At 45.9% G+C, this 225246-nt stretch overlaps 1 protein-coding gene, 2 long non-coding RNA genes and 1 pseudogene across 6 annotated transcripts; 2 read left to right on the top strand and 2 right to left on the bottom strand.

Moving 5' to 3' along the window:
• The first annotated feature begins 61995 nt into the window (after positions 1 to 61995).
• NRP2 (neuropilin 2) lies at positions 61996 to 182045 on the top strand. 4 transcript variants are annotated; one of them, XM_043910296.1, is made up of 17 exons: positions 61996 to 62929; positions 77421 to 77598; positions 97255 to 97436; positions 104287 to 104517; positions 105909 to 106064; positions 108019 to 108188; positions 110028 to 110183; positions 122896 to 123040; positions 124184 to 124533; positions 126660 to 126804; positions 131451 to 131567; positions 134453 to 134593; positions 146685 to 146947; positions 148494 to 148590; positions 149723 to 149758; positions 176343 to 176393; positions 178719 to 182045. In XM_043910296.1, the coding sequence occupies exons 1-17, from the start codon at positions 62857 to 62859 to the stop codon at positions 179021 to 179023; spliced, it is 2796 nt and encodes a 931-aa protein (XP_043766231.1). In that variant the 5' UTR covers positions 61996 to 62856; the 3' UTR covers positions 179024 to 182045. The 4 variants fall into 4 exon arrangements, with proteins under 4 accessions (XP_043766231.1, XP_043766233.1, XP_043766232.1 ...); XM_043910297.1 differs by having other exon boundaries at positions 61997 to 62929; positions 149723 to 149743; XM_043910298.1 differs by lacking the exons at positions 176343 to 176393; positions 178719 to 182045 and adding an exon at positions 159113 to 162607.
• LOC122698769 lies at positions 65706 to 76582 on the bottom strand. The gene is made up of 2 exons (XR_006342413.1): positions 76476 to 76582; positions 65706 to 66373 (listed from the first exon to the last, which is right to left on the bottom strand). It is a non-coding gene; the product is annotated as an uncharacterized LOC122698769 (long non-coding RNA).
• Positions 116822 to 121015, bottom strand: LOC122698770. The gene is made up of 3 exons (XR_006342414.1): positions 120881 to 121015; positions 118579 to 118650; positions 116822 to 116903 (listed from the first exon to the last, which is right to left on the bottom strand). It is a non-coding gene; the product is annotated as an uncharacterized LOC122698770 (long non-coding RNA).
• On the top strand, positions 155104 to 155213 carry LOC122699030 (annotated as a pseudogene).
• Positions 182046 to 225246: the final 43201 nt, after the last annotated feature.

Genomic DNA, 225246 nt, shown 5'->3' with positions numbered 1-225246 from the left:
CATATCCACCGTCGTACCCTCTTGGAGCAAGACTTACTGCAGGTCAGAGGCATGAAACCTAGAGACCACCCTCTCCAGATTTCCTCCCAGCTTGGGCCATGCAGCCCAGCCTCCACTGGTCAGACCGAACACTCTGGAAGACAGACTACTGAGGCCCGGGCGTGCTTCTGTGGGCAAGCAGAGTGCAGGGGCATCTGGTGTCACTGGAGGGATGTCTGGTCTCTGGCTTCCTGGGGGTCAAGAGGCCACGTGAGGGACATCCACTGTTTTAGCAAGGACCACAGCCGAGGCAGCGTAACCCTGTTGCCCACAGCTGGGGTAATGGCTTTTCAGGGCCCTGACTTTCTGGGTAGCAACTCCTTCAGTGGGCCGGTTCTGTAACATTCTGAGATTTATTCCTGGAAGACCTGCCCGGAGCACTCTCTAGCCCTTCCTACACCGACAACACCTGTGCTGTGCTTAATCTCTTCAGTCATGCCAGACTCTTTGTGACCCCATGGACTATGGCCCAACAGGCTCCTTGGTCCATGGGATTCTCCAAGCAAGAAAACTGGAGTGGGTTGCCACTTCCTTCTCCAGGAGGATTGATCTTTCTGACCCAGGGATCGACTGTCATCTCCTGCATTGCAGGCAGAATCTTTAGCGCTGAGCCACCTGGGAATCTAACTCCCCACATGAAGTTCCTTTCTGCTTAGCTCGGAGGGACTCAGTTATCAGCGACTAAACCAACCAAGTTACCTGCCACAGCCTCCTCCCAAGACAGAGCTGGCAATTCCATCCAGTATTACTGAGATCCTTTCCGCAGACCGTCAATAAAACTTTTATTACCTCTATTACAGTGATTGGTTTCCATGTCTGTGTGGCCTTCTGAGGAGTATTGTATTTGTAACACATTGCCTGGCTCTGACCATGCACTTAAGAAATATTTGTTGAATTCATTTGAATGAAGAAATGAGGTGTGAGGATTCTTTCCCTGAATTGCTGCAGTACTGACGTTCCAGTTCACAGCCCAAATCATATATCTCTAAGTCCTGTTGTTAAAGATCACCTGGTATTATTCTCGAGGTGAAAAGTGCTAGCTCATGTGAGCAGGCCAGGTTACAACTTTAAGCATGAAGCAGGCTACGAAATTTTCAGTGCAATGGGCAATGCATTATCTAGAGAGTAAAGAGAAACTTAAGTAGAGAGAAAATGTATTACTTGCAACCTACCAAGATGGAAATACTTTTTTTAGTGATAGATGACTACTATTATTGTATAATTCCTTGGATTTTAGGCAAGTGCTTTACAATCACTTGAATTATTTGTTCCTTTCAAGAACCGTAGGTGATAAGTTTGGATGGTTCCCTGACTTTCTGTAAGGAGTCTTTCATACAATGGTACTAAATTAAGAGGTTTAATGAACACTACCTTAGGCATATCCAAAGAAACTAGAGATCACTTCTGTAAGTGTCTTGACAATTGAGATTTCTTTTTTGGTGGCCATGTTTATACTAACTATTGTTTACTTCATTGGCTGAATGTTTTCTGATAATGGTGATTTTTGCTTCTCATATAGTTAGAGAACATCAGACTCATTCTTATTTTACAGCTAAAGAAACCAAGGCATGGAAGAGTCACCCAGGTACTCCAGCTCAGAGGGAAAAAAAGTGCAACTTCCTTTTTTCATGAAGTGTTTTCTGAGACCCTACTATGTTCCCAGCACACTATACTAGTCCTGAGTGAGCTCTCTGCCATGTGAGTGGGTACGTCACCAGCTTACATCAGAAGCTTCTTCCTTAGCATGTTTTGGCTAATGCACTTCATCCCTGCACCTTCACTGGACTCTCAAAGAAACCCATGTCCTTTGGAAGAGGAGGGGAGATGCTTCACAACTGTGAACACACTTATCATCCAACTATCATCCTTTTGACCTGAACTTTTATTTGGCTAGTGGTTACCCTCCTCAAACAATGCCAAATACCTAAGTTTGCTGCCTAATAATGAATGTGCGTGCATGCATGCTCAGTTGTGTCCAACTCTTTGCAACCCCATGAACCACAGTGCACCAGGCTCATCCATCCATGGGATTCTCCAGGCAAGAATACTGGAGTGGCTTGCCATTTCCTCCTCCAGGGAATCTTCCCAACCCAGGGATCAAAGTCACTTCTCTTAACATCTCCTGCATTGGCAGGCTGGGACTTTACCACTAGCACCACCTGGGAAGCCCAATAATGAATGTGCAATACCCTAAATATGGTCTACCTGGTAACAACCCTTGACCTTGAAGCTCTTCTGCTTAGTCACTCCAATGACATTCAAAAATAAAGAGAGATTCATTGTGGCCCAACAGATACTTCAGGAAAATGCAGCAGAGGCCCACAGACATGGAGGAGCCTCAGATTTTGTTAAGGACCTGAGGAGGAAAGAAAAACAAGTATACAAAGAACCAAAACTCAAAGCTGAATGTAGTGAGTTCTTGAGAGAAGTGTGCTCTGCCAGAGAAGCTGGACTTCTGACTTTGGGTGTAGACAGGATCAGTAGGTCTTACGGATGATGTGATACCTGAAATACAACCTTCAAGGACAAGAATATAAACAGGCCAAGCAAAGAAGGATGTTGACTTTCTAGGTGAAGAACAGAACACAAGTGTCTGTACAGAGATAAGAAACTTCCCAATACGTATGATTTGAGGGAGAGGGTAAGGACAGGTTATGTGATGGGGATGAGGAAGGGTTGTAGGTTAATCATTATAATAGCCAATATGATTCGGTCCTTAACAATTGCTAGATACTAGCCTGAATGTTTTTCATGTCTTATCCCATTTAACCCTCAAACTTTATGAGAAAAGAGAGTCTTAAATGAATTAAGAAACTTGCCCTTGGAATTTCAGACCCAACTAGAATAATTACTTAGGGGCTCTAGGGATTTGGGCACCTGAGAGAATCGCTCACACAAATGGGTAAATGAAACTGGCCCAGGGATGTCCCTGGCGGTCCAGTATTTAAGACTCACCTTCCAATGCAGGGTTTGATCCCTGGTCAAGGAGGTAAGATCCCACATGCCTTTCAGCTACAAAGAAAGTGAAATTGAAAGTGTTAGTCATTCAAACATGTATGACTCTTTGTGATCCCAGGCACCATAGCTGGCCAGGTTCCTCTGTCCATGGAATTCTCCAGTCAAGAATTCTGGAGTGGATTGCCATTTCCTTCTCCAGCAGATCTTCCCAACCCAGGGATCAAACCCAGGTCTCCTGCATTACAGGAAGATTCCTTACCATCTGAGCCAGCAGAGAAGCTTTCAACTACAAAACCAAAACATAAAACAGAAGCAATACAGTACAAATTAAATAAAGACTTTAAAAATGGTTCATTTCAAAACACTCTTAAAAAAAAAACTGGCCCAGTTGAAAGCACTATGTGAGTTGAACTGGAAAATTCATCAAATCATCAGCCCTTACTAGAAAGGGGAGGGCTGATATCTGTTGAGTTATGAACTAACATAAGAACCATGCTAGTTGCTTCCCTTTTATTTTTCTCTCCATATCTATTAAGAAGGGCATTATCCCCATTTTAGAGGTAAGAAAATTGAGGCTCTAAAAGCATTAGAACCAGCTATCGCTAGTAAAGTGGAAGCTCTGATCTAAAATCCAGCTCTGAGTCCACAGGATTCCTTGTTACACTCATGAATAGTAGGGATTAAAGGTAAATCTCTGTGCAATTTCTTCTAATTCTTCATAGCTTACATTGTGATTACTATTTAAAGCGTGTGCAACGTGGAAGAAAATTCAGAACGTGTAAATGCAGATTTTGACATTTCAGACTCAAGAAACAGGCAGCCTTGTGTTAGTTCCACTATATATTAAATTATAATCTATGTAGACAGCAGTTTTGAAAGGTATCCAGGCAAATAAGTTGTACTTTGGGCTGAAGTCAGACAGGTAGATGAAACTTTGATGACTTAATTCCCCCAACTATTAAAGATATAAGCAGCCCAGGACCCTGAGTTGGAGAGAGGCTGCCAGAAAATTTATTGAGAGCAGTAAAGTGCAGGGCCATAATTTCAACAGGTTATCTTGCTTCTCTGGCTAATTGTTTTCCAAGGTGTCTCGGCTCAGAAGCATTCAGCATTCTTATCACCTGGGAAATGTGCGTGCTCCTCAGGATATTTTCCAGCGTGCAGCCACCTCTGTCCTCCAGTCACGGCTATATTTTTGCTCAAAGAGCCGTTGATTAGATTTAAGAGCCGTCCCAGCCCCACAATGCGCTGTCTTGCTGATCTTCAGAGAGACGATGGTGTCACCCTTTGATTTATGGAGAGAGCAGCTCAAACCCAGCCCTGTGCTTTATTAAAGCAGCTTTTTAGTCACGTTATACCTTCCCAGTTTCAAGCTTTGAACGCCTCCACCACCTAGGAATCCAAATCCCTTTGATAAACAGCATTTGGGATGATGGGGAAAGGGGCCTTTGCGTTGTACCCTCCCAGCATCTGCCTCCCGACCCCCCAGGTGTGAGATGGGCGGCAGGGAGGGGGTGATGGAGACCCAGTCAGAGCCCTGCTCTCCAGGTGGCCTTTCAATATCCGTTTCTTTCCTGACCCTCTCTTGACCTTCTCAGTGTGACAGTGTTTGGCCTGGGGCTGTGCCTCTTCATGGTGATTTTTTTCCTATCCAGGCTTTAAAGGGGAAGCCTCAGAGAGGTGCTGCCACACTGCTTTGGGACCCACTTTCAAAGGCTCCTGTTCTCTGGGCTGTGCTCTGCAAAATCAAGCGACAGGTTGCAGGCCCCCAGCAGAGAACACAGTGGAGCAACTGGCATATGAATTCCTGCAGGTAAATCAACTGTCTTATAGGTGTCAGTTGTACGAAACCTGGCTTTGTCTCAGAACACAGAACTTTGCTTCTACCGTAACATCAGTCACCTTCCCCAAGATACAAACCAGGCCTGTGCCATGAAAGGCTGGGGTGGGGAAACCTGAGTGTTCATGGCTACAAGTGCAAGCCATGCTCTACTGAGAAGCCTGAGGTCTCCTTCCCAAGGACCTGGCATCAGGATATCCCCACCCTTCCTTAGAGGTGTTCCCAACTCCCTCCGGGGTCTTCACTAAGGCATTACAGCTCTCTGCCACTTGGATCCTACACCATCACCCTGCCCCAGCCAACTCACTGGAGTGGGGTTGATGAACAGGGTCATCGTGGACCAAGGTTGAGATGGACTACCTGGCAAATGTCCTCTCCAGCCTCCCCGACTTCTCAGAGGGGGGATGGACCATCTGAGAATCAGGCACAGTGGTGGACGGCCTGCCAGTGGCTCTTGTATTGACAGGCTGGGGGACCCAGCTAGTTATTGACCATCTCTTGTCTTCAGCTACCTGTCTCTAAAGTGGTGATGATCATACTGACCTCAGAAGATGATGTAGAGAGTATGTAACAATGTATTGGCCAATAGAAGCTCAGTGCTACTTACCATTATTAGCCCTGACTCTTGCAAATAATCAAAAATTATTTGATCACTGTGGATAGTGACTGCAACCATGAGATTAAACGACTCTTGCTCCTTGGAAGGAAATCTATGACAAACCTAGATAGCATACTAAAATGCAGAGACATCACTTTGCTGAAACAGAGGTCTGTACAGTCAAAGCTATGGTTTTTCCAGTAGTCATGTATGGGTATGAAAGTTGGACCATAAAGAAAGCTGAGTGCTGAAGAATTGATGCTTTTGAACTGTGGTGCTCTGGAGAAGACTCTTGAGAGTCCCTTGGATTGCAAGGAGATCAAACCAGTCAAACCTTCAGTAAATCAACCCTAAATATTCGTTGGAAGGACTTGTGCTGAGGCTGAAGCTCCAATACTTTGGCCACCTGATGCGAAGAACCAACTCGCTGGAAAAGACCCTGATGTTGGGAAAGATTGAAGGCAAAAGTAAAAGGGGACGGCAGAGGATGAGGTGGCTGGATGGCATCATCAACTCAATGGACATCAATTTGAGCAAATTCCAGGAGGTATCGATGGACAGGGAAGCCTGGCATGCTGCAGTCCATGGGGTCGCAAAGAGTTGGACATGACTTAGCCACTGAACAGTTACAAGAATCTGACTCTGATTAGGACTCACTACCACTATAAGAAAAATGATACCGATGAATTTATTTGCAAGGCAGCAATGGAGAAACAGACATAGAGAACAGACTTACGGACATGGGGTGGGGGGAGGAAGGAGACTGAGATGTATATGTAAAACAGACAGCCAATGGGAGTTTGCTGCATGACTCGGGAACTCAGACAGGGGCTCTGTATCAACCTAGAGGGGTGGGCTGGGAGGGAGACGGGAGGGAGGGTCAAGAGGGAGGGGACATGTGTACCGATGGCTGACTTGTGGATATTTGGCAGAAAACAAAATTCTGTAAAGCAATTATCCTTCAATTTTTAAAAAATTTAAATTTTTTTTTAATTTAAAAAAAGAGAAAGTATTTCCCTTCCGGTTCTCTGCTTCCTATAAGAAGACTGTGACAGATGCTTGTATGATTTCAACATGCCTTCACAATTTGTTAAGCTCTTTTACTAACAGAGAGCCCACTAAGGTTCTAGCATGAGTTTTATAACTTTATTGTGTTTATTATAAATTCTCTTCTATTTAGTAAACAATGATCCAGGCTTTTTTTTTCCACTTTATGGGAGTACAATAAGTTTTCATTAAAAGCAAAATGACTTAAATATTAAGTAAATAATGCTACAGATATATACAATAACAATCACATCATGGTTCCAAAAAAGAGGTGGGGGATGTTCAGAAATCCTGGGCCAAGTTAAGCCAGTGGAGTGGTACCACAGGGGCCTCTGAGACTTCCAGAAGGTAGGGCAACTTATGTAGGATTCAAGCTGTCTGGCTGAATCCTAGGACACCAGGATGAGTTACAGAGGAATGAAATGAGGTGAGAATGTTCTGAGACAGAGGCTGTGCTGACCAGGTTGATCTCCCCTAACAGCACCCTTGCCCAGACTTCTCCCCCACTTGCTCCTGGCCGGGGTTCCAACACCTCCCCATGGGTCCTTTCCTGTCACCTCCAGCAGTGGTGACTGCAAGGCCATTTGGATGATTCATCTCTAGTGCCAGAGACACAGCAGTCTGAACCCAGGAAAAGAAAAGCTTTCCTTTTCCCCGAACCTCAGGAGTACATCAGCGTTAAAGCAGGCCTCAACCCCTGCCTCCATCATTACATGGCATCCTACCTGAGTATCTCTGTGCCCAAATTTCACTCTTACAAGGATGCCAAACATTGGATTAGGGTAATCCAATATGGCCCCATTTTAATTTCACTATATCTGCAAAGGCTCTATTCCAAAATAAGATCCTGTTCACAGTATCAGAGTTCAGGATTCGAACATACTTTTTGGAGATTCACAATCCAACCCAAGACTACCTTAAGTATGGAGGGTCTCTCCCCCCCTATCTCTACACCTCCCACCAGCCCTGCATCAAAATCTTTTCCCAGTGTGTAGCTAAGACTGGTGCACATTGAAGTACCAATGACAGACTGCAAAGACCCTGCCAATGCCTTCCTGTGTTTCTCCCACCCGCCATTCCTGAAAAGGTCACCATTTTCCAGGGCCTGGGGATAAGTCAGCCAGAGATGGGTACAATGTGTGTCTGCCCATCCAGATTCCACGTTGTATTAAAAAAAGACTTACTTTCCTACACTCTCCTTCAACATAAATGAGGTCATAAGTCATGGTTCTAGCCAGTGAAAAATAAGCATAAGTATCTGAGTGATTAATTTCCATATACAAACAGCAAACCTGACCGCTTCTCCCTTATCTGTCCGTTCTCTTCCTGCATGGGACCTGGATATGATGGCTAGAAGCCCAACAATCATCTTGTAACCATGAGGTGATAAACTGAAGATGCTTTGTCAAAACCCAGTGTGCTAAGCATGATGATGCAGAAACAGAATTTAAAATAGCCAACAATTATTGAGCATTTAACACACACCAGGCATAGTTCTGGGCACATTTAATGTATTAATTCATTTACTCCATCAGCGCCATTGGTGGAGTATATTATTACCCCTATTTGCAGAGAATGAAATTTGTAAAAACCCACCCAGTGTGCTACAGGGTCCGTGCTATAAACTGTTGTTGTGTTCTCACTCTCAACAAAGGCAGAAAGAATCTAAGAGTCCTGATGACATCACTGAGCTCCTAGATATACCCTTTTCAGGTAATAAACCAGCATTTGTTGGGGATTGTATTACTTGTAGCTGATTGCATTCTTGGCTGACACTGATAATAGCTCATAGGCTCACTAAAGACTTAAATGAGAAAATATATGTCTGTCTACAGTTGGAGAAATAACAGTTAATATTGTCTAAAACACAATTTTCAAATCTTCTCAATAAATAATTGGTTTTAATGTTTAACCATTCAAAGAGGCAAAATAATTAAGTCAATAATGTTATAGGCAGAAGAATGGTCTTCCAAAGCTGCCCTCATCCTTGTCCCAGAAAACTGTGACTACTTCATATTATTTGGCAAAAGGGAATTTGCAGATGTGATTAAGGACCTTGAGTTGGAAAAATTACTTTGAGATTGATATGAAAGTGAAAGTCACTCAGTCGTATCCAACTCTTTGCAAACCCAAGGACTATATAGTCCATGGAATTCTCCAGGCCAGAATACTGGAATCGGTAACTTTTCCCTCCTCCAGGGAATCTTCCCAACCCAGGGATCAAACCCAGGTCTCCTGCACTTCAGGCAGACTCTTTACCAGCTGAGCCACAGGGAAGCCCTGAAATTAATACGGGTCCCATGCAATCTATCACATGAATCCTAGAATCAGAGAACCTTTCCTGTCTGGAGCAAGAGAGAGATTCAGATGTTGCTGCTCTGAGGTGTGAGTCTACACAGAAAGAGGCCGCTAGGACAGACAGCCAGTGAGGAAACTGAGATCTCAGTCCTACAACACAGGGAGCTGAAGTCTGCCAACACCTGAGTGAGCCAATAAACAGATTCTCCCATAGAGCTGATGGAAAGGGACACAGCCCTGCCAGCACCTAGACTTTGGCCTGGGAAGACCTTCAGGACTGTAAGGTAATAAACTTGCATTAAGCCATTCTGTTTGTGATAATTTGTGGTAGCAACAATAGAAAACTAACATGAAACATTTCAGGCAACATGCAGAGTGTCAGCTGAGGGGATTTCAAGAACAAGCTGAAGAGCTGCATGCCAGGTGAGTGAGAATCCCCCCCAGAGCATGGAATTAATCATGATGATCCTTGTATGAAATCCTCTGACCTGGTGGTGGGACCGACCCTGTGTAAATGCACCAGGCAAGGCTCCCCTGATACACACCTTCAGGGGCACCACTCCCTACGGTGGCGTTCATACAGAAAACAGTCCAAACAGCGCCTCCTACAGTTGTGTGGCGCAACAGCTCTGCTAGTGAGAGGGGCTTTGTGGGATCACAGGGGAATGAGACCAGAGCTGGGTGGGCCGGGGAGCACCAGGGCAATGTCTGTACAAGACATTTCGCAGGAGCCACTCTAGCCATCCAGTGATTCTGGTGTTACATAGTGAGTGTATTCAGAAAATGCCACCTTGTAATGTCAAAAGCTCCATTTCAAAAGAGAACAAAAAGGGACGCTTTGGGGTTTTCTTCCCTCAGCTGAGCCTCTGCGGTCAGATGAGCTGGTCACCGTGGGCCTGGTGTGGCCACGTCACTGTCTCAGCCAACGAGGAGCACGCCTCGATAGGAAGCCAGTGAGGTTTACACCTGGAGCTTAAGTTGAAGACAGAGTTGGCATTCCCATGACAAGGGTCTATATTTTGAATAAAAATCTGGTGACAGAAATATCTGAGATCTTGAGACGCATCTGTCCACTTCAACCCTCTTCCTGAGGAAGGCGTGTCATCCGAGGCAGAGCTGCAGAGACGCACCGGTGCCCACGGCCTCCAGGGGTCCAGATTCCAGGGCTACCGTGTCAAACGCGGTTACATTTGCTGGCAAGAAACCAGTTGTGTAAAGATGTGAGAAATGGAAATGCTGCACCAATTTTCCAGAATAAACTGCCTCTGAGAAGGTGTAACTTCACGCAAAATATGCTTCATCATTTGAATAACAAAATAAGATAGGCAAGAAAATGAGACTTCTCAAAGAGCTACTATATTCAAGTTACAGTGAGTACAAGCAATATGAGGACTCTTTCTTGTGCTATATTTAAAATGTTTTGTGAGAAAATAATGTGGTTTAGAAATGGAGCTGAGATAATGCCACAGACTTTGTTTCAGTGACTATCAAATACATTTCTCGGCTGGTTTTTCCGTTTCTTATGGATTCCTGGAGGTAATGGTGAAAGCTGCCATTAAAATTCATCGGATGAAAAGTAAACATATTACAATTTATGACATTCTCCTCTAAATTGTTAGCCCTATTAGTGAGAAACGTCTTGCCTGCCAAACTCTATCTGTGGTATCTGCTTTGCTCTAAGCAGTTCTCTTGCATTTTAATCTCAGGAATACTCCTTCAGTGTCAAATTTCTTCCATGCACCATACACCACACAGGGTATTCCATGAACTGTCCAGAGAAGCTCCCCAACTTTTAGAAACAGGATGCTGAGGTTACAAGGAAATTCTTCTAGTCCAGGCATCAAGGTTGGAAAAATTACTTAAGGATGATAGGAAGAGGGTTTTTTCTTTTTTTTTAATGCCCAGTTACTAAGGTCTGAAACATCAGTCCATTCAGCTGAAAACTTCCTGTGAGCTTCTCTCGGAGCACACTGAAGAGCCACTGCAAGGCCTCTCTTTGGGTTCAAAGTAGCTCAAGAGCAGCAGCAGAGGGGAGGCTCTGCCCCTGCCTGCTTGATCTTCAGACCTTTGCAGTCAGACACCTCCCTGCCATCCTTCCCGAAGTTGGATCAGGAGGAGACTAGAACGTGCCCAGAACTCATCTCACTGTTACGGTGACTCCCTATTGGAGACTGAATGTTTGTGTTTCCCCCACCAAAATCAAGTGTTGAAACCCCGATGGCCAGTGTGATGGTACTGGGAGGTAAGGCCTTGGGAGGTAATTAGGTTTCAGTGAGGTCATGAAGGGACTTCCCAGGTGGTGCTAATGGTCAAGAGCCTGCCGGCCAATGCAGGAGACGTGAATTCTATCCCTGGGTCAGGAAGATCCCCGAAGGAGGGCATGGCAACCCACTCCAGTATTCTTGCCTGGAGAATCCCATGAACAGAGGAGCCTGGTGGGCTACAGTCCATAGTGTCGCAAAGAGTTGGACACGACTGAAGCGACTCAGCACAGAAGCCATGAGGGTAGGACCCTCACAAGGCAATCAGTGTCCTCATAAGACGACAGGAAAGCGCTTTCACTTCCTCTCTCTCTGTCTCTCTTTGCCATGTGAAAAGGCAGCCCTCTCCAAGCTACGAAAAAGGGCTTTGTCAGGATTCTAATATGCCAGCACCTTGATCCTGGACTTCCCAGCCTCCAAATCAGTGAGACATAAATATCTTTCCTTTAAGCCACCCAGTCTATGGTATTTTGTTATCACAGTCTGAGCTAAGACCCTTCTCATCCACAAAATGTGGCTTGTGCTATGACAATCAGCAAAGTGACTATCAAATCTGCAGAGTGCAGTTTGGCAAGAAAAAAATTCTATGGGTCAAAATTTTTCTCCAAAACATAGAGCTGGCTCACAAAAATGCATCATTCAGCTTGGCAAGCCCTAAACTCCCTGGCTCTCTTCATGGAAAAGCCCATTTCAAGCTATCCCAAGAGAGGCAGGTGACATCAAGCTCCTTCTCTGTTCCCCAAACCTGGCTACACCAAAAACTGTGGGCAGAGAAGTGGAGCAGAAACACTCTTTCCTGTTCTCCCATCTGCTCTTCCATGGACGGGAGGGACTCCCCAGCAGGCACCAGGGGGTCAGGAAAAGCTGCACTTCTCAGTCACTTGGGCTTGGGCTGGAATCTCTGCTCCACCACCAACTCATTGTATGACCTTGAGCAGATTTTATCAAAGCTCTCTGAGACACAGACTCTTCGATAATGAGGAGATGGTAACGATTCCTGCTTCACAGGAAGTTTCAGATGAATAAGATACCTAGGTCAGCACACCTATAGCCCAGCAGCCAGCCAGCTTCCTTCCCAGGGCCCCTCCCTCCTGGCCTCTCTCAACAGGGATTAGAAGTTCCCAGAATCGCTGCAGCATCTCAGCCCGTATTATCAACCCTCACTCTTTCCCAGGCTATATCTGAATGACTCAGGGTTTGAGGCTTTGTGGCAGAAATCTAGTGGCAGAACTAAGAACCTTGATAGCCAGCCTCCCCCCGAGGAGGAAGAACCTAAAGTTCATGGTGGGGCAATCAAGAAGATTGGAAAAGACCCAGATGCTGGGAAAGATTGAAGGCAGGAGTAGAAGGGGACGACAGAGGATGAGATGGTTGGATGGCATCACAGACTCAATGGACATGAGCTTAAGCTCCAGGAGTCTGTGATGGACAGGGAGGCCTCGCAAGCAGTAGTCTATGAGGTCGCAAGCAGTCGGACATGACTGAACTGACCTGAATCAAGAAGATGCGTTGGCCTCCATCCACCTGAGGTTTTGTTCTGGAGAAAGTAGCATGAACATATGCTACACTGAGGGGAACAAGGGTTGACCAAAGCAACTGACAACAACAACAAAAAAGCCTCAAGCTTATTTTTTTCTAGCTTCAAAACAGAAAGTTAAATATAGGTGAATCATTTCTGCAAATTAGAGCTTAAAGATAGTACTTTGCTTTCTCCCCACTGAGACTGTTGAGGTGAAGTGTGGGCCCGTGGTATCAGCTTCATGCTGGAAATAAACCTGACCTAATCTATTCATAACCCAGCTCTGAATCTCTTCCCCTCAGAACTTTCAGCAATAAAATAGTAATAATAATAAAACCAGGGAGAGAAGGGTGAAGCAATTCAACTTATTTCATTATCTTGGATTTTACACGTCTTGTTTGCTAGCTTGATAAGGGATGCTATAATCTTTTACGATATCAACATCCTTTTTTATTGCACTACTTGGTAGGGGAATTGCCCCCAAATTAATAAAAACCATATGCTGGATTTTGATTAGAGATCACTTTGGAATAATGGTTGATCTGGCTTGGGAATGAGAATAAGCTTCCCTCCCTCCTTTTCTTTTTTAATCACATGCCTTTCACAGCCCCTCTTGCCTCCTTCCCACCCCCACTTTTGCTTTTATCTGCAAAACCAGGGTAATGAAAAGGTCTTATAAATCTCTGGTGTATATATTTGTTACCAAAAATTTCACTGTAATCTGAGCTATCGGCCTATCCAATGCTGTCTTGTCTCTATCACACTGGGGATAGTAATAGTGGCCCTTCGAGGTTGTGTCTGATATATGTGATGAGATTGGTCCTCTGAGTATGTGATGTGTGCCATTGGCAGGGACCCATTCATTCCTCAAATCTCTAGAGAAAACGGGAAAATTCTGTTGCATTAAGAACAAACATCCCTGGTTAACATAATCTATCCTCCAAGCAATAGGAAGTCTCCCATTTTGCCAGCATTTTAGAGGCTGTTCTCAATCTGACGATGCTTCTTTTCAACAACATGAATAATTGGAATCTAAAAATAGCCGAGATGGTCCATATTTGAAAATTCATTTCTTTATTCTCTACTTTAGAGTATAGGACAACTATGAAATACATAAAGATAACTGGGAAACCTGTTAAAACCGATGGATCCAAGGCCTGTTTCTAAAAATGTAGTTTCATGAGGTTTGAAGTAGGACCCAGGTATCTGCGTTTTTAACATGTACAGAAGGTAATTCTGACATAGATGGTCTACAGACCACCCATGAAGAAACACTGTCCTTACAGGGACCTTCGAAATATCTTAGTTGTGTTGAAGAGCTTTGGAATAAAAATGTACTAGGTATAAACCCTAGCTTTGCCATTTACTAACTCTATGATATTGGCTACATATTTAGCTAACTACTCTTAGACTCAGTTTTCTCTTCAAGAGAATAAAGATAGTAATACCTATATCATAGTGTTGTTGTAAGGATTAAGTGAAATACTATATAAACAATGCTGAGCACTGGGCCTGGTGACTATAAGCATTCTGCACAGAGCTATTCCCAAGGGAAAATACTTCAAGGGGAGCCATCAAAGAGTTAGTACTGTCTTATTGATAAGTTGATTTTCTACCACAAAAACTATGGAAATAAATCAAGAGGAATATTGGTCTTGGAAAGACTAGTGGTAGAGATGTGAAAAAAGTGCAGGTTAACAAATTATAAAAGAATAACAGTAAAAATGTGAAAGGTGAAGGGAGGTGTATAAACTTCACAACTGTCTTCAGTTGTAAGCTGGATAGTTGTATCATGTTAGATGGAAGTGTGGTTTTAATTTGGAGATTACATATGATTTAAGGAGTCATGTATTCATGCCAAGTTGACAAGAAGTAAACTATGATATTATAATAACTTTTTAATGCATCAACTTGGTTAAGCTACAGTCCCCAATTAGCTCAATCAAATGCTAATCTAAGGGCTGCTGTATAGTGATTTTATAAATATTATTAAAGTCCCTAGTCAGTTGAACTTAATTAGGGAGAGTGTCCTGGTGGGCCTGGATTAATCAGTTGCTGCTAAGTCACTTCAGTCGTGTTTGACTCTGTGAGACCCCATAGATGGCAGCCCACCAGGCTCCTCTGTCCTGAGAGTCTCCAGGCAAGAATATTGGAATGGGTTGCCATTTCCTTCTCCAGTGTATGCATGCATGCTAAGTCACTTCAGTCGTGTCCAACTCTTTGCAACCCCATGGACTGTAGCCTGCCAGGCTCCTCCATCCATGGAATTCTTCAGGCAAGAATACTGTTATGGGTTACCATTTCCTTCTCCAGGAGATCTTCCCAACCCAGGGGTTGAACTTAGGTCTCCAGCATTGCAGGCAGACTCTTTACCATCTGAGCCACAAGGGAAGCTAAGCTAAAATACCTTGTACTAAATCTCTATTTCTATAGCTACACACATAACACATCAATATACCTACACATATAGTCCATACATCTAAGTCAATCCATATAAATAAAATCTGTCCTTCTATCTATCTCCTTCCTACCTATCATCTTCTACTGGCTCTGTTTCTCTGGATGGACCTGCCCAATACAACTCTTTGCCAGGTTCATGTTACAGAACTTTGATCTAAAGTAGAATTAAATTATATGACTTGTAAATAGAAACCCCTCCTCACCACCTTGCCAATGTCTAACAGAAGAGATGAGAAATGTCTCTTTCTCCTTTTAAGTGTTTAATTTTTTTTTTTTTTAATGGTTTTACAGAACAACAGCTGGGAATTCTGTGATAAGTACTAAGGAAATAACAAGTGTCTTGATTTTTTTTTTATCTCTCTCTCTCAGTAATCCAAAGAGATTTGCAGATTTTATCCTAATACAACTCTGGAAATATCTTCATCAGTGTATTAAGGGCAGGTGTGATTAGTCTCATCTTAGAGATAAAGAAACTAGAGAGGAGAGAAGGGACCAGCCTTTCTCAAGTTGACTCAGCAAGTCCGCAGGTGAGACCCAACAAAACCAGGGAAATTAATTGCCAAACTTTCAAACCTTGCTTGCCACCTGATTTGTGAAGGTAAATTAAAAAAAAAAGAAAGAAATGGAGGGAGGGAGGGGGGAGAAAGAGGATAAAAAAGTACCTCACTTTGTTTGAGGAAGCAATGTTAGAAGTCACTCATAGACAAAGGATTTTAAAGAGAGAAGTCCAACAAGCTATCATTAAAATGTATTTTGGAGGAATACAGTTGCTCAAGAGAGAAATTTCCAGTGCATTGTGGAGTTTTCTTTAAAGTGTTAACATCTTATGACAATTATGCTTCCATTTGTTTTTCCTAAAATGCATAGGGAAAGACATCTGAAAGGGCATACACCAAAACACTGAGAATAAATTATAAGTGAACTTATCTTGATTTTGCTTCTGCCTTTTCTCAGTTTCTCTATTGAATATATATGTGTTACTTGTAGTTTTTTAAAGAGTTGTTAAACAAATGTTCTATTTTCTTGTGATGCTTATTGCTCTATTGAGATTCAAAGCAAGAGCAATTGGACATTGGGACCAAATCCTTCAGGTGCTCAGTGGGCCCAAGCCTCAGCTGTGAGCGTGATAGATGCCAGTTCCTGGGTTCCCCACACCCCTCCACCCTCCAGACCTGCTGATTGAAGAGGGCTGGAAAAAGCCTCAGAATCTACAGCTCTAACAAGCTGTCAAGGTGATTCTTTTATAACCAATTCAGGGACACCTTGAAAAACACTCTGATACGCCTTACTCCTTCTCGAGAAGACATCTCTTCCACAGGTTACAAAATGCTCAGTGTATTGAATATGGATAAATGTGGCAAAACCAAGTGCCACCTGGGTCTGCCTCCACATAACTGAAAGCATTTTTAACAGCTCTGAATAAAACATGCCCTCACAGCTGCAGCCTCAGGCCCCAACTCCTCACTTCTGTACCTCTACGTTTGGGCCAAGCACATTTTGCCATCCAAAGAGTGGTCCACAACCAGTCTTATGACAGCAGCATTACCTGGGAGCTTGTTAGAAAGGCAGAATATCCAATGGCACCCTAGACCTACAGAGTCAGAGCCTACATTTTAACAGAATTTCAGAAGTATTGGAGGAAGACCTAGAGCCGCTGGAAATGAGGGCCACCGTCCCCAGACTCTCCAGACAGCCCCCTACTCAGACCCCGGGGACAGACTCTAAACAAGCACAGCAAATCCTCCTCCACCACCAAAGTGCACTTCTGCAGGAGCCTGACCTTGGTCTGGGGTTTGGAGGCCTGGTCAAGGGCATCCTTCCTGTGTTAGATGTGCTTGTTGTCTTTGTCTCAGGCCAGCCGGTTCCTCCAATGGCCTCCCTCACCCAACCAGCCTAGGAACTGAAGGACGCTCTTGGGAGTGAGGTCCTGTGAGGTCCTGCAGCCTCCGTCCATTCATTTCCTTAGCCCCCTCCTTCCCGCCTTTTAGAAAAACTCAGACAGTTTAAGTCATCCTTACCATCATATTAATAAACGTGGCAGTGTGAGGGCAGAAACACAGGAAAAGACCAAGACCAGAAGGAAAAACAAAAGCCAACACCACACACGAATACAGCACACACAGAGACTAGTCTCTGCAAAGCCGGATATTTCTCTTTCTTGCCTAGCAGGATATGGCATCTCCGGCATTTTTTTTCCTCCTATTTGTGCTCTTTTCTCTTTTCCTTTTTAAATAGACACATTTCAAATGTCAGTGGGTGATAGTAGGGCCAAGTTAAATTGGATTCAGGAGACCAAATAGCAAAAGGGTTTGATCTCTGCAGCTGCGTCTTCAAGGGAGGCTCCAGGAGAGGGACCAGTGGGGGTGAGCGGCCCATAAGCTCAAGTGGGTATTCATTGTGCTAACTGGGGCTCCCTCTCAGTTTAACCTTTATTTACAGACTGGAACTTGAAAAGAAAAGTAGTCTTTCCCCCTCTTCCCCTCCACCCCTCCCCCTATCCCCAGAGGGGATGGAAAAGAATCAAGGCAGAGGTTAAGTGATGGAGACAATGAAAAAGGAGGGAGCCCTTATCTAAAATCTGAGTGACTGACAGTGAGAGGCAGCTCTATGGCCAGTTTTCTTTTCTTTTTTTTTTTTTTACACCTTCCTCCAGAAATCCCATGAGAGAGACTTAGTTATATTGGTCCCCACCTTTCCAAGTCAGCTAAATGGAAAATCAGACTCCAAACATGTCCCTACCCCCAAAGGAGCCAGGGCTAATCAGATATCCTCTCAGAGGGACTGCACGTCCAGGGACATCTCATATTTTAGGCAAGTAATTCAGACTTACTTTCCTAATGCTTTACTGAATCTTGTCATCACAGCAGCCAAGTAAAAATTATATCTGTGTGCCGTGTGGAGCTGTAAATCCTGAGGCTGCATTCTTAGTCATTCCATATTTCAAGACAGGGAAGCGTATTTCTACAAGGCCGTTAATAACTGAAGTGACTGGGTAAGGAAGGGAAAAGTTTGTGTCTACCGTTGGCATCCTCACAAATCCGTCCTGGGGATAGGAGGGGAGCTTGTGGGGCACCCTATTTTCATGGAACTTGCAGCTGGAACTGTTCTATGATCCAGCAGAATGTCCAGGGAAGGAGGCCCCAGTATCCCTGTCTGAATGGAGACAGGAGGTGCTTCTTTGTTTTCTAGGAGAGACTGAATGGCCTTCCAATTTTAAAATAACCATGTAACCCCATGGCTGATTCATGTCAATGTATGACAAAACCCACTGCAATGTTGTGAAGTAATTAGCCTCCAACTAATAAAAATAAATGAAAAAAAATAATAACCTTAGGAATCACTGAGGTTTGCCCGAGGGCAGTTGGAGCTTGAGGACGGGAAGTGGACCACCAGGCCAGAGCATGTAACGAGGATGGAGTTGAAGACACTCGCATCTGGAGAAAAGGCTAAGACTTCTTGGGTAGGTTACTGAGTAAGGCCAGGTGAGCCCGGCCAGATACCTGACAGAAAGGAATGTCTGATGTGACCCAGGTGAGCCTTTCCCAGATCCCATAGGAAAACTGGAACCCAAGATGAGCTCTCCCATGGTCAGTCCCCCAGACCCCCATCCCCATGATTCACAGCGCTGAAGCCTCAGAATGGCCCAATCCTCCCAAACAGGAGAGGATAAGAAAGAAGACAAAAGGAGGGAAATGAAGGAAGGGATGGGGGTGGGGAGGGCGGAGAAGCCAGAGAAGCAGCAGGGGAAAATAAAGGGAAAAAAATCTATTTAACCTGGGGCTTTCCAGCTTTATTAAAGTATGAAGTCATTTTCCCCTCATCATTTCTGTTATCATTACACTGATTTATGTGGGGTTCACATGAGTGTCCCTAAGGGACCCTATTTGGGGAATTAATTCTACATCAACATTTTTTCTTTTATTCTAAAAAGTATAAAAACCATAGTGGAATATATCAATTTATTTGAAGCAGGATCTGCCTGCTTGTGTGTGTACCTTTAGGTCACTTAGCCCATATTCTCACAACGTGTTAGATTTTCCCATAACAACTGCTCAGTTAAATATCAAGTACTGACCAGTTTGGGTTACTCAGGTGGCCCTAGTGGTAAAGAACCCACGTGCCAATGCAGGAGACGTAAGAGACTTGGGTTCGATCTCTAGGTCGGGAAGATCCCCTGGAGAAGGGCATGGCAACCTACTCCAGTATTCTTGCCTGGAGAATCCCATGGACAGAGGAGCCTGGTGGGCTTAGGGTCGCAAACAGTCGGACACAAGTGAAATGTCTTAGCATGCATGCGTGACCAGTTTACGTTAGAGTGTGAAACACATAATTCACATTAAGGTATAATGCATATTAATTAATGTTTCCGCATGCTCCTTTCATTCTGTGTGTGGGCTCTTTTCAGGGTTAAGTATTTAATTAATTAAAGCCTTCTGTACTGACCAGAGGCGTTCCCCTTGAAATGTTTGCTTCGTCAGGGATAGCAGACCTGGCAGCTCCGGCCGAGTGTCTCTCCCTCTCAAGCTGTGTGACCTTTGACAAGTCCATTAGCCTCTCTGGGCCTCAACTCCTTCAGTGGTAAGATGAGAGTATTGAACCAGATAATCTCTGAGGCCTATTCAGTGTCAACATTTATATTTCAAACCCTCCTCATAGCAAACCTCACTAACCATTACTGCCTCTCTATGATCTAAATATTAGACTTGTAAAATGTGAACCGATTTAATTTACTAAAAGCCTTTAATCAAGACCAAAACCTTTTACTTAAACAATTAGAAAACAATTAGCTGGGGAAATAGAAACAATTTTAATTTGCTAAATGGGCTTCCTCCCTCCTAATAGATATGGATAAGACCCTAACTAATTCTCTGACCACATGGAAACCACACGGGCATCGTGGAGGCTGTGGGCAGAGGCGTGGGCTGGCTCGATTTTCTATTAGGGAAGTGAAAGGCGCTCGCATTAACCTCAGTCTTCTTGCTGTGATTCATGTTTAAACACACGCCTAATGTTTGTGGGCCTGAGTGCTCCCTAATCATTGATCTGTCCTGATGCTTAAGTGCAGACGGGTCTTGCACAAGCCCGAGACCATGCACACCTTTGTCATCAAGCCTCTCAAACCAACATGAATTGCCGTGCCTCTTCTCAAGACCAAACCCGTCCAACATGCTTCCAAGCACGCTGCGATACCCAACGAGAGCTCCTTAATTAATGAAATGTGAGAGCATCTGGCCCCAGATTCCAGTAAATTTCAGCTAGAAAACTGCTTGATTACATAGTGCTCAAAGGGATCAATCAATAGGCAACCCTTCCATTTTCACCACCACGCAATCGCAGTAATAGAGACCACACTTCATAAACTACTCTTATTTAACAGAAAGTAATTTCTCCTTCCATTCATAACACAAAATGGAGCAGTCTCCATTTTAGAAGTTAATTCAGGCTAGTTCCTCTCATTTTTTTTGTCCCTTTACCCTCATCCTCTTTGAAATACACTTAATCTTGGGCAAGTCATTCCGTCCCTCTCAGCCTCCGTTTTCCATTTAGAAAGCACATCAAGGATTGCACCATCTCCATTTTAGAAGCTCTTTTAGTTTTTATTTTGTTTTCCCTTACCCTCTCAAAATACACATCTTTTGTTATTTTGGGCAAGTTTCTCACCACTCTGGGCCTTGGTTTTCTCTGTGGTAGAATGAGGAGATAGATGTTCTGTGGTCCCCCCAGCTCTATAGAGCAGAGGATGATGGAGTGATTTCTCACGCAAACATGGGGAGCTAGGGAACCAGCTTGTTCTTTTGTCTCTCTTTTTACATTACTTTTCTGCTCATTTCTAACTTCTATGTTCTCTCCTTTTTTCCTCCTCCCTGGCCTACATCTCAGATTCGGTCCAAAGAGGGCTAAAAGGGTTTACTTTGAATCAAGAACACTCATATGTGAAAAGCAGCTCTATAATTCACGAGGCATAGGGCCTGAAGGAGATCTCTGAGGCCCTTTGGACCAGTTTCCAAGTTCATAAAATGTAACGATCACAGGAGCACCTATCTCACAGAACTGTTGGAAGGATTCAGTGGCTGAGCTCATGTGAAGTAGTTAAAACAGTGTCTGGTTCCATAAATGGTGGCTTCTGTCATTCAGTTTGGACTAGATAGTTGGATTGGCTATTGTGAAGTCAATTTGCATAAGCAGGAAGATAGGAAAACTTCTGGTTGAGAGGAGGTTTGAGGGAGCATGGGAAGGGTGGGAGGGGGTCCCTGGGGTGGGAAGGCCACCCAAGTGTCTATGTCAGGAGTTAGCCCCTTAGTCAACCTCACAGAGGCCTGTGGAAAGAGAGGATGCAGCCAGTAATGGAACGTGAGGGCACACATAGCTCCTCTGAAACAAAGCATGACCCAGAGTGAGCAAGAAGTCTTCTTGACACTTCTATATAGAACACACAATTGCTTGGTGCAGTGAGGCCTAAAGAGAACCCAACAGACCCTGGACATCACAAGGATGGGAACTTGAGGAGCTCCCTGAGACAAAGCATGACCCAAGTGAGACGTCTTCCTGACACTTCTATACAGACCATGAAATTGCACCTGTGCCATGAGTCCTAAAGAGAACCCAACAGACCCTGGACACACCAGGATGAGAACTTGAGGGGCACCTTGAGAGAATTCCATCAGGACAGATATCAGCTTTCCCTTGGGGGACACCAGCCCCCTGGGTGATCCTGAGGAATTACATAAGCTGGGGTATCACAGAAGCAGAAGCTGCATGTACACGAGCCAAGGGTGAGAGGAAGGGAGATACCCCTTGATGTCTCTCTGCTTTTCAGGGAGGGCAATTTTGCATAGGACAGAAGTCCTCACATGCAGGTAAGGGAACATGGGTCAGTGAAACTAGGACCCACAGGCGTGCGTGCCTCCATGAGGACAGGAGAATGTCCAGTAGCACTCGTATAACATGATGTCTGTTCCTGAGGCAGATGTACTCAGCACATGAACTGCATACCAACTGCAGCCTCCACTACCAGAACCACCGCTCCCACCTTTTCTGAACCAACCTTCAGGATACCTGATGGAAATGACAGCGTGATCACCGATAAAGCCAACTGAAAAACGTGACTTGAAACTGTAGCCAAGGACTTCCCAGGTGGTACAGAAGATAAGAATCCGCCTGCCAAGGCAGGGAATATGGGTTCAATCCCTGGTCCATGAAGACTGCACCCGCCCCAGGCAACTAAAGCGCACGCGCTGCAGTTACTGAAGCCTGCACACCTAGAGCCCGTGTTCCGCAAGGAGAGAAACCACAACAGTGAGAAGCCTCTCCGCAACTAGACAAAGCTGGCACGCCACACCCAAAGCCCAGCGCAGCACTCCCCTGTTCCAAAAAAAAAAAGAAACTGCAACCATTTCCACTAAACTTTCACCCCTGCTGGGTGCAGACAGTGATGGGCAACCTACCTGACTGGTCTCCTCTAGGGAGAACCCTCACCTCTGGGTGAGAGCAGAGACATCAGGGGTCTTCCTGTAGATACACACATCTAAAGATGGAGGGGTTGAGCTGGGCATACCTGGGTCCTTCTCCCAAAGTTACCAAGTCAGGGGACGGAGAGATGCCCAGAGCGTTACTTGAAACTTTCTCCACATAGAAACACAAAAGTGCGAAGATGCGGTTTCCACCTTAACTACCTTACCTGGGGTCACAAACTCAAATACATTCCCATAGTGTGGCTATGTGAACGTAAGAGTGTAAGGAGATTCGGAGCAGCAGTGTGCACATGTAGGGTCTGGGAGAAGAGGGGGCAGGGCCAGAGGTTGTGTTCAGAGAGCAGGAGCACCCACCGTCCCACCCAAGGTAGTACCCCTACTCATCTCTGGCCAGTTGCAGGACCAGCAACAGGCTGGGCTTCTGAACTAGGATTCTTTTTTAAACAATGAATCTTCCTGATTGTTAAATGATGACACAGAATTCAGCCTCACATGGTCCATCTGAGAGCTGCCAGCTTGTGGCCTACTTTATAGTAATAAGGTAATGACCTGGGAAAGGATGAATTTCAGGAAAAATGGAAAACCAAACCTGAAGGCATTTGCTCTCTCTAGTAAGAGCAGAAGAGAAAGGAGGGCTATTTCCTCAACAATAAACAGGAGGAGCCAGGGCACTGGGGCCCCAAAACACAGTCTCACTGGTACTCCCAAGGCTGGAGCATCTGAGAGATTGCTTTGTGGCCCCATTGGGAGGATTGTAGCCCTTGATCCACAAATATGGGAGGATGAAAGGCTCCCATCCAGGAAAAGGGAGATCCTGCCAGAATCCGCCTTGTTCTCCAAGACCACGCCCTCTACTGTTCTCAGTCCCTTCAAATGCCTAAGGAGAGGCAAACCCGGCCGCCAAGTGAGTCACCCAGTCTGGGAGGACGACTTTCTTCCGTCCCCGCTTCCCTTTGGCTCCCTTCCCCTCAGTAATTGTTTCCAGGGCCGGCGCTGGGGGCAGACACCATCCAAAAGGCCGGCTCTGTTCCTCCCTCCCCTTCGTGAATGGGCCTCACAGGCTGCCCTGTGTTGCTAGAGCCCATTCATCTGGAACTAGCTGTTCACAGCCCCAGCTAAAAAGGCCTTTCATCCACTCATTATCCCTCCACCAAAACCTCAAACGGGAGGAGACTTCAAAGTATGAGGGCCAAGCTTGATTTCCAGTCTGTGGCAGCTCTCCCGCAAGCAAAGACAGCGGGGAAAGGCAGCCCCGCTGGCCACAGGTTCTACCTGGTCCGGCAGAGTTTTCATCTGTCCCTAGTAACAACCGGTCGGCTGGGTCCCTTCCCCTTCTGGACCCTTCCATTGTTGTGTCTCTTAGAGAAACAAAGGCTTCAGAGGAAGGCTCTCCCACAGTTCTGAGCCACCCCCTTGCTTGTTGAGTAACCCCTCTGGCAGCACAAGCTGAAATGCTCCGCCTTGGGGTGCCCAGTGAGTTGTGTCTTGAAACAAGAGGCCCCTGGCACGGCTCCTGGATTTCTCCTTCTTATCCTGCTCTTCTTCCTCTGATTTCATTCCTGATCAGAACCGTATTTCTAAAATGAGGCCCTGAACAGCAAGTGGAATGGCAAAGTGGCCATTTCCTCATCGTGATTTTAAAGGTCATGCCAAAGTCAACTAGTCTTTTTTTTTTCTAGTTATTATTAAATTGAGGTTGGGATGTACTTTTGTAATTTATGGATCTTTGAGCATTTGTTGTACGGTCCTCAAGTCCCAATAGACCCAAACATAAACCTAGGCTTCTTCCTTTCTGACCATTGCCACCTCATTTTCTTGAGTGAGAGACACCCAAGCTGGTTGGGCAATATTCCTAGACAGAAACAAACATTCTTAGTCTGCCAATTGCCTATACCAAACATTAATGAAAAGTCTTGTGAAGCTTTGAGCAGGGGCCTACAAGCTGTCCACTGACTGACCTTAGGCCTGGTGGAATCTTCAGCAACCAATATCTGACCTGTTTGGTAAACTGAGACTTGAAGGTAGCCAGTCACTTAACAGAAATTTACTATGTGCTTCATGAGCCGACTAGAACACAGACTTTCGACTTCTTTGGTTTATTTGTCCCTATGCTGAACCCACCCCACCCCCCATCCTAAATCTAGCCCTTAGAATTTCTACTTGGGAATACCCACTGACCTTGAATTATATGGCCTCCCTTGCCACAGAACAGTTACTATATACTTCTAGCACAAGCTAAAAATGCCCCAGGTCCTGAGGACATTCAGCACTATTATTCTCTACCCAGGCTTCAACCACCAGTGCTTCTCTATTTAAAGGCAGCGGTTCTGTCCCCAGGAGTCCAGCCAGGCCCACAGTGAAGGGAAGGTCCTCATGTCCCCATCTACTTCTATTGCCTTTTCTCTCATACCAGTTTGGATGATTTGATTCGAGGAGACAACTCTAGGAAAAGGGGTGAGAATTCAACCCTCAGCTCCAAGACTTAAATTGACAAGAGTGCCTCGTGCATTTCATGAGCTGGCAGTCAGTCCCCTTCAGCTTTTCAGCGAGTACGTCCAAGCCAGTCTAAACCATTGTTTGATAAGTTTAGAGCTTAGATTTATGAGTAGGCGGGACTAGAGTCTGTGTTCTCAAATGGTATGGGAATTGAGTGTTCAGCTCAGAGGTGGGTCTGGGAGGAACACTCAAAATCACCAGATATACACTGCACAGTGTTGTGATAATTTTATTCAAAGACTTATTCTTGGAAAAGCAGTTCATTAATAGAGATATTGCAGGTGTAGAATGCAAGATGCTTCATGAGTTGTTAAGCTAGAATTTGAGTCTTGACCAAAAGAAAAAAATTACAGGCCAATATCTTTGATGAAGATAAATGCAAAAATTCTCAACAAAATATTAGCAAACCAAACCCAATGACACATAAGATTATATATCACAACCAAGTGGGATTCACCCCAAGGATGGTTCAACATACACAAATCAATGTGATATACCACATCAACAAAAAAGACAAAAAACACATGATCATCTCAATAGACGCAGAAAAAGCACTTGACAAAAATTCAACATCCACTCATGGTAAAAATTCTTACCAAAGTAGGTATAGTGTAGTAGTGCCAGTCACTCAGTCATGTCCAATGGACTGCAGCCCACCAGGCTCCTCTGTCCATGGAATTCTCCAGGCAAGAATACTGAAGTGGGTTGCCATTTCCTTCTCCAAAAGTAGGTATAGTGGGAACATATCTCAATATAGTAAGGCTATTTATGATGTATAGAAATCAGCTGCATTTCTTTACACTAACAACAAAATATCAAAAAGGGGATATAAAAGAAATACCTATTAAAATTGTGCCCCTCAAAATAAAGTACTTAGGGAATAAACTTGGCCAAGCAGGTGTAAGTGATATGCTAAGAACTATAAAACATTAATAAAGGAAACTGAAGATAATTCAAAGAAATGGAGAGATATCCCATGCTCTTGGATTGGAAAAATTAATGTAATGTTGTTAAACTGGTCACAATACTCAAAGCAATCTACAGATTTAATGTAACCCCCATAAAATTACCCATGTCATTTTTCATAGACCTAGAACAAATAATCCTAAAATTTATATAGAATCATAAAAGACCCAGAAGTGCCAAAGCAATCCTGAAGAAAAAGAACGAAGGAGGAATAATCCTGTTGGACTTCAGACAATACTGCAAAGGTACATCGATCAAAATATACTGGTATTGGCACAAAAACAGGCACATGGATCAATGGAACAGAATAGAGAGCCCAGAAATAAACCTGTACACCTATGGTTAGTTATTCTTCAACAAATGAGGCAAGAATATACAATGAGAAAAAACAGTCATTTTGGAAGTGGTGTTAGAAAACTTGGACAGTCATATGTAAGTCAATGAGGTTAGAACACACCTTCTCACCATACATAAAAGTAAACTCAAAATGGCTTAAAGACTTAAACATAAGACATGACACCATAAAACTCCTAGAAGAGATCTAGGCAAAACATTCTCACATAAATTGTATTGATACCAATGTTTTCTTAGGTCTCCCAAGGCCAAAAGAAAAAAAAAAAAAAACAACCCCAAAACAAATGAGATCTAATTAAACGCGCAGCAAAGCAAGCCATAAAGAAAATGGAAAGATAACCTACAGACTGAGAGAAAATATTTGCAAAGGATGCAATCGACAATGGCTTAATTTCCGAAATAAGTAAACAGCTCAAGCAGTTCAATTATCACACAAAAAAAAATCAAAAAATGGACAGATCTAAATAAACATTTCTCTAAAAAAAACATACAGATGGTTGAAAAGTACATGAAAGCATTGCTAATTATTAGAGAAATGCAAATCTAAACCACAATGAGGTATACCTCACACTGATCAGAATGGCCATCATTAAAAACTCTACAAATAACAAATGCTGGAGAGGATGTGGAGAAATGGGAAGACTCTTTCACTGTTGGTGAGAATGTATGCTGGTATAACCCCTATGGAAAACACGACAAAGACTCCTCAGGAAACTAAAAATAGAATTGCCAAATGGGCATATGTCCAGACAAAACTATAGTTCAAAAGGATACATGCATCCTTATGTTCATAGCAGCACTATTCATGATATCCAAGACATGGAAACAATCTTTAGGTTGTTCATATGTCCATCAACAGATGAATAGATAAAATATGGTACCTATATACAATGCAATATTACTCAGCCATAAAAAAGAATCAAATAATGCCATTTACAACAACATGGATGCAACTAGACATTACCATACTAAGTGAAGTCAGTCAGAAAGAGAGACAAATGCCACATGATGTCATTTATATGTGGAACTAAAATACGGCACAGATGAACCTATCTATAAAAAAAGACAGACTTAGGAACATAGCGGACAGACTCAAGGTTGGCAAGGGGGAAGGCGTTGGGGGAGGGATGGAATGAGAGGTTGAGGTTAGCAAATGTAAGTTTTATATACAGCATGAATAAACAACAAGGTCCTACTGTATAGCACAGGGAACTATATTCAACACCCTGTGATAAACTATAACAGAAAACTATATTAAAAAATAGAATGTGTATAATGCATAACTGAATCACTTTGCTCTTCAGTGGAAATGAACAAAACCTTGTAAATAAACTATACTTCCGTTAAAATAAGTAATTCTCTAATTTAAAAAAATAATAATTTGCGTCTTGAAAGATGTTTCCTGCTTGGGGCAAAAGATCCAAGAAAAGCACTTGGACCCCCCAGGCCCACTCAGCTAGTTTGCTTTGCCCCAGGGTTAGAAGTCTGGGAAAACTTGATAATCGGGTTGATCACAGAAACCTGTTCCAGCTCTCAGATTCTAAAAGTACCTCCTCCTTTTCTTTCCTGGGGCACTTATTCTTTCCAGAGGTGAGACAAAGACATTCCCTTAGGTGAAAACTGCTTCTCCCCACGTTCAAGTGGTACCATCCAAACAAAGAACCACCCTGAGAACTGTGCATTCAAGGACACATGAAGTCCTGGGTGGGGAGTCTCCACGGTCGCTAGAACCAGGGCTTCTGCTCACCATCATCTGACATCACTTCAGAGGAGCGACCGCTTCTAGTTGTGTGCCCCCTTAATCTTGGCTGTATCTCCACTCCCTCATCAGCAGAAAGGGGATAATGATAATAGAAAGCACCTCTTTTGGTTGTTAGAGGATTGCCTGAATTTGTACCAAGTGCTGGGAGAAGTGCTTGGCATACATCAAGCTTTATAAAAGTGTTTTGCTGACTAAGCAAAAGTTAGTTTGGATTTGCTTCTTTCTCAAGATAGTTTAAAATTTTTAGTTCCAATAAAAAGCCTGCCCTTACTTACTGCTCCCACAAGAATTTCTGCAGCAATTATTATATGGATGAATGGTAAAACAGGGTTCTTATTGCCTGTCACCATCAACACTTTTTCCTCTCCTTACAGGGTGGGGAATTTGCATATTATCTTGCGCTAGTTACTCTAAGCAAGGCTGGCCTTATTAGCAAAAGAAAGATGTGTTTGACATATAGATGTTTGTGATAGGCTCGAATAATGACCTCTGAAAGATGTCTACATCCTAATCCCCAGAACCTGTGAATATGTAACGTTATATGGTGGATGTGATGAAGTTAAGGAATTTGAGATGGGGAGATTATCCTGGATTATCCTGGTGGGCCCAGTGTAATCATCAGCATCTTTATACAAAGAAGGCAGGAGGTCAGAGAGGGGAGATGCTGCATTGCTGACCTTGAAGATGAAGGGAGGGACCACAAATCAAAGATTGGTGGCAGGCTTTAGAAGCTGTCAAATGCCAGGAAACAAATTCTCCCCTGAAGTCTTTAGAAGGAACGCAGCCTGATTTTAGACTTCTGACCTCCAGAACTAGAAGATAATAAATTTGTGTTGCTTTAATATACTAACTTTGCATTTATTTGTTATAGTAACAACTGGGAAATAATACAGTGTACCAAACATTTTTTTCCAGAAGGAACCTGGGAAGTTCAGAGGCCTTGACCTTGCAGCAAGATGTCCAGAGTGAACTGTAGCAAAAGAAGCAAAAGAACTCAAGACAATTTTTTTTTTTTTAAAGAATGATTTGGCATCATCCTCTGGACTCTGTTTCATGATCAACTAAGAACAAGCTCATTTACCATCTGGTCACGAATTGTACCTGCAGGTATTTCCAAACATAGCAGGAAAATTTTTCCTTAAAACATACTTGAAAAGTTCTCATTTTTTTGTTGTTGTGCCATTTTTCCCATTGTCGACTGTTGCCTAAATCTTTTCTTTACATTTTTACTTATTTATATAATAGCACTGACAATCACACAGCAGTGCTATCTTGCGCTATCTTGTCCCTCATAACAATGAATTTCCAAAGGGCCAACATCAAGTATTATTCTTGTTCTGACCTTCCCCACCCCTCATCCCATCATGCCTAGACCATTTATTGAGCTCTTGTTATTGCTAGAGCTGTGCAGACACTTCCATTTACATTACTTCCCATAATCTCCACTATAAACTCAAGTGCTTTGTCCAGGGCCCTACAAATACTAAAGTGAGAGAACCCCAGCTCCAAGCTCTTTCCAAACCATCATATTGAATTACAGCAAATGAGAGCATTGGAGTCATCATTTGAGTGTCTGTTGTGTGTGTGCGCTAAATCACTTCAGCTGTGTCCAAATCTTTTCAACCCCATGGACCATAGCCCACGAGGCTCCTCTATGGGATTCTCCAGGCAAGAATACTGGAGTGGGTTGTCATGCCCTCCTTCAGGGTTGGGTTGCTGTTACTTCATCTCTAAAACCTACCCTGTAGGCATTTCAAGTTCCTTCTGGGAGGGGCTGAAGGTACATCAGAGCTGGTTCCCACATTCCCCCAAGGCAGCAACAGGTGTCTGAGGATGGCTGATGAAGCAAAGCTCTGAAGGGTACTCTACCTTTTACCCAGTGAAGCCCAGTTCTGGTCCTCCTTCCCTGCCTTCTCCAAAAGGAGCCATTATCCAGCTAGAGATGTTGGAGATTACTTTCTCCCTGGAAGCATCACTACATCACCTACCCCAGTTTCCATGACTTTCATTTGGTACAAACACTGTTTCTCCCTCCCTCCACCTCCCAACCAGGATCTTGCTGCCAGAGACACATTCAGCAACAACTTAGAGAGCCTCACTGGAGGCAGGCAGAAAGCTAATGCCGTATCTGACCCTTTCCTTCACCATAGTTCCGGACACTTATCCAGGCACTGAAGGAAATTTGAAGATGAAAGGGCTATGAGACCTTCTTGTCTGAGATGAGGGAGAGGGTCCCTGTGCCTGAGAAACAGACATGCCAGCAGTTTCCACTACTTCTCCAACCCAAGGGTGAGGGAGAAAGAAAGCAGACCAGAGCAACCCCCAACCTCAATTCCAGGAACCAGGAAAGAGTCTCAGCCACCTACCAAATTATCTAAAACATAATTCAGGAAAGACCAGCCAGGATGGCAGAGGAGAAAGACCTGACCTCACCTCCTCTCAGAGGCACATCAAAAATCACAACGCAGAACAGCCATTGGAAAAAAAAAAGACCAGAATTACCAGAAGAGATCTTTTACAACTGAAAACCTAAGGAAGAAACCACGAGACACAGTGGGGGATGGACTTGAGAAATAATCAAGTCCCATTGCCGACTGGGGGGTGGCGACCCACAGCTGGAGAGTAATTATGTTGCAGAGATTTTCCCACAGGAGTGAGGGTTCCGAGCCCCACGTCACACTCCCCAGCCCAGGACTCCTGCCCCGAGAAGACGAGCCCCCCAGAGCATCTGACTTTGAAGGCCAGTGTGGCCTGATTCCAGGAACCCCACAGGACGGGGGGGAAATGGAGACTTCACTTTTAAAGGCGCGCACAAGATCTCACAGGCACTGGGACCCAGGACAAAATTAGCAATTTGATAGCAGCCCGTCCTACCTGCTGGCCTTGAAGCGTCTCCTGGAGAGGCGAGGGCAGGGGCAGCTCACGCTGGGACGCTGGCGGCAGCCATGTTTGGGAGCTCCTTCTTCAACATGGACGCCGGCAGGTGCCGGGTGCGCTCCTCCTTCTTGCTCATTAGCTCCAAATTAGCACCGAGACCTGGACTCGCTTAACAGCCTGTAGGCGCGGGTGCTGGGACGCCTCAGGCCAAAGAGCTATCTGTGTAGGGACACAGCCCCAGACACCAGCCGACGGGGTGTCTAAAGACCTCCTGAGTCCGCAGTGTCCTCTAGACCCCTGCCCATCAGAGGGCCCAGGACCCAGCTCCATGCCCCCAGGGGGCCAGCACCAGTCCCAGAATCCCTTGCATTCCCGCTCTGCCCACTGGCGGCCCAACAAGATTCAGGTAACCCCGGACCTCACACCCAGCTGTGTCAGGACCTACCCCTCTCCACCAACGAACTGACACCAGCCCTGGGATCCCTGGGCCCTGCAGCCAGACTCCAGTACCTAGCTCTGGCTGCCAGTAGCCTGACACTAACCTCAGGACCTGGCTTCACCTTCCTTGCTCATTAGTGAAAAATTAGCGCCAAGACCTGGCCCTGCTCAACAGCCTGCAGGCGCAGGTCCTGGGATGTCTTAGGCCAGACCACTAACAGGGTGGGGATATAGCCCAGAGTGTTGTGTAGGGCAACAGCCCCAGAGTCTTCAGGACGGACTCCACCCATCAGGAAGCCAGCAGTAGCCCTGGGCCCCCCTAGGGTTCTTAAAGCAGTCACCTCATGACCAGGTCCCACCAACAGCAGCCAGCAGCATCTTCACAGGCAGGGCCTGGCAACCAACTGAGCTAGGAACCAACTATGCCTACAGAGCACCCACATAGTCAGCCCGCCACAACAGAAGGACCCACCCAGCCCTCTTAGGCAAATTCCTAGAGCGTACAGTTTGAGTGGTGAGAGGGGAGTACACTGCTGGGATGCACAGGCCATCTCCTACAGAAGATCACTTCTCCAAGGCCAAGAAACACAACTAATCTACCACATACATAGCACCTTAGACAAAATACAGCAGCAGAGGAACATGTTCCAGATGAAACAATAAGACAAAACCCCAGAAGAAAAACTAAGTGCAGTGGAGATAGGCAATCTACCCAAAGAGTTCAGAGCAATGACTATAAAGATGATTGAAAAACTTGGTTGAGGGGGGCGGGGCAAATGGATGTACAGTTAGACATTTTTAACTAAGAGAAAATATAAAGAACAACCAAACAAAGATGAATACAATAACTGAAATGAAAAATGCACTAGAAGGAATCCACAGTAGATGAAATGATACAGAAGAGGTTCAGTGAGTGGGAAGACAGAATAGTGGAGATCCCTGCCACAAAACAGAAAAAAGAAAAAGAAATTTTTTTAAAGAGGACAGTCTAAGAGACCTCTGAGACAACATGAAGTGCACTAATATTCGCATTATAGGGATACCAGGAGAAGAGAGAGACAGAAAGGGCCTAAGAAAATATTTGAAAAGAGTAGCTGAAAGCATCCCTAACCTGGGGAAGGAAACTTTCATCCAAGTCCAGGAAGCAGAGTCCCAAACAGGATTAACCCAAGGAGGAACACACCAAGATACATTGTGATTTTAAAATGACAAAAATTAAAGAGGGAATATTAAAAGCAGCAAGCAAAAAAGCAACAGCTCCCATAAAGCTATCAGCTGATTTCTCAGCAGAAAGTCTGCAGGCCAGAAGGAAGTGGGACAATACATTTAAAATGATGAAAAGGATAACTCTACAACCAAGAATACTCCACCCATCAAGGCTCTCTTTTAGATCTGATGGAAAGATCAAAAGCTTTACAGACATAATCCAGGATTTTAAATTGTTTAGCTCTCTGGACATCGTAATATGAAATTCTTTGGCTTACTTTTTTGGACATTTTACTCTGAAACACATTCTCAGTTCTTATTACATGTGAATTAAAATAGAAGATTGCCTCTACTATATCAGGCAGGTGATCCGTAGCTACTCATGAGCTTTACAAGGGCTGGCTGTAATCCCTTGGTTACAACTGCTGTAGCAGGAACAATACTGTCTGGCTCAGTGTTTCCCAGTGTTTGCCACATGTAGAATCACTTGGGAAGACTAAATCAATGCCCCGATCCCACCCTGACTAGGAAAATCAGAATCTCTGAGGCCAGACATGGGCACATTAAAAAAAATTCCTCCACTGGTATTAATGGTCAGCCAGGATTGGAATTTCTGGTGAGGAGCTCAGAAGGTTGCATTTGCAATCAGAAAGGTTCGCATTATTCCTCACTAGTGGTATAAAGAAAGACAAGTCACCTGAGCATTCTTCACCTTAGTTTATTCATTTGGAGGTCAATAAAAAGAGCAGCACTTCCCAATTTTTTTTTCATGTCATGGAACACAGAGAAAATAAAAACATGTGTAAGAGCATCCCAGGAACTCCTGGAAAAGGAAATGGCTATCCACTCTAGTATTCTTGCCTTAGTGACTAAACACCAACAACAGTCCCAGGAACTCCAGGAGCCAATAGACAAATGAAGTGTGTGTATGTGTGTTTGTGTGTGTGTGTGTGTGTGTGTGTGTGTGTGTGTGTGTGTTAGTCACTCAGCCATGTCTGATTCTTTGCAATCCCATGGACTGTAGCCCACCAGGCTCCTTTGTTCATGGAATCCTCCAGGCAAGAGTACTGGAGTGGGTAGCCATTCCCTTCTTTAGGGGATCTTCCTGACGGAGGGATCAAACCTGTGTCTCCTGCATTGCAGGCAGATTCTTTACAGTCTGAGCCACTAGGGAATGAAGGAAGGTGACTTTCTTGGGTCCTTCGACTCTCTCAAGGGCTGAAGGGATCAATAGACCGAGTACCTACCACACTCTGTCTGCTTCAAGGCAAGCCCTTTGGAAGGCTTTGCAGAGAAGAGGAAGTATGAGAGATTTTTACCGAGTCATCCTACCATAGACTGTTCGAGCTAAAAGGAAACCTAAAAAAATGTTCTGTTCTAACTCCTTTATTTCAAAGAGGGGGAAACTGAGGCTAGAGAGGTGGGATGACTCACTCAAAGAGTGTACCAGGTCTGTATGAAGGATTGCCTTTGGTCAAATCAAGCCCCTGGCCAGGAGTGCTATCCCCTCCCTTTGATCAGAGGCCAGCCACAAAACAATGCTTCCATGTCTTGTCAGGGGATCTGACTTACATCACCCTAGTTGATTCATCACATTGATTCATCGGCCCCACGCTTTCCTTGCAGCCCAGGAGGCCGGCTGAGAGACAACTGTCTTAAAACACGGGTTCCTGTGCAGAATGACAGCAAGCAAGTGTCTACGCTCTTTTCCTTTTCAATCTGAAAAGCTGCAGTCAATGAATGTGTGCAGAATTAAAGGCAGGAGTACAGGGGTATAATCGGAGAGCCACTCAAGACTGACAAGTCCATGGTTCAGCATGTTGAAATCATTTGTCTAGCTGGAGGACTGTCTTCCCCCTTCAGGTTTATTTCAGTTGCAGAAGGGTTGGGGCTTGCGAGAGCTGTTTGGGTCCTGACACTTGAGCTGCTTCTGCGCAACTGATTTCTAACAAACCCTTGATTCTGGAAACACTGGTTGCCTGGTTTACATGTGACTCAGAACTCCCTGCCCCCACTCACCCCCTCAATTCCATTTCCCCATGCTGCGTGGAGATGAAAACCCAGAATGCAAAATAGAAAATGTGCTGGTGACAAAGAAAGGCCAAGAAGCCACTGGTTACACAGGCTTGGAAGCGGAAGCCAGGTGCTTCTCTCCAGTATGACTGCAGACTGTCTTTGAAACAGATGTCACCGGCTCCTTCGCCATTCTCTTCGCGAAAGGGAGGCGCCGAGCTCCAGAATGGGAGACAATAGGCATTAATATCCATCGGAATGACAGCTGTTTATGACTCGCTTTGCTCAGGACACGTGTCCCCCAAGCAAAATGATTAGCGCTCCGGCAGAATACAATATTTGTGGGTAATCAAAAGCGAGTCGCGAATCGTTTGGGCTAATGGGAAGCAAGGTCCTCATCAGCCTTTCTGGAAGTTCTCACCAAGAATAAATAATAAAGTGAGCTCCTAGCAGGAGCCTCCTTCCTACTCATAACATAGTGGATTTGTTTAATGTGTCCTGGGAAAACTTACCTAGCTCACCAGGGTGTTATGAGGATTAATTAATGTTTATAAAGTGCTTGGAATTCCACTGAAGAAATGTACCTTGTCGATGCAAATTATTATCATTCTATAGTACCTTTCATTCCAGAATCTCAAAGTGCTTCCCCAACAATTAATTAAGCCTCACGACAACCCTGTGAGGGAGGAGAGCATCCTTCTGTCCTTACTAATACAGTAGAGTTTCTGCACCTGAGTCGCAGAGTCTAATGTTCCACTCGCCCTCCAGGAGGGAGAGAGACCCCATTAGCAAGCATCCCTAAGTGCTTCATAATACATGAGCTGCTAACAATGCGAGGCAAAGCACTATACCCAGTTCTGATGGCCATAAGGACTTGTTTAATTTTGTTTGGTCCCTAATTGTCTGGGCTGCTTGTTTGTTTTTGTTTTTTTTCCTCCCTCCCTTGTAAAGCAATAAGGTGCTTGTCAAATGAGAGCCCAGTTAGCAGCTATAATAAGTTACAGTGTTCTGACTGTACCATCTAATCCTACTCCTTAGCATCTGCAATTCTAGTAACAGGTTGTACCCCTCTCCCACCGTATATAGCCCAGAAGTTGACCTATCCTTTGCAAAAATTTTAGTGGTATTATTAACAGGATGGAAGGTTAGATGCCACGTTAGCCATCTAGAAGCTACAGGCTCGTCTAACACGTGAACATCTAAAGCATGTACTGTAATTCCTTTTTCATTACAAGTGCAGTAATTCATACGCTCAAATCTCTTGTATTGGCTCCTTTTAAAAGGAACCTGGAAATCGAGTGAGCATGTGTAGCATTCCAGTGAGTGCTGGAGACAAATCAAGCCTGCAGAGCCCTCACCAAAAGTGTTTTAAAACAGAACTTCTGGCATCAGATCTGGACAGGTTTTAAGTCAGGAATTTCCTCAGGAGGCCAACATTCTAGTCATGAAAACCTGGGAGGAAAATCATGATTTCCACCTCTAATCCAACCTAAGGGGTTGATTTGCTGTGTGATCTCAGAAACATTCCCAAAGCTTGCATAAAACTCCCTTTTCTCTGATGTTCAGTTCAGAGTTGGAAGACCTGGGTTCTCAGATGAGTTGATCACTTATCAGTTATGTTACCCTGGACAAGCCACTAACCTCCCCGAGACCCCATTTCCTCATCTATAAAATGGGAATAATTATGTCTGTTTATGTACTCTTCATGTTGTTGTACAGATGAGCTCTTTTTATGTGAAAGTGCTCTGTAAACCATGAAAAGTGCAGAAATGTAAGTGGCTGCTAAGAGCAGGGAAGTCTTCATAAGAATTTCACAGCTATGTGATGACAAAGTTGTTCATAACCATAAATCATACAGACATAGGTATAGCATACTTACTGTTATCCATGCTAAGCAGCCCTGATAAGGGAAATTGAAGAGTTCTAAGACTTGAAATCCTTGGGTATTGTCAGAAGGATTGTAGCAGTTACGGTTCTGTTGATCTACCTTCTTCCCCACTCCACCACACCAACCACCCTTACCTCCTACTCTCTTAATTCTGTTGAGGATTCCTTCCCTACACTGTGTAGTCATACCAACACTTTCATGAAAGGAGTCTTATCCACACCCTGCTAGGAAAGTGATACAGGCTGGTCAATCAGAATACTCCAGCCTCTGGCCTAAGAAATGAACATCAGCTCAGGCATGGCTAATTGGAGCCTTTTCAATGATTGACACTGAGATGTTAGGAGAGAGAAGTTCCATTTCCACTGAGACTGCAAAGCTGGAAGAATGTGGGTTGCCTGCCACTTGAACAAAGCCTGTTTGGGAATGTCACAAAGCAAAACAAGTTAATGCAAGAGAGCAACATTCTACATAGTATATGTGTGTACTATGAGGCAATGCTTTGACCTCGTCAGCTGGATCTTAGAGCTATCTGTGCCCAAGTGCGTAGGGAGACTCCTGGCTTCCTAATTGTATGAACCAACAAATTCCCATTTACCTAGGTTAGTTTAGGTTGCATACCTGTTCCTTGTCAGATTAAGTCTTGATTAATTCAGGCACAAACTTACCAATAAAGATTGGACAAGATTTATCAGTTTACCCTCAGAATGAAGGTGAACCTCATAACCCCAACCTCCATGATTGGTTGAAGCAGGTGCTTTGTGAATTCACAGCACTTACAGAGTAGACAGAAAGGTAATTTTTAAATGACCATTTTTAAAGAGAATGTAAAGTTGGGCATCTTCAGAAGTTTGGCAATCTTATAATTTAACCCAGATTGTCAAACAGTAACTATTCTCCTGGTAGTAGTTCCTCTGTTTGGACCTCCCTGTCTCTTCTGCTCTTACCCCATCAGAAGTATCCATTCTCTCTACACTGCCATCTGCATCATGTTTTTCTCAATAGGGTTTGGTGCTGTCTTGTGACTAGATTGAAAGCTCTCTGGGGACAAGGTTGGAGCCCCTAAATACATAGCACACTGCCTAACAGGATTTTGCATATAATAAGTTGATATTATATGATATGCCCCAACCAGTAACATTGAAGAAGGTGAAGTTGAATGGTCCTATGAAGACCTACAAGACCTTTTAGAACTAATACCCAAAAAAGATGTCCTTTTTATTATAGGGGACTGGAATGCAAAAGTAGGAAGTCAAGAAACACCTGGAGTAACAGACAAATTTGGCCTTGGAGTACAGAATGAAGCAGGGCAAAGGCTAATAGAGTTTTGACAAGAGAAAGCACTGGTCATAGCAAACATCCTCTTCCAACAACACAAGAGAAGACTCTACACATGGACATCACCAGATGGCCAACACTGAAATCAGACTGATTATATTCTTTGCAGCCAAAGAAAAAGAAGCTCTATACAGTCAGCAAAAACAAGACCGGGAGCTGACTGTGGCTCAGATCATGAATTCCTTATTGCCAGATTCAGACTGAAATTGAAGAAAGTAGGGAAAACCATTAGACCATTCAGGTATGATCTAAATCAAATCCCTTATGATTATACAGTGGAATTGAGAAACATATTTAAGGGATTAGATCTGATAGACAGAGTGCCTGATGAATTATGGATGGAGGTTCGTGATATTGTACAGGAGACAGGGATCAAGACCATCCCCAAGAGAAAGAAATGCAAAAAAGCAAAATGGTTGTCTGAGGAGGCCTTACAAACAGCTGTGAAAAGAAAAGAAGCGAAAAGCAAAGGAGAAAAGGAAAGCTATACCCATTTGAATGCAGAGTCAAAGAATAGCAAGGAGAGATAAGAAAGCCTTCCTCAGTGATCACTGCAAAGAAATAGAGGAAGATAATAGAATGGGACAGACTAGAGATCTCTTCAAGAAAATTAGAGATACCAAGGGAACATTTCATGCAAAGATGGGCACAATAAAGGACAGAAATGGTATGGACCTAACAGAAGCAGAAGATATTAAGAACAGGTGGCAAGAATACACAGAAGAACTGTACAAAAAAGATCTTCACAACTCAGATAATCATGATGGTGTGATCACTCACCTAGAGCCAGACATGCTGGAATGTGAAGTCAAGTGGGCCTTAGGAAGCACTACTACGAACAAAGCTAGTGGAAGTGATGGATTCCAGTTGAGCTATTTCAAATCCTAAAAGATGGTGCTGTGAAAGTGCTGCACTCAATATGCCAGCAACTTTTGAAAATTCAGCAGTGGCTACAGGACTGGAAAAGGTCAGTTTTCATTCCAATCCCAAAGAAACGCAATGCCAAAGAATGCTCAAACTACCACACAGTTGCACTCATCTCACACGCTAGTAAAGTAATGCTCAAAATTCTCCAAGCCAGGCTTCAGCTATCTGTGAACCGTGAACTTCCAGATGTTCAAGCTGGATTTAGAAAAGGCAGAGGAACCAGAGATCAAATTGCCAACATCCGCGGGATCATCAAAAAAGCAAGAGAGTTCCAGAAAAACATCTATTTCTGCTTTATTGACTATGCCAAAGCCATTGACTGTGTGGATCACAATAAACTGTGGAAAATTCTTCAAGAGATGGGAATACCAGACCACCTGGCCTGCCTCCTGAGAAATCTGTATGCAGCTCAGGAAGCAACAGTTAGAACTGGACATGGAACAACAGACTGATTCCAAATAGGAAAAGGAGTACATCAAGACTGTATATTGTCATCCTGCTTATTTAACTTTTATGCAGAGTACATCATGAGAAACACTGGGCTGGATGAAGCACAAGCTGGAATCAAGATTGCTGAGAGAACTATCAATAACCTCAGATATGCAGATGACACCACCCTGATGACAGAAAATGAAGAACTAAAGAGCCTCTTGATGAAAGTGAAAGAGGAGAGTGGAAAAAGTAGGCTTAAAGCTCAACAGTCAGAAAACTATGATCATGGCATCTGGTCCCATCACCTCATGGGAAATAGATGGAGAAACAGTGAAAACAGTGTCAGACTTTGTTTTTTGGGGCTCCAAAATCACTGCAGATGGTGACTGCAGCCATGAAATTAAAAGACGCTTACTCCTTGGAAGGAAAGTTATGACCAATATAGACAGCATATTAAAAAGCAGAGACATTATTTTGCCAACAAAGGCCCGTCTAGTCAAGGCTATGGTTTTTCCAGTGGTCATGTATGGATGTGAGAGTTGGACTGTAAAGAAAGCTGAGTGCCAAAGAATTGATGCTTTTGAACTGTGGTGCTGGAGAAGACTCTTGAGAGTCCCTTGGACTGCAAGGAGATCCAACCAGTCTATCCTAAAGGAGATCAGTCCTGGGTGTTCTTTGGAAGGACTGATGTTGAAGCTGAAACTTCAATACTTTGGCCACCTGATTCAAAGAGCTGACTCATTTGAAAAGACCCTGATGCTGGGCGGGATTGAGGGCAGGAGGAGAAGGGGATGACACAGGATGAGATGGTTGAATGGCATCGCTGACTCAATGGAGATGAGTTTGGGTAAACTCTGGGAGTTGGTGATGGACAGGGAGCCTGGCATGTTGCAGTCCATGGGGTCCCAAAGAGTCGGACATGACTGAGCAACTGAACTGAACTAAACTGAAGTTGATATTGGCTGTTACCTACTGCTCACTAGGTTTAAGGGCAAGTTAAGGCACAAAAGAATGACTTATTTATTCTGAGATCAACCTGAATAGTTATACCAGTCAGACTATTAAGATGTAACTGGTGTGTGTGTGTGGGTGTGTGTGTGTGTAACTCACAGGCTTTTTAGTGACTGGATTGGAATCTATGTATACAAGGGCACATGGTTATATGCTCTGTCTCTGGTTCTAGATGGTCTGAGTTTGAATCCTGACACACACCTTTATTGTTTGGGGCTAATTATTGCCCCTGTATCCCCCTTCTTGGGCTCCCCAGGTGGCTAGTGGCAAAGAACACTCCTGCCAACGCAGGAGACATAAGAGATGCAGGTTTGATCCTTAGGTTGGGAAGATCCCTTGGAGGAAGGCATGGAAACCCCCTCCAGTTGTCTTGCCTGGAGAGTCTCATGGACAGAGGTGCTTGGAGGGCCACAGGGTCTAAAAGAGTCAGACACGACTGAAGTTACTTAGCTCGCATGCATCCCTCTCCTTATCCATAAAAATAGGCAAAAAATAAATCCACTTCATTATTTTGAGAATTAAATTGATTTGCACCAGTAACCTGGTCAGAACAGTGCCCAGGTCATAGCAAATATTTAGTAACTGTAAACTAGTATGAAGAGTGCATATCTGGCCTGTAATATCCATTCATTTGTGGGAAGGTATGTGGCTCAGATGGTAAAGCATCTGCCTACAATGTGGGAAACCCAGGTTCGATTCCTCGGTCTGGAGGATCCCCTGGAGAAGGAAATGGCAACCCACTCCAGTACTCTTGCCTGGAAAATCCCATGGATGGAGGATCCTGGTAGGCTACAGTCCATGGGGTTGCCAAGAGTCGGACACGACTGAGCGACTTCACTTTCACGCGTGGATACAGAATCGATCAGTGCCTCACTACTACATAGGGAGCACTGAACAGTTCTTGTGATGGTTTGCCTGTGAACTCAGGCGCTTGTTCTCCACACTGAATCACTCTCCTGTGGGGCTGGGCGGCAGGTGGTATGCTTGACAACCTACAATGGTGTGTCACCACCACTCCGAGTCCCAGAGGGCGTCTGAAAACCAGCAAGAGGAGACCCATCAGGTTTCAGTTAAGAATCACAGAGCTCTTCTCTCTGTGCTTGTCCGTATTTTTCTGGCTTGTTACCTTCACGGACATTTCTTTTTCTTTATCATGTCCCAGTGGTAAGTTTTCACTCTATTTTTGGACACACGCTTTTACTTCTTCGCCAATTTCCCTCCCCACTAGCACTGATCTGATCTTCATTTGCATCCCCTTGCTCACGTGAGAGAAACAATTGTGCACGAGTGTCAAGCAGATGAAGTGATTCATAGGGGAAGTTTATGTGTCCTTGGAGGCCTCCCACAAGGTAACTGCTGACCCCCATGCATCCCATTCATAGAGCTTCAAAATTTGTTCAGCTTGCTAACAAGTCAGAGAGTGTTTAGAGAGGAGGGATGAGTCAAATGGGGACCATGAACAGATGGAAAAGAGCCAGCTGTTATGCTCCAAGTGCATTTCCCACATTGGAACACGCGCATCAAAGCCTGGCGGTATATACTGCATGCAAGGCACCCACGTAGGATAAAACTGGGTTAATTTACTACCAAGCGCGTTGTTTCTCCATTGCATAATCACAAATGTGCCCCCAAAGAGGCAGTGTTGGAATGTAAGCCAGGGCAAGGAGCCAGCCAGACAGGAGTTCCTGTCCTCATCAGACAGCTTCTTCCGCTTTCCTGCCAGTCCTCCGGGGCCATTCCGTCTGTGACGGGGACACACCTGGATGCCACTCATGTCTGTTGACTTGTCTTCGGTGTACCAGGCTGGTGATGTGTGTGTGTGTGTTGACAGCCAGATCCCAGAGCAAGTTGGTGACCTATAAAGGGTAAGTGACCTGGTGCCTTTGAGTGTGGAAGTGACTCCCAGCTACCCCACCCTATTGCTGCCTCTTGTCTTGTGAAAATTGCTGCTCTGAAAACAGAACTCAGTGTCCCTTGAGAAGGGCCTGGAAAGGCCAGACCTCATCACGTTTTCTTCCAAGGCCTTACCATTAAATCTCCTGCAAGCTTAGGAACAGATTGTCAGAGACCCATTTAGCAGGCCCCAAACACCTCAGTTGCCTCTACTGGGTGAGGAAATTGCATTCAGGGAAAGATGCATCTCAAGAAAGTTGGCTACACAGAATGGGTTTCTATAAAGTGAATTTCATTTTCTTCCGGCTTCCATTACAAAATTGGAAAATTTGTCACACTGGGGGAAAAAAGTCTCTCAGGAGACTAAAATGAACATTTGGGGTGAAAAAAAATGACTGTAAACCCACAGCAATGGCACATCTCTCATTGCAATGAACCAGGAACTGCTGAGAACCACCTAACGGTTCACTTTTCTTTGAATCATTTCCAGCATTTTGTTGGCACTCGTGAACCTCACCCACACACACTGTCAATCTTTTTCCCTCCTCGCCCAAATATATAAGAACTGTCCCCATGACTGAAGGTCCCATTTCCGTGTTCTTGCACCTCTCAAAACTTGGACTGTTCATTCAGTTAGTCTGAATTAGTCTGAATCTGGCATTAGGCTGCAGCATAAGATTTTATTCATTCATTCACTTATTTATACCCTGCTTCATTCCTGTAAATAATTTGATGTACCTTACAGGGATAAAGATTATGACATGGTATGTTTGCATTTCAGATTTACTTCTACTTGTTTGCCCTCATTAAGTCAATTTTGACATTTTAATGTCACAAGTTACAGCATTAAATAATAAATATTAACCTATTTGAGTTGAAAGAGTTTGAGGGGGTATGTAGCCCTACCTCTCTCCCAACATAGCTTCTGCCACATCCTAACCAAGGAAATGGAGAGAGATTTCTACCTCCTCTCTGTAAGAGATGACTATCGTGTGTCACTGTAAGGCTTCCACAGAAAGTCCTCACTTATGACATGAAGCTTGGTGGGCTTCCTCATGAGTGAAGAAAAGCTTGAGTCTATCTGGCAAACTCTGGCACAAATAACCCATTTCCTTTCCCCCTGCCACCACCAGATGAGAACATTTATTTTTCCCTCAGTAGTGACACCTGAAGCATTTCTGACTTCAGTTTTTCTTTCTTTTTAATAGAGATTCCTGGAAAAGCAAGTCTTTGCTCTCTGAACCCAAGCTCCAACCCCCTCCCACCACCACCTGACAAAAACTGTTTCTCTCATTGTCATCCACTCTCTGACTCAGTGGAATTTCCTGAACTTCGTCCACAGAATCCCCCTTCCCCAAACTTCCCCTTTTCTGGATCAGTTCCCCCAGTTATTTCTGCTTTAAAGGCTTTGTAATGGTGAATAAGTCACCGGGGTCCTTCTCTTGGCCCCATGAGGAGTGACCACAGGTCCCCTTTGGGGAGGGGACAGGAACATTGATCTGACAGCTGAGCTGCTGGGCTGGTAGCCAGACACATCTCCTGATCTCCCCACCCATGTCGTGGGGTCAGGCCACCTCTTTCTACAAGGACACATTCTCCCTCAGAAGTGGCGTAAAGCCCCTTCCTACACTGTTTCGGGATCACAGGGCACATCCTCACGAGGTCCAGTGGATTTATAGAGCCTGTGCTCACCAGATTCTGCTGTTGTGACCCCAAGATCTCCGTGACTTAGAGTACAAAGGTCTGTGTCCCCCTCAGAGCACGTGTCAGCACCAGTCATCTGCGGCTCAGCTCTGCTCCTGTGCCCTCTTCATGCTGGGATCCAGGCTTATGGGCAGCCCTCGGTGGGCACATGCCCTTCTTGCTCATGGCAGAGGCAAAGGGCAGTGGCCAAAGCTGACATTGGCTCTCCAAGTGTCTGCTTGCAGGTGACACAGGTCACTTGCCCTCACTTCTCAGCAGCCAAAGCACATTCATGGCTGAGTCTGGGGTGGAGTCATGTCAAAGGGGTGGAGGTGTAACCACACTGGTTAGAAGGCACTGCACACCACAGACCGAAGAGGGATGTACAACACTTTTGCTGCAAATGAGGTGAATAACTGGGACAATCATACAGTCCATCATGGTGCCATTAAAGTTTGGGGCAGGCTCCCACAGAGGAGCTAACTTGTTTATTCCACCTAAAAAGTATCACAGAGTTTTGCTTTACAGCTTTTGGAGGCATCAGCTCATTATGTCTTCAAGTGGTATTGAGTGTCCTCCACAGAATCTCTTGTCCTTTCTTTACACCACACTCTTCACTCCCTCCCTCCTCACCACACACACACACACACACACACACACAAACACACATACAAACATACACACACATCTGGGTCTTCTTGACTCACCCCAGTTCCCTCCCTCCCCTTCACTCCCAGGCTGCAGTCCTTCCCAAAGCTGCCTCCTGTGCCTGGAAAATGTTTAGGGGTACAAAGTACAGATGCTTTTGCCTGGTCCCATTTCTCTGCTGGTTGAGGTAAGAAAGCCTCAGGTCCTTCTGCTGAAAGAAGGAAGGAAGGACCTACTATGGCCTAGCCTCTAGGAGACAGCTTGCTGTTCTTTGCACCCTCTTTCTGAGTGTCTTTAGTTATGGTCATTTCAATAAATCAGGTATCTCCTCTTTCAATAAATCAGGTATCTCCTGCTGCAAGAGTTCATCTTCTGCCAATGGGTCCCTGAGTTTATACATGAGACTCATATTCTTCCCACTCCAGTATTCTTGCCTGGAGAATCCCAGGAACGGAGGAGCCTGGTGGGCTGCCGTCTATGGGGTCGCACAGAGTTGGACACGACTGATGTGACTTAGCAGCAGCAGCAGCAGCATAATCTTCCTGCTAATAAAGCTTTTGTAGCTTTTTAGACTAAAAGGATATCTGTCCCCTTCACAACTTTGGTTACATATAAATTATATTAACTTATCCTTGAGAGTGTGCCCAGCATTGCACTTTTAAGATTTCTCAGCATGTCAGTCCAAATGTGTATGCATGGGCTTTTTTTTTTTTTTTTTTTGCTTTTTTTGTTGTTGATCATTTGCTTTCAGCAGTAAGTGAAATCCCTTCTGCCACTTGATCAACTGGAGCCCAATGCTGGGAACCATCCACACCTGTTGACCTGCCTCACCCCTACACCAGCATCACGCTTTCTCCTCTCTGCCAAGAGTGCCACTATGTTCTTATACTCTTCTGGACCTCCCTCCTACCCAGAAGTTGCCAGGTACAGTTGAGCATCTTCAGATTCCTGAGCCCACAGGAGCTTCTCTCAGCATTGCGCCATTCCTTGTCATTCACCCAGGACCTCACATCACTGGTTAAGTCCCCACATATTTTAGGCAAATAGCCTGGGGTTGTAACCCCCCTCTCATGCTTCCAAATCATCTCCAAAACAGTGCAGATGTCCACCAGCACTTTCATTTTTCAGTTTGCCAAATTTTCTTTCTAAGGTCATGTAAAGAATTCTAGCCTGAACACTGCTTACATCACCCAGTCTCCCCTGAAGCAGAGTCCCCCATACTCAGGGTGGAAAGCAGCCTTGAGACTGGCCCAGATCAAGACCCTAGCTCCACTCAGGTATGCAGTTGTCTTGATTTCCATCCAGAAAGGTCACGACCTTTGACCTTCATGATGTGTGCATCCCTGCCCCTACGCCTATTCCTGCTGCTTTGGGACAAAAAGTGCTAATCTATAAATTGCCAGACTTATAAAGGATGGATGACCATTTGATATCATGTAAAGCTAACTGCTTCATGAAAGAACATTTGTGGAGAAAGGGTTGTTGATACAAATGTCCAGTGAGTGAAGGCTTCATGGACTCAGGGAGGAGAAGGAAGGCGAATCTTTGAGGGAGACCAATCTATTCCAATCCCCCTGTTTTACAGAGGAAGACAAAGATACCCAAAGCACCAAGTAAAACTGCATGCAAGGCTGATGAATGACAGAAAGTAGACTATTTATCCATTAAAGCAGCACTTTCTGCTTTACCATGCCCCCTCCTTGGGCTAATTTTTTTTCAGTGATTTCTTTTCAGCCACAACAAAAAGGTATTTGAGGTATTTCTATTTTTGAGAACGTTACATGGGCTGTATATTGTCACCTTGCTTATTTAACTTGTATGCAGAGTACATCATGCGAAATGCCAGACTGGATGAAGGACAAGCTGGAATCAAGATTGCAGGGAGAAATATCAATAACCTCAGACATGCAGATGATACCACCCTTATGGCAGAAAGCAAAGAGGAACTAAAGAGCCTCTTGATAAAAGTGAAAGAGGAGAGTGAAAAAGCTGGATTAAAACTCAACATTCAAAAAGCTATGATAGTGGCATCTGGTCTCATCATTTCATGGAAAATAGATGGGGAAACAATGGAAACAGTGACAAACTTTATGTTTTGGGGCTCAAAAACCACTGCAGATGGAGACCGCAGCCTTGAAATTAAAAGACGCTCGCTCATTGGAAGAAAAGCTGACAAAAGCAGAGAGATCACTTTGCCAACAAAAGTCTATATAGTCAAAGCTATGGTTTTTCCAGTAGTCATGTATGGGTGTGACAGTTGGACCATAAGGAAAGCTGAGCACTGAAGACTTAATGCTTTTAAATTGTGGTGTTGGAGAAGACTCTTGAGAGTCCCTTGGACTACAAGGAGATCAAACCAGTTCATCCTAAAGGAAACCAGTCCTGAATATTCACTGGAAGGACTGATGCTGAAGCTGAAGCTCCAATACTTTGGCCACCTCATGAGAAGAACTGACTCATTGGAAAAGGCCCTGATGCTGGGAGAGACTGAAGGCAGGAGGAAAAGGGGATGGCAGAGGATGAGATGGTTGGATGGCATCACCGACTCGATGGACATGAGTCTGAGCAAGCTCCAAGAGTTGGTGATGGACAGGGAAGCCTGACATGCTATAGTTCATGGGGTCACAAAGAGCTGGACATAATTGAGTGGCTGAACTGAACTGAACTGAATATGATGAATAGTGGCTACTTGTTCCCACTTACAGGTGTTGGTTTATTTAACCTAGTTTCCATCAGAACTAGTAGAAAAAACATCCAGTGGTTCTTTTCACCCAAGCACACTTGTCTGCTTGTTCCTAGAGCGATCTATGACACCAACAACAGAAGTTATCACTCGGTGGGCATGTGTGTCTTACTATCCATGGCTACCAGGTCTGGATCTTTCCTTGTCTTGCTCAAATCTTACTCTGTGTCATATATAGACTGAAGGACAAGTTATCTCTTCTCATGACCCCAACTAGGGAGCAATTAGGTGCATTCATTTCAGCTCAGTTGCTCAGTCATGTCCAATTCTTTGTGACCCCATGGACTGCAGCACGCCAGGCTTCTCTGACCATCACCAACTCCTGGAGCATGCTCAAACTCATGTCCATTGAATCGGTGATGCCATCCAACCATCTCATCCTCTTTTGTCCCCTTCTCCTCCTGCCTTCAATCTTTCTCAGTATTAGGGTCTTTTCCAATGAGTCAGTTCTTCTCATGAGATGGCCAAAGTACTGGAGCTTCAGCTTCAGCATCAGTCCTTCCAATGAATATTCAGGACTGATTACCTTTAGGATGAACTGGTTTGATTCCTTGCAATCCAAGGGACTCTCAAGAGTCTTCTCCAACACCACAATTTAAAAGCATTAATTCTTCAGTGCTCAGCTTTCCTTAAGGTCCAACTCTCACATCCATACATGACTACTGGAAAAACCATAGCTTTGACTATATGGACTTTTGTTGGCAAAGTGATCTCTCTGCTTTTGTCAGCTTTTCTTCCAATGAGCGAGCGTCTTTTAATTTCAAGGCTGCGGTCTCCATCTGCAGTGATTTTGGAGCCCCCCAAAATAAAGTCTCTCACTTTTTCCATTGTCTCCCCATCTATTTGCCATGAAGTGATGGGACTGGATGCCATGATCTTAGATTTCTGAATGCTGAGCTTTAATCCAGCTTTTTCACTCTCCTTTTTTACTTTCATCAAGAGGCTCTTTAGTTCCTCTTCATTTCATCCAGTCAGGCATTTCGCATGATGTACTCTGCATGTAAGTTAAATAAACAAGGTGACAATATACAGCCTTGATGTACACCAATTAGATGCATTGGTGCTTAGTAAATGCTATTGCATGGTGACATATTTTTACTACAGTGGTGGTAATTGTTTGTTTTTTTTTTTTTAAATCAACATCCTGGTGACAGACCCCAGTTTGGCCAACTGATGCTGATTTTTGGTATGTTGCAATATTTCTTTTGGAATCTATCCCCAAGCTCTTCTACAGGCATGTGAGTAAACAGACCACGTGGAGAGAGATGCAAAGAGCTGGCACTTGGACTCTGAGTGTTGCCCTGTGGTGAAAGTACAGAGCTTGGTGTCAGAAGTTTAGAGTTTAATTTCCTGCTCAGCCAACAAGTCTTTGTGTGATAAATAGACGGGTGTGCTATACCCATAGGCAGAAAGACTGTCTACACAGGTCTGGTGCAGGGGGATCTGTTTATTTTGCAATTAGCAAAAAGGTAAAGGGTCTTGTCTGAAACATTTAGGAAGGATCCCAGACTTGACAGTCCTTCCACGGCCTGTCAGTGTTGTCTTCCTCTTTAAACAACCCTCCTGCTACCACATTTTAAGAGAGTTTGAGAATTTTTTTTCTTATCAACTCCAACAAATATCACAGCAGCATTTGCTCACGTTAACTTTTTAAAATTGTTTTACTTGAATCTGGGATTTCTCTGAATATATTCCCCTTGAACAAAAAGGATCAAAATACAGAAGCAATGGTAACAGCATTTCTGATGAAATCGCCCGGGTGAGTATTTTAAAAATAGCAGTAGAAGAGGGTTTGATTCCTTCCCATCATAATGTTGCAAAAGAGTCTAAATACAGCTTTGCATTTGTTTAACTGAAAGCTGCCATTTCTCCATGTCGGTTGGGTGTTACATCTCAAAATGATGAGCACAGTTAACTTCAGCTACTGTCATTGCTAAAATGATTCTATGAAAGATTCTACAAAGAGAAACTCTGTAAAAACTGGAATTACATAGAGAAATATTTGGGATGGGTTTGCATTTGATATGACTTACATTTGACAAAAACAAGAAATGTGAACATATTGAATTTTCCCGACCTGGGAAAATTTGTCATTAATTGTTGTTGTTCAGTCGCTGTCTTATCCAACTCTTTGTGACCCCATGGACTGCAGCATGCCAGGCTTCCCTGTCCTCACTATTTCCTGGAGTTTGCTCAAACTCATGTCCATTGAGTCAGTGATGCCATCCAACCATCTCATCCCCTTCTCCTCCTGCACTCAATCTTTCCCAGCATCAGGGTCTTTTTTAATGAGTAGGCTCTTCCCATCAGGCGGCCAAAATATTGAAGATTCAGCAGCAGTCCCTCCGGTGAATATTCAGGGTTGATTTCTTTTAGGAGTGACTGGTCTAAACTTGTTGTCCAAGGGACTCTCAAGAGTCTTCTCCAGCACCAGTTTGAAAGCATCAGTTCTTCTGCACTCGGCCTTCTTTATGGTCCAAATCTCACATCCATACATGACTACTGGGAAAACCATAGCTTTGACTATATTGGACCTTTGCTGGCAAAGTGAGGTCTCTGCTTTTTAATATACTGTCGAGGTTTGTCATAGCTTATCTTCCAAAGAGCAAGTGTCTTTTAATTTTGTGACTGTAGTAACCATCTACAGTGATTTTGGAGCCCAAGAAAATAAAATCTGTCACTGTTTCCACTTTTTTAAATTTGTCATTAATAATGAGAGTAATAGCAACAACAATAACAATACAAATAAAGATTACATAAGATGATGCAAAGGCTTTTCATGATTTTTACACATTTTGATCTAAGCAGTAGTAGTTTCAGAACCTATTCCAAACAAATAGTTTCAGGTCAATCTACACTTACTGGGTTGGTCACACTGGGACCCTCATTCACTTAAAAAATACAGACTTCCTTCAATTTAGTGTCTTCTTTTAGATTGTTCATAATATACTTTGATTCACAAAAATGTGATTTCCTATGAGCTAGCTCAAGAGCACATTTTTGCATGAGTCAAGTTGCCGCATGATGGAAACACAGCCCCATGGCCATTGTGTTGACCTGCACCAGGTAAGCAGCTGCAGTGTGACTGGGATGCCTGGATCCTGGTGTTTCTTCTTGGTACATGTGTGTCTGCTCTGCTTCAGGAAGGCAGGAGGGGATGGATACAGAACATTGAGTGTAGAAATCCTAAACTCTGAGTCAATTTGCCTAGCCACAGATTTTCAGGCAATTAGGTAAATGGACTTGAAAATTAACTCATGGGCATGTGTAATGGGCCCCAAGCGGATCTGTTGGTGCTTTCCTTTCTTAAGGATGATTTATCGTTGATTCCTCAATAGGATCGCCTCGGTCTGGTTCTCCCATCCCAAAGGATGTCAACTAGGGTTCTAGGCAAGGAAGGATGGAAGACGTGGGTCATCAATTTCTAATCAAATGCATAATCTTAAAAATTATTCTGAGACAGAAAAGCACACTACTTAAGCCACAACTAAGAGGGGGGAAATCTGTGTTAAAGTAAGTTTACTGCTGCATTGAAAAAGGTGACTTAAATGAAGACTCGAAAGACTAGTTTTAGGAAGGCAGAATTATCTGAATCCCCAGGGACAAAAAAATAGAAAAACTTCCTCACTAATTCTTTTCTTTCTTTAAACATTCTAAAGGTTTATTGAATTACAGTTGAATTATTGAATTACAGTTATAAGTAAGAAGAAGGCAGTTTGCCCTACTTGGGAGAAGAACTTGTTAAGCTTTTTAAAAAAAAAAAAATTAACAGAGTTTCTGAGAATTCCAAAAAAAGGCAATTCCTAGCACCATAAGCAGAGAAGGCAATGGCACCCCACTCCAGTACTCTTGCCTGGAAAATCTCGTGGACGGAGGAGCCTGGTAGGCTGTGGTCAATGGGGTCGCTAAGAGTTGGACACGACTGAGCGACTTCACTTTCACTTTTCACTTTCATGCATTGGAAAAGGAAATGGCAACCCACTCCACTGTTCTTGTCTGGAGAATCCCAAGGATGGGGGAGCCTGGTGGGCTGCTGTCTATGGGTCGCACAGAGTCAGACACGACTGAAGTGACTTAGCAGCAGCAGCAGCTGCAGCACCATTAAGAGCTATGTAATTTTGAATTTGGTTCACAAGGTTGGCATTTTGGAAAAATATAATACATTATGTTGATACTTTGGTAAATTATTTGGTAATTCATGCTGCTGTATTTAAGACCTAGTGCATAAATATCACATTTCCATTAATTCAAAAAGCATTTATCTAGCATCATTTATATGCCTGAAACTGGGTTAAACACTGGGATTCTCTGATGAACAATACTACTATTTATTCAACAAGTAAAATCAAGCAAGAACTCTGTTCCATTGGAGCCTTGCTATAAAAATTGAACAGAATCACAGAATTTGAGAGCTTGAAAATATGTTAGAGATCACCTAATCCACTGAAACCCACAGAAAGTAATATATTTTTACATGTGACCCAGAACACATGTGTATGTTTATGTGTGTAGGAAATATATACATAAATGGAAGCAGGTTTCATGAAACAATATACACTCTTATTTTATTCTGATCTATTGCATTTTTAAAATGTTGATCACAAATTTCTAAGTTGATTTCATAACCCACTAATGGATCTCAACCTGGACTTTGAAAAGCACCAGTGTAACAAAACTTCTTATCTTGAAGATGAGCAATTAAGCCTAAGTTAGGTTATTAGCCAATGAATAGTCTTGGTTAATGGAAAGACTAACTTAGATTCCCTGTCCAATATTTACTTGTCTCTATCATGTTATCTTATTTTGTTTTTCTCTTAGAACTCCCTGTCATCACCTGAAATGACCTTGGTCCTTGTTGACTTGGGTGTTATCTGTCTCCCCTACTAGGAAGTAAAGCCCCTGAGAATAGTCGCCTTCACTGATGGTCACCATTATTCCAACCATGCAGGCTCAGCATATAGTACCTGTACAATAAATGTATTTTGACTCCATGAAGGCTCTAAACTGGACCCTGCTTTAGATTCACCTGAATATTTGTTAAAGTCATTATTTTGGAATAATAACATGTTCTAATAAGTGAGGAAATAGAATCACAGAGAAGTGAAATTATTTGACATAAGGCATACACACGGCATCAACAAAAAAGCAAGAACCAGAAGCTAGGTCTCCTGACCCACTTCAGAGCCCTCAGTTTCCTCTGACATGTCTGTCAACCTACATTGCTAATCCAATTATTAAGTTTATTAGACTGACTTGCCCTCAAACACTCCTCACCCCCAAAGTGCAACTTTTCCATTTTCCAAGGGCTAAGGGAGCTTAGTGTTGGAGGAGATGAGGTCTGTGAAAATACTGTCAGTCGGGTATAGCAACAGGAAAACATGCTTCCAAATGTGTTGAAAGGTCAAAAATTACATTTCCTTCTTCTAAATTATGATCAAATCAAATGGGAAATCAAATGCAAAGTGTTTTTACATCCTAGATCCTAGCCAAATTCTAACAAAGAGACAAACTTGCTTTGTCATTTAACTTGGGGGGGGGGGGGGGGGCGGGGGGCGGGGCTTGTGTAAAGGGAAGCAAATTGCTTCTGGTCAGAGAGGTTTTTATTTGGCCAAGTTTCCAGTATGACTTTTCAAACTTGTTAGAAACTAAACTCCAGGACTCCATGTCAAAGAAAAACAGTATGAGAGAGAGAGAGAGAGGGCTGAAGAGAGCTTCTGACTTAAGGCTACAGACGAAAGCCCAACAACCACTGCAAAACAACCACTTTTGAAATAATCATTTTGCAACTCACCCCAACACATCAAGCTCCACTGCCCGCTTGACAAAGCCCAGCTTCATCTGGCACAGGGTTAAGGGGCTCCCCATGACAAGTGCACGCCAGGCTTTCTCAGAATTACCCCAGCAACCCCCAAGTGTCCCCTGTCCATCCTGGGTCTTCAGTAAATCCAAGAGTCTAACATCAGAGGTCAGTGATTGAGAACAAGTGCCTTTCATCCTAAAAGGAAAGTTTCCACTGGATTTTAGTGAGTGACATAGGGTGTAGAGTTTGGGACAGCCTGGGAATACTTTGTCTTCTGAATCAGACTCAGCAAGTAATAAATACAGGAGGCCGGGCACTCCATTCTTTATCCAGTGACCCTAGACCAGGGTTGTGACAAGTTTTTGTTACCTATCTTAATGTTGGGGAGGGGAAGTTTGGAGATTAAATGAAAAGTGATCAAATTTATTGTGCTCTAGAATCAACTTTCCAGTTCATATTACCTTAGCATAAATGTTGCCCATGCATTCCAATCACAATGAAAAACATCAGGGTACAGAACTCCCAAGAGGGCTGGTTTCTGCCTAATGTACCCACAGGGAAGAGCCTAGAAAACATTAAAGCGGTAGCTAGGAGCTTTAATGAAGTTAACCTGCTGAAACCAGGGCAGGTTTGCCTGAACTACACCTGAAAGCACTTTGATTATGGCATTGGCTTCAAAAGAAACGTGGTCCCTCATTTCTGAGCTCTGCTGCGTTAAGAGAATGGCACCTTTATATTCACGCTAATTTCGCTGCCTCGCTGAGAGCTGAAAGCATGCTGAGGATGGAAGGGAAGCGGGATGGCCCTCCAACCCCAACCCCCACATCACAAGTCCAAATGGGCAAGGGGTGGAGCTCTGTACCCTTAAGTTTCGAACAGGTCGGAAGAACGGAAAGTCCGGCATGAAAAATGCCTTCCGGTTCACATAAAGATAAGCTTCCGCTTTCTGCTCAAGTTGAGCTAATCAGGTTCTACAGGTTGGCTTAAAAGAACTTTTTTTTTTTTTTTTTTTCCGAATAATTCCTAGCCTTTATAAATTTCCCCTCTCTCAACACATAAACTTCCTTTAGCTTTTTAATATTACAACTTCCTTTTATTTTGTGATGTTTTGAATTTGTTAATTTCGGCTTTCTTTTTCATTTTTCTCTTCTGCTGATCTCTCTCCTAAATTCCTTTCCTTTCACATATCTTCCTCTTGGATTTTAGCGCTGCATTTTCTCCTATTGTTTCCTTTTCTGGTCACAGCTGCCCCCTAATGGTTTTCAAGATCATTACTGCTTAGGGCTAGGAGAGAGAGACAGGGAAGGGAAAAGGGCTGGAAAAAGGAAGCTGAAGAAAAATATAAAATACGTTTTTGCTTTAAACTTGGAACATAGTCTCAGTATCTCTGGAAGGATACCCAAAACCCGTATCAATAGGGAGATGAGTTGGAAAGGTGAACTGCAAAACTGGGAGACATTCAATGAAACTGAAGTTTTCATTGAACACTTTTGCTTGGAATTTTTAAAATGATGTCCATTTATTACTTACTCTCTTTTTTAAATTTAGAAAATAAATAGAATTCAAGTCTGGAGATGGAAAAGGAGACAGCCTCTACAATTTATCTTGGTGCCTGCAGAAAGCAAGCGTCAACCCAAGATCCTCCCCATCCAGAAACTCAGTTGATTGGCAGCTCAGTAAACTGCGTAGGAGTAAATATGAAGGAAGAGAGTGGGAACAAATGACTCTGGTGGGTGTGAATTAACCCACTCCGGAGCATCCTCAATAGCCAAAGGTCAGCTCCCTGACTCTTGCCTTTCCATCGGGGCTTTCACAGTCAAATTAGCAACTATTGCCATCAGACTGCAACAGTTGCTTGACAGTGTAGATGTCTAATCAGGCACGGTAAGTCGCAGGTTGGGTTTCCTGGGTGACTCAGCCATAAAGGATCCACCTGCAAGTGAAGGAGCTGTGGGTTCGATCCCTGGGTCAGGAAGGTCCCCAGGAGAAGGAAATGGCTCCCCACTCCAGTCCTCTTGCCTGGAAAATTCCATGGACAGAGGAGCCCGGCAGTCACTAAAAGAGCCGGACACGACTTAGCAAGTAAACAACAACAACAAAGTTACAGGTTACAAATCTGAAAACAGCAATAAATAACAACAACAAAACCCCTTACAAATCAGTGGGGGTTTGAGAGGATATATACGTATGTGAGGGAAGGAAAAGGAATACATCTCATGGATGGAAGATACACATTTCCAGGAATTTTAGTCTATGAGTTTAGTGAGAGAATGGGAACCTGCAGCTTAATTTAAGATTTTCCTGAATGGTAAAAATTTCCTATCATAATCCCCAAATTTCCCATCACATCATCTATAAATGCCATGAAGTTACAAATAAGTTCTTGGCCTAATCGTCAAATGGAATCTGTATTTTTTTTTTTTTTTTAGGAACTAGGAAAGGTCTTTGTCCAAGAATCCAAAAATATCTCTTCTGAAAGCCCTACCAAGATGCCTAACATACTTACTATTGCTTATGCCTTGGGAAAAGGTACCAAATGAAACAGGCTTCCCAGGTGGCTCGGTGGGAAAGAACTCCCCGCCAGCACAGGAGACATGAGAGACACCGGTTCAATTCCTGGGTCGGTCAGGAAGATCCCCTGGAGAATGGCATTGTAACCTACTTCAGTATTCTTGCCTGGAGAATCCTGTGGACAGAGGAGCCTGGCGGGCTATGGTCCGTAGAGTTGCAAAGGGTCGGACACGACTAAAGCAACTTAGCATGCACACACCAAATGAAATGTTGGGTAAATATTTTATATAACATCTTGTAGAAAAACCCAAATGAACTTTTTGGCCCAGCTCAACACTGTGAAAATGGAATAACCAGTTAAGCCTCATCCATGCATTTATATTTTCTTGGGGGATAAAGGATTATCAGTTTTAATAGCTGATCATGTCTCTGAAATTAAGACTAAAACCAACTTTAAATTCACAAATGTGGATGGAGTCCTGGAAGATCCCAAGCCAAATTTTAAAAAAAACTGAAAAAGGGTGAATGTCATGGAAGAATGTTGATTTGAATGACTTTTCCTCCTACATGTGAGGAAATTGGTTCCAAACTGGTTATCAGACTTTTCAAGGACACCAAAGGCCAGTGGAGGACAGAAGTCCATCTGCCCTAACCTCAGGTTTCTGCTGCCCTAACCTGCTTCTTACCACTGAGGGCTTGAGTCGAGGCCAAGAGCCCAGAGCACTGTGAAAGGCCTGGCTCCTGGTCACTGCTCTGGAAAAACTGTCCAAGAGAGCAGAGAAGGGGCACAGGGTGATGGACACTAATATAAGCCAGCCCTTTTCTTCCTCCACAGGTAGAAACCAAACATTTTCAAATGTTCCCTCTGCTGCTACTGGGATTCCCTTTTGGGTGAACAAGTGAGGGAGCCTCGGAGACTAACAAGGGGGTGAATTTCTAAGGCTTCTATGGGAAATGTTCAGCTCTGGTCTTTTGATTATCTAAACCTGAGCGGTTGCATTTGTTTAATAGCCTTAACATCAAGCGGAATCTTTTTTTTTTTTTTGAGGGACTAGGAAATTAAAATTTTTAAATAAAATACAATTTAAAATTCTATTATCAGTCACACTAGGCATATTTTAAATGCCTAATGTTGTTTTCAGTCACTCAGTCATGTCTGACTCTTTGTGACCTCGTGAACTGCAGCATGCCAGGCTTCCCTGTCCTTCACCATCTCTTGTAGCTTGCTCAAACACGTCCGTTGAGTCGGTGATGCCATCCAACCATTTCATCCTCTGTCATCCCCTTCTCCTCCTGCCTTCAAACTTTCCTAGTATCAGGGTCTTTTCCAATGAGTCAGTTTTTCACATCAGGTGGCTAAAGTACTGGAGCTTCAGCTTCAGCATCAGTCCTTCCAATGAATATTCAGGACTGATTTTCCTTAGGATTAACTGGTTTGATCTCCTTGCAGGCAAGGGACTCTCAAGAGTCTTCTCCAACACCACAGTTCAAAAGCATCGATTCTTGGCGCTCAGACTTCTTTATGGTCCAGCTCTCACATCCATACATGACTACTGGAAGAACCATAGCTTTGACTAGATGGACCTTTGTTGGCAATGTCTCTGCATTTTAATAAGTTGTCTAGGTTGGTCATAGCTTTTCTTCCAAGGAGCAAGTGTCTTTTAATTTCAAGGCTGCAGTCACCATCTGCAGTGATTTTGGAGCCCAAGAAAATAAAGTCTGTCACTGTTTGCACTGTTTCCCCATCTATGCCATGAAGTGCCTAACAGCCACGTGTAAAGCACTGACACCTCTTTCAGTGCAGAAGGTTGTACTGGAGAACATGGCTTTTATAAAAATATTTGCCTGTGCCAGATCTTAGTTGCAGCATGCTGGATCCTGGATCTTCATTGTGGCATGTGGGACCTTTAGTTGAGGCATGTGGGATCTAGTTCCCAGACCAGGGATTGAACCCATGCCCCTTGCATTGGGAGTGCAGCATCTTAGTCACTGGACTGCCAAGGAAGTGCCTGGAGAATGCTGCTTTAAAGTGAAGGACGGATGGAGTCCTTTTTGAGAGTGATGTCTCACATGTATAAAAATGAGTATATCAGAGGGAGAGCAGACCCATGCTTAAACCACAAAGAGTAGCAAGAGTGATATGACTTCTTTAGTTTTCTTTGCCAAAGATTCTGGAGATGTTTGAATGAATTTTGCACATTTCACTTGTTTTTTCTTTCTTTTTTTCATTCATAAGTCTCCCTTCTACATGGTCTAGTGTCTGTGTCTGAGAAAGAGATGAGAGACACATACAATAGAGTGAAGATCTCAGTGCTTTATGGAAATCTGTGAGGATTCTGGAAACGCACCAAAATAATATCAAATAGTAACTACATGGTAGCATTCAAATGTATTGAATAAAGAAGAATGTTGATTGTTTAAAGAGTGAGTAGTAAAAAAAAAAAAAAGAAAACTTATTGACCAGAAACCCAGACTTCAGCTTCAAACAAAACGGAGACTAAAAAATGAAGACCTATTACATTTCAACTGAAGCTTTGCCTCTGAGACAGATGCAGCTAAACATTAACTAGGGCAGTGTGGTGAATTACAGATTAAGACTCAATTATGTCTCCCATCTCCGCCTTCTGGGGTGAGAGCTTGTCGATGTCAGGGCTCAGATAAGGGGAAACACCGTGTGACAGGTGGCATCTACTGTGGAAGCTTGAAACTTCTGTAACTCTTAGATCCTGTGTTCCCAGGAGACAGGACCCCAATGTCTTACTTGCCTGCACACCTCCTGCAGAGTCATGCTTCCACGAGCATTTAATAAGCACAATATGATGAACACAGATGGAAAACTATACCTGAAACTAAACCTCTAGTAGCAACCAATAGTTCGGTGGGTGGGTGGTGAACGGGCTGGATCCAGCTCCATAAACCCCACCAGCTGGCACTTTAAATATGTTTTTACAAATCTCTTGCACCCATGAGGTAAGGTTTGGTGTCTTCAAAAGGCTCTTTGCTATTTCTACTAAATAAATGTCATAAGGCAAAGCTGGAAATACCACCACTCTGGCATTTTTAAGGAATATTTTCTTGGGGACTTTCCCCAGAAACTTGAATCATCTGCTTCCTATCTAAAAAGTGCCTGGAGAGGAAATGTGAAGAAATAAATACTTGCCCAGGTCCTTCGATAGAAGTGCACATAACTAAGATATGTGCAAACACAGTGTCTCAGAACAGAGCTCCTCAATTTGCAGTCTGATGAACATTTACGTAGAATCACCTAAAATGTGGGTTAAAAATGCAGATTCCCAGATGCAAGGAATCTGATCAGCAGGAAGATGTTGCCCAGGGATCTGAATTTTTTAATACTCGCCCTAGGTGATTCGGATGTAACCTTGGGTTGGGACTGTTGAACAGGAAACACCCATCTCTCCTTAGGGGTGTGGCTAGCCTACAGCTTTCTCTTCCAATCTTCTACAAACCTGTTTTTTGTTCCCCACATCCCTTCCTGTCAAAGGAACGGAATGTGGGATGGGATTATCTATTATTATTTCACAATTAAGGATAATGGTGTAAAAGGTCCTAGGTGAGTCAGTGATTCTACCAAGAATCTCGACTTCACTAGTTAGCTGTTTTCTAGTCAGTTTAGCATTTCTGTTAACTAGTGCATTGTTTCTGTAAATGCCACTAGTCTTTAGTAGGCAATTTTCTCTATGACAGTGGTCCCCAACCTCCAGGATCTAATGCCTGATGACCTGAGGTGGAGCTGATGTAATAATAGAAATAGTGTACAATAATAATAGAAATAGTGTACAATAAAGGTAATGCACTTGAATCATCCTGGAACCAACCCCTCCTCTCAGTCCTTGGAAAAACTGTCTTTCATGAAACCAGTCTCTGGTGCCAAAAAAGTTGGAGACTGATGCTCTATGGGACTCACAGGAGTGAAAGATGTGGACTCACAAAATAATGAAAAGTACTGTGCCTGGCTCACCCCTGCACCTCTGGCCAAAACCAAACCAACTGCAGCCAAACCCCTGAGATTCCAGTCCAGACAAAAACTGGGGCTGGCAGGTCTGAGCCAGTTCTGGTCTGGAGAATTTCCCTAAAGATTGGATTTCAGAGGGCACTGGTAGGATTTGTTTTTTTGTTCCCAAGAGTCCTAGGAAGTCCTGAATTAAAGCAATTCTGAGTCCTCCCTGAGTCCATGGGCTCTTGTTCACAGTGGACTGGTGAGATCTGGTCTCATCCTGAATCTCCCCTGGTCTGATAAGGGGCTGTGGGCTCCTGGAAGTCTCATAAAAGCACCACCAGAGGAGCTTCTGCAGGTACTGTTACAATTATTTATTGAGTGCTGCCCCCTAGAGGATTAAAAATGGCCTGGCTGCGCTGGGAGTCCCCAGGGCTCTGAACCAAAGACTCACCCTCTCTACCCAGCTGAAGGAAGTCAGGACTTGACTCAAGTGGACTGATAGAAGTCTTGGAACACTCTTTCTGAGGACTCCCAGAAAGTGAGTTAGCCCCTTCTTAATAATGCCTCTGTAAAATTAAAATCCATGACTGGAAATCAAGTCCAGGAACAGAACACTGAAACTGACCCTTCTCCCTGCCATACCAGACCCTCAAAGCAGCCTCATAGGGAGCTTCAGCCCTGAGACCCTAAGAGCAGAAGTCCAGAATTTCATTCTTACGGTTTCCCAGTGGGCTTCAGTTTACTTTTACTTTCTGTCTCCCCTTCCTCTGAACTCTGGCTATAATGTTCTCAGAAACAGAATTCTTCCCTGTTGAGCACTTGCTAGGTTGGTTGGTAGGGGGACATGATTCTAAAGGACTCTCTTTATTCGGCCTCTGTCAATGACAGAAGCTGAGATCTCAAATTGAGGTTCAAACTCCAGATTGCCTCTTTACTCCATTAAACACTGGGGGAGCAGTGGTCTTTCTTTACAACTGACATTTAAACAGGAAAAAAAATAGTAAATTTGGAGTCTTCAATAATATGGATGTGCTCTCAAGGCCAGGAAGAAAGGAGGGAAAAAAGGAAGGGGAGAGGAGGAAAAAAAATGAAAGGAATGAGAGGTGGTCTTTGGGCCAGTCTGGGAATATGCACATTGGAAGAACTCACCAGGCCTCGGTTAAATGCCCTTTCAAGCCAGGCGTCTAAGATTAACAGTGTGATATGCAGCCTGTGGATTTACACAGCACCGTAAAGTCCTTGCACGGCTTGGCGCAACTATTTGCAAATGACTTCTGATTCAATTTTGTTTTGGTTATCTCAGTGTAAATAACAGTTAAGTGGGAGTTACAGATTTTTCAGACACTAAAAGTGATAAACAAAGCTAATGGCAAGTCCAGATAAGGAGGAAAACCACCCAGAAGAATCCACCAGCACAGGCAAAGAAATAAATGGAATAGTCAGATGTGTGTGTGTTTCTTGTCACCAAAACTTTATTTTTCTTAATCTGCGGAGTGGCAGAAAAGGTATACGCAGAGTGTTTAGCCTGTTTCTGTTTGAGTCTTTATGATGCTGTAGTAATAGGTGCCCAGTGAAGCAAGACAGTTTGGAACCCACAAAGACATCCTTCGAAACAAAAATACAAGTGTTTTCCCAACTGTTAGCTCGAGGCTCCCTCTAAACAGTTTTCACGCCTCCATTTAAAAAATAGTTGGCATAATGCTGTTTTCTTTCTCTCGGTGGTGTGACCACATTTCCAAGGGGAAAATGTGAAGAGAAGTAGTTTCTGTAGCATTTTGAGAAGAAGCCTTCCTACCTGGACATTTTTGTGGAGGGTTGGCGGAATCCAATTTAATTACCTGAAAATTTGCTTTGAAGAACGTCTTTCCTCTTCTGATAGTTACAAGTTAGGAACACAGGGAAAACTAAATCCTCACGCACAGAGGAGAGGAGTCTGTTTGGGACACAACAAAGGATCTGAGTAGTAAACGCAAGGAGTGTTTGGGGTTTTATTCAGCCAGGGCTGAGCGTGTGTGTCGCCGCCACGCACTGTTGCCTGGGCGAACGCATGGCTGAGCTGCGCCGGGTTCCCTGCTCCCAACACCGTACGCCAACTCCTCTTGTAACGCCATTGCGCGTGGCATTGTGCTGGGCTCTACGTGTGTGGCACCGGAGTCGGGGAATCGGGGGCGGGGGGACAAGAATTTCGTCCGTTTCCCGCGGAGTCTCCCTCGGACGGGGGCCAAGCGGCCAAGGGCAGCGCGCCCGGGAGGTGCCCGGGGGCTCTCCTTCTGCAGGGCATTACGCACGGGCGGCCTGGCGAAACCCGGCCGCCGTGGTGCCAGGGTGGGCGGGAGGTGCTGTGTGGAAGATGGGTGGCTTGAGGGGGGAGCTGCCTTAACTTTGATCCGTCCGCTGCCGGAGGAAAACCGCCGCCGCCCCGCCCGAGCTGGGTGCCGCGGCACTCGCCTCTGCGCCGCGCGTCTCCGCGGCTGCCTCTTTAATCAGGAACACAGAAGGGGCGGGCCCTGAGCCGGCGCGTAATCGGATAGCTCTGCCGCGGCTCTGACATCCACATGCTGCTCGGCCTGAAAAGGCAGCGGGGGGAGCCGGAGGGGAAGCAGAGAACGCGAGCTAGGCACCAGCCCGCAGCCCGCCCCCAGCACATCCTCAGACGCGCAGACACTCTGCCGGGCGCTGGGCGAGGTGGAGGTGAGGGCGGGCGCGGGCGAACTCGGAGAGGGGCTCGCTCACTCCCAGGCGATCCCAGCCGCCGCCGCCGCCGCACCACCGGCAGCCACAGCAGCCGCAGCCGCATTAGCTTCCTTCCTCAGACTCCCCTCGCGAGGCTGGCCAAGCGGGTGTAGCCGTTAGGGGAGGCTCCTGCTAGGGGAACCCGGCGAGGGCGAGAGCTGGGCGGCCGCCTCGCGCTCGGGCCGTCCGGCGGTCTGTGCCTCCGCCCGCGTGCCGGTCCCCAGTGCGGAGGGATGTGTGTCAGTGTACGCCTCTGAGATCACACAGCTGCCTGGGGGCCGTGTGATGCCCAAGGCAAGTCCTGGCTTGTATTTTTATTCTTTTCTTTTATTTTTTTTTTTTTACGCTTGGCTAACGGGAAATACTCGGGAATGTTGTAGGATAAAGGAAATGATACTTTGAGGAACGGGAGAGGACATAGATGCGTTTTGTTTTTAAGAGAGGAAACCCATCCTCTCTTCCCGGCTTGCTCCCTCTTTGCTGATTTCAAGAGCTACCCTCCTCCTGGTGAGGTGGGGACCCAGCAAGAAGAAAGGTGACGACAGGCCGCCAGGACTCAGGAGCGAAACACTGACCGGTAGGAACCTTTGCAGAGGACACTAAGGAAGAACACAAGCGAGCGAAAAACACAAAGACTTATCATTAAACAAGAAATCTACAAAAACAGCTCTGGAGAAAGCCTTCTCCAAAATGGATATGTTTCCTCTCACCTGGATTTTCCTAGCTCTCTACTTTTCAGGACATGAAGTGAGAGGCCAAGCAGGTAAGCCCCCCGAAAGTTTTTTTTTTTTTTTTTTTTCATTTCAGCATGCCTTTACCTTTAAAAACAACTGCTAACGCAGGGGGCCACACGCAATGGCAAGAGAAGGAGGATCGCTCAATACTGAATAATTTAGAGAGAGATCCCAGTCGGCCCTCCCTATACCACCACTGCTGCTAAAACCCAACTTTTCTTTCCTGCTAGGAGTATGTGCCTGTGTGTGTGTTTTGAAACATAGACAGAATTTGGCGGTGTTCAGATGTCACATATGGACTGAATCAAAGGTTTAAAAATACTACAAAGCCTTTGCATTACAGTTTTGGGGGATTTTTTTCCCCTGTCTTGAAGCAGAACACATCTCCCATGAGTTTCTTCAACCTAGCCAGCGAAATATAAATCATTTGCATTCCCTCCACTTAGCTACATTGAGCAATGTTAACTGAAGGGCTTGGGAAATACAAGAATCTAGTTTGGGTTTTCCAATGCTGTGGCTTCTTTGCAGAGTGTGTGGATGAGCCTCCGAATCATTGGGCTCAGGCTGATGGAGCAAGTTGTCTCCTGGCTGGGCTCCGCGCTGGGCGCTGCTGCCAACCAAGGCGGTTGGTCGTCCAGTTCTCTTTCCTGCCTCCATATATTTTCTGGGGGAAGTATATCACATGTTCTTTTTAAAACTAGTATTAGATAAAACAAACTGCCTGGCCCTCAAAGGTCTCTCACTCTTGTGAAGTGGTTAGAAACTTTTGGGTAGAATTTGTTCTCAACCACTGCCAAAAAGGGTGTGTGGACAGACTGCAGAGATGAGCACTGCAAGGCCCAGAAGGGTCTGGGGCAAGTATTTGGCGGGGTGGAGGGGGGAGGGAGTGGAGTCTGGCCAGGGGCACTGCTCTTTCTGAGAAGGGCTCTCTGGTTTCAGAAAATCCAGTGGGGCACGTTCTTGCTTCCCCACACCACTTTCCGGGCTGAGCCTTTCTCCCCTCTGACAAGAGTCTCTGGAATCTGACAAAACTCTTAAAAGCTGCTACAGGTGATGGAGAGTGGGGAAAGCATCCCTGGAGGAAATGGAGAAAAGAGAGAGGAGAAAAACGCTTCCTGGAGTGCCCTTACCCGGAGGCACGTCTAAGGCTGCCACCGCAGCGGTAGCAGGAGCCCCTGGCAGCCTCCCGGGTCCTCCCCATCACAGCGGGTTAGTCGATCCTGCGGGAGCCGGGGACTCTTGATTCTCACTCCCCAACACAGGCACGCGCCCCACTTGAAGCGTGGCTGTTTATTTGAGGGAAAGAAAGATACGTGAACGCCCTTACTCTCCAGACCCACACGTTTGCTGCTTTCTTCTCTGCCATTAATGGTCTTCAGAGCAGCCGCAAATCGTATCAAAGAGATGGGTGCAGGTCCCACTTGAGGAAATTTCCAGTGGCTTTCAGTTCCCCGTTCTCTTAATTCTAAATTCCCAGCTTGAGGCGAAATTAAATTACCTCCCACAGACCTGAAAGCGGCATAAATTATGGATGTTTGTGTGATTCGCTCTGTGTGTGTGTGTGTGTGTCCGCGTGCGCGCGCGGCGAGGATGCCCACGGTACATTATGTATTCAGGCACGGACTCCGGTAGGCCCGGGTGCGCGAGTGCGCGCACACTGGCGTACACATTGGCACGCACACACACACACAACTTCAGGTGCTGTGTGCTGTGCGGAGCGGGAGGGGTCGTAAAGACTCAGGGGCCACCTCGTACCCCAGATGTTCTCACATCTGTCCCCGAGCGCTGCGCGGAGTGTGTACGTGTGTGCGCGACACCCGCTCAAACCCACTCCGGCTCTGCCACCTGCCTCCCGCGCTCTCCGCAGAGCCCCCTCCCACCCCGGCCCCGGGCCGCGCTGCGTCACTTCTAGAGAAGCCCAGAGGCGGGAGCGCGGGCTGGTCACCCTCTCTGAGGCCTCAGGCAGCCTCGGACCCAGGGTGGGATCTCCCTACGGGACGCGGAGCTGGGGCCCGCCCGGGGTGGATATTCTGCAGCCCCCGGAAAAGGCGATCGCGAACCGCCGGCTGCTAGGGCTTTTGGTCGGAACAGTCGACTGGCACCGGGTAGTAAAGGGCGAGGCCGAGCTAGACCTCTGACTCACCCGGCGCGCGCCGGCCGAGAGGGGGCCGGGCCCAGCCTGCAGCGACGGTTGAAACCCACTCTGACTAGTTGGGGTGGGGTGGGGGGACGGGCGGAAGGAGCAAGCCGGGGAGCAATTGAGCAAATAACCTCGTGGCCACGGCGCGTAGCCTCTCGCACTGGCTGGAGGCTAGGAGCTGAGTGGGCGTCGCGCACTAGGCTGCCCCAGTCCTTGCCACGCCGGCCGCCTTGCCGGATCACAGCGCCGCCGCCCTCCTAACCCCGCTCGGGAACTCGGGGGAAGCTCCGAAGGCCCTGCAGGGAGCGCCCCCTCCTGCACTTCACTCTGCGCTGCAGTTCCCCCGCCACCCCAAGAGAGCGGGCTCCGAGGGGCTGGGGGCCGGAGCGCTGGCCGAGCTGGTGGCGGAAAGCCGGGGTGGGATTCGGACCTGAGGTTGGAGGCAGAAGGGTGGCAGCTTGAGCCGCGGGAATGCGCGCAACTTTAGTAGCGTTGCGCGCCGGGCGCCCGCCGGTGCGCGCGAACAGGTGAAGAGCACGCGGCGCGCGGGCATTGCACGTGGGGGGGACGTGGTGGCCCCCCAGCCGGCCCTCCCCACCCCCCACCCCGCGCCGTCTCTAACGCCGCATCGATTTGTTTGGGCTACGCAGTAGAAGCAGCCGAGCGATCCATAAACATTCTATTAGGCAAAAATATTCCCAGAGAAAGCAAAACCGGAGCTCCAGCCCGGTTAAGTGGGCCGCCTCCAACTCCTCCAGCTTTGTCCCCTCCTCCTCACTCTAAGGACACCCCCAGGGAGCAGGCTGCGGCATTTCCTCAGCACTGCCCACTGCCAGAAAGTTAAGTCTCCGCTGCGGTCTTCGGCCTGGGAGAATCCTCTGCAGTCGCCGGCGAGTTCCGCCTCCCCTCCGCCGCCGCCTCGCTCTTTGCTTTTCCACTGGAGAAAAAGAAATAGTCACGGCCAAGGCTCCATTTTCACTGATTGATTTCTTTTTAATATCAACAGAAGTTAATGGAGGCGAGGCGAGCTGTGATTAACCGGCTGCCCGCGCCCTTCGCCTGGGGCTAGCGCACCGCGTTTTTTCCCACCAGGTCCCGCCCAGGCGCCCAGCGACCTGGGTGGGGGGCATCCGCGGAGCTAAAGTCCCGGCGGCTGGGTGGGGGGGCATCTGCCGAGCTGAGGTCCAGGGCTGCCGGGGTCGGGGCTGGTGGAAGGAACCGCGCGCCCCTCCGGGAACCAGGGGGTTATGGGGATGGTTATCAGCTTTCCCAGCCAAGTTTAGGGGATCCGGCTCCACTGTGTCATCGCTTCTGCGGCTCCGGCTGAATTTCTCTGGAAGGGGAAGGAGATCGACGCTCGGGTTGATTGGCCGGTGCTCACCGCTCGCCTCCCTCCCACCACCTCCCCTCCTTTCGGTTTCAGACAGCGAGGAGAGCCCCCTGGCGCTGGCCATTCACGGTCAGCGCCTGGCCACGAAACTCCCCTTTGCTAGACTTAATCTCGTGGTCTGCGGGGAACTGGGTTTTGCTAGGAAATCATCAGGCCCTGACAATGGGTTCCTTTCAGATGATGGTAACTCCCAGCCCTGACGTTTCCCAGCCTTCGGGTCTCATCGCTTGGGGCCAAAAGAACACGGACCCTGTAACCATCAACCCCCACCCCCAACCCTCACCCCTACCCCCGCCTCCTACCCCTACCAGCCCCTTGCCTGAAGAGCTTTGATCTGTGGTTGAGTTTTAACACCATTGCCATGGTCCCTGGCAGAAGCGGTCAATTCAGCCTTCCGTCTGGACAGGATGATCAGATAAGAGGTGTAAATTGGCTGTGGGAGACAGGTCTGGGTTCAGACAAATCCACGGTCTAGGCTCGGGAGGAGAGGAGTTTGAAGAGCGTTTTCGGTTTTGTTTTCTTCTGTCTCCCTAAATTGCCCGATGACTGTGGGCAGGCATAAACATTTGCAAGTAGAACTATAAACTCCTGGGTTTGGCACAGACGACCTGCTCTAGACTTTTAGGGACTGGTCTCTTGCCGGCTTCCAATGAGTACCAACTCCATTTTACCCCATAAACAGCCCCTGGAGGTAGTGAAGCTAGTGCTAGTTGCCAGCAGAGCACACAGTGCAAAACAGTGGAAAGAGAAACGCTCCCCACGAGGGTCCCAGGGCAAGCCCCTTCTGGTCCAAGTTGTGCCTGGTCCTATTGTGACTGCCCAGGCAGCCCGGCAGGTCTGGACTTTTATATCATGCTGAGGAGACCTCAGTTAAGCCACAGAGCACCCAGTTGGCTAAATGAAATGTTCGAAGGCTGCAGTGACTGGAACCCTGAGCTATCCAGACAGGGCTCCTGCTGTGTACCAAATGGCTCGCATCTCGTACTGTATAGTTCATGTTCTGCACCTGAAAGGCCAGTTCCTGCCTTCACAGTGTAGAGGAGACTAGGAGTTCAAATGCCAATTCGTGAGCAATGAGGCATGAAAGTGAATAACAGCTGGGGAGAGGGCTGTGGGGGGGTCAGTTGGGAGAGACACCGGGCCTGATGGTTCTGAGGGTCCTGTCTGGTGTTTGTCGTTTGCCTCAATGCTTATTAAAGCACCCAAGAGGAGGAGCTGTCTTTGGGTGACCCACGTGTGAGACAGTTCTGAGCTGACAGAAGTCAGAGCCAGGTCCATTGGTAAAGAATTTTCAGAATCTATTCCCCAAAAGTCCTGTTTGGAAAGACTTTAGGAAATTAGAGACAAGACTTTCCTTTTTTCAAAAACGGAGCAGAAGCATAATACCTTTTTAATTTCTTGCACTGAGGAGAAAAGACTTGAAAGGTGATGTCTGGGCACTAGTTTGTAGTATCATTAGCATATTTGAGGTGTTTTATCATCTGATACCATCACTAGCCACTGGATAATCTTTGTCTCTTGTCACTTGCCATACTTGTTTGATCCCTAAAAGTTTTTGTATGATTCCTTCCAAGTAAGGAATTAACTTTTTTTTTTTTTATTAACTCATTCCTGGAAGACATTGTGAACGTTTGTCCTGGAGAACCCACAGCCTTTTCCAAAGCTTTAGCTGCCTCTATGAGAAATGGCTGAAGGGCTTAATGGGCTCATTACCTAATAGGAATCAGTAGGGGTGGATTCCAGGACAGTGGCCTTGTAGTGTGGCTGGCCCTCCAGGATTTGAAAGCATCTTCTAAAGGTTTAGGAAGCTGTCAAGTTTAGATAAGGCTGAGCTCCGATCCTATGGGACCTTGGTTGTATTAATAAGGAGAAATTAATTTTTAACCACTGGGAACATTGCCAAATTATGTGACCTTTGGCAGACCAGCTGTGCTATAAAAATAAATCCCCCGTCTCTGAAACTGCTGCTCCTCTCCAGTAGAACAATAACAACCGTGGCATTTAGGATGGAGAAGACTGGGATTGAGGAGACAGGAGAGAAATGGAAACTGCCAGGAGAAAAAAAAAAAAAAAACCCTCTGATATTGTGACACATAGTTTCAGACTTGAGTGATCTACTCACACCCCCGCCACACCCTCCCCCCAAACACACACCCTGGTTTCCAGGAAGCAGAAAAGAGGGCCAGGACGACAAGGAACACAAGGAACACAGTGCCTGTGTGTTGGGAGTGAAGAAGGTGTTAAGTGCCTCCAGCCCACTCACACCCCAGCCTTGAACACATCTCTCATTGTTCACACACAGATTCCTGGCACTGGGAGAGAAAAAGGAGTTTTCAAACAGGCAAAACATTTGTCTGTCTCTAAATGCTATTGAATAAGTTTGTCACTGCACGGTTCCCGGAGACCTTCATCGGACCTCCTGGCTTCTGGAGCATTAGAGCCAGACCTCCTGTCAGTCGCCTGTCGGCTCAGTGATCCTGAATTCCTAATTTCTGTCCACCTCAGTGTCTTTATCTGTAAGTGTGTTTGATCCTAATAGCTGACTGATTTCTAGGGTGTTGGGCTATTTCAGATTACATAGAGTACTGTTGAGTACGTATTAAGCCGCCTGTTCGGAAGTCATTTAATCTTCAAAACAGCTTCAGTGGGGTTAATAGTATCTAATGATCTTAGAAAGACAGAAAGCACACTAACACCCTTGCAGTAAGTTTGTGTTACTTTTATGAGTTTGTTCTTTTTTAAAAAAAATCAGTAAATAATTACTCATTCTCAGCTCTTACCCCACTAGACCTTTGTCTGATTTTATAAGCGTCAGGTTAATCTCTCGGCACCCTGTTCTTCAGAGATGCATGTTCTCTGCTGGATTCTCATCTTAGATTTACATCAGTTCTTTACACTTTTTTTTTCGCCTTGGTTTTCCACTTTCGGAGTTGTCGCCTCTACTGATTTTTTAAATCTCTCTCCTTCCTTTCCTCCTCTTCCATCCTTCATCCCTGAAAGTGTACTCAGCAAGAAGCGCCGCATGGAAGGGGCTCCCCAAATGTGTAATAACTTCTACTCTGGCAGTAAGGCCCCTCAGCAGCTGAACTCAAAAAAGTCGTTGTAAAGACAAAATAGCTTTTACCCAGCAAGACTCTTAATAATCCCATTTCCCTCTGGGTCTTCATAAGAGAGTCATGATCTAATCCAGAAAAAAAAAAAAAAAAAGGAGGGGGCTGGGAATAACAAAAGGAAAGCATGCCTTGGATGGGGCTGCTGGCCAGTCTAATGCACACAGCCAGTGATACCCTGTTCACCGCCTCTCAAGATCCTGTGATAGCCAGGGCTCTGGGTTCTGGCCAGTCTTTCAGTGAAGGAGATAAAGGGAATTGCAAATGACTGGACCAAGCGGCAAAAATAATTTATTTTGATAAAGGGGAAAAATAAAACAGATGTGCCTAAAAGGCATCTTGGGGGCCAGGGGAAGGGAGCTGAGGGGGGAGGATGGGTAGAAAGGAGTGAACTGAAATGCAGCAAGAGTTTAGGGATAAAGTAGTACTTTGAAGCTTCTTGGTGCTACTGAAAACAAATATCTAGAACTTGCTCTTGGGAGGATGGGGGGATGGAATGAGGGGGTAAGAAAGCCCTCAGATAAAATTAATTTTACCATTATTAGAATTAAAGTGTAATGTCCTTTGAACTTCGTCATCATTATCTGAGGTTACTGTGTCCTATGAGTTCACACTAGCTCTACCTTGATCTATGACTAGGTATTATTATCCCAGACAAGTCCTCTACACTCCTGGTTCGCCAGTAAAAAATATTTACATTTAATAGCAGCTGTGAGTTGGGAAGGAAGGGTGGAGGCAGGACACACAGAATACTTTGTGATAAGGCTTTCTTAGAATTTGTGATATCTACTGATATTTTGGGTATTACCCTGCTGAGTCAGCGTGCATAGGTGCTCAGTCATGTCTGACTCTTTGCGACCCCATGGACTGTAGCCCGCCAGACTCCTCTGTCCATGGGATTTTCTAGGCAAGAATACTGGATTGAGTTGTCATTTCCTCCTCCAGGGAATCTTCTGACCCAGGGACTGAACCCACATCTTCTGCATTGGCAGGTGGATTCTTTACCACTGAACCACCTGTTGTTACCCTAGTCAATTATTAACTCATTAATTCATCAAGCCTCACTGAGTGTGATCTTTGGCAAAGACTCTGGGTTTGATGCCGTAAGGTTTGCCAAAGATGAACAGGTGGTCCAGCAGCATGGATAAGGTTCTCTCACACTTTAGAAGATGCTAAAGAGCTTCAGCCTCAGAAGCTGGAAGAGGTTACTCCTGGGGGATCAGGGAGGGTGGAGGTGGCATGTGAACCTGGATTGAGAGTTTAGATGGGTTTAGAGCTGGGAAAGGCATAGCAGAGGACGGGAAAAGGGAGCAGAGAAGGAACACTGGGGAACACTCAGAAATGGCCACTTAGACAGTGTGGAAGCAAATAGTTGCAAATAAGTTTGGAAATAATAGCTTGGGCCAAATGCAAAGTCCAAATTGCTAGGCCAGAGGGTTTGGATTTCATTTACTAACCAATGGGGAGCCATGAATGTTTCGACAGAAGCTTTCTGTTAATCAAAATAAATGAAAACAATTATATTACCTTTTGGAGAGACCCTAAAATTATTATTCTTCTATTTCCTTCCCCAAATGTCTGTTGAAATGGTCAGGAATTGTAATCCCAGATCTCTCATCAATGGCATCAAAATTGCATTTGCAATGTGGGCTGGGAAAGAGTGGACATAAATATCAACTAATGATATTATATTGGCTGCCCTATTGGAATTGCATTTGTTTATGATATAAGATGACAAATAACAAGGTTACCACAGGTGGCATGATTCGAGGTCAGGGGAGGTAATCGCATCAAACTTACATTTTAACGATTAAATGAAGGTTCATTTTTAGAATCCAGATTGAGGAGAGACGTTCCAAAGGCCTGTTTCCAGACCCAATTTCCAGTTCCGTTCTTGGTGAATTCACCAGAGGTGTTTTAGCAGAGGAAGTTTGCCTCATTCCTCACTCCTTTTTCCATGCTCAAGTGCTGCCTTCCTTTCCCACTCTCCCGTTCCCTCCTTCCTGCCCTCCCAGACAGTTCTTTTATTCAGATTTTGAACTTTCTCATTGCAATAGTTCACAGGAATTTTCATTTGCTGTGCCTTCAGGAGTGGATCACTCACTGCCACCCAGCCCCATAAATTGAATAGATTGCATCCCTTCCCAGTTGCCTTAGGAAGTGGTCAAACAGCCACATTCCTGGGCTGATGGATTGGCTCATTTCTTCCCAGCTTAAGCCAAGATACAGATTTTTATGAGACTGTCTTGTGACAGGCTGAAGTCGCTTTGAATAAAACAAAATCCAGCCTCGGCCCACAGAGATCACTTTAAAAGAAGCTTATTCAAGGTTAGTGAGCAAAATTTGGTTCAAACCCTGAGCACAGGACTTAGAAGATCTTCGTGAGAGATTGGAAGAGACTCTTTCTCTGTTTTCTTTTCATGCATCATTGTTGAGAAGCTCACACACAGAACTGTGTATGCCTTATATTTATAAATATACAGCCACAGACTCCGTTAAGAAAAGAAGCTCACGTCAGTAGAGCTAATGTGATTGAAAGAGACATTTAAACTCTCCATAATGCAAGACAGATGCATTCACTGAAGAATCCTAGAGTTTTGTTTCAGGCTTACCAAGCAGATGAAATACAATCAACACCTTGCATAAATATCTTGTTATCTAGGAGGGTAGAGAATCTTTTTAATTAGAGGTTCATCTGTGGGTTATAGGATTTTCCCCTTCCATAGGTATACAGGCTATGAAATTTAGAACTGGAACTGAACTTTAGCACCACTCCCCTCATTATAGATGGGAAGATAAAGGCTCAGAGTGGTTTACTAACTACCCAAGGTCACACACACGGCTTTCCAGTGGCGAGATCATACTTGCATACAAGGCTCCTGACTAGTTAACAAAGTGACAGCCTTCTCTCTTTTGAAGTCGTAGAAAGGGCTTCTTCTTTTCTTTCCTACTAATAATTAAATGAAAACAATGCTGTGGTAATAGGATGAGACTGTGCTGTGAATGTATCATTTGGGGATGAAATGAGACTGTTTTTCTCCATCAGGTGCCCTCAGATATATATATAGTGTGTGTTCTAATCCTTGTACTTGTTCTCTTTTCTGTGGCATTTGAAAGTAACAAGGGAACTGAGATCTAATGGGTTTCAAACCCAGTTCCAGGAAGCCCCGAAGTCCTTCTAGAGAAGCTCCGTCAGAAAGGCAGGGAGCGGCTCCAAGGCAGGCATACGGCACTGATTCTGTCACCATCTGTGCCCACACCCAAGAAGGGCTTCACTTTTAGTGGCTTTGCACTTTGGAGTTCTGGGTCCAGTTTTGATCAAGGGAAAAACAAACACTTCTAAAAAGAACTTTGAAAACGACACAGTCAATTGCGGCCGCTCCCGGAATTACAGTGGAGGAAACTGAGACACAGGCAGGCCACAGGGCGTTAGGAATCCAGGTGCCTGCATCCCCTCCTTTGATAACATCAGCCCCGCCCCCTCCTGGTAGCCTGGTCCCCTTCCCAGGCCTGCCTTTGACAACAACCTGCTGTTCCAGTCCCGTATCCAGCCAGCCTAAGTTCCCCGTTTTTGATACGGACTTTTACCTTCGGTTCAGTTACACCGAGAGATCTGACTGGTCTGTGCGGAACAGCCCGAAGTTTGTAGCTGCTGTCACCTGGCCATTGTGAAGTAAACCGCTGTAATCCAATTACTTTCAAGTCCTGGCCATAGAGTGTTCCTTTAAAAACAACTCCAGTTGAATTTCCTTAGGAGGCAGACCAGATTTTTTTTAAAAGATCTGCTACTCCTTTTTAATAAATACTTCCTAAAAATTGTATTACCAAGGAATCAGTGCTTTGTCTTAAATTGGGTCCTATAGGAGGCCGAGTTCCTTCGGAAACTGGCAGAGTGCCTTAGAATTGTAAGTGGATGGGTCCAGAGTCCCTTTACCTTATCCAGGAACCGGTACCCCTAGGCAGTATCAGATGGTACTTAGCTTACCAGCAAACAAGGCTCTTTAGTCATGTCTGACTCTTTGCAACCCTGTGGACTGGAGGAGCCTGCCAGACTCCTCTGTCCATGGAATTCTCCAAGAATACTGGAGTGCGTTGCCATCCTGTCCTCCTGGGGATCTTCCCAACCCAGGGATCGAACCCCTCATCTCTTATGTCTCCTGCATTGACAGGTGGGATTTTTACCACTAGTGCCACCTGCTGCTGCTGCTAAGTCGCTTCAGTCGTGTCCGACTCTGTGCAACCCCATAGACGGCAGCCCACCAGGCTCCTCTGTCCCTGGGATTTTCCAGGCAAGAACACTGGAGTGGGTTGCCATTTCCTTCTCCAGTGCATGAAAGTGAAGTCGATCAGTCATGCCCGACTCTGAGCAACCCCATGGACTGCAGCCTACCAGGCTCCTCCGTCCATGGGATTCTCCAGGCAAGAGTACTGGAGTGGGATGCCATTGCCTTCTCCACTAGTGCCACCTGGCAAGCCTCAAACAAAAGCATATGAGAAAAACAAACAAAGAAACAGAAAGATACGAAGGTCAGAAATAACCTGACCTTTTATATGTCAAATTAAAACACCTAAGTAGTCATTATGGGGGTAAATCAGACCTTTGTGACTTTAGAACTTTGTAGTCCCTTGATTTCAATCATGTCCAGAGGTGTCACTTGAATCCTTTCATCCATGGTCCAAAGACCTCCGAGGTCTTTATCTGACCTGACCTGGCCCATCCCTTAGACTTCCCTCTCAGATATAGGAGAAAACCTGCTCTGAACTGTCCAGGCTTGGGTTTGCCTGATTCTCTTTAGGAATGAATTTGCCCCAGGTGTAAGGTATTCACCAAATACAGAAAGAAGTCACTTGTCAACTTGCCAGACAGGCTCAGTAGCTAAAATTCAATGGGGTCAACCTCGCCTCTATATGTGGAGATTGGCCTAAAGGCGTTTGCCCTTGAGTTCAACTCCCTCTTGGCTGGGCTGGACTCCTCTGAAACACATAGAGAACATTTATGCTGTTCCTTTTGGCACGTGACACAGACCTCCTGAGCCCTGGATGGTGCAGGTCTTCAGAAGAAAATCTAGCTCATTTCTCTTGGAGGCATGTTTGTATTTCAGACAGACCCTTCTGTATTTCAGAAGGGTCCCCAAACCTGGAAATGAAAGATCAGTTATCAAGAGGAGGTGGAGAAGAATTAAGTGTGTTTTCTTTACAGTTTTTACTGATGATAGATTTCAAGAATTTAGTTCTCTCCAAGAAAAATAGAGATGGAGATTCTAGTATTTATCTTGGTGGATATATGTCTGTGCAAATGATGTGTGATATTTTATGAGAGGGTGTGAATGTGTGTATAGGACTGAAGTGTGAATTTCTAATAATTATGTGTCCCGGATGTGTGTTCAATATCTATGTGTGTGTGTGTGTTTCTGAGTGTGCGTGCCATCCAAACAAGAATGTGAGTTTATAAATGTTTGGATATTAAAAAGGTTAGCTCCATGCAAGCAAAGCAGATGTTTTAATGAGTTCTTAAATATTTTAATAAGTGCCTTGGTATTCTTCAGATAAAGAAAGAACAGGAGAAAAGAAATGAATTACTCCTATTTCCTCTGGTTAAGTGAGTTTTAACAGCAGAAAATGTAGACTGTCCACTATGGGATATATATAGCTTGATTTTTCTTTTTTAAGTGGGAAATTATTACTGATGTGGGTGAGAAACGAAACCTTCTTATGAAGAAGTTTCCTGTCTTTATTGCCGATTATGTGTGCCCTGTCTTAGTGCTAAAAGCTTAAACTTGGGAGGCAGGGAGTTGAGGAAGAAAAATTCCTCTTTCAGGAGACATGGGAGGGGAACAGGGAAGGGATGCTGAAAGGAGGGAGGGAGTTTGGATGACCAAACAGGAGCTCAGCTCAGATGCCCTGTTATGAGTTCTGTGTTAAAAGGTGTGGTTTGGGGTGAGCCAGGAGCAGAGCTGTCGTTTCAGTACAGCAGCTGGCGGAGGAGCTGCACCCAGTAGAAAATTTCCTCTCCTGCCAGTTTAGCTCATGCAGCTGGAGATCTAAATCCAGACAGCTCCACTTCCTCAGAGGGCCACTCTCAGCCCGATTTCCCACCCGTGAGCAAAGACCAATGGGCCACAGTTTGACCTTCTTGGAAGACGCTGGGTGTCCAGCATGGCTGAGTGGTGTAGACCCCTGGAAAGCCTGCAGGATTGGCTGCAGGGGGGACGGGTGGCACCCAGCTCCACCACTGGCCTCGTCTCCGTCTGGGCGGGAAGGCTGGGCCCATTGTCCTCCTGGCCTGGGGAGGGCGCGGGGTCATTAGTTAGAGGATGATGTGGTCTCTGCTAACCAGAGGAAATGGCCTGCTTTTGTTTTCCACCCAGTAGGAAATGGGACCTGAATCCATTAGATTCTGGGCAGCTCGACCGCGGCACAGTTTGAGCTCTTGGAGACGCGATGCCTAAAAGGCTACTTGCGTGGATTTGTGTGTCCCAACCACCATTGTGTGCCGTGCCCATCTTTTATGCATTTAAAGCCTGTCAGGCTGGTAATCTAAAGCAGAGGTCTGGAAGACAGTAATACCAACCGACACGGGGACGAGGAGAGTGCACCTGTAGAGTTAAAAAATGCATGACCCTTTCCTCAAAGAGGGAACACAGGAGAAAGCCCCCATCCTGTCTGGTAGCTGCTGAGCCGGAATGCATAATTGACGGACCCGTGCTGCTCCATGCAGATGGCGATATTAAATCGTGATTGATGCTAAGAGAGGCACACATCTTAGGAAGGTCTCCGAGAGGCTTCTGAATATTTCTAGGTCTCTTGTGCCTTCCCGTCTTCTGTTCTACTCTGGGATTAAGCACCTCCCCCCCTTTCTCATTTCCCAAGAACCCCTCCTGGGGATGACAGAACTTCACTCCCAAATATAAGATGCATCAAATGTCATCACCCACCTTTTCTGCCTTTGAAGATTGCCCGCTTCCCTCCTGGCCCCCACGAAGCTGTTTACCGCCAGCCGGGCACTGCTGGCGGGTGGGGGTTGGCAGTTCCTCCCCTGCAGCTGCCTTCCCAGTGGCTGGTCACCCCTGGACAAGGCAGCAGCACACTCTGCTGGTGGTGACCAGGCAGGAAGGACCGCGGATAAAAGCTCAGAGAAAACACACGCACAGAGCACCTTTGTCGAAACTCTGAGATCAGAGCCACTGGATTCCCTAATGCAGATTTTTCCACTCAATGTGTAATGAAATAATAAATCAAATTTGTGGTGCCTGTGGAATTAAGTGTTTGGGGGTTTTGCTTTTTCTTTAAAAAAAAAAAATGCTGAAATCACCCTCCAGGGCCTGTTCTGGCCCAAAAGTGAATATGCTTCCTCTGTATCACATGTAATTGTTACCAGGCTTACTTGTGGGTCGGCACCACAAAACCACTATTGTCAGCGCCCGGAGTCTTGACTTCTGGCCGCTGGGCTGGGCTAGGAGGCACCATTGAATGACATGAAGGATTTATGAGATAAAGACAGAGATGCAAGGTTTGAATGAGAAGATGGGCCACACAGGAGAGACAGGAACAGGAAGGGAAGCATGTTAAGTTTACAGTTTTCTTTTTTTTTTTTTAATATCAGCCCATGTAATTGGGAATATTTATGACTTCTGGAATATTTTCATTTTGGAGAGAGAGAGTGTGTGTGTGTGTTGTACGTGTGTGTGGCTGGGTGAGTTGGGGGGGAGAATGAGCTGAAATAATCTCTTCCACTGAATGAGTAAGTAGGTTAGTCTTTTGGACTGCCATAAAAGGTCTGTAAAACAGTGTTAATCAGCCACTCCTAGAGAAGAGAAACAAGGAGAGGAAAAAAAACAGACTGTAACATATTTGAAGTTCTTGTCTGCCTTCTCTTCCAGACCAACCCTGTGGAGGTCGTTTGAATTCCAAAGACGCTGGCTACATCACCTCCCCGGGTTACCCCCAGGATTATCCATCCCACCAGAACTGCGAATGGATTGTTTACGCCCCCGAACCCAACCAGAAGATTGTCCTCAACTTCAACCCTCACTTTGAAATAGAGAAGCATGACTGCAAGTAAGCGCCTCCCTGTGCCCTGTACATCCCCGAGACACACCCTCCCACCCCCTCCCCAGGTTCCGGCCACACCCACCACCTCGTGGCAGCACCCCCGGGCCCCAGGACCCGGGTATATCCTGGCCCCCGAAAGGAACCTCAAGAGGTTTATTTCTTTCAGAGGAAATCAAAGCCTAGTTGACCCTGTAGAATGGAGGTAAGAGACTTATTGAGTGAAGAGTATGAAGAATACACCCTAAACTCAAAGGCTGGTAGAGGAGGAGAATTCCACGTGGGGGCAGGGGGTGGACTACCTCATTCCAGCTCTTGACCTTAGGAGTGACTTTCCCCTCAGCACTCAGCTGTGTATGGCTCTTTGCAAGGCCCACCAGGCTCCTCTGTTTGTGGAATTTTCCAGGCAAGATTACTAGAATGGGTTGCCATTTCCTTCTCCAGGGGATCTTCCTGACCCAGGGATTGAATCCATGTCTCTTGCATTCCCCCGGAGATCTCCACATTTCTACTGCTGTTCCCACATGGAGGAACTGCAGCAGCTTCCTTAATAAAACAGTAGCCAGATCCCCACGTGGAGACTTCCTCTCCATGTAGCCATGGAGAGTCAGGCTGTTGTTTTATGAAGCAGCAGCTGGTCCTTATAGAAAGAGAGTTAAAAATCTAAGTCTATACTGGTAGGCCTGAGATGCACGCACCTTGATTCTCGAAATTTGTGCTATACAGGTTAGAGTCTCAAAACTGGTGTTCTGGATTTATTTAACACTCTTCTAATTTTTTTATAAATATCAATCCATTCGGTTCTCACAAGGGCCCTGAGAAGTTGGTATCTTTATCATTATGACTTCCATTTTGCAGATTAGAAAACCAAAGCTCAGAGCAATTAAGTAAGTCACCCCCGGTCACTCAGCTGGGCTCACAGCATTGATTCTACCGTTTTGAAAGTGTGTGATTTTAGGAGACACCAGGCAGACATTGACATCTGTGAGTGCTTTAGAAATCCCGTCTTCCCAGCCGCCTCTAGGGAATCCATCACTTCTCCCAACCAGCCTCATTCCATGTGAGCATCAAAGGGAATTATTTATTTATTTATTTATTTTAATTGAAGGATAATTGTTTTACAGTATTGTGTTCGTTTCTACCAAACACCCACGTGAATCAGCCGTAGGTGTACCTATGTCCCCTCCCACTTGAGCCTCCCTCCCACCTCCCTCCCCATCCCACTCCCCTCCCTCCCCATCCCACTCACCTCCCTCCCCATCCCTCCCACCTCCCTCCCCATCCCACTCCCCTCCCTCCCCATCCCACTCACCTCCCTCCCCATCCCTCCCACCTCCCTCCCCATCCCACTCACCTCCCTCCCCATCCCACTCACCTCCCTCCCCATCCCACTCCTCTAGGTTGTTACTGAGCCCTGGTTTCAGTTTGCTGAGTCACACAGCAAATTCATCAAAGGGAATTTCTTTTCATAAAGTTTCTAATTTCTGTAATCTCTATCTCTTTATTGCTTTGGTCACAGTAAGGAAATGGCAGCCCACTCCAGTGTTCTTGCCTGGAGGATCCCATTGACAGAGGAGCCTGGCAGGCTACAGTTCATGAGTGCTGAGCACAAGAGTCAGACACAGCTTAGTGCTACCTTTTTTTCTATGGATACGTGTAGCTACAGAAGCTTATAGAGTAAGATGTTCTACATTCTGCCAACTATTGAAATATAAAATATTTTACTGCATTGGGAACTTTCTAGTTATACCCACATATAAATTCCTACTGACTGTGAACCATCTACATTTTCTATAATTTTACAGCAGTAATCCCTCTAGTTTCCTATCAGGTAAAAATATATAAAATCCCATTCAGAGTAGTATTTGCTATTCAGTATATATGCCTATGACAAAAATCACATATAGAATAAAAGTCTTGGATGATTTCAAGAAAAAAAGCAAAAACAAAAAAAGAAATGCTGTGTTAACATCAAGGTCCCTATTAGTTAAAGTGAGGTAGGGAGCAGCACTGTATTATGTCAAGAGTGTGAATGCCCTTTGTCTAGTGGGCTCCACCTTAAAGTCTTTCTTCACTGAAACAAAAATGAGAGTTTTCTCTGTAGGACAGAATATGCCAGCAATCCTTTGTTGTTGTTAAGTTGCTGAGTCATGTCTAACTTTTTGCAACCCCATGGACTGTAAGCCCACCAGTCTCCTTTGTTCATGGGATTATCCTGGCACAAATACTGGAGGTGGGTTACCATTTCCTTCTCCAGGGGATCTTCCTGACCCAGGGATTGAACCTGCATTGCAAGTGAATTCTTTACCACTGAGCCCCCAGGGAAGCCCGCCAATGATCATGTCTTGCTCTAAATAGAGTGCCTAGAACGTGCCATGGCTCTGATGAGTTTTCAGTGGCCCCTTATGATTAATAAATAGTCTGAGCATTCCCTGTGACCAAGGCACTGTGAATACTGATGAATTGACAGAGGAGACAGCTAGCAGGATGTGTACCAAGGACAGGCCTCAGTCTGGGCCCTCACTTCCTTGTGGAGGAGACAAGGCTCCTCTCTAACCAGAGCTAGGTTGGGAGATTCAGTGAATCAGTGTCCTTGTTATCATCCTAGGACGCCTTTGCACCTTCATAACAGTTCCTTCCTAACAAGAGATAGTCTTTGTTGAAAACCAGAGGGTTTCCCAATAGTCTTTGTTGAAAACCGGAGGGTTTCCCAGATGGACACCTCATGTGATGAAGAGTCATAAGATGGAGTTCTAATCCTAGATCCACTCTTGACTCAGTGGATGACACGGGGGAACTTCTTGGTTCCTCTTTGTCCAAGTTAAATGCACAGCCTGCGTATATTTGCACAGCATCTCAGGGCTGCCAATTCCCTGCCAGTGAACGTTACCAAAAATTACTGTTGGAAGAGCTTCTTTCTAAGGTATAAAGCTTCCGGTGCCTCTGGCTGGGATATAGAAGGTTGGCACAAACTGAAGCATGCTGTACTCAGAGCTTGGGTCTGAGCTCAGAGAAATTTGACTAAGCACCTCTCTCAGATGAGGGCCAAAATCTGTTATGCTTATGCCAGCAAATCTCCCAGGGAAATTGCAGAGAGGTCATCTCATGTATATTCATAGTGGCGGAGAGAGAAGCCAGGTTTTTGAAGGGAAAACTCAGGAGCTGGTGAGCGTGGCTTAAAACACGTTGGAAGCACGAAAAGCCAGGGAAACATGCTCCTGCCCTGTTTGGGGCTGTGGGGTACCCTTTCCCCTCAGGACTCAGTCCCAGGGATGGGGCGAGCGCAAGGTCTCTGAGGCCACTGGTAGAGGATCCAAGACGGTGTCTCTGACTGGAGCTGGAGTGGGGGAAACAGGCAAGTTACAGGTTATTCTGAAGCTTCTGGTGCTTATCATCCATACCAAGTAGCTTCCTGTTCTTCTCCCCACTCCTCCACTCCTTGCTTCCAGCTTGAACCGAAAAGTTCAGGGAGGTCAGAAAAAGGTCTTTCTGGAGTCTCTTTGTTCCAGTGCCGAAGTGTCAGCAAGACTCTGCTGGGGTCATGCTGCTTCATCTGGTGCTCACCTCTCTCCTCCCCCCCCCCCTTTCTTCTCCACGCCTCGTTTTTCTCTCATTCTGATTAATTTTTGTACTTGGAAGGACACATCGGGTCTCTCCGTCTTTTACCCTAGAGGTGTTTTAAGTCTTCCCTGCCATTTGTGTTCAGGGTAAACAGGCTCCCCTTGCCCCTACTGCCTGACTTCACTTTCACATCTCATTAAAGTCTTAGAAGTTCTGTTCCTCCTCTCTCCCGCTCTCATTTTCCTTCCAAGGGAGCTTCTGGGCTGGGAAAGCACTTACTATCAAAGGAAGCTAGCATCCCTTCTCCTTTCATTTCGGTGTGTTTCCAACTGGATTTGGTTCTCAAGGTCCTTTTGTTGGCGTTGTTCAGTGTTCAGTCGTGTCTGACTCTTTGAGACCCCGTGGACTGCATGTCAGGCTTCCCTGCCCTTCACCATCTCCCTGAGTTTGCTCAAACTCATGTCTATTGAATCAGTGATGCCTTTCAACCAACCATCTCATCCTCTGTCATCCCCCCCTCCTCCTCCCTTCAATCTCTTCCAGCATCAGGGTCTTTTCCAATGAGTTGGCTCTTCACATCAGGAGGCCAAAGTATTGGAGCTTCAGCTTCAGCATCAGTCCTTCCAATGAATATTCAGGGTCCTTAGGGTGAATACTCACCAAGAGAAAACTTCCCAAAGATTTTTTGAGAAGAGCATGCAGCAGCAATACCCCTGCAAAAACTGGAAGTGAGCAAGAACATCAGGAAACAAACAAAAAAAAAAAAACAGCCTCCCTGTGGAAAAAGGGCAGTGATCACTTGCCCACCCTCTTCTGTTTTCCCTGTCTTTCTTTGTGCAGGATTAACTGCAAAGATGGCCCATGACCTGGGAGTGGGCCCTGCTATGAGAGGATTAGCCTGGTCACTGGCCCCTAAGCTTTTGGCTCTCTATCCCTTGAAATCCACGACCTAAAGGTGGAGGCCGTTGGTGAATAAACCCCAGACAGGCAGACCTTTTCCCCTAACCGTCACTTGCTAATTTTGTTCCATTTAAACTTACCGTCTGCTTGGAAACTTTCACTCACCAGCCCCGGTTTTGCCTGAGTCAGTGCAATCCAAGGCCACCGTCTGCAGTGAGCTCCCCACCTCCTCCCTCTGGCCATCGCCAGGAACCCAAGCCCCCAGCACCCGTAGGCCATTCTGAGGCCTAGTTACCAGTGGGCAAGCAGAAACCAGAAACCCCTATGGCCCCGCCAGGTCAGGGTGGCTGACAGATGGAAAGGCAGGACTCAGGGCTGACTGAGCAGACAAAGCTAAGCCACTTCATTCCCTGCGGTGGGGAAGAGCATCCTGCTACTGCCTTTCACTTGAGTCATCGGCCAAGTAGCTGAATGTTAGGGCGTTAGAAACACATGCACGCAAACTTGAGTATTCTTTCCCTTTCTGGGATCTGAAATAGATGTATTCTTGAAAACCCCTACCTGTGTATGATACAGAGCTTATTCACAAGCACTCGCACAGGCCTGGTGGAGGCCCAAATGAAGCCAGAACCAAGAGTCTCGGTCCATTTGTGCTGTGCTTACTCATTCAGTCCTGTCCGACTCTTTGTGACCCTATGGACTGTAGCTTGCCAGGCTCCTCTGTCTTTGGGGATTCTTCAGGCAAGAATGCTAGAGTAGGTTGCCATGCCTCCCCCAGGGGATCTTCCCAACCCAGGGATCAAACCCAGGTCTCCCCCATTGCAGGCAGATTCTTTATCATCTGAGCCACCAGGGAAGCCCCAGGTCCTTTTAAGAACTGGTTATTTCCAGATGGTGTCTTGAAAAACACGCTTCACAAAGTGCAAAAACCACTAGGAAGACTTGAGAGAATACTTAGGCTGAAAAACCCAGACGCAAACCTGTACTAATAATTGTATATGTGTGCTCAGCAAAAGAGATCTCCTTTACCATGCCACACTGAAATTTCCAGATTCTAAAACACCCTGCTTTAAAGCTCCAAACGTTCCTCTTTAGAAAGATCTCTGATTAAAAACATTCTGTGTCATGTGCCACACTTCCTTGTCTTCTGAAACAGAACAAATAATAAGGTGAGTTAACTTTTTCTCAATGACTCAGGCTCCTAATTCTAAACTTGAGTTTTTGCAACAGAGGCTGGGTAATGTCATACTTAGATCAGATAGGTTTAGATATGAGTTTTTGTTGACTTTTTACCACTTCCCAGGCCTCAGTGTCTTCATCTGCAAAACTGTGTCAGTGATGACTACTTTGCAAGATTTCGGTCTCCTATTTATGTCGATATACAATACATTATTGACCATGTCAGCATCTTTGTACTTCGGGGAAGTGTGTGACATTTTTGCTATCTATACGCTTGCTGTCATAGCGCTTCTGTTATAAGTGCACCCCTCTGACCTGTTTTCACCCTTTTATTTTGGGTAGGATTTTACCTCGGGAGGTTTTGGTGTCCACTGGGACCTCTTTAGTCCTGGGGTCTAGCTTTTGTCCCAAGCCAGTACAGTCCAGGGCCAGCATTCTGGTTTGCCCTAGTCAGCCTCACTCATAGCAGAGCAAGACTGGGGTGCTCTCCTGGGAACAGCGTGCAAGAGCACCAATGCATGGGGTCCTCAGCAGTAGTTGAGCTGCTCACCATCTTTTCTTTTGAAACCATCCCCTGCCCCCATACTGGATATTTAAGGTTTGGGGATATTTGGCCTCTAGCTAAGTGTGCTGGGTAAACAAAGTGTTCTTGTGTTTATCTGTGGCCAGAGGAGCCCTCTCAATCTTAGATATGTCTGTTTTCCTCAAAGTTGGGGATGCTGTCTTAGAAAGAGAGCATTCTCCTAGGTTGACAAGTTGACTACAGGAAACAGAGGGAACATACCAGACTTCAGACATGTGGCCCCACCCCACCCAGCCAGCGAAGATTACATGCACTCAATTAGCATCCTCCACATACAACCACATACAACCTTACTTCCACAGGAGACCCTGTGAGGGCAGAGGCTCAGACTCACCTCCCTCTCCCCTCCAGCACTCCCCACTGTGTAATATCCTCCCCTCCCCCTAAGAGTCCTAGATTCCTCCAGCTCTTTTAGGGCCTCCTACTCAGAACTCCCTAATCATTGCATATTGCCTTGATCTGCTTGCGTTTTGTTCATGTGTGGTCATCCTGTGTTCTGAGCATGTAAGTTCTCTAAGGGCTTGGACCACATGTATCTTGTCTCTACCCTCTATGGCCACAAAAACCAGTGAAGTCATTGTTACTCTTCCCATTTGACAAATGAAGAAACCTGGGCTCAAAGAAGTAAGCAGCTAGCCCAAGGTCGCACTCTTGAAAGTGGCAGAGAAGGGATTTGAAGCCAGAACACCCTGCTTTTTTGCAACCTGAGCTGTTTACTCTCGCACTTTATTGTCTCCACCAATACCATGCATTCTGATCAGGGGCGTGATATGAGCCCTGGGATCCAGTTGGCTGAGGAGATCAGGGAAGGCTGCCTGGAGGAGGCGATGGCTATACTGATCCTGAAGAAGTTAACCAGGCAAAGGGGGGCATGGGTATGGCTGGTGGCCCGGGCAGAGAGCATCATGTCCCAGAGAAGAAGGGAACCACAGTAATGAAAGGCCATCTTTGTGTCTTGTTGATATAAACCCCCTTCCTGGTGAAGAGATTCCTAGGCAGTGCTGTTTAATTTTATTTCCTGGCCACACGACTTCCAGCATCTCAGAGAGGGGTTGAGGTCAGGAAAGACAGAGATTATGGGAACTCTCTGCTCTCCCACTCTCCCAGGTCAGAGCTTCTGCAGTCTCATACCTTCTATCCAGGGACCCTCCCCCCCAATTTAATGCCTGAAAGTGAGATTTGGCCTGGGGAAGTCCAGGTAACACTCTGGATTAAGCTATGTGCATCAGAGTACTCCTACACCAGACTCCCTCTGAATACACTTCTTTTTCCTGTGAGTAGAGGGCACAAGGGCCCAATGCCCAGTTAGAAGTGTAGCTTCAGCTGGTTTCCGCCTGAGCCTCTGGAAATCCAAGCAGAGACTGGGTTCTCTGTGGTCGAACAGGGTGTCTTATACTCAGGAGAGACCCTCAGGTTGATTACTCATGACATTATTACAGATTTACTGCCTGCCCAAGCTCAGAAATATTCTGATTCCCCCACGGAGCCCATGAGCAGCAATACTTCTCTGTATTGCAACAACCCTTCTAATGACAGAAACAGATTCCCCTCCAGGTACGTGGTGCAATAAACGGGAGCGGTCTGCTGACTGCAGCTCAGCTGGCAGCCGACCCCACACTCACCAACCTTGACCAAGAACTCCACCCAGCAACTGAGCTTTTGCTGAAGAAGTGGGAAAACACACCGCAGATTGTTCTCCTCCGCCTACCAAGGTTAAAGAGCAGTTGGGACAGCAGTTATTTTTGGCAGTTTGTTTTTAAATATGCGATGTTGCAATCGCAACTCTCAAAATGCAAGCTTCACTGTGGATGTCCTTCCTAACAATGCGTTTTTATCTTCTGATTGAGAAAATCACTTGAGATTTTCTAGTACACAATCCCGCTTGTTCTGCCTCTCAACCCTGGCACATTCTCTGAACCCCAGAGGTCCCAGAGGGCCAGGATCTCATCCCATGTAACTCCATGTAATTCTCCCATCTAATTACATTGGGTGAGAGTCTGTCTTAAGAAATTCAGTGGGAACTCTGGGTGTGGAGGGGATAAAGAGGAGAAGGAAATAGACCAAGTAGAGAAATTAGATTTTTCTAAAAGGGGATTCATGTGTTCTCTGGTAGTCATGAGTCCTTTAGAAAAAAAATATATTCTCTTTGTTTTGTCCTTTTTAGTGGCAGGGCGATTGAAACCTTTAGATTAAGAGAAACTCAGCAGATAATGTAATTCCGTTCTTCTACTTCTGCCTGGATAAATCATCCAGGAAAAAAAAATATATATATTAGCTGCCCTTGTCTTTCCTTCTCAAAAAGAGCTTCCATAATCGTCCTTCATTATAAGACCTACGCCTCACAACTCATCTCAGTTGATTGCAGAGTAGATGGTTGTATTTCATTTACATAATAAAAAAATTTTTTTTCCTAGAAAGAAAATCCCTGAAAATGTGAGCTGGTTCAAAATAAAATTTGACAAAGAAGAAGAAAGAAAAACTGTGAGCTAGGCTTAGGTTTAGAAGGGCAGCAAAAAACTCCAACACGGTAAAGGAAAATTCACATGATTTTTATATGCTTTTTTCCCCTGGCTTTGTAGCCAAGCGTCTCAGCAATCTCTATAAATTTTTTAGCTCTGCCCCATTAGGGATTCCATTTTGTTTATAGGTGGTATGAAGGGATTGTCAGTTGGACAATAACAGCAAATATATATTGAGCTCTCGACAGGTCCCTGGTGCTACTACCCCAAGAACCTGCCATATTTTACTCTCGTAACAACCCTCTAAGGCTGGGACTGCTGTTATTCCCATTTAACAGATGGCGTTACTGAGGCCCGGCAAGATCACACAGATAGTAAGGGCAGGGCTGGGATTTGAAGCCTGCTTTAGCTGCCTTAGGATACCTGTGTCTTTGTGCCCAGAGCTGTCATCTGCTTTCCCAAGGCTTAGGTATTTGGGGCCTCTCTGATTTCCTAGGATATCCTGGACACGGATTTTTTTTTTTTCTCTTATACCTTTTCTTTGCCTCTTCCTGCCATCTGCTCACCTCCGGATGCCGACAGGGCAGTCAAGGAGAGAGAGTGATCTTTCTGTGTCTTTAAATACAAGCTGAGAGGCCTGACTCTCGGTCAATTGTTTCCTTCTGCCTCCTTGTCGTCCACCTCCTCCCCTGTCCCCTCCAGCCCCGCCCCATCCTCTTCAAATTCCCTGCCATTCCCCCACACCTCACTCTTCATCTGGAATCCGAAGATGTGAGGGCTAGTAATAGAGTGTCAGCGGAAGTAATTGATTCCTCACACAGAGAGAATTCTTCTGCCTTTAGTGTCAGTGGAGCTGAACCGGGAGTCTTGGAGGGTGAGCAAGACATGTAAACAGTCCATGGCTGAGCTGTCAGGGCGAAGCCAGACACACCAGAGAGTGAGTGAGAGGGAAAACGGTGGAACAAATAATTGTTTTATTGGAAAGGAAAGGAGTAAATAATATTTCAGCCCAGGAATTGGCAGTTTGAAAGAGAGGGTTGAGAACTAGGAGCAGAAGGAATCCGTGTTGTGGGTTTTAATGGGGGGAGAGGGGGGGTTCCATTGTCTCAAGGTAGGAGGTTTCGTCCCACCCTACCCCCTCCACCCATTATCATCATTATTATCATTAAAATAATTACCGTAACAATTACAGTTGATGAGACCTCGGGTTTATAGAGCACCTTTCATCTAAAAGTTCAAAGTGATTTATCTGTGCGTCATCCCTTTGAGAGCGCTAGGAGGATAAGAAAGTATTATTATTATTTTTTTTGGTCTTATCTGCTGGGAAAGCGAGGTCCAAGCAGATATAGGATTTAGTTCTAGCCTCAGGGCAGGCCGCTGTGGGGGTGCTGACTCTTCTGGGCATCTCCATCGCCCTGCTGCCCATAAAGGCCCTTATGCTTATGTGGCCCCCACAGCTCATCCCTGACACTGATGCTCCCTCCCGTGGTGTGAGGGTCCCACCGGCCACTGCAGTGTGATGGCCGTCTCACCAGCCAGCCAGCTGATCTGTGCACACAGCAAACAGCCTGCTCTGGCTGTGGGATAAAGGTCCTTCAAGGTCTGACTCACACTGTTCCCATCCTGTGAGGAGACTTCCTGCAATCTGGTTCCCTTTCTTGTAGAAGCTGGTGTCCTTTCTAGCCATATTTCTTCCCGGTCTTACTGAGCCTTCAGCCAAGAGCACCCGTTATTCTGAACTTCACAGCTTCTACCCCCCCACAAATGGCAGCTGATTCTTTCAGGATAGAGGGATGCGTTTCTGTGATGCGGCAAGGCGAGTGCTGTAATGTGCCCTGAGTGGACAGGCCTGCTTTTGCTCCGACAGCCACGGGGCCTTCAGAACACAGTTGTAGAAGAAAGCTGTTACCCCAGTGGTGGTTTGAGAGGCGGAAGGGGTCCCAGCTGACTGGCCACCGAACGCTCTATTCAGAATTTCCACCCCGGCGTGGCAGCCATCCCTTCCTGCCTGGATATTAGTGCAGGCCCCTCATGTCCACACTCCAGTGCTTTTTGCACAGTAGCGACGAGTTTGCCCCTGGAGCCAGGAAGAAGCTCTGAGCTCTGTAACCTGAAGCTCCTCCGAGTAAATGAAATGCAAAGACAGGGCTCGTCACACCTGCCCGGTCACACCTACTCCTCAGATAGTCCCCTGCTTGGATTTCCGCATGGCACATTTTTCAGGCAAGTTTTGTATTTTCTGACTTTTGTCATGGAGGCTGGAAGCCAGCAAAGGAAGACAGAAAAACCTTTGAGAACTCCCTTGATCCCTGGAAAAAACATAAAGGATTTTTTTGGTGCTGACAGATTCCCTGGAGCTCAGCACACCTCGTTCCCAGCAGGCTCCCATTTTTCGGACAGATGGAAAGGTTATGATTCACTCTCACAATTAGACCCTTTGGGAGCCAGGGTGAGTGAGCGCCCATCCCGGAGGGAACCATTCACCCAGCCAAGGTCAGGGATGCTGACTGCACACCAGGCCCAGGAATGGTGCCCTCTGATTTCCTCTCAGTGGGTTCCGGTTACCTCTGTCCCTACCTGTCAGCCCTGAGAGGCACAGAGACATGGGCCTTATACCCATTTATGAGATGAGGCAAGCCGAGGCATGTGCAGTTGACCCAGGCCAGCTTAGAACAATTCAGCAAGTCTCTGGTCCTTGGCCCTTGGGATTGGAAGGGGTTCACCTTCCCATCCGAGCCCCAGTGAATGGAGACAAACTGTGGGCAACTCTTACCTACTTTCTACTCTGGTATTATTACACAATGCCAGCATGGGGTTCTTTAAGCTGATGGCAGAGGATGAGGATTTTATAGACGCAAAGGACAGACAGAAAGAAACACTCAACAGTCATGCTGAAAACAGCCTGCCCCAAAACCTTAAACTTCACACTGGCACTGGTTGCCTCGAAAATCCTTCCTTACATAAACAAACGCGTCCTATCCAAGCCAGTCTCCAGGAACAGAGCAGATTTGTGGCCTTGGGGCCTGAGGAATGTGCTTGCTGGGGAGTCGGTCAGTGGAGAGAGGGGTGCTAGGCCAGAGGGTCAGGGGAGAGACGCTGCGGGCTTTGTTGTGTGCCCTTGAGTCTCTGAAAGTTCATCTGCAGTGAGACTTATCAGACACTGTCTGGAGCGGCCTCCTTCCTCACGTTGCAAGGCGTTCTTGGCAGCCTGCTCTGCCAGAAACAATGAGAGACCGGCGGGCCCTTTCCCTCATCCCAGGGCTTCTGCGGAAAAACAACCAGTAATTATAAATAGATGTTATTTGTAGTTTCCATTTTCTTGCCTTCAAGGTTTTTTTGCAATAATTCCTCCAGTTTCTTTTGGGTTGTTCTCTTTGCATACTTCCTTTGCTGGGTGGTCAGATTTCCTCCCTTCTGAAGAGCCCTGGTGACCTGGGTTCTGAGCGGATTGTGAAGAAGCTCAAAATATCAGAGATTTGGGGTGGGAAGAGATAAAAGAAGAAAATGAAAGTGCCAACAACCGGTTTTAAAACAGCACTTGGAACCAAGGCAAATACCCAAACCGAGGCAGTGTGTGAGTCTGTGGGGTTAGATAGCACAGAATAAAGAAGTTAGATAAGACATAACAGGGATATGAAGTTAGACAACAACAGATAATAATCATAGCAGCAGTAACGACTAATATTTGTTTATTGAGCATTTACTATGTGCCTGGCCCTGTGCTGAGCTGTTGACATGTATTAACTCACAAAATCTGGGGGTTCAGTGCCTAGTTGTTCAAGATCCAGCACATGTGAGGGGCAGCGGGGCTGGTTTTGAACCCAGCCTGGCTGACTGGTTCCAGAGCCTGGGCTGGGAAACGAGACTGAAAAGAATTCTCACCAGCTCAAGTGATGAAGCACTGTGGATGGGTTTGTATAGGAGGAAGGTGTTTGGAAACCGCCCTCTATAGCATGGAGGTTGGGAGGCATAAACTGTCTCTAAAGTTATGACTTTTCATTTCATTTTCACCTGTTCCCAAGTCTGCCACACTGTTTTGTAGAACCTAAGTAATAATAAAAATAGCCAGTGCCTCTCAGGCAGTTTCTAAGGCATTTGGTGCTATATTGGGCCTGTGTAGGCCTTTACGAACCTTTCAACAATCCCACAAAGTGGGAAAATTATTATTTCCATTTTATAGATGAAAAAACTGAGACTTAGAGAAGATAAATGCCTGAAGGCATACCACTAGCATGTGCCAGGAACTAGCTGAATCTGTCCACAAAACCAGAGTATACGTACAGAGTATGCATTTCCCAGACTATACACACCCTTGTAGACAGATATGTTTCTATGCAATTGAAACTTTTTTTTTTTTTGTGGTCACAGACCCCATCCCTAGGAAAATGTGCACGTACACAAACTGACAAAATTTCTGCATATGATTGTAGGGGTTCCCCAATTTACTGAAATTCATCTGTGGACCCTACTGGAAATTCACAGGCTTAAAAATGTATGCTCTAGATGGTACTTAAGAGCGTGTAAGTACACAGGATACTGTTTTCTCACTCGGGCCATATGTTCACATATGGATATATATGTGCTTATAAAAATACTTCACTTATAAAAATTAATATGTTATCCCATCTGAACACTTAGAAGCTGGATTTTTACTGATGAGACTCAAAACCATGAATTCCAAATCTAGTCCCTGCTTCTATGGGTGATTTGTTTGTTAAATTTGGCATTATTAAACAAAACAGCTAAGTTAAAAGAGTGAGATTCTGTGAAGCCTCTAACTGAGATGGAAAGGGTGCTTGGCACCTGCACCTTCTAATGTAGTGCTCTGGCAATCTGGCATGCCTGTCACTCTCTGATCTTTCCTTAGCCCAGAGGACAAAGGATGGAGGCAATGTCAGTGTGCCCTAGAGTAAGACTGCATGGGCCAAGCCTGCCTCTGACCTTGCCTCATCGTGTGACTTTGGGCAGGTCAGTTAGCCTCCCTTAACTTCACCTGTACATCTGCGAATGGACAGTTATCATATCAGGGTCTGGTGTGTATTAAGTGAGGGTTAAGGGAAATAGTATCTAAATGGAGCGAGGATCTAGCCCATTAGGAATGCTCAGTAAGTGGGAGCTCTTCCCATTGATATGCCAGCTTCTTCTTAAATGTGTGTGACACCAGAGGAAGGGAGAAATTCAAGGAAATGAAGAGACTTCTTAAGAAACCCGACCTGACAGCTAGCTGATTTCTACAGAAAAGCTGGGTGTCCCATCTGAGCTGGAGACCAGGCGACCTGGCTTTGGACCTGAATTGACTCGCAACTTTAGCATCATGCAGACCTGCTCCACAGCCGCTTAGGATCTCGGGCAGCTTCTTTGTTGGGAAAGTTGTGCATGACAGTGTTGTTTTTTCCTCCTATTTTCCCCGCAGGTTTTAATGTAAGGATTAATAAGACAGTGTTTGTAGATGTCTTTGAGCTTCCTGGAAGAAAGGCACTCCAGGAGGTGATAAATTCTCTGGCCTGGATAATCTACTCATGAAATATGGAACTTTGAAAGTGTGAGAAAAATCTCAAATCACTTTGACAGCATTTTAATTATAGTTGATTTGTTTGCCGCTAATAGTGAAAATGCTGTCAGCATGATTTGAGATGTTTCTTCCACTCAAAATGTTATATTTCGTGTTTTCAAGTCACGAGGCAACATTTTGGTTTTCAGATACAACCAGAATAGCTCAGTGAGTGCGCTGGCACACAATGGCAGAGTAGAAAACAGACCAACATATCCAACCCCTCAGAAAGCAGACTTTATCCATTTTGACATATAACATCAACCTTAGGTTCCCTCATTCATTTATTCACTCAACACGAAGTTAGCCCTCCTATGTGCCAGGCACCATGCAAATATCGGGTTGGCCCGAAAGTTCATTTGGGTTTTTCCATCGTATGAAAAACCCAAATGAACTTTTGGCCAACCCAACATTATAAATTCATCTGTGAAAAGGTGCGTTTCTCACCCTCATGGTTCTGGTTGTCTAGTACAGGCCCCATATCCTAAACAAATTATGTATATTGACAAGACCTTTCCAGATTACGGTAACAGCCATAAAGGTGATGAAAGCAGGTGAGGTAGAGAATAAGGCCATGCCAGATGAAATGGAATGGTCAGGGCAGACTTCTCGGAGGAGGTGACATTTGCACTCAAAAGAATGAGAAGGTACCAGCCAGAGCGAAAGCTAACAAAGAGTATTGCAGACAGAGGGAAGAGCAAGTTCAAAGGCCCAGGGGCTGGAAAGAACTTCCACGTACAAAACGCAATGGCTTAGACATTTCATGATGCAAGTAGCATGAGAGGAGGCATCGCCTGGTTGGCAAAGGTTATGGCTTCAGGACTTGGGCTCATAGGTGCTCAGCCATATAGACAAATCTCATAGAATGGACACAGTGTTCTTCCTTGGAGCAGCTAAGGACTCTGCCCACATCATAGAAATCCCCTCACAGGCAGTTCTGTGTGGTATCCACAAAGGTAGACTCCGGACGGAGCCACTTGTCATCCAGCCCTGGGAGAAGGGCCTCCACGTGGTGAATTTTCCAGCACAGACTTGGTCGGCTGACCCAGCCTTTGGTGGCCTGCTGGGCAGCATCACGTGTGGAGAGAGTTATGGAAAAAGTCTTTGCATGTTTGCCTAGTGATGAGAAGAAGAGATGAGACTGATGCTTTTTCATATCTCTCCTGTGGACTCTTAAAATTAATTCCACCTTCAACATTCTCACGCCCCAAAAGTAGGTTTGGGGAGAGAAACTTTGAAGTTGAGAGAGAAAGCACAGAAAGCATTCTCTAGACAAATGCTCAACATGCAGATGTCGGGATCTGTGAAAAGAAAAGTAAAAAGGTACTTAGGGAACCATTTTAGAGAGGAGGAAGGAAAAAAAAAAAAAAGAGCTGGCATAGAGATGGCTACTTCAGCTTAGGAAAGTAAATAAATAAATAAAATTTGAAAAGGTAGTGTTAAAGCTTTGAAAGGAATTTTTTCATTTGAGGGAGATTAGGAATAATGAAATGCAAACACAATAGTTAATATGTCTGTGAGCTTGTGTCTGTTTCCTTCCAGAAAATGGATAAGAGGAATGGCTTTTCAGGTTATCCTACTTGACTACCATTGGGGTGAGCTCTGAGTTTGCAGCCCAGATTCATTTACCTGGGTATTAGATGCCAGATGCAAAGTCATATTTATTCCAAGGCCACAACTTCCTAAGTCTCTGCTAGCTCTTCATAAAGGAACCTGACAACACTGAAATTTCTGGAGAGATTTACTCCAGCTGTAGCAAATCCCTAATAATAAAAAATTTCCCCAAATGAGTCAGTCTCACAGGAGGTAAATGAGACATTCTGTGTGGAGTCAGCATGTCATTTGGAGTATGCCCTTTATACAAAAAGCCCAGCCAGAAGACCTGGTGGTGAGCTGGAGTTGGTTCACAGGACAGAACCCCAGACGCTGAAGGGAAGGGGAATTTTAGCTGCCGGATGGTAACTCTGGGTCGTTTTCCCCGCAAGTAAACCTGATAGAAAAATCCAGTTTTGCTAAGAAGTTCAAGTAAGGGATGATTATTTGCTTCACAAAAGGATTCACCAGAGGGTCCTTTAAATAACAGGCTCAGAGAGAAGCTGTATGATATGACTGATTTGTGTGAACCTTTTTCAAAAATGCCTCCCTTCACTGATGTGTATGTAGATATGTGAGGATGTATTTACAGCTAGCCATGTTACCCAAAAGGATTTCGGTGATATATCTGTTGAGTCAATTGAGGCAAGTTTGCAGCTGTGACATGTTTTGGGCACTCTTGGTTCATTGCTGATTCTGTTAACCCCCTAAGTGACCCCATGGGTGATTTGGCGACCGGATAAAACCCTCCACTTCTAAGAACAAGCCAGGAGGATGTCAGGGCCTCTCTGTGTCCTTATAGAAACTGGCAACACAACAACTGGACGTATGTGATGGTCTTTTAAAAATTGTTTTAGAATTTTAATTAAGTGTGGGCCATGTCCCTGGCACTATTCTAGGTGTTCCTACAAGCTATGTCTTATTTAGCCCTTATGGATGATGGTTATCATCATGATGGTGGCACTTTTTATCTACAGAATTATGAGAGCCGGGTTATTTTTCTCAACTCTTCTACTTGGGAAAAAAATTCTTAATAGATCTTTATGTATTTTAAAGAAGTGAAGACTTATTATAAACAGCTCAGATAATAGAAAAGAAAACAAAAAATTACAAATTATCCCCCATAAATATATTTCATCACAGTTAATATTTTAGTGTATAGTCTTTCAGGCTTTTTCTGTGTGTATATGCAAGGAAATTTATATACTTACATATATTTTAAAGCATACTTTAAAAACAGTCGACTGTTTTTCAACTTAATAATATACCATGGACATTTTTCCTTAAAGGTCAAAAAAAAAAAAAAACACCTATACCTACAGCATTTTCACTATAGCAGTGGAGCTTTCCATTTATAAATGTCCAAAATTGATATACCCACCACTGTTGTCAGACATTTAGACACATGCTTTTTGTAAACAAAGCATCTTTTCACGTTTCCCATGCTTTTTAAAATATGTACACACACACAAAGATGCATATACATCTTTGCACAATTGTCTGCTTATTTTGCTAGGAAAAATTCCTAGCAGTGGGATTGCTGGATTAAAGAATATGTATTATTAACTTTTGTCACATTTTTGCCAAAATGCCCTCCAAAATGTTTGCACAGATGCACATTCGCTCTTAGACAGCGCCTCACTCACTGGCTCTCTCTCTTAGGGAAAATCACTTCTGCTCTATGGCTCAGCCTCTTCCCCTCTGAAATGGGTGTGGAAACACAACAAATCCCTGTGCATTTACAAAGTGCACACTCACTGCTAGTCTGTGTCCTAGACACCTTCTATAGATTATGTGGGTCCTTTAAATTTCAGGAAAACTGAAAGGAAGGTTCTAGTATCCCTCTTTTGCTCTTATTTTTTCCATTTCTGAGGCTCAGAGAGGTGGAGTAACTTGCCGGCGAGTAACTCAGCTAAGGCTGAGCTGGGTTCTGCCTGCCTGTGGAGTGAGGTGGGGTGGGGGTGCTCTTGCCCCCCCAGGCAAGCTGGGTCCTTCTGCTCAGTGGGTACATCCGTGTTCCAGCCTCATGCACCCTGCGAAGGAAGCCATCGCCGTTTCTCAGCTGAGAGGGACTGTCCAGCGGAGCTCATCTCAGTGTGGCAATAACAGGGAGGGATTTTCCAGAAGGTCTAGGGGAATTTCCTTTGAGAAGAAACTGTCTTTTCACTTATGTTTTGGAACTGAGGAAGCACACTTTTAGCGTCAGCACCGTCTCCCACACTGAAAGCACAGACCTAAACAGATTCCCCCACCCCCACTGCCTTTCTCAATCTGTGGCCATCTCTCCGGAGCTCCTGGGGGAAAACCCTGCCATCTCCCTTCTCCAGACTCTAACCAACTTCTGTGATTCTTTTGACTGTAGAATTCCAGCCCTCTGGGGTCTAAGAATGAACTAACCCTGATCCACTCCATATACTCCCTTCGAAGGCCTATTTATTTGGAAGTGGCTGAGCCATCTGAAGTATGGCTTCCAGGGGCTGCAAGGAGGCCTCAGACCGCTCCGGCTCAGACAGGCCACTTCTGCAGGCCGCCAGCTCCCCCAAACTCCGTGTGTGTGGCAGGAACCAGTGGGTACATCCCAGGGAGGATATAACCTTTCCAGTCCCTCTCTTTTCCCCAATGGAAGAGAATGTACCTGTCGTTTTAACAGCTTGATGCAAAATACATAAACAGGGTGGGAGAAGGAGCTGGATGGCTTTCAGTAAATAATGGTACAGTGACCAGCAATTTGAGAGAGCTGGAAGGGAAGAAATTTTCCACTTCAGCAGTTGTGACAGGGTGTTCCCCAGGAGCCCAGATAAAGACCACAGACTTGGGACAGTGAGGCTTGCCAGACTACACGCTGAAGCTGAAGGTGTGCATCTGTACAGATAAGATGGCACAGTACCTGTGCAGTCCTGTGAACTTAGCCAAGGATGTCTTTGAGGTGCCTCCCCCTACCTGGGCCAGTTTGATTCTGTTTGAAATGAGCTCCAGTCTTCAGGGTAAGGAAGGCAGCCTGCTCAGCCTCTTGCTGAGACTAATAGTTATGTGTTCAGAGAAGCTGGGTCCCCTGGGATTCACCCCCTCCTTTTGGAGAAAGGTTTTTATTGCCTTATCTAATACGGTGCTGATTCCTTTTAAAAACGTGGTGTTGACCAGATAGACACTGCTGATGTGAACTTCTCAGAGTCATCTCAGGGAGGGAGATGGCCCACGATTGGGGAGACTTTATTACTGACAGTTAAAGAAAAGAAGGGTTGACCCCTTCAGTTCAGGAGAGAACTGAAACTTGGGAAAGAGGCAAAAAAAAAAAAATAATAAATCTCTCTGAAACAACCCCCGTGTGCCTGACTTGGTGCCCAGCACCTTCCTTGAATTTTTTTCATTCTGTCTCTGTCCCAGCCCCCTGAAGTGAATATCTTTATCTTCATCTTACAGATGAAGTAACTGATGCTCACAGGGGTTAAGTAACATGCAGAGACACAGAGCCAAGAAGAAAAGACTAAGATTCAGATAGATCACGATGGAAATAAAAATGGTGCTACCGAACGAAGAAAAAAAACTGTTTGAGACCTTTGATAGTATGATGCTACTGCTCTTATGTGAGCAAGAGATAAGGCCTTAAAGTCTAGCCATGCACAGAGGTGCTCATTCTCTGTGGCTTTAGTAAAGCCACTTCCTATATCTGTGTTTGCCAGTTTCTACAAGTAAACCTAAGTGCCCTTTTTTATCCATCCAGAACACCTGAATGTCTAGAAGTGGATGAAGAGCCCTGAGCTGGAGGGACACATTTGTCCATTTCACCCCCTAGCAGTGATCTTTTCTCATATGTGCCCCTTTATGCTGTCTGCACCCAGGTATGACTTCATTGAGATTCGAGATGGAGACAGCGAATCCGCAGATCTCCTGGGGAAGCACTGTGGAAACATCGCCCCACCCACCATCATCTCCTCCGGCTCCGTCCTCTACATCAAGTTCACCTCTGACTACGCCCGGCAGGGGGCAGGCTTCTCCCTGCGCTATGAGATCTTCAAGACAGGTCAGCGTGGTCGTGGGTGGGGAGAAGCAGGGACTCCGCCATCGCCACCTGTGTCTGGCCACGGGGCGCTGTGTATCGGGTCTGCCTGGTAGTTATGTGTTCATAGACGAAGCCCAGTGGGTTGCCCTACGTGGTCAGGGTTCCAGTTTTATCCAGCCTGAGAGAGTTGATGGAGAGAAGAGTGCTCAAGGTGAGCCTGGAGACTGTCTGAGTTGAAAAGCCCATTTAAGTTTCCTTCCAATTTAAGAGGGCGAACTGCAGGGTTACTGTTTGGGTGTTTGTGACAACAAAAGAGTAGGGGCATCTATTATATAGAAAAACACATTTGGAAAAAATCTGATTTGTGTGTGTGTGTGTGTGTGTGTGTGTGTTTAATCACAGTAATCTTCGTGGTGAAAGCAAAACTTGGTTGAACTTCCTCCAAATTACTTAATAACTTAAATAGCCTTTCTTTAGAACCACATGGGGAAGAAGGACATAATCTTTTCAGTGTTTGGAGTCTCTAAAAATCTTACTGTGACCCCACCACCAATGGGATCATGCAGTCATTTTAGATCCAAATATGACTCCTAGAAATTCCCCCTGCTGATCCACTGTATCACGTCTATCCATTGAATACCCCCTTCCTAAGTGCTGAAGAAGCTGACTCCCTGAAAAAAGATAGCAGAAGAAGAAGCAGAGAACTTTTAAGTTGACTTTTTGCTTTCCATTAGGTCCCCCTTAGATTACTTTGAGACCATAAGAATATGGGCTAATGCTTACTCTCCCTATCTGGGTAGAGACAACTTTGATTCACAAGACGCTGGTTCAGCATCTCCACGGAAGCGCTCAGAGCAGCGTATCCTTCCCTCCGATGTGTGAGCTCATTGACTGGAGGCTAAGTGAAGCCTGTCCTCCCATCCTCCCCTCAGCCCTGCCCATCCCCCTCCTCGGGGGCTCCTGCCCCATCTAGGACTGTGTTTCCCTCTCCAGCAGCCCACGTTTTACAACTCGTGGGCAGTGTCTGCTGAAAGGGGAAGCTGTCAGCCTTGTCATCAAGGAGCCCAAAGCCCGGCGCCTGTTGAGTTCAGTGTGAGGGGAACTATTCATATATATTTTCTTTTTCGCCAAACAATTCTTGAAAGGAAGTGGTAGCTGCTGAAAGCGCTTTTTATATCCACTCTGTCTAAATATTTGCCCGATTTGTCTGCCTGAGAACAAGATCGTAGGATCCAGCAAAGGGGTGGGGCCGAAGGAACTGTATGGAGCCGGAGTGGGAGCTGGGACTGTCCCAGGGCACGAATCCTGAGAAGGTCCGTCTGCCATGGGTGGTCATGCTCCCGGGTACTTGAGGTCATGGGGACTGACGATCTGAGTGTCGGGTGGCTCGGAACTGGCGTGAGACTTGCAGATAGCCTTATCCACATTCCGTTGGATCCTGTGCGAGATTCAGATTAGTTAGTGCCCCCAGCAAGGATGGACCGCTCATTATACCATCATCTGCTGGGGAGCAGTGGGGAGAGGGAAGAGAGAAAGGAAGTTTCTAAATGGGTGTTGGTGCTGTTCTGGTCGGGGAGACAGCACGTAACAGGTGCGTAGTTGACGTTATTGAATGAATATGTGTAAATAGATACGTAACTTGAAAGGTATAAACTATAATATGAGACAGAGTGAGTAAGTATCAAGGTATGATTAACATGCTATGGGCGCTTCCTAGGTGGTACTAGTGGCCAAGAACCCGCCTGCCAATGCAGGAGACACGGGTTCAGTCCTTGGTGGGAAAGATCCCCTGGAGGAGGGCATGGCAACCCACTCCAGTATTCTTGCCTGGAGAATCCCATGGACAGAGGAGCCCGGCAGGCTACAGTCCGTGGGGTCATACAGAGTCGCACACGACTGAAGCGACTTAGCATGCGTGTATAACATGCTATGGGTTTGTACTTAATGCATTGTGGTGTCCTGGATGGGATGGCAGTCCAAAACGGAGGGGATGTATGTGTATGTATGGCTGATTCATTTTTCTGTACAATAGAAACTAACACACATTATAAAGCAACTAGGCTCCAATAAAAATGAATTTCAAAAAAGAACATACTCTGGATATGAAAATGAGGAAGCCATCGAGTGGCTTGGCCAGCGGGGGATCTGGGAATTCCTTTAGATAGCCAGGTCCCCAGTGCTAAAGCTGCCACTCAGCCCTACTGGGTTGACCATGAAAATGGCTCCAAGCAAAGGCTTCCAGAGAGCTGGCCCCCAGCAGCCAGAGCTAGAATGGGGAGGACCATGACAGCTCAAATCTGTTTCATACTTCCCAGCTTTGTATTTCACAAAGGACGGTACCACATCCTCCAGAAATCAACATAAAAACATGAATGTTAGCTCTGTGCCTGCCTGCCTGCCTGCTAAGTTATTCAGCTGGGTCCAATTCTTTGTGACCTTATGGACTATAGTCCTCCAGGCTCCTCTGTCCATGGGGATTCTCCAGGCAAGGATACTGGAGTGGGTTGCCATGCCCTCCTCCAGGAGATCTTCCTGATCCAGGGATCAAACCCGTTTTCTGTGTAACAGGCAGATTCTTTACCACAGAGCCACCAGGGAAGCCCCCGTTAGCTCTATACATCATGCAAATTTGAAGGGTCCGTATTAAGAGACAAAACACACAGATATCATCATAACTCAGCGTTGCTGTTTTGAGGGTAGGCTGGTGTAGGATTTTGAATGAGGTAGCAAGTCTGTGGATTACCTAGAAACAAAAGAGGCAGCCAAGAAGGTGACTTGGGCATGGGGAATTGGGACAGTCTACTTTAAGGATGGGGATTGCCTAGGAAGGAAGAAAGAGATTACTGCAACAACAGGAGATAACAGCCCTGCCAACAGCAATCGTTCTTCTGGGGATTGTAAGAAAGAAGGTGGGAGCCCAGTGGCCCCGGAGCCATTCACATGCGCCATCATGCCCGTTGGAAAGAGCAACTTATCCTCAATAAGGCACACACAGGTGCAGGGATGGGGGCGGCTGTGCCAAATTCAAAACTGAGGAGTTTAGGAAGATGAGCGTTCTTCCAGGTCCCTCACCCAGATCTCCACTGTTGGAGCCCTGAGAGAAAATACACAAAGTTACGTCATCCACAGAACATGAAAGAAACGCAGAACATGCTGAAGAAATCCAAACAAACACAGTTGTGTTTGCTAGTCAGATTCATAAAGAGAGAGAAGGGGGAAGTGTAAACACATACACCACTGTGCCGAGGACTCAGGAAGCCTTCGACCGCACATCACCCAGGCAGGCCTCTGCTCAGAGTTATTATACCGACAGAAATAAACCCGCGGTTCGGTACAGATGGGACCAAGAGGCTGGAGGGGGCGGTTCACGTCTGCCCTGAATGAAGTGGTTTAGGAAAGAGTCTACGTATGTCCACGTACAAAAGGGTTAAGTAAACAACTTGCTGACTTAAGTGATCCCAAATCACCAAATCACGAGCATAGCAGAGAAAGGAATTTTAAAATAATTTAAAAAGTAACATCGGAAACGGAATCACTGGAAAACGTGGGGTTTTTGTCTCTTTGTTTCCTGATTGTCTTCTGACCAAAGTGCAAGATCAAGTTTTCTTTCCTGGGGCCCAGTGAAATTTTAGAAACTGAAATCTCGCGTTATCCACAAACAGAGAAAACCTGGGGTGCCCCCTACTCCCACTTTTTCAATTGAAGATCTGGATTTACCTTTTGTGGTCAGACCCAGCTCAATTTTGGATAAATGCACCATGTTTTCAACAGCCTTGTGCTTGCAGATTCTTCTTCCGCTTGCAGAGTTATTGTACAATTTACAGTGAAAAACCACAGCATGGGCATTTTTCATACCAGAGTCCTTTGGTATGAAATCATTCACTGAAGCAAAACCCCCTAACTTCTATGGACAATCTTACCATTGCATGAACTTGAGTATCTGTTGAGTGAGCTATTTTCTTAATTTTTAATTCATTTAGCACATTGCAGAAAAGCATCTTGGTTTAGGTGGGTATCTGCAAGACTCAACTCTTGCCCCAGGGATAGTCACCTTTGCTGAGATCTCTTCTCCACTTTCGCTATTCGGCTGCCTACTTTCTGACAATGACCACAGTCCAAATAGCAAGATGGCGCCGTTGTAAATGGATGAACGATTGTAATGGACAGGCTTGATTTTTCTGCATAAAGAGGATAAAACTGTTTTTCTCCTTCATTCAAAATAAGCCGCAGGATTTGTTGATGTTGTTCAGTCGCTAAGTCATGTCCAACTATTTGCAACCCCATGGACTGCAGCACACCACGCTTCCCTGTCCTTCACAGTCTCCCGAGGTTTGCTCAGATTCATGTCTGTTGAGTCAGTGATGCTATCTAACCATCTCATCCTCTGCCTCTCCCTTCTCCTTTTGCCTTCAATCTTTTCCAGCTTCAGGGTCTTTTCTAATGAAATGGCTCTTCGCATCAGGTAGTCAAAGTATTGGAGCTTCAGCCATAGAATACACCCATGCTTTACAAGTGGGTCAGTGGTAAAGAATCTGCCTGCCAATGCAGGAGACATAAGAGACACGGGTTCAGCCCCTAAGATCCCCAAGAGTAGAAAATGGCAACCCACTCTAGTATTCTTGTCTAGAAAATTCCATGGACAGAGGAGCCTGATGGACTAGTCCATGGGGTCGCAGAGTCGGACATGACTCAGAACACACACACACACACACACACACACAGCCATATGTCAGAAATACACACGTTTTTTTTCTTTTTGCTTAAGGACATCAGATTGAAAAATTCTCTCCAGTCCGTTACAGGACCACAGAACCTTGGAAACTGTGGGTACTTTAGGATCCTACGTTCTCCAGGCCTCCTGGGGCTTTCTAAGTGTCTTTTGTGTCCCCTATGGATGACAGGGACCAAAGAGAGATCCCACTCTAAATTCCCACACCCAGGGGGTGGGGATTCCCCCTGCCTTGGAGAGGCATGACAATAGGGCAAACTCTAGGAGGGAATGTCAGGAGGCCTTTCTTAGTTCTAGAAGCAACTTGTGAATAGAGTTAATTTCCTCTGGCTAAGTGGCCCAGCAGCCATAAACTCTAACCTTTTGAAAATTCCTCTCGGCCCCCTGAAGGCCTGCCAGCTGGCTTGGCTTTGCTAAACTGCCTCATCCTGAACCACTGAGGAGGCCCTCAGAAGCTGGGGTCCTGATGGTAAACAAAGCTGGGAATACCGTGGTAAACAAACTGGGGGAGAGGTCATCTCAGCTGCTGCCTCCTGGCCTTGCTGCCCCCTGGACCAGCTTGCCTCTGAATGATGGAGTGCAGAGCTTCTGGGGTGCCGCATGAGAGAGACTCAGAAAAATCCTGAAAAGATTAACTCTCACCCCAGGTGTCCCGGGTTCCCACCCTGCCAAGGCACAGTGCTGGCTGGAAGGGCAGAGGTGATGGACAGGTGGGTAGGGATGTCAGAATTTCCTGTCTGATGCTAAAGAAAGTTCCCCTCCCCCCTCCCCTAATTATTTGCATGGCACCTTTTCCAAGTCAGACGTTTGCCGCTTTCCAGAAAGCCGTCGTCAATAAAAAGACTCACAGAGGGGCTGCAGCAGGAGCCACGGATAAAGACATCGCTGCGGGCTAGGATCAGCGTATTGACATCACACAGTTATATTTCAGTGGGATCCCCAGAGGACACTTCCTGCCAGTAAACACCTGGTTTATCTAGTATTTCTCTGTTTTTTTTCCTTCATGCTTAGAGTGCCTGTTATTCTCCTCATAAATCCTGCTCCCTTTTTAAATTTTAAAATCAGAACATAGTGAAATCAATTCTAATTGTGCAGCATTTACATTCATCACATTAACGTGCAAAACTTCTGGCTCCGAGCAGCTCCCTGGGGCCTGCTCCTGTCCTGGGACCGTCCCAGGCCCGCCCTGGCAAATGGTGGCTGGTTTACTGCACATGAGGGCCCTTTTAATATGACCCCACCTAGAGGCGTTAGGGGAGAGGGTAGCTGTAATCCTTTTACGAGCTCCCACTGCGGCACCAGGAGGCGAATGTGTGTGGCATTTAATAAGGCGCCCTCCATCAGTCCTGAGAAAGCAGACAGAAGAGCCTAGGGGAGAAATAAGGCCATCCCCGCCACAAAAGAGCCAGAAGCCGTCCAAATGCCAATGCACTGCCACATTTTTTCCAAACTTTCTGCTGGAGCGGCCTTTAACATCCCCAAACCCTGCTGTGATCCACCGGCTGCAACCCTCAATTGTTCATTGTGTGGCCACTACAGAGCGGCTCGTTTTAACACAGTCATGACATGAATGAGACCCGAGCTCCCCTTTGCCCCTCCCCTGAGGCACCTTGGCTCTTGGAGGGAGACAGGGGTACCAAGTTGGCTCTGGTACAATAGGGGCTAGTGTTGAGGTCAGCAGCAAATAAGGGGTCACATTGTTTCCCCTGCTGGCAATCAGCAAGCCTTCCTTAAGGATTGAAATAACTTACATTTCTGGAGCAAGCAGCTGAGTAACTGAGAAAGAAGACTCTGTTCCTCTTTTCAAGGGAATCCATCTTTCTCTCTCCCTCTCTCTCTGTCTCTCACACATCCTTCTTTCTACACCACCCCTCCTCCCAAATCCTCAATTGCTGCTCTTACTCTAATTTATAGAGCAAGCCTGCTCGCCTCCCTAATTTCTCCCCTAAAGATGGTCTGGCTTAAGGGCTTGAAATGTGGATGTGAAAAGTATGTTGCTTCAAGGGCCACTCCAGTGGAAACAAAAACTTCACCAGTAAGGAAATTTGGGCCCAAACATTTAAATAACCCGTGTGACAGACAACAACAGAAAAAGGCATCCTCTCCCACTCTCTTAAGGCTCTGCTTCTCTTTCACCTACAGGCTCCGAAGATTGTTCAAAGAACTTCACGAGCCCCAACGGGACCATCGAGTCCCCCGGGTTCCCCGACAAGTACCCGCACAACTTGGACTGCACTTTCACCATCCTGGCCAAACCCAAGATGGAGATCATCCTGCAGTTCTTGACCTTTGACCTGGAGCATGACCCTTTGCAGGTGGGAGAGGGAGACTGCAAATACGATTGGCTGGACATCTGGGATGGCATCCCCCATGGTGAGTGATGGCACCTCACCAGGCCTTTTTCAGTAGCTTCATTGCCTGTTAATTGCTTTAGTGGCAATAAAAAACAGAGAACAAAGACGTTAAAGCTCCTCAGAGTTTATCTGTGACCCATGATGACTTTCTCTTATCCTTCACCAAGGATGACTTCAGAAAAACTGTGGAAAGGCAGTTTTCTCACTTGGGGATACTTCTTTGCACAAGGATAGGAGGAGACTGGAGGAGGGCGTGGCAACCCACTCCAGTATTCTTGCCTAGAGAATCCCCATGGACAGAGGAGCCTGGCGGGCTAGAGTCCATGGGGTCACAAAGAGTCAGACGGAACTGAGTGACTAAGCATAGGAGGAGACTGAGTAGATACTTGGATGAGGATGAGAAAACCTATATGTCATGTTTTCTTCTCTCCATAGAAAGTGACTCAGTGACCACTCTCTATGTCCAAATAGCACTCTAGAGCCAGACTAAACTGTGGCTCTGATCTTAGCAGCTCTGCAACCTTGGGCAGGTTACTTAACCTTTCTGTGTCTTATTAATATCTGCATAAACAAGCTGCTATCATCATCATTATAATTACTATAATTTTATTATCATTTATACAGTCACAGGCTTCCCTGGGGGCTCAGATGGTAAAGAATCTGCCTGCAATGTGGGAGCCCCAGGTTTGATCCCTGGGTCAGGAAGATCCCCTGGAGAAGGGAATGGCAACCCACTCCAGTATTCTTGCCTGGAGAATTCGATGGACAGAGAAGCCTGGCAGGCTACAGTCCATGAGATCGCAAAGAGTCGGACCCAACTGAGCAACTAACACTAACCAACTAACTCTAGTCATAGATGTTAAAAAAAAGTTCATCCCCCAAGGCCAAGAGGCACCTGTGCTTCTCATGTAGAGACCAGCATGAGTCTTAGGTATATAGTATTGGCGAGGAAAGTCATCTTTCACTTCTATCATCATTCTAAGTATTTTGCACTGTAACGGAGACTTGATGTCTAAGCAATTTCATTTCCTCAGACAAGCATGAGATTTAGTCAGGAAATGTGTTGGAGTTCCCACTCTGCTATTTCCTGGCTATATGCACAATGAGCAGTCATGTACCCTCTCCAAACCTCAATTTCTTCTTCTGTGGAACAAGCATTATAATGATACCTTTCCAGCCCATCTCGCAGGGCTGTGAAAACAGAATGAAGCCAGGTCAGTGAAAATACTTTTTAATGTGCAGGAAAAAAATATTAGGCATTGTTCTGAAACTGTATCTCTGGTGATTTTGTGCCAAGGCATTCGGAGTGATGCTCGGTTGAATGACTTGGAATTATGGGAAGGGAGAATGTATGGAGATTGGGGTCTGGCATGTCCATGTCTGTGACCTCTCTTTGTCCTCCCTGTCCAGTTGGACCCCTGATTGGCAAGTACTGTGGGACCAAAACACCTTCTGAACTCCGTTCGGCCACGGGGATCCTCTCTCTGACCTTTCACACGGACATGGCGGTAGCCAAGGACGGCTTCTCTGCGCGTTACTACCTGGTCCATCAAGAACCACTGGAGAGTGAGTTGGCTGGCTGGGAAACTCTGACCTGTCGTCCCATGGGGACTGTGAGGGTGATCTCTGCAAAAGAAGGAGGGGGAAAGTTGGACCTCAAGGGAAGGGAGCTATAGCCTCTTGCTGGGCAGAGATGAATGAAAATAGAATAAATGTCAGTCTGGGTGCTCATTTCTTTAAAGAAAAAGTATGTATACCAAGAATGAGTTATTCCCAGGGGAAGTCACAGGACCATCTCAAGTCTCAGAATGAAAGGGAGAGTACTTAAGATATCTATATTGAGTCCCCCAAGTGCTATTTTTGGGGGTTTCCCAGGTGGTGCTCGTGGTAAAGAATCAACCTGCAGGAGATGCAAGAGATGTGCATTTGATCCCTGGATCAGGACGATCCCCTGGAGAAGGGACTAGCAACCCACTCCAGTATTCTTGCCTGGAGAGTCCCGTGGACAGAGGAGCCTGGTGGGCTACAGTCCATGAGGTCGCAAAGAGTCGGACACGACTGAGGCAACTTAACACACGTGTGTGCTTATCTTTCAGTCTGGGGTCATTTTCCTCACTTTCCAACTCTCAGTGACCATTGTCAGAAAAATAGAACAATTTTTTTTTTTTTTTGGTTGCACCGTGCATGTGGGATCCTAGTTCCCCAGCCAAGGATTGAACACATGCCCCCTGCATTGGAAGCTCAGAGCCCTAACCACTGGACAGCCAGGGAAGTCTCAGAAATGGAGAAATTTTAAACCTCTCTCTATATACATATGTTTTGACATGAAATCTCTCTGGGCCTGGCTGGAGTTTCTCTCACTAGGCTGGTACACTGCTGGACTTTCACTTTGTTCTGCCAATAAACACAGTTTTTTGAGCCTCTACTATGTAATGGGCACTGTGAAAAACATAGAAAATCTAATCCAGCCCCGAGCAGTCATGGACCTTGCCATCCAGACCATCAGTCTCTTGCCCTGAGCTGTATCTTTAAATCAGTGCCTCGTGGATGCGGACTTCAGGTGTGCTGTCATTTTCACTGAGAAACCTAAACGATCACTTGGATGACCAGAGGCACACTTTCAGGATGATTGGAGCTGGGTGAATCCTGCCATGGCCGTTGACAGTTTACCACACGGCAGCCTGGCCAAGGGACAGGTTTCATTCTGGGTTTTGTTTTTTCTTCAAAGAGCTCATGAAGGTTGAGAGGCAAGAAAACAGTATTGTGAGTTAACCGAGTTCTGCAGGGGGTCAGTGTGGTCGCCGAGCGACAGAGAAGGTTTGATGCCTGAGAGAGATTGCTGGTCCTTATCTGACACATGCACACACACATATTGACCAGCGTCTGTGGGATCATGGGAAGGACAGCAATTAAACTGACAGCGCAAGGCCAGAGGAAGTGACTTCTGAGCCCAGCTGTCCAGACAGGTGGTGCAGGCTAATATAGAGTGACAGGCGTGTACTCACAGAGAGGACTCCCAAAGACAGGTATTTATTGCTTTGCAATGTCTGTCTTCGGTGCCAGAACTCATGAGACAGTTGAGTGAAAGAAAGAAAGAAGCAAAAGTGCCTCCTGGGTGTTTATTAATAAAGCAGGCTTCCCACGATGTATCAGCCCACCCAAGTCTATCACACGTTTACCTGTTCTTTCAATACTGGTGCATCTGGAGCTTGTGAGCATCTGTAGCCTGCAGCACTAACAGTTCTTGTGCTTTAGATTGTATTTTTAATTTCTATGATGATTCTTATTTATCCACAGCCCGATTTCTTTTAGGTCAAATTTAGTTCCTTTCAGACCAAGAGGGGCTGTCAAGCTCTGTGACTTGGCATAGTTGTTTGTAAAATGTGAGTGTAGAATTAGGTCTTTAAGATGAAGGAATGCCTGAAAGGACTCATCCCTTGAAGGGAGCAGCGTTTTGGAGGTCTCGGGGGTTTAAGGCTGAGAGACCTAACTTTTGCCCTTGACCATCTCTACCCACCAGACTTTCAGTGCAATGTCCCTCTGGGAATGGAGTCTGGCCGGATTGCTAATGAACAGATCAGTGCCTCATCTACGTACTCTGATGGGAGGTGGACACCTCAGCAAAGCCGGCTCCATGGTGACGACAATGGCTGGACCCCCAACTTGGACTCCAGCAAGGAGTATCTCCAGGTACTGACTCAGAGGCTGTGCAGAGTGTGTGCGCTTCGGTGGGTGAGGTGACTGGCTGCTTCACTAGAGTCGACAAAGGACACGAAGAAAATAAGTATAACAACTGAGAACTCCTCTCATCCATCCATCCTAAGAAATCCATATTCTAGGCGCAAACAGACAGTGCCAGGCGCTGTGCTAAGCTCCAGGATAAAATGGACACTGCCCTGCCCTTGTGAAGGTTACCAGGCCCTGGTGAACTTGCTGGGCTGGGAGGGTGTTTGCCCTTTCACTGTAGATATCCAAGCAACTTCTATAAACAGCTCCAGAACATCCTCATTCTTGGCAGAGGGAGGCATCAGGACGTAGGGGGCATTTTTCTTAAGGGCAGGCTGGCTGAGAAGCACGGCAACCTTTTGTGACCTCTGCTGTTTGGAGGGAGCCCTGCCAGGAAGGTTTTGCCGATAGCCATCAGGAGACCACGTGGGAAATTATCACTACCAGGAATGAAATTCCAATCGCATGGATGCCCTGCAGCATTTTTTCAGACTGTTGCTTGCTTTCCTTCTGAATAAGACTTGCAGCTTTTGTGGAGTAATCCTCCCTTGCTCTCCACACTGGTCCAGCACTGGTCCCCGGGGGAGGCAAGCCGCTAGTTCCATGCTAGAGCAAGGACTGCTTTCATGACACATGGCAGGCAGCCTTGTGACCTGCTGACAAGCCTGTCTTAGCTCTGATGCGACACAGCAGCCTCTGCTCTGAGAAGGACGTTACTGAGCAGACAGGACGTTACTTAGGACAGAAAAGGGAGAAAGACCCCTTAGAAACTTCCAGAGCATTCCACAGAATGAGCTCTAACAGCCCAACCCTAAGGCCATCTGTCGCTCTCTTCTCTTCCTCTCCAATAATCCTTCTCATCTAGCAAAGCTTCCAGAAAGTTCTTACAGCCAGCATTCCGTTGACTGTAGTCCTCGTTTTGAGTCCTAATCGTATGCTCTCTCCTATTGCTCTCCACTTGTTTATCATACACATATACAGCACTATGTACTTCTTTAGAATGCTTAATCATGCTGAGCACATATTAAGTAGCTAATAAATGCTTACTGAATCAAATTTTACCAGGGCGAACTGGCTCAATTTTGATCACAGGGAGATTGCTGTTAAGAAACACAGTGGCCTGCAAAACAATGACACCTTGCAATTTCCAGATGGGTTTGGTGTTGTGGAAGCGAAGGTGGCTCAAAATGTTGGCCATCCTCCTTGTCAGACGAAAGGTCAGGACTTGGTCCATAAGCCTAATTGCTTGGGCAGACTCCACATGCCCTCTGACCCCTTGGTGACCCAAGGACTAAATACACAATGGAGTGAGGGACTGAGGGGAGGAGAAAGAGCTCTGAGCTGAGACTTTGGCAACTAGGGCCTCGTAAGCGAATTGGATTGAACTGGGCTGGATCAGAGTGGAGTGGATTGGATTTAGCCATTGTTCCTGTAAAACAGCATCCACTTTCACTATCCAAGGCAGGTCGTGGTTAAGTAAAAAGGGGTCATAGTTCTAGATGTTCAATGATTCCTTTAAGATAAACAGTCATCCTGTCTGTTCAGATTTGCAAAAAAAAAAAAGAAAGAAAAAAAAAGGAAATAAAACTCAAGCTACAATTTCAGAGGTGTCCATTGCAGTTCGAATATGTCGTGTTTAACTGTCTAGTGGATGCAGACAGATACTGACCACCAATACCTGTGAGTGAATCACAGACGCGGGTTGGGAGTCAAGGACTGCAGTGGTGTCCTGTGAAGGAAAGCCCAGATGCTACCTTGCGTGAGGAGTCAAGACACCCATCCTTCTTCGCCTTTCCTCTCCAGGTGGACCTACGCTTTCTAACTGTGCTCACAGCCATTGCAACACAGGGAGCAATTTCCAGGGAAACTCAGAATGGCTATTATGTCAAATCCTACAAGCTGGAAGTGAGCACCAATGGTGAGGACTGGATGGTGTACCGGCACGGCAAGAATCACAAGGTAAGCCCGTGGCCCCACCACAGGGGCACGCAGGGCCGGAGCAGGAGAGGTGGGTCAAGGGTGGGTACCCCACACGGACAAGGCGGCCTTGCTCCCCAAGGCTCCAGTAACTGATGGAGGCCCCGGAGACACTGACCCTGAAAATACTCTTTCTTATGCTAAAGTGATTGGAAGACACCGTTTTCTCCGACAGCCTGGCTGCTGTCGCATCTTACAGCAGAGAGAGAGCGAGCTCGCTCTCCGACTACAAATGAAGGAGAGAATGTGTTCCTGGCCCGTGTCTCCCTGCGCAGGATTCATTGAGCGTTGATGGCCTGAGTCCCTTCCACATGCTGCGTTAACAGTCACAAAACCCCATGAAACTGCAGTTCGGGGGAGTTACCGAGGTCTGGAAATAAAAGGGCACAGACCCTAAGAGGGAATCACAATGTCCCGAAGGAAAAAGAGGACAATAAATAATGAGGAGAAATTTGGTTTGTCGGGGATGAGATCTGAACTGGCAGTCATGCTTGGCAGTAAGGCGTTGAATCTGCAAGGCTGGTGCCTTCAGCATCCCGGGCTCCCACAGGCGTGTCCTCGTGGGTGATGTGAGGCTTTTGTTGCATATATGGATGAATGTCTGGTCTCAGCTTTCTTACAACACGTGGCATTCTGGCAGTGAACAGGTCTGTAGCTGGCGCTGGCGATGTGCATACTGGTTATAAGGTAGACTCAGTGCGTGCTTACTGGAAATGGCCAGTGGTCTCACCTGGGCAGGGAGGGAGCACTGTTGCTTGTGGGCTGACTCTTGGGTCTCAAAGGGGAACGCTCATCCTTCTCTGAATGGAACTGGGGAGTGAGGGAGAGTGTCTCTCTCTGTGTCAGATTGTGAGTTATCAAAAGGGTACACAGGTGGCCAAACCTTGAGAGGCCGAAGGTCTTTTCCGAACAAGGTGCTCTCAGCCTGTGTCACTGCCCCAAGGCAGCTTGCTCTTGCTGTTGAAACAGGAAACCTTGGGCCCAGAAAATCCCAAACTATAATGTTGGCACTGCTTCACTCGGGAAATGTGAGTTTTTAAAGGAGTGGATTTTTAAAAATTAAGATCGCCATAGTAACATGGCACCATTCATCTGAAATCATGGCTTCTAGATATTATCAGGTCTCTCTCTCTCTCTGTCTCGCTCTCTCTCTCTCTCTCACACACACACACACACACACACACACACTCCCCATTTCACAGATAAAGAAAGTGAGAGACTTAGCAATTGAAAGACTTCCGCATTTTGATGTGTTGAGCAGGTCTGGCTTCTCATTGCCTGCTTTTGTTTCAGGGAGAGTTACTAAATGTGACTTGGACACAGCAAGCCAGAGTCAGCATGGGGTGCTGGGAGCTCTGTGGACAAAGTCCTCATCCCAGCCTGTTCCTTCTCATGCCCTCTCTCTCCACCCTCCCTTTTCCATAAGAAACTGCTAGAACCCAGAAATTCAGCCAGGCAGGCAAGGCCCAGCAGCTGGCTTGGGGTGGGTACTGGGGAGGAGGAAGAGGTTCCCCTAACCACCTCCCTGTCCAGGCTCAATGACTAAGCAGCACTGGCCAGAGGGATACTGTAGCATAAGCCGATTTTAAAAGCACGCAGATGGACTGGGATGCTATTTAAAACACCATTTGTAGGAAATCTGCTTTTGGAAATACCTTAGCACTGCACATTTTGATAGAATGCTGTCCTCCCCGGCTTTATCCCTGGTATTGGTTCTGCAAGGAAGATATTCCTGAGAATTAAATGTAGCTTTCTGGACTCCTTTAGAACCATTCTTCTCCACTTTTTCATACCAGATACATTCTCATCTCTTTTTTTTTCTCTCTCTCTCTTCTCTTTGCCTCCTCTTCTCACCCATGACTAAATTTCTTTCCCTAGAAACCACGGGGTAATTTCCTTCTTGGTACCTAGAAGGGGCAGAAGAATGGAAAGGCTGCCAGTCAAGCACTGCCCCCTCGCTGTGCGCCCTTGTCCCCCCTCGGGTGTGGCGGGCCAGGGAGGAGACCGCCGGGTCCTCAAGTCCATGGCTGATCTCCGCGGCTCCTTCATTATCGGATCTGCTCCCAGACGTCTGTATTTAATGTGCAGATTCCGCACCGTTCATGGTGTGTCAGCACAGCTCTCTGGCTGTTCGGGTTGAAATAGTTGAGTGAACCGTGCCAAATAGATTTGTCAAGTCTGCTGCAGTTTGATTTGATGCCATGAAGGGGAGGTGGGGTGAGGAGGGGACCGGGGGGCAGTGTGGGGAGAGGTTTCGTCAACCCAGGACACTACCAGTTTCCCTTTGTAGCCGCTGGAGGGTGGGCACCGTGCCAGGCACGCTGGTGCTAAGTGGACTCAGAAGCAGAATTGAGCCAGCAGGACCTGTGAGCAAAGCGCATCAGAGGTGGAGGCGGCAGCGGGCTCTGCTGTGTGGGGCAGTGGGGAGGGGCTGCGGATGGGACCCAGTGCACGGGGTGTGCAAGGAGGGGAAGGGGATGTTTGGGGCAGAAATGTGGGGACTTGATTTCAATTCCCTGGTCTCTGTCAACACCAGTGCTGTATACCAAAGGCCAGGGAATTGGGGGAGTTGGAGGAAAACAAGATTAATGAGCACTCAGGGTGGTGGCATGGCTGGGCTAGTCCCTTGCGAAACACTGTCTACAGTTTGAACCCAGACTGGGCTGAGGCAAGGGCCTGCGCCTAGCGGGGGAAGACTTCCTTGAGGCTAGGAAGTGAGGGGGGACTGACTGAAGAGCTCTTTTCCAACCTCCCACGGCCTGGAAGCAGGCTCTTCTTAGGCCCTTTCCATTCAACAGGTAACAGTGAGGCTGCGGATGAGAAAGGCATTACCCTGTCGCTGGGGATATTGCAAGGATCCTCCAGGCAAAATGCAGCCCGGTTACACAGGCTACGTGTACAGCACATCCCCAAATCCTTATCCAACTCCACATGCCATAAAAAATGGAACCTATGATTTTCCTACAGGGGAAACCTTCTTATGCATATTTACTGTGTAACCACAAAGCAGAGAGCTCTTCCACCTGTTAGAGCCCACAGCCAGCCCATGTGCTCCCTCAGATTATACAAATTGCTTCACATATATTTCTTCAGAAACCACAAGCATAAAACTACTGCCTTTGGTTTCACCAGCTGTATTAATAACACCCCAAACACAGACATAGCATTGTAAGTACAATAGCGGAAAGTTGGTATGTATGTCTATAATTATAGGCACAATTATGTACACAGACCAAGGGAGGGGCGTGGAGAAAGATGGAAGGAGCTGGAAGGCACGAGGCCTTGGCTGGGATCCTGCTCACCTCTGAGATGCTGGTTCTGCGAGTCTGCACTGGAGGCAGTGAGACAGAGGCTGCTGTCCGGCCAGGAGGACGTAGGCCATGCCCTTACAGGTCTAAGCAAAAGCCTTCAATTCCAATTGTCCCTTACTGGGTACATGTGAGCATCTTTCTTGCTGATGTCACTCTGGTTACCTTGTTCTTAGTCACAGTGTTGCTGGGCTGTTCTGATGTGTTTGGAAGAAGTTTGGACTGAAAGAAAAAGTCTGTGGGGTGCTACCTGTATCCTGAAGGCCAGATTGAGGATGGAAGGGTGAGGACAGGGATTGGGTAAGGCTTGGGTCCAAGAGTTTTCAAAATTACCCGTAATGAGTGGCAGAAATGCACTAAGCTCAATCTTATTAATGTAATGATGACTTCCAAGGGGCTCAGAGAACCCTCAGGCACCGGCTTATTTGCTTCAGAATTTAACAGTGTTTCAGACTGTGGAACTGACGCTCTCGGGCAAAGTAATTTGTTCCAGGGACTTGGGGAACTGTGGAGTCCCTGTGGAAGGCACCAGTCACCACGCTTTGAGTTCAGACCAGTCATCTCATAATCTGATGGCTCACCATCTTGCATTCAGAGGGAAATTGGCTTCCTCAATGTTCCATCCAGGGTTCAAGAGAGGCCCACATTCATGGAGCTATGAAGACAAGTTGCGCTTTGAGGGCACTGGGCTCATCATTTTGGATTTTGGGCCCCATCATAGAATCCTGAGCTGTACGTTGAATGAAGTCACTTTGGCCACATCCCTTCAGAACAAATAACCACTCCTCCATCACTTCAAAAATCCTCAGTTCTATATTTATTTTCCAAATTAAGACAAATCATTGTGAGAGCCATCTGAGAAATTTAAAACCCTTTCAGAAACTTAAGAGGAAAGACAAACCCCCCAAATTAATTGGCTAAAAGTTAGAATCATGTGGTGTCTCTCTTCAGACCTTCTCAGATGATGCACTACGTGACCTCGGAGATTTCTCTTTGCAGCTCCGTGCCTCAGTATTTCTGCTGGCCCAAATGGAACGGTGCCTTTTTTGCTGAAGGCAGAGCACCTTGGGATCCATAGATGGAAGGCTCTCTGCAGATATAATTAATGTATTAGACCCACAGAGCTCTTCTTGAGCAGAGGCAAGTTATCAATTTAAAAAGTAACAAGGCCCCATGGGATATTTATCTGCCTCTCTTAAAACCATAGGTCTGGAAGGGACCTGATAAGTCATCCAGACCTCCCCGTGCATCTGATGGGGCCTGTACGTGAGCTGCCGCAGATAAACCGTACCCCTCAGGCTTCAGTTAGGAATGCAATTCTTCCTTCTATGAAAATTTGGGTTTTTTAAAAAATATATGTATACCTTTTATTGAAGCCTCCTGGCAGATGACTGGCTTTCCCTTTCATTGTAGTAATTTTACTTATTGTGTATAATATTAAGACAAGGACTCAAACCATCAGCTAGTAATGGACATCAAACTTTAGAAGTCATGGATATGATTGTATTGTCCAGGGTCACGTATGTTCAGAAGAGGGCTGATGTCCTCTCCAAATTCAAGTCCCCCAGTGTATCTGGCCCCCTCAATTATAACCAAGAAGAATCGAGGGCCCTTGGTAATTAAGTTTGTCCCTTTATCCATTTGCCATGGGATGAGCTCAGACCTTTAGCCTCTCCGCTTAGGAAGCTCCAGGGAAAATTTCATTATACATAAGCTTGGAACCTTTTCTCCATCAAGCCCCCATGGCTGGCTTCTCCCAACCCCCATGGGTGCTGACTTGTCTCCGGGACTGGAGGCCAGCCTCCCTGGCACTTACAGCCTTGATGCTAAATTCTTCATGCTTTCCAGACCCACGGCCAGTGGGATGGAGCAGACAGCAGGAAATGTAAAATGGTGCCGTGATTTTGCTTGGGCGAAAGCCCAAGCGTCCCCAGATGAGCAGTGGGGTGAACTCTTCGCCGGGTAGATTGTCGGGTTCTTTGCCATCACCGGTTCCCTACTCTGTGGTTTCCTGAGATTTCTTCTAGAAAAGGAGTGCAGTTGTCAGGTATATTTAGCAACCTCAGTCCCTGTACCCTTTTTGCTCTCTTTTCCCCACCTGGAGATGAAAAGGTGCCTCCTTAAATAATGTGGCAGTGTCCTTTCAGGAGGCATTCCGTTGGAGGCCCTTCCCACCCAGGTAGAATGTCTGTTTCTGCCCCACCTTCATGGGAGTACCCCCTCATGGCTCTGATAGTCCACTCTCCTGCCTCCCATCTCGCCTCCAGCCCCCGATCCCTGAGCTGTCCCCTGCGCCTCTCCTCCTTCATGCTCTCCTGTCTCAAATCCTGAAACCCTAATCCTGTTAGTGTGCTGTGTTCCAGGGCTCGGCATCTTGATGGGGGTAACATGATCCAGCAGTAAATCTAATGGGCCCCCCAAGGCACACACAGATGGGGATGTGCACATACTACCCACCTCCACCCCTCACCCCCAGAAAAAAAATTGGCTTTCCTTGCCCTACACCCCACAACAAGCTCCTGCCCTTCTGTCTCCTCCTTCACCTCAGCAACACTGCCTGATGATAAAAACAGCCCTAAAGTAAAGAGGAGGAGATAGGAGGGCATCGTGGTGGTAAATGAGCATTTGGTGGTTGGGGAATTTCTTTGCCCTACCCCCATCCCTTCCCACCCTTAAATTCTCTTTCTCGGTGTCTCTCATAGATATATATTTATACAGGAGAGAGACATCCCTTCTGATTCTGTATCTGGCTAAGTTCCCACATTCACTAGAATGAAAGTAGCTTAAAAAAAAAAAAATTTATAGTCTTTAAGGAAGAGTTTTAAGAGAGAAATGTCAGGACCAAGATTTACAAACAGGAAAAAAAAGTCCATTACCTTAACATCATTTTCCCCAAGTGCAGCAGGCTCCCACCCCCACCCCTACCCTTGCCTGTTTGGTGCAACAAATTAATTAAGCAGGATGGTATTCATTGATTACCCATTTATTTCTCCATGCAGCCCCGATGGCTGACTTTAGAGAAAATGCAAGGGAGAGTGGGTGGGAGAGGGAGGACCAGCCCCTGGTCCTGAGTGAGGATGGGTTAGTATGGTGGTTCCTGAGAAGAATGTTTAAAAGGTGCTCCTGTTTTCCCCCATCTCTGCCCTCCATTCCTGCCACCTCTCTTCTCTGCTGGCTTTGCTCTGCTCCTTGAGAGTCTTTGCCAAGTAGATTGCAAAGGAGAACTTTGGATGCAATGAAACATTTATTAGTGAAGAGAAATATTTATTTTTCGAAAAAGCAAGGAAGGAGAAAAAGATCTCCTGCATGGTTTCTACCTCAGGGCTCCAGCACTGTGTTGTCTTTGAACAATTTTCTGCTCGTTGTGCAGTTCCTGGAGCCAGTTGTGTTCACTCTGCAGCAAAATAGAAGTTAATTGTAGGTCACACTGTAGGTAATGAAGGGATGGGCATGCGCAGACGGCACAAATGAAGCCCAGTCAGGTGGGAGGCAGCGCACAGAATGAGGGTCTGCGTCTGTGGACCCAAGGCCTGCCTGACGGAGGCAGGGGAGGCTGCCAGGAGCACCGGGGCCCTGTGCTTCGGCTCTCCGCCAAGAGGCTCGAAGACTGTTGGGTGTCTGCACTGGCCTGGGCACCTGGACGTTGATGGCAGAGATGCCCAGCGTATGGGACAGAGATTCAGGGCTGGCAGAGAATCCACCCTCAGAGAGGACTCCCAGGTAGGCAATGAAACAGCGACTGTTCTCAGTGGTGCCTGAGAACATCACTGCATGTTCTTCAAAGAGATCTTTGGGAGGGGTCAGCAGGAAGTGGTGGCTATGACTAGAAATGGGGTGAAAGACAAAGAGCAGATGACCTCAGAAACCAAACGTGATGCTTTCTGGCTAGATGTTTCTTATTAGAGTATAAACATACATACATACATATATATATATATATATATATATATATATATATATATATGCACACACACACACACATATATACTTCTCTTTTTTGTTTTTTACATAGTCCATGCCTTATGAGCTCACAGACATGGTCAAAACAAACATGTTGTTTTCTTTTCCTGGGTGGGGGAAGAGTGATTTGTAGATAATAACCAAACTGGGATATTGGATGGCAGCCAATTTAATTGGCAGATGCCCCCCTCTCCCAGAGGTGCAAATCAAAAAATCCATGAAGTGCTGCCGGTTTCAGATTCTGTCTTACTGAAAATAAACCAAAGGTCTCCAGAATCAATTGGCAAGTGTTGGATTATGTTCGGAATTCAGCAAGGCACCAAATGGATTATCTAAACCACTTCGTGCCCTGAATTGTTTTTCAAACTTGGTTTACAGAAGTGCACTTGAAGAAATCTTTATATTCAACGTAGCTTTACATATATATATATATATATATATATATATATATATGTATGTATGTATATATACACACACACACATATATATACACACACACACGCATTAGTAATTACAACATAATCAATGATATCCCACCTCTTTAGAAAGCTAGGATCACCTTGAACACACTTCTGGTTTTCCTTTGGGTGGGAAAGCAACCATATTCACTTTTTTTTTTAGTTAACAAAAACACATACCATCTGTGACATCCAGCTTTTAAAGCAGATGTTAAAATGTGATCATCACATTTTATATACATCTATCTGGGTGTGCCATACGCTGACAAGTCACTGAGTTTTCTCAGCAATGTGGACTCCTCACTGTGAAGTGATGGCCTGAAAATTCTTGTCCTCAAGGCGGGACTTGAGAGTTAATGGCTTTGAAGGCTTGAACTTTCCCAGTTAAACAGAGACCTATTTGTTACTTGTGCTGTAGCTTCCCGTCTAACATCTGTCCTGGCTATGCTGCTGGCACTAGGGCCAGCGGGGAGGGCTGGCTGGTAAAGTTCAGTGTCTATTTGCAAGCCTGCTATCTACTTTATTTTCCTGAAGGAGAAATCAAGGTATCTAAGGTTTATTGATTTGCCTATAGTGATTCAGTGAGTCGGCGGGGAATAGGGAGTGAAACCAATTTCCTGGCATCATTTCCCAAGCACGCCAACTCCTTACCTTGCAGTGCCTCGACTGGAAGCCAAGAATCCATCTCAGAGAATTTGATCAGAAAACATATGAAGGGTGATTCTGAAACCACAGAAGCATTGAGAAAGTCATAAAGATGTATAATATATGATAGCATTTACCAGCTATAAATAGGGCCGTGCAGGGAGAAAAATAGAGTCCTTATAAATCCATTGGGTCTGGAGAAATAGAAACTGCTTAATGTTTCATTAAAAATGGATTTTCATAAATTGCACTTTGATATCTTTGGGCACAAGACAATATGTGAGGACTAAGGTGTTGTTATTTATTATTCTTCATTTATTAATAATTTGAACTGTTATTGAACCAAAACATCAACAAGGTATATTCTCCCTCTGAGTGGAGCAGTCACTAGGTATTCTGAGTCTGAGCACTATTTGAAGGGTATGAAAATCCACAGCATTTGTCCACAAAAGCACTTAGGCTACAAGGGACAGTGGTAACTAAAATGCCCTGTTAGAAAGTGGACACTCCTAGGGCAGTTCTAAATGAGAAACTCTTGTGAAGCAAGCCGTAGAATCTGGGGGCCAGAAGGGACTGTACAGATCAATTCATACAATCTCCTCATTTAACAGAGAAGGAAATGGAGGCCTGGGGGAGGTAGAGATATTTGCCCACAGTTAGGGCTTCCCTGGTGGCTCAGACGGTAAAGAATCTGCCTGCAATGCGGGTGACCTAGGTTTGACCCGGGGTTGGAAAGATCCCCTGGAGGAAGGCATGGCAACCCACTCCAGTGTTCTTGCCTGGAGAATCCCCGAGGACAGAGGAGCCTGGCCGGCTACAGTCCTTAGGGTCGCAAAGAGCTGGACACGACTGAGTGAGGAAGCACAGCAGGAACTAATTAACAACAGAGTCTGGCTCCTGGTTCAGTAGTGTTTGAACTTTTTTCTGCTGCGCCCACCTCAGAGTAAGAGGTATATAAAAAAGTTTATTAAAATAAGATGGTATTGGGGACTTCCCTGGAGGTCCGAGGAGGAGGAAATGGCAACCCACTTCAGTATTCTTGCCTGGGTCTCCCCCAGGGACAGAGGAGCCTGGGGAGCTACAGTCTGTGGGGTCACAGAGTCAGACCCCACTGAGCGACTGAGCACAACCACACATTGGCGATCCAGAGGTTAAGACTTCTCCTTCCAGTGCAGGGCTGCATGTTCGATCCCCGGCTGGGGAGCTCGGATCCCAGCTGCCTCATGGCCAAAATACCAAAACATAAAACAGAAGCAGTATTGTAACACATTCAATAAAGACTTTAAAAATGGTCCACATTCCAAAAAGAGATGGTATTCCGTCAGCCAAGGGTCCCAAGAACAGAGGGTAGTTAAAAGCACAGGCTCATGGGCAAACAAGACACTGAGGAGGAACTGGGCTCAGAAACAGGATTGACTACTTGAGGTCACTTTGAAAGAGCCTTCGTTTGGTTCAGGGGTGGGAGAAGAGTGAGCAATAGCAGAAGGAAGGTCAATTAGAGAATCAGCGAGGTGTCCTCAGGTAGATACACCATGTGCCTGCCTCCCTCACTGACTGATGCCACTGTGGGCAGAGATCCAGGAGGCTGACCCCAGCCTGTGGTCACACACATCCATGGGAAGAGCAGCCCCCTCCTCAGACACGTACCCACACGCGTGTGTTCCCCATGCCCACACACAGCCAGCCTCCCCAAGACAGTCCAAAGACACAGTCATTTCCTTACTGAGGAAGGAAAGAAATGGTTTCCTGGTCTTGTCTGCCCAGGCTGAGAAATGAAGGGGTCAGATAAGATAAAACTGGACATTAAAAACACATAAGACGTGCTGTGTTTCTAAACGGTGCCAGTGTGGTGTGCACGCTGCGGATTAGCAGCTGTGTTGAGGTTCAAATCCACTCAACACTCCAATTATATATTCACGTGGCAAATCAAACCCCCCACCAAGCCCTCCGCCTTGGAACTCCTTAGCATCTCCTGATGGAGGCCACACACAGCCACCACCATCCTCAAAGAGCAGGTCAGTAGTGGGGCCCCCCCACTGCTCACAGCACCCGTCCGAAATAAGCAGAGGGCTAGCCTTTGCTTCTGCCCTGCCAAAACAAAACAAAAAAACAAACAAGGAGCCACTGCCTCATGCTGAATTCTAGGAGAACTGATTCATCTCCTTCCTTTGGACTCGGTTCCTCCATCTCTTTCCCCAGAGCAGCAAGGAAGCGAAGGAGGGGGCATGGCGGGGCCTGGGCTGTCCGGCCTCCTGGCCCTCCTCCTGGCGGTTCCTTCCCCAAGATTAGATCACAGAGGTTCAGGCACCTCCTTCTTCCTGTCGGCCTTCTCCCAAGTGTCTGGCTCCAACTTCTTTCCTTCTGCTTTTGTGGCCCGTTTTCTTCGTCTTCTCGCTCTTCTTTGTCCTGAATCACCATGAGGGAAACAGCCAAACTGAAGCTGTGAGGGATGCGTGCGGCCGTCTATCCTGCTTTGGTGCTCCCGGCAGTCAGCAAAGCGGCAGAGGAGGAAACTGGCGGCCTGGGGCCCAGAGAGGAGGCTCCCCAAGGGAGGAGAGCGAACAGCCAGGCTGGAGGGGGGAGCTCCCCTGGAATAGGTGGGCTCAGGGCCAGGAACAAGGGGTTTCAGCACATACAGTGGTCCTCTGAATACTGTTTCGTCTTCTGTTTCCCTCCATTTCTCTTCAACAGGCCACATCCCCTCATTTGGTTGCAAAAGCTATGATGGCTCTTAGCCTTCACCGGCACCATCGGTGGGAGCTATTAATGGCTCTGACGTTTGACCTTTAGCAAGTGGGAAATACAGAAGGTTCAAGGTTGCCAAATGGCAGAGTTCCTAGTTACAGTTCCTAAGGAAGCCAGGACCACGTTGTTAATTAGCTCTAAGCCTTGGTGCTTCTATTCGCTGTTTCCCAGAGCCTTCTACGTTGGGATTAGAATCAGTGGGAACACACCACTCAATAACAGCTCTCCCTCCATCCCACCCAGCTTGGGGATCTCAAGGCTCCAAGACTCCTAACACCGACATAAACACTGCACATGTAAGCAAGACGAGAATCAAGAGAGACAACCACAAGCCTGCAGCCTAAAAACGTGGCAAGGACTTGGGATCCAGACAGACATCTCTGAGCCTCAGTTTTTCCATCAACAAAGTGGAAATAATAGCACTTACTTCCTGGGATGTTTTTTAGGCCTGATTGTGTTTACACAGCATCTGGCTCAGTGGCATTCCAACATACTAGTTTCCCCATTCCCCTTGTCCAAAGCTTGTCCGTGCCCAGACATCTCATGTGTTATAGGTGTCATGAGCTGAAGGAGCTGGTCCCCCTACCCAAGAGGAATGGCTAGTTGTTGCAGAGTTGGCTATGAATGGATTTACAGTCACTTGGTTGGTAGAGCTGTGATAGGTATGATCTAGGAGTGGTGGTTAGTGGTCTTTCCCTCCACTCTTATCAAGGGAAACCGGGAGAAACTCACGTCCACTTGTTCCAGCTCCTCTTTTTTTCTTTTTTGTAATGGAGAGCACAAAAAAGCATAAGGTCCATGTGGCAGTTATTGATCTGGGCCATCTGGTAAGCTCGGACTTGCTCCTACCATTTTGGATCAGAAGCTACTCGGAACGGCCATTCTTACCATAAGAGATGCATCAGTCAGATGGGGATGGGGTGGATTTCATTACAGGGCGGAGACTGCAGTGAGAGGAAGCCAAAGCAGGACTCCAAGGGTTTGCCTGCAACAAAGACCAGAAAGAACCAAGAAAGTGTTGATTGACATAGGGGCACCGGGGTAGACAGTGCCCCCATTTTCTCACCCATCCATGGAGCAGGGAGACCTCTAAGTAACTAACAAAAACAATCGTGATGCACTTTCTGATGATAAAATGCCCTGCAGATCTTTCTATATGCTGAAACCTGAGCAAGCGGGGAAGTGAAGTTCAAGCTAGGGAGAGAGGTCCACAAGCCCTAAAAGATGACATTGTGGTTCCATTTTTATTCCCCTTCTCTCTTGGCTTCTGAAAGTGTTTTCCTTTTCACGGTGCCTTCCTCTGCTTGCTCTCAGGCCCAGAGGCAAAATTTTTTCTTGCCTCCAAAAGTATTTGTGAAGACCATGTATTGTTTTCAAGTTAGAGCAGTGTGAGAAATTACTGTTGTTTTTTTCTTCCCCCACGGCATTTCTAAAACAGCCCCAGACTATAAACCCACTGATTATTTTTAAGCTTAAGGGAAATAACATTGAACAGAGCTGACCCCACTCCGTCAAAGACTGCCTGGCTCAACTACACACAGGGATTTCAATAACATGGACTGGCGTGTGATGTTACAGGTCTTCCAAGCCAACAACGATGCCACAGAGGTGGTTCTGAACAAGCTGCACTCACCGCTGCTGACACGCTTCGTCAGGGTCCGCCCGCAGACCTGGCACACGGGCATCGCCCTCCGCCTGGAACTCTTCGGCTGCCGCGTCACAGGTAAAGTGGGGTTGCTGTGAGGCTGGAGAGCGAACTGAGTCCTGGGCTCTGCTTCCGCTCCCAGCCCTGTGCTAACAGCACAATTGCTGCACGTGGCCTTCACAGGAGGCTTGGTTTTATCTGTGTGGGTCTTGAATGCACACGAAGTCTGGCCCCTGCCTTGCTGGGTACCATGTCTTCAGGCAACCTCCACTCTCTCAATGGCTGCATGAATACTTATAGAAGGCCCCCTGTGTGCCAGACGCCACGCTGGGAGCTGGAGATGAAAAAGAGACGGGAATGAGCAGATAGGGTCCCTGGCATGGCAGAGCGTTCGGGCTGGGGGGCAAGACAGATAATAAACAAATGTAAGTATGGGGATAACTTTGTGAAGGAAGAGGAAGAGGTGCTCTGAGAGTGACTGAAGGGACCTCTTGGAACATTGGTCAAAAGTTTGGGGACAGCCTTTCTAAGGATGTGACACTTAAGGTCTGGGCTGAGTAAAGGGTGGTCGGATGGTGACTGAGGGGAACAGCATTTCGGGTAGAGGGAACAGCAAGTGAGAAGGATGCAAGGCAGAAAAGAGCTGTGATGATATATATGGAAGTAAAGACCTAACCCCACGAAGGGTTCCATCTAGATGGGCAAACAATCACCCAGCTTACGATTCAATGCTCAGCACAGATCCCCTATGCTCACCACCCCCGGGAGGGTTAGTAGGGACTGTCACCAACAAGGATGTGAGAGCCCTTGGCTAACAGCGTAAGATGCTCAGCCATGCCAGGCACTGTGCTTTTCATACAATAACTAATGGAATCAGTAACTGACTTTTATATAGTAACTAATGGAATCCTTGCAACAACCCCCAAGAAGTAAGTACTACTGCTAATCCTCCTTTAGGCCTAGGGAAACTGAAGCACAGAACACTTCAGTCATTTTCCCAAAGTCACACAGCTAGTAAGTGACAAAGCAAATGTGAATCCAGGCAGTCTGGTGCCCAGCCATGCTCTTAACCACAGTGCTATCCCACCTTGAAATGCAGAGAAGTCAGTGCTGACTTAAAGTGTTTGCCAGTCGGGTTCTTTGACAGCTCCCTACTGATGGGGGTGGTCCCAGTTAACAGGGTACCAGCCTGACCTCTTGTATCTTCCTCCTTCTCTGCAGACGCCCCTTGCTCCAACATGCTGGGGATGCTCTCGGGGCTCATCGCCGACTCCCAGATCTCTGCCTCCTCCACCCGTGAGTACCTCTGGAGCCCCAGTGCAGCCCGCCTGGTCAGCAGCCGCTCAGGCTGGTTCCCTCGGATCCCTCAGGCCCAGCCAGGCGAGGAGTGGCTCCAGGTGGACCTGGGAGCGCCCAAGACCGTGAAAGGCGTCATCATCCAGGGGGCCCGTGGAGGAGATAGCATCACTGCGGTGGAAGCCAGGGCGTTTGTGCGCAAGTTCAAAGTCTCCTACAGCCTCAATGGCAAAGACTGGGAGCACATCCAAGACCCCCGGACCCAGCAGCCAAAGGTAGGATATTCCCAGAGGACTCCCTAACCTTGCCCCACAAAGGGAGGTTGATCTGGGGCAGGCTGGAGTGTCGATTTCCTGCCTAGATGGTCATCACCAACTCCTATGAGCCAGTCAAACAAATGTTAACTGAAGGATACTTCGTGCCAGACCGTCTGCTAAATGCTTTTTAATCCTTACAACAGGCTTCCCTAGTGGCTCAGACGGTAAAGAACTGGCCTGCCAGTGCAGGAGACATGGGTTCTAACCCTGGGTCGGGAATACCCTCTGGAGAAGGAAAATGGCAACCCACTCCAGTATTCTTTCCTGGAACATCCCATGTACAGAGGAGCCTGAGGGGTTACAGTCCATAGGATCACAAAGAGTCAGACACGACTGAGCAACTAAACAATGAAAATCTTTATAACATTTCTAGAAGATGGATCTTATGGTCCCTCCCATTTCAGAGATGACAAAACTGAGGCTTGATATCGTGTCCAGGGTCACACAGTACCTGTGGTAGAGCCATGATCCAGAGCACGAACACCTAACCACTACTCCACACCACCTTGCTAGTAACTTGGACACTCTTAATACCCTCTTTCAGATAAAGTTTCCTTGGAACTGGCCAGATATTCAAAGGGGATGTGGTTCTTGGAGGCTCAACTATAGAAACTTAGGGAATGACTTCCAAAAACAACTGTGTGTTTCTGAGTGTTGCTGAATTTCGTATTTTGCTGGGCTTGACTGCTTAGATCTTTTCCGCCTCTCACAGGGAGACTGGAAAGAGGCAAATGAGACTAACTCCAGGCCAGAAGTGCAGGCCAGCATCGCCCACTCTGTCCTGCCATTGCAGGGGTAAAGGTCAGCCCTGAACAGGGGGCACCAGGGGGCTCCAGGAAAGGGAGGGATGTCATGCCCCTGTCCCTCTCCACGTGAATCTCCCAGTCAGCCTGGGGCACCAGTCCTCAATGCTAAGTTAACTCTTCATTTTTTGCAGAAGATCAAGGCCTCTAGGAAGGAAGGGGTATCACGTGTCTCTGTTCGGGGGGGGGGGGGGGGGGGGGGGAGGGGGGGGAGGGGGGGGGGGCCTTTACTAAGCCAACGTTTCCATTCTTAATGCAGAGGCAAGGGCTGGGCTGGAGGTTTTGCAATGCTAATGTAAACTCCCAGCTCCTGATTCCAGTGGCTTGAAAGGGCTCAGGGCTTGAAAACTGGAACCTTCAGTGGACGGAACACAAGAGTTGGACCACAGGCTCCCTCCCCCAGGGACAGCTGACCTTGAGTCTTCTTAACCATTCTGAGGGCCTGGGAAAGGAGATGATCTTAGGCAGGCTCAGAGCCTGCTCTCCCCATGGCAGTGCCCAGCTTTTGGAATTGTGGGCCTTCTGCCACATTCCTGGATGCAGATCAGGCACAGCCCCTGGCACACCTGTGCACCGCCTTTCCTGAGTCACTGGTTCGCAGGCGTGCTCTGGGTTGGGTTCCCCACGTGACTTGAGCCAGGGCAAGCCCAGCGGTCATCAGCTTCATGTAGTGTGGCTTCAGGTGAGGTTTATTTTGACAGAATGTCTTCTACTAAACCAAGGTTGGGGGAACACAGTCTCAGACTGTCAACATGTGCCCAGCAGAAATAGTCATCAGCCTAGAGAAAGGATGGTCACTTTCCCTTCAGCCTCTCGGTGACCTGGAACTTTCTAAGTCAAAATTGTCAAGCTGGGAGTTTCTAAATCTAGACTCTTAAGCATCAGGGAAAGAACTTCTTTTTCTAATAAAAGGAGAACTTCAGAACAGGCAAGACAGTCTGCATGCCCTTTCCTCCTCCCCAGCCAAGTACAGCTTCAGACTCACTCAGAGCCAAATTCTGCATTTTCAGTTTCACTCCCAGAATAGAGAACAGAACCCAACCACTGCCACTTTCATCTGCTCCCTATTTGCCATGTTTCTGGGACCTCCCAAATGAATAAAAACCTTGGTCTGAGAACGGGGCTCCCTCAGACCAGAATGTGCAGCCACCATGGATTAACTCTGAAGCAGACTTCCAGCCGGACGTAACGGGTGGGGCGGGATGGGGGAGGAAGGAGCAGAAGGGAGTGGTGAAGAGGCGTCCACCCAGGAAGGGCTGAGCGGCCTTGTCTCCCCTGCAGCTGTTTGAAGGAAATATGCACTATGACACCCCTGACATCCGGAGGTTCGACCCTGTCCTGGCGCAGTACGTGCGGGTGTACCCGGAGAGGTGGTCGCCCGCAGGCATTGGGATGCGACTGGAGGTGCTGGGCTGTGATTGGACAGGTAAGGCCCCCTTTCCACTTCAGGTCTCGCTCACACGGTCTCCTGACCCCGGCTTCCTGGGACGGCCCGGGAGGAGGTCAGACTACGATGGGGACAGGCAGAGAGGCAGCCATCCCTGGTGACGCCCCATCAGTTCACAGCCCCACTCCCCACCGCCTGCCCTGCGCCCCACCTTATTCGACCTCAAACCACGGGCCCTGCCACCTCTGGACTTGGGACAGTTTCTCAAGGGATGTGCTCTGTCGATTTTAGAGGATCGTTTCAGTCCTCCACCCCAAGTCTCTCAAAAACAAATCGTAACCACACACCACCCACCCAAATTCAATTAGACCCTGACTCTTCAGGCCAGAGGGCTGTGGCTGTTGATTTAGGGAAGGGGGGAAAAAAAAAACCTTGCTCATGATAATAAAGTAATCGGTTTATGTCTGAATCTGGCCTCCAGATGTCAGTGGCTAAGAGACTTCATTTTCATTTCGAAGCTACATCTGTAAAAGGCATTTATTTGCTCGGGAGGGACCCTGTTGCGGGGGAGCTGCTGGGAACCCGCCTTCTTCCCCTTGTGCGGCAGAAGCCTGGCTGGGTCCCGCCTCCACCCAGCAGCAGTGGCCCGGGAGCATCTCCAGAGTCTCCTGAGCAGGATGGGGCCCACTGATCACGGCCACCCTCCCTGTTCCCTGGGAAGCACCCCATCCATCCTTCCGAGTAGGGCCTCCCTCCTCTGCAGGCCCCCGCCCTCCTCCCGGGCAGAGCTGGCACGGATCTCAGCTAAGCCAGAGTTGAGCTGGCGCGCCGAGCCAGAGACAGCAGGAGCTGCAGGCAGGACTGGGCCCCAGGTATCTCCATTTTCCTGTCTGTAAGGTACCTGTCAGCAGCTCACCCAGCAGGGGAAGGTGAAGGATTAATAAGGGCATGTCGGAGAAGTGCTTTTGGCTCCCGGGGAGAAAAATGCCGCCTGTGTGCTGTTGCCGTGGCGCCCAGGAGGTGTCCCGTTGAGGCGTGCCGGCTGGGAATCCGGCCGAATTAGCCTTTCTCACCTCCGGATGGAAGGCAGCCCGGGTGAACGCATTTTAGTGGGAAGACACTTTACTCCCCGTCATGAAGGAGTGAGGCCAGGTTCCCTGCAGCCCGCTGGGTGCGCCTCACCTGTCCTCTTGCAGCCGCTGAAATCGGTCCTCCAGCAGTGACCCAAGCTGGCTGCTTCTGGCCAGCATCAGAGCATTAGAGGTACAGAGGACCCGAGGGCTGCAAGGCCAGTGACTTTCAAGCGTTTCTGACCATCATCTGCAATTTAAAATAAATTTGTATCATGACCCACTTGACTTACAAGCGTGAGTACACACACACAGGCACACACTACCACATGTGTGCATATGGAATATAGAATATCATTAACATAGCCTGGACTCTAGGGACAGATTGCCAAGTTCAAGTCCGGCCTCTGCTGATCTCGGTTTTCTCAGCTGAAGAACGGCGGTGACCGTAGCATATCTACACCCCTCACGGTTCTCATGAGGATTCAATAAAATAATAAAGTACTTAGCCTACTGCCTGGCACCTGATAAACTTGTTATAATAAGTAAATGTGATTGAAACAAAAGTTCCCAAAGCAGTGCTAACACATGAGTACACTCTGAAATATCATAGTCCCTCAGAGTCCCTATTTTAAAATGCTAGTCCTACCCACGAAATTGATCCATAACCTGTTAACAGGGTGACGTACAGCTTGAAAAAGATCACCGATCTAGGAGGGGGAAACTGAGTCCCAGGGAGAAGAGCCACTTGCTAGAGGCCACTCAGCTAGCTGAGAGCTGACTCATACTCCACTCCTGTCCCGGTACCCCCGTGCCGCGCCTCTCCCGAGCTGGCCCAGCTTTATGACCGACTGAACAACCGCTAATGGCCTTACTACCCCTCCCAAGCTGGCCCAGATGACACTGGAGATGGTCAGCAACAGGTTTCTCATTTCAAAGTCATCCTGGCCGTTCTTTGGAAGATCAGAGTAGGACCTCGACACCCTCCGCCCAGCCTCCTTCCCTTTGAAGTCTCTGACATCTGGTTTCAATTGCCAGGGAGCGTAACGTGATGGGCAGTTACCTCTAAGTGTCCAGTACAAACACAGTGGACACGGAGGCCGTTGTCATCCCCTCACTTTCATTCATGTGTCCTGCCCTCTCATAGCCTAGCCCGCCCCCCTTGCCACTGGATTTAACATTTTACATCTCTGCCAAAAGCTCACCCACTCTAACATTTCCTGGAATCGCTCTCCCAGGCCTTGTGGCTTTCTGCTTTTCACATTTCCATTCATTTCTGCGATTCATCTTTGTTCCCTTTTTCCTCCCCACCCCAAACGGATAACAGGGAATAGAATGGGCTGGGTTGAGTTGCTGCAGCTAAATAATTTGACAGGGCTACTTCACCTGTTCATTTGTTTGTGTTTCCAATGATTACTTCTAGCCTTGCTGCCGCTAGATGCTCTACAATGGTGTTGGAGATTCTGTGACACGGTGACAAATTTGAACTTACAAATTAGGACGCTCTGAGGTTGTTTGCTATTTACTGTGAGTGAGAGGCAGACATGGCAAAAGGAAGTATGAAAGGTTATGCTCATAGTATTTAATAGCAGAAAGATGGGAAGTCAACCGTGAAAAAGCTATTCAGCGCGTTTAGTGATTTCCTTCAGCTCCCGGCTTTATTAAATGGTATCCTGAAGGGTGCTGACAAAGATGCCTAATTACATACAGTAGCACACACAAAAAAACATATATAGAAATGGTAGGAGCCATGCACAGGCTTTTTGGGGAGTCTTATGGGAGGCCAGCCCCAGGATGAAGACCCCACCTCACAACACACAGACTTGAACGTCGGTTTCCAGCATTCCTTGGGGCCCCACCTAGCACCTGACTCATGCTTTCATTCACTTCACAAATGGTTGCTGAATGAATGACTGGCAGCAACAAATAAACAAGTGAATGGATGGTGAATGAATCACCTAGAGCCGAGGGCAGAACTGACTGCCTTCAGCCAGGTTTGCCCAGCCAGGTTTGGTTGCCTGCTCCTCATATTTTGAATCAGTTACCAACATTGACAAGTCTGAAGATTTTCCCTGGGGTTGGTGTAAGGTACAGTTCCGGCGAGGCAGAAAAGGAAAGACGACCTCAACAGAAGTAGATTACCTTTATTCAGGCAAGGAGGAGAGACAGTCGGCCTGATGACCAGGCTGAGCGCTGAGAGGGATCAGGGAGGCTTCATACTTACAGGGAGGTTTGTGGAAGCGGTGGGATATTTTGAGTATTCTTTTGTTGAGATGACATTTGTAGTTGGGCAGGGGGTAGGTGTAGGGGGTGGTAGGTTTCCGGACAGGGGCTGATAAGTCCCAGATAGGTGCAACCAGCCTGGAGCATCAGGGTGGAACTAAAGTTATACTTTGTTTTCTCTGAAGTTAGATGATTCAACAAGGGGCCTTTGAGACTGTTGTTCTCTTTCCTAGGCCCAAAAGACTCCTTCAGTTGGTTTTTTGTTTTTTTTGCTTCATGTGTGGGAAGAGACATCTTTTTGCAAGATCTGGCCACACTGGCCACCTCCCTACTTGGGGCCATCATGGTGGTGGCTGCCTTTACAACCGGCATGTGGCGTTCCTCTACCACCTCCCCTGCAGCCCTTTACCCTCCCTGCCCCCCAGCGGGCCATCCCCTCTTACAAAAGTGGTTTGTATCCTAGAAGCATTTGTACTTGCCACACCCTGACCTAAAGGCACAGCCCTGAATGCTTTGCACTGAATGGAGTCTGAGTCCCTTGGAGCCCTATTCTTTTCCATTCAGCTTTGTGCGAACAGGAACAGTGTGTGGGGTCCCACCTCCCAGTGGCTTTGCTCTGACTTCAGCCCTTGTGCTTCTGATGATCCTGTAACAGCTTTGGTTCAAAATAAGCGCCGTCTGACCCAGAGAAGGTAGAGATGAGAAGGCCTGTTCCGTGTGCCAGCTGGGCCAAGCCGGGGCCACTCCAGTGGCCATACGAGGGTCTGTGCACGGACAGGTGTCTTCCGCAGGGTGGAGCTCACTGTGTTAAGCCAGACTTTTTTCAAAACCATTTTTGATAGATGTCGTTCACTACATGTGTCACCCATACTTGTGTCTTTAAGTGATCTTTTTTTTTTTTTTTTTTTTACATTTTTGGCCATGCCACGTGGCATGTGGGATCTTCCCCAACCAGGAATTGAACCCACATTTCCTGCACTGGAAGCGTGGAGTCTTAACCACAGTCCAGTGTCTTAAACAGAACACCCAGGGCATGGTTGAGTCCCGCCTGGGGTCCGTGTCACCCACACTCATTACGGCCTGGCCTGGCCTTTTGTGTTGGCCTCAGACCCTCTGCAGTGGAGTGAACAGGTGGGTTTGTGTTCATCCCTCTGTCTTGGCTGTGTCTACAGCTAGGGACCATTCTTCTTAACACAGGTTATGGTTTTGACTTCACCAGAGCACACAGAAGTGACTTCATGTGTGTGTGTGTCCATCTTGGCTTTCCTTTCTCCTTCCAACTTGAAAGGCCCACCCTTGGAGGAGAGACTTAATATTTGGCATCTTCCTCCTGCTGCGTGTGACACAGGCTGCTGCCTGAAGGATTCACTCCCGTACTTTGCCTCTCTGCAGACTCAAAGCCCACAGTTGAGACACTGGGACCCACCGTGAAGAGCGAAGAGACCACCACCCCGTACCCCATTGACGAGGAGACCACGGACTGTGGGGAGAACTGCAGCTTTGAGGATGGTGAGGATGGGGTGGTGGTTGTGTTTCATCTGGGGTGGCATGGGTGCTGGCCAGTCACAGTGGATGCTGGTCCATGGCTGGGGCCAGGAACTGGGGGTCCCTTGGTCAGAGGTCAGGAAGGTGTGGTACTTAGGGGCTTGGGGCAGTGGCAATTTACAACCTATCTAGAAGGATTCAGATAATGGAAACACCAGTACACTGTTCATCAGCTGAGATAGAGCCCATCCAAGGAGAGCTCCATTGAGAAGTCTTCTTTCCGAGCTCTCACTTGCTATCTTTGGAATCCACAACCATGATTGCTGTGTCCACAGCACAGTCAAAGGGAGATCTGGCTGTTGGCTGGGTGACTTGGTCAGTGGAACACACTAGTTGGGTTAACTCAGCAGTTAACCGTGACTTGCCGTATTTCCCTGTGTTTTCACCATCACTGGTAGAGAAGGCATGACATTTACGACTCTTAAGAGTGGACACTGCATTTTCCACAAGGCGAGTGAGGTCAGTGACAAAGGCAGAATTTCGAAAAGTCACTTCAGTTGTCCCTCAATGCTCAGGGCCTCTTCATTTCCCATCGACCTTGTCACATGGGAAATCTATATCATTTTCATTTTCTCTCCTAAGCATATCCAACTCAGATTTAAAAAACAATAATTGGCAGAGCCCAAGAAGGACATCACATTTTAAATCTTCCTGCTAAGGCCGCAGAATATGAGGACATTCCTAACAAACCACAAATTTTGGAACACCTGGCATTTTTGACTAGGATTAAATGCTTGACAGCCTCAATTTACAGTAAATTGCTGATCATTATTAACTGTTCATTGAACCAAATGAGGGAAGATTGGTGAAGAGGCTGGGGAAGTGATGGAGACATAAAAACCTAGCACCCAGTCAGTGGATAGATGGATGATAAAGTCTACGGAACCCATGCCCTTAATCACTGGACAGTATGAGGAACTGTGCTGATGGGGTAGACAGCTCCCAAAAATGGCTACAAAGAAGAATGGGAGGAGAGCCAAAAATACATGCTGAAGTTGTATGACTGCAAAATGATAATTTAATGCATATGCTTTTAGGAATGCGCTTTTGTATATTGCGTGGGGAACACTCTTGGTCAGGGATAGTTGAATTCAGAATTCTGACATTTTAATGAACTTGTTTTTGTTTTATGAAGAGGAGAAAGAGACTTGGAGAATCTTCCAAGACATGTTTGAAAGAGTTTGAGAGCCAAAAGGGGAATGCATTCATTTACTGTGTGGTGTTGGATTAGCAGAGTTAGCTTGGTGGAGGGTAAAAGGAAGGTTTTTATCTAAATGCCAATCCAAAGGAAAATTTAAGAGTTCTGTTGCAAATCAGAAGTTTAATTTTCCCGCTTATAGTGTGGTTTGTCTCATTTGGGGTTTCTTTAGTGGTTCCTCCCTTCTCTCCCTCTCTCTTTTTTCTTTAGCAAAAGATCTCTTTGTGGAATTGGGTTCCTGAGATACAGTATGCATATAAACATTTGAGAGGAATTATGCTATATTGAATTACTCCATACTTTTGAATGGAAAAATAGAAATTTAGAAGTTGTCGGGAGAAGGGGATGGTGAGGGCGAAGGGCTGACTTTTCCAAGCCACAGGTTGATGTTGCAGTAATAGATTCCATGTGTTTGTTCTCATGCTGACTTTGGCCACGGATGGGCAAATATTAAATATTCTTTCTTGGGAAGGGGAAGAGGCGAGCGGGACCCAGTGACAATCTGCCGTGTGCCCCCAGGCCAGCAGGGCCTTCCCCTCAGAGGTGAGCCCTCCTCACCCCCAGGGTGGGAGCAGCTTGTTGCATCAGTCTGTTGTTCCCTTTTCACTTCCTAACCTGCATTCTAGGTCTTCCCCACGGAAATTCCTCTCTGGGAAGCCTGAGAAGGGAAGTGAAAAGGCCAAAGACCCCACTTCCTCCCTGCTCCCAGCATTGAGCAGCATTTTTCCGCTGTCTCCGCAGCCAAGAGTCCTAATTTGGGTTCCCATTTCCTCTCTTCCCCCCCCCACCCCCACTTCATCACATGTTTGGCACCAGCTCGGACTGGATTTTTAGAGCTGAGTGGAACCTCAAAAGAAACTCTTGGGTTCAGTCTATTCACTTAGAGGTGAACAGCCCTGCAGATGGAGACGAGCCATTGTGTGGTCTCTTCTTAGATTTCCATTCTCTGCTGCCCCTGGAATCCTGGCCTTGGGGCACTCCAAGCCATGTGAAATTATTCTTCCTCCTGATTGGCGCTGAGCTGGGTGGCAGGCTGGTCTGCCCCCACCCCCCTCGTTTTTGCCCTTAACATGCCAAGTTGCCCTCCTGGCAGCACCTCCCCTTGGGGATTCTGAACTGACTGGTCCTCTGAAACGAGAGACCTGGCTCAGGGCGGCAAACAAGCCCTCCTTGTTTCCGAGGTCACTTTCTCCTCCCCAGCCAGCACCTCCTGCATTTCGGATTCCAGCCTCTGCGGTTGCCAGCGGGCTGCCCATCACTGCTGACAGCCAGGCTGGCAGGATCCCGCCTTGCACCGAGGCGCTGGGGAGACATTCTTCTCTGGCATTTAGCGAACAGCGATTTTCACATTTGTCTGCTCTCCAAGGTGGACAGAAGAGGCTGATTAGAGCCTGCAGCCATTTGGTGGCCTCATTTATAATTGCTGACTATGGGAAGCACTGGCAGACTTGGCTTTCATGCCTGGGAAGGATGAGACCAAAGGCTGACCCGAAAGCCAACCATCGCCAAGATGGGTTCAATGAATAAGCAAAGGGGGCCATTGCTTTCGCTGCTCTCCCCTTAGGCCCCGCCAGCGGTTTAAATAGCACCACTGTGGCTGTTCTCCCGGCCCATTTCATTTGCCTTGTTTTGGGTTTTGTTTCCCTTGTAGACAAAGATTTGCAGCTCCCTTCAGGATTCAATTGCAACTTTGATTTCCCAGAGGAGCCCTGTGGTTGGATGTACGATCACGCCAAGTGGCTCAGGAGCACCTGGGCCAGCAGTTCCAGTCCCGACGACCGGACGTTTCCAGGTAAGCCAGCCGCGAGTGACGAGTTGATAGAGGACTTCCCTGGTGGCTTAGTGGTAAAGAATCCACCTGCAGCGCAGGAGACACAGATTTGACTCCTGGGTCAGGAAGATCCCCTGGAAGGGAGGGCATGGCAACACTTTCCAGATTCTTGCCTGGAGAACCCCAGGGACAGAGGAGCCTGGTGGGCTACAGTCCATGGGGTGGCCAAGAGTGCGACATGACTGAAGCGACTTAACACACATGTAACACCAGCCTGCACCGTGTTTTTCAGCTCTAGATTCCCTGGCGAGCTTGCTAATAACTCCCCACCATGGAGTGGTCCTCTGCTCTTTGCCCACAAACCACCAAGTCTTTGCTGACAACCTCACCCGACAGAACAGCTGGTTGGTGGTTCCCAGCCCTCTCTTGTGATTACCGGGCAGCCTGGAAGCTGGGAGGGAGGGAGAGAAGCTAAGGTAAAGAAGAAGAAAGAAAGAGCAGCTGGGAGTTCCTAGGAGAGGGCTGAGTCACTGTCCCTTTGTTCCCGTAGTCAGCGCTCACCAGCACCAGCACGGAGCCTCTGGTCAGCTCCAAGCTGGGTATTGTTCCTAAAATGGCTCATTGGGAAACTCCTGGCCCAAACTCCTTGACTGCTACTTCTGGGTATCATCACTTCTGTCGAAAACCAAGTCAAGGGCCTGAACCACTTGGCCTCTCAAAGAGCATCGCTGCCAGCCCTTGGAATATGAGGAAGCCACCCCCTTGGTCTCAAAGCCTCTCCTGACGCTGCTGACAGAGCTGTTGTTGTTGTTCAGTTGCTAAGTCATGTCTGACTTTTTGCGACCCCCATGGGCTGCAGCCCGCCAGGCTCCTTATCCTCCACCATCTCCCAGCTGCTGCTGCTGCTAAGTCGCTTCAGTCTTGTCCGACTCTGTGCTACCCCTTAGATGGCAGCCCACCAGGCTCCTCTGTCCATGGGATTTTCCAGGCAAGAGTACTGGAGTGGGTTGCCATTGCCTTTTCCCCCATCTCCAGGAGTTTGCTCAAGTTTATGCCCATTGCATTGGTGATGCGCTCTAACCATCTCATCCTCTGTCGTCCCCTTCTCCTTTGGCCTTCAATCTTTCCCAGCATCAGGGTCTTTTCCAGTGAGTCAGCTCTTCAAAGCAGGTGGCCAAAGTAGAGGGAGGGGTTGTCTTTAGCCCTTCTAAGCAGGTAGAAACAAGTGTTATCCACACTCTGTACCATGGCAGGCTTTTATAGCAGTGTTCCAGTAAGGTGTAACCACCAGGATTTTTTTTTTTTAATCTGCTTTGTAATGCTTGCCACTCTGTGGTGTAAATCCTTCCACTGTGGTTGAACATAAGCTACCAACCTGACATCATCAGAGGCGGAGTGGAGAAGTAAGCAACACAGCCTTAGCTTTTTCCATCACGCAGATACAGTAGATATAAATAACTTCAGAATCATGTGTACCGGTAAGATGTATTAAAATAATTAGGAAGTATTGCACTTTGAGAATTTATTTCCTTTTGTTTTCTAATATACTTTATTTCTGGGTAACTTTATATTGTTCCATTGGTAATGCTTGTGTTTCAACAACTGGCTGACAAAATTCCAGAAAATTCCACAATCGGCTCTCTCAGGCCAGTACGTAGTAGATGTTGCTCCAGCACATCACGAGTTAGCTTTCAATGCTCCTGGACCTGAGGCCCCCCAAAAGAGCTTGACAGGAAAGAGGTTAATTCTAGAAATTAGTAGATCATACGTTGCCTGCCTAGAGAAGGAAAAGGGGGAGAGGCGTCCCCTTGTGCAGAGTCTCACCCGCTGCCCCTCACCCCCAGGCCTGGCCGGGGCCCCCCGCCCCAGGGGTGGCAGTGGGACAGATGCTGGGGGAGCACCACAGGCCGCCTTCTGACTCGCCCTGCACTTGCTTTCCCGGAGGGTCACGGCGTCTGCTCTGGAGAAAAACATTTTCATATTTCAAGTGTTTATCTCTTCAGCATTTGAGTGCTCAGAGAGATTAATATCTGAAGATCACCACCGCCCTGGGCAACGGGGGAGAGCACTTACCCTCGTCCCAGCCTTAATCACCCTCCCCCCTCTCGTTCACTGCAATAATGTTTAATTAATATAATGAGCCTCCTGCACGTTGGAAAAAAATACTTATTTTTATAACCCAGCCTGGATTTTTCATTTCATTTCCTCTCCTTTGAGACTTGGCCCAATTAATTGGTTGTTTTTCCCAACCCCCACTTTTTATACAAACGTAAAGGAGATTTGCAGGGTGTGTGTCTGTGTGTGTGCACATTTATAGGTGTGTATTTGTGCGTTGTGTGTGTATGTTCATGCATGTGTTTCTTACTCGAGGTATTTGTGGTTGTGTCTGTGCATATATTATGTTTTTATGTGTCGATTTTGTGTGTTTGTAAATATGGATATGCATGTGTTTGGTTTGTGTGCATGTGTAAAATGTGTGCGTATGTGTGTGTGTATGTTTGTGTGTAAGTGTGTTTGTGGTTTATATGCGTGTGTGTGTGTGTGGTGTGTGTATAAGGGTACAGCTTGGCAGAAGCGCTTTGCGTGAAGGGGTGTAGATGATACAGCAAGGGGAGATTTACCGAATCTTATTCAGCATCCATCCTCGGGTTCTTTCTAACAATTCCACCTCCTCCCTTGAACTCTTCTGAGAAGATTTTCTCTAGGAAGGCCTGAGGTCAGCCCTGTCCAGGCTCCAAGGCCGCCAATTTGCAAGTGACGCTTTGGGAAGAGCGTAAGTTACTCTGTTCGGCAAGGTTCCTCTCTGCCCGCTCCTCGCCCTGCCCTGGCCCTCACCTGATGCCCCAGTCGACCCCAGCTACTGGCTGGGGATCCTCATCCTTGCCCCTCATTCCGCTTGATTCATCACAGCCTGCGGTTGGGAGGGCTTTTCAAAGCAATCTCGAAGAGCGGGCAGCAGTCCAACCTTGGCTGGCTAGATAGGGACAGAAAGAAAATTAGGGCCATGAGGAACTGCTAGGTCTAATGTTGTTTCTCCCTTAAGAAACTGAGAAAGAAAATAACAATTTTCCTCTTCCAGAAGAATCCCTGAGGTTTGCAAAAGCGGCCCTTGGACACTGCCTCCAGAAAACCGAATCATAATATTGTCTTCAGAGCCCTCTGTCCATCCTGCGATGATTTAAAGAATTATTTGCTATATTTCCCACTCTCCTTCTCCTTACAAAACATGACGCTGGATTCTACGCAGGAGAGGATAGAAAGCCCTTTCAGTTCAGGGTGGTCCTTTTTTCTTCTTCTATTTCTTAAAAAAAAAAAAAAAAAACCTGGGGCCCCGAGGGGAGCAGTTGGGAGAAAGGAAACAGCTGTGCTTGGTTAGGGGCAGGGCAAATGCTGACGGGTTCAGAATCACGGGGCCTTCTAAGTCAAGCCTGAAAGCCACTGTGTCAGCCACACTTCACCCCTCCACAGAGAGGAGACCGCACCACTCTCTAAGTGTGCCCTGTGTTTTATCTCCTTGTTAGATAGGTAAACAAAAGTAATTACACTTAAGGAGGTTTCTCCATCAAGTGCAGAGGGAGAAGACAGGAAAGAAAAAAGGAAATAGCCATGTTGAAATATCATAACTGGCTATTTGATTAGAGCTGTCTGTGGAAACAACTTACATTCCTCAGATGTTTTCTGATTTCGTTCTTTTCTCTTGTTTTCTTTTCTTTTCCTTTCCTTTTAAGTAAGCAATTAGTTCGGTTCTTCTGGCTAGTGGAAAGAGTTGCTTAAGGCTGACAAGACACCCTCTGGTTTTATTCCACTGTTTTTGTTTTTCAAGATAGTCTTTCAAGACACTCAGAATTTCTTTTTTTAGCTCTTTGCTTGTGGCTTAGAAGCCTGGAGCGTGTTCACAGTAGCCCCAGGGGACCCTGTTCCGAATTCCTGGAGTGGGTTGCCGTGCCCTCCTCCAGGGGATCTTCCCGACCCAGGGATTGAACCCACATCTCTTTTGTCTCCCACTGGCTAGGTGGGTTCTTTACCACTAATGCCTCCTGGGAAGCCCTCTCTGAGAAGGCACTTTGCCTTTGCCCTGTAACTGCAATGACACTGAGAATGTCTCCGCTAGTGGGAGCCACTGTATCTCCTGCAGACCTTCTCAGGTGCACGGATCAGGAACAGAATTTGGGTGCACTGGTTAGAAACAGAATTTTGAGGATGATCAGATTCAGCTCAGCAAGGAACAAGGCAGAGAGATGCTGTGGCGAACCTGTGTGTCTAGACCTGCCCTGCTTCATATGGTAGCCACTAGCCACCTGGGGCTAATTTAATTTTAATCAGAATTAAATACAGACAAAACTTCAGTTCCTCCATCATACCAGCCACATTTTAAGGGCTCAGTACCCACTCTGTGTGGCGTGGTGCAGATGGAGAACACACCAGTCATCACAGGACGCTGTCTTGGTCAGCACTACTCAAGCACCTTTTGAGATGAACAGGAGGGTAACTTCCAGGGCCCTTGCTGATGCTGCTGCTCCTTGGTTTGGTGTAAATCAAGAGGCAGATAATTAGAGGGATGTGTCTTCTCTTTGATCCCTTCATGGGAGTGTTCAATGCCTGTCACTGTGTCATTCTACCTGAGTAACACAGTTAAGTCAGCAAGTGACATAGACAGTGTCAGAACTATCCCATTCAATCAAAAAGAGTAAATACTAAGTAATAGCAATTATAGTAATAAAAATTGTTTTATTATTATTATTATCTTCAGGAATGTGACAAGGGTATGCCAGGTCAGCCTCAGCATCTTCAAGTGTGTGGTCACCCTAAATGTGTGTTCTTTGATATGTTTGTTGACCTAATGAAGTATGACTTCAGTATTACTTCATTTCAGTAACTTTAAGTCGTGGAAGTAACATAAAGAAAACAGGCAAAAGCTATTGGGACTAGTTTGCCTTTCTAAAAGGACAAATGCTACCTAGCATTTGTATGTTTATTAGATTGAGAGACCAGAACCTTTACTCTGGATTCAAAAACAAGTGAGAGTAAGTCAAGAATACAATGTTCTGAAATACTCAGATTTTACAGATGGTAGCTATTCCATCAGATGTAGGGCTGTTTTAATGCACATTGGGCTGCTGAATAAACTCCAGGAGCATGGAGGACCAGGACTGTGATTCACTGTGGGACATGCACAAAAGAGGATTAAGTATAGCTGGGGATGGTCAGTAGATGGTCACAAAGGAATCAGTGAAAGAGATGAGTCACTTGCTTACAACGGGCTTGATTTGGGGTGGTGAGCTAGCAGTGACTCTTTGAATTAAAAAGCAACTCTCTGAACTCAAAAGACCTTCCTCATAGGTGGGGCCAATGGCAGCAAACAGTCCAGACACGGAATTGCCATTAGCTTGAATTACCTTCAGAAAGCAGTCACTGTGACTTGGCTAGGGCACAGCCACTACAGATTTGGAGATGGGAACTTCTCAGGCTTAGACCAGGCTAGATTAAAATTAAAGAGCAGGAGCAGCTGGGCTAGAAGAAAGCTATATTTAAGGAATAATATCAACTGGAAAAGGAAAGCATAGTGGCCCTTCTGTATGGAAAGTAGGGAGGAAAATATCTCTGACTCTGTAAACAACACAGCAGTAGAGAGGAGAAACTATTTTTCCTTATCTTCTGCAAGTCATGATTGGTTGAGTGTGCAGATTGACAGTGAAGCGGCAGTGTGATAAAGAATGTCTCCATTGCAAACCTTCATAAAAGCTGACATACCAAAAAAATCAGCTCCAGATAGACTCCTGCAAAACCCAAGGCTGAAACCTCAAATGTCCACAAACTGGTCAACTGTAAACCTTGAGAACATTCTGTGGAGTTCATCCAAAGTCAATGTTTCCCTTAACCAGTTGTTAATTTGAGGACCTTAGCAGACATAGGCTGACCTTGGGAGGCCAGCTGAGGGGCTGACTCACGTTTTAAGCATGACCTATAGGAAGAGACTCTATCTCCTGCAGCACTAAATAGTCTTTCAGATGGCTGTTCTAGCAGGAGGGCAAGATGCTAGCCAGGAGATGTGTGTGTTGGACAGATGGTGTGTTTGGCTTTGCGATAGCCAGGAGGATAGACTGGTGATTTATTTCAGGGTTTGGTAAGGTGTCGGCCCCATTGATTCTGTTGCTGTTGGGCCAGGAACATTCACGTGATCACCCAGCATTTATGCAGCTGAAGCCAGATGTGGTCGTAAATTGCCAGGTGAAATGTCAGGAGACCCTTCCTAGAGACAGCAGCAGGTTAAGATGCCTGAGCGACCTTGTCCTCCGCACTTCCTCTCTGCCCTTTTGAACTCCTGTTATTCATTCCCTTGTGATTGTTTTCCCTGTGTCGTGGGCAACAACAGATGTTTTGAGTCAAAGACCTAGCAGAATGCCTCCCAAATATATCAGGTCCAGGAGGAGAGGGATTGTATCTCTGGGACATTTTTGTTTCATTCTCTATCAGCAGCTAAATGTATTTCCTCTACATTGTTTTCTTGTTGGAAACCATCCATTGGCGACATCACTGCCATCAAACTACCAAAAAAAAAAAAAGGAGAGAGAGAGAAGACAACCTCTAGCAAGCAGACCTGGTTCTTAACCAGTCAGTTGTCATGTTTTGGGACCTCTTAACCATCCAAAGGGCTTCTCCTCTAAAGTCCAAGCAAATTAGTAAAGTAGTCCACCCATGCAAGGCCAACCCTTTGCTCTATCAAGTCATCAACAGTCACTGTCTGCTAAAATTTCCTCTGTGTTTGGCAGTAGTGGGCCATAAGGTAGAATGTTCCAGAAGAGCAAACTCCATGGACACGGCCTGTGCTTCACTCACAGCAGAGACAGGGATGCCGGGACTTAAAGGAGCTGAAGTACTGAACTGAGCAAAGTACACCTCTAAAGAGGCCAGGGTTATATTTCCTGAGGAAGCGAAGACCAGGGTCTTAATTCTTCAGGAGTGAACTTGTTTCTTAGTCAGAGGACAGAAATTGGCTGTACTTCATGGGGAAATAGAAGGATGACATGTGTCTAAATGGCAGTGGGAAAACTTAAAACTGAATTGAAGACGTTTCTGACAGTTAGGGCTGCACCCCCCCCCCCCACACACACACAAAAACACATTGCCAGCATGGCCTTTGTGAACCCCTGCTTTGGAGAATTCAAAGCAAAGGTGGACAGCTGTGCTGGGGTGTTTTCAGTGTGGTTCCTCTGGACAGCAGGGCTGGCCCCTTCTAAACAGTCTTTTGGGGCCCCACTTGCATTCCGGAATCATGTATTCTTTTATTTTGTCTATTTCGGACTATAGATTGACCCGAAAGACATGTGGTCAACAATGCCTGGTGTTTAGCATGGGGCTGGCCCATTTCTGGGGTTAGGACATATCTGGGAACCGTCTTATTCCAAAGAACATCTTTCCTGTCCTTGAGCCAAACCTTACTTCCTTCGAGTCTCCAGTTGGTCTTCCCAGTTTATTGGGGCTCTTTGGACCCTTTTACTTTCTAAAAGAAACAAAAAAACCCAGCAAAGCTAAAGTTCAATACTTCGGCCACCTGATGCAAAAAGTTAATCATTGGAAAAGACCCTTATGCTGGGAAAGATTGAAGGCAGGAGGACAAGGGGGCGACAGAGGATGAGATGGTTGGATAGCATCACTGACTCGATGGACATGAGCTTAAGCAAACTCCAGAAGATGGTGAAGGACAGGGAAGCCTGGCATGCTGCAGTCCATGGGGTTGCAAAGAGTCAGACATGACTTAGCAGCTGAACCATAACAGGAGGCAGAGTGTTCAGAGATGGTAGTTAAAATAAAGATCATAGCTTTTATGGAGCTTCTGCTGTGCCCCTGTTCCTATGTAAAGCACTTTAAAAGGCTCTTTCCATTTCCTCCTCCTCCCAGCCCTATGCAATAGTGCTATTATTGTATCCATTTCACAGATGGGAAGACTGAGCCTTTAAAAGATTAGCAAAGCTTCGGATGCCAGCCCCCATGAGAGGTGAGGCTCTGGCGATTTTACTCGGTCCAATGAGGGTTCAGATCCTACTTCCGTGCCTCTCTAGGAGTGGTCTGGGACACACTTTTCAATTCTCTGAGCCTCTGTTTTCTTTTTGGTAAACATGGAGAACATCATACTTATTTCACAGGAAGGTTACGGCAGGCGACGAAGCCCCCCAGCGTGATGTCTGGCACCTCGAGGTGCTCAAGTCACATCAGTTCTCTTGCCCCTGTCCTTCCTCTCCCCCTCTCTGGGCTCCTCTTGACCAAAGTCATTCCTTCGTGATGTACCGCTTCTAATCAGTCCTCTCTCAGTGACAGGCGGGGACGTTTTGCAGCTCAGCGTCCTTCTGACTGATGTCTCCTGCTAATTCCTTAAATTTACATATCATCTTTCTTCCCCCGAGCTCATAGCACTTAACAGACAAGTGGGGCACAAGTGATTTCACTAAGTGAAATTCAGAGGCCTGCTTGTCTAGAGATTCTGCAAACCAGTGGATTAGCTCAGATGTCAGCACTGAGTTATGATCCTTCAGCTGCTCGTGCTTAGCACGCCACCAGCATTAACTCCCTGGTCTTCCAGTGGTCCTTTAAATCATGCACAGTGATTATCATCTTATTGTGAGAAAGGGAGAGAAGAGAGGAGAGGAAAAGTGGGAGGGGGTGTGGGCCAGCTCAGGTCCCCAGGAGAGGCAGTCTGTGACACCTTTGGCCTCACGGTGCCTGAAGTTTTAGCAACAGGATGGGTAAATAAAGCAGACCCACAGAAAATCCAGCCAGCCTGGCTTTTTACACCTCCACACACATTTTACTGACTAAATTCTAACCATTATGCTATGATTCCCATGCTGCTTAAGAATGTAAATTCACACAAGTGACAGTATTTCTGCCAAGCAATTTTCAGACAGCCAGTGGGTCTTATTTGTGAAACTGTGAAGGAAGAAGGCTGAATAATAAGTCTCTGAAATCTGGTTTCCTTTACATACGAGGTGGAAGCAGTTAAGTCTTGGAAATGACTGGGGCATGGGAGCATCTGGGGGGTTGTCACTGGCGGCTCGGTGGACTGGATGCTTCCACAGGTCACCTTGTTTTAAGATCTGCGTATCAGTCATAGGTATATTTACTTTGCAAAAGCTATTGTGCATTTTTACTTATACATACTCATATTTCAGTATAAACGTTCCTTAATAAAAAGCAGAATGTCTCAAAAAATCACCTCACCTTTGAAAAGGGCTGTTGGCCCAGTAGGATGGGAGGGAATTGTGAGATTATATGAACCTGAGGGATTACAGAGCCCAGCTGATTTCCTGATCTGTTCTTGTTTCCAATAGACAGCCTCATAACTTTCTTATCCATGTGTTTATCATTCATTCATGGGAACAGAAAATTTTGACATATATATGTATGTGTCACTATCTAGGGGCAGGGAGAAGAAGCATTCTTTACCCTCCTGTGTGTAAGGCCAGGACCTTATAGTCTAACCAAGGAAATAGAAAAGACATATACCAAACAATTTAATTGCAGTACAAGGCAGGGGGCTGAAATGCATGAAAATGGCCTCCAGTCTTTCTAAAAACCAGGTAAAATCAGTGGTATGGTCAGTAAATGCTTGAGTTGTTGAAAGAAGAGAGGCATTAATGTTGACATGTACAGGGTGGTGAGGAGAAGAACTGGCAAAAGTGGTGGGGTGGGGGTCAGGGGGAAGCAGAGAATTACAGGTAAAAGGAGAAAGGGGAACAGTGCCCAGGAGAGAAGCCAGTTTGCCTTAAATCGTATGTGCGTGATCACGTGGACTTGGGACACGGTTACCGGGGACACAGCTGACGTGAAGGGCCTACTGCCAAAGGCAGAGAAACCTGAAGTCCAGTCCAGCTTTGCTACTCACTAGCCTTTCTACTTCGGACAAGTCACTTGAACCTTTCCCAGCCTCGGTTTCTGCATCTTGTATACGGTAAGATTCATAAGACCCAGCTCACAAGCATATGGTGATGATTAAATTATAAAGGCAGATCAACATGCTTTGTAACCTATAAAGCAGTATGCAAATAGGCCTTATAATTATTATCATCAATAGTGGTAGTAATGAGATCTGATAGGAGAAGCATAGGTTTAGAAGTTCTTTGAGTGTCTGCTTGTGACACCAGTGTCTCCTCCTCAGCAGATCACCATCATTGAAATTCTCTGCTGTAGACAGCTGCCTCTTTATCTGTGCTAACTCTGGCCTTGAAGAGCTCCCATGGTGCGGGGTATTGGGCCCATGTGCCTCTAGATGGTTAAGGTACCCCAAACTGGAATCCTGACTATGCATCCTAAACCGGTCTAATTTGACTTCAGGGGAGGGTAGCTTCCAGAACAATAACCACAGAGAATCTAACCAGAAGGGACTTAGGGGATACGGGGAGGAGGGAGAGAGGTGGCCAGGAGGAGGGAAGGAGCTGTTTCTGGGCCACTGATGGGAGGACTCCCACAGGCTCTGCTTTCACTAGAAAGATGATGTTGGCAGGTATATAGCAGCACACGGGTGGCCCAGGAGTCCCCTGCTGATTCTGGGCTCTGGAGGCCCTGCCTGTCCTTCCCTGACAAAGATATTCCCAGTCCCTGTTGAGGAAAAAAAGCTCTGTGCCCACATCTCAGATTAACATGATCCCGAGGCATCTGATGTGCTGGTTATGCGCTGCAAAAGGGCCACCGCCGTCTTGCAGAAGTGTTCAACATAAGATGTTTCAGGGCCAAAAGGAGACAGTGAGATTTTCTGCTCAGATGCCATCCTGTTCTCTGTGCAAGTGGTCAAAATGCTCCTGCATGAACTGGACTTACCGGTGCAGGTCCCCACACCTATGTCTGCAAGGCATGAGGTCTGCCAACAGGGGAGTACCTGATGTATTTAAAAGTGCATCAGCCAAAAGACACATTCTTCAAACATTTGGATGGGTGAAACCTTCATCTCCTAATGTGTGTATGAAAAGTGAAAAATGAAAGTGAAGTCGCTCAGTCGTGTCTGACTCTTTGCGACCCGGTAGACCATAACCTACCAGGCTCCTCTGTCCATGGGATTTTCCAGGCAAGAGTACTGGAGTGGGTTGCCATTTCCTTCTCCAGGGGATCTTCCTGACCCAGCAATCGAACCCGCGTCTCCCACATTGCAGGCAAACGCTTTACCATCTGAGCCACCAGGGAAGCTGCTAAACACATAGCTTTTGTTAGTGATGATGACAACACCTATTTTATTGGGGCTGTATTTGCCTGACTGTCTCAGAAAGGCCACATTCAGGCCTCCCCAGGGTGGGGCAGGGAAGGGAGTGGGGTCTCAGGTCCCTTGCATCACCCCTTTGTTGTTCATTGTTCAGTCACTCAGAACTTTCTGACTCTTTTCAACCCCAGGGACTGCAGCACACCAGGCTTCCCTGTCCTTCACCATCTCCTGGAGCCTGCTCAGACTCATGTCCATTGAGTAGATGATACCATCCAACCATCCCCCACTCCTGCTCAGCCAGCATTCCCTGCTCTGCTTGAACAAGGATGCCGGGCTTCTGAGCTGCAGTTACCAGAGCCCAGGCTTCATCCAGGAGCACTGCTGGAGACAGAAGGTTGTAAATGTCTTCCAGTTGGACAGTGCCCAGCCAAGATGATAAAGGCTGGAAGCATTAACTACCTGGCCAGAACCATCCTCTAGTCTAGCAGTCACTTCACCCCGTATTATTCAGTTCATTACAGCGCCCTGGCCCTTTGGGTAAGCCGATGATGATTAAAATGTGGGCTTGGCCTCTCAGAATCTAGGGGGGAAAGACAAGCACCAATACAGCCAACCAAGACCTAAGCTGGATGGTACTAGGTGCCATATGTAAAAGGTACAAAGGAAGGGATGCAGAGAAAATTTTTAGGCAGGAGGGACCTTCTTGACATAAAGACTCAAGAAAGGGCCTTAAGGGGATGCAGCATTTGAATCAGAGCCCTAAGAAAGGAACACAGAGCCTGGAGAACAAGTTCATAAACAAACAAAGGACACCCAAACTCTGCCCCGGCTTACCCCCCGCCCCCCGAGGGGCCATAACTGCCAGCTGGTGTCCTTCCCAAGCATTTACCAGGGACCTCTGTTTGGGTCTGTTTCCCCCTCCAGATGACAGGAACTTCCTGCGGCTGCAGAGTGATGGGCGGAGCGAGGGCCAGTACGCGCGACTCATCAGCCCACCGGTCCACCTGCCGCGGAGCCCCGTGTGCATGGAGTTCCAGTACCAAGCCACGGGCGGCCGCGGGGTGGCGCTGCAGGTGGTGCGCGAGGCCAGCCAGGAGAGCAAGCTCCTCTGGGTCATCCGCGAGGACCAGGGCGGCGAGTGGAAACACGGGCGCATCATTCTGCCCAGCTACGACATGGAGTACCAGGTGGGGTGGCGTCGGGAGACGGTGCGGAGATCCGAGGGGATCCTTGTGATCTGCGTTTCAATATTTCAAAGCCCGTGCCCATTCATCATTAGGGAACGCGGTTAAGCGCCGCTGTTTTCATTGTGTTTCTCCCGTTGCCATGGCAACTAAATGACACTCTTATTTGTTATTCAGAATGTGCCTATCTCTACACCCAGACTTGGTTCTTTGTTCCTCCTATTGCCTTTTATACTGCTGAAATCTTCCCCAACAAATGTTTCTTCTCTCCATTTTATTTTAGATTGCTATCAGATAGGCTGACAAAGGAACACAGAAGCCAGGGAAATGAACACAAACAAACCCTCCAAACAGGAGAAGAGAGGCCCTGGGAACCCCTGAGACTCAGAGGAAGAGAGGGCAACAGCCTCCCCGCCCTGTCCCAAGTGTTCAGGTGTTTGTTGGTGCTTAGCGGTCAGCAGACCAGAGAGGTTCCTAAAGGAGTGGGTTCTCACCCTGCAGCTCCAGGAGCTGAGTTCTATTATCTCTGCCCCCACAGAGCAAGAGACTGAGGCACAGATGGGGATGCGCAGCTGTGGCTGAAACTTGGGTAGAGGAGGCGATGTGCAAGAGGTGACTGAGAACCAGCCAAAGCATTAACCTGCTCCTCCCCAGACGAGAGGCAGCAACAGATGGCTGGTGAGGCAGCCAACTGCTCGCTCAGCTTGCCGGAGGACGTGTGCTCGTTTGCAGAGAGAACCCGGGGAGGGCGAAATCGAGGGCTGACTGGAGGCCGCTGAGCCGAGAGGCTCCTGCATGCAATCCTCAGTCACTCTCACGCTTGCAAAATAGCCTGAGTCCCACCCCCACCTGCCTTCCTACTTAGAAACCTCAGTGTGTTGTGGAGCTGCTCCCTGTTGGTATATTTTTGTCTCACCCACTAGACGGTGAGATTCTCCAGGCAGAGGGTCTTGTCTTCTTAGCTTTTGTAACTGTCAGGGTGCCTGGCACATAGTAGGTGCTCAGCAAACTAGTGGTGAAGAAAAATCACTTACCTTCTAGCTGTAATAATGGAGCCATGAGACACTGTTACCCCCAAGGTCATTCAAACCTGTACATTTCTCACATTACCCCTACCTGCTCATGTCCTCTTGAGTTTCCAGATACCTGGGTTGAGCATTTGAAAGATTTGTGAGAACAAAGAAAAAAATCAAACATGGCTAGGGAAATTTCAACTCTCCTTTAAACATGCTCTGGTTGTAGTCCTTTTAGTCAATACATTCTAGTTACTGGGCAACAATACCCACCACTTAGTTATATATATGTATTTTTTAATCCCCTTAAATATGCATTTGATTTCAACCAACTCATTTTAAATTGAGATTTCAAGTACCAGAGCCATGTGGTCAACAGATGTGTACCAGGTGCAGTAAGGCGCGTGTGCATGCGTGCACATGCGCACACACACACACACAGATTTTAAGCTACAGTTAACAGAAAACTGGAAATCTTTGCACTGTTTGCACCAAGAAGCTCAGTTAACCCTGGCGCTTTTTCTTCCTGCTTCTAGATTGTGTTTGAGGGAGTTATAGGAAAAGGACGTGCGGGGGAAATTGCCATTGATGACATTCGGATAAGCACCGATGTCCCGCTGGAGAATTGCATGGGTACGTGAATATCTGTCTCTTCGTGTCGCCTCGTGTCGAGGGCTGGGATCCACAAGGGGAGGCAGCACCTTGTTTTCAAACACAGCTGTTCCCCCGGCGGGTGGGGCAGCACCAGTCCATGCAGGAGGCGAGATGTGAATTCAGTGAGAGCTTAGGCTGCAGTCAGGACGGGAGAGGTGTCAGAACGGGTGGAGTCCTCTACCCCTGCTCCCATTCAGAAAGAGACATGCGCTTAGTATGTGAAGATTCAGGGTGCCAAGACCCCATCATCAGACTCCAGCTTTTAGCAAAGAAAATGCTAGAGGACAAGAGCAACTGCCAGTCAGAATTACATGCTAGAAAGGTTTGATGAATTTAATGGAAGCCTTCACTGGTGAGCAGAAATAGTACATATGTTATATTGAAGTGATAACACAATTACAGGCAGTTCTTTTACATGAATGAATTGCAGGGCGAGCTATGGCATGTGAAATAAGAGTTCAGATTTTGCTTTGAAGCTAATATCTCTAATGCCCAACATGCCAGAGTTGTAAGATTACACATTGCATGCCCAGTGACCAGCACAAGAAAGACACTGTGTCCTTGGACAGAAGTGCTGAGCACCCAGGCCACCTAGTTCACCCCATGGACCACCTCCCATCAGAGCCATGGACATTCCCAAAAGCAAGAGGAAATCCTGAGAAGGAAGGAGACCTACTTTCAGTCCGCAGAGTGACTGTAATAATTCACCAAGTGCTTTTCTTGGCACATGGGTCCCGGGTGTGTGTGTGCCTGATGATGTCAGAAGCACCTGGGACCGCCCTAGTCCCTTCAGGCAACTCTCGGGGCCCCGGGCATCTAAAACTAATCCAGGCTCTGAGAAAGTAATCAGTGGTAAGTGACTGATTACAATGCTTCAGGGACCCATTACTCTATAAAGGACTTTTTGTTCCAAAGCAACTTTGAGAATCTTTCCCACCTGGCCCCCATGACAACGATGTGTTAGACCCAGAGCCTGTGGCGGGCATGGGAGACTTTTTGTGGGATAGTATGAAAAAGCTTGATGAAACTCATCTTCATCATACACTGTGTCCACCTTATGTATTTCTCTCATCTAACTCAAATTTTTTTGTTTTTTTGTTTTTTTTTTCAGAACCCATCTCAGCTTTTGCAGGTGAGAATTTTCAAGGTAAAAAAAAAAAGTTATTTTTAAATTTCTGCATGCCTTTTCCTTCCTCCCATGTGATGTGAATTTGGCCGAGGCGATAAGCCTCCAGATTTGACAAAGCTCCCGAGAGAAAAATAGATGCCACACCTTCTCACCGCTAGATGGCGCCAGCAACACCTGTAGCTATGGGGCAAGGGCGATTGAGAGCTTCACTGTCTCTGGATTAATTAAAGTTTAGAAACCTATAATAGAGACAAATAGGTTACAGATAAACCTTTCAGCTTTGCATTGTCCAATGGAGAGCAATGAGGCTGAAAATGCATGAGTGGTGAGAAAAGAGAGGCTGTGGGGAGACTGAACCAAAAAAAAAGAAAAAACGTCAGTAGTAAATTAAAAGTGAAATGAGGTGGCAATGATTTATTTTCGACCAAAGATGGTTTCTTTCCAGTCAGAGGGCACCAAGGCAGCGGTCTCAATTAACCCTCCGCAAGGTACACAGTTGTGTGAGGGAAGAAAGTTAGGGGAAAGACATGAGGAATGACAGTCCTCAGCAGAGAAGGTTGCAGAAACCTGGAGGCGGTGTCTGGTTAAGGGAAGAAGGAGGCTCATTTGGTGACTGGAATTAGAGCACTTGAAATACAGGACTGAAAAATAGAAAGCGACATTTTATCCCTAATAAATTAACTAGAGAACAGAGCAAAGAGAGAAGAATGTGGGATGCCTGCCTTATCCCAGGAGGGAAAACTAACCTCCAAACTTGGGGGTGCTAAAATGCAGTGTATTTCACATCTCACCCTCTCTGGAATCCTCTTGGTTGACACCGCTAACGTTTCCACCCGGGTTCCAGTACTAAGTATTTGGAAACCACTCTGTAAAGGCTTCCCATGAGTTGGCCCGGGTGTATAAGCACACTCAGAGACACTCACCCACACCTAATAACAGAACCTACTTTATGCAAACAATCCCGAGGGTTTCGATGCCCTGTTTACATTGGCTGGCCTTAACCCCACAGGTGACAGCATTTCAGAGATAAGGGAAGTCGTTTTTATATCTGAAGTCTAGACTCGTTATCTTCGCTCTCATTAATCTGTCCAGCTCCTGGCTGGACAGAGATGAATTCCTGGTTCGCCACCTAGATGTGCTCTCTGACTTCAGATCATCTCGCCCAATTTGCCACTCATCACCCACAGCGCTAAGACAGCAGATGAGGGAGAGGGCCGCAGGATGGGGGGTGGGAAACCTATCTAGGATGTCTTTTCTTTCTTCCTCACCCTTCCTGGCCTCCCTGAGTCCCATCCCCACTCCCCATTGCACATTTTTCAAGTATTAAGAGTATTCCTGTGCATGTGTTGGCGCTCCGTGGGTGTGAGATTTTCTGTTAACGTGAATGTAAAAGTATCGGAAGGAAAAGCTGAGATCAAAGCTGAACGGCTTGGATTACAGTTGAATTCAAGTTCTAACTTTCGGGACCCAAGGTAATGTAGATCCTGGGGAAGTAAACTTGCTTACGTTGTTTCACGTGACTTTGATTGCTGAGACTCAAAGCTCCCAGGAAAGGCTGGTTAGGGCCTTCAGCCCCCACGGCAGACACTCTGCTGTGTGAACATGGATGTCTGGGTCCATGACTGACAAGTTCAGTGGCTAAGTGGTTTGCTTCTGTGAGTGAATAAACAAACCAGGGCACATGTGCTGTCGCGGAGGCTGTATTTACCATGAGGCTACACAGGCCAGTCATGTTCTCTTGTAAAATATATACGTAAATAAAATAGCCTCAGAGCTGCAGTGCTCGTTTAGCCAAAATAAACACAGGGCTTAGGGACCCCAAGGTAAGAATTTCCAGTGTGCTTCCGATGGGCTGGTTTGGGACTCCAGCACAGGCAGCCCTTGAGTGGCATGGATTGCCCCCACGGCTGTGGTCTTGGGAAATAACAAGCATCTTTGGAAGGAGGAAACCAAACTCCAGAGACTTGGCTCGGGAGTCAAGAGCAGGATGGGAATTGAGAATGGACAGTGTCGATCGCGTTGGCAAGTTTTACATGGAACTCTGACTTGGTAGCCAGATGAACCCAGGGCCAGGGAGGCTTCTATTGGGCTGAAGCCCCTCTGACTTCAGTAGACATCTCTGGGTTTTGACTTGAGCGAAGCTTTCCATTTGGGAGAGGAAAGAGGACATTAGCTCTACCTTACCAATGACCTCTCCGGGTCAGGGTGGTGGCAGCCTTCTCTTGGTGGGAGGGTGAATGCCTTGGGAATTAAACCAGGCTGTTCACTCAAATAGAGAAACAGAGAAATCAGGTTTGGGCAAGCAGGATATGGAAAGCTGATGGTGAAACCCTATTAACAACAGGCATATATTGTTAGTATGGTGGGGTTTTTTTTTTTGGAATGTAGATTGTTTTTCTTTTCCATTATAAATTTACCATGAGACAGAAGCAATCTCATTCTTTATGAGAGACCAATGTGTACTAGGTAAACCTTTAAGGCAATGCAACAAAAGTGGCTTTCTGGACTGAGGCTTATTAGATAGTCTTGATCTTTTATATTTTGAAGTGTCTTTCATTTTCTGCCTCTTACTCATCTCTTGCCATGGAACATTTTCTTTTTATTCGAATCACCTTGTGTTTTCTGCTTGGTATATATGCTTTGATTGTGTATCAGGATATGAGTCAGTAGTGAAGAGAAACAAGCCACACTGAAAAAGAGAGCCATGTAGAGAGGGGACAAGGAGATGGAATGAATAAGCTGTGTTGTCATGTGATGTTTAAAACGACTTTTTTGCTGTTGTTCTAAACAATGTGGCCTGGGTGTGCTTTTTTTTTCTTTTTTTCTAAGCAGTGGCTATAGACATAGTGCCATCATGTATCTTTTTCTAGAATTTGAGCTTTAACAAATGAAAAACTGTGTGTAAAAGAGTGGGGGGAGGTGGAGAACTGAAAAGTGGTGTAATTAAGGTGATGGATTATTTCTTCTTAACCAATGCTTTCTATTTTCAATACGAGTAAAAAGAATAATAAGCCAGTAAAAATACATAAAACCCGTAATCTAAGTTCTGCAGTTGTTTACCAGGTAGTTATTTTTAGCAGGTTGCAGTGGAAGCAAGAGCTCTTGTTCATGTTCGAGGCTGTGGGCTTTGAACAAAGCGGGAGCAGAGAGACCCATGGGAGTCCCAGGCACGGGTGGGAGTGAAAGTGAAGGATTCAAAAGTGCCGCGTCAACCACTGATGGATGCCAGGAGGGACATCAGTAGCTCCTGCTCCCAGCTCTGAGCCTGGGTTTGGGTCTCAGACCAGCTCTGAGGGCTGCTGGCCCTACCTCTTGGGCCTCACTCGTGCAGTCCTCTGCAATTTTCATCCAGGTAAAAGTAGAAAGAGGACATCACAGGCTGTCTCCTGGGCATAGAGGGGCCCATTTTGGGGCAGTGACAGCTGCCTAGGGTTTGACCCTGTGTCTCAGGTTTTCAGGTCTGTTTAGTTCGTACCAACTGGCCCATCTCTGCCATGTCTCTTCCCCATCTTTCCATCCCCGCCCGCATCCCCGCTTGATCTGCCAATCGGCTGCCTCCCTGAGACTTTGCTCCCCAGTGTAACGCCCCCCTATGCCAGGGCACAAGACCTGGGGTGAGCCTCAAATTCTCTCTCTCTCTGGCATCCCTTTCTCCCACAGCTCTTTTGACTAGAAGCACTTGCAAGACACAGTGAGGGTTAAATGGTGTTTTCGCCGTGATCCTCTGATGAAAGGCAGAGTATTCCCAGCCCCTGCCAGGGCTCCAGATAGGCAGCTGTGGGCTGTGACTCCTTCCCCGTGGCCCCCTCCCCCTGAGGTCCCCAGCTGCCGGATCAGAGCTAGGTGTTGCTGAGCCGGGGAGCCTGGAGAGGAGATGCGTGTGAACCGCTCACTGCCCGCCTGCTGCTGCTGCCCGAGGGGACCCCAAGGCATCCTTTGTGAGGTTCGATCCGCAGAGGCCTGACACATCGCCCTGCAAGTTTACCATTCATTGAAGCCGCCACCAACATCAGTTTCTCTAAGGGGAGAAGAAAATTTTTTTCACTGACTTTTCCTCTGTCCAGGAACAGAAGGGACAAGCCTTAATTTAAAAGAAGTAATCTAAGTGTCACCAAAGAGAGGACAAGTGTTCAGACTTCAGGCAGCCACGGATCTGGGTTTAGGGGTGTCTTAGACAGGTGTGGGGGGGCAGGCAGCAGCATTCCTACTAATTAAGTGGAAATCTCCCAATGACCACCCCCCCCGACACACACACACACACACACACACACACACACACACGTACTGAGTGCAAGGCAAATGGAGAGTCATTTCTCAGGGAAATTTTATGCTTCTGCATTCTTCTTCCAAACAGATCGGTAGGCGTGACCACGTTCCTCGACCCTCTTCTATAAACTTCTCTAGAGAAGCCAGCTTTCTCTTTTGTTTGTTTAATCTCACAAATTAAATAAATGTTTTAACTGAAATGCCCCTTCTCTAGCACTTCGTTTTCAACCTACACATACAAGACTGCAGACAGGCCAGGCCTGAAAGAGTTCTGATTTGCAATGAGCCTCTTTTTTTCCCCCTCCAAGAGAGATGATTTACATTAGGTATCTTTCGAAACATTTCTCTTGGAAACCTGGATGACTCCTCCAGGTCCGGAGGACATTTCATAAACTTAGCTGCAGGAGATGTTTTCGCTTTTTGGTGATTCAGTGAGAATTTGACTGAGACAGTCTGCAGACAGGTTCAGACAGAGAAAGAAGCAGAAAGGGAGAGGTCTGCTTCCTGTTCCACCCCGTGTGGTTAGGGCAGAGTCTGCACACTTCTTCTGTCAGTGGACAGATAGTGAACATGTTGGGCTCTATGACACTCTGTGTGGCTGGGACTCCCTGCGCCTGGGCACAAAGGCGGCCATAAGCCATATGTGATGAGGGTGGCTGTGTTCCAAAATGTACAGAAATAGGCTGAGAGCCAGATTTCGTTTTCTGACCCCTGGGTTCCAGCACGGGCGGAGGATTTGGTCCACGTGCTTCCAGTCCTGACCCCGCCACTTCCCAGCTGCGTGTGCCTCCTCCAAAAGCTCTGGGCCATCTCTCGGGTTCCACTCTGTGCTGCCCCCGTCCTCCTCCTCAGTTTTCCTCCAGGCAAAACCAGGAGAAAGTCACTTATCCTCTCAGGTTCTCCACTTTCCCATCTGAGAGTCATGAAGAATAAAGATGATTAGTTGTCCAATTCCTGGCACCCAGGAAGTCTCCACTCATTAGAGTGGTAGTTATGCTCACATTTCCCAATTGCTTATTAACTCAGTAACCCTGTTTGCACAACAGGAGTGGAAAGAACCTACCTACTGTGTAATTTTTTTGTTGTTATACTCCCATATTGCTTCTCGGCCTTTTGGCTAAGATCAAGTGTATTATCCTCCTGTGCAGGGCTTCTTAGAATCTATTGTTTCTCAGAATTTAAATTCTCCACCTTCACACCACCCCTTTCTCCAGGAGCTCAGAACTTTTACAGGTAGAAGCCTACTCAACCTTGCAAATACACTTGGAGTTGACTATTTAAATTTCTGTTTCTCATTATTTACACAATGGGAAAACCATATACAGAATTAGAAGGTGGAAATTCATGAAAAATAGAACAGGCATTGAAAGCATCTTTCAGTTGGGGGGAAATCAAAATCTGTGAGTACATGGGGGAAGTCTGAACAATCAAAGGGACTCTTCAGGTGAGCACATCACCAGTGTTGGACAAAGTTGAAGTCACCTGCGTTTTTTCTCCCATCCTGGGGGACGTGTCTCCAGCTCCTGAGTTGTGAAGCAATGGCCTGGGCATCTCATGGCTGAGGGGGCAAGTGGGGCTAAAATGCAGCCACTTACCAGCATCTGCCCGAAGAGGGCACCTTTTTGCATTTTAATGTAGAGGCATGGTATGAGCTAACAATCTAACACTTTCCAAGAATAACTATTCTGTGAAGTACCATTAGGTCATCAAGGTTTTTTCAGGGAAGTCTGAATGTTGGTCCAACATGCATTCCTCCATTCAGCTGTCCACTCATTCCTCTAGCCACCCTCCACCCCCCACCCCATCTATCCATCCATCCATCCAACATTCCTGGGATTGCTGCCCTTATCTTGGAAGGTGCTTTGGAAGAGGACTTAACCCCTATTGACCTTCCTTTTCTCTGGCTGGCAGACCACAGCCTTATTAGCATACAGCCCTTGAAGACTGCCGCAGAGCCAGATTGTAAAACAGCGGCCTGTGGGAGTTGAGTCTCTTTAGCTGGAGAAGGTCCTAAGAAACTCTGGCCCCCAACTGCAGGTCATCAAAAATTGCCTGAGGGGGATGAGAGGAGGACTGTTAGCTGTATCCTCTCTTTTCTGACTGCCTTAACATTAAAAACACAAATTCACATAGTATATTTTCTCATTTCTCCAAACAAATGTCCAGGGGAAATGCTTAAGGAGCCAATATGATGTCGTCCACCAAATGGCTTCTGTCACTAAAAGTTTCTGCATGGTGATCATTTCTGGGGAGGGAAGTATTAGCAGGAAATGGGAGGAAGGTTTTATGAGAAAGTGGAGTTTGTCTCCCAGAGCAGAGCAGAACTTGAGGCCAGGGATCTAGCTCTGATTCTGAATCTGTAACCCACACAATGTGACTTCTCCAGCGCTCAGTCGGTACAGTCATGTCTGACTCTATGCAACTCCATGGACTGGTAGTTCACCAGGCTTCCCTGTCCATGGGGTTCTCCAGGCAAGAATACTGGAGTGGGCTGCCGTGCCCTCCTCCAGGGGATCTTCCTGACCCAGGGATCGAACCTGAGTCTCTTATGTCTATCTTTGGCAGGTGGGTTCTCTACTGTTCCCTAGATCCTCCCCTCTGTGCCCCGGCTTTGTGGATATCATAAGCAACACTAGGAGTCACAGGAGGAAGGCCTCAGCCCCAGCATTTTGAGCCCTGGGGGTGGGAGAGAGGCAGTGTATTTGGTGTTGAGAACCAGCGCTGTGGCTGAAGAAAAGCAGCTTTTTGAACTGAGACTGTGGTGATGGTGGGGACGAGAGCAGTTATGAGTGTTTCATGCTTGACAAAAATGAGCGCTCCTGCTTTGTGGTCTGGTCAGGCACTTCAGAGGGCGAGTTAATTCCTGCGGACTTACCGCCTTCCTTCCCTCTCATGGCTGAGCAGCTGCCTCATTAGAGGGTGGGTCTCACTGTGGAGCCAAATGGAAATCAGAGGCAGACCCGAGGACACCCTTTGGGGAGAGGCAGGTGGCCCAGAGGAACCTGGAGTCCATCTCTGCACACTTTGTTGTTTCTCATGCGTTCTCCTGAGCCCACATGAAAATCCAACAGCAGGATGGTTGCCAGGCAGCAGATACTCTTGGTGACCTGAATAATGAGTTGACACCACGTCCCTGTGACTCACGAGCTGGCCATTTCGAGGAGCTGTTTTCAGGGCCTTGCTTTCTCTTTGTTTCAGTATGGTCACAAAAAGAGGGAGGGAGGGAGGGGAGGAGGGCTGGAGTGAGGGAGCTTAGCTACAGTAATGAAATTATTAAAAGGTGGAAATGGTCTGGGAGTAAACACCAGGAGAGGAGGAGGTAAGGAAGAAGACAGGATAGAAAGGGGCGTGGTGGTGACCCTGGGATTCTGGGATCCTTTCCACCCCAGGGGTGGCGGCTGCAGCTGCCAGGGTGTATACTGGGTGACACATTCTCGACATAGCTCCTCCCAACCCTGTGGCACTTCTGATGGGCTCAGAGGCCCCGACGAACCCTGTACCCTAGCACAAGGGGATTCCCTAAAGCTAGAGGAGTCAGTGATTAAGAGCTGGAAGAGTGGACAGGCTCTGAAAGATTTTCCAAGAAAAATGCTCTCATTTTTCTAACACTTCTGAGAAGGCATCAGAAGGTCTGATTCACCCCTCAGCTATCCCCCAAATCAAAAAGAGGTGCTCCAGGGTTCGGGTTGCAGGAATCGGCAAACACTGACTCAGAAATAGGAGTCTTCACCTCAGTTCGGTCTTTTTAATCACGAGCATTTATGGATAGTCTTCTTGGTGCATACATACCCTGAGGTAGAAACCAGGATGAGAGCGAGTGCTTCTGCTTGAGGAGTCCACGTCTTGTGAGGGAGGCATGAAAATATCAATGAGCCTTGTCTGCGTCTTGAGCAGAGATGCACCCAAGGGTAGGACCAGCGGTCCAAGGAGAAGGCAGCAGCATCTCCTCCCTCACCACCGTGGCTCCCACCGGGGGTATTCCACGGATAGAGAGGACACATCTTTCTGGCCACCTCTACTTGATGTAAGCAGCTAGGGAGGAATTTTTCATAGGTTAAGCATACATCATTTTTCAGAAGTAAAGATCATGTCTGGTTTTGGCAAGCTCAAAAGCTCCTAGTCCCATTTGGGCCGGATTCTCATCTGATGTAAATCGTTGGGAGAAGCAAGTTGTAGCCCTGTTTTGCATTAAATGGGACTCCAGCCAGTCTTTCCCTAGAGTTACCCTGGGCTTAAATCTACGCCATCATCTCCATGGCAACCAGAGGCTGGCCAGTGAATGTGGTTGCCTTGTAAATCCTCTGCTAGCTTCTCTTCCCTCCTCTGTCTTTCCCGTGATTAGAATGTTCTCCTTCCCTTTGCTCTCACTTACTCACTGTCACTCTCACATACCTACTGTCGTTTTGCACCCACATTTTTTGGTTGCAACATCCTTCCAATCAGCTTTTTAAATCCTCCATTCAATTAAAAAATGAAGATGTGTTAGTCATTGCTTGACAGTGGTAACTGACCTGTTTAGACAAGACCAGGCTGATTTCAGTGGCCATGGAAGCCTTGGCAAACCAAAGTGGAATTCCCCTTCAAGTCTAGCCAGCCTAATTAATACATTGTTTGAGAATGCTGGCCAGCCAGACCAAATATTGTTATTTCCACCCATTCGGAGAATCAGTCCTATGGAATCCCAGAAGTCATTTTAACATCACTTGCATGTATTCCTGTGTGTATGCGTGTGTGTGTGTGAGAGAGAGAATCATAATGCTTCTACATATTATAGAGTATTGCAGTTAAACAGAGAGAAGAAAAGAGTTTTGGAATCACATAGCTCTTGGTTCAATACAATACTTATCACTTGCTGTAAAACCATTCATTATTTCCTCATCTGTAAAATGGGTCTGAGAGTACCTACCTGATAGGGTTGTAAGCAGGAAGTAACATCGATCACTGAAAAGTGCCTGGCCCACCCTGAATACTCAGGACCATCTTGTTCCCCTGTCCCCTTCCCTATCCACTCCGAAGCATGTGTGTGTTTCTTTTCTTTTTTGAATTAGTTTTGGACTAGTCTGCATGCTCTCAGCCTAGCAACCCTCTTCTGTGTCTCTCCACCAGGGGGCACCCTCCCACCGGGGACCGAGCCCACGGTGGACACGGTGCCCGTGCCGCCCATCCCAGCCTTCTGGTATTACGTTATGGCCGCCGGGGGCGCCGCGCTGGTGCTGCTCTCCGTCGCGCTGGCCCTGGTGCTGCACTACCACCGGTTCCGCTATGCGGCCAAGAAGACCGATCACTCCATCACCTACAAAACCTCCCACTACACCAACGGGGCCCCTCTGGCGGTGGAACCCACCCTAACCATTAAGCTAGAGCAAGACCGCAGCTCGCACTGCTGAGGGCCGAAGCAAGGACCGCACCCAAATCAAACAAGAAAGACTGCAGACACGTTGCCTCGATTTTGCACTTTTTCCTCCTCGCCTAGTCTCTGTGTGAACGCTCAGACATCTCTGTCTCTGGGCCCAAACCCTGTGCGCTCGTATCCATCCCGACCGTTCTCCTCGGGTTCTTTTGTTCTCCTTTTGTTGATTCCAAACCGCCCAACCCCAACTCGACAATGCTGCATCTTGGAATACGAGAAGACACACGCCCCTAAGCACCTCACAACTCACGGCTCAGCTGGTTTCCTTCCAGAGACTGGTTCCCTGTTTCTTCCCCTTGCCTTAGCCCACCCCTCCTCTCCGGTGGGCAGTCCGCCAGGAGACGTGGGGGAAACCCGGATCTGTGTGTGTGTACATAGTATACATCTGCGCCTGTGAATAGCTCTGTGTGTGCGTGGGTGTGAGAGAGGCTGGCTCGGGGGGAGGGGAGTGTGTGCGTGTGTTCAGAGAGGGCCCCCGTTTAACTCACGTGTTACTTCTCCGGGGGTACATGTTCCAGAAAATAATATAACTGTTCTAGTTCTGTTTACTTGGAGAAGAGATTGAAGCTTTTTGTTGCCTTATCTAGCTCCGGCTGGATTTCTGTTGGCTTACCATTGTCATCTCCAGGTACCTAAAACTAGAGGCCACCCGAGAAGGAATGTGGCCCCTCCCATCCCTGTCCCCAGGCCCCACCCACCTGACCCAAGAGGAAGGGTCTCCCACTGCACTCAGACCCAGATGTGACTCCCCGCTAGTCCCGTCTGGGGTGTCTCTGACGTTACACAGTAACAGCCATTGGGTGCCTGTGGAACCATCTTTTCCTTCCAAGCCCTGAAGCAAATTTGTCTCATGTTGCCTTATAAAAGAGAAGCTCATAATGAATGTTTAGCTTTTATCAGTTAAGTCCAATCTTGGAATAAGTCATAGAGAATAACCAATCTGAGACTGATGTAGGAAAAGCAGTAGCCTGTTGAGAGCAGGAGGAAGTGGAGAAGGAAGGATTGAAATGCTGTCTTTAAAAAAAAACCCTCACCCCAGGGGGTTCATTCGGCCCACCGGGGGATGGGGTGGAGTAACAAGGTTAAAAAAGTCTTCTTTGGTATCATATGGATCATGGTTAATAGCATTTGTAAAATATGGGGGGAAGGGGGTCATTTGCTTTCCTTTCATGGTGTTAATGTGTGCCTGAATCTATAGCCACTAAAATATAAGGCTGTTCCCCTGACTTATTTGAATACTATGAGAGAATAAAAAGTTACCATTTGTTTAAATGTACTAATGTGCTACCCCTTAAAGCATTCATAGCATCTGGTAAATACACCTTCATAGGCTGGCCTGGCATTTCCAGATGTGACTGCATTGTCAGGAGAAGGTATAAGGAAGATAAATCCGTTGCTGCCCATTTGTCCTTTCTAAGCAACCCAGGGAGTCTTTCTAAGCAACCCAGGGAGAGGGATGTTAGAGATAAACTGCCTAACGATATTGTACGAAGGATAGATTCAATAATGAAGCCAATTTCATTGATAGAAAATGCATATTTTAATGAGATTCTCAGCGTACTGGGGCTTAGGCTGGGGGTGTTTGTTTCTCACCTTCCTGCTAGGAATCCACTGGGGAAGTGTAAGATTCTCTCCAAAGATGGTTGCCTGGGCTGGAAGCCTCCAGATACCTTCTGAGAACAAAATACTAATGATTTTTTGGCTGCTTGTAGGAGAGAGACTTAGCATTCTTTTGGAATATTCACATAGGTCCCTCCAACAAACGCACACTCAACTTTCGCATCTGGTTTGTTTCATCCTCCTGAAAGAATGGTGCTCTTCCACTCTTACTCTATTTCAAAGAGCTCGTCTGTCTCAACCACAGCAGCCCTGCCAAGAAAAGAAGATGAAAGGCTAGAGCGTGAGCTACCTTGAGATTTCAAGAAGTGTCTTACCCCAGCTGAAGATGGAGAAAGAAAGAGGGGGGAGAGAGAGGAGGGGGGGCAGGATACCATGGATACCTTAGGATGACTTTCATGCCCATCACTGAGGGCTTTTTATCTCAGGTGTCCGTATCCAGTGATGTGTTTGGGGCCAGGCATTCCCTTGAAATGATTGACATCCCTATAGGCACCCCATGGAAGCGTGGTGTCGGGAAATTACACCTGGGAAGTCCAGCCAGTGTAGCAACTGTCTGAGTTACCATACACCCGTGAGGATTTCCCTTCTTTAAAAGAAGATGACAACAACTTTGTGCATTTGCTGTATCTTTATCTGATGCCCCATGGTGGCGTCATCTTTATGTACATGCTGTCGTTGAGAATATGAGACTGCTCAAATCTGTGAATCCCATAATGCACTTCAGCTGGGGATGTCGCATCTCTCTCTCTCTCTCTTCCTCTCTCTGTCTCTCTCCACTCTCTCGGCCCCAGCAACTTTCATAGTATTATCCAGGTACTATGCTAAAAGGGCAGCTCTTCTATAATGTCATGCCTTGCAGCTTTAAAAAGCAAAATTCTGTATTTCGTGGAGGAAGGGAAGGGTCCCTCTCTTCTAAAAAAAAAAAAATAGACTGGACAGGTGAATGCATGCATGCATGTTTAGAGTTGCTTCTCAGAAGACAAAGAGGTGATAGCAACTATTAAAAAATAAATGAATGAAAGGAAGGTCTAGCTCGGGCTGGCAAAGTTTTTGCCTTAGTAGAGCTTTCATGTTAACAGTTCCAGGAGGGAAACCCTTATCTCTGGGGTGAAAAAATCCCTTTCTTGGTATTATGCTAGCAATTGCTATCCCTTAATTGCCTGTGAAGGCAGAAGAAAGAAAAACAGGATCATAGCATTGCCATTGACAAAACAGAATGCTGAAAGTAAATTATCTTTTCCCTTGTCCCACATTTTTGGGATTAAAGCCAGAATAGGATAGGAAATCCAGTAATATTTCTGAGGTTGATACCCCATCTTTAAGAAGACTGTGTCTTTAAAAATGAAGCTAGCAGGCAAGTAAACACCTAAATAATGGAAAATTACCAAAGAACAACAGCAAAACAAGAAAACTTAAAGATTTTTACTTCCTATTCTTATCCCCATGCCCTATAACTGTGACATAGCTTGCATTGCTCAGTTGCCTGTGTGTCAAAATACCTTGTGGACGTTGAAAACTATTTGAAAATGTATTGTGTGGAATGTAATAAAATGATGATATTTTTATACAAACATCTGTTTTTTTTTTTTTTCCCCACCTTGGCTTATGAGAACAAAGTTCAGATGTAGGCTTTGAACAAACTGATGTTTGCAAAGTTTATACATCACCTTCTGAGCTAGAGGGCATTTCTGTGGGAAGGAGGTGGGTTTTCTCCTTGAGGCTGAATGCCAACTTCTCCTTCTTTTATTTTTATTACTCCTGCTTGTTAGGAGTTTTATCCAATTTGTGCAGCTGAGCCAACTTTTATGATTGGTGTGGGATTTTGCAAAAGTTGCTAAGTGCTAAATTACTCCATGTGATTCCACAAAATTTCTCTTGATGGCAAATCCCTGGAGATGGGACTCTACTTTCAAAAGGCCCCCGGGGCTGGGACCAGCGAAGCTGAATCATGTTCTCAGCTCTGCAGAGACAGATAGTTTCCTTTGGAGAAGAAGTGGCAACATCTTACCCCTTGCCTACCAAATTATTACTTCCACGGGGACGTCGATCTCCAATTTATGAGCACTTTCCCAGACCAAACGGGAACTTACAGTATGTTCAAAGCTCAAAAATATTCCAGACTTTGGAGCAAGTAATGAAGATAATTATATGATTACTGGGAACCTAGAAATATCATGGTGGAATATTTTATAAAAGGAATATTCTATAAAAACTTTGAGGAGAGGAACTTGGGGAAACTTACTGAAAAGCCAGATCTTTTGATAAGTATTTGATGAGTATTTAGTAGCATGAATTATGACTATAAGTTTATGTGCTCAGTCGTGTCCTACTCTTTGCCACTCACCCCATCCCTTGGACTGTAGCCCACCGAGCTTCTCTGTCTATGGGATTTTCCAGGCCAGAATGCTGGAGTGGGTTGCCATTCCCATCTCCAGGGGATCTTCCTGACCCAGGGATCGAACCTGTGTCTTCTACACTGCAGGCAGATTCTTTACCCACTAAGCCATTGTGGAAGGCCATATTTAGTGACATAGTTATATAAAATATTTTATCAGAGAGTTATTAGGGGCAAAAAAAAAAAAGATCTAGGAAAGACAGCCTCACAGCAATTCAGTGTTTCTAGATGGTGGTCAAAAGTGATGATGGAAGAATTTTCCACCCCCCTAAATTTATGGGGTGTATTAAAAGTATCAACCCCAAACCCGTCCTCAGAGTCTGAGAACATTCCTAATGGCCTCCAAGGAAAGGAGCATGTCCAAAAAAGCCTATTTCTGCCAGGATCCTGCTTTTCTTCCTTTCTAAACCTAGAGCCAGGAAGAATTGCTTTTTTACAGCTATCAACCTGCCCAAGTGGTGCTAAAGAAAACAGGTTTCTGGGTTTTCAGATCTGCAGTCGCTACAGCTGGCTCACCGGAAATGTCACTGTCTGTCCTCTGCAGGACAATAGAGTTGAATGTCCATGAGCCTTGTTTTTTCCTCCAACGACGAGCATCATGACCCATTTTGTCCACATAACAGGTGGCTATCCTTAAAGCCATTTGTTCCTATTAGCAAAGGATGAAAATGAAAGCATCTCAGAAGCATTTATTTCCAACAAAGAGCCAGGCTCAGTCAACATTTTCATAAGCTGGCCTGGGACCAGGTTTGCCAGTGAATTAAATTAGCCATCGTGTATGCTGTATTAGCATTACTGTTTTTGCAGCCACCTTTGAGAATTTCATCATTGCTTTTCCTTGGTTCTGACCCCAAGGCTTATTCTATACACATTCTCTCTCTTCCCCAAAAGAGCAGAGACTGTTAACGATTCTGATCTTAGGCATCCAACACTGCACTGTTATCAGTATGGTATTTCAGACCTAACCCAAGCATAAATGGTACAGAAATTGTATTTCCATGGATCATAAACACCAGATGTCAAGGCCTAGTAGGGTCTGTCTTGGCTCCTACCTGGCCCTTTATGATGGTTTAAATGTGCATTCCTGGGGTTGAAGCAAGACCCTGCCCTCCTAGCCCAGATACCCTCAGCCCAGCCGGTCAACTGTGGTCCTCGGTTTGTTTTTGTCACCTCTCTTCACAGACTGTGCAGTTGTTTGGCACAAACGTTGTTGGCCTTTCTATCATCTCTGATGAAAAGAGCTTCATTTTCAAGTTTTAATTTGTGCGCTTTGTGGTCTCCACATCTGAGCCAAACTACAGACCTGTAGGTGTGGCTGGTGTTCCCGTTGTGTGTGCATCACTGGGGCTCTTGCAGCTGTGATTTGCCTTTCATCCACTTCAGTGACGGCCCAAAGAAAACACAAACAAAGCCAACCAGAGGAGAAGGAGGGGAGGGGAGGCACCAGCTGATGGCCTTGTGATCTGCCGGGGAAAGATCGCCTTACACAAATAAACTAAAAGCTAGGAGCCGTGTAGGATTTGATGAAGCCTGACACAGATCAAGTGCATGGAGTGGGTCTTCAGGTTAGATATCATCAGACACCTGGACCCTCAGAAGGCATCGGGCCACAGGCCACAGCCGGGCTACGTCTGCACTGTGTGGAGAAAGGAGTTCCTTTTGGCCCCAAACTTAAGCCTGGAATGGGTACAAGATTTGGGCACTTGCCAAAGAGCAGACCCCCTCTTAGTATGGTTTCTGCTTGGCACAGTACACAATCTTGGTGCTTCAGGGCAAACAGCAGAAACCATTCTTGACCTAAGGCCAGTGGGCAAGAGACCCAGAATCCTTCTACTCACCAATAAAATAGTTGTTCCTGGGCTTTGCTGTCACTGACCTCCAAGCTCCCAATAAAACTAAAGTCCCATGGGCATCAAGCCAAGACATAGTAAAGGCCATTTGAAGAGTCAGCAACAGACATGCTGGAGGCAGGACTGGTCACTGAGTAGAGAAAACACCTATTCTTGGAGGCTCATGGCCACAGTGATTATTGATACTGAAGAAGGTCATTGGGGTAAACTTTAGGATGGTATCTGACTAGGCTTCCTTTCATTTCTTTTCAACTTGCGAGTTATTTGTGGCTATAGCCTCAAAAACTGCAAATTGTTTTTTTTAAAAAAGAAGTTCATTTCATTGTTAACCAGTTGCACTCCCCTCCCAGAGGGAACCATGAGAAATTGTTCAAGGTATATAATTTCAGGGCTTGTTTTATACCTTTACAAATGTATATGTTCATGTCTAATTATGCAGTTTGCTTTGGTTTTGTGTAAATAGTATCAGCGTTGGGTCACTTGCCTGGATAATGTGCTTCTTTTCCTTTGAGAAAGTCTTGGGGCTACTTTGTTGCATGCCTGACAGGCTTACACAATTCTTTTTAAATATCCTCTAGCATTTTGTATCATGTGGCTGTACCATAGTTTATTAACTGCTTCCCTGCTGGTGGGAATTCAGGTTGTGTCTAGTTTTTCTTACTATAAACAATATTATATATATATTATAAACAATACTGTAATGAACATCCTTACAGTTGCCTCTTTGTTCACGTTTCTCTGGAATAGAATATGTGGGTCAAGCGGTGTGCCTGCTTACACTTTAATAGATGCTTTGGAAGCCTGGAGTGTCCTTTTTAGAGTGAACCTGCCTCCATCTGAGAGGCTAAGAAGCTAGTGGACAGCCTGCCTTATATCCCCTATCATGCGCAGAAGCCACATCATCTCTGGCTCTGTCTCTCTAAACTAGGGGGAGTGCTTGCAGGGGAAAACTTTAGGACACTTTTAGCTAAAGGAAATCTTAATGGCAGGGATTTTTTTCAGTGCCGATTTGTGGAGAATGTGGGCCTGGCTATACGTCGCAGCTTACTGGAACGGGGGCCACTGTGCCCCAGGAGTTAATTCTATCCCTGAGTTCAGCAGTCAGAGCCCTGTTCTCCGTGATTAATGAGTTCCACTTGGTTTCTTCAAAGAGTGACTGTGCTGTGCCTTGCTGTTATTTATTTATGTTTTCTACTAAAAAATTCATGTAAAAAACATTCTTTAAGGTCAGTGCACGGTATTGTGCTACAGACGAAAATATTCCAACAGCCACAAGCCAGCCCACATCCCAGTGGAAAGTCACCAGTCCTCGGGACCTTGCACCTGAGGCCCCCAGCCATGACCACAGCCCTGAGGGAGCCGGCTTGCCCAGCTGAGAGGATGCACCCAGCTCCTTTCTGAGGAGCTTCAGGGCTAGTGTGACCTGAGGAAAGGCAGTAGATGAGGTGGTTTTCCAGCGGGAGGTTTCAATGTGCAGGTGAAGCTACTCGCCCCAAGTGGCTCCAGAAAGGAATGGCAAGTAGAAGAGAAGCCAAGAGACCCATTAGTCCAAAACACCATTTCTTTTAAGAGTTGTTACCCTGATTTCTGCTGTGCGCTTAGACCAAGCGGTCATGGTAGTGTGACTCTGAGCATAATGGATAGTGTGACAGGCATACAAGAGATCTTTGCGCTTTCTCCAACCTGCCAAAAATCCAGGACTGCTGCCTCTTGGGCATGAGGCTAGGGTATAATTTTGGGGGGGGTGGTGGTTATAACTCTTGATGGCTCAGTGCGGGGGAGCAACACAAGAATGAGATGTGAATGAGCTAGAGCTATGTCACCACACACACAAGCTTGTTTTGTCTTCTGTGCGTAATTGCGCAAAACTGAACCTCTGTGATGTCGTTAACTGATGTACCCAAAGGCAAAGGCTGTCATCCGGAAGAGGAGTGATAGGGCTCCAGGTCTGGCTTTCAACAGCGGCAATTTCTTTCTCAGGCGGCAGGACTCATTAACTGGACGCCGAACTGGAGTCCTCTGGAACACGATAGAGAGCGACCAACTCCAGTAATGACAGGAATGCAGAGAAAGCTTTGAACCTGAGCTGGCCTTGACCAAAGCCCTGTTCTCAGTCAGCCCTGCTGGTTACCGAGGCTCGTTTCCGCACAGTCTGTTAAGAAACTTCTCCTCTCTTTGCGTCTCCCTACTGCCACCAAGGGGCTGGGAGAAGGGACATAAGAACCTTGAGGGATGCATCGTCTTCCTCCTTGCTTTCTAGGGCACTTGTGACAGTGGTGTGTGTGCCGTGTGCTACGTTGCTTCCGTCGTGTCTGACTCTTTGTGACCCCACCGGGCTCCTCTGTCCATGGGATTTTCCAAGCAAGAATACTGTAGTGGGTAGCTATTCCCTTCTGCAGGAATCTTCCCCACCTCGGGATCGAACTCCCATCTCTTATGTCCCCTGCATTGGCAGGCAGGTTCTTTACCACTAGCGCCACCTGGGAAGCTGGTACTCAGGTGGAAAGATAGTCACTAGGACCTAGACAGGGGCTGATGTGGGGGTCCAAGGAGCCCCATGGTGCTTCATCTGCCTTGGCCAACTGAAGATCAGGAGCCCGAGCTCAGTAATACTGTCCGTGGGAAGCCTTGGGCCCTCACCACTGTCTTGGCCTCCTGGCTCTAAACACCCAACAGGGCCACTGTCCCATCCTCTTTCCTCAAGAAGGACCTGTCCCCACTGATCTTCATGCCACTGAATTGGGTGTGGTTCATCTTCAGCCCCCGCTGTTCCCCTTCTGCACCTCTCCTGTCTCTACTCTTTAATGTATTTTATTTATTTGTTTGTTTGTTTTTGCTGCACTGAGTCTTCTTTGCTGTGAGGGCTTTTCTCTAGTTGCAGCAAGCGAGGGCTGCTCTTCATTGCAGTGTGTGGGCTACTCATTGCAGTGGCTTCTCTTGTTGCAGAGCAAGGCTGCAGGTACTGCAGCTTCGGTAGTTGGGGTGCACGGGATTAGTTGCTTCACATCTGGTAGAATCTTCCTGGATCAGGGACTGAACTCATGTACCCTGCATTGGCAGATGGATTCTTAACCACTGGACCACCAGGGAAGTCCATCTTCCCCTCCTCTTGGTGGCCCCTTTCCTTATCCTCGGGCATTCTTACACTTTCTTCACCTCCCTCCACCAAGGCCTCCCACCAGAAGAGCATGTCAGATCTCTCATGTGCATGTGAGCCTGCAAAGTCGCTTCAGTCATCCGATTTTGTGCAACCCTAGGGACTGTATCCCACCAGGCTCCTCTGTCCATGGGATTCTCCAAGCAAGAATACAGGAGTGCGTCACCATGCTCTCCTCCAAGGTATCTTCCTGACCCCAGGATTGGACCCACCTCTCTTATGTATCCTGCATTGACAGGCAGGTTCTTGACCACTAGTGCCACCTGGGAAGCCGAGTTGCATTTATACAGGAGACCAAACTTAAAGTCGGGGCTTCCACTTACAGTAATGAAGAACATCTCTGACTCTTCAAAGATCTAGAGCAAAGAAAGCGAAGAGTAGCTAAAGAGCCTCTTGATGAGGGTGAAAGAGGAGAGTGAAATAGCTGGCTTAAAACCTAACATTCAAAAAAACAAAGATCATGGCATCTGGTCCCATCATGGTAAATAGATGGGGAAAAAGTGGAAACAGTGACAAATTTTCTTTTCTTGGGCCCCCAGATCACTGCAGATGGTTACTGCAGCCACAAAATTAAAAGACATTTGATGATTGGAAGAAAAGCTATGACAAACCCACAGAGCATATTAAAAAGCAGAGACATCACTTTGCCAAGAAAGGTCCATCTAGTCAAACCTATGGTTTTTCCAATAGTCATGTAAGGATGTGAGAGTTGGACTATAAAGAAGGCTGAGTGCTGAAGAATTGATGCTTTTGAACTGTGGTGCTAAAGAAGACTTGAGAGTCTGTTGGACAACAGGGAGATCAAACCAGTCAGTCCTAAAGGAAGTCAACCCTGAATATTCATTGAAAGGACTGATGCTGAAGCTGAAGCTCCAATACTTTGGCCACATGCTGTGAAGAGCCAGCTCATTGGAAAAGACCCTAATGCTGGGAAAGATTGAAGGTAGGAGGAAAAGGGGGTGACAGAGGATGAGATGGTTGGATGGCATCATCGACTCAATGGACGTGAGTCTGAGCAAGCTCAGAGAGGCAGTGAAGGTCAGGGAAGCCTGGCACACTGCAGGTCTAAGAGTCGGACACAACTGAACAGCAACAAGAAGAGCGAAGGAGAGATTCCAGAATTTTCCTCCATCAGCATTACTGGGTTTTTCCAGCCTACACGATCATGAAGCCTCTGTCTATAATTAAACATTTTACTGGCTGCCTCCTTTTTCTTATTTTCATGCAGATTGTTGGGGCTCAGTGGAGCCATTCTGGCCTCAGCTGCTCATCCGCCTCCACACTTGAAAGTATTATTAGGTCATTTCACAACCTTCTCATTTGTAGTCTATATTTTCAATCCTTTTTAGGGTTTCCTTCTGATAATTCAACTAAAAATAATTGAAAATCATGTTCAAAGTCTTCTTAAATATCACAGATCAAGCCCCCTTTTCTTTTCCAGCTTGAAATCATTTGAAAACTGCAAAAAAATTTTTTTCCATGACTCTGCATACATTTGGCTATAGTTCAAGAGATAAAAACCCATGATAAAGGATCTTCTGGTGGTGTTTCTAAACTCAAGCCAAACCCAGCACAGGATGAAGGGCTTTCAAGTAGCCTGACTCTAATGGAGGAGTTTTGGCAAAATTTTGATCTACATCTGAACTTTTGGCTCCTTATGGCAACTGGGGATGAACAAACTGAATTAGGGAAATTAAGTGTGGTAGGGAGTAGGAACCTTCAGCCAATACTAAATATTAAATCAAACTAAACACATTGAAGAGCCAAGAAATATCTGTTAGTCCTTCATGATTTCTCATTTGTTTAGATCACAGTGTTGCTTCTCCTGCTGGGATCAAAACAAAGTGGCTGAGAGAATTTTCTGAAGGCTACTCCCATTTGGATGGTCCAGTGATTTAACTGACCTGAGGGGTTCAGGAACGTGGAATCAAACTCAACAAGGACTCTCAGTGGCCAAGAGCTAATCCCAAATAAATCACAGCCCCAAACAAGGTGTCAAAAATGTGGCTGACTCTCAGGTCTGCTGCCGAGCTCTTCAGTGACTTATTGCATTTTTCTACTCTCCTTCCTCAATTTCTTCCTCTTTGAATAGAAGTGATGACACTTGGTACCTGTGAAAATGAATGATTTCAATGATTTCCTGTGTAGGCATGTCTTTGATCCTTGCTTTAAAAGCTGATTGCAGTTTGATGGGTTGAGTGAACATGTGGTTTAAGTGGTTTCTCACCAGTCTTTATCAGCCCCACTTTGCTAAGTTGGAGTCTTTAAATTTGGGATAGCACTTACCCGATCTGTCAGTTCTTCAGTTGCCAGTTAGCAGGATAGATTTCTAAGCCAAATGAGCAAGTATTGAAAACATGGGACCTCATGGCTTCCGCCCCCCACCTGTCTGTCCTTTGCATGGTCTTCTCCTTCCCCACAGAACTTAAGATGGATGACTTCAGGTGGGAGGCACCCAGAAGAGGACAGACCTGGGGTAAAGACTGGGGCAGTGAGCTCTTTCCTGTAGAAGCTGCCTTATCTAATACCGGCCTTTTCCGGCAGCCCTCAACAGAAGGACCGTTGTAGCTTTCTCATTGTCTTCCTATAAAGACGATAGGGTTTTAGGGCAGGAGAGAACATCAGTGCTTACTGTACGGAGGAACAAGCTGAGACTCAGGGTGCTTAGAGGCTCATCCTAGCCCCCACACCTGAGTGGAGTGGTGGAACTCTGATGAGTAGGCAGTCTGCTCCCAGGGCAGTGCTCCCAGCCCAGTGCTCCTCCATATCCCAAAGTGCTCCCCTCCAGATGCAGTCCTGAGTGGGTCCACTCATGTTCTGGGTGGCCGGTCTGTCATCAGCTTCCACCAGGCCTCTCAAACCGCTGCTTGGAGCTGGCCTGGAAGAGACTCTTCAGAGAAAAGCCAGTACATGTTGGTGTCCTGATCGGTGTGCAAGTGACCCAGGGGTGGATGGTCTTCAGTCATTTATCCAAAAGCAGCCAGTGGTTTGGGGCAGGCTCCTCACTCTGTTAGTGATCTTGTGAAGCTCTTTTTTTTTTTTTTTTCGATGTAAAAACTGAACAGAACAATGTCAATGAAAATACACTTGCAGTGACCACAGCATATGAGAGATGTAGTGAAAGGGAAGGTCAGATTTTTCTGTAACTGTAGAAAAGCATTCTAACCCCAAAGGATCCTAATTTAGGAAGGGAAAGAAAAAGATGAGGAAGAGAGCAAAGTGTGTGTGTGTGTGTGTGTGTGTGTGTGTGTCTGTGTGTGTGTAAGGAGAGAGGAAGGGTGGGAAGGAAAATCTAAATGAGAGAGAGCATTCTTGTTTGAGACCTACACCACACTCAGGGGGAATTTTCCACTTGCAGGCCAGAGTGTCTGGGGTATTTCCCCTGCCTGGCATGTGTGGTCTTACACTGCCAGGCAGTGTTCCAAACCCCTCTGGGAGATACACATCTCCCTAGAGGAGGCTTGGTTCGTGACTGGTATGGCTCTTCCTCTTTTGTGCCATACCTTTGTGATTTACTGACAAGGATGCTGGAAAATATTCAACTCTTCCTGGGTTGGGGGGCGGGGGCGGGTGGTGGTTCCTGAACAGTCCAGAGGATGTCTTGGTAACTAGCCACTATGGGGTCTTTTGCTCTGGAAAATCAGGATAATAGGAGACAGGTAAGACCTTGGATCACTCTTCACTGGGTACCTAACCCACCTCTCAGCAATGCTAAGGGAAACAAGGGGACCATTTGGCCTGAGATGCAATGTCAATATGAAAATGACCAGGTTTTCCTGAATTGGGTTTTTTGTTTGTTTTCTAAGTAGTGGCTACTCTAATCACTTAGTTTCTCAAAATTCTGTTAAACTACCTTCCAGGCACTCATGAGTTCTTCTTCCTCTTGCTCTGCTGGTCTGCAGCAGCTGGTGCCGGGAGGTGGGCAGAGACGTGACTCTGATGTAGGGAAGTATAAGGAGGAGATCTGTGACCAGGCAAGGCAATCTCTTTGAATTCCTCAGTGGATCTAAAAAAAATGAATTCATGCCCCAAACCAAGAGATCAGTGTACAAACTTAGAGGCTCAGGTGCCATGTTTGAGACCGTCCCTACCCATCAAACAGGAAAAGGAGCTGGACTCCCCGTCCCCTCCCACCCCTGGCAGCAGCCTCCGTTCCAAAGCCACTACCTCGTCCTCCCACATTTTTCCCAGCATTGGCCCACCCTCACTTGCCCAGTCCCTGCCCCCAACCCCGTCAGCACTTTGAGGTCCCCCAACAACAAGCCCCCTTTCTTCTGTGCTATTTTGGCACAGGTGAGTCCTTACTTCCCAATCACACTGAAGGGCCTTGGTTGTAGACACCAGGTCCCATACATCTTCATTTCCCAAACTCCTCTGTATGGTTCCCTGGCACATAGTCGACCCTCTTAATGAGAACTGGCTGACTGGCTGTTAGTCATTAAGTGAACACTGCTCTGTGAAGAACAATGAAAGCCAGCCTCCCTCTCTGGATAATGTCTATCATGGAAAACGTGAAGCCCCAAATTTCAGATCACCGCATCCTCACATTCATGAGACGTCTTGGTGAGTTCCCATCAAAGTGGTGAGCCAGCAATGCAGGCAAACAGCCAGACACTGTGTATCCAGCCCGCTGGGATGAAGGCAAGGCAGACTGTCTTCTCTTTTGGAATGGTCTTCCCAGGTGGTGCAGTGATAAAGAAGACGTCTGCCAATGCAAGAGACGTGGGTTTGATCCCTGGGTAGGGAAGATCCCCTAGAGGAGGAAATGGCAGCCCACTCCAGTATTCTTGCCTGGAGAATTCCATGGACAGAGGAGCCTGGAGGGTACAAAGAGTCAAATGTGACTGAGCACCCACACACACACACAGGGAGGATATAGGTGAAATGTGCTGTTCTGCCCATAGCCAGAGAACTTGCATACACATGTGGAGGAGTAGAAGGAGGAGGGTCTTCTTTGGCCCCAGTACAGTACTGAGAGTCTGAATTCAGATTTTGGAGTCAGACTGACCTGAGCTTGAATCCACACAGGGGCCCGGAAGGAAGCAGGGTCACGTAAGCACAAAGGTTGAAAGTGGAAGTTGTGTGGGTGGTAAGATGCATTCTTGATCTGTGTTCTCTTAAAGGTGGGGCTCACTGCACTCTGCATCAACCCACTCACAAACACACACGCCTCCTGAAAGAGTCCTGGAGTGTCCTCTCCAAGTTTTTCCTCATTTAAGAAGTTCAGTTCCAGGTCCCTGCCCTGCCTCTCTTCCCCAGCCAGGCCTCCATGTGCTGGCCGTCCTGTCCCCTTCCTGGGAAGGTGCTGCTTCCAGCCTCTGCCTTGAGCTCCTGGCTCACCCCTTCTCCCTCCAACCTGTCCTTGCCTTTTCTTTACTAGAACTACAGGGACCCAGTGGACATCCACACATCCTGCCAGCATTCTGAGGAAACAGGCTGAAGTTTCTCTCTTGGCCTCAACAGAAAAGGAAAGTGGCCCATGAAGAGCAAAGAGACTTCTGAAAAAGAAAGCTCTTAACCAAACACAGATATCAAGAATATTAGCATGGGGACTAGAGAAAATTGCTATCAAAGTAAATGGCTTTTTGTACAAATGTTCCCTTTATTGGGATTTTCCCCAGTGTGTCATTCTTTCTTTAAGGCTTCATGAACAGATGCGCTTTTGAAAATGTTGATTAACTTATCCTTTTTTTGACCCCTTCCCACTCACCCAAACTCCTGGGAGCAGTGATTATGCAAAAAGCCAAGTCAAGCCTCTAAAGTGTTCTTCACCTGAAGTAGCCTTTGATCCTCCAGGTGCAGAAATCTCAGCCACATCTGGGTAATCAATTTCATAGAACCTTAAAAATGGACCTATTCTTGGGGGGGAGGGTCATCTCATCCAGTCCTCTGCCCGCAGAGACAAGTGGCTGTGATCTCCTGGGACAAAATGTTCTCATAGTCATTACCATCCTCTTACCCTTTTTCCTCCAAGATCAATGCCACATCCACTCCTTTCCAGCTGGTGATCAATAGTGTGTTAAGAATTCTTCCCTGAGGGTGTGAGATGGAGCAAGATGGCACTCTAGCCTCCAAAACTTTGTCACATCCTTGGCAGAGATGGAATCCCTAAAAGCAAGAACAGGATTTGGCCCAAAAGTCACTGGCAGGAGCCCTGCAGTTTTCATCCTGGGTTGATCCACATATTCTTTCTTATCGAGCGTTCTGCTGCTTTTAACCATGAAGGTGTTAAGAGGTATAAGCATCCCATAAAAACGATTAATTGTTAGAAATGTGATGGTTTTCTTCCATGTTTGTTTTTCTCGTAAGGTTTAAAAAAAAAACAAAACCCTGGGTTGATTTCCACCAGCCTGATTTGATCCCTGTGACAGACACCACCTGCCTCTTGTTGATTCACGTTTACATCTTCATTCCAAGGGCACAGCCTGCATTGCAGAGGCCTGGAGAATAACGTAGGGACGGGCACTGAGGTGGGAAGTTGGCAGGGCCTGCAGGTACTAGTTGCTGTGCTATAAACATGCCAGGAACAGACTGGATTTCTGGAGGATCGGTGCCACATGGCATTCATCCTTTCCAGTGGGGTCTTGGCATTTTGTTTTCCGCATCCCTCACTAGTGACGAAGAGGATGAGACTGTGCTTTGGCACTTTGGCCAGGAGTGAGGAAGACTTCTAACAGGGTGAAAACTACTGCCTCCAGGGAAAGACTGAATGTCAAGCATGGCAGTGATGGATCGATCCTCAGTTCAGGTCATGATCAAGTAGATCTTCCCCGAGATTCTGTGCAGATGAGGGAGAAGTTCAGGCTGGTCTGAAGTCCTTTTGTTCCTCTTGTTTGATAGTTTAGCTCTTTGGAAGCTTGAGTTTGTGTTCAGTCTTGACTTTTTTGGATGTAAATTCATCGTGCTGACATCAAGGTAGCTCACCTGACTTTGAGTTGAATGAAATTTCTGAAGGGCCACATACATTCACTGGTGCCACTTTGACCTGACAGCCGGGACAGGCATAATTAACTCATAAGACAGGAAGAAATGATAAGAACCTGTTCTTCACCACATATTTGATTCCCTTTTTTTAATATTTTACCATCTTAGACAGGTAATTTCCATTGGCTCTGATTTCTATAAGATGGACAGCAAAGTGAATAGAGACCTGTATTAGCCACCCCCCTTCCCCCAAAAAATTATCATAAAAAAAGAAAAAGATAGACAGTGATAATAGTGGAGAAAATTCGGAGTAAATTAACTTAGCTCTATTCAAGCCTGGGCGAGTCAGGTTGGGTGCCTGTGTTTGATCTATTCTAAACTGTGAAGAAAGCCAATGAGAAAAATAGACTGGGAAGGAAAGAGAAAAGTATTAGCACGGATATGTGGGGGTGGACAGGCGTTATAACATTCTTTCCAGTTCTAGTTCTATAAATACACTAAAGCATATAATGATGAAATGTGACTTACTTAAATTCCATTTTTTGCAATCCAGAGGAGGAAAAACTCTGATACTTTGTGTCCACTTAGATGCATCCATATGAGGAGGGGCAGTGTGTTACACCAGATGAACATCACAGTCGTGCAACTGATGATGGACATGAAAGACCACTGAAGCTGCCTTAGATAAAACTCAGACCTACGTTGGTTGTAAATAATAGCTGTTATAAAGATACAAGCTAGCATCTACTGGGCACTTAAAGCCTTTCTCATTATTTCTGTTCTGGTTGTTGTTGGAAGTAAAGTCAAATCATTTGAAGGAGGACGGATCCAGTAATGTGCATACTAAATGATCTAGAAGCAGATGCAATTCTTTAGCTTCCCACAGTGCTGGGAGTCATTGTCAGCAAGGTGGCATCTCTGCCCTTCAGCCACTCGAACCTGTTATGACTGATTTTTTTAAATTTTCTTTCTTGTTATAGTGGACATCCCAGAAATACATGGGAGAGAGGGCTACGAGGATGAAATTGATGGTAAGTGTTGCTATGGTTTAGAACATAATCATGAAAGTCAAGTTTGGCTATAAAGCCATCAACAAAAATAATGCCCAGGGTATGGGAGGGCCAGAATTCAGAACTATCAGCAAGAAATATGTGACAAGAATCCAGAGAGAAATGAAGAAGCCATCAATTTCTCTGTCAAAGTCAAATTTAGAGAGTTAGAAAGTTTATTGAGTTTCCTCTGCCTAATCTGAAATAGGTCCCCTACATTGGGCAACTTTTGACACTGATGAAATTTAAATCTGAATAAAGTGAAGTGAAGCCAGGTTCCTCTATACATGTCACTGCTTGAACCCGTTGACCTACTTCCAAAAAGGGCTTAGTGGATAACTGTCAGTGTGAACATTCAGGCATGCTAACATTTCTGATTCCATGGCTTTCAGGAACCAAGGTGGGGCTTGTTGCAGGATTTAGGTCTCATCCACACTACCTATCTCATTTTTCATACTTATTCCGAGCTCTGTTTTCCTACTTTAAATACACATATTCCATGAGGCTGAAGCAGGAGTCCTGACTGGAGGGCCACTGAGCAAACACCCAGATGTAATATCTTTCCTCCACTCAGAGGAGCCCAGGTCTCTCTAGGCGTCTGTGAGAGCCAGAGTTGATCTCCAAGAGAGATCACTAAGGTTCGCCTCAAAGAGCAGCTTTAGACCAAGATTGATGCCTCTAAGAAGAGCAGTTTATAGAGCTGCTTTTTTTAACCTGACCTTAATCAAACACTTCAAGTGTAGTTATAGAAACGGAGTGACTAACCCAAACAGCACCTTGTTAACTGAATGCAGACTCCCCCTGCAAAGCCTGGTCTGACGTTCCTTTTATGGGCAAAGCTGCACAACTGGCCTTCACAGAAAGGCTGCGATGGATCAAGCAGCAAAAGCCCTAGATGGGGTAGAAAGAGTAAAATATGAGGACGCAGAAAGCCTGACTTCTAGTCCTAGTTTAACTCTTTGCTAACTCTGGGCACTTGAGTGAGTTACCTAATCACTTAATTTCTCAAAGCCTCAGTTCCTCATCTATTTTTTTCAAATTATAGTATCACCCTGCCTTCTTCGTGGGATTATTAGGAAATCCCACACAATTTGCCAGAGATGTGGTCATGCCTTGATCACACTATAGAAATGTATTAGTTTGCTTCAGTGGCCATGACAAAATACTGCAAACTGGGTGGATTAAACAACAGAAATTTATTTTCTCACCGTTCTAGAAGTCCACAATCCACAGTACCAACAGGGCTGTCTTCTTCTGTGGCCCGTGAGGGAAGGATGTGGACCGAATCTTTTTCCTTGGCTTGTAAATGGCCATCGCCATGTTTCCATGGCATTCTCCCACCTGTATCTGCCTCCAGATTTCCCCTTTTTACAAGGACACTGGTCATCCTAGATTAGGGCCCACCCTAAGGACTTCATATTAACTTGATTACCTCAGTAAAGACCTATCTTCAAAGTAAGGTCACATTGTGAGGTACTAGGGGTCAGAATTCAACGTCTGAATCTGGGATAACACATAGCAGTAAAGGAAAGTTTAGGTCGTGAGGTCTGGTGGATCCAAAAAAAAAAAAAAAATCTACTGCTTGGATGACCAGGAATGCCAAATTGGGAAACTCATCATGTTAAAATAATCTCAGCCTGTTCTTTGATTTAACATGAAGCAGCTGGAAGTAAGGGATAAGGACACAAAGGAAGAAGGGGGTACGGAACAGAGGGCCATTCCAAGAGCTCTAAAGGCACCCTGTGAAAATCTAAGCTCACTTAATGTGACTCGAACGGTTTAAGTATCAGATACTTAGACCGTACTTACTTTGTGCTGGACACCAAGCACTGTGCAAATGTTAATTCATTCAAACCTCTTAACAACCCAGTGAGGTTAGTAGTAGTAGCATTTCACAGATGAATGAACTGAGGCAAAGAGCAACTAAATAACTTGCCCAAGGTTACGCAGCTAGGACAAGATGGGGCTGGGTTTTGAAGCCAAGCGGGGCTTCCCTTGTGGCTCAGCTGGTAAAGGATCCGCCTGCAATGCAAGAGACCTGGGTTTGATCCCTGGGTTGGGAAGATCCCCTGGAGAAGGGAAAGGCTACCCACTCCAGTATTCTTTCCTGGAGAATTCCGTGGACTGTATAGTCCATGGGGTCACAAAGAGTCGGACAGGACTGAGCGACTTTCACTTTCAGTGTAGTTCCAGAGTCGAACAGCTTAGCCTCAGGTTCTGAAAAACCTCTGAATTGGGCTTGGGGGGAGTCTCAGTTATTTCTAAAAGAAGCAGTGTCTGCAGTCTCTCGTGTCCTTTACGTCCTAGATGACTATGAGGTGGACTGGAGCAACTCTTCTTCCCCGACCTCCGGGTCTGGGGCCCCTCTGGCTGACAAAGAGAAGAGCTGGCTTTACACCCTGGACCCCATTCTCATCACCATCATCGCCATGAGCTCGCTGGGCGTCCTCCTCGGGGCCACGTGTGCGGGGCTGCTGCTCTACTGCACCTGCTCCTACTCCGGCCTGAGTTCCCGCAGCTGCACCACGCTGGAGAACTACAACTTCGAGCTCTACGACGGCCTCAAACACAAGGTCAAGATGAACCACCAGAAGTGCTGCTCAGAGGCCTGACAGATTGCACCCAGACCGCACCTGACGTTTCATTCCAGCAAGAGGGGCTAGTGAGAATTACCATGTTTTTTTTCCCTTTGGAAACTGAATGCCATAATCTCGATCCAACCGATCCAGAATACTGACGGTGTGGACAGAACAGACAGGCGAGTCGAGGGAGGCGGGGAAATGCAGTCTTTCAGGGGGCTGGGACCCACCTGAGACCACGTGGCTGAATCATTTGCTGGGACAAGGATGGGCGCTCATCTCTTTGGTGGTCACAGTTCTATTTTGTTTGTGAGTTTGTTACTAGTTCTGTTTTATTTCTTTGGTCTGTGAGCAACTCAAAGAGGCAGAAGAGGATGACTTTTCCAGAATAGAGCAGAGTGGTGATCAGTAGTCTCTGCTTTTTCTTCCTAATCAACACTTGGAAAGCAAAGGGTCTTTTCAGACTCTCCATCTTTAGAGAATAAACTCCCCAAAAAAGCCGTCCAGTTTATCCTACCCTCAGATCGTCTCATGACTTCCGGGATTTCTGTGGTATAGCTTCTGCCAGCCAACTTGACAAGCTGCCGTTTCCAGTCCTAGCATTTCAGTAGGATGTTGTTGCCTTTAACTTTTTTTATCCAGGGGAAAATTGCCATTTTAGGGTCAGCATGAACAGCTCTTTCTTATATGCGATTTAAAACAAACCAGAAAGGAAACTTCACACGTCAAAATCCATAGAAGCGCCTCCATGTTAGAAGCGGACAAGCCTTAACGTGCTTTGTGAATAGGAGCCATTCATTCAGTCCAGACCCAGAACTTGTGGCTGTGAGGCTACTTTGTGGGGCCTCTGGTTTTGCTTTTTCTTCTCCTTCGTCCTTGTTCTCCTAAAGCATACGCACATGCACCACATGCACACACACGTACAAGCATGCACACACACGTATGTACCCATGCATACATGCTCATTATCAGGTCTCTGAGCCCCAGGAAACAGCATTGTTTGACAGTCTCTGAGACGGCGCGGGGGAAATATAAGCTATTAGTATGTTCGTCCATCAGTGAGACATCACTAGTGACAACTGATGGGAAAGGAAGAGAACAGAGGAGAGAGAAAAAGAAGTCCATCGTCTGTGATCACGTGATAGCAAAGACTGAGAGGACTGGAAAAGACATTCTGATGTATCCGTCTCTGTTGGGCTAGTCAACACAGACTTCTCCTTGGGGTGACAGCTGCCACCTCCACCTTTCAGAAGCATCAGTAGCTCTACAGTGCCCGAGAGCTGGTTCTAACCAAAAGTCTGCACACCCTGTGGACCAAAATGCTAATGCTGCTTCAACCCCAGAGAGACCTGTGTTCTTACATACACCCGCACACACACACACACCAATTTATGTATTTTTTTATTAAGTGCCTTGAAAAAATGAAGAAAAAAAACGTATTTTTCCTTCTATGTAGAAATCAGTACCATACAAGTTAAGGCATTCCTCTGTTCCTCTTCCCTCACCCAGTGGCTCCACGCCCAGCTTCCCCCACACCACTGATCCTATGGATGGAGTAAGGCCTGCCACCCGAGTGGTAATCGTAGCCCTAGATGACTCTCAACTGCTCTAGAAGGGGAGGCATCTGGAATCGCATAAAACTGCGTGAAGGAGAAGATTGTCCGCGTCAGGATCCAAATCTTGATGATTTTGTAGTAACGCCTACAGCTTGCCTGTGTGCTGGAAATACATTTGAAACCCAAACAGTATGCCCAGCCTATTGCTAATCAGTGTGAACTGTCAGACCATTTTTTGCTGCTATGGTCACTCACGATGTCATTTGTCTCATACCCAGGTGAAAGGGGAAGGGTGAATGGGACTGGCTGGTTCCTTTCAATGTTAACTTATGGAAATGCTAGTTCAAGTGGTAATGTCACAGTGTTCCGTGTGAAGAGAGGGAGCGTTCATACCGACAGCTATTTATTCCTGTCTCTGTGTGTCTTTGCCAGTCTTTGAGTTCTGTGTGTGTATGTGAATGGTCACGTGGGACTCAGTGGTGTTGTTGTGACTTTGACCTAGGCCCGAGTGTCACTGCTGATCTTGGCACTCGTTGGCACAGTGGTAGTTAGAGGTGAAAAGTGAAGCTGTCAAGCCCAAGGCCTTAGCTTCAGGCCCTCCTGAGCTGAGCGTGTGGCAGAAGCAAGTTCTTAATTAGCCCACTTCCTCTTCGCCTTCCCGTGTAACTCAGTGTTCCGGAAGGTAGCACGTCCAAGGGTTTCCAGAGTTAACCTGCAGAAGAAGAGAGTTGAAAAGTTGACACCGAGGGCCCTGGCCCTCTCAAGTCCCATGGGCCGTTCTACAACTCCCCAAAGACCAGCCTTGTCTCCAACCCGCAGTTCACCTCTCAGTTATGTACAACTCAGCCTACATCCCTCTAATGTCCTATGTCCATATTCACCGTTGGCTGGTTTGAGGCCTTGAGTGGGCCCCGGATGCTAAACAAAAAGCAGGCCAGCCAGAGCTATATGTAGATACCTCACCAGCCCTCGAGGCTGGTCTGTTGTAAGACAGAAAGGCAGCAGGACCCCGATTATAACCTGGCCCGGGGACACCCTGGTGCATTTGTCGTTGCTATCTGCAGGTAGGCTGGCCGACCTGTCTCCTTGACTCCTCCCCCTTGGGAAACCCAGCTCACAGTATTGATCTCCTTTTATGCCTTGTACTGAATAACACATTACCTCCACGCTCTCCCGGACTGGGCGGTCAACAGGACCACAGGGCTGCTTCCTCTCTTAGGTGGGCATGGGGAGTTGACAGGAATGAGGGTCCAAGGAATGAGCATGAATGGCAAGAAAACAAGGGGAAAAGTTAAACTGTCACACAGGAGGTTAACTTTTCCAAGGTTAGCTGTTAAAGGTATTTGACCATCCACTGGCTGAGCCAGATCAAGGGAACTTGAGAGCTTTTACTGTGATTCTTCAATGTAAAAAATAAACAACAATGTCAAGCTGTGTTTATATGATTTGTATAAAACCTTTTTAAGATTACTATTTAAATAAACATTATTCCAGAGATATTTTTCTGCATTTTTTTATTGGAGGCAAAGAGACTTGGGTTCACCTTGGGTGACCAAAAACATCCCAGTTTGCCTGAGACATTCCTGGGTTTTAGCTCTGAAAGTCCTGTGGTCCTGGGAAATCCCTCAATCCCAGCCAAATCGGGATGGTTGGTCACTCTCTTGGGACAATGCTTCTGAGCACCTTTACGTGCCGTTAGTAAGTAGATTGGCTAGATGGCTTTTTATAAAGTGAAAATATGATATGGGAAGGTAATGAGCTATGTGGCCAAGTAGACCATTTCAGCTCATAGACTTGCCTGGTAGATTCCTGAGACTGTGAGCCCTACTAATGTTCCTCCTCCCTGGCCATCACCAGTCCCCTGTGACTTTTGACTCTGCTGTTTCTTGTCTATTGAAACATTTGCTTGTCAATATCTCTGGTGATTTCAAGGTCTATAACAGTGTTTCTCAAAGTGTGGTCCCTGGACCGGAACTATTAGCCTCACTTGCGAAGTTGTCCGATGTGTACAGTTTCAGACTCCACCCTACATCTACTGAATCAAAAAGGAAGGGAGGAAGACCTAGAGATTTACATTTTAACATGCCCTCCAGGGGGTTCATGGGCTTCCCCGGTGGTTCAGTGGTAAAGAATCTGCCTACAATGCAGGAGACTTGAGTTCCATCCCTAGGTCAGGAATATCCCCTGGAGGAGTAAATGGTAACCCACTCCGGTATTCTTGCCTGGAGAATCCCGGGGACAGAGATGCCTGGCAGGCTGTAGTCCACGGGGTCCTAAAGAGTCAGACACAACTAAGCAACTGAGCACATCCATACCCACCAGGGGTTCAGATGCACCTTCGAGTTTAAGAACCTCTGGTCTAGGAGAAAGGAAAAGTAGCCTGGCTTCACAAAATGATCAGAGATCTTTTCACCTGTGGACTTTGACCAGGGAAAGCTAAAGGAGACCCAGTGCTCTCCTAGGCAATGTCCGCTTCCAGGGGAGGAGGAGTGAAAAGCTTTACTGTGAACTTCTCAGCCTACCCCCTCCAGCCCCACATATATGGGAGACTTGAAGGTGTGTACCCGAACTGAATTTGCCCCCATCCTGAGTTCAGTCCACATTTGGTTCAATCGTTTATTCAAGAAATGTTTTTGAGCATGTCCTGATTTTGTAAGCTCTTGGAGCTTACACAGTGAAGTGGATGGAAAGCAAACAGCCAAACACATAAAATAAGGATTGCTTTTGGTAAATTCGGTGAAGGCCATAAACACATAATAGCTCTGATAAAGAATTGCCAGATACTGAAGGTAGAATATTTGTGTCACTTGAGTTCATATTTGTAAAGCACAGCTATTTATCACAGATGTTACAGCATGGACATGCTCAGCTGTGTCTGGCTCTTGTGACCCCATGGTCTATAGGCCACCAGGCTCCTCTGTCTATGAAATTCTCCAGGCAAGAATACTGGAGTGGGTTGCCATTTCCTCCTCCAGGGGATCTTCGCAACCCAGGGATCAAACCCACATCTCCTGTGTCTCCTGCATTTCAGGCAGATTTTTTAACCGCTGAGCCATTGGGGGGAGTCCCAATGTTATAGAATTTTGGTGAACTATATTAAATACAACTTACCTCTTTTATAGTCAATAAATTATCATAATGAACCTAATGAATCTGATATAATACAACATATCTCTTAGAAGCTATTTTTAAAAAGAATTACCAGGGCCTCTCCCTCTAAAAGGTTGATCAGGGAAGCTTCCCTGAGGAGGTGATATTTCAGGTATTTTAGATGATAACCTGAAAAGACGAGGACGACTCAGCTAAGCAAAGTACGTAGGGAAAGGTTTCCCAATTGAAGGAACAGCATATAGAGATCCTGCTATTAGAAAGAGCTTCCTGTGTTCCTAGGCCCACAAGGTAAGGCTGTGAAAGCATGATCAGCAGTGGGGATGGCATGGAGACTGGGAAGCCAGATAAGATTCTTTAGGCAGTGAGGAGTTGCTGTCTTGCATCATTCTTTGGCCTTCCTTAATTTATAGATCGGTTGGATGGCATCACCAACTCAATGGACATGAGTTTGATTGAACAAACTCCAGGAGATGGTGAAGGGCAGGGAAGCCTGCTCCATGGGGTCGCAAAGAGTCAGACATGACAGAGTGACTGAAAAACAACGATTTATAGAGAAGGCAGCCCTCAGATGCACCCATCCCCATTCCTCACCGGCCAGTAAGGTCACCCCAGCCATAGCTCTGCAGCTTCACTTTCAGCCTCTCTTGCGATCTTCATCATATCATGTGTCTCTTGAGATGCCTGCTTCTACCATTTTACTGACCCTAGCAGCAATAACAGAGGTTAAAATGAAAGCAAACTTCTACTTTCCTTTAGTCTAGCTTTTGGGTATTTTTAAAGCCCCAGCCATCTAATACCTCCTGGTCCCTAGCCATCTAGTGTTTACATAAGATCTTTTTTTTTTCCCTTATCTGCATCCTTCTGGAAATGTTTATAGAATCCTCAGGGGAGGCAGTGAAATGAAGTTGGAACAGGCCCATCCTTAAGGGGAACAGGATCCATCTGGATGCCCGAGGTTCCTTTGCCCCTGCAACGTTGGTGGTGGTGATGGGGGTGGGGGAGGGGGTGCTCAAAGAAGACATGGAAAGATGAGTCTATTCCAGTTCTCACAGGCTTCAGCATCCGGTCGCAGACCGAACTCAACAGAACTCCTAGGGAAGTGTTTCCCCTGGGGGTGGGGTGTAAGATGAGAGGGCTGCTGATCAGAACAGGAAATGTTACCTGTGCTGGTCCTCTTCGCTTCCTTCCCTTCTCCCATGAGCTTCCCAGTAACCTTAACTGCCTGTTCCCATCAACAAAAGGGAAGGGTCCGATGAAGCCCAAGGACTGTGGCAGAGGTTCGGCTGGCTGGTCCCTGGATTCCCACCTCCCAGAAGCCTGTTGCTCACCCCCGAGGCCAGTCCTCTTGTCCCTGGCTCTCCCGGGTGACCCTGTGAGGAGTTCCTGGTGGAAGGACACACCTTCCCTGTTCTCCCTGAAGGCGGGCCGGGGACCTCCGAGGGAGCCTTGGGTCAAGTTGTTTCTAAAGCTTCTCCAGAAAAGGACACCTGGGTCCTCTCTCTTCCCGGCCAGAAAACCCCATAGGACAATCGTGGGTGCTGGAAGCGGGTGTCACAGCCGGCTTCCAAGGGCTGCAGGAGAAAGAGACCGTTGGCCGTAGGCGAGTGGTCCCTCATCCCTCCTTCTGTCTGATGCCACCAGGTAGGCAGAGCCCCTCTCTTTGCAGAGAAGCCACCTGAGCCAGCTTGGCCCACACACACAGAAGCACCCAGAACAGCCCTCCACCAGCAGAGAGGTAAAGCTTGGGAGTGGGGCAGGTGGTTTAGGGGCACTCTGTTCTGGGTCCCTCAGCAGGCCGGGGCAACTGTGGTCAGGAGTGGGCCCCCACTCTACCCTAATTCAAAGAAACCTCCCTTGGAAAGCCAGGAGGCTCTGTTTGCGAAGAGCCGGCTACAGCCTCCACAGCTGCCCAGGCTCTCAGAGCCATCCAGGGCCAGGTTACTGCGGAGCACAAGTCTGCTAATAAATCTCCATCCCGAAGCCTTTGACTGCCTCCGCTGGGAATTGAGGTGCAGCCTCTCGGAGCACCCGCTGGCAGCCCTGCCGCATCGCCAAGCCTTGACTCCAGGGCCCTGGCAGGCGGCCTTTCTGGATCGACCTTTTTTCTTCACCTTTTTTCCCTCCTCCACCCCCTCATCTCACCTCTCCTTGAGCATTCACATTTCTATTTCCAGCCAACTGTGTTTAATTCCTGTGACCGTTCAAAGAAAACTTTAGCGGGTTTTGCAGTCTACCAGTGCCCCTCACCCCTTGAACTTGAACATGCTGAGGAGGTAAGGAGCACTGGTCCCAGAGTTCAGCGCCCTGGGTCCTCAGTTCTGCCTCTAGCTCTGTGAGCTTGGGAAAGTCAGGCATATCTCATGTTTTCCAGGTATAAGCTGAACATTTGGGTTAAATGAATTTTGAGCCCCGAACTCTGACCTCTTGGCTGATGGAGTAGCTCTGTTCGGTTGTCTGACTCTGTGATGTTCAAAGCAGTGAGCACATAGCTTTGCAGATGCCCCCCTCCCTGCCCCCTGCAGAGAGGCCAGGAGCACATCTTCGGGCTTGATTCTGTTGTGGAGCTGGCCCAAATCCAAATTCCCTCGCAGCAGAATTGCTCTTCTTCTCAGAGCCCTTCACTAATAGCTATTTACACAGAAATTGACATGCTTACTTATCTATGTCCCACTAACTCTTATGGGAAGCATGCATGCATACATACATTCATGTAATCAACATGTATTATTAATAGATTAAATGCCCACTATGTGTCTTGCTAGGGCTTTGAGGGTGGCATTAGTGGTAAAGAATCTGCCTGCCACCGCAGGACACTCAATTTGATCCCTGGGTTGGGAATATTCCCTGGCGGAGGAGATGGCAACCCACTCCAGTATTCTTGCCTGGAGAATCCCATGGACAGAGGAGACTGATGGGCTACAGTCCATGGGGTCACAAAGAATCAGACACAACTGAACATCTAAGTATATGTGCCTTGCTAGGTGCCAGGAGACAATGACATACATGATGGACATGGTCCTTGCCTCCAGGGAGCTTACAATCAAGAGAGAGCCATAGGTAAATCAAATAACCACACAAATCTGTCAATGACAATCAAGGTGGGAGCTATAAAGTTTAAAGAGCTGTGAGTATGTGAGAGGCTTTAGGAAGCTTTCCCAGAGCATCATGACCGATGGGAGCTGAAATCAGATAAGTGAGAAAGGCAGAAGGGAGAGCTTGTCAGACAGAAGGGCCTGCAGGTGCAAAGACTCAGAAGCAGAAGGGAATCTGGCTTGGAGCAAAAGCGAGGAGTAAGGAGAAGCATCTCATTCCCCTTTGTATCAGGACTCCCAACTCATACCTGATTCTTACTGTATAAGATCAAAAAATGCTTGCCAAATGAATGAATGAGTGAATGACTTGTATAAACTCCCCTTTCTAACAGGCATCAGGCTGCCTGTTTGTACAGACTAAAAGATAGATGTTTTAGTTCTTCCTTATTGCTACTGTGCCTCACTATAGTGGAAAATGTGGAAGCAAGTTTCCTAGAGTCTATACTGAGAGATCATGCCCACAAGTTCCAGTATGGAGATGGGCACGACTTGTTTACATGTGACAGTTTAGGTTAAATACATGCCAATTAAAAGTACTCTTAGGAAAGTTGGAGGATCACCAGATTTAACAAATAAAAATATCCATGAGCCACTGTGGAAAACAGTACAGCAGTTCCTCAAAACGTTAAATACAGATTTACCATGTGATCCAGCAATTTCACATCCAGGTACATAGATAGACTCAAAAGAATTGAAAGCAGGGAATCAGACAGATACTTGCCCACCAACGTTCATAGCAGCATTGTTCACAGTAGCATAAAGGTGAAAACCATTCAAATGTCCATCAACAGATGAACAGAAAGTGTAGTGTGTGCATGCAATGGAATATTATTTAGCCTTAAAACGGAATGACATTCTGATGCATGCTACAACATAGATGAACTTTGAAAAGATGAACTAAGCCAGACACAAAAGGAACACTAACATGAGAAGCCAAGAACAGTGGCTTCCTCCCACTGCTCAAGAGTAGCAGCCTGCCCTCCATGATACCAGCCCTATAGATTTCAGACTTGCCCCAGCAGCTCCCATGATTGCATAAACCAATTACTTGTGTAATAAATCACCTATTATTAGGTTGGTGCAGTTTTGGACTGTGAATTTTAAATTATTATAACTAGGCTCAAACATATCTTTGTTAATCAAAAGAAGAAACATTACAATCAATACATTTTTTGCCAATGAGAAATAAGTTTGTTTATTCCTGTAGCATAAAAATCCGTACTTCAAGATTCGACGCACTCTTAGAAAGCATTTTCTGCACTCTTCTGGTTGTGGAAACGTTTTCTCTGCCAAAAGCTATGGCAAAAAATGCTTGAAGAAGTGGTCGTCAAAAAAAAAAAAGTGGTCGTCAGTTGGCAAGAGGTCAGGTGAATGTGGCAGATGAGGCAAAACTTTGCAGCCCAATTCGTTCAACTTTTGAAGCACTGGTCGTGCGACATATGGTCAGGTGTTGTGGTGGGGAAGAATTGGGCCCTTTCTGTTGACCAATCCTGACTGCTGGCATTGCAGTTTTTGGTGCATCTCATTGATTTCCTGAGCATGCTTCTCAGATGTAATGGTTTTGCCGGGATTCAGAAAGCTGTGGTGGATCAGATGGGCAGCAGACCACCAGTGACCACGCCCTTTTTGGTGCAAGTTTGGCTTTGGGAAATGCTTTGGAGTGTCTTCTCAGTCCAGCCACTGAGCTGGTCATTGCCAGTTGTCATAAAATCCACGTTTAGTCGCATGTCACAATCTGATCGAGAAATGGTTTGTTGTTGAAGCATAGAATAAGAGAAGATGATGCTTCAAAATGATAATTTTTTAAAATTTTCAGTCAGCTCACAAGGCACCCACTTATCAAACTATTTTACCTTTCCAATTTTCTTCAGTTGCTAAGCCACCATAGAATGGTTGACACTGAGTTCTTCGGAAACCTCTCACGAGGTTGTAAGAGGATCAGCTTCAATGATGCTCTCAGTTGGTCATTATCAACTTTCAAAGGCTCCACAATGCTCCTCATCTTCAAGGCTCTCATCTCCTTGGCAAAACCTCTTGAACCACCAATGCACTGTCCATTCATTAGCAGCTCCTGGGGCAAATGCCTTGTTGATGTTGCAAGTTGTCTCTGCTGCTTTACAACCCATTTTGAACTCAAACAAGAAAATCACTCGAATTTGCTTTTTGTCTAACATCATTTCCATAGTCTAAAATAAATGTAAAATAAATAGTAAATAATGTCATTAGCAAAAAAAAATAAAGTGAGAAATGTGCATTAAAATGATGTATAACATCATCACATTTACTTAAGAATGCATTCCGGTATCAAACTGAAATTTCAATAATGCAAAAGTTGCAATTACTTTTGCACCAACCTAATACATTAAAAAGTGAGATACTAAAAAAAAAAGAGTGAGATACTAAGAATTGGCAAATTCAAAGAGAAAGTACCTTAGAGGTTACCAATGGCTGCTGGGGGGAGTGTTACAGTTTAATGGGTACAGAATTTGGCACGTTGAATAAGATTTGGAAATGCATAGTGCTCATGGTTGCATAGCATTGTAAATGTACCTCATTTCACTGAATTATACTTAGGGTTAAAATAGTCAATTTTACATTATACAAATTTCCCACAATATTTTAAAAGCATTTTTCTCTCAAAGGAAAAACCCTATGTAATACTTGGGATACACCTAAACTGAAAAGGTATTTATTGTTTATCCGAAATTTGAATTTAACTGGGTATCCTGCATTTTATCTGGCAACCCTCACTGACAAGTTTCTTGTACACCATGGGCTCCCTAGAACATTTCCCAGGATTCTGGGACCATCCTCTCAAAAGCAAACATCAACGCCTGTGGTCTGATAAGAATGAGTGTACAAGCCAGGCACAGAAAGTCAGGGGGGTGCCTACCCTAATTATAGACTCAGCCCTAGACACAGGCCATGAAGTGACTCCCTCAGCCTTCGCTTGCTCCATCAGTGAAGAGGTGGAGATTAGAAATCTTGGTTGGGTTTCCCATCTGTTGTTTAATCATCGTGATCCACAAATGCAGTAAAAGCTGGTTATAAACCCCTTCTTACAATTGACCACGTGGCTAGAATTACAGTCACAGATGGTGACACGCGTGCATGACTCAGACGATATAGCCTTGTCCCCTGCCACCAATGCATCTTCACACCAGAGTTGGTAAGAACCCATGGAGTGCCCAGATGCCTAACTGTACCACCGTTTGCACCCATGTCTTCTCTATGAAAGAAGCTGCCTGCACAGTTCATTTTGCAGCAAGAAACAACAGGTGCAAAAGGCAAAGGCCACTTTGGAACCATTTGGACCAAAGAACGTGGCTCAGTCTAACAGGAGCGCCCACAGACTTGGCATGCCTGCGCGGATCTGCCGGCGAGATGGGCCTGAAAGCAGGCCACCGCCGCGGACTCTACGGCTGCTGTTCGAGGTGGTCCCACCTACTCCTTCCCTCAAGCGAGACGAAAGGCAGCTGGGGAGGGCATCGCACGAAGAGATGGGTCATGTCCAAGTCATTTTTAGCAGGTGCTGACAAGTCCCTGTGAACGTCTGGAAATGTGGAGCACAGCAAAAACACACGGGTCACAACGCACTGGTGAATGATTACCGGAGGAGACATTCATTACAGCCTGCTCTCAGCTCCCATCACGTAAGAAAGTGTTACATTAAAGAGATGGACGGTCCCTGCGGCCCCCCCAACACAGCCCCCAATACCACCACCTGCCACCCCACTATTTCAATCTGTGTGGCCTGGCAGGAGGGGAGCCCAAAGGTGGCGAGGGGGGAGTTAATTCAGCCATACTCATCAAAAAGGGGGTCACAGTGGCAGCCAAGGCCAACTGAAGCAGATTCGACCTGGGTGTCACGTGAAATTCTTCCCTTGCAGTCTGCACCAGCTATGACCTCTGCGGCCTGACAGCCATCGATGACGTGAAAGCAAAGTGGGGCCTTTTTTCTTAGCCGTTCGCATCATCTATTTTCCAGCCTGGGTGTGTGCGATTCCCCATAGATGTGCCTGGCCTTGTCTCTGTTGGCCCCCAGGTTTCCTGGTGTTTCTATCCTCTCCTGACATAAGCATGGACAGATGGAGAACCAGGCAGGTGCCAGCCTGGAACCCGTGATGGAGACTGTGGAGACACACTGGCCCTGGAGCCGCTCCGGACCAGCACAGTCTGGGGTGATGGGAACAGGAAGTCTCCCTTTTGTGGTGGCCAAGAGGACGCGATAGATTGAGCGGCCTTCCAAGCCCTTGCTCGTCAGTGTCACAGGCTGTCATCGTCTCATTCCTCTTCTTCATCTCTTCTCCAGTCTCCACATTAAACAATCACAGGTCACAAATGGAAGATTAGCAGAGAGTCAGAAGCACGCAGACAGATGGGTCAAGAGTTCTTCTTTAATGAGATTTCTGTTCCTTCGGATGCCATTCACATGCAGAGGGGCCAATGCCCCAATCTGCTTTTAAAGTCAAATGCAAAGCCAGGCCCGGGCTCAGATGGGCTGTGCCTGAGAGGGGGATCTGCACTGGTGTCTTCTCCAGGAGGCCAGAAAACTCAGTTCCTTGGCCTCGCCCCTGTGCCAAGCCCCTCACCACTCAGAGCCCCGGTCCAGTTCCTGTTGCAAATGTGAGTCTAAAGCGGTGAGGAGCCCCAGCACGCTCACTAGCCAATATGATGTTAAATATCACAGCTCCCTGCTTGGGCCTGGGTTGGAAGCTGCCTCTTCATTACACGGCTTTCTCTGCACTTAAGGAAAGAGAGTACGTCTCTCCCAGACATGCCCCACAGAGACCTGCCCTCAGCCTCCCTAGCACTGGGGAAACCTTCAAAACTGTTCAGTTTGTCTAAACCCCATCTATCTCTAATGTCAGAGTCTACATTTTCTCCTCTCCTCCTTTTTTTCAAAGCTGCCAAAAAAGAAAATGTCACTGCATTGGGGGCCAATTCAAAAGCCAGGCTTAGACGGATGTTCGGTTTCATTCCCCCTGGTCCCCATGTCTTTATCTCCCATGGAGTCTTCAGAGGCTGTGTCTCCACCCCCACTCCATTCCGTCTTGATGTCTCCCCTGTCTTATGCACTCTTCTCTTGCCTTCTTCTAAAGCACCGGCCTTAGAACTCACAAAGCTGTCTTTGTGACCGCGGCCCCTGCTAAGAGGACAGCTTGTTGATTTCTTAGGAGATGGGAAGCGAGCTTGCCAGGTGAGGCTGTCACCACCCCTATCAACACCCTGCCAGGGATTCGGAGGTTGAACAGCTGATGCAGGTAAGTATCCCCGATGGCGCCTTTTAGAAGCCAGATTCTCCAAATTTGTGCAGAACACATAGACTCATCCCAAGCTGTGATGATTTGGTTGGGAATGGTGTGTGTACCTCTGTTCCCACTGCATGCCTTAGAAAGACTCTTCAAGCCATGAAGGGCAGGTGGTGATCCTGATGAAGATGCCAGCCGGAATGCATCCCCGACAGCCCCTGGCTCACCCAGGAGCGGGGAGCTGAGGCCCTGATTGATACCTGGGGGCGAGGCTGTCATCTGGGAGCACACAGGAGGGAGATAAAGGACTCAATCAGTGTCAGACCCATCTTGACACACATCGCTGTAAATCACTTTGGGGAAAGGTGCTCGGCTGCCAAAAGCAGAGAAGGGCGAGTAGGTGATAGAAAAACAGGCAGAGGAGCAGCTGTGTGGGCTGCCGGCTCTGGGGTGGACTCTGGCCTTGGCTCTACAGGGAAATGTACAAAACACACAGAACCCTGTCCAGCCGGCCTCAGCCCAAGCGGAGGTACAGCACTGAGTTCACTGCAGTGGATTAAAGCATAATCCAGGGTGAATGTTTGTGGATGGGAATTATGTCTCAAGAACACTTCTATGGAGGCTTCCCAGGTGGCGCTAGTGGTAAAGAATCCGCCTGCCAATGCAGGGGACACAGGTTTGATCCCTGGGTCGGGGAAGATCCCCCGGAAGAGGGCTTGGCAACCCAGGCCAGTGTTCATGCCTGGAGAATCCCATGGACAGAGGAGCCTGGTGGGCTACAGTCCATAGGGTCGCAAAGAGTCAGACATGAAGCGACTTATCACGCACCACACTGCTATAGACAGCCATTCGATCCAGCAGCCCGGGATGAGTGCCGGCAAACCCTCCTCCCCTTCCACCCGCTGCGGGAAGGCAGAAGAGGCTACTGTGGACACACTCACCCTGCCATGCCCACTGACACCCGGAGTGAGAAGCTGCCCGTGGTGAGCTATGAGGAAAACAGGCCTTAAAGGCACAGCGTTTTGTGGAGAAAACATTCCCCCAAGTCCAGAAAGACCCTAGACTGTACCTCAGCGTCCCCCCAACCTTATTACAGATGTGATTAGCCCCGGCCAAACCCATTTTAGAGATTGCCTTTCAACATGTTTTAATTAGAGATTTAAAAATAATAACCTTATTTGTTTTTCCAAGGAACAGAGTTGGAAATAACGAACAGATTGGTGATTAATTAATTGCTGGCAGGTGTGGGGAGAAACCAGCCACGGCTGCTTAGCATTTTCCCCCTTTCTCTCTTAAGATCATTCTTTCTTATTTTAATTACTTCTTGCCACCCCAGCACTTCTCTTATCAAACATTCAAATAAACTAAACAAATAGAGTGTACTGAGACTGAAGTACTCAATAAGGTGTTTAATTGGAATTGCAGCCTTGTTTTCTCCCAGTGGAATCTCAGGGCACCTGGTAGCTTCCCGGTAGCGGAACTGGATTCCAAAAGTGCATTGTTAGCAGGTAGTTCATCTTCCTTTCAGGTGTCGAGGGCATGGCTTGATTGAAGCAAGGAGCAGTGAGCTGTTGAACGTTTGCAGTTCGCTGGTGAGGAACTGAGGCGGGAACATAACAAGGCTGTGGACCTTCTCCCACCCATCTGCCTCACCGTTCACGTCTGTGTGTCTGCATCGCACAAGTACACACCAGTAGGAGCGCCATGCAGCTGCGGAAAGGGCGAAGGCTCAATGCTAGCCATGTGCTTCCGTTTGCCAGCATCTCTCTGGGTTCGGTGGGGGGGCCACCATCCCTTACCTCTCACATCAGAACAGCTAAGTCTAAGGCAACGATGTGCATCTATGACCTTAAACCCAAGCCACGGACAGAGGAGGGTGACAGACAGGACCTGTGCTTGTGTACCGGGCTCCCAGCACTAGCCTCTCGGGGAATGTGGGCTACATATGAAGTTCTGTTCTTTCCAATGGGACAGCTGCTCAGAAAGGTTATGGAGATGTTCCTACTTTGCAGGGCTGTGTCCTGAACAAGTGAGCAGGCATCTCTAACTCCCAGAGGGGGCTTTGGGGATGCAGCAATTCTATAATGGAGAGAGATGTCCTGCTACTGTTGCTGCTAAGTCACTTCAGTCGTGTCCGACTCTGTGCGACCCCATCCCTGGGATTCTCCAGGCAAGAACACTGGAGTGGGTTGCCATTTCCTTCTCCAATGCATAAAAGTGAAAAGTGAAAGTGAAGTCGCTCAGCCATGTCCGACTCTTCGCGACCCCATGGACTGCAGCCTACCAGGCTCCTCCATCCATGGGATTTTCCAGGCAAGAGTACTGGAGTGGGGTGCCATTGCCTTCTCCGGACAGACGTCCTAGTTGCTTCAGAATAAGTTAGGAGCCTCAGGACACTACGCTGGTGTCTTCTCGGTGTGGGAACATTCCACAGGACCACGGGTCTACATTGTCTTCTCAAAAGCTGCCAAGTTGTTGCACCATGACCATGGATTTACCCATGAATGATGACTGGTAGGAATACAAAAGGAACAGAAGGGGAATTTTTAAAGTGGGTCCCTGGTGGCCACTATGTCCTTCAACCCAAAGTATTTGTCTTCAGGTAGAGACAAAGACGGGCTTCCCTGGTGGCTCAGATGATAAAGTGTCTGCCTGCCAAAGCAGAAGATGCAGGTTCGATCCCTGGGTCAGGAAGATCCCCTGGTGAAGGAAATAGCAGCCCACTCCAGTATTCTTGCCTGGAAAATCCCATGGACAGAGAAGCCTGATGGTACTACAGTCCGTGGGGTCAGAAAAGAGTCAGACATGACTCCAAACAACAACAACAAGAGACAAAGACAGAAGTAGTTTGCAGTGACTGATGGAGCCCAGATGAAGCCTTGTCAAGCATTTCAGTAACCAGGGGGAAGAAGGGTAAAATGGGGTGGAGGTGGAAGGGAAAAATCTACAGGAGTGGGGACACTGGTGGTCAGGAAGCTGATGAAGAAATGAGAGTTACTTCTGAGGGTTTTGGCTCAGATGGTAAGAAATCTGCCTGCAATGCAGGAGACCCAGTTTCGATCCCTGGATCAGGAAGATCCCCTGGAGAAGGGAATGGCTACCCTCTCCAGTATTCTTGCCTGGTAAGTCCCATGAACAGAGGAGCCTGGCAGGCTATAGTCCATGGGGTCACAAAGAGTCGGACATGACTGAGCGACTAATACTTTCACCTTCGCTTTTTTAAAAGCATGCAAGCGAGTGAGAGACCTTGCCAGAGTGAAGATTTTCTGGTCTCTCTCTCAACCAATCTTTTTCTCCCTCCCAAGTTTGGAAGCATCAAAGGGCTGGAAAAGTGGGACAGGAATCCCCTTAGGGATTTCTAAAGTAGCCATGTATACACTTTTTAAAATTCTCACGGATAGACCACTGGACGACCCGAAGAAGAAGAAGGAGGAGGAGGAGGAAGAAAGCTCTTTATGTATAAATATAAAAAGATCTTGGGGATTCCCTGGCGGTCCAGTGGTTAAGACTCTGCGCTTTCACTACTGAGGGCCTGGGTTCAGTCCCTAGTCAGAGATACAAGATCCCACATGCTGTGCCACAGCCAGAAAAAGCAAGGGAAAAAAAAAAAAAAAGATGTATAGTTAAACAAAAAAAGCAAAGTAAGGAACCATGCCTAGCACATGGGACAGGTTCTATAAGTTGCAGGGCCCACTGCAAAATGAAACTGAAGTGGTTCAGAAATTAGGAATCTCAAGAGAAAAACATGGTACACATGAACCTATTTGCAGGGCAGGAATAGATAGAGACGGAGGCATAGAGAACAGATGTGTGGACACAGTGGGAAAAGAGGAGGGTGGGACGAATTGAGAGAGGAGCATTGACATACACACTCCCATGTGTAAAATAGCTGCTTCGAAGCTGCTGCGTCACACAGGGAGCTCCGCTGGGTCTCTGACGACCTGGAGGGGTGGGATGAGGGCGCGTGCTGGAGGCAGGCTCAAGAGGGAGGGGACGTATGTGTATGTGTGGCTGATTAACTTCGTTGTACAGCGGAAACTAGCACATTGTGAAGCAATTATGCTCCAATTTAAAAAAGAGAGAGAGAGAAAAAGAATTTCAAGAGAGCAGGAGCAGAGTATTAAACGAAGCACAGGGCCCTCCTGCAGGCGCAGGGCCCTGCGTGACGCCGGCACATTCACACTCCACGCCCACGAAGCCAGTGGTGCTGGGATGCTACCATGCAGGACGCCTGATATGTTAAATAAGAAACAAATAACAAGGAACTTCCTTGGTGGTCCAGGGGCTAAGACTCCGAGCTCCCAATGCGGGGGACCCGGGTTTGATTCCTGGTCAGGGAAATTGTGCCCACTTGCTGCAACTAATAAATCTCATGCTAAGTCTGCAACTAAATTCGGGATCCTGCATGCCCGCAACGAAGACCTGGTGCAACAGAGAGATAAACGTTTTGAAAAATAAGTAAATAATGAGGTTTCCGTATGGGGGTGGTGAGAACTAGCAGGAAGGAAGAAGGACAGTGTCCATTTTATGCCTATTTATACTTTTTAATGTGTGAGGTGTGTGAATAAGTTACTTAGTCAAAAAATGAAGTTAGAAAAGTCCCCAGGCTATAGAGAGCACCATGCCGACTCTAATACATGGGCTCCCACTCACATTTCTCAGTGATTCCATCTTGCCACATGGAGGTGCTGGGGATGGAAAGAAGCTCAGAGGACAAAGCCATCTGACTGTGATGACGGAAGCCACAGCTGTCCTCTTCCTCACCACTCATGTGCTTGGCACTGGACTTAGATTTCTAGGAAGTCAAATAAAATAGAAAGTGTTGTGTCTCTGTGATCTGTGAGTTCTCTCCTGAACTTTGCTAGGCTTTGGGCACGTGGGCCAGTCCTACTTTTACAGCTCCCTGTAGGGTAATGAGTGCTACTCAGCTGAGCAGAGGGACTCCAAATCTTGTTAAATCGCAGGTTGGGTGAATGTATCGGTAATAACAGCAATGATCAGTAATAGCAATATGTTTCAAGTTTAAAAAGACACCTTCATGTGTCTCCAGATTGATGCAACCTGGAAAAAATGGAAGCAGAACGTGAACTGTTCCTGAACTACAAATAATCATAACAGCTTGCACACATTGGGTACCTACAACATACTAAAAGAATTATTCATTTAATCCTCACGATTCCCCACAAGGCAGGTTCTACTATTTTTCTTGTTCTATAGGTAAGGAAATTTAAGTTCAAAGAGGAAAAGTAATTTGCCTGATATTACCCTGAGAGTAAAGATGGAGCCAGATTGGAACAAGGACATCCTGGCCCCAAAACCCTCACTGTTAACCATTAACAGCACAGAAGGACAGCTCCAACTTTAATGTAAATGATCTATGTAATATTGAACTAAAATGTAATAATTCTTCTCAACTGTTTCACCAAAAAACTTCCTCAATCCAGAACACACGAGGTCTAATCTGGGAGCAAGAGCTCCTACTTTCATTTGTATAGATGTGGCTATGAATTCTTTTGTGCCATTGGATCAAATGAATGCTAGGCTCACCATTATTTAAAGCCCACAGTAATGTTTGTTAATGTTTAGTATGACCTGTACCCCCTTTTCTTGGAAATGTTTCTTAAAATTTGACACCTTGTCAGCTCTTGGGAGACTTCCCACAAACTCTCCAATTGATGTAAAAAGTTGAGGTAGTTAAGAGGAGTGATGAGGAATTACTTCCAAGAGTACCAATAAATTAATAAACTAATCCAGGGTCACAGAAGGTCAAAATCAGAGGCAGATGTTGGCATTCCTTAGCTGAGAAAAGAAGTCTCCAGGACTCAATTCAAATTGGCTGTAGAAATAGGATGAAAGTCAGATCAAACTCCAATATTCCCTTGGGAATTTTTGCCTTCCTGAATTGCCTAGGACACAAGGAACCAAGTATCTATGTGAGAGAAGTATATATACATACATACAGTCTATTTTGTTTTGCGTTTATCCTCCGCTAAATTGTGATTACTTTTATGGAAAAGCCAATTTCAGATCTATCTTTCTTTCCCAGCACCTAAAATGCTACAAAGCAAAATAGATCCTTGATACATGTTTATTGAAACGATGAATGAATGAATGAATGACTCATCAGTAAATTGATGTATTACCATAATCCTTAATGGTCAGGTTATACAAGTAATATCTCATCATGACAATCCAACCCGTCTCAGAAGTGAACCAATGAAATATTCAAGTGATTTTTATTCTATTGACACTTGGTGATCATTGTTAGAAATTCTTTTCCCAAGAGGCAGAAGATAGAGATGAAATAAAACCAACACTAAATTTCTTCATCAAGAGTTGCAAAGTGAAAACAAAATGTCTTGAATATAGTAAAAGAGAAACATCTTGCAGATCAGCTTAATATATTGCCCTGGAAGGCCTAAAAGTATTTGCGTGATATTGTCAAGTAACTACTCACTAAATGCTTTAAAGCTTGTTTGGATTGTTCAAATTTAAAATACTAAGAGAGAGAAAAGAGGATAGGCTGATTTTTACAAATTCAATATCCAAAGTAGTACAGAAGGACATAAAACAGCTGGGATTTGTGTAGCTGCTAATTTAGCTGAAGAATAATCATCCAGCTAAGCAAAAATAATTCCTCTGTCACATCTGGAAGAAACAGTGGTAGGAGGAAAGGTGTGATTTGGTTGCCAAAAGAACATTTTCCCTACTAGAAAAAATTAACTTTATGCAAATTACACTTGGTCTTATCCTTATTTATTTATGTATTTCTTTTTCTGTTTCAAAGTGATGAAGCACCAGAAGCGGGAAGATAGTCCAGGGACTCTTATGAGATTAATAAAGCCAGGCTTTCTTGGGAAAGAGACCGGCTGAATCTTGGCCAGGTGATGAGATAATATTAGGAGGAGGTCAGTGCCCTAAAAGTTTCCAGTAAAAGCTGTAGGATGAGATGCCAGTAGCTTGTGAGGAGAGGCCAAGGGATTAGTCTACACTCTACGAGTAATTGAAAATCGGGAAGTTTTGCTTAAAGGGAAAAAAGGAAAAGTCAGGTTACAAGTGAACAGTAATTAATGATAATCAAAAGTCTAGTGGGACAAAGAACTTAACCTGAACACAGATTTTTGTTCAATAGTTCATTGGACGTTGTTCTAAGTTCTCTACAACATACCACTTTCTGTACTGCCTTTACTATTTTAAGAGTTATGTTTAGATTTTCTTATTTGCATTTCAGTTTTTCTCAAAATGAGTGATTCTTAAAACTTATCTGCATTGGAATCACCAAGAAATGGCTTCCCCGGTGGTTCAGTAGTAAAGAATCCACCTGCAATGCAGGAGACCCAGGTTCAATTCTTGGGTCTGAAAGATCCCGTGGCGGGGGACATGGCAACCTCCTCCAGTAGTCTTGCCTAGAGCATCTCATGGGCAGAGGAGCCGGGCAGTTTACAGCTCATAGAGTTGCAGAGAGTCGGACATAGCTGAAGCAACTGAGCATGCACAAATGAGGGAAACTTTAAAAATGGAGATTCCTGAACCTAAGGCCCCCAAAAGTCTGACTAGATGAATATATGGTTGGGGTGCAGGACTCCGTGTTTTAACAGGCAAATACATCTTAGGTGATTTGATGCAAGGAATTGACATCTTACTTTTGAGAAAATACTCCTATAATTTAGGTACTACATAATGTTCTGGATCTATGCATCTGGAGCAAGGAATTACCACCTAATGGACATTTATCAATATTTCAGGCTTAAAGGGAAGGAGAACTCTGGGAGGTCAGAGGGTAGCTATTTTATCATTTAAATATGATGTCAAATAACTACTCAATAAATATTTCATAACTTAATTTACTCAAATTTAAAATATTAAGAGAAGAAAAGGAAACTTGGATGAATTTTACAAATTCAAAACCAAAGTTATGTGGAAGAAAAATAAGCAGTGGACTGGTATAATGGCTAATTAATTATTAGAGTTTTGAAGTCCAGAATACATGGAAACAGAACACAGAGGAGTGGTTGGAAAGCTACAGAAACTCATTTTACCAACTTTTCAATTCTGCCTGCCTCTCTCTACAAGTAGTGACCTGATAATTAACTTCAAACTAATTTGTTAATGCCTATGATTAAGAAATCAGTTTTTATTTTCATTTATTTTTATTAGTTGGAGGCTAATTACTTTACAATATTGAAGTGGGTTTTGTTTGTTACCAGTTTTTCCCTATTCACCTACCTCTCCAGGTGAGGCATGTCCAAATCTGCCTTAGCAGTTCAAAACATATTCTTCTGACTTTACTGCAACCCTTCCCTCAGTTGAGAAGACATGGGAAGAAAAGTGATTGGAGCAGAAAGGAACCCTGCTCTGGACAGCATCTGGCCCCCTTCCAAATATGCACATGCCTTCTCTCCCTCCCTCTATCGTATGAGAGTTCCCTGTAACAGGACAGGCCTAATACAGGGAATCTTTGTAATTTCCCTTCCTAGAGTACCTGGGCTACTATAGGTCAACAGGAAAGTAGGAGTGGCTTCTTACCTAGAGTCTGCAGAGAAAGATCTGTTTTTCACTGCCCTACCAGGATACCCCGGTAGGTCAGGCGGTAAAGCGTTCTACCTACAGTGCGGGAGACCTAGGTTCGATCCCTGGAGAAGGGAGTGGTATTCTTGCTCACACTCACCCCCCAAAACAAGGGGCTCAACGGCACATTTGGCTTTCCTGGTGGCTCAGAAGGTAAAGCGTCTGCTTTACCCTGCAATGCAGGAGACCCAGGTTCAATCCCTGGGTCGTGAAGATCCCCTGGAGAAAGGAAACGGCAACCCACTCCAGTATTCTTGCCTGGAAAACTCTATGGACAGAGGAGCCTGATAGGCTACAGTCCATGGGGTCACAAAGAGTCGGACACGACTGAGCAACTTCACTTCACTTCCCCAGGGTACCCATTCACCCAGAGAAGTAACACGAACTGAGACATACAGAGACATATCCCTTCTTAAAGAAGCTCAGCCTGCACTGGCTCAGTAGAATCAAAGATTTCTCAGAGGACCCATTTCCTAAAGCTTTCATCATTCCTGAGGCTTTTCTGGCCCCTCTCTCCAAGGTCCCCACCTTAGTTATACAGCTATTAGCACCATGACAACCATCAAAGAGCACAAGCTTTGGGCAATGCAGCTTCCTCCAGTGAGTAAGAGTTTGAGTCAGAAAGTCCCAGTCTTCCATACTCATCTCCCCGTTCGTCAGTGACAGCAGACAGTACTAGGCATCAAACCTTTGCAGGAAGCCGCTGCCCTACAGCATGGTATGAAAAAGCGCAGAGCTCTGGGCTTCACGTACTCATCTGCACGACCAAGGGCAGATCCCTTAGCCTCTTCAAGCATCATTTTCCTTCTCTACTAAAGGGGTATTCCTACCTTCTGGGTTTGTGAGAATTTGAGATAATGTATTAAAATGCCTGGGATATAATAGGTGATCAATAAGTGGCAGTTATTATTTTATGCATGAGCCTGAGGCTAATGTATGTGTGAACATTTAGTTATCAATTAGGAGGTAAATGAAAGCTGGCTGGAGGGAATTGCATTTGACCTTTAGTAAATTATTTCATTTAGATGCACTGATGCAAAACTATCACATCTTATAAAGAAAGATGAAAATAAATCTGACTGACAAAAGATTTTTTAATAAATGCTCAGTCTCCCACTAACATCCTCACAGTCGATGGCCACCTCACTGTAATTTGTATGCCATATGCGGAGGCTTTTGTGCCTTTCCCTCTCTTGTTAGTCACTGGTGGTTCAGGGGTCAAATTCAGCTCAAAAAACCTGTTTTGAGCCCCTGCATCTAGGGACTGATCCAAAAAAAGGTCCTCTAGATGATTTTTCCCCTTCATAAGCTTGCCACCAAATGAACTGGGCATATTGGGGTTGTTTGCTGCAGCTGCTCAGAAAATGAAAGAGGCTCAATCGCGTTCTACTCTTCGCAATCCCATGGACTGTAGCCCACCAGGCTCCTCTGTCCATGGGATTCTCCAGGCCAGAATACTGGAGTGGGTAGTCATTCCTTCTCCAGGGGATCTTCCTGACCCAGAGATCGAACTCAGGTCTCCTGCATTGCAGGCCGATTCTTTACCATCCGAGCTGCCAGGGACGCTCTGCTGCTCAGAGTCTCTCTCGATTATTCCCAGGCTGAGCTCAGCTCAGCTGGTATACTGCAATGCAGGAGCCCAATATACCTGTCCTTATGTGCCCCATTTTATTGACAGGCAAAGAGAACCTGCCAGAGTCCATAAAAAGCACTTCATTACATGAGAGCCTGTTATGAGATTCACTGTGCTTGCAGAAATGTGGTCTATTACCAGAACAGCATAGCTGTCTCAGCTGATGAAAGGGAGAAAGGAAAAATGACCAAGGCTTGCTACAGATAGGAAACAGAAGAGACACAGACATATCATGACCTTATCTTGGAAATCTAGAGACTAGATAGATGAATGGGCAGAGGTGGAGTGGCCCAGGGAAGGATGAGATCTGTGAAGGCGTTTCTGGGGAGAGCGATGCAGGAAAGAAGAGGGAGGCTGCAAGAGGTTAAGAGGGATTAAGAGGCTGGGGCTGCCATTCTTTGAAGAAGAGTCAGTGACAAAGAACTGATTGGTAGCCCTGGGGAAGAATGGAGTTATGGGTACCAGGCTTTAAAAAATAGAACTGGAAAAGAAAAGAAAGGGGAGGTATAAGAGGAAATCAATTGCTGACACTATCCTGTTGGAAAAGATTTCAGATCCCACGACTCAAAGAAGAGAGATTTGTGTTTTTCACGTGTGATTCTCTCACGCTGAATCGCACGTAGGTGAATGGTGGGGGCCTCCTCTGGAGTTTCTCTGCCTCTTGCCCTACCTACCTGGCATGAGGATGTGGTAGAAAGTCCAACCCAGTGAATTCTGCAAAAGGGCTGTGATTAGCCTTAGAAGGCTCCGACCGTGCAAGCAGCCAATGTAATAAGCTTGTATGTTGTGACTGATTATGCCCATTACCATTCCTGCATATTTCTGCCTTCTAAAGCCCACAGGAGAGCGGGCGGAAGAGTTAGGCAAACATCTTCGGGACTGGTTTTATTAAGCTAATATACCAGGCATTGCCCATTTTGCATCCTAAGAAGCCATCAAGCCCTTTAAACTTAGCATATTCATTAGATATCATCTATTTTAAATAATGATACACTAAATCTTTGAAGTGCTTTTTATCCCAGGACCTCAAAATACATTACTATTACTGCTGATTCTCAGCATTTGGTAGATAGCATTACATTAATTTTCTAGATGGTTAAACTAAAGCATCTAATGGTGAAATATAAAATCAGCTATACAAGTAGGAAAAGAGTTTGGAGAACTCTGGGCCAAGCATTTACTAGTCACCTGTGTAACTATGCTTACTGATACACCCCTATGTTCAGATGCCCAATCACCATCCAGGGGCAAGTGAAGACTTTATGACTGTCCATTTGGAGAGGACATCGGTCATGCTGGTGGATGCCTGACATCTTTTAGATATGTGTCTTATGTTTGGAGAGCAGCCCACTCTCCTGTCTCGCTTGCGGAGCAGGGAAGACACGTGACCTGGGCTAGCCAATCATATGCACTGGTCAAAGAGCAAGTCTAGTTCCTGGTGTAGACTTTGCAGCAGAATAGATTATAGCGGCCAGTGTATGGTGGCGGCAGCACACCCCCATCGGACTAGTCTGACGGCCTAGTCATAGGATATTTCTGGAAGTTTAGCCTCTAGCCTGGTTCTCCTGCCCTGTCAACAATTGTGTGGATCCCCCAATACATTTTTTAAAAACTCCTTCCCTGCACAACCAGCCAGACTCAGCTTCTGTCACCTGCAGCTAAAAACCCTGACAAGAATTCCTTTACCTCCCACGGAAAACAGAGGTTTGTAGACTTCCTTTGTACTTTTAGATAGGTTGATAACTGACTGTTGATCCATTTTCAAAAATTGATGTCAGTTTACTCCATTGATATTTGCTATTTATAAATACCTAATATTAGGGAGGGGACATATGTATACCTACGGCTGATTCATGTTGATGTATGGCAGAAACCAACACAATATTGCAAGGCAATTATCTTCCAATTAAAGATAAATTTTTAAAAAAGAAATACCTAATATTTATTGAGCACGGACTAAGAACAAAGCTCTGTGCTAAGTATTACAGGAAATATTTGCTGGAGGCTAGCTATGTGCTACATGTCACACTAAGGGCTAGAAATGGGAGAAAAATAAGCAAAAGCGGATATAGCTACAACTCCCCAAGAGTTGACAGTCTACAGGGAAAGACAGACAATAATTGAGGAATCACACTCAAAACTGTAAAATTGCTACAGTGATAAGTGATGTGAAGGGCTGAGAAAGCATCCCTGAGGGGAAAATATGTTAGCACGAGATATGCCTTTGAAAAGAGCACACTAGAGTTAGTCAGAAAATGAATGGAAGGGGAGTAAAAACAGATGCAGACAGACCAGTTAGGAGGCAATACTACTTTCTCAGGAGGGAGATAGCAGCAGCTTAGACTACAGTGGTAGGGGTAAGGTTAGAGAGAAAAGGACAGACTCCAGAAATATTATGGAGGTAAAATCAAGAGGACTTAATAATGGATTGGATATGGGGAATGAGGTAAGGTCATAGATGATGCCCAGGTTTCTGACTTGAGCCCCTGGGTAGATGGTGGTGTCTGTCCCTGGGAGAACACTGGGAGAAAATCAGGTTTTATAGCTACAATCCCTGATAGCTTAGTTAGTAAAGAATCCACCTGCAGTGCGGGAGAAATGGGTTAGATCCCTGGGTTGGGAAGATCCCCTGGAGAAGGGAAAGGCTATCCACTCCAGTATTCTGGCCTGGAAAATTCCATGGACTATATAGCCCATGGGGTCGCAAAGAGTTGGACATGACTGAGCGACTTTCACTTCACAAGCTCAGTCTAACGTGTGTTTTTAGTCAGTTGCCTTTAAAGCATCTTTGAGCTCTAGAGCTCATAATAGAAGACAAGGCTGAAAGCATGAAAGAGTCCGTGTATAACTGAAGTCATTGTATGAATGAAATTTCTTAGGGAAGAATATAGTCTGAAAAGAAGAGGTGGCCTTGGTCGTCATCTTAAGGCGTGTCCCATCGAGGTCTAAAAATCCAGGGAGCCACTCAGCAATGGTTACCAGAAAGTAATGACAGTGTGCCTAGAAAACATCAACAGGCTGAAATGCCTTAATCCAAGAGACATATCTAGATCCTCTAGCCACAAACCCCTCCACAGCAGTGTTTGCACACTCAGGGGCCTGGCCAGTCTCCTAGAGCTCAGCCAATGCGCCAAGCAGGGGCTTACGGTAGAGCGTATGTCCCGCCTAAATTAGGCAATTGATTTTAACCTAAGGCAGGCTATTCCAAGGTAGGATACCTGTATCCGTGAACCTCTGTTGAATCTCCCACTTTTTGAAATATCTATTGTGCTTTATATTAACTTGAATGGACCTTGACTGAAACAGTATTTAACCAGATTTCTGGAGTCAGAACTCAATGCTATGCTTCTGAGTTGGAAAAATCTTCAACTACTGTAAGTTATTTTCCCAGCTAAAATCAGCTATATTTCTATTTCCACATAGCATCCATAACTCCAGAAGAATATTCTCCTACCATAAACACTTTCTCTGGCTATTAATACTGTCCCTAAAACTTTCCACTGTCTAACACTCAGCCATAATTGACCTATCCTAAAACCCCCTCCATTATTCAGCTCCATCCTGCAGATGAGGATATTGCTGATATTACAGCCCTGGCATGGGGGCTGTGCAGATGAACAAAGACTGAAGTCATCTTCCATCACAACAGAACCTCTGGGGATCAGGAAGGGAGGCTAGCCCAGGTGACAGGACACTCTTTGGAAGCCAGTGACAGAAGTGAAGACAACAGAGTTCTGGAGTAATCTTGAAGATAACTTATGTATGTTAGTCACTCAGTCGTGTCTGACTCTTTGCAACCCATGGACTGTAGCCTCCTCTGTTCATGGAATTCCCCAGGCAAGAATTCCAGAGTGGGTTGCCATTCCCTTCTCCAGGGGATCGTCCTGACTCAGGGATCAGATCTGGGTCTACCACATTGCAGGCAGATTTTTTACCACTGAGCCACCAGGGAAGCCCAAGATGACCTACAGCAGAGGGAAAAAGGGGAGAAAAGATAGAAAATAATGGGAGACACTTGCTCTCAATGTTAATTAGTTCTTGATTCTGAATTTTTTTTTTTTTTTTTTTTTTGCCATCCAGCTCCAGTATATTTGCCTGCAGGTCTGGAAGATAATTTCTGTATATATGCATTCTAATTTTTTTGCCTTCTCAATATTCCTTTGCAGTGAGACATTGCATGTGCTCATTATAACTGCCAGCTATTGATGAAATCTGATATGTAGTTGAACTGGATTTATTTCTCAGTTTAGTATTGCCACATACACACATGCTCACACAAAATCAAAATCTTCCTTTCCCATTCCCACATCTTTAGCCTCAAACCATAATTATTAAACAAAGAAACAGGAAACAAACAAATCATCAGTACATGTGTACTGTAAAGCAGCTATTAGGATTTCATCATACACCAGGTGAGACAACCACACACCTTGCCTTGTGTCCCAGCTCCCAAGGCAAAGCTTCTTGAGAGACATCATACAGCACCTGAAGCAGAATCAGCGTTGGTATTTACTAAAGAGTCTTCTTGTAAGTAAGAACTTCTCCCCAAATTCCCTTTCCGTTGACATTTGGCAGGACTTCTGTCAACAAAAACCTCAACCAACACCTAACAGAGTGTCTGGCACACAGTCAATACTCAATACTTTTTTTAAATCAGAAGACAATCAAATGGAAATGAGCCATGTCTAATCTAATAATCAGTGAATACAGTAGTGCCAAACACCTAAGTGCTATATAAATATTAGCTATCAGTGTTATTATTGCTATCTAGTCACTGTTGCTTCTTGTTCACATTATGGGGAATCCAGAAGGGCCCCTCTCATTTCCTTTTCTCACTTCGTGCCTCTTATTTAAATACTATCACAACTTTCAAATCAAAACCACATCTCCCCCCCTCCTTCTCTCTCTCTTGCGCACACATACATACACACACACAGTGAGAGAATATGGTCTCTCATGCATTGCCGATGGGGGTGTAAGAGCACAAACTCCCACAGAGGGAAATTCAGACACACGCTATCAAAATGACAAATACAAATACTTTTCAACCCAGAAAGTCACACTGGAGAATTTATCCTACAGATTAACTCACATCCATGTGATATACATATGTACAAGGTTATTCACTGCAGACTTGTTGAAATGGCAAAATGGGGATCAAACCAAGCATCTTATCAATAGGGAGAGCTCATTAGATAAACTTTGGTACAAGCATAGCATGTGAGTATTATACAGCCATGAACAAATTTTGAATAAGGAATATTTCTATGTACTTTTTTGAGAAGACCTCCAAGATATATTACTAAGTCAAGTCATTAGGGACAAAAGAAGAATGTATAAGGCATTCCAAATTTGGCATAAAAGTGAGGGAAAAGAAGATAAGACCATATATGTGCATTTGTTTTACATTAAGAACTCTGGATAGGTATGTATGAAGAAAACAAAAGGAATGATTCCCATGGCAAGGAATGGAGAATTAGGCAGATGGGAGAGGGAGGAAGCAAGGAATGAAGGGAAAACATCTTACTGTAAAAATTTCATTGTCTTTCAAAATAAATATAGGTATAAGATAGACAGATGACTTACTTTTCTCTTACATGAAAAGAACATCTGGTTTTATGACCATCTAAAGAGTGGATTCATCTGCCAGTGCTGTTTAGTTGAAGTTGATGCCCAGAAATTTCAGCATCTAGAACTGTCTATCCCCTCCCCTCCCGGCTTTTTTTTTCCCTATTCGCTGTGGGATGAAGGAGACTTGGAGATGGATAACTGTGCCTAGAAGGTCGGAAACCTGCTAACTTAATACAGTCTTCTGGGCTCTGTCCCTGTTCTTACATCTATATATTCCTTCTGGGACACAAGAGTATAAATTAAGAAAAATCTCTAGGGTCACAGACTCAATATTATAACTCTTCATGTCTTTGCTTTCACCAGTTTAAATTCAGACTTCTAATGTGATTTGCAAATAGCCTTGCATGATATGATATTGGAGGTCAGAGGACTTCTCAATCCATCTGAACACTCATAAACACATCGAAACAAAAATCCATTAAAAGTGGAACTAGCTAATCCTTTACATGGGAAGAATAAATAATTCACCTCCAGGCTCTCCTGCCGTAAATCAGTTGTGCCGTTATCAGGTGACAGCGCCGGAATAGGAAAGCAAAGCTTTCCTGTATTAAACTTCAACAATAAAAATAAAGGAATGGAAAAAATCGAGGTGAACCATTTGTTTTCTTTCCAGGGAGTTCTCTAAACAGACTATGTAATGAACAAGCTGGGAAGAAACCGGTGACTTAATGCCCCTCTAATGAAAACCTTTCTTGAGATTTTACATTAGGTAAATGATAGATCTGATTCATGCTATGATAGTGGTATATGCCAAACCTCTGTGTGGGCTCCTCACTGCTCCAGGGAAAGATCCACTGGTAACTTGGCTCCCTCAAGCTCAGCTGGAGGATGAAGGGAAGGCTCTGTGACAGAATAATGCAGGATTCACCTTACACCCCAAAAGGTTCTAAGGAAGCGAGCTGCTCCCACATCTCCCAGAGTCAGGAAGAGTCAAGAAGGAAGGTTATGAAAGACATTTAGCATGAAGAGGATCCAGACAGGAACTGAGACTCCAGCCAAGCCAGCCACTTCCATGCAGATGACCCTTTACAGCCAGACTTCTTAATATTCAGTTAGCAAATGTTTACACAGAGCTTGCTGTGTGCCAGGGACAATTCTAATTGCTTCAGATGCCAACCCTGGAAATCCTCACCACATCCCTCTGAGGCAGGTTCTACTGTTATCTCCATTTTAGTGGGGAGGAGACTGAGGGGCAAAATAATTAAGAAACCTGCCTGGTTTTATTCAGCTGTGGATGAAGGGCCCAGAGGATGCTTCAGGCAGTCACCACCCTCAGAGGGGAACCGTCACTACCATCTTTAGTTCTGTTCTGGGAGCCAGGCAGGCTGCAGATGGGGAATGAAAACAAATGACTAGAGATATGAGCCTGAAGGTTAACAGAGCTGCTTTTGTCTTCCTGATAATTATCATTATACAAGGAATTATTGAAGTAAGAGGATTACTCATCTTAGCGCATTATGGTCAAAGCTATGGTTTTTCTAATAGTCATGTATGGATGTGAGAGTTGAACCATAAAAAGGCTGAGAGCTGAAGAACTGATGCTTTCAAATTGTGGTGCTGGAGAAGACTCTTGAGAGTCCCTTGGACTGCAAGGAGATCAACCTGGTCAATCCTAAAGGAAATCAACCCTGAATATTCATTGGAAGGACTGATTCTGAAGCTCCAAAACTTTGGCCACCTGATAAAAAAGAGTCGATTTATTGGAAAAGACCCTGATGCTGGAAACATTGAGGGCAAGAGAAGGGAGTGGCAGAGGATGAGATGGTTGGATGGCATCACTGACTCAATAGACATGAATCTGAGCAAGTGAGATAGTGAATGACAGGGAAGCCTGGCATGCTGCAGTCCACAAAGAGTCAGACAAAACTTAGCAACTGAACAACAACAACAAATCTTAGCATTCCCAAACCTCATTGGTATATAATTGAGAATCACAGTGTATAATAATTGGGAGTTAGCTCATCTGCAATGGCAGTTAATAACATGTACTGGGAGGGCTATAGGGGAATTCTCAAAACAACCATACTCCATTCTCTTATTTGAAAAGAGTCCCCCAAATGCAGACTCAGCATAGCACCTTGAAATGTGGTATCCATCAGTAGCAAAAATGCATGAAAAATGAAGCAGAAATGGTAAACTTTGTATCAGTTAGCTTTTGCCACAACAAAGCTGCGTGACAACCCCAAAACTCAATGACTTGATCTGGGGCAACAGGATCACTACATGCAAAAAAAAGATTTCAACCCTTACCTGATGCCATATACAAAAATTAACTCAGGATGGTTCAAAGATCTACATATAAGAGCTAAACTATGCAACTTTTAGAGAAATCATCAGTTCAGTTCAGCTCAGTTGCTCAGTTGTCCCACTCTTTGCGATCCCCTGGACTGCAGTATGCCAGGCTTCCATGTCCTTCACCATCTCCTGAAGTTTGCTCAAACTCATGTCCATCGAGTTGGTGATGCCATCTAACCATCTCACCCTCTGTCATCCCCTTCTCCTGCCTTCGATCTTTCCCAACATCAGGGTCTTTTCTGATGAGTCAGTTCTTCACATCAGTTTTTCAGGACCTTGGATTTCTCAAAGGATTCTTAGATATGATGCCAAAAGCATAAGAAACTGAATAATAAATTAGACTTCATTAAAATTAAAAACTTTTGTTCATCAAAGAACACTATCAAGAAAGTAAAAAAGCAACCCATAGAATGAAAGAAAATATTTGCAAGTTATATATCTAGTAAGGGTCTAGAATCCAGATTATACAAAGAACTATTACAGCTCAACACTTAAAAAAACACACAATTTTAAATGGTCAAAGAATCTGAACAGACATTTCTCCCCAAAAAAGATGTATAGTCAACAAGCACATGAATATGTGCTCAACATTACTGGCCATTTTGTGTGCTCAGTCACTCAGTTGTGTCTGACTCCTTGAGACTACATGGACTGTAGTCCTCCAGGCTCCGCTGTCTATGGGATTCTCCAGGCTAGAATACTGGAGTGGGTAGCCGTTCCCTTCGCCAGGGGATCTTCCCAACCCAGGGATCGAACCCAGTTCTCTTACATTTCAGGCAGATTCTTTACTGTCTGCGCCCCCAGGGAAGCCCAGCTGGTCATTAGGAAAATGCAAATCAAAACCACAATGAGATAAGGCTTCATACCCTCTAGGATGTCTATAATTAAAGGGAGGAGAGGGGAAGAGGGGGAGGGAACAAAGGCAAAAGGAAAGAAGAAAGGAAATATATAAGTGTTTGTGGGCACATAGAGAAATTGGGACCCTCCTATATTACTCATAAAATATAAAAAGTGCAGATGCTGTGGAAAGCAGTTTGGTAGTTCCTCAAAATGAAACATAAATTTAACATATAATCCAGCGATTCCACTCCAAGGTATATATCCAAAATAATTGAAAACAATTGTTCAAACAAAACCTGTACAAAAATGTGAAGAGCAGCTCTATTCACAATAGCTAACAGTAGAAGCAATCCAAATGTCTATCAACTGGATAACAAAATTTGATCTATCCACATAACGGAATATTATTCAGCCGTAAAGAAGAATGAGGTGCTACACGTCACGACACAGATGAACCTCAAAACGGTTATGCTAAGGATACATAGTGTGTAACCTTATTCATATGAAACATCCAGAAGAGAAAAATTCCTGGAAACAGCAGATTCATGTTTGGCAGGACCCAGGGAAGGGGGGAAATGGGAAGTGAAGGCTTAGTGGGTTTTAGGTGTCCTTCAGGAGTGATGAAAATGCTAGAACTAGGTAGTGGTGATACTTACATAACACTATGAATGTACTAAATACTGCTGAATTGGATACTTCAAAATGGTTAACATGCTGAATTTTAGGTGAATTTTAACTAAAAAAAAAATATAAAAGCCTCAGAGGTTTTATAAAAGAATTATTTCTTCTCAGTTACGTACCTGTGGGTTGTCTGGGGGTAAGCTGATCTAGCATGAGCTTGGCAGGGCTTGGTTCTGGACTCCAGGTAGGATCCAGGTCAGCCTCATACATCTCTCCTGGTCTCAGCAGTAGACTCGACAGGGCATATTCACCTCAGTGATGGCAAAAGCACCAGGGAGCATACCCAACACTCAGACACATGTAAAGCCTTGCCTTGCATCCCCTTGGCCAAAGCAAACCACACAGCTGAGTTCAAAAAGTAAGGGCAAATGTTTTCTCCCATTCTGAGAGCTGTCTTTTCATCTTGTGTATGGTTTCCTTAGCCATGAAGAAGCTTTTAAGTTTAATTAGGTCCTGTTTGTTTATTTTTGTTTTTCTTTTCACTACTCTAGGAAGTGAGCCAAAAGGATCTTGCTGTGATTTATGTCAAAGAGTGTTTTCCTCTAAGAGTTTTATAGTGTCTGGTCTTAGATTTAGGTCTTTAATCCATTTTGAGTTTATTTTTATGTATGGTGTTAGGTAGTGTTCTAATGTCATTCTTTTACATGTAGCTATCCAGTTTTCCCAGCACTACTTATTAAAGAGACTGTCTTTTCTCCATTGTATATTTTTGCCTCCCTTGTTATAGATTAGGTGACCATACGTCCATCAGTAGATGAATGGATAAAGAAGATGTGGTACATACATACAATGGAATATTATTCAGCCATAAAAAGGAACAAAATTGGGCCATCTGTAGAGATTTGGATGGACCCAGAGTCAGTCATACAGAGTGAAGTAAGTCAGAAAGAGAAAAACAAATATCATCTACTAATGCATATGCATGCATGCTAATTTGCTTCAGTCATGTCCAACTCTTTGCAGCCCTATGGACTGTAGCCCGCCAGGCTCCTCTATCCATGCAATTCTCCAGGCAAGAATACTGGAGTCGGTTGCCATGCCCTCCTCCAGGGGATATTCCAGACCCAGCGACTGAACCTGCATCTCTTACATCTCCTGCATTGGCAGGCAGTTTCTTTACCACTAGCACCACCTGGGAAGCCCATTAACACATCTATGTGGAATCTAAAAAGAAGACACAGATGAACCTATTTGCAGGGCAGGAATAGACACACAGACATAGGGAATGAGCATGTGGACACAGAGGGGGAAGGAGAGTGTGGAATGAATCGGGAGATGAGGATTGACTAATATACACTGCCGTGTGTGAGACAGCTAGTGGTAACCTGCTGCATAGCCCAGGGAGCTCAGCCAGGTGGTCCGTAAGGGTCTAGAGGGGTGGGATGGGGGATGGCGGTGGGAGGAAAGTCCGAGAGGGAGGGGACATATGTATACACATAGACTGACACAACATTGTAAAGCAGTTATACTCCAATTAAATATACATACATACATACATACATATGTATTAGGGCAGAGAAGCACCCTCCACTACTGGAAAAAGGAACTACAAAGTTGAATGAAGACATATGGATGAACCTGGAGGACATTATGCTAAGTGAAATAAGTCAGACACAGAGGACAAATACTATACAATGTCACTTAGAGGTAGAATCTCAAAGAGTCAGACTCACAGCATTGGAGAATAGAATGAAGGTTGCCAGGGCTGAGGGATGAAGGAAATGGAGAGATGCTGGTCAAAGTGTACAAGCCTTTAGGTACTGAAAGCATAAGTTCTGGGAGTCTAAGGTACAGCATGGTGATTACATGTAAATAATGCTGTCTTGTATACTTGAAGGCAGTGAATGTGTTAACTAACTTGATTGTGGAAATCATTTCAAAATAAATGCATATGTTAAAACATCACATTGTATACCTTTAAAAAGTCCCATTGTACACCCTAAATATATGCAATTTTCATCTGTTAATTATACCTCAATAAAGCTGGAAATAAATTAGAATGATTTTTTAAAAGTCGAATGGTAAAACACAAAGATAAAGGGTGGAGTAAGGAATTGTGAACTTGAATGCAACCTACCCCAGCTTTTTCCTCACACAATGGACCTCTGCATACTGTGCTCCTAAATGGCAAGAATCCCTCCATACCTTTTCCACCACCTTTTATGGTGTTTTAGAGCAAAGGACCTCCTTCTAAGGAATGTGACCCAATTCACCCAAGGTACTCTTATTAAACTGTAGAAAACACAGATCGAAGTAAGTGTTTATCATTTATCTGGGCTTTTCTAATGTTTAGCAGATGGAATGGATGGGTTCCAAAGCAGTTATAGGAGCCTTGGTATCAAATAGCACATTTTCAGGTGTGTAGGTCTCCCCACCATACCTAGTGGCAGATTTTAAATCCCACTATCAGTCAAGGGAAGAGCAAGGACGTGGAGGGTTGTGTAGGAATTTCATGGGCCAGTCCTAGAAGCATCAGACATCACTTCTACCTACATTCTACTGCCCAGAATTCATTCATATGGTTACAAATTTCACAGGTGCAAAGGAGACTGGGCGATGCAATCCTGATGTGTTTCTAAGAGGACGAGGAAACTGGTAAAGTGACTAGTTAGCCAGTCTCTGCCACATTCTATATTAAGCTCTCTTTATTGGAATGTCAAGCTATCTAAAGTTGGCTCCAAAAAAGTGCTAATCTCTTGTTTGTGGGAGTTAAGGGGACCACTTCTTCAAGGCTGGGGAAACAGAGGAAAGCCTGGCACCAAGTCTGAAGATGATGAGCAGCAAGAGAAGGCAGAAGCCCACAGTGTTGCTGTTGTTCAGTTGCCCACTTGTGTCCGACCATTTGTGACCCCATGGACAGGCCTCCCTGCCCCTCATCATCTTCTGGAGTTTGCCCAAGTTCATGTCCATTGCATCAGTGATGCCATCCAGCCATCTCATCCTCTGATGCCCTCTTCTCCTTCTGCCCTCAATCTTTCCCAGCAGCAGGGAAACTTTTTCAGTGAGTCAGCTATTCACATCAGGTGACCAAAATACTGGAGCTTCAGCTTCAGCATCAGTCCTTCCAATGAATATTCAGGGTTGATTTTCTTTAAGACTGACTGGTTTGATCGCCTTGCTGTCTAAGGGACTTTCAGGAGTCTTCTCCAGCACCATAGTTTGAAAGCATCAATTCTTCGGCTTTCTGCCTTCTCTACAGTCCAGCTCTCACATCTGTATGTGACCACTTGGAAGACCATAGCCTTGACTGTACAGACCTTTGTAGGCAGAGTAATGTCTCTGCTTTTCAACACACTCTCTATGTTTGTCCACAAACCTAGGAGGGACCACAATAGCTGTGAACAAAATCAGTTCAAAGGAATGAAAAATTGCACCAGAACTTGAAGGAAAAGCATGTGCGACACCAATGACCCTCAAGATTCCAATGCCTGGAATTCAAACCAGAAAACTGACTGAGTTCTCAGAGGCAAATACCATCCAATGACAAAAGCCTTGACTTCACTCAAGTCAGCCCTGGGGAAGCAAGACTTCCGTACATGTTACAGATTTCACTATTCCATTAGTGGATTGCTCCCTAGACTTTTACTGTCACCCCAAATAAACTGAAGCTTGAACGAGCAATGTAATCAAAGTGATTTGGACACAAAAGTCTTTCTTCTCTTTATCTCCCACTCATTTCCCCAACCTTCCTGCTCCTAACAGCTGACCTGAAGGAAGTAAAGAAAAAGTTAGGCTGAGGATGCTGTTAACACCTCCAAGGCTGATGAAAAACAAAACGAATTCAAAAATCATACTCCAAAGTACTCATCATGCTTCCCCGAGCCGGCAAGTTCCTTCTTTTTTTGATCATGACCCAGTCGTCCCCCCTGAAATTTCAAGCCAGTTGCCATTTCCACCTCTCTCAACTAGGGGCTTTATTATCGTAAGGTGAGAAAAGTTTCTTTGGCACAAGACTGCCTAGGAGAGAAATCAGAGTGATTTAAGCAATGCCCATGTGTGTTAGAGATGGAAGAGCATCCCTGGCTGCCACACAGGATAGAAAAAAAAATGTAAGCTCAGATGCATTTATTAAGGTAGGTTGGATATCTGTTCAGCCAAGCCCTTTTTTTTTTTCACTCTCAGATACTGTTTTAATGAAAAGCCACTGCAAGTCCTCAGCAAATCACAGCTTTGAAGGAAAATGTCAACCCCTATCAAACCACGAAGAATTGTTGGAGCTGATGGAAATCTAAATTCATCAGTTACTTTCCCCATATCCCCCTCCATCCGCTCCAACCAACCCCTCCTCCTCCAGTTCACCCTAGAGCACGGGAACAGAGCTGCAAATCAACGCCTGCGGGACATCCCATCAGACAATGGGAAGGTCTAAAGAAAGGTTAAAGCAGAAAGGAAACGAAATTTATAGACTTAGCATTAAAATCTTAAAGGACCTTAGGAACAGCAATGAATCTGATGTTAGGAAAGGCAGGGGCTGTCAGAGGCCACGGCAGGACGGCCTGACAAGGGCCATAAATCTAAGTTTAGGAGCAGAAAAAAAAATAGGCATCTTTTCAGACTGAGGCAGCATGATGAAAAGATTCCAACCTGGGCTTAAAAGAGAGGCGAGGCCGCAGAGGCATGGTGGGGAAGAAGCAGACTCAGGACTAGAAATAAGGAAGGAAAAGAACAGCAGATTGTAGGGGTGGGAGAGGAGGCGGACTTGGACCTGCAGAGGCTGCAACAAAGACGCCAGCAGCACACCTTCGGCCTTGGGGGGGAGCTTTGAAAGAGCCCCAAAGAAAGAGGAAAAGAGACAGAATGCAAAGTAACTTTGTAAGCAACCAGAATCAGCAGGAAAGGCCAGGCAGCTGGGGGCAAAAGAAGGTAGAGGAGGAAGTCAGAAGATTGTGAGGCCGGGGGAGCTTCCCTGGTTGGGGAGTGGGTAAGAATCTGCTTGCCAGTGCAAGCGACATAGGTTTGATACCTGGTCCCAGAAGATTCCATGTGCCTCGGAATAGCTGAGCCCATGTGCCACAACTACAGAAGCCCACACGTTCTAGAGACGATACTCCTCAAGAAGAGAAGCCACGGCAGACAGAAACCTGCTCACCATTAACCAGAGAGTAGTCTCGGCTCTCTGCAACTAGAGAAAGCCTGCACGCAACAACGAAGACCCGGCAAAACCAAAAGTAAACAAATAAATAACTTTTTTATTTATTAGAAAAAAAAAGATCGTTGAGGGGTCAAAAGATTGTTGGGGAGTCAGAAGATTGTGGAGGGGTCAGAAGATTGTTGGGGGGGGGGTCAGAAGATCGTGGAGGGGGAGCTTGGGAAAGACAGCAGTGCCCAGTGGTTAGCACAAGCTGGGAAGCCAAGAACTCCCAGGGTTGTAGTTAATTTTCATCCACTCATTCTGTGTATTTTGGGGTTTTGTGTTTTGTTTCTTTCAATTATGCCCTCTGGGGTTCAAATACACTATCTTAAGACACTAATTAAAATACATAAAACCATTGCAACTGGAAATAACATGCCATGAATTTTTATGAAAATGCCAAACACAAGCAGCCTTCCCTCTGGGGCAGGACTGATCGGAAACGTCAAATTGGCACCACTTTGATTGCCAGGGCTCACGCCTGCTTCACCCATATCCTAGGATGAGGCATACTTTTCTCTGCCTCACTTTCCCTCAGAGGAAAAGACGTTGGCAGATCTGTTTCACAGTGGCAGGAAAGGATTGACTGAATTAATACCTTCATAGTACATTTCAAACCTTTGAGATCAAGTTTTTGCTAAATGTTAAATAAGGGCTTCCCTGGTGGCTAAGTGGTAAAGAACACGCCTGACAATGCAGGAGATGTAAGAATCGAGTTTGATCCCTGGGTTGGGAAGATCGCTGGAGGAGGGCATAGAAACCCACTCCAGTATCCTTGCCTGGAGAATTCCATGAACAGAGGAGGCTGGCAGGTTGTGGTTCATAGGGTAGAAAAGAGTCAGATACCACTGAAGCGACTTAGCACGCATGCAATGTTAAATAAATAACAACCACTCCCTTATGAAACGTAACTCTTTCAGTGTTTCACAATATGAAAATCAATATACCTTTTCCATGTCCTACATTCCTCTCTGCTCCATATACTTTCTACAGTCTGCAATTCCTCTCTCTTTCCTAGTTGCAGTCCCCTTCTTATCACACTTCCGTCCACTTTTCTTTCCTTGTGTCCATCATCTCTCTCCTTTCTGCTGTCTGACTCTCCTCAATTTCTCACTTTTCCTATTTGCCTTGGAAACTAGAGTGCATCTCCTATGCAATGTCATTTCATAGGTGAGTACATATGGTCATTAATATTCATTAGTTTTCTTAATCTCTAGTAAAAATAGAAAAAAAATGCTACCTTTCTATGTGTCAGACTGGTTGATTAGCAGACTGTACTTGTAAGGTATAAAACTCTCCTTCTAGACACAACCTAGAGGTCGAAAACTCTGGGAGGTGGATGCTTTCCTTGGATCAACCAAGGAAAAGGGAAATAGGCAAAGTTGAGAGATGAGTTTGGGGGAGAAATGGAAGCCTTTCAGCAGTGAATTAACCTAAATGTTTTTCCCAAAGATGGTGATCATATTTTCACCTCCTAGACTCACTAGCAGTTCAAAGGGATTGCTGCAAAAAGTTAAGAATCTGAGACTCTAGGACCTAATAAAGCCCTGAATTTTTGGTTTTGAGTTGCCTATAAAAGTCAGTGTGGATCAGGAAAAAAACTGGCTGTTATGACTCACACCCCACATGTACTATCTTAAAACCCAGAAAGAAGCCAAAAATGTCTATGTAAAAGGTGAAGGCTGTGTAAAGAGTGAAAAATAAAATTAAAAGACGGAAAAGTAAACACCACCTCAGATGCAAGGAAATTCGGATATTTAGGACCTCCCATAAGAAATAACTTCTTTTTTTCTTAAGTCAATGGATCCATAAATAAATGAACTTAATCTGACTTCTAACTAGCTCATTCAGTGAAAAGCTAGTGGACTAGAAGTTTATTTGAAGAACTGGGGTCTTTCAACAGCTCAATGGCAGGCTTCCTGTTTGACTTTGGCCAAGTTATTCAACTACTTAATATCTAAAGTTACTCATCTGTAACATGAGTAAAACAATGTGATAGCCATGTTATTTTTGGCTCTTGGGTTGCTCCCAACCTTGAACGTGTAACTGAATCTCACAGAGGAGTTTCACGGAATTAATGAATATCTACAAATGCTAAAGGACCTCAGGTCAATGTTGACTTCATAGAGTTATCATTATGGAGTAGCTGTTAATAGCCCTGGTACCACCTCCTCCTCTCCTACACATTACTCTTTCTGTCTGGTATGTCCCCTCTGTTTAAGAATCCATCTGTCCCTCCTGTCTAGAAGACTTTCTCTCCATTCCACCATCCATTAGAGCCTCTACCACAACTTTTCCCTAAAATGCATAAGAAATCTTGTTGACCTTGACTTGCCTCATCTTCCTTCCTCTTTTAACACCTCATAAGCTGGTTTCTGTCCATACTCTACGTTTTTTCTTTGTGTTAAACTTAGTAGATCCCCCAGGTACAAATTTTTCTACAAAGCTGTGTTCTTCTCACCACTTTTTCTGGTGCTGTGAGAGTTGATGTCTAGACTTCAGATGTGCTTCCATGTAATAAATCATCTCCAACCTTTCTGATGACTCCTTGGCAAATTCTTATTTCTCTTCCTGTCCAATGATCATCCCTTCTAATTCTTTCCAATAAGTGGCTCATCTAATCAGTAGATTTTCTATCAAGTGTCTATATAATCTCCAGCTCCTGTTCTTTATCTCTTTCAGATCTGTATGAATTCTGTTGAAGATACATGTGTTGCTTATCTATGGTCACAATAATAATGCCTAACAAACCATCATAAAAGTTAGTGGTCTAGGACTTCCCTGGTGGCACGGTGGGTGGGAATCCACCTGCCAATGCAGGGGACACAGGTTCGATCCCTGGCCCTGGAAGATTCCACATGCCTTGGAGCAACTAAGCTTGTGTACACCACAACCACCGAGCCAGAGCTCTGCAGCCCACCAGCGGCAACTACCAAGCCTGTGTGCTGCAACTACTGATACTCACGCACCCAGAGCCTGCGCTCCACAACAGGAGCAAGAAGACACCACAGGGAGAAGTCTGTGCAAAAGGAAGAGTAGCCCCCACTCACAGCAAGCAGAGAAAGCCTATGCAAAGCAACAAAGACCTGGTACAGAAAAAAATAAATACAATTGTTTTTAAAAAAACTTAGCTGCCTAAAATACTAGCCAATGTTTATTACTTGTGAGTGTATGAGTTCTCTGGGTGGTTTTGTGATGTGGGCCTGGCTTGATCTCGGGTGCGTTCATGCATCTGCCAACTTCCCAATCACTCTATCACTGCAGCCTAGCATAAATATTCTGCTCTCAGATGAAGCCAAGCAAAGAAAAAGATCATCTTTTCGCCTGGTCTCTTTGGCAGTACTATCATAATTCCAAGACCCCAGGCTCCTTACACTTTAGACATTTAAAATCATTATTCGGCCTCTCTCAAAATTTCAGCGCTATCTGAATTTTTATTTTCTCCTTGTCACATCCCGTCTAGGCTCTTGAAATCATTTAAAAGATTTCTTACAAACCTCCACATTTCCAGGGATCCATCATCCACTTCAAATCATTTTAGATGGAGACTTACATTCCCCTCCTGTGAGAGTCAAGTGACGCTCTCTGCCTCTTGTAAAAATCTCTGCTCTTGAGCTTCTCTGGTGGCTCAGGGGTGAAGAATCCACCTGCCAATATAGGAGACATGGGTTCAATCCCTGGTCTGGGAAGATCCCACGTGCCACGGATCAACTAAGCCTGCGTGCCATAGCTACTGAAACCTGCACGTCTACAGCCCATGCTCAGCAATAAGAGAAGCAACCACAGTAAGAAGCCCATGCATGGAAATTAGAGAGTAGCCCTGGCTTACTACAGCTAGAAACAAGCCCATCCACAGCTACAAAGACCCAGCACAGTCAAAAAGAAAATAAATTAAAAAATTTTTTAATCTCTGCTGTTGCTCCAGTCCTTCCACAGGTTGGTACATAGCATCTTAAAAATTAGTAGTGAAGGGAATCAATAGCAGAATGTTCAAAAAATAAACATGCAAACAAAAAGCAACAAAATTAAATGACAGAGTAGTTGAAATCCATTTTATCTATTTCTTCTCATTGAGCCAGATCCTGAAAAACCCTGAAAATGACATATTTAACATCTTCAATCCATTCACTCATCTGTATGTCCATCTCTGGCTAATTATAATAAACATGCATGATTGTTGGAAAACTCATTAATCCATATCTTGTTGATATGGCTACTGTCAAAATTAATCATCTCTTCTCAAGCAAGATAGTTTTCTCGCTGTTAAATTCATTAGAACCCCTAAGTTAAAAAAAAAAAAAATGTGCCTGGATTTTCAAAAGTGTGCTATTATATATAATAAGACCCAAACTCAGTCCATAATTTCTGGATTTAAAGCCTATAGTTGATCATTTTTCATGAATTTGCTAATTTTTATTTTCAACCCTCTCTTATGGTTCTGCCAAAAATCGCTATGCTTCAACCTTATCTCTTCATAAGCCCATTTCTAGAAGGAAAGAGCTTAGTCTTCCCCACTCTCCTTCCAGCTTCCCCACAGTGCTTGGTGTGTAGTTGGAGATTAATAAGTATTTTTTTTAATAACAACAGTGTGGGGCTTATTTCAAATGGACCACCCCTTTGTCAGTGGGCTTCACAAAAGCAGAAGCATACAATAGAGGAATGTAGTCTTTTTGAACATCTGGAACAAATGCCAAGACCCCAGTCTAAACACTCTTCCCTAGAGATTCAAATTCATCTTTCTTTTAAGTTTATGTGTGTGTGGTTATAGCTATTGTTCTTGAAAAACCAAAGTCTGGTGCTTTTCCTTTGGATTCGTTTACACTAGTTGCTGTTGGTCAGGCACTAAGTCGTGTCTGACTCTTTGCGACCCCATGGACTGTAGCACCCCAATCTCCCCTGTCTTTCACTACCCCCTGGGTTTGCACAAACTCATGTCCATTGAGCCAGTGATGCCATCCAACCATCTCATTCTCTGCTGCCCCCTTCTCTTCCAGCCTTCAATCTTTCCCAGCATCAGGGTCCTTTCCAATGAGTTGGCTCTTCACATCAAGTGGCCAAAGTATTGAAGCTTCAGCCTTATGCATACACTAAGTTTAAGGCTTACATTTGTAGCCTTAAACCAAATTTAAGGCCTTAACAGTTGCCCCCTATTCTTGTTTTGAAACTTTGATTCCCTTTGCCCTTTATACTTCCTCACACTATATCTTTTGGAGTCTCAGTTTTCAGATTTCAGGACCAACACTGAAGACCCTTAGAGGGAGGACCCCTTATCCCACTGATCTTCTTTAGCATGAGTCTAGCTCTTTGCCCTCTTTGTTTTCCACAGCTCAGTCATTATGACCCATCACATGTCACCACAAACGCAGCTTTCCTCTATATACTTTCAAGGACTCTGTGCCCCCTCTTGGGGGACCACTCAATCCTCTTTGGTTTTCTTCAGTTACTAAGTCAGGCCATTGATTTCTAGTTTTCCCTCCTGTCATCAGTATGGAGCCAATCAGACCAGAGTATCCTATTAACCAAGCAAGAGGGTACCACTGAGGTTAGAGACAGCTAATGTTCTCAGGTTGGTTCCTTTAATATCTCTGCATTTGTAAAGTATTGTTCCTAGTAAGTTGACTCCAAGCCCTATATTTTACAAAGCTCCCTCTGACACAGTTCACCTCAGCCCTCTCCTCTTCTCTTTCCCACAAACTCTTGAGGCCCTAGAAAGTCTTCCTTCAATCTATAGACAAACAGTTCCACTTATTAGCTTGATTCAATGCCAAGTTACTTTTCTGAAACACTTCCAGTCTGCATTATAAGCCAACACTCCCACGAGAGCTGGCCTGCTTCCTCCCCACACTGATGGTGTGAGAGGGGAAAAGAAAACACACCACACATCAAAGAACAATCACACTCAGGTCTGGGGTTGGTGGAGAGACAATGCAGGGTGTGGTTCTGAGTCAGCTGTTCATCTCATCTACTCATCCTTTTTACCCCATAAAATGGAATAAGTGATGAACAGGAAAATTAAGCAAATCAAACAAAATGAATGAAATGAGCTTGTCTGTCCACATGCTAATCCACATGGTGAGGGGGAGCCATTTCAAATCACATGTGAGCAGTAGCCAAAACTATTTAGTAGGTTGGGAAATGGAGTGCATCAAGGGTCAGATTTATAAAACAGTGCTCTTTTCGCCAAACCTCTGAAATTCTAAACAAAAACAACACTCAGATACGTCAAAAAGACCAACCCTAAGCATCTGGTTTCCTTAGCTGGTACACATAGCAGGAGAAATGTTGGCAGAACATTTGATTACCATAAAAGAGAGAGCTATGCAGAAACCACATTAGAGTAAACTCAACCAAAACAAAGTCAAATGTTTGAACCGTTGTGAATAAATTATGATGGAGACTTGAAAAAGGGTCTAGCCTGGATTAATGAGAAATGCAAATGAACTGGCTCAGAAGCAAACTGGCTTCCCCTGTGATGTGACCCTTTGCCCCTCAGATTTGGGGGTGAAGTAAATACCTGTCATCTACAGAACTGCTCAGAGGCACATCACATCCACATGACGGGTGGCTTGAGCCAAGCATGTTAACCATTTCCAGAGAAGTGATAAGTCAGCCTGATGCTGGAGTGTGTCTGCTGAGCCTCCTTCACTGCCAGCTCCACCCCCGATTCCTTCCAATGAAGAACTACATGGACCAGCTGGTTTTGATGATTTCATCCATGGCAAAGACTGTGAGAAACACACATATTTTGGTAACACACAGCAGCATGTATACATTTACACATATATACTTGCACATGCGTTTTCTCTGGGTTGTATATATGTCTATTTATTATCTAGGGTTGGCAACAGCATTCAATCAGTCTTTCAGAGTGTCCTCTTATGAGCTGTCAACGAAACCTCCCTAATTTGGGTTCTTGGCAGCTGAATCCAACCACCATTGGAAACCAAATTGCTGGGCTTTGGAAAGTCCAGCCCATCCATCTGGCAGCCTATTTTCTTAGGGACTCTGATGATCCCTGGAGACCCTCCCCTTTAAGCCCCTCTTAGCATTGCTGTGCAAAAAGAGATGATTGAGAAACGAATGCTATTTTAAGAATATGTGAGTGGTTCTCATCATGCTCTCCAGATCCTGTCTAGAGTAGGAACAAAGACTCAATGATTTGTGGGTTTGGAGGTTCAACGAATCAGGAAAATATTCCCTAAACTAATGTTAATGAAATGCACAGAAGGGAAGTATGAAATGAGGTTGACAAGATGACCGGGAGCCTCATTATGGTTCTGCCTCGCTGCTGGGAGAACAAACTCTGAGTAACAACTGTGACGATAGGGAGTTGTTTTCATGAGGGCACTTTAAGTGAACAACTCCCTCTCCCCAAATAGCCAGACTGCCTCGTGCCAGGGAGCCAGCCCCACCCCCGCTACTTCTGCTGCCCAGTGCCTGAGGTTGAAAAATGTGAGGCAGCTGGGGGAGATGAGAGCCAGGCATCCTTCTACTTATTTGTTTAACCACTCTGCTGGCCTGGGTGCAGTCGCACAGTTTTTCATTTACATGATCTGCTAATTGGAAATCTGTACCTACCCAGCCTTGGTCCATGCTTAGAAGCTCTTGTTGCTGGCCTTGGATATTTCATTCCAAATATACCCTGGGTGCCAAGAATGATTAAAAAAAAAAAAAAAAAAACTTGAGAACAGTGCTGTCAGACCTTAGCATGCAAAAGAAGCACCTGGTATACTTGATGAAACACATACTCTCAGGCCAGCCCCAAAAGATTCTGATTTAATAAGTCTGAGGTAAGCTCTGAAAATCTGCATGTTTGTTTCTGGGGGGAAAAAGTTGCATTTCTGACAATAAACTAATGTTAATGTTGTTGGTCTGCCTTTGAGAGAGTTGCTATAAGAATAGGTCGCCATTACTTTCTGTTCAATCAAGTCAATAATGAATGTTAATTGGAAACTAACTTCCCCAGGTAAGAAAGGAATCTGTGGTCCTTCAGGTTGAGATTTTTTTCTTTCTCTCTCACTGCTTATCCTTCAAGGCCTGGCTTGAGTCCCTCTGGACCCTCAACCAGATGCTCCAACCTATACTAACATTTCCCGTGTCTGAACTTCTACTGCACTTCAGCATAGTATTGCCTACTTTTGTTCTTAATTTTTCACTAATTGTTCCTTACATGTGAATTTTGTCATAGATCTAAACTCTAATGCAATTGGAAAAAGGACCTCTCAACACTCACGGAGCAAGGAGAAGACATAATGATCTCCAGAATGAATTTCAAAGATCAAAGCAGAACTAAGTGTGCCTGTGAATGTAAGAACAGGTAACACTGGAGAGCTGTGATCATAAAGAAGTCATCAGATCAATTGATCACCAAGTCATTTTGGCTGTGGTTCTAAATGGTTTTTTTTTGTTGTTTGTTTGAAGTATCTGGCACAAGATAAAAAGAGATTCTGCTGTAAGGAACAGTAA

The sequence above is a fragment of the Cervus elaphus genome, chromosome 8 (assembly GCF_910594005.1).
Source record: "Cervus elaphus chromosome 8, mCerEla1.1, whole genome shotgun sequence".
In the NCBI taxonomy this organism is placed as follows: domain Eukaryota; kingdom Metazoa; phylum Chordata; class Mammalia; order Artiodactyla; family Cervidae; genus Cervus; species Cervus elaphus.
The sequence above is the reverse complement of the archived record's forward strand: the minus strand, read 5'-3'. Positions and strand labels throughout refer to the sequence as shown.

What these genes read in the sequence shown, in the direction of transcription:
- NRP2 (XM_043910296.1), top strand. Translation starts at nt 62,857, where the DNA reads ATGGATATGTTTCCTCTCACCTGGATTTTCCTAGCTCTCTACTTTTCA. An exon ending in TGAAGTGAGAGGCCAAGCAG is followed by an intron (nt 62,930 to 77,420) that starts GTAAGCCCCCCG and finishes CTTCTCTTCCAG; the next exon opens with ACCAACCCTGTGGAGGTCGT. An exon ending in CCCGCTGGAGAATTGCATGG is followed by an intron (nt 148,591 to 149,722) that starts GTACGTGAATAT and finishes TTTTTTTTTCAG; the next exon opens with AACCCATCTCAGCTTTTGCA.